Below are 288,358 nucleotides of genomic sequence, written 5' to 3'. Positions count from 1 at the left end.
CTGTAAAGGCCAAGACCTGGCTTGACCCCAATCAGAAAGGGAGGGGAGAAACGGATGAGGGAAGGGTAGTACTGGAGTTAAGTCATTTTTAAGAAGGCTAATACCAGCTTTAACAAAGGACCCACAGTTTGCTTCCCATGAGTCTCAGGCTGAATGACCTAGACACAGGTGGAAAGATGAAAGCCAAAGTATGAAGCAATGAGCAAGCAGCAATTTGGCGCTGGATGTATACCATGAGACATCCCGTTAGTTAATATATCTCTATAAAGAAGTCTATAGAACAGAGCCAAGCTGTACAGCATGATGAGTAGCAGCCTTATCAAGTCCATCTTTTATTCATCGAACATAAAAAATGTAGCAGGCAGCCTCTCGATTTTCTCTGAATGTCATCTCCTGGCAGAAGTCAATCATCACTTCCAAATTGATATTCCCATAACTACAGCCGGGCTACTTAAATATATTCTTCAACTTACAAAGTGCTTGCAATGTAAGTAGTGTTACCAACTTTAAACTTGAGGCTATGTGCTATTTTCTCTAGGCTGTACCATTACATCATCTTCTAAATATCAAACAAACGTGATTAAAAGTGTCAGGGCTTAAAGTTAGTGGGTCCTAACCCAACCTCTTCAATAGCTCTGCTGGGCATCTGAGTATGGGAGAAGGGGGTCCTAGGCTCTGCAGGCCTTTCTGTCAGCATCACCTTTCTCAAAGTTTGCATCCACAAGGTTGTCTTAGCCAAGAACCCCATGTGCACACGGCCACGTTGGGATTCTGTTGCTTTCTTTTCCTTAAGCGGTACAAGCTCATCTCTGATATTCCATTCACTTCATTATTAGTATTATTATATCTTTCACCATATTTACCCCATGGCTAAAGAACACTGCCAGACCATCCATCCCCATTCACATTCTCTTCAGAGCATAGTGAGAAGTCTCTTCTCTTAAGAGTCCTTAAATTGAAGGGACAGTGAGGAGCAGCACTTTGTGCCAAGTATTGGCTGACAGGAAAGTTCAAACTAACCCTGCCTCAAAGGGTAAACATTCTCACCTTCTTAGAGCAGAGGTTAGCATTTAATAAATTCTTTGAAAACACGTGTTTTCAACCTGATGTTTATTGAAACCCATCCTTCCCCAGGCAATCATCAAGGATGGTAGCAACAGTTATCCAGTTATCACTTAGATGGAGCCCTTGCTTGGTCTTTTTCAAAAATACAAGTAAATTTGGATCCAATGATTCTGCTTTCTACCCAACTCCCACCCCCAGAGGGAAGCATTGGCTTTCTTAACTGTTAGAATCTATGGGAAGACACAGGGAAAGTTCCTCTACTATGTGATGTTGTTTCTCCCCATGGCCAAAGAGGGAAGAGGAAATGTCTAGGTGACAGTGGTGGGGGCCCATGACCCTCCTCCTCTAACAGCCCGTCATGCCATTTCCAAAAAGAAATCAGCAGGAAGAGAGGTGATCTCAGAATGCCCAAGATAGATAGAATAGGGTATACTTATATGCAGCATGTGGTCCCTAGTCCTGGGGCTCCCAGAGACAGAAAAGGGCCTTCTGTGGAGATAAAGGGCACATGCCTTAAGAAATAGCTCCCCTGAAGACAACCCAGAGGTCCAGTGTCCTGGCAGATGCAATGGAGTCCTTGACGGAAGGAAGGGAGATGATGACCTCTGCCGGGGTCATGTAGGGGTCGTCCAGTCGGCACTCTTGGGGGCCTTGCACGTGTGCACATCCAGGGCCTCCAGGCAGTCCTGACAGCGAACAGCACAGCACCAGTGGAATTTACACTCACATTTGGTCATCCGGGTGACATGCGACGTGTCATAGCCTCTCCCGCAACACATGACTTCACAGCTGTCCATGCCTCGGGAAGTCAGGTTGCACACACGGCCTGCTGTACCCAGAGAGCCTAAAAAAAAAAAAACAAGCCAGAAAGACATCACTGAAAATGTTTGGGTGGATTACAATAGTCTGGACAGAAGGGTCACGAGGTTCATCCTTAGGAATAGAGCCTAGCCCAACCTCCTCATAGCTTGCTGAATCTGTGTCCTATGGGCCCTTGAGTTGTCCCTCTATGCAGCTGAGAGGTGTTCCAAGGGCAAAAGTTAGGAAGTGTGGACTAAGAACTTTGAATTTCTTTTTGGCCAGCTGAATCTGGAGTTCCTCCTTTCAATCGGATTGACTCTCCATGTCACCCTTACCCAGGCTTAAAATGAAGGGCCATTGGGTGGACAGGGCTAGATAAGAGAGAAACAAGATTTTCTCCCAATTCTTCCTCTTCCAACTTCAATTCATGAAAAGGAAGCTGTGGTCAGTGCCAGCTTTCTCTGAGTGGAGGGGGTATTGAATCTTGGAAAGGGGAGGAGTCTATTTCCCTAGACCTGCCTACACTGGCTTGGTAGGCCTAAGCAGTAGTTGATCGGCAGAGGGCATCTCATTTGTATCAGGCATTGAGGAGAGAGGGCATATCCTGGCCTTGTTCATCATTCTCCTTTTCTCTCTTGCAGTTTAGGAGACCACAGGAAGGATTAGTGTATTAATGCCATCCTAGTTAACCAATGTTCTAATTGCTAAGTGGCAGTCTGTATTTATGCATCTGTTTCTTTACAAGGAATTTCAAAGCTAGAGTTGGGTGTTGTATGTCTCACCCCTGTAATTCCAGCAACCACTGCAAAATTCATAGTCAATTGGGTCTATATATGGAGTTCCAGGGCAGACTAGGACATAGTGATACCCTATCTCAAACAAAGATATAAGAATTTCAAATATACAAAGCATTTGAACTTACTCTATCCCCAGGGAAACAGACACAGGTCTTTTACAACTTTATCCACCCCATCATGTCTACATTCTTGGTGTACAATCAAGTATAGTGGACGATTTTGCAGAGTTTTCTCAGCTTGCAATGACCCTTTCTACATCAGTCTTTCCTACCAAGATGAGCTGTTGGCAGCCATGATGTATAATATCACCATCCTCACTGGACCACAGGTAGGCACCTGACTCATCCTGGGCCAATAAGGTAGAGTTCCCAGGAGGTGGTTGCCATGCATAAAGTCAGAGTCTCCAGTCCAGGGTCACAGAGATACATGGATAAAGCAAATGTACAGAGCCAGGGAAGGGCAGGTAGAGCCAGGCAAAGGAGTCCTGCTCAAGCTGGACTATTGTTGGGTTCTTCTCTCATCTCTTCTGGGGTTCTGGCCACACACCAACCTTGGAGGTTATTGAGATGCATTTTCTCCTATAATACAGTTTGAACACCGTGTCTGACATATATTAGGCAAGCACTCTGCTACTGAGCTACAAACCCAGCGGAAAAGCTCTTTATCCTTCTACTAACTGTCCCTTTGAGCTTAACTGCTCCTATTTCTATTATAACCAACAACGCTAAATAACTGACAAACCTACAGAAGAAAAATAAGGATTTAACTTTTTTTCCCACTTACACCTCGTGACTCTGTTTATTGCTGTCTTCGCAGTGTGAAAATTATCTGCATGAGTGTCATGTTGTTCTGCCTGTGCAGAATGACCAGGGAAACGGCAGGGTTCAAGCAGGGTGTGAGGTCAAGAAAAGGAGAGGGTGGGCCAGCCTTGCTGTGCGTGATCAGCTACTGGGAGCAGGAAGACAGACAGAGGAGCTTCCTGAGGACAGGAAGGATGGCAGAGGGCCGGGCCGGGGTGGAGGGTGGGTCAGCCAGGGATGGCCCTGAGCCTGCATCATGCTGAAGAAGGCCAGGTTTAGCAGAGACAGCAGCTGGGCCTGGATTAGGATGACCATCAGAAAAGTCTCCTCAAAAATCACCAATTGTGCAAAAAGCGTTCACTGCCAAAAGCTGGCTTTGAACATCACACCCGTTGTTTCATTTGATAAACATTTTTCGTTGACATAAACATGTATAAGATGCTGTGTTGGCTGCTTGGGCTTTGGGAGGCAGGGAAGAACTAAAATAAGCACGAGCCAGCTCCTGTCATCAGCAATGGAGAGATCAGTGTGTGGAGAGGTACTACCCCAACCTCCACATCATGACTTCATCTGTTAGCAACCTACTGGAAACCACAGTAGAATCCTATTCAGGGTATCATGGCGGCCAAAGCTCAGACTGTAAAGCCAAGATCTTTAGGGTGTGCAAATAAGGGGTTTTCTTGTAGTGTTGCCATGTGGCAACTGTACTGTTGTGATGAAGTACTTAAACGTACGTACACAGGCTTCCTTTTCCTCTCTTCCACGAAACCAGCTCCTTCTTCACTGGGCTTCAGGGAGGAAGGACTTTATACATGGAAGTGTCTGTCATAATAAGTGCTCCACAAGGTGAAGCATCCGTTTATTTAGCAAGTGTTTACTGAGACCTACGATGTGGTAGGCTCTGGGGGTTATCAGAGAACAAAGTGAGGATGCTGTCCTGAGGCACTTACATCATTGTCACAATGAGACTTCTTAATATGGGTTTTAGTAGCAGGATACAGGACTGGGAAAGAGTCCTCAGCTACATGGTTTGAACCAGAAGGTGGCATTAGAGAGAGAATGTAAAGGATGGGTTGATGCTTAGGGAAAGGATGGAGTGACGGGCATTTCTAGACACAAGAAGCTTCTGGCAGAAATGCTTCAGACAGCTGCACAGGAGAGCAGATTTAGTATGGCTGAGGAGCAGGGCGTGTATTCTGTACTAAGCATAGAAAAGAAGATGGCAGCAACAGGTTAAAGGGCACCTTGCTTGGGCAGAGCCTTGGTTTTTATCATAATGGGTGTAAAACTAGTGTAGATTTGAATCCAGGAAAAACATACCCAAGTCTGTTAGAATGACTGGGAGCAGGGAGGCCAAATGTGAGCTCTCGGAAGAGTCCAGGCAAGAGGCCATGAGGGGAGGCAAAAGGACACGGCATGAGAAGCCTCAGAGGGTGAGCCACTAGAATTTGGCAATCTATTCAAGTCTGGGGTTGGAGGTGGAGGGGTCAAGTAGGAAATGACCAAAACATGTTCATTTGGCTTCACAGTGAGAAGAGAAGCATGTGATTGGGATGATGCTATGGACTGGGGGTGGAGGATGGAGGGAGGAAAGGCTGTGTAAAAGACAGTCCAAGTCCTCAAGGAGCATGATGGCGAAGTCGACTTAAAAGACAGCTGTGGGGACAGAGATGGATGAAGCTAGGACCTCCAGGTCATTCCAGGCCATAAGTGTTTGGGTGAATCGTTACACATCAACAGAAAAGGCTGACACAGGCTTTCACTTCGAGCTAGTTTTCCTTTAGACAAAGTGTAGAATTGGGATAAACTAGCCATGAATATTTGAAGTTGGGGTAGTGATTTTTTGTACGGGTAGGGACAAAGAATATGAGGGAGCCTCTAGCATACTGAGATTCTTTAAGGTCATGATGTGGGCACACGGTATATAGATGTGCTTAATTGAGGAAATTTGCTGTATTATGGCTATAGCAAATGCAGGTAGTGTTATTTGAACTTTTCCACATGTGTTATGTATCTTAGTAAGAAGAATATGATAGAGGGAGAAACAAAGAGGAGGAGGCTACATGGCCAGAAGCTCTATGTGAGGAGCAAAAAGGCACTCTACATGGCTGGGATTCAGTGTTCAAAGGGTAGAGACTGGAGATGTGAGTAGAAGTCACATTGTTAATGGCTTTAGGTAATAGGGAAGGGGGATTACACATTATTGTGCCAGCAACAGATTTCTTTTTTTCTTTTCTTTTCTTTTCTTTTTTTTTGGTTTTTCGAGACAGGGTTTCTCTGTATGGCTTTGGAACTCACTCTTGTAGACCAGGCTGGCCTCGAACTCACAGAGATCCTCCTGCCTCTGCCTCCCCAGTGCTGGGATTAAAGACATGTGCCACCAACGCCCGGCCTCAGCAACAGATTTCTGTTCATGGTTTTCATGTACAGAGCAACATGTGTTTAATTTGTGTTTGAGGAGGCAAAGCAATGTGCTGGGGCTGAATATACTGAAGCAAGCTAAAGTAGGGAAAGGAGATAAGTTAGAGACCCAAACAGAACTGTGAGTCAGGCAGAAGATGGCCTAGATTAAGACACTGATGGTGAGGAATAGAGAAGATAGTTGAAGATGCAGGACCAGTAGCTGGTGACTGATGGGTGGATGGGAAAGGAATAGAAGAGTTAAGCAGGGCTTCCAGGGTTGGGTCTAAGCAGTCATGTTGGTCCCCGATGTGAGAAATGCCTGGGAGTGGCAGACTTAGTAAAGATGAGTTTAGTTGTTAGCATATTGAGTTTGCTGTAATTACGGGTTGTAAAGGTAGGGCTAGTATGGGGAGGTGAAGAGTTTTATTCCCCAAATCAGGCTATTGGTTTCTAATGTGGTGGTCTTTCCCAGTGACCTGAAGCCTAAGGATATCCAAGACAATAGTTTCACTTAGCACCAGGGAATTGTCATGATAGATTTTGTTTCCCAAATGCAGAAATCTGGACTGGACTCCCTCTGAACCCAAGGGTTCTTTGTCAATTGAGTTAAACACCACCTAAACTCAGGGAGGAAAGGCAAGAGAGGACAGTGGACATTAGAAAACCCTCCTATAAAAGTGGTTTCAGAGCCAGACCTGGTGGTCCTGGCCGATAATCCAGCTACTTGGGAGACTGGAATAGAATGAATTTAGTCACAGAGTGGGCTACAGAGTGTGGGTTCAAGGCCCATCTGAGCAACTTAGTAAATTGTGAAAATAATTTACAAAGTAAACAAAAACCAACAACAAACAAACAAGAAAGTAAACTGAAAACAAAAGAGGGTTGAGGATACGGCTCACAGGTAGAGTACTTGGCTAGCATGACGGCAATCCCTAGTGTCAAAGAGAATGACAAAAGGTAGCTTTGGTGTGTGAAACAAAAGCAGGACATGAAGTGTATTAGTTCCTCATTCAGGCAGAAGTAATGTGAACATGCCACTCACCACTGCCTCCCAAATATATGTGCTATGCGTGCACGGCATCTGGGTATGTGTGTAAAAGTGTATGTAGAAAGATCAGAGGACAACCTTGGGTATTGGGCCTTTCCTTCTACCTTGTTTGAAACAGGCTCTCATAGACCATGAGCTTCCAGGAGGGTAACAGATACACTCACGATTGTGTGTGACTTTATATGGGTTCTGTAGCTCCAAACTCAGGCTGTCAGTCAGCATAGATGGTAGTTACAAAATACCAACTAGACATTTGAAAAATAGCTTCAGCTAATGGTCCTCTCAGTCAGACCTCCCAAACTGTCATCTTCTAGGGACAAACATGTATTTGGGTGCTCTTTTCTTTTTTTAAAAAATTTGCACACTTATTTTAAAAGTCACTCTGCTTTATAACGTTCTCTTGTTATGCTTTGATTTCTGTACTTCACATGTTCCTTTGCTTTGATTGCAAAGTATGTCCAGATGTGTTGCCAGCCTGGTGACAGAGCTCGGTCCCCTGACATAGAGAACTGTGGGTTCAGACTCCTGCCTCCCTGTCATCTTTACCCCACAATCGGGCGACCCAAACTCTGTGACCATCCCTAAGTAGACAGTCTCTGCAGACGGGGACGGCCTATGTAAGGAGAAGGCAGAGGGTGCTACTTCTGGCTAAGTGCACCTTTTTTCCTCCCCGTGTTACGATGTCCTCATCCCAACTCACAATAAGAGCTCACGTATGCATGGGAAAAAGAATAGAAGTTTCTAAATCACATGTGTTTTGGACCACATATCATATTTGGTGGGGCAATATCAAGGGAACTTACAGAGTCAAGCATCCCATCCCAAGAGCTATAAAATTAATAATGGAGTCAGGGTTCCCAGTGTAAAAACATTTCTGTCTCCACCAACATGTGTCTTCCTGACAGCAGAGGAGGGACAGAGGGCTTTGGCTAATAGTTCCCAGACCCATACCTCTGGAACCTGGAGGAAGGGTGGGCTCTCTCTCTCTCTCTCTCTCTCTCTCTCTCTCTCTCTCTCTCTCTCTCTCTCTCTCTCTCTCTCTCTCTCTCTCTCTCTCCTCCCTCCCTCCCTCCCTCCCTCTCTCCCTCATTGCCCCTATCTCCAGAAATTCCTGCCACTCAGGCCAACAGAGGCCCATATGTTGACCATTAGGGCATACAGCAAGATTCACTTAAGCCTGTCATCCAATAGGCTGTTTCTCCTCTGCTTGACTTACACGTTGTCATTAATGACACAGATTTATTGAGGGAACAAAAGAATGTTGCAGAGCAAATGTTAGAGACTGCACATTCATCTACTGGCAGGCCGTCCCCCTTCTTCGCATGAAGTATTGCAAAGCTAATGCTGCTTAGTAAAGGCAACGTCCGTACTTAGTTCAGATGATTTTACTTGTTCTTATTCATCTTTCTAGTTTAAAAAAAAACTTGACTGGCACAGGAAAGCCATGTCCTGTTAAGCTAGTAAATCCTACAATGGAATTAACATTGTTATGGCCACACTCATACTTTCCATACCTGGTCTATCTAGCCTGGTCAAAGTTATTTCCTGATCTCCCTCTTCCCACCCCTACTCCACAGCCTGTTCCCTGAACTCCCAGCCAGCATACTCTCCAAATAGGCTATCTACTCCCCAGTGAACAAAGTGATTTTCTGGCATTCCCTATAGCCATGTAGATTCCCTGCCATCTATAAGCTTGCTTCTCCCTTCATCCCAAGGGAACTCCTCACCTTTTCAAGATTCAGCCTGCGTTAACGTCTTCCATGGCATATGCCCTGTCTGTACAAGTTCCACTGACCTACCGAAGGCCTCTGTACACTTCCTGAAATTGAGTCCTTCCTTGGGATAGAGGGTGGGTCTCATTTTTTCTTTTACACATTGAATAGTGCTCAGGTACCAATACATTTTGCCTGTTTGCTAAATATAAAATTAAGAACAATTTCTTAAACACTAAGAACAGCTTTCTGATTGTCTGGTAAAGGCACAGTTTTCGTGGAAGTTGTTTGCCAGTTTGCAGGCACAGTGGGAGCCCAGCAGTTAAACATACCCCTCTTTAAATGTTTTCAAATAGTACAGAGAGTCCTTGTAAGAAATATGGCACATTCTCATTTTTAACTGTATGCATTTAGTTAAGGTTATTATTATTATTATTGATGATGATATGGTCTTATATGTAGTGCAGGCTGACTTTGAACTCTCCAAGAGAGTGGTGAGATTATACATGTGTGCTATCATATCAAAACATGACTTATATTGAAATGGTAGAAGTTCATATTGATAATTTGAATCTATGGCAGCAAGTTGAGGATCTGTACTACAAACAGAGTAAAAATTAACAATTTATTTTGTTCTCAAGTCACAAGAACCATAGAAATTACAAGATGAATCAGATATTAAGAGAGACAGAAGTAATTTCTCCATGGCTACCTGATCAGTGTAAATAGTAGTAGAGAACAACTTGTAGCTTCTGGGATGCCTGTCCCACAATGCTCTCTGATAATGTGGAGTTCTCATAAGGTGGAAGAAAGAATAGTCCATTATAAAGTGATTTCAGTGGGAAAGCTAAAAATAAATATTCAAATTCATTAACATACTTTGAAAAATCTCCTTGTCTGTAACCATGAATATAGCAATTAGAAATGAGCTCTGTTATCCCTCCCAAAAAAACCACTCACCGATTTCATGATTAATTTGTTAGTCATTCAAATAATGTCAAAGGATTGGATATACAAAATGACTTTTAAAATGTGTTTACCAGGAGTTACGTTCATTTGATTGCCAGTGTCAGTTTAGCATTTTTGCATACCCTAAATTTATATTTTGAAAGATAACATTTGTAGATTATATATAAATTGTATATATTCAGATCCATGTATAAATATAAGTATGTTTAATAAATTGCATTGGATATAAAAACACTTTTCTTTCACTAACAATGAAATCAGATGGAGTAATAAATCCGTGGTCACGCTAACAGCAGTAAATGATGAGTGTAAGAACTGAATATATGGGGCAGTGGAAAGTCAGGGTTGTGTTCATTTGACATCGTTAGTCTCATCCAGCGAAAGGGCCAACAAGCAACATAACATAATCATGAATCTTGATAAATGCCTACCAATGGAAAAGTTCTTGTTAACACTCAAGGTTGGACACTATAATCAGTTATAAAACAAACAAAAAACACACTTTCTAATTTTCTTCAAGAAAACCAAGGTACCTTTAAGCTGTAAAGCTACATAATTCAGCTAATGGATGAACATTATTAACTCAATTCACCACATCCATATACTGGGTATTCAGGTACATTGGAGTCCCAGTGAAGCCCAGTGGGACAGAGAGGTAACTAACAATTAAACACTGGCACATTCTATAAATGGAGAAACTGAGTTCTACTTGGGCCTCTGGGATGACAATGAACATGGAGAAGAAGAAGGGTCCTTGATACATTCCCAAGGTCCTGATGTCGTTGATACAGGCAAAAGAGAAGGGAGCTTTACAGTTGGCATGCCTGTTGATGGCTTGGCCACCACAGAAGATGATAGATCCATTTTTCCTCAGAGGAAAACAAGTTTGGAGAGTGGGACAAATCAGGAGTTTAACCTTGAATGAAGCCAGTCTGTATACTATGAGAAATCTAAACTAGTCTATTAGGGGAATTAAATTCAGGATAAAGCAAGAGAACAAAAGTATAGATAGAGATATTTAAAGCTGGAAGAATGGAGAAGATCAGAAAGGATGGGAAGAGAAATGAGAGTCCTGAAGAAACTCTGAAAAAGAAGTCCACAAAACTGAAAGTAGAAGGGAATGAAGTAGTCACTGAGATGGGTTAGGACAGGACAGGGATTAGCAGACTCAGTCGTGTACAAGTCAAGACAACTGAGTGTCTTGAGGTTGGAAAGGTTAATATGCATATTATATATCTAATGCTGCAACGATAAATGGCACACTTGTTGAGGGTATAGGTAACTGTTTATTGTAGAAATTACTCACAAGAGAAAAACGAGCAACCCAGATGAGTCGAGTATTTTTCCACCACCGAACTGGAAGCCAAAGAGAGCAAGCGCTCTGCTGTTCAGTCTTTATTCCTTCCTCTGTGCACGCCCCCTAGCCATGCCCAAAAGTGGGCCTGGCTAGTGGCGTAGTTCCCCTACCCTGTCTCTAGTCATACCCAAAGTGGGTGTGGCTAGCAGTGCAGTTCTGCCCTTTCGTTACCACATCTGGATGTGTCTTTAGAGCGCCATGTGGCTAATGGCGGAGTCCTAAGTTTCCCCCTACATATATCACTTACAAATTTTAAATGGTAGTTTACTAGATTGTAATTACTATTAATTGTGCAGCATTCATTATTTTCTGTGTAAATGATTGTTTAGTAGCTCCACCAAAGCATTCTCCATACAGTCGTGGTTTGGCTCTCCCTGCACCCTTTAGCTATTAACCCATTAATTTATGTAAGTTTCAGACTATAAGGAGATGAGTGACTTCTTTTGTTGACAGAGTAATGAATATACAGGAAATCCTTGTCCAGAGTAATGGAGCAAGGAACAGGACCTAAGACACCTTTCTCACCTGTCTCAGACTGAAGGCTCCCTATCACCGAAACTGTAATGTTGCCTGACTGCTGCTGGGCTACCTATAAAGAACACATGGTAGGTGAAGCCTTGAGGGCAAAGACTAACCAACTCTGTCTTGCTTGTCTTGTACTGCTTAACCAACTCTGTCTTGCTTGTCTTTGTACTGCTAGGGTTTATGTGTCTGGCATATAGAACAATCTCCATATTTGTTCAGCAAAGAAATGAAGGACTTAGAATGTCCTGGTATTAGTTACACATATTAATATTTCATATTAATATTTAAGTAGAGTTTATCCATTGATTAAAAATCTTATTTCCTTATTTTCAGTCTTATCCCAGGATATAGTCAGTGTTCATGAGTGTCTGCAATCCAGGCTGCAACACAAGATTTATCCAGAATGTCAGTCTCTATACACTGTGTTTTTAGGAACTGGGTTGCCATGGGTTCCAAGGGACACTTTGCTAAATAGTTTATGTAAGAATGCACAAATACCGACACCAGGAATAGCTACAGGTCAGACTTTGGATTTCCAGTGGGCAACATGTTACACAAGAGTTCCGTTTGTTTTTGAACTTGACTGGAGAAGAGGTGGAGGCTTGCTTGTTTCCTCTGGTTAGAGAGGAGACCTCAGGATGACCTCTAGCCTGGGTCAGGGTTTTACATCATACCCGGTGAAAGTGGTCTGTGATTAGGTGCAGACACCTCCCCTGCAGGGGAGGGCAACATTCCTTCCTTACAGATGTACCTATCTCTAACTGAAGGGTTGCTTTGATTTACAGATGCCTGGGGGCAATCACCAGACTAGATAACTCCAGAGTCACTGGAGTGCTCATCCCAGAAAGTCCCTCTCTAAGATGTGGCCTCCTATTTGGCCTGTAAAATATTACATACCCAACCTCACACAGTTCCCTGTGCTCTGCAAATCTGTGCTGCAGATGAGGTATTTATAGTTGATCAACAGAAAACACTTGCCTTCTTCAGCTAAAGAATAAGTGGTCATGTTTGGCTATTGTTTCCACAATTTCTTCTTCAAGTTTTTTTTTCCCTCCTGTTTATTAGGAAAAATAAGAGATTCCCTTAAAAATTTGAAATGGTGGGCTAGGGGGATGGCTCAGTGCATGAGAAGCTGAGTTCAAATCCCCAGCACTCAGATAAAAACCAGGCACAGCCTGTGCATGCCTGTAACCCCAGTGTTGAGAGGCAGAGATGGGTGGGTCCTGGGAAGCTTCTGGCCAGACAGTCTAGCCAAAATGGCAAGAATTAGGTTCAGTAAGAGATGCTGCCTAATGGGGATAAGTCAGAGAATGATAGAGGAAGACAATGCCCCCTCTGGCTTCTACACGTGCACACACAGGAATGTACACATTCACACATGCATGCTAAACAAGAGAAAATAAAAAGGACAGGAAAAGGTCTTGGAGAGCTTCTAATTGAAAGGGGCTTTAGCAGAATCTAGATGTGACTTTTTAATTCTGGTCAGTTTTGAGCTCCCAGTTTTGTGGGCACCCCCATTAAAGTCCCATGTCTTCATACTGAATCTTTATTACAGAAGACCCCCCCCCCACTTTCTAAGGATCCTGTTTGGAGGGAAGTAGTATAGTGAGAAAAGTGTGTATTTTTGTTCTGAATTTTATCTGCTCCTTTTATTTTGTTAACTAGTTCCAGTCCACGAAATCTTGGACAAATTACAAAACTCTGGGATTCCATTTTCTTGACTTGAAAATGAGGGTACTGTGCCAAGAGTTAGGGTTTATACGTGTAAGGGATGTAGAAGAGACTGACCTATCAGGAACTCCGCTGTGCTCCCAGCATCCGTACTGAGGTCTGTACTCACCTGAAACATTCAACCCCCAAGTCTCATCGCATTCACTCATCCTGGTGTCACTGTGTCAGTTTCCTTGGAGGAGTGACTTGACAAGCAACATGTCAAACTAATTCCAGCAGAAGTCTTACTGGATGAAACCATTTAAACAAACTGCTTGTAGCAGAGCTTCTGGAGATGGGTCTACATGTCAAAAAGAACACTTTATCCACAAGAGCCAGGGCAGGATACATTTTTTTGAGTAATATCTATTCGGAGCTCTTCAAAGAACACTTTTCATCCTCTCTAAGGACCAGAGATTCTAAGAACAAAGTGTCCTTGGAATTCCTCTTCTCTGATAGTAGGAGTAAACCAGGGCTATGGACTACCAAGTCACTGATTTTCCAAACGTTAATGTCTCCGAGGAGGCCCCCACTATGGAGAAGTGGCCTGTAGATATATCCACTGCATAAACACCACTGCAGAACACCCCATCGCACCCCGGAACAAGATGCCGCAGGGAACAGGAAGAGCATAGTCAATTAGTTCAAACACCCCACACACACCAATAACCCACCCGAGGGCCACTCTCAACCTTCTAATGCTCTGCAGGAGAAGGTGCCAGTAAATTGAAAATTAAGTGTTCATTACTTTAGACATTCAGGGAAAGAAGGTGAAATCTAGGAGGCATGAGTATGAATTTTAATAAACAAAACCGTTAAGAAAGAAGAGCAATGTGTGTGTGTTGATTTAAACATTACTACAAAGTTTTGGTCTATCTTGGAGCTTATCTAGCACGTTTTTTTAATAAAACAAAATCTGTTTTAATGATAACCCATTTTAAACACACAAGAGTTCTATTTTCCAGAAGGCAGTCCCTTCCTAAGGTAAGATTATTCCATACAGTATGTCATTCTGTTACAGACTCACACTGGCAGCTTCCCTCATGTAGACTGAAAGACCTACACCTTATTCTCACCAATGGGAAAAATCCTGTACCCACTGTGATTCAGATGCAGGAAGCCTCAATTCTCTTGTGGCTCAGAATGATATTTCACACCTCTCTCTCCCCAAAGAGTCTAGGGGCTGCCCTGGAACAATCTTGTACCCAGAAACTTTCAGTGTGTTGTAGACCAGTTTAGCAGAGCACACACCACAGAAGTTTATCCCAGTCAGGAAGACCCTCATCTGAAGATGAGTCAGTCACAGGAAAATGGTCAAGACCCCAACCAGTCACAATTGTGACTATTTGCATAATACTTGAAATATTCATGATCAAAATATTCTTCTAACAAGCTGGACGTTTGCCTAATGAGATATAAAACATTCTGAATCATATTTTTATGAAAATAATCATATGCAGTTAACTAAAATTAAAAAAAGAAACATTTCAGGTTACACAGATGACTTTGGCATGTTCTCAGGCACAGCTACAAAGGGCATCATTTCTATATAGTTCATAAAATCACAAACAATCTGGTAAACACAGTGGAAATGTGATCCATTGTATTGGAACTGTATGCTTAAAAAGACCTGGATGGCTCCTATTTGATCAGCACCACTCAAGAACCAAAATATTCATCTGCTTTTAAATTAGGTAAGTTAAAACATTTCTAAGACTGTATGGACATAAAAGATCAAATTATATAGCTTATTATGAAAGCCGGTCCTTTAACTGTATGCTTTTGTGATTAGGGCAGCTAGAGGCAGATTAAAATGATGGAGAGGACAGACAGAGAGTCCTGCAAGGTTCTTAGCGTCCCAGGGCTTCAGTTTCCACTGCTATAACACAAGAGGCTGAGATCTGATGAGCACATGCAGATGAGCTCTGGGATACAGTGGGCACTGAATAAATACCTGTGATTTTATGAGCAGGCTTCCACACTGCCAGCTTTCAATAGCATTTACTGCTCTTGCAGGAGTCCCAACTTTGAACCCCTGGCATGCATGCCGGGTGACTTACAACCACCTATAATTCCAGCTCCAGGGGTCCCGACATTCCTGGCCTGGTCTCTGGCAGGTGTCTCACATGCACCATACACACACACACACACACGCACGCACGCACGCACGCACTTAAAAACAAACAAAATAACCAGAATTCCATTCTAACATAAATGTGAAGAATGAGGTCTGTAAGAATAATTTACCCAATAACTTTAAAGGGAAGCAGGAGTTCATTCAGAAACTCTCTGTATGACAAGAAAGCATGTTTTTTTAGCTCCCTGAATACCAATGAGGAAGAACATACTCATAAATGTTTCCTTCACTATGTAAACTGTTTCGACCCAAATAACAAAAAAAAGCCTGCTGGGCAGCAGGTTTTCTGAGATCTGATGTGAAGTTTTGGTCTTAAGGTCTTTTCACAGGCCTGCTTAGGAAATAGGTGACGCGCATGTGTCCTCTTAAGCTCAAGGCTCAGGCCAAGCACAGGGTCAGACATGCATCTCCTCCATACATGATGTGGGAACAGGGAATTCAATTTTCTTAACTGCCCAATGTGGACAGTGATATCCAGGACTGTTGGTGTTGACTGCTAAGGAGCATCTATAATTTTGTCCCGTTTTCCCCAGGTAAAAATGTACAGTAGTGCACTGATGTCTCAGGAATGCTTCATAGATTCAACAAGACCAGGTAGGTGCACAATGGTCTTAGGACAGTGTTCAGTACACAAGGGTCTACCCTTGGGACCTAAAATGATTAAGGTGACTCCATGCCCATGGCCTATGTAGAGTCGAATAAGTAGATAAGGGCAGACACGGGCATGGTCCCCTGTGTTGATTCACATCAAAGCAACAGTTTTCACTGTGGTTCAATTTAGCCTGCTGCCTGGCAGGTAGGACAACTTGGTAGCAGTCCCTCAACGTGACAGGAATGCAACAATGCATAGAATCAGGTCCCGGTGCACAGCAGTGAGAATTCGCAGGCTGCATGTACAAACATGCTTACAGGCTGCAGACAGCTAAGTCATCCAACTCCAAAGGAACTTAATGACAAAAGGGCAGTAAAAGGGCTCCAGGCTTCTCATGAAGCTCCCTATCAGCTCATCTAGCCTTAGCAGCTGGCTGCATCTGCACTGCCTCACTGACTCTTTTGCAATTATTTCAGAATGGAAAGCAAACTCAGAATCTAAATTGGAGGCTATTTTTTTCCTGACAGTAAATGCCATCGCTTCCCAATAAGGAAATGACTTGAGGCAGAGTAGGTTGTGGGTTCCCATCACCCCCCATCCACTGAGGCCTTTTCACCCATTCTTATTTTGCTGGAGAATCTTTGAGGTCTTTGCAGCCTATTATTGACCTTGAGGGTGTGCAATGGGGAGAGCATATCTATAAAAGCAGATAGGTGGGGACAGCTGCTGTGTCCAGGATGGAAGGATGACTCTTGGAGCACAAGACAGAGAATTCGTTGTTTGGGAGGGAAGAGGGTGTGGCTTTAATTAATGAGGTACCTCTTGCGAAGACGCCTGCTACACAACCCACCTATGGTCAAAAGCATGGGGGTTCATTCTTTTTAGTGTCTGACAATTGTAAACACACTGAAAACAGAAGGGATTATGAAGCAGGGTCGACTTCAGAAGAGGCTAAGTTCCCAAGTCCTAGGGCCATTTCAGAGTCACGGTGGAGGGATGTGTATGTACTTGGGAGGGTATTACAAAACTGTCCCCTAATCAACTCAGGATCAAGGAAAGATGCTGGGCGATATCACATGTTGTTTCCACATCCCCCTACCTGGAATTCTGTGCAGGCAAGAATTCTATCCATCTGCTTGACTCTGCCATATACGTTCTTGTTAATTTGTGTTTCTTCAGAATCCGCACCTGTTTATCTAGCTGCTAGGGAGAATTTTCTGTGCAGTTTCAATAGGGATTAGAAAGAACACCCTGGAAAGAACATGCCTGGAGCCTGAAGGCAGGCATGTGCAACTATACAAATGGCCTGCTGAAAAATATAGGTGCCCAATTAGATAGCAGAACATTGCTCACTGGAGGAATTCTCGTAACTTACCTGCCTCTCGGTCCCTGATACAGTAGTCTGGGGAATTCTCAAAATACACGAGGTCATTTTTCGTTGGCTTCTTAAATCTCTTATTGGCTACAGTGAAGCCGGTGCCATCCTGGTTCATGACGACCTGGATGGCACCATTGTACTTCCTCCAAAGATAGTCGCCTGTTTTCCTGAAGTCAGCCATGGCCAGCCAGCAGGTCCTCAGAGTACAGGAGCCGCTCACACCATGACACTTGCATTCTTGCTTCAAGAACCGCTTTACAGCCTATAGGGAAAGACAGAGGCGAGCTCAGCGTGGCAGGCCTAAGCACAGGCCCCGGCTCTACCTCAGAGCCATGGAGGAGCGCTGAGAAGGCTGGATTCTTGGGCTCTGGGGCGTCATGTGTCACTTGCTGGTTGCTTTGGTAATACTGTGGTAGCTGTAGCCTTAGGTAGAGAAAAAATGGGAGACCCCAACCGTGAGCCCATCTATAATCCATGAAACCAAAGCTTACTGTCTTGCAGGGTACATAGTCAGCTTATTTGCTTTTGATTTAAAGCATTTTTTCATACAATATATTTTGATAATGTTCTTTCCCCTCTCCCAGCTCCTCCCGGATACTGCCCCCTTCCTACCTATGCAACTTTATGACCCCACCCCCTGCCTCTCTCTCAAAAACAATTTAAAGGCAGAGGAAATGGAATATTTTCTAATACATAATAGCTTCTTTAGCTTAAAACTACATACGCTTAGAATGTGAAGCATCCTTTATCTGAAACGGATAAAACCGGAAGTGTTTTGAACCTTAGTGTTTTGAAATTTGGTGATATTTGCATGTATAATATGAGATGTCTTTGAGACAGGATCCTAGTGTAAACTGGAAATTCATTTATGTGTAATTTCTGGACACATAGCGGAAGGTAATTTTATACTGTATTTTAGATTGCTTGTGTTTTGATCACATTGTGTCTCATGTAGCTAGGTAGAGAATTTTATACTCATGCCATTATAAAAAATATGTCAGGTTTTATAACACTTTCAATTTTAGATTTTTTTCGTGAGAGATGTTCAACCTGTAGGCAAACCTGATTTATACAATAATTGCTAAGACTCATCGTTCAGTGACCCAGCTACTGTGGCTATTTATGAATGCTTGCTGTGGGCTGGGCACACGGGATTGCAGCGCACACTCTATCTCAATGATCTTATGTGTTGCAAAAGTCTTCTCCTACCGTTTCAACTTTGGGAAGTGGAAGAATAAACTTTAGAGACAGTAATGCCCTTGCCCAAAGAAACACAACTAGTGAGGGATAAACCGAGTTACATTGAGACTGACCCTGTATTAGAGGTTATCCCACAGCTCCAGCCAAATGATGCTGTGCTTGCTCTGCTCCTTGTTAGGAAGCAAGGGAAACTGGGACAGCTGACCTCTGTGGGGTTGGGTGCTGTTGACTGACGGGAAGCCAGGTGGACCACAGCACTATCCAAGGAAATGTCTGCTTTGGTGTTAGGATAAGTTGCCTTGTGGCACCATTTTCAGAGAGACTTTTTCCTGCCCTGCCTCATTGTCCCTCAACATATTTAAGTGAAGAGAATTAATTAAGTTCAAGGTTTGCTGAAAAACCTCAAGCTATAGTCTTTCCCATTTTAGAGACCAGAAGTCAGGGCTCAAGGAGCCAACATGACTTGTCTGAGCTTCAGGGATGCATGTAGAATGGACGGAAGTAAACCCAGATGAACAACAGTACATAGAGCTTCAAAATGTCTCCCTATAGCATGTTTATGGTGAAAAATTTCCCCTGGTTCCCTATTTCACAGGATTCCTATTCCAAGAACTGACACTGATTTCTCTAAGTTTTTTTCACATCTTTTGTTCATGGTTCTTTAACTTTTGTTGTTGTTGTTCTTAAAAAATATACAAAGACCTCTCAATACAACACTGGTGCTAATGGGTTGTGAATATTGACAACTCAAAGCCAGAGATGTCAAGGAGATCAGAAGCCCAGGGAATCGACCACTCTCTCTATTTGATCCTCGTTCACAACAGCACAGTGGAGCCTATCTGCCAATCAGTCTGAAACTCCAAATTAGAGGGTATCCGGAGGGAGGGCATAGGTAAATGGGACTGTGAATCCCTTGGTGATATTCTCCAAAGTGCTATCTGAGCAAAATTTTTAGGGTCTCTAAGAAACTGAAAATGGGACTTTCTCTGCAGCGTTCTGCACTCTTTTTGAGATTCTGGTGGATTGGTGGGGCATAAGATATGGAGGTAGTTGACAGAAAGGTAACTGGACTGTGCTGCCTGGAGCTCAAGTCTCAGTCACCCCGCATTGTCCCTCACATGTGCACAGTGTTTCCAGCTGCCTCCTCCTAGTGATCTCACCATGGCTGATTTGCCCTGCCTCTTGTACAGGCTTGCTACCTGACCAAGACATGATAGAATCTGGTGTGCAGAGAGGATTTTCATTCCACAAGTCACTGTCGGTTTACTCACCAGCCCGGAAATATGTCAGAAGCATTCAAAAGCTAAAAGAACAGCAATGACAGACAAGACGTCACAGTGGCCTTAGGTTGTTTGGTTAGGTGGCTTGATCGCTGTCTTCCAGCTTGGAACACTGGCTTCCACACAGCGTACCCCGCTTTGCCAGGCATACACAGGACTGTGCCCCTGTATACCTGGGATCAGTCCTTCGGATTAGGAACGGGTAATGCAAGGCCAAGACAAAGAATTGGGTTCTCCACATTATGGGGACCTGGGCATCTATAAAGGACATCTAAACACGAATTTTCTATCTGGGATCACCCTTTCATCTTTGCTCCTTACATTGTGGGTGTTGGGTATGAGGCTCACGGGACCATCCAGTAGTAGACAAACACAACCCCAGGAATACCTTCTAGGCTCCCCGACTGTCTAGAAACTTCTCTCCTAAGATCTGATAGCATCATACAACACACTCCAGGCCAGGGGCTGACTCCACCCTTTCTTTCCCCTGAATTCCTTTTGCAGCTAGGCTCTTCACTTGTAACTAGCATTCCCAGCTCTAAAAATAACAGGAAACATCCTTGCCCTGCCTCTGTTATGCTGAGTTTCCAGGTGATAAACCTCAAAGCTGATATTTTTGTATGATTAGTGGGAAGATTTGCATATTAAGTTTGGATCTAAGCCGTCCTTAAAGACCCACGTGGCAGAGCCAGATGCTGTGGATCTGTGGAAATCCAATCCCTCCTTTACTGGCTACCTGCTTTATTCAGGGATTGTGAAACTGTGTGCTCCAGACCTGGCCAGGTCCTCTCTGATCCCAGAGTGGCCTAAATCATGAATGTTCATTCACTGCTCACACACCGACATTGATTCAATTTGTATCAATGGGCTTCGAGGATAAATGGGTGTCAGACTTGGAAGGATGCCTCCTTTACACTTTAAAAGAGATACAAGGAGAAATGCCTTGTCTTTGTCTATAGATGACACAAAGGACGAGAGCAGCAATAGGATAGATAATATCTGGAGCTGTACACACTGTCTTTGAAAGATGTGAGGAACTGGGCTCTGGGGAGTCTTGCGGAGTTGCTCAAGGAGCCCAACTGGGACTTGCCGGACACCCAGACCTCCTGTGACCTAAGATAGTAAGTTCTCCTCATTATCTAGCCCCTCTGCGGGGAAGGGGACTGTCCTTGGCTGCTGAAGGTACCACAGTTAGTTCTTGGTTGTGGATTAATGACAGACCTGAGCTGTGAGCTCACACTCTTACTAGCTCCATGCCACGTCTCCACTCCAGTTAATACACAACCTGTTCAACTCTTGCACTTAGGATCTGCCTCTACCTCTTCTATTTGCAGCATTTATAGACTTTAAAATCAAACCCTTAACCTTGAAAACAGCAAAGCCCAACTCAAGCAGAGAAGTACTGGGAAGACCAGCTATGCTTTGACGTTCCGTTCTGGACTACTGGAGGAGAGAGGAAAGCATGGGGCCACACCATGAGGATCTTGAATTCTAATACCCCACTGTTATAACCCATTTTTTTCCAGATAGGCTCACATGTATCCCATGCTAGCCTCTATTTCACGGTGTAGCTTCTGATCTCCTGTCTCCACGGGATTACAGGTGAGTGCCAGAACACCCAATTTTTTTGTGGTGCTGGCAATGGAACTCTGCCCAAGCTTTGTGCAAGCATCTACCATCTGAACCACATCTCTAGTCCTACAATAGCATTATTAATCACAGCAACCCTTTACCGAGATGTTAACCAGGCTTAGCCAGACTCCACATACAATGATTCACAGGTACTATCAGGCACACAACACAATTAAGCAAAGAAAATTAGTATTCCCATTGTACAGTTCTGAAAATTAAGGGCCAGTAAAGACAGTAAAACCTGTAGTCACTAGTTGGACGGAGGCAGAGCTCCATACTCCCAGATCTGTGGTCTTACTAAGCAGACATACAAAAATCCTAAATCACGTTGGGATCTTCCTGAAACGTTGAAATATACACACTATTTCCCTCCCTTCTTAGGAGAAATCAAAAATTCCCTTTGTAGTATTAGCAACAGCACCCTATGAGAGGAGACCCAGATGATGCCAGTGGAAAACATGGATATGTAAATTCAGGTACCTGGTGAATGATGGTGGTACTTTGTGTCTCTTTAAATGAACAGGCAGGTCAGTGTCACATGTATGAAAGAAAGCAAGTGATGAAAACAAAACGCAGAACAATATATATGGTATGTCCCACTTTTTCAAGCTCTGCATATGCGTCCACACAGCGGAGGAAGGGAAAATGTTCTTTTACAACCCGGCTGTGGTCTGAGGAAATGCAGATTCTGGCAAGAGAGGGGAAAGACTCCAGCCTCTCGGTGTGTAGTAAAGTTACAGGAATCCGAGGACTGTTCCCTGGCAACTGGAGAGAGCAGAGCAGTGGTTCTTGTTTCTGGCTGCACATTAAAATCACCTGGGGATCATTTGCAGCCCCTTCCCAAGCTGAGGAAAGAGGGGGTGGGGCAGTCACGAGGCCCAAGCCCTGACAGGATTTCCAGTTCTTCAGGTAATTCTAACACACAGCATGGGCTGAGCATGATGTCCCGGGACTGCAGGAAAGCGTGTAAGCGGTTTCTGCTCCCCTGCAGGAGTCTGGGGGGGGGGCCTGTGGAAGGCAGGGGACAAGGCATGACCTGCGGCAGGGTGGGCACCGAATTTTTATGGACCAGGAAAACTAGTTTTCTAGTTACAGTCGTTTCCCACTCTGTGTTTTTAGGGTGTCTAAGTCACCAGGAAAAAATTTCCACAAGTAATAATTTCGGCTGCGGCTATTTTGGGGAGAGGGAAAGATGGTGCCCAAACGATGTGGGACCCCAATCCAATGGTTTTTCGTGTTAGTAGGCTATGCAGAAGAGCTGAATGAGTGGTGAGACACTCCTGAGGTCTTCAGACACATGGAGTAAAGAGCTTGGGGGTATCCCACGAACAGCAGCTGGTGATGGGGGGACTGGTGACGGGGTTTTTTTCTTTTTTGATAATACAAGATTGAACAACCAAATTATAGTTAAGTCTTCCATGATATATCTAGATGCATATTCTAAAAATTGAAAACAAGAATACTTATTGGCCCTCTGTGTCTATGGTTTCAAGCATGTGTGGATTAAAAAAAAACAATTAGGAGGGACTTCAGAAAATTTCCTGAATTAAAACTTGCATTTGTATATGTGAAGTCTGTATTGAGAGTCCACCCAGCAGCCTCCAGCATCTCATTCATCTTCAGTCTCAATCCACCACTCCCTGCTTGAGCATTATTCACGCATGTAGTTAGGTCTATGATACTTGTGTCCTTACTGAACATGTACAGACTTTCTCTGTTCATTATTCCCTAATCAATATGGCATGACAACTATGTATCGTCTAATTGTCAAATGATGCTAATTGAAGGAGATGTAAATATGTGTAAATATACATACATATGTACACGTATGTGATATGCAAATAATACACTATTATATGTAAGGAATTTAAATATCTCAGATTTGAATATCTACAGAAGATTCAGAAATCAATTGGCCACAGAAACTGAAGGGTAATAGTTATGTTAACTGTTCAGTCAAGGGCAGTGATGTTTTGGGGCTCAATTTTATTATCTGTTGTCCTACACTAAAACCTTTCTGGCATGAAGGATGCTCTTAGGATGAAGGCCTAACTTCATAGCTGAGAGTTAGCATAATGTCCTTGTACTCTGCACACACACTTACCTAGATGCCATGTTTTCCTTTTGTCTGATCATTCTTTCTGCTTTAGTACATTCTTAACTCCTTTAAGGTGCACAGAGGATACATTTTCTGAATTCTTGCATGTCTAAGGTCTTACTTCAGCCTTCACATTTGATTAATAGCTTGGCTGGGTATAGAATTCTGGATTGGAAATAATTTTCTCTCAAGTTTGAAGGTGTAGCCTCACAGGCTTTTAGCCTCCAGTGTTGCAGATGGGAAAATGACATCTTACACATTTTAATATGGATTTGTTTTGGCTTTTGTTTCACCTTTTTTTTCCTTCTTGCTTGAAAACTTCTAGAATCTTTCCCGTGTTCTTGTTGTTCTGAAATATCACACCTCAGGAATTTTTTCTCATTAATCCTCCCTGACAGTTATCAGGCTCTTTCAACCTAGACTAGTAGACTTCAGTGCTGAAATATCCTCTTTAGTGTTTGCCTTTCTGCACTTTCCATGGTCTTTATGGCATTCTAATTGGTTCATAGACCCTACAAATCAATCCTTTATGCCTTTTTAGTTTAAATATTTTTCTTACAGGATTTTCTTTCTGGCTTCTTGAGGGAAAAATGCATCCAAGTAACATTTTTGGTTCTTTCTGTCTCTTGTTCTTTTCTACCCAGAGTGGGAAAATTGACTTGCCCAACTGGTGAGCTTGAAGAAACGACTAGGGACCTTTCCTTTTTTCTTTGGTGGGAACTGTTAGCTTAGTAAGCAAACACACTATGACCAAGCCTCTCAAGCCAGCTAGCTATCTCATGAATGGGATTCAATGCCTAGCCTTGAAAGGGCAGAGTGCACACTCTGATGTCTATTTGGCAGTACTGTGTGGTACAAGCACCATCCCTTGGTGCGGGGTTTTCCCAAGCAGCAGGGAAATTACCGTGTGTCCTCCATCCAATTGCTCATTTGGTAGCACGTTCCAAACCCAAGTGAGAAACAGGATTGTTTGTGGACCTCCTTAAAGTCTGTTTATCATTTGGCTTTCACTTTACTTTTGGGCAGGTGCTTGAGCTTCCTCTTCCAAATCTTGTTCTCTTGTCATCACTATCTCAAGGCTTCCGCCTCTATTTACAGATGCTGCTATTCTTCTTGAATTAGAAGACTAATCAGGCTTTGTGAAATGTCTTCTCTCATCCCTAAATGACTGATTTTAATTTGGGAGTCATTTTCCATTTTATCGTTCACATTATCATTTTTTGTAGCTATATATAAATACTCCTTTTGCTGTCTTTCTGTTGTGAAAGAGTCAATTGCACCTATTTTTTCTCTCCAGCGTGAGATTGACAACCTCAGGTACACACTGCCATACAGTTAGATCTCCGTTTCTCTGTTTCTCCCATGCTCTATTCCTTTGTGTGATTCTTACTGAGAGTCACTGGCACAATCCTGTTAGGCATCTCTCGTCAATCACATAGCCCAGTGGACCTTTTTATTACCACACTGGCCAGAATGATTCTTGAGGATTCTCTCTGCTCCTGCATGTCTGAGCTCATCTCATTTTCACTCTGTGGTACCCTGTTATCCTGTAACTGCAAGCTTGCTTGGGTGCCACAACCAGTTTAAGAAAGACAGATGAGGTAGAAAACTTCCAAGGCCAGCAGCACTTTTTTGGTGTTTAGCACTAGTACAAAGAATGCTTTTAGCTCAATATATAGTGTTTTTATCTAACATTCTCCAATAGGTTGCAGTGTTAAAAATCTTAGCATATTTTTGTGAAACCCTCAAATATTTCATTTTGAGCATTCTAAAGGTTTTTTTAAAAGTCTATTTTCTACGTTTAGTTTTAAACGTTTTAAACTTCCTTTTATAGAAAGGAATTCTAGAAGGAGTTCAGCATTCTCTATCACAGAGACAAAAAGTCTGACTGTTAAAAGCAGTAAAAGTAGGTGGTGCACACCTTTAATCCTAGCATTCCAGAGGCAGAGGCAGGCAGATCTCTGCGAGTTAGAGGCCAGACTGGTCTACAAAGTGAGTTCCAGGACAACCAGGGCTGTTAACACAGAGAAACCCTATCTTGAAAAGCCCAAACCAAAAACAAATGTGTGTGTGTGTGTGTGTGAGAGAGAGAGAGAGAGAGAGAGAGAGAGAGAGAGAGAGAGAGAGAGAGAGAGAGAGAGAGAGAAGGATATGGTAGAAGATTCTATATTTCCTTTGCCCAGCCTGATCTCAGAATAAAATGAAGAGGCATAATATTTATTAGGGCCTTATCTTATGTCAGACCATGTTACACATCTTAGAGTACCTATTTTATTCAAGCAACACAAGCATATAAGGGATATTATTATCCCCTCATGACAGGTTAGGATACTGAACCCCTAGAGACAGAGATGCTCAGGCATTAAGTGAGATGTGCAGGCAGGCAGTCTATGACACCCGAGGTTTCACATTAACTCCCTTCTTAGTTTTCTTATCCTGGGCTTTGTGAACCCCTGGGTCCATGTCCCCAGATTCAGTGAGTCCTGCTTCTTTCCTGCACGCAATGTCTGCATCTTTAATTTCGCTCTGAAGGGAATTACACTGCCACTTGTAAGAACAAACTTCACTCAAGGAGGTTTTCTACACCTGCCTTTATGAAAACCAAACAGAAGGAGCCGCTACGGTGACCTCATCAAGTTTCCTTAAAGAACAGAAGAATTTTTTTAAACATGCAGTGGCCCAGCGTACAAACCCTAAATTGTGTCACACTAACTTTCCAGTCAGAAAAAAAGGGCCATCTACTTTATACTATATAAAATACTTGCCAATGGTCAATTGGCATCGCCTTAGAAATCAAATATGTAATTTGTTTTAGGTCTTTCCATGGTGAGCACGTGTAAGCTGAAGTATTTGAAGAAGTGTTGGTGCTCCCGTGTTTAGTTAGTTGTATAGCACAAAGCAGCCAACATATTTCTGGTCCTATCGGTTTTCCTGAGGAAACACACATTAAAAACACATTATTTAATTTCCAGATTGGCTTAGAGCCAAGAGCATTTATTACCAATTAAATCCTTTTGACAGGCCCACATCTCTAAGATAGGAGTTACTGAAGACTGAAACAATTTATATCCTTCAACTCTACATGCTCTGGAACCAGGGAAGCAAGACTGTTTATTAGAAAAGGTGCAGTTGGTTAGCTTATGCAAACATTTAAGTTCAATACGGTACTGTGATTTCTTCAGTTCTGTCATCTATTAAAAACAGTGACTGTAGGTGGGCTTGCTTCGGTAGAAAATATAGGGTGTGGGGTCTGTATTTGTGGGACATAGCATTCCCATAGAACAGCCATACATATAATAATTCTTGCTGACAAATGGTGCGGGGCTAAGATGCATTCTCTACTAATAGAACTTTCATGGAACTGAAACAATTTTGTTAAGAGTTATCCTCTGTTTGAGAACTTTAATTTTGGTTTGGTTTCAATTCAGATGATACAAGGAGACGTATAGTGTATCAAATGCATACTAATTTGGGAATTAATGAGACAGAGGCTGGTGCTTACTCCAACTTTTCAAAATCTGAGTTTTTAATGTAATGAACTAAGGAGATCACCCAGGAAACAGGGATTCTGCACACTGAACTTTGTGCCCTATAAAGATGCTGGAGTTGTTAATGGGAAGGTCAGGATGAAGAGGAAGTGAACACAGCTTGGATTGGTAGTACAGTTTGGTTTTATTCCTCCCTAGGCCTTGATATCCCTTACTTTTTAAGAGTGGGATTTCTTTTTCATCATACTCCAGTTCTCTGAAGTCAGATTCATTATTTGTTTATTACCTATTTCAAGTGATATCAGGGGATCTATCTATTTTTTGATATCTTTATTAGAATTTAGATTTTTTCCTTAAGGTTCTGCTTACAAGTTATTCAACACTTATTTTGGAGGCATTTCCCGTGGATGCCCTTAAAAGTGTTTGCTGTGTCCTGGCTCTCCAGTGGGCGACTAAAGGACCTTGGTGCTCTCTCCCTTTTCAATCTTTGCCTGGTACTCATTTGGGCAGAATGCTGGAGTCCCTCATTCTAGGAGATCCTTCCCTACACAATGCAGGGTACTATGGAATTAGGAATTTTCAGTTCATACATACAGTCAGTTTGTGTCCTGATTCTGACTATTTTATGATACTCACATTTGCTCACATCGAAAATGTGCTTAACTGTTTTTAGGTTTCCTTGTTTTCTGTGGCCATGCTAGTTAGGGAGCCTGTCATGGCTGTGTTCAAGTACTAGAGAATCTTGCCTTCTCATTGCCCCTCTCAAAATGACATCTGTAGCTAGAAATCGCTCAGGATCGCCATCCACAACGTTAAGCTTTACTATTACTAAAGTTAATATCAGCACAGTTATCAATGCTCTGGGGGTTTTGTTTGCTTGCTTGCTTTTGGTTTTTCAGGACACGGTTTCTCTGTAGCTTTTGGAGCCTGTCCTGGAACTCTCTTGTAGACCAGGCTGGCCTCGAACTCACAGAGATCCGTCTGTCTCTGCCTCCCCAGTGCTGGGATTAAAGGTGTTCGCCACCACTGCCTGGCTCAAATAATCTGTTTTGCAGTTAATTAATATCAGGGAGCAGACTATAGCACTCATGACATTGATACTTAAGACTAGTCATTAGATTCAAGGGGCTAGAGGAAATCTTGCAATTTTCTTAGTACATCTATTTAATTTTTAATTTTTAAATTTAAATTAGATACAAGATTGCTTCACATGTCAATTCCAGCTCCCTCTCCCTCCCTTCCTCCCATGCCCTCCCACAAGCCCCCCCCAGCCCTCCCCCAATCCCCAGTCTTTTCCTCAGGGAGGGTGAGGCCCTCCAGGGGGGATCTCCAGAATCTGTCATTTCATTCAGGGCAGGGCCTAGTCCCTCCCCCAAGAGTCCAGGCTGAGAAAGCATCCCTCATTGTGGGATGGGCACCCTAAGTCCATTTGTATGCCAGGGATAAATACTGAGTATATCTAATTTTAATCATTAATTCAAATGCATTATAAAAGGTTTGAACTTTGATACACCTTATTCTTCAACAAGAAATTGAAAAAATACATAAAAATTGAACTAAAGTATAGTGTCTTTCCAGTGGCACCCAAATGTCTTGTCTTAGTATTTAAGGATCTCTAGGTGTGACAAAGATACATGTCCAGCTTTTGCTCCCATTAACTCTGTCAGTAGCTTTTCTGTGGGACCCTGGTCATTCCTCACCTTACATTCCATTAATCCTGAAGGGCATTTCTGTATGGGAAATGTCTTATCTCTAGCTTGTATGCTTCATGTGGTGTGGGGGGGGGCACGTGCGTGCGCGTGCGCATGTACGTGTGCATGTGTATGCATATGTGGTATTTATCTCCTCAGTTCACAGACCCTACCTTAGTATGCCACTCAATGCAGCTTGTCTTGGACTTAACTAAGAGTTATTCCTGTGGCCATGCACTTTTTCATATTTGTTTTCTTATCTGTCTCAATACTCCCAAATGTGTATGTTCAGGTTGCTTTGGTGAGTCCACTTGTGACCTAAGTGACAGTGCTTTCTGTAACATGTACTACTTCCAGACTTTTGTGTCATTTGTTGAAATTCTGTAACTCTCGCAAATGACATCAACTTGCTTAGGTGGTGCTCACAGTAACCCACAGCCATGTTTTCAACACTAAGACAACATTTCCCTGTTAAAATCAATAGCTACCTAGGAGTCTTCTTTGTTAAAAATTCAGATGTCGCCGGGCAGTGGTGGTGCATATCTTTAATCCCAGCACTCCGGAGGCAGAGGCAGGCGGATCTCTGTGAGTTCGAGGCCAGGCTGGACTGACAGCCTCCAAAACAATACAGAGAAACCCTGTCTCGTAAAAAAAAAAAAAAATCAGATGTCCTTCAGTGTGTGGAGTTACGTCTGGGTCTTCAATTCTTTTCCATTCGTCAACATTTCTGTCTTTATCACTATAAATACTGCATCATTTAATTACAATAACATGTTGGTTTTCTTGCTATAACTTTCGTACTACAAGCTGAAACCTAGGGTAGTGATAGACACAAAAGGGGTGAGGACAAAGTCTCACCTCTAGAAAAGAGGTGTTTGCAATTGGTATCTGCGGGGAGAGGGAAAATCAGTTTTCATCAATATAGAGACAGTGGATCTATCAACCACACTCCAGGGAAAGCCTTGTGCTCGGGAGTAGCTGACAGATATAAAACGGTCTCTGTGCAAATTGCTTTTTGTTTGTTTTTATTTGTTTTTGTTCTTTTAAGGGAAAGAAGGAGCAGTTGCACGGGTAGGGTGGGGAAGGAGTTGGAGGAGTGGAATTTATGGTCAAAATAGACTGTATGAAAAAAATTAAAAACAAAAATAGTAAGCAACAGTGAGTAGTAACCACATACTCACTAGGTACATTTGTACAATGGAGTACTACTCAGTGGAAAAAAATCAATGGAATCTTGAAATTTGCAGGCAAATGGATGGCACTAGAAGAAACCATCCTGAGTGAGGTAACCCAGTCACAAAAAGACAAACATGCTATGTACTCACTCATATATGGATTTTAGACATGGATAAGGGGAGTGCCAGCTTACAATCCCACTGCCAAACCTTCATCAGCAACTGATGGAAACAGAGGCAGACACCCACAGCTAAACACTGAACTGAACTCCTGGAACCCACTGACAGAGGGAGGAGTCATGAGCAAAGGGGTCAAGACCAGGCTGGTGAAACCCACAGAGACAGCTGACCTGACAAGGGGGAGCTCTTGGACCCTACATTGATGGCTAAGAGGCCAGCATACAACTGATCTAGACCCCCTGAGTGTGGTGTCAGTGAGGAGGCCTCGGCAATCTCCTCACTTGGGTAGAAGATCAATATTTACCATGGTGTACAAATGAATTTTGCGAGCCCATCCCACATTGAGGGATGCTCTCTCAGTTTAGGCTCTGCACTGGATGAAATGACAGACTCTGGAGATCCCCCATGGAGGGCCTCATCCTCCCTGGGGAATGGTGAGGGGATTGGGTGGGGGACAGGGGAGCTGGTGGAGGGAAAAAGGAGGAGGGGAGGGAGAGGGAGCTGGGACATGTGAAGCAAGCTTGTTTCTAATTTAAATTAAAAATATTATATATATAAAAAGAAAGTCTGTGAGATGAAGCTACCCAAGGGAAAATGTCATCATCAAAGCCACCTTCCAGCTTGTGTTTCTTTTGTTTTTTAATTAAAGAAATATAAAAGTACTGTTTGTTTTTCTAGAAAATTCTGAAATAGAGACAATATAGAAATATAGACATGTGCCTACAGGCAGACACAACTGTTCGTGAACCCTAAGCCTAGCTTCTTACTATCACCTGACCCTAGTGTGAAACATTTATGCTACTTCTTATTCTTATTAGGAATTGGGAAGACCCTAGTGTGAAACATTTAAAAAGACTTTATAAATTAGCAAAGCTATGTATGTTTTATTAGTGCATTAGATTGCATAGAAGATGAGTCTGTAGACAGAATAGCTAGTTAAGCCCTAAGTACAGTTCATGTTGGGTTTTGGCTATCTTCTTTTACCTGAGTTATAAACAAAGTTGGCTCTACTAATCTAAAAGATTTTTGCTGAGCATCTACTATACACCAGAGGCCTGACAGGTTTTAGAAAAAATAGTTTATTGAGTTCTGTTATGGAAATTTATACTCTTAGGGACATTGTTAGTGTTGTTGAAGAGCAGAATTTGATTTGATTGAAAGGTTATTTTGATTCAGATTCTCTTAAGAAAATTTAATGAACTTGTGATTATTTCTTCTTACAAAAAGAATAGAATCACTTAAACGTCCCTTACATGCTCATGAAAGAGAACAAATGGTAATTCTTGACCAAATATTGTTTCCTGGTCATTCACCAAAAGTTGTCTTAATTTAACTTGCAAGCATTCACAGCGTGGCATTTTTAGACTCACAGCCTGGAGAAGCTGGGGAAGAGTGTTCTTGAACGAAGTGAACTTACTTCCTAATTCTACTTGGGATCCGAAAACTAGACTCAATGAAACCCAAACCTCAAGTGAACATGAAAGAAGAAAAATAACCCAGTCACAAAAAGACAAATTTGAAAATGGTTAGAATGAATAATGCAGACTAGGCGGTATTTCAGAAGAGAAACACATGAGGGTGCTCTAATAAGCTGTCATAATAAATTAATTAAACTGTAGTTATTGGGAGTAAATTGAGGTCTTATGTGAATGGCCATGCTGAGTTGCGACTTAGCTTTGTTTAAACAGATATATCTTGAAATGTATGATTTTTCTCTCAAATAAAACATATTTTCCCCCACCATTACCCTCTAATTTAAAAGTAGATGGAGTTCATATCAGACAATTTGGGAAACACTAAAAAGCGACAGAAGGAAAAACCTGGACAGATGTTCCTGTCAGTCCTTGGAGGCCGGGGTTTCCTAGAGCTTAGCTCAGGAGGACTGCCTTCAAACACAAGCCCAGCCTGTTCTCATTTTGAGTCCACAGGCCTTCTGCTTGTAAGAAGGGGGAGTTGGTACCGGGGGCCTAATGACCACAAGGAGAGAATTAGAGACGCATGTTTATCTCAATACATTTACTCTCATTAAAGTTCATATTCACTGACATCATGCATCTCCTTGAAAAAGGCTGCCCACCCACCATTAATTAAAGCCACATTTTAAAAAGTCAGTGTGTGCACTTTTATTCCAATCAAAAGTAGCCTCCTAAGTTTCGAGGAGCAGGCAGTAGAATATCTGAGGCCCGACAGCTGTTCATGTCTACACAGTGAACAATCATGTGATTTACATTAAAACACTTGTTTATGTAGGAACTAGTGTATAGCTATTGTTTTGAAGATTAGAGCAATTCATTGTCTAATAACTTTTTATAAAAACTTAACATATATTTTAATAACTCAACACTCTTTGGGATACAATGTAGTTATATAGTATCATAGAGCCTATCTTTCCAAACAGAGGAATCTAGTTAAAATATCCCATTCAAATAATTAAGCCATGTACTTCTGTCAGAGACACCAGGCTTTATAACTTAAAGGTAGTCTATCGATGTCAAAACAAAGGTCAGTATAGGTTATTTTTATCTAAATCATTGCACAAACAACAATTGCCAATGGTAGTAGTCAATATATATATTTGATGTGCTAAGGTAGGTAGAGTCCCTTTTCTCCAACCTATGTGAAATGAAATTTGTTCTTTTCGGGAGCACAATAAAATCATTTCACCCAAGCAGAGCTGTATTCTTTTTTCTATGCCTTTTCATATCAGTCCCTCCTCCACACCTTTCAATTTTTTGCTTATCTTTTTTTTTTTACAAATCAAAATAAGATATATTTGGTGTTTTATTAGCAAAAGACAAATTATAGCTGTTTCTTTGGGCAGTGACGTTATCTTATAGTGATTCAGACCAAACAGTTGTTTATCTCAGCTAGTTTCTTCTTTCTGCCCAAAGGCACAGATAACTACATTCTGGTTCTTTCATTATTTTGGCCAAGCTGCTACCTACACAGTCTTCCCTCATTAATGCTTTGGCCAGACGTATTAAAGCATTTTAATACTAGGTTGAAGTACCTTGACCTTGGAGCTAACCTGAGTTCTGCTCCTGCCCTCTGCCTGACTCTTGGTGATAACCTTAGGGACTTCAGTTTCCTTATGCACCAAATGCATGTTTGAAGGTGGTTGCAGACCAGATTCCTATGAACTAGGAGGTTCATCTAGATAAAAGGATAAGGGTGTTCTTTGGTTCTCTTATTCATCCAGTAACATAAAAAAGGGAGTGAGTGGGTCTAGTTTCAAAAGAAAGTACCCCTGCATTCAAGAGAAGGCAACCCGCCATGCTTGGTGAATTGCTTTCATGGAATATTGGGAGAAAATGCTCTAGGCATTGATAAACCATACAAGTATTCAATATACTATTGCTTTTCAGGATGAACTCTCTGGCAGATGATACCTTTTACTTGGACTCCACAATATCCAGAGGGATCACAAAATACTTGACTCACTTCTCTGCTCAAGGCAATGGGGTGGACTCCTTGGGGCATGGCTGGGGACGTCTCAGCCCAGTTGGTGGCACTCTTTAAACAAGTGACCCTGGGCTGGGGATGGGGTCAGTGGGAAGCTGTGTCTACACAGCCTTTAGTTAACTCCAGGAAATATGAAGATAAGCTCTATCTCAACAAGTCACATGGCTACCGGGCCCTCAAGTGAGCAGGAGAGCGATTCATACCTTTCTTCCAGCTCTGTTGTTGTGAAGATTCATCAGGGCTCTGGCATCCTTCCCTTTCCTTTCCTTGGCATCTACAAATGCACGGGCAAACTTGATCCCATAGTCAATGTTGTCACTGCAGCCACCCCAGTCAAAGGTGCCCTTGCTGTCCTTGGCACTTCCTTTCTTCTTTGGGTCGCAGGAGCAGGACTTTAATTCTCCTTGGCTACAGGCCCTGGTGATGGCAAATACAACTCCAGCTGAGGAGATGGCGTAAACAAAGGCAGATTCCCGACTACCTGAAATAAAAATGCTTTTCTTAAAAGTGGTCAGAGAGCTTCTCTTCAAGTGTTCCGCATTGCTGACATACGGTGAACTGCTTGGCATATCATCTCCTATAGTGGTCAAGGATTCTTTTCTAGATCCCAGGCTATTTCTTTAACATGAACCACTTGCACTTAGTGTAGGATTTGGTCCATTAGACAAATATCTAGTGCCCAACTCTTCTTAAATATAGAGTAGAAATGATAAAAGATAGCCTTGCTCCTGGTTTGAGCAAATCACATTCCTCCTCAACCCTAGATGTCCCAGAAGAGTTGAAGTGGCATGAGTCACCCTAGTTTCACCATCTATAAAACAGTCTGGATTCTACAGCTCTGCTATCATTCATTCCATTGTATGGTGTAGAAGTCATGATATCACAGCTTGGAAAAAAACTGTCACATGCAACAGTGTCTGTCTTGCCTACTCCAGAGGCTGGGCTGGAGGACTGCTTGAACCCAAGAGTTGGAAGCTAGAGCAAACAAACACCCTCCCACATCTCTAGGCATTACTGAAGACACCAAGACAAATTTAACTTACGGACAGTGGAATTCTGAAATCAAGGAAATCTTGGGGCTAGGGAGGGAGGAGAATTCAGTCAGCCACCAGCCCCTGGCATTAACTCTGGAGAACTGGCTTGCCATCAACATTCACAAGTAATTGGAAGATCGTTGAGGGTGATATGCAATATCCTTGGGTTGTATACGGTGTCTAACTACTAAGGTGATTTCCCTTTCTTCTGGAACACCTGCACTAATCATTGGTATCGGGTCAAAGACAGTGAAAAGCCTTTCCTTTGGTTTTTCTGGAAAGAAACAAATTACCACCTATAATTAGACTTGGGCAAGAATCCTTTGGGGGCTTTCTTAGACTTGTTCTTTATTAGAGAGCAGCCCACTTTCACTTGCAGGCTGAGAGGTACATATTTCAGTGCAATAACTACATTAAATTATTTTAATAATCTGTAGTAACTCATAACACAGTGTTGTGGTACAGTGACAGATATAAGGCTCTTTGGGGTCGGCGTGCACCTCATTTTTCAAGTGGAACCGTATTTCATTGTTATTAGCGTAGCTTTTTATTAATGGTTGCTGCAGCAAATATATTAACAATCAAAATAGAAGCTGGACCAGCTAATGCCAATGCAAGGCAGAGAGCAGAGAACCATTCAGTGACTCAATCTGTCAAGACCAGTGTGACTTTTTGAACCACACAGCCGGGAGAGCAGGCTACTTCATCACATTGAAACTACTCGCTTCCACATGTCACTCTGTGCTGCAGCTTACCGTGCATCCCTGGCAAAAATTGCATTGCTAGCCTCGATATTAAAAAACAGGAACACATATCTACACCATATTAAATGGTGCTTACCTCAGCCGTTTAGGAATATCTCCCTCCAAATCCCTAACCATCAAAAAGGGTGCTAGTTACTTAGATGGATAATCACTTAGATGAGTATTTGCCATCTGTGGGCTCCTAGGAACTATTTCAAAAGTCCCAACTTAGGCTATAAGGTTCACACACAGGTGAAGAGGAATTGGGAGGTGGTAACTAATATAGCTTAATTTTGTCTACTGGCTTTTAGATAAATAACACTTTCCTTATATATTTGTTTTTATAGTTAAAAAAATTCCTGGCTGATAGTTGTCTGTTTTGATCATTGAAAGTCTAATTTGGGATTTGGAGTTCAGTGTTCATATTTACAATTACCAGATAGGAGAAGCAATCATACATGCTTAATGTATTTGCCACTAATTTTATAGTTTGAGGGAAAGCATGGGTGACATGGATCGCGGCATATTTTTAAAGCACTAGGGTGGGGTTTGAACCACGTAGTTCTCCTGCAACTCCTAAAAAAATCACACTAACTTGTTGACTCAACCAAATAAAACAGTAGTTTTCTGTCATTCAAAAACAATTTCTGAAGGAAAAACGTTGTCTTTCTAAATACTTATTAATCAAACACATTCATTACTGTCTAGCTATTCCTACATGACTCTTTGTTTTACCTTCAGATGTTATGGGATCATGTCTTCAGTTAAGTGTTTAGGTGATTCACTAAAATACATGTGTGAAATAGTAGCACAGTTTGAGATCTGGCTTCATAGCAAACCAAACTGTGATCACGGGCTTGTTAGAAAGACTGGTTCTTCTTCAGGTCATCATAACTGAAATAAAACCCTAATCTGAATGGTAGTGTGGATGCTTTCTAGAGTGTCGCTGTTGAAGTGGCCATCATTTGGGGATTGAGATGCATTGAGCAATGTCAACTGGGCAGGGTTTGTTTGGGTTTAGGAGGACTTTCCTGGGAAGGCAAAACACTGAGCTATTGTTTCTTGAGGGTCATGGATTTCCAACTCTTTAAAAGTGTTTTTTTTTTATCCCTACTTTACCTTTCTTATATTCTCTTGTCTTTTCCTCTTGAAACTTACAAAGATGAACCCTAATCACCTTTTGTTTCTTCAGCCTATTCTAGAATTTCAGAGGTATCTACTTAAAAGGCAATATTGGGGTTTTTCACTACCCGTGAAAAAGAGTAAATTCTAAATGTTCTTAAAAGTCATTCTGTTGCCGGGCGGTGGTGGTGCACGCCTTTAATCCCAGCACTCGGGAGGCAGAGGCAGGTGGATCTCTGTGAGTTCGAGGCTGGGCTGGACCGACAGCCTCCAAAACAATACAGAGAAACCTTGTCTCGTAAAAATCAAAAAAAAAAGTCATTCTGTTTTACTCAAATGGGTCTCTAGGGCACATGAGACAATTGCTCTCCACTTCTCTATACTCATGGGGGATTTTAGTAGCAATAATGATCTCCTTACAGGGTGTTACCCTTCATCTTTCTTCCCTGATCACCTAAAGGTACATTAAGGTTTCTAACAGAGAGTTCTTCACAACTATAGATTGAAATGTCCCTCTGAGTAATTAACTGCAAGAAGTCTGTGAATTACTTCATTGGAATTTCATGATTATTTCCAGGATAAGCTACTATAGGCCAAATTCAGCCCTTCACAAACCAATGCAAAAATCATCCTTGACAGTTGCTGGGATCTGCAGAGATGCCTAGGAAGAAGCTGACCTTCTGCAAAGAGTGCAAAGAAACCATGTGCTGTGAGGGTTTTAAGTTTTGAGCACCTTGGCAAAGTGCTCAACGTCATCTGTAGGAAGTCCCAGCTGGAAACCCTTATTCACCTGAGGCCGTAGGCCAAGGCAATTAGTTCTGTTTTCTCCCATCACCAACTCTTCCCACTCAGTGACCTCGATGTAGTCTATGAAATAGTCCCCAGCTTGGGCAGAGATGCCATCTTTTGGATCATTTGTTGAAGCTGCTTCCTTTTAGGTCAGTGTCATGGCTCAGCAAGAAAAGGCTGAGTTGACTGACTGGAACACATAGTGGAAAGAGGGAACCCAATCCTGAAACTCTTCTCTCTACCTCCACATGCCCCAACCCTTGCCGAGTAATAATACATTTAAAAATTTAAATTGCTTCCTTTCACTTATTATCTAAAGGCTTTGGTGTTTTTTCCACCCCTTTATAAGCAAAGGACTTAATGGGGCTACAGGTTATCACTGCACAAATGGGACATTCTTCTAATTTAAAACCACTGGAAACTCTTGATCTATTTTAATCAGGGAAAAACTTACAAACAACACAGCCTATGAGGACTTGTGATGGATATTTGCAAATTCTCTTTGACAAGGTCCAGCACTAATTGATGCACTGGTGAACTAATCTAGGTGAAGTCTTAAAATTCCATGAGGCTGACATTTGCTATTATCCTTTCGAAAATTTGCGATGTCATATCGAAACTCTAAAAGGAATGCATAAGAATATAGTTCTTAAACTAGAGAATAAAATTGCAGAGTATCACAGTAAATTAACTTTAGGGATACTCTAAGAGTGAGAGTACTACGCCCTTGGGGGATTTTAGAGACATTCATTTATGCATTTGGCCTCATAAAACCCTAGGGCTATGATGATGACATGATAGAAACACCCTCTGTTAAGCATTACCAAGTGTACAGCTTGGATGATTTTCCTGGGAATAGGAGGGATTGGGGTGGGCAAAAACAAGGCTAAAGTTCTCTGTTTCTGTCTTTGCACACAAACTGTTGTATTTCTAGTCAGATTTCCAACTAACACATGGACAGAGTCATTTCTTGAAGAATGCTACTCCCGCCAGCTTAATGGATGAATATTATTTGAAAGCAAAACTTGACTTTAAATTTATCTTCTCTGATTATGTGAGAATTGATCACTAGCTTTGAGTTACTTTCAACATTCAGACACTTGAAGGCCGCCTTTATCTAGTTAGAAGGAGGAATTAAATCTTCCTCTAATAGAAAAAGAAACCTGTGTATTTGGGGTCCTTCGTCCTCATTCAAGAATATTTTTACTGTCTAAAAAGCAATAGATTCTCAGTACACATTTACCTACTCATTCACCGTAATGAATGAATGGAACCTACAATGCACAGGTACCAATCAAAGTGCACAAAATCCAGGCCTGTCCCCGCCCTTGTGGAATTTACATTCTATGGAAAGCAGAAAGTAGATGCAGAGTGACCCTGACCTAGTTATTCAAATGAGAGGTCAAAGGTGGTGAGGTGAGCTTTGTCTCTACACACAAAATTTTCGTAGTGCATTTAAGTCAGGTAAAGATGTGAACGTACTCTCTTGCTCTTCAGATCAAATTCCTCTGAAGGCTCAAGCCTCAGAAAGACATTAAAAAAAAAAGTCAAAAGAGTCCTGTGGTTGCTTCTTTCTTTCCAGAGACAACATTTGATCCCAGATGGTCATGCAGTGCTGAAGTGAAGGTCAGAGCAAAGAAGGAAAGGACACCAGCCCGCAATCCTTCAGCCCATAGTTTCTCAGCCTGCTCCCCCAAAGGCTTATAGACTTGAGACAGGTCCTTGACTGACACAACTCTTATCTTTGGAAGGAGATGATGTTACCCCAAAGCACGGAGTCGCTGAAAAGAATTCCACTAAGGATGAGCAGAGGCTTTGAGCACTGGTACAGGGAGGGCCAGGAGCAGGGAGCTAGGTGAAGGTTAGAGACTTACTTCGGAGGAGGACCCGGCCAAAGAGGCTGTGATCTCTGTCCAGGGTGTTGCAGTTCCAGCGGTGCTGGCGGAACTGATGCTGGCACTCTGCTGTCCACTCAGCCACACCCAGGCCAATGGCACGCATCACATCAGGGTGTCGGTGGCACAGCTGACGCTGGCGGCTCACCAGGCCTGGCACATTGTCACACATCACCCTGGAGGAGCCACCTGTAGCTCTCATGTACCTGTGAGAGACCACCAGAGAGGCAAAAGTGATGTGACCAGAGCGTGGTGCTGCCCAGGAGACCAGCATTCAAAGCACTGTTTGAGTGTGAATTACTTATCCTCTGCTAACACCAGAAGGCAGGGGACCTTTCCATTGCTATCATTTTCACTCAGTGCGGTAGCATGGCCAAAGCTACTTCCAAACAGAGTGATGACTATCTCCCAAAGTGGGGGCTACCAAATGATGCTTTGAACAGGGAGGAAGAGTATTGTGAAGATCAGGGCCTGAAAAGGGGGGGGGCAATGTGTTTGGGAGAACACAGAGAGAATTTCAAAGAACTCTCTGCTCTCAGTGAATGCCATATGTCTGCTTTTGGCTTTGGAGGAAGCTGACCTTTAGAAGTTCCTCACTCCCATTTGTCTGACCTAAATGTCTTCAGAACTGCATGCATCTATCCCGTTAGCACCTGCTGGGATCGGTTGCTGCATTCTTCTTACAATCATGCCATTCTTTCCACACTAAAGAATCCTTAAGATGGTTTCATTTTCTAGCCCCCCCTTTTTTTGACACTTATAGAAACTGTTGGGGGGGATCTTTCTATTGCTATCAAGAGCACTAAATATTTGGAGGAATCAGCATTATACACTCTGAAAAGAAACTTTAACAAAAATTATCCCATTATTTCTGGGCAGATGTTCTCCATTAGTTGTGAAACATTTAGAAAAGTACCTTTTATACCACTCAAGCTGCCGAGGGTGTCTTTTGAAGTGATCAAACAAGGGGAATATCTTTTTCTTTGCATTGCCATTGTTTTATATGGTCATAAAATCATTACAGCTGCGACTTGCAAAAATATTTATTTAAGTGACAGCTGAGAGACAATGTGACAAAATGCTGGAGCAATAAATAATATTTACACACACATGGAAACAGAAATAATCGTTTTATTGAAAGAATGGTCAATCTGATAAATCATTCTTTGATTGCATGCCAGCAATGTCAAGGCTAAAGGACTCCCTGTTCAACTCACTTAGGAAGGAGCTGACCCCCTACCCCAGCCCGGATAGCATCAGTGCTTTGTTGTTCCCCTCAGGTATTCAGATGTCTAAATAGTCACTGACTCTGACCTGAATTTGGCTGAGATCCTTACCGTTGTCCAATACAAAAAGATGTGTGTGTGGGGGGGGGTAGCCAATCTTTCTGAATTGCTATCAGAGTACTTTAAATATCTGCCCTGGTCCTCTACATACAAGAAAGTTACAAAGCTCTCAACTCCATCTCTTTTCAAGGTTATAAAGTTAAGAGATGGAGACGATTTCTGGATAGGCAGAGAAGATGCAAAATAAATCATAGATCAGCATACAAAGACAGCAGCCTAGCTACCCTTTAGGAAGACAGTCTTGAGTAGGGCAGCATCTTGGGGACCTCAGATCCATCAGTTTTGCATCAGGGCAATAGTCCCTACCTGGAGGTTGCCTCATTGGGGGTGAAGCACCAGGAATGTGGAATGATGAAAAACAATACAAAACCACACGCTTCAGGTCCTACAATGACTCCAACTGCCTGGACTGATTTCTCTTGAGACAGATGTGGCAGTTGTAGTTTTCAAGGTGAATTCTCTCTCTCTCTCTCTCTCTCTCTCTCTCTCTCTCTCTCTCTCTCTCTCTCTCTCTCTCTCTCTCTCTCTCTCTCTCTCTCTCTCTCTCACACACACACACACACACACACACATCTGTACTACACTTAGAGATCAGGCTAGCACATTTCTCAGGGGAATAAGATATTGGCTGCTTTTGCTGTCACTCAGCTGGATCCAAACAACTAAACATCAGAGATCTCATTTGTGGGCATGGGAATTTTTTTTGGAATTGTCAAAGCTAAAGTGGATTTTTGAGAAAAGCAAAGGGGTTAGGATCAAGATGCTGTGATAAGACCCTGTTGCTCCAGAATCCACAATTGCTAGGACTGGGAAACAGCCAGGGAGGGTCTATGCGACCAGTAGGGTCCCCTCTCCCATCTCCAAAAAAAAAATCCATCAGTACCGCGCCCATATGCGTGGACTTACCACCATGAAGAGCTGACCTCAGGGGCGAGCCAGGTCAAGAGCAGAGGGAGCCAGAGCCAGATTCCACCGAGAGGGACGTTCATATTAACCCCCTTGCGTCTACATCAGGTCAGACTCCGTGTGCGGGCGCCATGCGTGCCCGGAGCAGAAGCGCTCAGCTCCGGGAGCGCCTCGTCACGGCTGCCGGCGCCTCTGCGCCCCCGCCCCCCCCGCCGCTCGCGTCTGCGGCTAGTGGTGAGACTCACTGATAAAGTTTCAAAAGACGAGCCCAGCGAGCGATAAAGGGCAGCCGGGAGCGCCTCGCCCACAGTCAATTCCCCAGGCGCTGCTAGCGCAGGCAGCCCCGAGCTCTGCGTGCCTCCCGCGCACCCTGTCCTTTCGGTTCCCCTCCAGGCGCAGCCAAAGAAGGGGACGCTGCGCCGGGCGGGGCGTGGGGGGGGCACCAGGTTTTATAGAGGAGTGGGAGAAACGATGGCAAGAGACACCTTCGGGTGAGGAGGGACAGAGGAGGTTGGCAAACCTCGCAGTTACCACGAGCATCATTGTGGCAAAGGCACCTTTGGGGAAGTTCCTACCAAGGAGCTTCAGCGTAGGCTCTGCTTTGGCAAGGCAAGCAGTTTCTGGTAAACTGAAGTCCCTGATCATGCAACATTGGGGGACGGAGGTGGGGGGAGGGGCATGAGGAGGTAACTGCGCACAGGATACAAGAAACCAAAAATGACTTTCAACTCATTGCTTCAATATTGGGAGGTAGTACTCATGGGAATTGGGATCTGCAGTGTCTGAGTGGGATAGGTTGAGAACGGGTAGCCTAGGCCTTGGAAATGAAGACCTTTGGCCTTGATTCCTGTGTTCCATACACGAAGAGAGCAGAGTGGCTGGGTCCCAGGAGATCTCATGCAACAGTTTCAGCCTAAGCGCCCCTGGGAAGGTGCGCCTTTTAAAGCACATGCAGCTCCTCCTAGCGCTGTCGAGGGAGCGCAATAGATCACAGACCTAGGGGCTCCTAGGCATCCAGGCGTCTGCTCCCAGGCTTGGATTACACCTCTCCAGCCAGGGTGCCCAACCTGTGCGCCTGGCCAAAGTACAGTGACGCTGCTGGATCTCGGACCTGGGTCCCCACAGAGTAGAGATGGGGCTTGGGCCCGAGGGTGGAGCATCTTGAACAACAACTGGCTTGTAGCCTCGTGGTTTATCACCAGAAGGGAAGACCAGGAACTTACAGCGACCTTGAACTGTTCCATTGCTCTTTTCCTGGGGCGGGGGGCCCTCCGCCACCACCCAGGAGCGTGCCTCGGGGAAGAGGGAGCATAAAGGGGTTGTATGGTCATTGTGTGCAGGGCCTGCAGCTGGTCGGAAGGACAGCGGTGCCCCCCACCCGCATCGCCCACCTCTTGGGTCGGGATCCTCCAGAACGTTCGCTATTGCCCACCACCGAGCGGTGAGAGGCTGGGACTAGGCACAGCCCAGAGATGCCAAAAACCTGAAAGATGCTGTCATCGCCACCCCCTTCCCCCTCGCTGTCCGTGGCAGGTCCGGCCCCTCCCAGGCTGACCCAGATACATCCCCTTTTGGGTCCGGAAAGGGAGGAGAGGGAAACAAGCACCGCGCCACCCACGACTCGGGAAGAGCAGGGCTCTGCGCCAGAGCTGCTCCATATCACTGGGCTGCGACCCAGGGGAAGTTCTGCTTTGTCGTCTTAGCTGGGCGAGGGAGGGGGTGCGCTGCTGTTCTGAGGAGGAGCGCGCACGCTGGCAGGGGAGGGCAGGGATCATTCCCAACAGCAAGCATTCATTACCTTGTGCACCTCAATTTATGGCCAAGAGCCTTCTTTCTGAAGGAAGCAGAGGGACAGGCTAAAATTTATCTCCACTCGCCATTGTCTTCAGTTTCTTGAAGTACTGAAGGTTTGCTTCTACCAGTAAATAAAGCCAGGCAATGTTTGGGAGTTTTGGGAAGGTAGGCAGGTTACATGGACAATGAAAACGTTAACTACATTTGAAACGCCAGCTCACAAGTCCCAGGCATGCCAGCACACCCTGTCCTCATAGCTCAGGGGCTGTTAGGAACACATGGAGTGTGACCATCAGTTCAGGATCCTTTCCTCTCCGCCCAGGGAATTATATGGCCGGGAGACCTACCCTTCAGTTGATGGTGAGGCCAATGGAATGACCTAAACCTGAAAGAGGCCTCCTGGAAAAGGGATGGACCATCGTCAGAGCCAATTAAATCCTCCCCAAAGAGCTTCATGGGAGGAACACGAGGAAGCGCCGCATGCTTTCCAGAGTACAAATCAGTTTTGGTCAAAGGCAAAAGGCTAAGAAAGTTCAAGAGAGGCTAAACCCAGATGTGAAAGAGGTCCACCCAAACACCCCTCCTGACCTGTCTGCAGGCAGTCTGGGCCCGATGATGATGACTGCTCTCTTCCAGATCTGTCCCTGCTCCACCCGTAGTCACTTGTGACCCATTACATAGTGTAGTTCCACAGTGTCTCTTTCTACCTTCCTCTGGTATGCATCTACTCTCTTAGATGCTCTTGGACAGGTAGTTGGGAAATGCTCAAGGCAAGCAGGGTTTCCGGCAAGCCTTTCTTTCATCATTAGAAATGACCACAGCAAAGAAGAGCTAACGAATGGCGAGGTATGGCAGAGGGTGACAGGCAGGATCCAGAATGCTTTATATCTATCAACTTAAATGTTTGACTTTTCCTTTTCTTCAGTAAGAAATATCGGAATTGACCGTAATTTACTACAACATACAGAATTCAGTCCTTTCCACCCCAATTAAAAAACAAGATTAATGTCAGTTTGCTTATAACTTCAGTATGGCATTTTAGCCAAATGAGTCAGTCTATTTTCTTAGTTAGATCCATTGTTTGTCTAATCTCCCAGGGCAGAGAAGAGAACTAATTTACTACCAGACTATCTCCACCCTTTAAAAATGAAGTTACTTCTTCAACTTCATGGTCATTTGTCTTTCAGTCTGAGTTAGTTCTAGAGGCAGTGATCTCCAATAAAACCATGTAGTTTTCCTTTAAGATTCATTTTCATTATTTTAAACGATATGTAAGTGTGCCTGCATGGGGTATGTGCATATGGCTGTAGGCACCCTCAGAGGCCAGAGTTTTTGGATTACCTGGAGCTGGAGTTGCAGCTGTGAGCCACCTGACATTGGTGCTGGGAACAGACTGGTCCACTGGAAGAGCCACAAGTGTCTTAACCATGGAACCACATCTCTAGTCCCTGTAGCCATTTCTTAATCAGAAATCATTTTAGTTCCAGCATGTATTTCAACAAATTGATGCCAAGACATGCTTCTAACCCCCAAAGAGTAACAAGTACCTGATGTTTTTATACAGAATTGAAGTATACAGCTGGGCAAAACTATGAGACACCTATCTCTCCAGGCACTGGGCAATCGGCAGCATACAATACATTCCTCAGACAAAGAAAAACTTATGATATGTCCTCTACAACTATCTCATGAGTGTTTTGCTTTTTTTCTGCTGAAGATCATTCCCCCCCCCCAGGTGTGTGGGGAAAACGAACCAAGAAAAGCAGGAGTCTCCATTAATGAAGGATGGAAGAGTTGGTGTTACAGTTCAAACTAACAAATTAGAATTTGGATTAAGAGAAGGTCTCAGCAAGAACCAGAAAATGCAAACAGGAGCTAGAAAAATCTTTTTTCTAAGATTTACTTAGTTATTTATTATGTATACAGTATTCTGCCTGCATTCATGCTTGAAGGCCAGAAGAGAGTGTCAGATCTCATTACAGATGGTTATGAGCCACCATGTGGTTGCTGGGAATTGAACTCGGGTCCTCTGGAAGAATAGTCAGTGCTATTAACCTCTGAGCCATCTCTCCAGTCCCACATAGAAACTCTTATAAACATTTGAGGTGGCAGCTTACAGTTTCAGAGGTTTAGTTCATTATCTTCATGGTGGGGAGCATGGCGGCCTGCAGGCAGGCATGGCGCTGGAAAAGGAGCTGCCACACGTTGACTTGAAGACAGCAGGAAATGGTCTCCAACACTGGGTGCTTCCTTGAGCATAGAAAACCTCACAGCCCATCCTCATGGTGATCCTTCAACAAGGTCATACCTACTCCAACCAAGTCACACCTCCTAACAGTGCCATTCCCTATGAGCTTATGGGGGGGCAATTACATTCAAACCACCAAAGACCCTACTTCTAGAATATTCTTGAAATGATAAAACTGTAAATTGTCAGTTGCTAGAGTTATGGGTGATAGACAGGAGAGAAGTGGGTTTGACTATAAATGGAAGGAAGAATGAGTCAGAAAAATCTTATAAATGAAAAATATAGTAACTGTAACTGAAATACTTATAGTGAAAAATCACACAACTCTGAAGACAATAAACCGGAAGATGGGCTGATAAAAATACAATGCAAAGGAAAATTCTGATGCATGGCAATGACAAGTATTTCATTATTACCCATTGCTATGAAGAGAAAATGAAAATGACAGTGTAAATGACTTCATATTTCTCATAATTACAAAAGGAGAGAAAATAGGAAGAACATTGTATAAAATAACGAGAATCATTAGCCTAGAATTCTATATCCAGTGAAAATATTCTTCATGAATTAAAGTCAAATACACATGTACTCAGAAAAAGGAAAACAATGAGAATTCAGTGTCAGAAACCCATGAGAGAACTATTGCTAAAAGTGGTTTTGCAAGCAGAAGAGAAATGTTGCAAAAAGAACCTGACCTGAGGAGGTCTCTCAGTTGGTAAGTTGCTTGATGTGCAAACATGAAGAATTTGACATCAGATTCTCAACACTCATTAAAAACCCAGGAAAAGTATTCATAATGTAATCATTGTGGTGGCAAGATGCCTGGGTCTCAATGGCCCACCTGCCTAGCTGCGTTGATTGGTGAGCTCCATGGTCACTGAGAGACCTAGATGAAAAAATAGGGTGGACTGTTAATTGATGAAGAAATCCTCATCAGCCGCTGGCCTTTATACATATGTGTACTCTTGTGTACATGCAATGTGCAGGAATGTACACAAGGAGTCATGCATGAAAACACACACACACACACACACACACACACATACACACACACACACACACACACACACACACACACACCCGAATGAAATAAAAAGAAATTTGGATGAGAGAAAGGCAAGAGAAATGATACATGTCTATGTAAATATAATGGAGTATACTAGCCTTTTCCAGATCTTTAATATATGTTAACAGGGAGATGCTTAGCCAGTAAAAGCCTTGACTGCATAAGACTGATGACCTGAGTTTGATCCCTGGAACCTACATAAAAGGCCTGATGTCATGGCAGTGGCATGCATCTGTAATCTCAGCACTCCTATAGTGAGATAGGAGACAGGAGAATTGCTCAGAAATTTGTAGGCCAGCTAGCCTAGTGGACAAAGTGCAGGGCCGTGCCAGAAGGAAGAGAAACTACAGCTAAAAAGCAAGGTGAAGGCAAGAATTGGCTCTGGAAAGCTGTCCCCTGACCTCTACATATGTGCCATAGCACATTGTGTGCACTCCACCAGCTGCCAGCCAGTCAATCAACATGCTGATTGCTGGAAGCAAAAATTATAACAGTCAGATAGGGTTCGTGTTGTGTGCAGAGGTAATACACAAAAAGGAACAATTTGAAGAGGGAGGGAAAAGGGGCCGACGTGGTAACAACTTTCTGCTTTCCCCTTTAAACCTGCTAAGGTGCTGATTCCAAACCCACAGCCATAAGTTAGTATATATGCCACTTTCCCCACAGTAACCACTTAAACACTATACAAATACCCACAAATATGGCAACTTAACATATAGCAAAAATTCAGATCCAAAAGGTGCACGGAAGGGAAAACAGGGTAGAAACACCACTAGCACAAAGAAGAATCAAATAATAAGATTTGAACCCCAACATAAGATTTAATTAAAACATATGTATTTCAAAGGCAACATTGTTAAAAGGTGTTAAAAACACCCAAAATATTCATCTACATACTCTCTACAATAAATTCTTCCCAAACGTTATATAGGCAGGAAAACAGAGGCTAGAAAAAGAGATGCAAATCTAATTTTAAAAAATTCTTAAATTGACCTATCATTAACAAAATGCAAAGGTATACAGGAAAAAATTACCCAGGATAATGAGAATACGGCACAATGATTAAAGGTCAACTTATTCTGCAATAAGAAACAGTCCTAAATGTGTGTATACTAAACAACAGACCTTCAAAATATAAGAAGCAAAATTAACAGAACCGAGAGAAAAATACACTAATGCAATTATAATTGGAGATGTCAATGCCCCTACTTCAGTAATTGATAATACAAGTACACAGAAAAATCACTGAGTTGTAGAGACTTCAATAAAACCAGCAACCAACTGAATCTGGCTGACAATTATAGAACACTTCAGTCTGCAGCAGCAGCACACACTCTCCTCAACTACATGCGATCCATTCATCGACAGACTGTACGTTGGGTGATAAAACATTAACAAATTAAGAGAGTCCAACTTTCATGCTGTTCCATGTTTATAATGGAATTACATGAAAACTCCTAAGCTAAATAAGAAGACCTCTTGAAAACTAAACTGTATTCTTGTAAATATCTCTAGGTTAAAGGAGAAGTCTTAAGGGAGGTTAGGAAATACTTGAACTGAATAAAGCTGCATTATTTTGAAGCAAAATTTATTTATATTTTCATAAGTCAAAACATGTATTATAATATCCTAGATAATTAACAAAAAGCAAAATATATAGTTGTTTCAATTACCTATTGCTTCATAACAAAATGTTTCCAAATTCAGTGCTTTAAAATGTAAACATACCTTTCATAGTTCTATGAACTAGAACAGGCTTGGTGATTTTACGCACGAGGCCCTCCACATAGCTGCAGCTGGGATTAGAGTCACCTGAGTTTGGCTGATCTAGCAGACCCATATGGCTTCCACAATTATGTATGCGGCAATTCTGTTGACCCTCTACATAACATGGACTTCTTACAGGCTGGCACAAGACTAATTAAGAGGATGTAAATGTTGGCAAGCTAGTTAGGAACTGCATTTGCAGCTCATCAGAGTAGGTGCACAGGACCTGTCTAGATTTAGGAGGGCAAGAACACCATCTGCTTTTTGAAAGGAAAATAACAATGGAATGTGATAAAAGAAGATATTAAGGCTCTATCTCTAGAAAATACAACCCTTTCCAGTGTTCTCTTTGGCAAAACAATTCACATTCTTTCCACATGCAAAACAAACGGACTCTCTCTTGTATCCACTAAAATCTTATTCCAATATTGTGGTGACTTGGTGTCCAGGGCCTTATTATCTAAATGATTTTCAGGTGAAGATGAGGTCCCTGAGCTGCTGATTCTAAAATGTACTTGAAAATGCAATAGACTTAAGAGCAGTCAAGATACTCTCAAAGAAAATGAAACAAAAAACAAATTTGAAGATTTAATTTAGGGATAGGAAGCTTATTTGCCATAAAGCTGCAATGATTAGAAAGTGAAAATACAAGACTCAGACTTGTTAATAATACAATATTAATGAAAATGTTTATCATGATCTTTAAAATGAACTGTGGGTCACAAAGAGAAAGACACTCCAATTACAACATGGATTTAAACAGGCATTCCAGAGTATACTGATGTATGTGTTGTGACTAAAATACCACAAGGTACCCAGAGCTAAGTAGAACCAGAGGAGAATCATAAAATCTAGGACTTCCTCGCCTATAATTTTAAGGGAAAGGAAGAACAACTATCTACTTTTAGATTTATTTGATATTAAAGATTTAAGGATAACAACAAAAAATTAAAATTTACATGACATCAGGGACAAAAAAGAACAATAAAACTTCTGAAAGTCTGCAGGAAAGATGGTAATAAAAGAGAAAAGCCTTTTAAAGAAAGGGATGGAAGAAATAAAAGTATATATCAATAATCACAATAAATGTAAATGAACTAAACTTTCTATCTTTGTTTAATGGCAGGGACTAGCAGATAGATTTCCTTCTAAAACCACTTATATGTTATTTAAGTAAGTATTAAAACATAAGGGCACAGGATCAAAACATAACTATTAGAATTAAATTTGATCTTAGGCAAAATGTTAGAAGAGATAAAAGATGAATCTGATGACATAGTTTTAACCTGGATGGCACTAATAATTTAAAATTACCAATATTACAGCCTCAAATTTTCAGAGCAAAATAGAAGAAAAGTACAATCTTAGTGAGAGTCTAGCCCAGTCCATTTTTCTTATTGATTACATCAATTTCTTTATTTCTTTGTTTTATTTTTTCCCCTGTAACACACAAACCTAAAACTGAGGTGTTTAAAAGAGCAGTTATTTGTAAGCTCATTGTTTTTCTGGGTCAGAAATTCAGACTAGGTTCAAGAGGACAAATTTTCTTCTGGTGTAATTCCTATGAGTTTTCTGGGTTAGGATAGCTTTATTGGAACTTGTATGTGATGAAAATTCTGAAAAACAGGGAGAGAGTAAACCAAAAGGTAAAAACAACTTTTATGCTTTTACTCATGTCATATTTGCTAATGTCTCATTGACAGAAAAATTTTAAAAGTACACTTGGCCTATCTAGATACAAAAGTTAAAGACTTTTGTCTGCTATCTTACTGAAAGGGCATGGAGCAGGGGGAAGATATTTATAATCTACATATTGAGAAAGCATGGAAGCAAAAGTATATTAGTAAGGCTATTAAAAGACTTGAATAACAAGGAATGTCATGTAATTAATGTGCATAAAACAACTTCACAATTAAAAATCACTAAAGGTTTAAGATGGTTATGATATATTAGCATAAAGTTGTTTATGTACAAAGGTATACAACAATATTCAGTAAATATGATATAACCATTTTGTTTTTCTGAGGCTGTGTTTGCATTGGTGCCTCTCTGGCTTTAGCCTTGCAAGTGAGAGCAGGGATTACAGACATACACCATTGCATCACACCCGAAATGAGTTTTAAGGTAGTTCTTTTGCAAGGTAACCTTTTGAAAAGCATATTAACAGACTTTAAAATCTTTCTAAATACGTCCTTGATGCAAATGGAATCCATAAATGGAATCATAACATTTAAAATGAACACTGATAACAGTATGGCATAATTGTATTTAAGTCAAAGTGTTAGTGCTAAATATTTATATTGGAAAAGAAAAATAAAAAAACATTGTAAAGTATTGAGTTGTACACCTCCCCTCAAGTTAGAAAAAGAGTAAGAATAACCCCAGGATACCAGAAGGCAGAAAAAAATAAATTAATGAAATAGAAACCACAGATATATTAGGAAGGTCAACAAAAACCAATGTTCTTTGAAGCTAGGTAAGTTTGATGGAATAACTTTTATTAGAGATATAGATAGTAGGCACATATTACTATATGCATGTATAAATCTTAATCAGGAAGTCAGTAATATCTCAATGTCTAAAAGGGTCAATGCAATTCAATATGTAAACACAGGAAAGAGAAAATTTGATTACTTCAAAATAAACAGAATAAAAACTTGATTACACTGAACATTTACATAAACTATGCATGTATATTAATAAAAATGCCTTACATGAAGCCAATAGAAAAAATATTTTAACTACTTGAAAACAACATCATGTTAAATAATGAACTATAAATGTAGTCTTCAAAGAAATCAAATAAAGACATCTATTAGAATTACTATAATTACTATTGCTAACTATGGGGCTGAAATGCTAAAATTTCCTGGAAAAGTAAGAAAATAAGTGTAAAAATGGAAAGAGGTAAATTTTTTATTATCCACAGTGAACATGTACATAGAAAACCTGCAAGTATTATAAACAAAACTATTACAAATCTGATGTGAAAACTGACCCGCAATGGGGAAATGAGTGTAATTAAATTAGCATTTCACACTACAGAAATATTAAAATAAATTAAGAACACAAATATTGAAAGTATAACTTTAAAACACAATACAGGTAGGTATTTTAAAGGGTTGGACAGCAATCACTACCGTAGACAAAAGAAATGCAGTAGGTGGGTGTGGTAGACACCCGGGGTACCAGATATGGAGGCCAAGGCAGAAGTGTGAGGAGTCTGAGGGATTCACCAAGTGGAACAGTTAAGAGATGGGGATTTCAGATGACGAAGCCAGTTCAGTAGAAACCCAGGCGAGTGAGATGAAAATATGCAATGTGTAGGGAAAATGGCTTGTAGACACAGAGAAGCTTCATCTCACTAGCAAGCAGAAAAACACAAAACTACCTTCACTGACTGCAGCAGTCACAAAAAAACCATTTAGGTCCATTGATATTAACAGTTGGCATGCTGTGAGGGTAATGAACACACATACTGCTAGTAAGCCTGTAAATTAATGCGAGATCCTCTAAGAACCATATAGCAGGAATGCTGTCAAGCTCTCACCTGGAAACAGATGGCAGGATAATTCAAGAAGGTTTGATTTACAAAGACATTTTAAGAAGGTGTGAGCCGAGGAGCTGTTACCACTCCCAGTCCCAAAGGGGCAAAGGGAAGGTAAGAAGGGTCCTGGGACCCAGAAGGAGCAAATGTTACCGACTGTGTCAGGAGAAGAGCTGTGCCTGTCAGTGAAGGGACACAGACAGCATAAAAGTCTAGCAGGAGGGAGCCAGGTGAACAAATAAATGGCTGGATCACATGCCCACCAGCCATTTTGCTGGGGTTCTTCTTTGCTAAATCGAACTAACCAGCAAGTGAAAGGTGTGGAATCCTCTCATCTCCGCCCCAGAGTGGGGGAGGGTAAAAGAGGGTCTGAAGGGGGCAAATGTGATACCTGGTAGCAAACACTTGGTATTTGTACAGAAAAGAGATGGTCATATGCTCATTCAGAAGTATGCATGGGGTGTAGAATACAGGTCTGTTGGGAGGACTAAAGGAAATGTAACACGAATGTATTAGTGGGAATAGGCAGGTAAAATGGAGTGGGGTGGACGTGTGGTGACCTATGGGTACGTCTTGCTGGCTGTGAGGTCACAGATGGCTTAGATTTTATAGATAAGTATGTGCTGTTTCTGATCTGCAATTGATGGCAAATCTCAGCCTTTGAGTTCACACAACTGACTGAAAGGGAGAGGAGAAACAGAAAACACCTTATCTTTAGTCTTCACCTGACCTTTGAGTGCTGTCTTGTGGATTTTGAAATATTCGTGTCAGTTTAGACCATTGAAGTATTTTTAAGACTGGCAACTCAGAGTTGAGTTCCAGCCTGGCATACACCAGACCTTGGGTTTGATTCTCAGCACATGGGGAGAGGAGAGAAAGTCAAAGGAGAGGCAGAGGAAGAAAAAGGATGAGAGAGACGAGATCTTAAATATTTTTAATATTATATATCACTGTTATGAAAAATATTGGTTCTGGTAATTTGCCAATTTTGACTTCTCATATAGAATAAAATTTTCCTACATAAAACATTGTAATGTTTTATTATAATAGCAATAGAAACTACATTTTCACCATTTATTCAGTATATACCATATACTTACTGTAAAAAAAAGTCCTTAACACACTTAATTATTACAGTCATAGTGGTTTCATTAAATGTTTATTAAAATATAGATTTTCTTAAATTAGCTAAATGACTGATGTTAGCTAAATGCTCAATTAAAGGTAATGATTTTTATTCATATTCTTCCTGTGTGTCTATTTATGCGTGGGATGCTGGGGTGTGTATGTGAAGGGCAAAGTTGACATTAGAAGTCTTCTTCAATTGCTCCTTCACCTTAATTTCACTTTTTTCTTTCGTGTATGGAAGTTGTCCACCACCCCTGCTCTTACTAATTTTCTTCTCCTCTTCTGCATAGATCCCTGAACCTTTAGGGAAGGGGTATAATGCATTCATACCACTTAGACTGAGTACTCCAAATTCTCTCACACTCTGCATAGAAAAATAATCATAGTAGTTTTTCTGCTAGGGCGCATGGCCTGACTAGTCTTAGGTCCTTGGCCTCATTAACTGTCAGGTATGGGTTCCACATCCCATGAAGTGGTTCTTCAACCCAATTTTAAAAAAGTGGCTGGTTACTGACAGCATTATATCAACTGGCACGCGTTATGGGAGGGCTATTGAATGCTGGCCAGTAGAGGTTCCATCTTACTTGTTGAGACAGTATCTGTTACTGCAACTGGAGCCCTCCAATTACCTCGCTGGCCAGTAAATCCCTGAATCCTCTTGTGGCTGTGTCTCCAATACTGTGCTTATAAGCACATCCTGGGCTTTTACATTGGGGCTGGGAATCTGGACTCAGGTCTTCATGCTTAGTTAGTAAACATTTACCTTCTAAGTCCTGTCCTTAGCCCTTGTTGTTCTCCTCAGGTAGCTCTATGTTGTATAGTCATTTCTGAAAATACAACACACTTTGGCAACACGGTTCCTTTTAGCAGAGGATACTTTCAAAGTATTGACTAATAGGAAAGAACTGTCCTTTATTCTAAAAGGTGACTTGGAGGGCACTTCATGTATTCACTTCAGGATGTTTCACCAAGAACAACAAATGCACTCTATTTTTTCTATGCTAGTACTTCTATCTTATCCAGCAAATGATTTAATGTCTTTGTATAACTCTAAAAATTTCTGGTTGTGTTTCAAGTTCAGTCTTGCTACAGAAAAACTGTGTTAATAGCATTATTACCATTAGCATGGTGATTCATTGTAACAGTTATTTACATGGCAGTTTATCTATCTTTCCACTGAAAATTCTTGTTATAATATTTTAATTATCCTTATATTGGCAGTGGGGAAAGCTGTGCATAAGCAGCTCCACAAATTGGCTTAATTTAATAAACCTTGGATCTGTGATGGGAATTTGCCTTTACATTTGGCCTACATCTTCTCTAGAAGAGTTCCCACATAGGGCTCTTTGCCAATTCCCCTTTCTTTAAGCTGTTTTTGTAGGTTTCTGTAGGAGAGTTGTAGGCTGACAGTGAGTCCTACTGCCAGGAGGAAAGATAAGTGAATATATTGCTACATTGTGGAAAATTAGTATAACAAGACAAAGATAAAACACTTCTCCCCTATAAGACCATCTTATAAATTGTTTTTTTAAGCTTGTATTCTTAACACTTATCTCACTGTTTCCCTTAAGAACAGTAATGCTCAGGTCACTTATGAATATAATAATGTATGTAGTTACAGTACTTATACATAGTAAACAGTTATTGTTAGGATGAGTTGTGATGATACTATCAGTTGTAAAATACTGGCAACAACCAGGCATTAACAATAAATCTCACAACGTAATAGCTCTGAGTGTGAGGGCAACAAAAAAAAAACTACTCGGTTTAATGTCTAAGCATTAAATTGAACGGTTCTTTTCTGATTTCAGAATTCTATATTGAATCTGTTTATTTGGATGACATGATTCTGGATCATTTAGTTTAGGAGATAATCTGTCATAAGAAAGTAAACCAAAACCCAGAAAATGTACAAGGTAGTGACAAGGCTCAGACTGAGGATTCTTTTTGTTTGTTTGTTTGTTTGTTTTTGGTTTTTACGAGACAGGGTTTCTCTGTATTGTTTTGGAGGCTGTCGGTCCAGCCCGGCCTCGAACTCACAGAGATCCTCCTGCCTCTGTCTCCCGAGTGCTGGGATTAAAGGCGTGCTCCACCACTGCCCGGCTTCAGACTGAGGATTCTTGATTTGTCTCCTTGTTGTTACAGAAGCCAGCAGCACACTAGGGCTTGTGAAAAAGCATGCAAGAACAGACACAGACTGAAAAAAGAAAAGGCTAAAATGATAGAGAAAAAAAAACAAAAAGGAAGAAAATTCATGTAATAGTTATAAGGGGGCTGTTTAAAAAAATGATGAAAACATTAGCTAGTGTGGTAAGCCCAAAGATAGAGCCACTCTTAAAATTCTTCACAGAGCTAAAAACAGGTTCACTCTAGTCAGGATACCGATAAGGTAATCTGCATTTACAGGTAGAGAAATAAAGCACTGTTCAAACAGTTTAGAATTAGTTTCTCTAATAACTAACAAATGTGTCACATAAGTCCAGTATAACATTTTTGTTGGCACTTGAAATGAATGCATTACTCACTAGTGGATGTGCCAACAAGAAAATCCCCACCCTATTTCCACCCCCTCAAAGCCACAAATTATTATTTATTAGGCAGTGACAGAGGGACTTGGAGTACAAAACAGAAGTCATCATGGTTATCTAGGTTCTCTTCGTGTCATCTTCGTGTTAAGATCAAATCAATTCTGGCCCTCTAAAACTTCTCATTAAATAGCCTCAATTTAATGTTGGTACTTGAAAGTTTGTCTGGCTTCGTTTTAGGGCAATACACTTTTCAACTTTTAAATTCCTTATTTATCACATTGAATTAACTCATTTAAATCAAACTTTAATTGAAATAATTTCAATAGGACAGCTTTTAGAGTTGAGTTTGTCTCTACCCACCACTTACCTAAGCCTCATATAGTATAATATTTTAACATATATATGCTAAACATGCAACACAAAAATACATACACACACACACACACACATATATATATATACATATGTTAAAGGTCTTAGAATTTTCACTTCTTATCAGATTAACACTAATGTTTCAAAAATTCTTTCCATGATAAAAATGAAGCTACAACGTGCAAACACCTGGCATGCATCTATGTAAGTACTTGGAGACTCATAGTCCTAAGTACCAATGTTAAAAGCTATCAGTTTCTCCAAATCAACACCAAGTTTCTACTGAAAGACACTGGAAAAAGAAGAGCAAATTAAACCCAAGCCAAGCAGAAGAACGTATATAACAAGGACTAAAGTAACCCAGGAAACGTAAGAACAAGAGAAAAGTAACCATGACCCAAGGTGGCTCTCTGCAAACACTAACAGTAGAAAAACTGTTATACCCAGAAAAGGGGGGAAGGTGGCTGTTAAGATTAGAAAGGGGAGGCGGTGTCTCTCAGCCTTTTGGAAAGGAACTCTCACAAGAAGTGGGGGAACCAGAACATCCGCACACTTTTGAAACAGTGTTCTTGTCCCTGACAACTAGGTAGTTGTCTTCTTGTAGCCCATGTGGCATCTCTCTTGGGCTACCTCTTAGTGTCTACAGTTTCTCTTGGTAGATAACTCGTCTCGCTAGGGTTTCTAACTTGGGGTGTCTCCCCTGCAGGCCAGACTCCACAGGCGACGTCACACAAAATCCTCCCATGCTTTCTGTAGGTACTCTGATGCTCTTACATGCTGCGTGGCCTCCCAGTTCTTTTTGAAACGTGAGGGGAAGCTCCCACAGCTCCTGTATCCTGTAAAACCAGCACCACACGGGTGATGCCAAGGTGGGGCCCAACTGAGGCAGTAGCTGAGCTTGCTGGGGCCATCTCTGCAGGACTCTCTGAGGGCCTGCAGGGCTGACTTTGGAGGAAAGCATTGCCTGAGCTGTTCTGTGTGAGCAGGGCATCCATTCTCAAAGCTGCATTCTCAAAGCAAACTCTTGCAAAAGAATTTTTAGACCCTTTCTCCTCCCTGAGTCTACGATGGGTGGTTTTGAACCACTTCCGAGAACCTTGTAATGCCTCCTTTTTCTACAGCTAAATTAATCTCTCAGCAACTATGCCTTCTTTGGCCTCAGCTTTACATGGCCCTTTCTGGCCAACCTACACCTACTTTCTCCTCTGCTTTCTGCTCACAGTTCTCGCTGTAAATTTAGCTAAAAGCCGCTAGCTATCCTCACACCACAGCTTGTACACTGTGAACTTGAAATTCTTTCAAGTGGATTAACTAGCTCATATTTAAATGAAGCTTCACACAGGTTCGTGGATATGGGTAAAACGTAAGTAATTTCTTTACCAAAATTAACATAAATGACAATCCACAGTAAAGTTCTCATTGCCCTGTGAAACAGCAGAAGTAAAGCCTTTACTGTTTATTTTATGTTTATTGGCAAATCTGGTCAATATGCTCCTACCAAAACTGCAAGCCATGCTCTGCTTCTAGCATTATGAGATTTTTCTAGCTGGCTTCTCTAAACTTCTCTGAACTTCATATGGTCAGACAGTGTATATCCAATTCCAGTACTTTTTTTTGTCTCCTGTAATAGATTTCCCATGACAATGACAAAATACCTGAGCAAATCAATTGAAGGACAAAATACTTATTGAGAGCTTCAGAGGTCTGCCTCTATTGCTTGAGGCTTGGGGAAGGTAAAACACCATGTTTGAAAATGCAGACAGATGGGCTGGAGGGATGGCTCGGCCGTTAAAAGGCTAGACTCACAACCAAAAATATAGGAGAATGCAGACAGAGTGAAGTTGCTCGTTTATGGCACACAAGGAGCAGAAGGAAGCAGAAATAAATGTGCTGAGGACAACGTGTCTGTGTTAAAGGTGGTGGTAATATGGTAGAAGCAAGTGTGTTGGCTAGTTTTATGTCAAATTGACACAAGCTGGAGTCATTTTGGCATTTTGGAAGAAACCTCAGTTGAGAAAATGTCCCTATGGAACTGACCTGGGGGCATGCCTCTAGTGCAGTTTTCTGACTGATGGCTGTGAGAGGGCCCAGTTCACTAAAGGTGATACGACTCCTATAAGGCAGCAGGCTGAGCAAGCCATGGGGATCAAGACAGTAAGCAGCACCCCCTCGTGGCCTCTGCTTCAGTTCCTGCCTCCAAGTCCTGCCCTGATTTCCCTCAGTGATGGAGCTGCAAGTGGAAATAAGCACTTTAGTTTTAGTCGCTTCGGATCATGGTGTCTTATCACAGCAGTAGAAACGCAAACTGAGGGGAAGTGTACTTCCTTTTCAGATACTTCATTTCAGCAGGTGGCTAAATCCCAAAATAGGTTCCAAAGGCAGAAACACCTTCTGATTCAGACTAATTATGAAAACTTCCAATGATTACATCTGTCTCTGCAATTGAAGGAGGCACTGGGTTACCTGTTCCAGAAGCAGTAATAATTTTCACTCCCTCAACCAACTAATCAGAGTGGGAAGGGAATTACTTTCTAGATATCAACTGATTTTAAATCACAAGGAAGTCCTTATTAATTTGATTGATACTTTACCTGGGGAAGTAATTTTAATAAACACAAAATGATGCCCTAATTATTTTTAGTCTGTGATCTAGAAATCACACTGTGTTTGTCAAGGCAGGAATAAGACTTTCAGTCATAAGACGTGGCTGGCACTAAATTCATAGTATTAATTTCCTCACAGCTGAAGAACACTGGGACAGAGCACTTCAGCATTGTAAAGAGTTCTACAGTAAACTCTTGAAAATAAGTAATATGAATTCATACCTGACAGCTGAAAATTAAGCTTGATTTTATTAATAACAGCCATAACCCATCCGACCAAAAGAAGACAAGAGTATTAAAGTGCACTGTGGTAAAAGACAACCAAGTGGTTATCAGGTAGGATGCCTATCATTTTCATACTTGATTTTCAAAGGAAAATAAAAGCGATGTGCGTGTCTTCTTGTCTATGTGTTGGGAGCAATACACCGAGTCCTAAAACAAACTCCCATGTATTTGTTTATGTCTTGAATTTGCTTAAATATGAGACAGCACAAAAAGCATGCTTGCTACATGAACCAGTTGAGTGTTAGATGCCCTTCAACATGTAATTACTTTCCAGTGACACAATTAAGCGCCGCTGCAGAAGGCTGGTTTGAATCTAGGCAGAAATTGCTACTTATTATAGTCCTTCTGCTCTTCTCTCAGCCTTCAGTTTTCCCCTTCATTTGCTATTAGCTCTTAGCTACAGATAACTGCCATTGTCAGTATGGCACTAAGTCAACCAAGACTGATACCACACTACACTACCTGCTAAATGGGACCTGGCTGCTTTTGCATTTCACTTTTCTTCTTTTTATTAATTTAGCTTTTACATTCCAACCCCAGTTCCCGCTCCTTCTTCCCTCCCATTCCCTCCACTCTCCCATCTGCTCCATGGAGAGCATAAGACCTCCTATAGGAAGTCTACTAAGTCTGTCCCAATATCTAGTTGAGGCAGGACCAAGGCACCTCTCCACCGCCACACCCCTGTGTCTAGGCTGGGCTATATTTCATTTTTAAAATTTGAATATCAATATTTTAAATAAAAATTACATTCTTAGAGATGAGAAATGATATACCAAATGCCATTCACTTTCATAATATCCCTAAAATACTACATACAGGATAGTTATAAATATATAAAAACAGTACGATAACCCTTATTATATATTTAGAAGGGAATAAGGCCTAAAAGGAATAGCAAGGTATGAACTCTTCACAAACACACTAAGCTTCTTTATGACAAGTGAACACACTTTCTCTGAATGTAAAGAATACCAAACATTTATTTTGCATGTGATTTAGTCAGGTTTAAATGAAAGAATTATCCATAATTTACTTCTTGATTGAAATTAACATAAAAATGTAATGAACTATATAATTCAAACTGAAGTCACTTTCTAAAGAAAAACTGTGTTTTAAGTTATCATAATTTTTCCTATGACATATGGGCAAGGAAATAAAGCTATGTTGTACCACAAATGATTAAAAGCAATGCTAGGATGCTCTGAATGAGATGTACATACATAACTTAAATAAATATTGGGATTATTTTCTCTGGCAAGTCAGCTTGCAGATGAAAAGCAGCAGCCCAAATCCACATACTGTAACTGCTGACCTCTTCAAAATTCGACTCTTCCATGTGGATACTTCCTCTACCAATGGGATATGAGTTGGATCACTGTCCCGTTCATTCTGCATCTGATTTTTAGTATGGAAAACAAGAGTTAGTGGACAAGATATTGAAAATTAAAACATCTGTTCTGAAGAAAAAATTTCATTATTAGTTCACTGGAATGAGATAGAAAAAACTCAAGACTCGAGACAGATTTAAAGTGAACATGTATGCCTTTTACCAGTATCCTTTCATAGATGATTAATACTTTTACAGTAGTAATAAATAATTTTATAGATTATCATACTTTAAAATGGTGTTTTTTTAATGTCATGAGACAAAGTTCCTTTCATGTCAACTTAAAGTTTCTATTTTACTTATAATGAGCAGCAACTGGAATTTATTTCTTTCTGTATTAAATTCAACTACTATCCCATAACAGACTGAGCCATTCTTAGAGCAGGTCTACAACAGAAGTTTATTAAAAATTAGAAGATACTGCATTGTAACTGCAGGAACAAATGTGCGGCTCATCCAGTAGTTCTCGGCAATGAGAGTCCATTTCCTAGACTGCTTCTAACCCCCGCAGAGAGACATTGTGTGTGTGTGTGTGTGTGTGTGTGTGTGTGTGTGTGTGTGTGTGTGTGTGTGTGTGTGTGTGTTGGTGGGAGGCAGGGAGGGAAAGGTGATAGAGAGCTTCTGGAATGGGTCACAAGAATGAGACTACGCAGAAAGCAAAGATCTTTAAAAGATAAAGAGAACTGAACACATTCATGGAGTGATATTTACTAGAAACACCCTGCACTGGGGTGACGATAGAAATACTTTCAACAATAGCAGGAATAATGACTTTGGAATTCTACAGTGTAAATATTTAATTTAAAAGTCTGCAAAATTAATTTCAAATTTATAGTAGAAAAATGGACTTTGATGCCAATCTCATTAAGACTGTAATCTTGGTTTAACTTCCAAATGGCTTCATTCAGCAACAGATTCTTCTTTGACACTGATGCTCCATTTACTGAATCCTGGGACAGTCATTCCTTTATTAACCAATGACCCTTTCTAACAAGAGTTGTCAGTGTGTTGGTTTGAAAGAGAATGATGTGGTGTTAAAGGCTAGCCTTGACCTCTCCTACCCTCTCTTTGTTGCCTCAATACACTTATCTGTGATAACTCATACACTTCTTTGAATAGTTCCTATTAGTAAATTTTAAACTACCAAAAGCTTAATATGCATAATGACATATCCCTAAATAATAAGTCTCACCAATATTTTGAGTAAAATCTCATTACAACAAGTACTGTTCATATAAGACTAATTTAGAAAAATGAGCTCATTCATTTGCTCAAAAGTTAAGACTATGTGTGCCATGTTATGGTCCAATCACCATATTTCCAGGCCAGTTTTTAAATAGAAAATTTGAATTCTAGGTAGACAAGGTTCACAGAAAAAAATACAATCCATGGAGTAAAAGAAAATCAAGGTTCTTTTGATAGGCATATATTGTTAAGTTAAATATTATGATATTTAATCATATCATGTTTTAGATTCAGCAAGTTTTAAAACAATGCTTTTTAATTTTATCTGACACAGAATACTTTGGTTTTTTCCCTTTAATTGATTCTCACTACCCCATCTACATCCAGATTTTAGTTTGAAAATCCAAATTAGTATCCACTCCTGCCATAAATATGTCTTTAGGAATTTCCTTCACTTAAAGTGAGGATTTCAAGGAAGTTACTTCTGTACACAAATCTTTCTACTTTTCCTTGGGTTCTCGTGAAGAATATCATATTGAGTAAAATCAATCCCTCTCCTCCTATTCTAGTTGAGATGGAGGAAGTGAGGATGAACAGTGTTAAAATTTGTGGGCTGTCAGCAAATTCATGCTCTATCTAGTTTGTGTAGGCTCCTGGCATCTGGTGAATGAACGGATGTCACATACAATACAACTCCTATGCACCTCTGCCACCAGAAAGGAGTTGATTTATTTCAGAAGTTGTAATGTATTTCTTATTTTCTCATTTACAGCATCCTCATTCCACTATTACAGAATTTGCTTCACAACTTTGTTCTGGATTTAAAAGACTTCTGTTGATTATAAATATATATTTAATAAGAGATATGATAAATTACCTTGAACATGAAGTTTGCTCTTAAATTCTTTTTGATAAGATATTGATGAAAATATTAAATGAATCTTAGGCTGAAACTATAAAAGTCAGATGTGTCACAAAAGTTAGCAGACATCAAACTTATTTATTAAAACTGACAGGGACTCAAGAGTGAGTTTTTTTTAAGAAACTCAAGAGTGTTTCCCTTTATTTTCCAGCTTCAATAAAGGCTGCTATATCAGCCTTGTTATAGTCAATGTTTTTAAAGGAGAAAAACAACCTTTAAATCCAGATATATACTACTCCTGTATGAATATAGACAGATAAAAAATGCCCACATTCTAAAAAAATAGTTGCATTATAAAAGATGATGTGGCATTTGACCAACAGAAATAATAACTTCACTGCCAACCTAATCCCATTAACAGAACTAGTAAGTATTTCATGTGAAACTTTTGCATTTACACAGTTATAATAGTGTAATTTCTATCTTTCACAAGCAGACAAATGGTTTCAATTATTTTCCATTTCATATTACTTTTTCTGTTTTTCTGTGCCTGAGGACTGAACCATAGGCCCACATGTGCTAATCAAACACTCGTGAGTGCACATATTAGTAAATAAACATACCATAAGTATTAAATTCTCTGCCTAGTATAGGGCGCACATAGCACATACAGTTTTGGAATAAACTGTTACCAAAAGGTAGCACTACTTTATAGGCTGCACGAGCAGGTCCCCAGGAGGGTGTGTTTACTAGACTCTAGAAAGACCATCACTGGACTGGCACATTTTCTTGCTGATTAGAAGAAGCACAAGAAGCCCAAGTTCTTTCAGCACCTGCCTCTCTAATGCCCAACAATACCGGTTTCTTGTGTGTATTTCTCACTTTGGCTGTTCTTGTTAAAACTGATTTATTTCCTAACATCTTGCTGTGAAAGATGTCTACTCATCTCAGTGTTAAATGGATACCTTCTGAATTAAATCCTTCAGTTTGCAGACCTCTTCATTCAAATCTTCAACGTTACTAACCAGTTCTTCACAGACTGAAGTAAAATTTCTAGGAGAAGCCCACTCTAGTACTATCTGTTGAGATTTCCAAAAGTTACATTTAAAAATGGAAATAACTTTTCACAATGTATATGCACGAAGATTATCTGACATTCTAAAAGATTAAATTATATAATTGACCTTTTTGTTCAGATTAAATCCTGACAACAAAAGTAAGCCAATAATTTTATACAGACAGTTCAATTAGCTTGCTGTATGAATTTCCTAAATATATATGTAGAAATTAATGTTAGTAATATTTGTAGTGAACAAATACATTTTCAAAAATTTAAAAAGTGACATTCTCAGACTAGTATTATACATTTACTTAGAAAAACAAGTCTGCTTAAAAATTTTCATTCTAGACAAACAGGCAAAACTAAATTAGGAAAAAATTCAGAAAGTCTGCTTTTTAAATCAGTATCTCTTTAAAATTTCCTTAATTCAGAAAAACTATGTCATTATAATTTTTAAATAACATCCATTTTGCTTCATCTTTCACTTGGGTCTCCCAAAACTTTTTTATTTCAATCAATTAAATTCTCATAACAACAAATGACAAATTAAAGAGATCAGTTTAGATATTCGTTTGCCTTATTTCCCCTTTGCTTGAGGCTGAGAGTACAAGGTTTTACAATGAATAGGATATAGAAGAGAATATTAAACAAATGTATTGCTTTGGCTCTCATGGTGAACAACCGGTAGAATGTCATCAGATCACAACTGCCTAGTGAGTTATCTTGAGTTAATCTAGTGTGTTCTTCAACACTCATACTGGAATGAAGCAACTCTTGCATAAATACCTTGTGAGAATTTACAGGTAACTCGGTGATGATATTCTGCACAGCTGTGATTAAATGGCCACACTGTTTGTTTAATTTCAGAAGGAAGTTGAGGAACTCATCACCACTGAGGAAAGGAGACAAATGGTAACCAGTTAGAACTGCTTTACTTCATTCCTACTTTTAAAATTAATAAGGTTCTAAAATTTATTGACTATCTAATATGTATTTGGAACTGAAATATTCACTAAGTGTAAAAGAAGCCAAGACTCTAATCCCAAGAACAATGAATTCCTTTGCCACTCTTTATTTATTACAAAGGATTTATGGTATGGAAATTGAACCCTGGACTTTGCACTTGCCAGGCAAGCTCTGCCACTGAGTCAAAGCCTCTGCTCCAAGAATCTCAAATTCCAAGATGAGATATAGATATTAAATTATTATTTCAAGGGATACATGAAGAAGATTAAAGAACCAATATTTGCAAAGCTATCCCAGAGGATACTGCATTGATTATGTTTACAAGGGTTATTTGTTTGATTTCTTCCTATCAGTGTCTGAGGTGGCTAACACTTGCTCATATGTGAGCTATCTAAAATTCAGAGAATTAATATAGTACCACACACTATGGTAGGAATAAATAATTAGAAACAATTGATAGAAATGATACTTGGACTGAATTTGGAGACAAATGATGTTTTCCATTTGGGTAAGTGTTAAGTGAAGGTTTTCCTTTGCTAGCCGCTTTGGTTTATCCCCCGCCAGCCGCCTGGGCTCTGCCGCACTGTAGTCCCCAAATAAACACACAGGAGGCTATATTAATTATGAAGCTGTTGGCCTTTTCTTGTTTCTTACTGGCTAGCTCTGACTTAAGTAATTACCCCATAATTGTTAATCTAAGTATTTCTCTTACCGGAGAATAGTTCCAGGCTTCCTACCCCATGGCGGTTACATGTCGACACTCCTGTGTTTCTCCTTCCCAGAATTCTCCTGGACTCCTAGTCCCTCCCATCTAGATTCCCTATAGGCCAGACAGTGCTTTATTGACATAAGACTTCCCCAACAGGTAAGGAAGGGAAAAAGTTCTGGACAGAAAGACTTGGTAGGTATAAAGGTACAAAAGCAGAGGCCCAGTTAAGGCAAGACTAAAGTAAAATCAGAAAGTAGTAGCAATGGGCTGAATGTAACTACTTTCCAAAGGATTTTGTACTTTTCCTAATGTAAATGAGTTCAAATAGGAAGGGAGAAAGTGAAAACATGTTACAACTTTTACTTGGTGATTGTTGTGGATTAAAGTAACATAAAAATGGAAGAACTGGGGAAATTCTGTACCAAAGAGAGACAGCTTAAGTGAAAGAACTAACAGTCTTGTTGGAAAGAGAAGGCAGAACTGTTTTTAGAAATTTTTAGGAAATACTATAATAGACACTAAAGAAATTCAGAAAATCATAAGGACATAACCAGGAAGAAAGAAGGAGAATGTCTATAAAACAAAAACAACCTAGGATGATTTCCATCTTTTGTTTCACTAGATGAATGTATCATTAAGTAAGGAACTGAATTTGGGGATGGATGGTGAGCAAAGTAGAAGATGAAGAGAAAACATTATAGCCTAATTAAGAGCACAGACTCCTGAGGTGGGTTGACCTGGGTTTGGACTCAGCATTCACATGCAGGAGCTTCCAGATCTTAGTCAAGCTTAATCTTAAGTCAGATATTTCCAACTTTCTAGAATGGAGACAAGACTTTCAGGAGGGCAGAAGAGGTCAATATAAAGTCCTGGAATTCTGTCGAGCAAGGGCTGGCATTCAAGTGAGCTAAATGATGGTATAACTTCAATGCTATGAGATGTGCAGGAAGTAACCATTAGTAAACAGTAGAAAGTCTACGTCTTAGAACCATGTCTAGTCTGAGATCTACAGAGTCTAAGAGACTTGATACAGTTCAGAGACAGTGAGGAAACTGAACCATGTCTAGTCTGATATCTGCAGATTCTAAGAAACGATACAGTTCAGAGACAGTGAGGGAACATCAATAAGAAAAGAACGTTTTTATTCATTAGTATCTAACTAGTCTAGTTTATCCCTTCTAGCATGAATGTGAGCACAGACCAAGATAGCAGTAGTATCAAAACTATGATACTGAAGATCACATAAAAAAGGATTCATGAGAAAAGGAGAACTGAGAGTAGTAAACACAGCATTTGGTAAAAGAAAGGCAGCTTGGGAAGCAGAAAGAAATTGAAGCTGACCATTCTTATGGATGGCAGTTGAAGGGGGAGTTTCTCAGGAAAGATGGCTGAGTTCCTCAAATATCCATCAACACAGACAGGAGATGAGAGGACTGGACTGACTTTAGTAACTGACAGGCCAATCTACAGTGCAACCCACACAATCCAACAGGACAAACAACCATCAAATTAAGTAATTCAGAGAAACAGAAAGACAAAATTTGAATGGATAAAATTACCATAAAATGCTACTACAGCATTCCTAGTTGCCTGCAGTTCTTCGTGTAGGCTGAAACCTCATGAACCTTTCCTCATCCACATTAGTATGTCTATGGGTATAATCCTTATTCAGCTCATGTTTAGGCAGCCATGTTTGTGAGACTTCATGGGTATAGCTTCTGACATTCCTAGCAGACTTGATCTCACAGCACACTTCCAATCCTCTGAGCTTACAGAGCCACTGACCAGTTCTGCTTATTGGCTATGTCATAGCTCTTCTGTTGCCACAGAGGAGCATGCCCCATGTTGGAGCACTTCCTCTAGCCTGGCCTCAGAGCAACAAGGAGGAAAGCCAATGATAAGGATGATTAAGAACTGAACTTCACTTGGCTTGATGCTTAACATTTATAAGCAGAGTAGGTCGTATCTTAAAAATCTGAAGTCTAGTATTAAGAGAAAATTTAGTATCTGTGTTTAATACATTAAAAATAGAAGTACTATATACTCATTGTAGAATAACTGAAAAAAAATCATACCACCAAAGATAATAAGTGGCACCATTTTCTGCCAGGATATTTTCTTATAGTTTTTTTATAGTATTTGTTCTTTGGATTTCTACAACTAACATAATATTTAATGTGCCAGTTTAATTGTGTCTTTAAAATAGTGTGGCTATTTTTCCATGATGTTAAGTTTCAAAATAATGTTAATAATGAAAAATCATGTTATGAAATTTAAGTCAATCATTTCTCTGCTGTTAATTATTTAGATATTCCAATTTTAGAATGTTTAGAAATACCAGCATGAACATGTACTCTACATAAAATATTGGGCCTATAAAGATTTTTGAGATGGAGTAGTTTCTTAATGGACCTCGATGGACAAATTCAAGAGGATTTTAGGTAGTAGCTCACAGAACAAAGAAAATGTCTGAGGAGGAAGTGCTGAATGCTCATCAGTTTGTTCAAAACTAATATTTACATTTAAAGTGTAAATGTTGCAAATATGTCAAGGCATAGAAAAGTAAATGAAAAGTATATGTGAATTCTTATAACAGATTATTTTAGAAATTTGGCACGCAAAAAGTATCTTAAAATAAATAAGTGGGTTAATTGTTGAAATAAAATTATCAGGAGATTACAATCAATCAGTTCAACTTTTCCTGCTGTTAGTTTTCTTATGACTTAATGACTAATTTCTTCTTTAAAGGATGGCTTTAAACAAATGGGAAGCAAAACCTTGTCTTTACAATCATGTAAACACAGTCTGTGATTTAATAACAAGGTCAAATTCCTGGAATATGTGCCTGACATTTTTATTTTTTTAAAAATTCAGCAGTTTTAATAGGTAAGCTACTCATGATTTTACACTCTTTAGGTCCATTAAAGTTCACAAATACATTCATATAGGCAACTCTGCCATCATAAAAGTAAGTAACATTGGGGTTCCAATCTACAAGTTAGTTACCTAGGACCTGGAATATTGCCTAATAGAAAAAATGATGAAAGAACAGAGACATTTAAGAAGAGTTGTGGATTTAAAAACCACACTACTGAGATCCTCCATAATGAATTTAAGTATTTAGGTGCTATGATAATATCTAGAAATTAATAATATCAAATACTTAAGTCCTTTCTGTTATATGAAGGCAAATTAAGACAAAACAATGGGAAAGGAGTATACTGTGGCCTCTTAGGCTCTAAGACATTAGGATCATACAAATAGGTTCTTGGAAGAATTCTCTAAATCCTAAAACATTACAGAAATCTATTTGAATCTATTTAAATGATGATAATGCTGCATTTGTAAGTAATTTTAGTACATAAAGGTTGGTTATCTGCTGGTGTTGCTAAATAGGTGTTCAAAATTACCAGGCTGTTGGAAGGAAAACAATTATTATATGTTATTTAGAATTTCAAAAATCCCTGTGTTTTATTTTTAAATACAGGTAATATTTACAATGTGTTTTATTTTTAAATACAAATATATTTACAAAATGTACTAGATAGTCAATCATAATTTTAAAAGGCAGAAGCCTTTCAGGTTTTCTAGACTATGTTTAAATTCTGTCTATTCTTTGTAGCTGTCACACAGTTACTGAGCTGAACCAAACTAAAGTCAACAGAAAAGTTTCTAAGCATATGTAAATCAAGGGACACACTTTTAAATAATATGTGAATAAAGATGATGCTTTGAAGGAAAAACACTACACATAAAAGTCCATGAAAATAAATATACAATGTATTACATTTTTTGTGCCTTTCAATTACATCCATGTTGGGAGGAAAATACAAATGGCCGCCACTCACATGCTTAAACAACAAAAAGGAATATCAAACAAGGTGGCGTGCACTGCAATCCTCCACTTGGGAAGCTAAGGCAGGATGACTGAGGGTCTGAGGCCTGCCTAGGTTATAGAAGATCCCATCCCAAAAAGAAAGGAACATGAACACATAAAATAAATTCAAAGCAGGCAAAAGGAAGGAAACCATAAGGGTAATAGCAGAAGCTAGTAAAACTAAAACCAATAATGGGACAAAAAGAAGGCTTGATGGGCTGGTGAGATGACTCAGTGGGTAAAGCACCGGCCAAGCCTGATGACCTGAGTTCAGACCCTGCGACCCACATGGCGACAGGAGAAAACTAAATCCTTTACGTTGTCCTCTGCTCCCACATGCTCACTGTGTCATGGGCAAATCCTACTCCACAGACACAAAATAAACATTAGGCTAAAAAAGGAGCACCGAACTAAAAATTAATAAACCTCAGCAAGACAAAGAGAGATAAAAATAAGAGAGGAAAACATCAATATTGTTAATGAAATGAGATTTTATAATAGAATCTGCAGCTATCAAAAGGATAGCAGGGAGCAGCACCAATCTACATGTTTGTGAAGTCAGCCACTTAGTGATGGACCAAGTCCTTTGAAACCACAAATTACTAAAGTCAAAATAAAAAAGCTACAGCTTCAATAGTTTGTAACTACTAAAGAAGATACAGTTGTGATGAAAAACATACCCCAGGCCAAACAGTTCCAGTGGATAAATCTACATAAATGTTTGAAGAAAAAATAACACTATCCACCAAAAATATTTGTTTCTCCATTGCACTGATTCACTTACACTCTACAACCTTGTCCAGAGAGCAGACGAGAACACTAATTCCCTAATCGTTTTGCAATGCTGTCACCCAACAGCAAAATTAGACAAAACACCAAAGAGAAACTTAGAGTAATACCTTTATAAACTTAGATATCATTCTTACACAGTAAAGCTTGAAATGGAGATGAACTCAAGAGAAGCGGTTTCTTTAAAGCTGTTGTGAAAACATGATTATTTTTTCTTTTCTTCTTTTTGTTTGTGTGTCTATGTGTGTCCATGTGTCCGTGTGTCTGTGTGTCCATGTGTTGTGTGTGTCTGTGTGTGTAAATATACTTCAAATGGAAGCCAGCCTCAGGCGTTCCTTACATAGTGTCCATCTTTTTTTTTTTTTTTTTCAAGACAGGCTGTCTTGCTGGCCTGGGACTCACTGAATAGGCTATGTCAGATTGCTCCAAGATTCTGCCTGACTCTGCCTCCCCAGTACAGAGCTTACAAATGTATACAATCATGCCTGGCTTGTTTGGGGGAGATTTAGGGATGGAATTCAGGTCCTTATGATTGCACAGCAATCACTGTATCAATTGGACAATGAGTACAACTCCATTCTTTTCAGTTTGGCATCTAACATGATTTAAAGAGAAAGAGAATTATGCTAGGAAAAATGTGGTATCTTTTATATGGTGGGGTTTAGCAAGATGCAATGAGAAAAGACACACAAATTGTTTCTATACAAGTTAACAAGATAGACTGTTCGCTTCTTTGCAAATTAATTTTTATGAAAATTAACTTTACAAAATGCATCAGCTTTTAAATAATAGATATATTATGTATCTAAAAACCTATTTTCCTTGGAAAATGGCAGCATTGAATCAAATATTTAGGTAGTAAACTAAAAAATAATACTTGATTATAAATGATATTAACATAAACTGATAATTTAACCTGATTTCCAGCTTTGCCACTTCAGGTAATTTTCCAAAATTTATCTCTTCTACTTCCAGTTCCTTGAGAGCAGCCAGAATTTTTTGCTGATCTTTACTGGTAATTCCATTCTAGTGGTAAATAATTAAAAGTTTCAGTAAGAGAGTTACATTTGAATAATTTCATATTGAAGACTACTAATGCCATTTTCTAGATTATATCTTGGCAAATAAACAAATATTGGAAAATAATACACTCAAATATATTGTATGATTGTACTTCAACAAAGTTATATCATAAATGGTTTAGGCATTTTATATATAATACAAAACCATAACTATAATCATTTTTTGCAATGTATAATGATAACTGTGATGGATTCAAAAGTGAGATTATTAGAATTTAAAATATTACCATTCTAAAACACATAGCAAACAGTTCTTCCTTCAAAATATTGTTTAGGGTGTTATTAGTTATAAGTGAGAATTAACTTGTTACCTGTATTTCACCATCAATGTTAAAGTAAACTTCCTGGATTTATCTAAGAAGTATGTTATTTTGTTTTTTAGTTATAGTAGAGATTTCAAGTGTCAATGTGTCATTACAGCAATACCATTACTTTAAAATATCCTCCTTATCAAAGTACCTCAAAACTTCCCACACCTATTTTGCACTTATTAATGATAATAGATGACAACATAGTTGGCACTGATTTGGAAGATGAACATGTATGCCAAGATTAAAAATCACCTCTTACTTCAAAGTAGCCTGTTTTACAAATCCACTTCCTATCTGCAAGCGAGTAGTAGTTCTACTTGAGATATAGTAACAATCCTAGGAAGCCTCATGCTCTATCTAAGTCTGTAATGTTCTTTAAACAACTTAATATTGCAGTAAAATTTACACATGGTAACCCACTGTTGTTTCTAACCAAGAACCTACAGAAGATCATAGCCCTAGGATTTTAAATAGAAAACAAAAGAATGTGCAAGTTTAAAACACCAAAGAAATTTATCTGACATTCTGTAAGGATACTTACCTTTGTAAGCTCATCTTTCTTCATGGTCAGAAGGTGTCTTAAAGTTATATCCCTTTCCTGTAAAAAGGCAAAAATCCCATCACCTTTCGGTATGAACAATTCAAAGCAAAGTAGGAAAGGAAACAGAAGTTGCCACTTAACTGCTTTCTCAAATAGCTTCCAGTATTCCAGAGGCTATGCAGCTTTAGAGCTACATCACTAGCTAGATAGTGTATATGCACAGAAACATGCAGTATCTAATCTCCCAGAAGCAAAGAAAATGGTTAGCATTCATATCTGCTTAGAAAAAAGAGAACATTCTGGAAATTTGACAGGATAGTTTAGCATCAGACTGAACTATCAATAATAAGATTTCTGATCCATATTTCCTCAGATAAGAAGTTTCAGCATTGTACAATGAATCCAACTCTAAACTACCTGAATCAATGTTCATAATCATATGAGAACCTGTCTTAGACAGTCCTTTGCTTCAGTATCCTTATCTGCCTGGTAACAATTGTCATCTACTCAAATCCCACCATACATGCATGCTTAAATCATACATAGTTCTTGTTGTGTGACCTAACTTAATCTTCCTAAAAACCTACAGTTGTCCTTAAAGAAAATATAATATTTAAGTAGCATATTCCAGTTAATAATCAGAGCAAATATCTAATACAGGATTGTCTGGTTCAAAATTATGCTTCTAGTATCCCACACAAGACAAGCAACAGCTGTAAAAATAGGGCTTGAATATGTACAGATACAGACAGATGTTGTATAATCCATCAGATTCTAATTTATATAAATTCCTAGGTTAATAATTTTTAGAAATGCTTCTTATAAATGTAAAATAGGGTACTCTACAAATGAAGGAGAATCAAATGGTATGCTTGTGAACTAAAATTTAATTTTATTCTAATATAACCACACACATATAAAACTTGTTCTGTTTTACATGAAATCCTACCTTTAATAAGTCTGTCATATGCTCAAGTCCAAGACCATGTAAAAATATTTCCAGATCTCCAAATGCTGTATATGGACTATAACATATTATAGCAAGGTTAGTTTCAGAACAAACTACATATACACAGTAATATATGTGTGCATGTCTATTTAACAGCAAGCATGGGAACGGGCAAAAGTGAATCGAGGCAGAATATAATGGTAAGTTTACACAGCACATTTACATGCTGCATCAAAGGAATAAACTTGGTTCTCTCTTTGTCACTCCCCCCTACTTCCTCTCCCTTCTTCCCTTCCCTTCTAAACTGAAAAAACTAAACTCAAGGCTTCACATAACCAAAGAGTGAACTACATTATTAATCTAAGCAAAGAAAGGGAAAACATGGGTGGCAATATATTCAGCTCATATTTACTAAGATTCAAAATCTGTATGTATTTGTCTTTTTTGTTTGTTTGTTTGTTTTGTTTTTCGAGACAGGGTTTGTTTCTGTGTATTGTTTTGGAGGCTGTCCTGGAACTCGCTCTGTAGCCCAGGCTGGCCTCGAACTCACTGAGATCTGCCTGCCTCTGCATCCTGAGTGCTGGGATTAAAGGCGTGCGCCACCAACGCCCGTCTGTATTTGTCATGAAATATTACAAACAGAAATGTCTTTCAATGCAATAAACATAAATTAGATGGTAACTATAAATGTACTAAAAAGCTGGTTTGTAGCCATGTATTGAACAACAGGGTTTAGGGTTTTGCTCTTTCAAACTTTAGCTTATAAAACCACAGAGATGATAAAAATATCAGAAAATAAGATATAACACAAACAAGTATGTACATATATATATATAAAATTTTGAGTCTCTAAAAGTAATATTTGATATTTTATTATAAATGGATGTTAAAGTCAGAATTAGTTAAATAAAGTAAGTAACTAAATAAAATTCTTCTAAAATTCTGGAGAGCAAAGTATCTAAAATCTAGATATTTCTAAGTGACATTTTAAAATACATATAAAAGTTTAAAATATCATATGTCTTATATAACTTGTGAAATTTATTACAAGTAATAAAATAAGCATTTTATATGCATTCTGTTGAACTCAAATATGTTACCTGAATATGTGATCTTTTTCTTTATCGGAATCTGTGGCCAACAGTTTACAAATAGTCTCTTCTTTGGTTAGCTGCTGAAGTTTTCCTTCTAGTGGATTTAGAGTCAAAGAAAGAAAGTTGAAGATCTGAAAAAAATTCCAAGCCATTAAAATATAGTTGGAATTATTAGTATCCCTTACACTAAAAAAAGTGAACATATTATTTTTTCTATCTAGCAAGAAAATGCTAACAAGGTGAGTAGGTCAGAGTTTTTATAACTGTATCCTGAGAAAAATTTTTGTAAAATCAAGTAAATGCTTCCTTAACCTAAGGCATGATTAATATTTTCAAGATGATATGAAACATTTTAGAGAAGTTATTTATAAATTAACTACTAAAGGCAGTCGTTGAAGCCATGGCTAAGCTGGGGTTAGGTAATCAGCATGACAATATGTATACAAACCCCAAGCGTGCATCTCCAGTGCTACTTATAGGGGCAGAGTATGAGGTCTTTTTATCACTTAAATGACTGCAATGTCAATGCTTTGATTTAAAAGATGACTATTCTAGCAAAACAAACTTTCCATTACCTGCTTGGAGAAGAGAACCTATTCAAGTATTTAAAATTTTTTCAAAATGTTATATTATACTACTTAGTAACTGTGACAAATAACATAAAAATTCTACATGATAATACAACAACACAGAAAGTACACAGGTGAATACCTCGAGATGTTTATTTCTTTTTGCAATCTCACTTGGTGTCCTGCCATCTTTGGTCTGTATCATTTTATTTGCTCCAAGTTCGAGCAACTTCAGAATTACATTTTTATGACCCTGACGTGCTGCCCATGTTAAGGCCTGTAAGTGTGGGAAAGAGGACTGTTTAAAAAGGAGTGCATGTGAGATAGATAAGAAATATTTTCACTGGTATTTATGGCACAGTCAAAAAGAGAGCATGGTTAATTAGCAGAGTGATGCAATCTCCACATTGCAAAACACAATGTAAACATATTCCCAGCTGTACTCACTGATTTTTATGAGCCAAACACTGTGTTACGCAGTTAAGTAATGTCATGGAATAAAGAACTTATCTGCCTTTACAGATGTTTTCTGTAAAAGAATTCATGTGCATTTTCTAGAGTCCTGGTTTTTGCTGTGCGTTATACTTCTTTTATGAAGTACCAAATAACTGCCCCTTTCTGTAAGCTGATGCTTTCACAGTGTTTTCACCTATCAGTGACTACAGCCCACACATTCTATAATTTTCCCTAACTCACTGACAGGAAACATCAACCAACAAAACTAGCCATTTGTGTAGGCTATTGGTAAAATAGCAAAGTATGAATGTCTCAGAGAAAGAAGTCAGCTTGGAAAAGCATTTCTCACAGTATAACCATTCTCATCCTGGGCGTTCACTTCTGCTCCATGAGCAACAAGCAGAGCAACAACCTGAGTATGACCGTCTCGGGCAGCATACATGATTGGAGTCATAAGTCTCCTATGGAGGAAGAAGGAAAGACACATTGGTGTTCATGTTACCATTAGCAGCCATTCAATTTCAAACACATACGCACACACAATGCCATCAATAATGTTTGAAAGGGAAGGAGATAAGATCCTTTAATATAGCAAGTGATTTTTAAAAACACAACTGGGTGTCACAGGTATATCAATCACACTCCAGAGCAGGTCCCATGCCCAGGAGTAGATGGACAATGCAAATTCCACTTCACTTTTTGTGTGCGTTTTTTGTTTTGTTTTGGTATTTTGTTGTACTGGCTATGTTTATGCATTGTTTTGCTTTGCCAGGGAGGGAGGGAGGGAGGGAGGGAGGGAGGGAGGGAGGGAGGGAGGGAGGGAGGGAGGGAGGGAGGGAGGGAGGGAGAATGAAATGAAGTTGTGTGGGATCTAGGGAAAGTTAGAGGAGGGGAAAAGAATATGAACATACTGTATGTAAAATAACTTAAAATTAAAAGGTCTAGTCTTGTAGTAAGTAAAAGTACTGAATACCTATACCATACCCTATACTGGATAAATGTACACACATCATCAAGTAACCCCCCGTGCCTTCTGAGTAGTTAATTTACACTTTCTTTCAGAATTTAATCAGAGAGCCCATTCTGCATGTGCTAAGAATCCAGAGATATCACTGGACCTCATGTTTTAATCTAGTCTATTATCAGTCTATTTTTTAGGATAGAATTTTATTTGAGCTAGCACTTATGCCAATCCAGAAAGATGTCAAACCATTCATTTAATTCGCCAACTATTTCTTGAGTATTTTCTGGAAGAGATTAGTGGTTTCTCTATAAGTTATCACTTTCTCAAGTTAGAGATTCAACCCCTCTACTCCTGGTAGATACTTCCATGGCCATTCAAGGAGACTAGAGTCATTCTATTTGTTTTATGTGAGCAGAATGCAGTATAATCTGTTTTAGAGGGATCTGACATTCTGGATCCACTGCTTCAGAGTTATCTGATTTATATATGAAGAGCTTCAGAAATTTAAAAATTCACTTTAGTTATCAACAAACAGGATATCTATAAGGTTTATTAGCAGAAGATTATGTGATGACCATGACTTTGTCACATCAATAATTTTATCAAAACCACTGACACTTGTGCCCTTTTCTTCTCTGTATTTTGAATTCGAATGTTTTTAAGTTCCAGGAGCTATTTTCCATGTTATATTCACATATCCTTGTGGAATTATAATTTTTAAAGCAGTTTTTACCATTTTGCTTGAGCAATTTTGTGTGCTGTGAAAACTTTGTCAATCCTTTCTCCAGATTTGGGAAAATTATTCTCTATTTTGTCTCTAAGTGTTATCTCAGTGTTGAATTAATTTTAATTAAAAAAAATACACGCAGATTCTGAAAAATCAACTTTCTTTTGCAGTAGGTCTACTGGTTCCCTCTAGTGGCCAGCACATTCACCAGAGGGAATGTGAATTACCAGACAATGTATCCTGCAACACATGGGATGATCTCACTTAAAATGTCAGTAGTGTCTCTGCTGAGGAAATCACTTCGAGTTCCTATATACATGACAAGGTAACCTTCACTCTTGGATGATGAAAAGACTAGATACATAATTTCAGATTCAAACTGATTTCTCAGACAATTTGTCTTCTTCCATATATAGTTGTTAAATTGTCAAACAATAGATAGTCATTTCTGCATAGGAAGTATTTTGATATGAAACTTATTCCCATAATAAGTTTTTAATTTTTTAAAGATATTTTGAAGTTTACTTGATATATCTATGTATTTTAATTAATTACAATGTGCATGCCACTTAGTGAGTCTACTCTTCTTACCACTGAGACAGACATCTGATGGCAGCAGTTTAGGGAAGTGGTTATTCTGGCTCTCAGTGTGAAGGCACAGTCAATTATGGGGGAGTCATGGTGACAGGCATTTGAAGCATCTGGTCACATTGCATCCACGTCATAAAAGGAAGAATTTTAATGCTCAGTTCACTTCTTTTCACTCAGTCTAGGACTCCTGCCCATGGAACTGTGTCACCTAGTTGGGGAGCGTGGTCTTCCCATCTTAGCTATCTGATGTGGAAACTCCCTCACAGATAGGCCAAAATACTTGCCTCTTGGGCAGTTCTAGATTCCATCAGGATGACAATATTAAGCACACTTATACATATTTACTTGTTGTATAAGCATTTGTCATGGAAATAAGAATCTTTTCATATTAAGGAGGGATGTCTGCAGTATATAAGGAGGGATGTCTGCAGTATGTGACAATCCCTAGCCAATATTGCTTCAAATGTAGCAAGCCTACCTTCTATCTTCGCCTGGAACCTTCTGTTTAGATACAAGCCAGGTCTTTCCTGAGTTCAAACCTTAGCTTTCTGGACGCTTGTTAGGCAGACAGTAGAAATGCTGACAATGTTCTTCATGTTTCTTCTCTTTTCCTTATAGACTCTATTTCTATTACTGGTTGTGTTGTATCCTAGATAATTTCTTCACATCTAGCGTCTCCTAGCCCACTTAGCCACACTCAGCAGTGACACAGTTAATATTATGTAGATACACTTGGCTTTAAAATACAGGACCATTTTAACCCTTGGCTGCACTTGTTTCACAAAGCCTGTTTGTTATTTTGTGACAGCATACCCATTCCTGAGAATGATAAGGCCATCCCTTTTCAGGTTCTTCTAGTTTTCCTTTCGGCAGTCTAAGTCACTTTTCTTGGATTTTGCTGTGCATGTTTAATCTTCTTTTTTTATTGATGAGACAGGGTTTCTCTGTATTGTTTTGGAGGCTGTCGGTCCAGTCCAGCCTCGAACACAGAGATCTGCCTGCCTCTGCCTCCCGAGTGCTGGGATTAAAGGCGTGCGCCACCACTGCCCGGCATGTTTAATCTTCTTATGTTGGTATTCTCTGAATTTTAATAACTAATGGCTACATACCATATTTACTGCTCTACCATCATGATCCACTCAAACACAGAAGACTCAAGTCAGCTGTCCTGCCCTTGTCTGAGAGTAATGAGATTTTAGGGACTGCTGTGTGTCCCATATCTTTCTCCAGAGTTATGCCTTTTCCAGACTAGAAGCACTCCTCTTTGCTTTAAATAGAACGTTATTAAAGATTTTTAGTTTGACATCTAATTTTATGGTGGAATATGTCAAGACATATCCTCAGCCTATATGTTGAGGTCATAAAAGTATTTTCACCCAAATTATTGATATTTTAGTCAGATTTTCTTCTAGAGATTTCATTATTCATAAGGTTGACACAATCCCCTTGATCCTTTGAATAGGCTATTTAATTTTATAAGTTATATTAAAAATATTTTAAACGCTCTCACCTCAGCAAAGAAGTGACAAGTTTATTCAGTCTTCTAAAATTTCATGAAATATAATTTAAAATTGTCTTCATTTAAGTCCTTCATTTTTCTTTTACACTTATCTTAGACATTCATGTTTGCTCTTAAGAATGGACTCTATTACAATTTGTAGACTGGAAATCACCTGAATTTTGCACATTAGCATTAGAAAATGATATCCTTTCACTTCTTATGTCTAACAGTTTCTCAACTGATTGCTTTGGACTTATCAAGTGTAAACCTAATATAATCTTTTTTTTTTTTTTTTGGTTTTTATGAGACAGGGTTTCTCTGTGTTGTTTCGGAGGCTATCGGTCCAGCCCAGCCTCGAACTCACAGAGATCCGCCTGCCTCTGCCTCCCGAGTGCTGGGATTAAAGGCGTGCGCCACCACCACCCGGCTTAACCTAATATAATCTTAGCACTGCATTTTTGTTATTCCTTTCACACCTGAAAACAAATAGGTAATAGCTTTACCAGAAGGAAAAGTTCAATGGCTTAGGTCGGATTCACCAAACTTTTCCTGTTGAAGACAATAGAGTAAAACCCTTAATCTTTGGGAGCAGACATGAATGTGCCACAATTGTGGCATTCACCTGTAATTACAGTATGAAAACTGCCACAGATGATACATAAATAAAACAGCATGTTTGTGTTCTAATATAGTTGTGGTGCACCAGCTTCTGGTTTAGAGTATAAGGCTAGCTAGCTATGCAAAGCTAGCATATGTGCATTTGTAACATAAATCATTTTTGTGAACTTTGTTTTTAATCAAGTCTGACTTTGTGGCTCAGTCATTTCAACAAAACTTCCACCACTAGAGGGCAACACAACTCAACTTCATAGGAATTCCATTCACAATGATGTACTTAACCACTACCACAAATTAAATGACTGGTTTACCTTCATGTTGTGGAATATTCCTTTACACTGTGTGAATATGTGTCACTGTGGTTGGTTGATTAAAAAGTCAAATGGCTAAGAGCTAAGCAGGACTTCTGGACAGAGAGAGCTCTGGGAAGAAGAAAAATGAAGTTGCCAGCCAGACACAAAGGGAGAAAGGCATGCAAAAGGAAAGGTAAAAGCCATGAGTCACATGGCAGAACACAGATGACTAGAAATGGGTTAATTTAATAATAAGAACGAATGGGACAAGCCTAATCTATAGGCTGATCTTTCATAATTAGTAGTAAGTCTCTGTGTTGATTTCTGTAAGCTGGCAGCCGAAAGAAAAATCTGCTTACATCTACACACACACACACACACACCTACCTGATGGGCATTTAAGTATTATCTACTCTTTTTAAATCTGCTTACAAGTGTAGCTGGAAGAATAATGAAACAAACTGGTCAGGAAATGATAAAGTACTAGGACCTGGACATCTACTTCTAGGAGTAGTTTTACATCAACACTGAGGGATATAATATGTTTGAAGGTTGCTCCAGTTTGGATATGGTTGGGTGTTTACTAAATGTTCAAGTGTTGCAAGCTGGTCTCCCCCTCCAGGGAGATGGTGTGGAGCATTTAAGAAGTGGGGCACAGTGAGATGGCCTCAGGTTAACCAGGGAAAGTACCTGAACATGACCAGGCTATCTATCGCAGAAACTGTTAGAAACCTTGAGCTGGGTGGGCCCTATGCAGATACTGGCTTCCAGTTTGAGATGAGATTCCTGCTGGCACATGAGATCCCTCCATCTGTTTGTCATTAACTGTACAGACCCTTACAGAACTGAGCTGTTACAGAGTTGTCACATCTTTGAGGCTTCAAAGCTGTATGTGTGTGAGATTCATAACTATATTTCAGGTAGATGTGATTAGGGTGCAATGAAACAGAGTGAAAAGAAAATTTTACCTTAAAGACCTGAACTTCATGGGGGGGGGTGCTATCAGAAACTAGGATTTCAAAAACAGACACACTCATGCACGCTTACATACACATTTCCCTCTCATCTTTATATGTTATCCACCTCAGGAATTGTATGGAAACCAAGCTGATTCAGTCCATGTGAAGGTAGAGAAGCAAAGTGAAGGCTTCCAGAGCATGAAAGTAAAGTCCCTGGTGTTGAATTGAGTTCTACATTCTCCCCCAAGTTCTTCGAGGCAGCTCCTAATTCCTGGATAGCATTGATAGCAGTACCAGTAAGTCTTTTCACGGTACAATCCACAAAACTTGGAGTTCAGTGTTAACTAAAGCACTGACAGTTTCAAGGAGAAGCTGAGCTTGAGGGCTTCCCTAGTAAGATGGTGGATTAGAAGCCCCATCAGTGAGACATGGTGAAAAAAAAGACAATAAACAACAGTTTCCATTTCTGCCTGAGACAACAGTTGAAAACAAATTTCTTGTGGCAGGTGACAGCTCCTCAGGAAGCAGGAAGGAAGAGCCATGAGGCCGCACTCAGCTGTGATGAGGCTTTATGAGGTCATTGGGAACTGCCAGGCAAGTCTGTCCATTCTCCTCATATTATGTCCCTACTACTGCAGGAACAGTTAGCTGGACAGACTATTACCACTGGCTGTGAGATGCAAGGCCAATGCAATCTGTGTGGCTCACTGCTGAGGAAGCTGAAGCAGACACTCCAGCTTGAGTCAGTGGGTACTGACAGACAAGGATTTACCTGCTCCCTCCCTTCTCATGAACAGCCAGAGAGAGGAAAGTTGCAGAGGTCTCTGGATACACCATGGGCAGAAGGGCAGGTGAGCAGTGCTGGCTATGGATCCTGGATTTGAAGAGTAATACTCATGTGTATGAAGTCAGCAGGAATCATCACCAAGGACTTCCACACTCCGCTCCCTTACACACCTGGGGCTACATAATTGGAACAAGAGACTATGGGGGCGTGGAGTTTACACTGTGGGCACTGATCAGTAGAAGCTTTGGCTGTGGCAACTGAGTGTGGCCTGCAGGACACCCTGGAACAGATATTCACTGCTTCCACAAGAGGGAGCATAGGAACTAAGCACTGCACCGCTGAACTCAGTTGTGCCAGAAACCCAAAGATAATCTGCTTAAACTCCCCTGGGCATTGTATACTCACAAGTCTGCTTCATAATTTTGAACAAGAATTGTCAGCTGTACCTCCCCCTCCTCAGTAAAGTCTACTACGTAAAACATCACACAGAAGGAATTCAAACCCCGTCTTAGGGGAAGAAGCACTAGTGTGATCACATTTTAAAATCTATTTTACTGTGTCTTTATATTAGCTTTTAATTTTTTACCTCCACCTGTGCATAAATTTGCTTAATGGTCTTGTTCTAGTTTTGTATTACTTGGTGAGATTTTATGGTCCTTTTGGAGGTTTATTTACCCACTCTATTGTTCACTCTCTGCTATTCTCCCTATGTATATCCCATACCATTCATACCATTTCATTCTCATCCCAACTTGGTTTCCTTCTTTTTTCTTCTAAATTGTAATTGTCCAAAGGCTTAATAATCTTTAAGGGTTTAGCAATCTTTGAGCTCCGTGGGCACTATCAGACATTCAAGTTCTGCTGACAGCAACCGTCCCTTTCCATCTACTTTTTAGCCCCAACTTTTTCCTTGGTTGCTGTAACACTAATCCTATCCTCATTTAACTTGCTTCCTTTTACACCTACCCTTAGCAAATACTATTCCAGTACGCAGTACTATCCTGTTCCTTTATCCCCCCAACAGTCACTGAGGTGAAATCCTGGGTTTAATTGACTGTTCCAGTATTCACACAGGGTGCCCATCTAGAATTGTGGTTATTTCTGCAGTTAATACATTAGCTTAAGCGTAGAGCAGTGATCACACCTGACACATGGCTTCTGTACCATGCTCCTTAAGTGGGCTATATCTACTCTCACCAGAACATTAGATACTTCAGCTGAAAGACTAAAACTGTGGCGCACGCCTTTAATCCCAGCACTCGGGAGGCAGAGGCAGGCAGATCTCTGTGAGTTCGAGGCTGAGCTGGACCGACAGCCTCCAAAACAATACAGAGAAACCCTGTCTCGAAAAAGAAACCAAAAAAAAAATAGTAAAACTAATACAAAGATTCAATCAATTAGAAATCCACCAGATGCACAACAAACCCTAAGACATAAATATAAGAAACATGAAAAATCAAGGAACTATGACACCTCTAAAAATACTAATTTCACAGTAGTGAATTCCAATGAGAGCAAATCAGATGAAATCCTAGATAAAGAGGTCAAAAGAATAATTATAAGAATGTTTAACAAAATCAAAGAAGATACAAATTATCTCTTAAATGAATTCAAAGAGGATACAAATAGGAGCTGGGTGAAATAAGGAAGCCAATATAGTATATGAAAGAGGAATAAAGAGAAGATGAAATGTTGGAAAAAATAAAACTGAAATTTTAGAAAAGCAAAGTTCATTAAACCAATGTTATTTCAATGAGAATGCTGCCTATAGGCTCATATATTTGAATGTTTGGTCCCCAGCTGGTGGAACTTTTCTGGGAAGGATGGTGTGTCATGAAGAGATGGACACAGGGGTTTCAAACGCCCATGCAATTCCTAGTTAGTTCTCTCTGTGTCTCGCACTTGTGAATCAGATGTAAGATCTCAGCTACTGCTCCAGTGTCATACCTGCCTGCCTGCCTGATGCTATGCTCCTGTGTGATGGTCATGGACTCACTCTCTGAAAACTGTTAGGCCCAATAAACTCTTTGTTCTTGGTGTATCTTTCCATAAATAGAAAAGACAAGTCAAAAACAGCAACAACAAAACAACCAAAAAAAAAAAACCACAGTAGAAAGTCTCTCTTATACCACGAGTCACTTGAAAGACAGAGTATCAGGGATGGAGAACAAGATAGATGAATTAGAACATCAAGAGCCTAGGGAGCAATAACTAGTTTTAAGAAAGTAACAGTTAACCTAGAGATGGAATAAGGAGACTCAGGTTTATAAAATATATTAAGAATGTGTAGGGCCGGTGAGATAGCTCAGTGTATAAAGGCACAAGCTGCCAAGTGATGCAAAGTTTATTTTCAGAACACAAGTAAGGACTGAAGAAGAGAACTGCCACAAAGTTGTTCTCTGACCTCCACTCAGGTACTGTAGCATGTACCTGCCATGCAGAGACATCATACACATGTATAACAATAAATATATTTTAAAAAGAATGCTCAGGAAATTAGCATAGAAACCACTGCTTTTTATGGTTTTGTTTTCATTTCAATCTTTGGCCTTGCAAAAAGATACAAAGTCAACATTAATAACATTGGCTTCAGGCCTAAACAAGACTGAGTATGTACTGAAAACAGAGTCCCTTTTATTCCAAAAAGAATATGTACTTTAATTTCCTCAAATCAGGAACTTTTGTATCTTAAATGTTGCCTATGAGTACTGAAGAAGGGGAAACTTAAGCACAAATTTTAGAAAAGCAAAAAACAGTATTTTAAATTTCTGTAATCACAGATCTAGACATACAAGGAAACCAATGGGTAATCACCAGAGGTAATGAGCTCAGTTGTAGAACTGATACTGTATCTTCTAGAAAATGTGTTAGTGTGCTTGTATGTACACATAAAACATTGTATATGGACACACTCTTTTCTGTACACAAACATATAAACAAGAAAATACAATAAAATAGATTTTGTTTTTGCTATTAAACAGTCAATAGAATTGGGTATGATGGTCTACATATGTAATCTCAGCTCAAAAAAAAAAACACACAAGAAAATTTAAACAACAAAGAGAAAAAGTAAAGTATCTTAGCAGGATCAAAATTAAAGACAGATGGTCTTTTCAAAATAAATAGCAGATGGTACAACAACAGAAAGTTTTGATAAGAATTAAAAGAAAGTAACTTTCAAATTCATGGTCCTGTTTTTCATTAGTTATTGTTACTTATATATTTCCATATATACAGGCATACTTCTAAATACATAAATACAATTATGTTTGTATGTTACTTGTATATATGTATTATACTGTATGTATGTTTTCATGGCTGACCATTTGGTACTGGTGTGCTCTTCCCTAGGCAAGAAGAAAATAATGTAATTATATTATAATCTCAAAAAAGAAAAAAACTGATTGCTAACCTAGAATTTTAATGTACACTAAGATACTAAAAATTGTAAACAAAATGTTTTCAAATATAAAGACTCTGCTTCTTACAAAGTGTGGTAGTTTGAAAGAAGAGGGGTCTCATTATTAGGATGTGCGTCTTTGTTGGAGTCGGTGTGTAGCTTTGTTGGAGGAAGATTGTAACTGGCGGAGGCTTTGAGGCCTCATACATGCTTAAGCTACACGCAGTGTCTCAATTCACTTCCTGTTGCCTGTGGGATCAAGATGTAACTTCTTCTCCACTCTCAGCTCCTTCTCCAGCACCATGTCTGCCTGCCCCACCATGATGATAATGCACTCAACCTCAGAAACTGTAAGTCACCCAATTCAATTTTTCCTTTTTAAGAGTTGCTGCGGTTACGGTGTCTCTTCACAGCAATAGAAACCCTAACTAAGACACAGATGTACTAAGAGTAGGTTTTAGATAGAAAATGATTCTTAATTGAAACAAAATATAGGACAGAATGAAGAACACCAAAGAAGATGATTATCAGGGTAAAATTAAAAGATAACATCATAATTTCTAGAATACTAAAATAATAATAATGAATAATGAGCAACAACTAAATTTAAATACACAAGAATACACACGAAAACAAATGGAATCCAAACATTCTAAGGATCTGACAGTACCCATGGATTGATAAAAACACTAATTTATAGTAATTTTAATATATAAACAATTAGTGGTGTAATTTCCAGGGTATCACTCAAAGAACAATGAAGAACAAATAACTGACAAGACAGGCAGTGGGATAATAATGAAAAAAACAGGATTTTCAATCAAAATTAGAAAAAAAATTCATTTACTAAATGATAGGTACATAGACAAATAGTGCATATATTGATTGATAATGAACTAAATATCCCAATGAAAAAAATATCATCAATTAATATATATTTAAAAGGAAAACTGTATTTCTTATTTTAAATAGAAGCAAATAAAAATGGATCCCTAGCAACACACTAGGGATTTATACATTGGCGAGGATGTAACATAGATATTCTTTCAGGGAGCTTACAATATGAACTGACAAACTTGAGTTGAGGATTTTTTACATAGTTTAAATATATGAACTTTTAAAGCAATCTACTTCTGGAAGTCTTACAGAATTAATGTACATGTCCTTGTTGGGTTACTTCCTCACTATTTAGGAACAGTTCAAAACAGAAAAACACCTTTATGATGATATGCTTTTATTACAAAAAACAAAGTTTAAAAGATAAATAGCAAAATTATGGAGTTAGAAAAAAATAAAGTGGAAGTTCAAACCTTAGAAATGTGGCTCATGAGACATTACCCCTAGCCATATAATACAAGAGTGTCAAATTGTACCCAACTTAATGCTATCAGTATGATAATGTTTAATAAGGACAGAGTACTAACAATAAATACAGTAGAGTTCTAAAACAAGATAAAGTTAGTAAGTATTGACAGAAAGTCCCACACGTTTCTGAGTGAAAAAAAACTATGTGCATGTATACATGTGTGTATAAATACAGCTGTGTTTTTAAAAGAATTGGGATCCTCATTAAACTACTTAGTTACTATTTCTGAGAAAACAATGAATTTCTTTAGTGGAGCACTTGTGCTTACTCCATGGGCCTCTTTGTTATTTGAATATTCACAATAGAAACATGTCAACTATTTATGTGCAGATTTAAAAAGAAGAGGAAAAACATCAGGGAGTCAATGGTCATTTCTAGTAAAGTTTTCTAAGTTAGCAACTTAAGAACAGCTTCTGGAAGAATACTGTTATGATGTCTATCTGTATTGTCAGAAGCAAGCTGTACCATACATTTATTTAAACTAGAAGCATGGTCTCATTACAAGTCAGTATTATACTCACTCTACCAAGCTTCTCTAGTGACATTTATAACTAAACTTATACTCTGAGAAAGGTCAAGTTTTTCCCAGGGATTCATTCTCTCTCTCTCTCTCTCTCTCTCTCTCTCTCTCTCTCTCTCTCTCTCTCTCTCCCCCCTCCCTCCTTCCTTCCTTCTTTCTTTTTTTTAGAGTATGCAATAATATTCAACATATTAGCAACTACGCAATGAGTACGTCAAAACCTTGAGCATTAGCTAATATGTCCTTATTTATCAATGGCAATTAAACAGCTACTGAAGTTAAAATGCCACTTAAGTCTGTACAACTCTTATCTCATGGATGAGAAATGTGAATTTAACAAAATTAATTGCCAGAAAAATTACCTTCTACATATATGTATATCTTTTTCTTAAAGAAAATATTTTAGAAAACTAGGGGGAAATGTAACAAATTCTAAAATCCAACAAAAAACTTACTAAGTTACACATGATTTTACAAGGCTTATTACTACTTTAGCAATAAAAATGTCAGATCCACTTACCACTGATTTGTAAGCATCATTTAGATAACATACTTAAAAGCAGTTAACACAAATGTAGAGAAAAATGTTTCCTTTAAGGACAGCATGCCTGGTAAGGTGGCTCTGTGGGTAACAGGCCTGCCACAGACCTGCCACAGAAGTTATATCCACAGAACTCATATAAAGGTGCAAGAAGTTAACACACTCCCCAAAACTCAAACACTGAAACTTTCAGAGGAAAGCATAGGAAGTACACTCAAAGATAGAGGAAGAGGCAAGGACTTTCTGCATAAAACTCCCACAGCACAGGAAATTACATGGAAAATTAACTAACAGGATACAGGAAATGAAAAAAGTGTCTGTACATCAAAGGTGACGATCAGCAGAGTGAAAGGAACCTACAGAGTGGGAGAAGGCCTTTGCCTGCTAGCACTTAAAACAGCAATATTTAAGGAAAACGTAATTGTTACTTCTCTTCTAGAGCATCAACTTTAAAAATTGCTTTCAAGTTATTATTTCTATGTCATTAATTCCAAAGAAAAGAAAGGGAAAAATAGAGAAAGTGATAAAAGAATGGCATAGTTTTCTTTGTACCAATATGGAAAACTTATGAAATGTTAATGTTATTTAAAAAAAAAAAACTACTCCTCAACTGCTGGTGGGAGTGCCGACTTATACAGCCACTTTGGAAATCAGTATGGAGATTCCTCAGACAAATGGCAATCAGTCTACCACAAGACTCAACAATTCCACTCTTAGGCATATACCTAAAGGATGCACATTCAAACAAAAAGGATGTCTGTTCCACTATGTTAAGAGCAGCATTATTTGTAATAGCCAGAACCTGGAGGCAACTTAGATACCCCTCAACTGAAGAGTGGATAGAGAAAATGTGGTACATTTACACAATGGAGTACTATTCAGCAGAAAAAAACAATGGAATCTTGAAATTTGCAGGCAAATGGATGGCACTAGAGGAAACCATACTGAGTAAGGAAACCCATTCACAAAAAGAGAAACATGGTATGTTCTCACTCATTTATGGATTTTAGACATGAATCAGAGGAGTGCCAGCATACAATCCCACTGCCAGAGTCTTGGAAACAGAACCTTCATCCAGCGACTGATGAAAACAGAGGCAGATACCCACAGACAAACACTGAACTGAACTCCTGGAATCCAGTGTCAGAAAGAGAGAACTGATGGGCAAAGGAGTTAAGACTGGGCTGGTTTAACCCACAGAAACAGTTGACCTGAACAAGGAGGAGCTCTTGGACCCCACATTGGTGGCTGTGTAGAAAGCGTGAGACTGATCCAGACTCCCTGAATGTGGGTGTCAGTGAGGAGGCCTAGGTAATCTATGAGGCCTTGGGTAGTATTTATTCCTGGGGTACAAATAGACTTTGAGTGCTTATGCCACAATATGAAAGGCCCTCTCAGCTGGTACTCTTGGGGGAGGGCCTAGACCCTGCACTGGATGAAATGACAGTTACTGGAGATCCACCATGGATGGTTTCACCCTCCCTGGGGATAGGAGTGGAGACTGGGGTGGGGAACTAGGGGATCTGGTGGGGAGGGTGGGGGAAGAGGGGGGAGAGGGAGCTGGTATTGACATGTGAAACAAGATTGTTTCTAACCTAAATAAAAATAATAATAATATTTTTTTAAAAAAAGGACACAGTAACACTGGCCTAGGGCCCCCACCCACCCACACCAGTTTAACTTCATCCCCCCAAAATTATACCCATCATGAACAAATTTCTATTATGAGGTGCTTGGAATTATAAAAAAAAAAAAAAAGAAATCCACACAGAAAATAAACATAAGAGTAGACACTAAAATAGCCACAAATATAAAAAGAAATTACAATCAGAAGATGTTAATTTCCCCTTGTAGACATGGTGAGTTAGATAATTTGGACCAAAATTGTAAAGGCTTGTAAAACAGCTGTATTTAAAAATTCTGAAATTTTCTTAAAAAGCAAAGACACCAAGGAATCACTGAGCTGAAAGTCAGAAAGCGAAAAACAAGTGGGAAACTTAACATTTATAATTACTTTTGCCTCTAGGACCCTTGCTACTTCACAGAAGTCAATGGGAAAATGGCTTTGACTATCAGAATTAAGCCAACAGTCCTGGGATATAGACGGTAAAGGGCTGTATTAGTCATATTTGAAACAAATTAAGCTGGGACTCAGGTTGTCTTCCAGGTGAAAAAAAGTACTGTTATATTCATATTTCCAAAATGGTCCAAGAGAACCTCAATCTCCAAATTTAAGATGATGTGATTCCAGAACTGACAGGCATTTCTTTAAGAAAGAGCAAGTATTTACTGACATGATTGAATGACTCATGTTAGTCTCAAAGTAATTTTAAATATCTAATGACTAGCACCTGGTCATTAAGAAGAGGCATGAGGAATGTTACCAACAGAAACAAAAGCTCACAAAGATAATAGATAATGGTACTGATCAATCTAGATGACATACTTACGATATTAAAAAGTTTTAATTTAGAGTATGAAATATTTTCAGGGAATAGTAAGTTATAAAAAGTAACCCAGCAATTTTAAAAAGAAGCCAGGAAAGTAAACGAATTAACTCACCATTTTAGTAATACATTGAAGGTAAAATGAGATTTGGCAAACTAAAGGACTGTATACGGTGAATGTGTGAGTGTGGGTAAACCTGTACCAACAATAAGAATGTGGCAATCACACATTCTCCCTTTCCACCATTATGTGGGTTCTTAGAACTCAGAGCAAGCATTTTATCAGCCTCAGACTTGAATACTTATTCACTTACATAAAACTTCAGCAGCAGCAGCAATACTGAAGCAGTTAAGAACTGTACTATAGCTGGGCATGTTGAAACATACCTCCAATACCAGCACTTAAGAGGCACTGTGAAGCTGAGACTAGTTTGATCAATATAGCCAGTTCCAGTTAGCCAGGGCTACCTAGCAAAACCCTGTCTCAAGAAAACCCTGGATATTAAATGTTTACCTGTAAATGACAGAATTTTCATTTTTTAACAAAAAAATGAAAAGCCCACACTACAAAAGACTAAGGTCTATGGTTTTGATTTTGAAGCTTCTTTGTAAGAGAACTGGTGGAAAGTTTTCTCTGCTGTCCTCTGAAGAGGTAAGTGAAGAATATCACCAGAGCTCAGAGCAACAGACATACTAATGTAGGGGTTGTTGACTATGGAGACAGGTTAGCAGACATAGCTCTATGAGACAAAGAGAAACTCTGATAGGGACAGTTTATGTTCCCGGATGCTGATCACTTATTTACTATTTGTTCTGCTCTCTTTTGGCAGCTGGAATACACCTGAAAGCAGAAAGAATTCCAGCAGACAGTGAAGGTTGAACACTTCAATTTCATGCCACCTATAAGGGTTCCCTTTACTACACACCAATAATAAAAATGTAATTTCTCTAAACAGTCAAAAATTTATCCAGACAGAAAACCGGGAGGGAGAGAAGGAGGAAAAGGGAGAAGAAAAGCAAGGAGGAAGGAAAATATAACCATGAACTACAATGCCTAAACAAGAGAAAAACTGAAAACAAAAAAACACTTAGTGGTAATAAGCACCCATATGAAGTGGTTTGCTGAAATAATACAAAACAACAGTCACAACAAGGGATCATGTAATAAGCAACCAGTAGGTTAAATACAGGTGTGGAGTTGATAAGTCAGTGACACCCCAAAGGAACCATGCAAGGTGCGTGTCTTCACTTATGCAGGTGGGCATCAAGAAAGGTGTGATGCTGGCAGCAATGCTCTTACCACCCATGCTCACTGAGCTTAGTCTTACAATGCTTTAAATTTTGCCTTTCAAAGTTAGCAAATAACTTTGTAGAAATTTAATATATATTGCCCTTTATTCAATTTCTAAGCTAATCAATTTTCTGCTTTATTATATCAGGTATTTTTGCCAGTGTATTAGGTTCTTTTCTGCTGCTGTGATAAAACACTTGACTAACCCAACTTATAGAAGGAAGGGTTTAATTGGCTTATTGTTCCTGGGGATAAAAGTCTGACATGGTACGGAAGCATGGCAATACCAGCCAACATGGAGGCTAGAGCAGAAGCTAAAGCCTCAAATTTTCCACTGCCCAAAGTAGAGAGAGCAAATGGAATGTCACCAGTCTTCAACATCTCAATGCCCACTCCTAGAGACATACCTCCTTTAACAAGTCCACAACTCCTTACCCTCCACAATCAGCACTACCAACTGGAAACCAAGTACTCAAATGTGCAAGACTGTGGGGCATTTGTGATTTAATCACCACAACCAGGATACTACAATTTCATTTTACTTTTAGAATTACTGTAGAATATTCATAGGATGGAATGTTAGGTACTAAATCACTGACATATATAATACGGAAAAGTGTGACACTCATTATCTTCGGTGAAAGAAATTAGGCACACAAAAATATACAATTCTATTTACATAATGTCTTAGAATAAAGTGATTATAATTGTAGAAACCAGTTGCAGATGACATGGTAGCCACTAAGGAAGGGAATTTAACAGGAAAGGATACCAGCAAACTTTATGGAAGGGTAGAAGTATTCTAACTTAAGTGTGGATAACACAAATGTGTACTGTTTCAGTCAATTATACACTAAAATTAAATACTTCATTGGATTTAAATTTTACATAATCTTAAAAAATTATTACAGAAATACCTTAGAATCATTCTGAATGACTCCTAGCAAATAAGTTATAGATATAAAAGTTATTCTTTCTACTCACTTTAAGCAAAACTAACAAAGTGATTTGATTCAAATAACTCATTTTCATTGTAAAAGTCTACAAACTCCTAAACTGTCTTTCTAACAAATATGTGAATTCCTCATTTTCTTCACCCTGCTATTTTATCTACAAAGACTGTATTTGGAGCTGTTTCCATAGGATGTAGATGTGTCCAAGTCACATCAGACATCAAAATAAAAAGTTCAGGTTTTAGCTTGACTTATATAGCTGTGTTATTACTTTTATTCATGAAAGAAGACTACAGGTCTCATTTTAGCTAAAAGAAAATCTTTCTAGACAACCATCAAGTAGGTGATTATCTAGCTGTTACAAAATTAGTCTTTAAGGCCATTTCCAAAGGTACAAACCTAAATGACAGCACACCTGGATTCAATTCAACTGTGTCCTAATCATTTAATTTCAAACATTTCAAAGACCTATAGAATATGACATTCCCTCTCTGGACTCAGTAAAATAGTTGATTTTGTGATGTATTTTCAGCTTTTGTTTTTTTTTCTTTTGTTTCCTTTCATTACTTTCACAAGATATTATAGGCAGTAGCCAGGCATGGTTTGTCTTAGCATGCTGGAGTCTGAAGGGGAGGGGGGGGATTTTGACTTCAAGGTCAAGCCTGTACCACTTCATGTTATACAATGAAACTGTGACTTTATGACACATTTTCATTCACTATTTGGCTAGGTAAACAATGCTACTGTTTTTTTAAATTTTTATTTTATCAAATATAACAGCTTATTATAGTATTTTCATCAGAGAATTAGGCTCTTACCTACAAGCAACATTTGGGTCCGCATTTCGTGAAAGTAATAACTCCACACACTTCAAGACATGCTCCTCTGAGCCACGAGCAGAACATGCAGTTATCAAGATAGTTAGCTTGTCTATTTGAGTACAAAAGCAAAGAAATCCGCAAACATTAGGAAGTGCCTCTAAATGCCTTCTTTACCAAGCTAAGCATTTACTGTACTCTAAAATTCCCAACTTCTTCCCATCTCTATCACTCCAAGTAGATCTCACCATCTCAGCAATAGGCCTGCTGCATCTCTAAAGTGTATGTTCAATTCATCTTTCTTTCACTATTGCCGTTTCATGAAGAGAGTAACAGGTGGTTAGGCACAATGAATTTCCCATAGACTGCATGGAAGTTTTAATTTAAAAAATTAAAAAAATTGCCTGGCTGAATTTGTGATTGGAAAATAACAATATAGTCTCTGGTTTTGCTTCAATTCTAATAATTCTTGAGATTTGTTTGTAAATTGTACCGATGAAGAGGTCAGATGATAACCCCTGGAAATTAGTTCTCTCCTCCCATCATGGGGGTCCTGGAGATTAAACTCACAAAATCAAGTATGATTTGGCAGCAAGAGACTTTGCCTGCTGAGTCATTGTGCTGGTCCCCCCACATCCATTGTTATAATAGTCATTTCTACTGTGAATTAACCCTGTTTTCTAAAAGTGGTGGAAATCAGGGATAATTAAAGACAAACACCACCACAACAGAAACCTTCCTAAAGTACTAGAAATATAAAATAGGACATCACAGCTATGTTATACATTAATGAGTCAATACAGATAAGTCATAATTATACTAGACCTAGTTTCATCCTTTACAGTGTTACTACCAGAATGCCTAATAATTGGTTGGAACCAATTTATAGACATGAAATTGATTAACTGGCCCCACTAACAAATGGGGCTATTATAGACACAAGTATTTACGTGCATATTTTGTGAATATACAAATTGCCTTATAATCACAAGTACTTCCTTGATTTTAAACAGAAAAGGATAACCATGGTTTTGGAACAGAGTATTCTATATATTTTTGAAACTTTCCTTAAATATGGCTATCATTGAATGATGTTTTCACCTGCTACAATGAAAAGCAAAATCTAAGTAAAAAATGCAACAAAGTTGGGAATTTCTGTAAAATATATAGAACATTGTAGAAATAGTTTTGTAAGTATCTCATTTGATTAAAAAATGTGAACATTAATTCTGAAACATAATTTATACCTGAAATATGAAATGAAATCAAGTGCTTCTTAGAATTAGCTTAATAAAATATACTTACTGCTTCAATATAGAAAACTGGATTTAGTATTAGGGACTCATAACACTAGGTAGAAGTTGTTGAATAACAAGAACACAGAGCTTTAATAAACTATCTATGAAACAACTTTAATGTAATTCAGTTTTCAAGTAATTTTTCACAAAATTACTAGCTTTTTGATTTTCTTTTCAGTGCACATTTCCTTTAAAAATAACCAAAATAATCGAGCATATTATTAAACAGTACATAATAATATAACCTATTATTAAGATAACAAAAAATAATAGGAGTTTATAAAACATGTCTATTTTACATTTGGATATTTATATTTTTAAATAATACAACTAGTAGATTTTTGCTTAAAGTACTTTCTCATTTAGTATAACTGTTCCTTGGAAATCAAAGAATAATAGTACACAATTGTGCAAATTTTCTCAAGCATCTTACCCTTATCAAAGCTTGCATTAGCACCTCTGTCCAAAAGGAAGCGAACCATCTCTACATTGGCTACACTAGCCGCATACATAAGAGGGGTCCATCCATACCGGAAGCTGGAATCTACATTAATTCCTGTTGGTGTAGAGATAAATGGTTATGAACCATCTTATGAGTGTATAGAACCAAATCTGGGTCCTCTTCAAGAGCAGCAAGTGCTCTTAACCATTAAGCCGTCTTTATACAGACCCATAGAAAACAAATTTTAAAAGGCCCATAACCAAAACAAGTAAAAATATAAACCCTTACTGTTACCCCAGTAGGTGTAAAATTATATGGACATATGTAGTTTATTATGGAAGAAAATTTATTCTCAAGAAAGGCTTTAAAAAATTCTTGTCTTGGTATTACTAAAATTTGCTACCTTCTGCTTAATGTTCCATGAGACCCAATATGAACAATGTTTACTACATCATAAATACAATATCTATAATATGATAGGGATTTCCAAGATATCTTTTTCTGAAGTGGTATTGAAGATTTGAATAATATCATTTATCTATATGCTTGTAAATACCACATATGCCCCCAAGACATCCTTAACTTCTTGCCAACACAAAACTTAACCCATGGGTAAATTGATAATGCATGAAACTGAAGGCTAGGATTGGACATTTGAAGCTCTGTTGATAAATACCGACTTCAATTTGTAATCCCAACATCAATATTATCATGTATCTATCTTATAAACACAATATACTATTGTTGAGAATGGGGCAGGAGGCCAAGAGACGAATAGGAAGTTAGAAGTATATAATATAAAAATAAAACAAGAACAGGAAAGAGAGAATAATAGGATGGAAAGAAATTCAAATATAGCATCATTATAATTTAAAATTACTTTGAGGGGGTGTGATTAAAAGAACAAGCAGAAAATTAATATCAAGTTTTACTTTAGAAAAATGAGTAATAAGCAGTGAGCTAGAGTAAGAAGAGGTATGAAATGCCAGGCCTTGAATATAAAATAGAGGACCTTGTTCAATTCCCAGCACCCATGTGGAAGCTCATAACCATCTTTAACTCCAGTTCCATGGTATCTAAAGCCCTTCTCTGGCCTCTGTGGCACTGCCTGCAAGTGCTACCCAGACATGCAGACAAAACATCCATGCATATTATATATTAAATCATATTTAAAACACAATAGAGACAGGTAGTAATTGCCAAGAAAGCACAATGGTAAAACCTTCAAACCAGTAATGCAGCAAATCCCTTGATTATTAGGAATTTCCTCAATAATACTGGTTTGGCAATAAAAAGCAAACAAATAAAAAGGTTGGGCTAATCTAGGATTAAAGAGTATAGAAGCTGTGTAACAAGGATAAAGATACAATAAGGCAATGAACCCAACCCATTAAATTAATACAAACCTCTTCCTTTAAAGAGATTAAGAGTTAAATGGTAATTTCTCATTGGCACTTGCAGGGTAGAGAGGCTGGAGGAATGGCTCAGAGGTTAAGAGCACTGACTGTTTTTCTAGAAGACTTGGGTTTGACTCTCAGCACGTATGTGGTGACTCATAACTGACTGTAACTCCAGTTTCAATGGATCTAATACTCTTTCCTGGCATCGGGCACACACATCGTGCACGCACATATATTCAGGCAAAACATCCATAGACATAAAATTTAAATTAACAACAACAATAATGCTAATAATAAGTACTCGCCAATTTCAGGAAAGAAAGGAGAATGCTTTTCTGCTTTAACGTAAATTATATGGTAACTGCACTGGCTTTAATGTTTTATAACTTACAGATTTTTATGGCCTTTGACTACAGCATTCTACTTTGATAAAAGTCATATCACTGAGTAAATGCTCTGAGGGGCTCACTTCTTTCATGTTGAAACAGCAAGACACTGAAGAATATTAATGTAAAATCTCCAACTGTCTTAGTTAAATTGTGATAGTGTACATGGTAATGGTAATTACTGGGGAAATGTAGTACTAGATTATGTATGGGGGGAGGGGGCTTGAGTTTGTCCTTGCTGACATTTTTTCCTCTCTAAATTGCTGCAATAATCAGAAAATGAGTTCAGAATAACAATCAACATTTTTTTTCCGTTCTTTTCCTTGGCAGTTGTTTCTAAAACTGTGGCATAAAAGACAGAAAGACAAAGTATGACAAGAGTACTTATTTTGTGGAAGACAAGGTAAAAATATCTTCCTCCGTTTCCCTATACACTTATCATTGGCTTTTTAAAATAAGTTTTAAATTATTTTGTAATTACAGAAAATTTTCAAATGACTAGCCAAACATGTACATAGCACAGCAGGCTCTTTACAAGAGGCTGAAAAGCCCCATTTGCCGCCAATCATATTAAGTCCTAATACTTCACATTACTTCATCCCCTTCAATATTCCTAGTCCCTCTATTCTGAGGCCAAATTCTCTTCTCTAAAACTTCTGCCTATTCTACGCCATTATTACTATGCTCATTACACATACATTCATATCATATATCCAGTCCTCCTAGTTCCTTATCAAAACCGTATTGAACTTCATCAAGTGAGTATCAAGGTCCAATGTTTGTCCACAAAGTGAGACCGAGCTTCCTCATCTGTTCAAAAACAACAGCTAAGATTTAGATACTGTTTATGTCTCTTAAGCTAATAGTGACATAAAACCATATATTCTCATCTATTATTTACATATTGTCTTATTTTAATTCCAATAACCTTGGGTATATTTCTTCGGTCCTTTTAAAAAGGGGGAAACCGAAGTTTACAAAAGTTTGACAGCTTAATATTACAGCCATCACGTGTCATGTTTCCCAATGATGTACTTTCAGTAAATGATATATTGTCTCTAGCTAGGGAAAAAAACACTCGCTGTTCATGACCTCTTATGTTTTGTGTGTGAATATTTTGCATCTTGTAGCTTTTTTTAAAAAGATATATTTATTATGAATATAACATCCTGTTTCCATGTATGTCTGCACACCAGAAAAGGGCCCCAGATCTCATTACAGATGGTTGTGAGCCACCATGTGGTTGCTGGGATTTGAACTCAGGACCTCTGGAAGAGCAATCAGCGCTCTTAACCTCTGAGCCATCTCTCCAGCCCTGCATCTTGTAGCCTTTTAACATTTGTTAGTCCTTGGATGATTTCAACCGTTAACATCAACAATTTAATTCACGTGTGTAGGTAATTTAAAAATATAATTTACTTACTCTATAAGAAAGCATTATGGAACCCAGGATAAAATTATATTTCACATAAAGAAACTGAAGCTCTGAAGCCTTAAGTGACATCCCCCAAGGAAGCACACCGAGTAAGTAGGCCATGAAACTACCAGAAATAGGCAGATATTCATTCTGATATTGAACCCAGGCCTTACGCCACCAAAACATAGCAAACACAGAAGGAAACAAAACCTGAAAGAGTTCTTAGGAAGCATATGTTAGCCAAGTAAATATTTTAAAAGGATGATCAAGGTGGTGTATGATTAGTCAGATCAGGCCTCTTAAAGAAGATGCAAGGGCCAATGAAAGGTAATTGGAGACACATTCCAAATAAGAGGATCCCAATAAGAACACAGGTCAGGTCGACAAATGCCAACTAAGACACGGCTAATACAACCGATTCGGCAACACTCCTTAGGGAAGCAGCGCAAACTTTTACACAATGAGGCACTCTAGGGAACCTAAACAACGCTGTTCACTTGGCAGTATTCTCACCAGAATCTAGGAGTTCCTTCACTAAGGAAATGTCTCCGGTGGTCAGGGCCTTCTTAAATGTTTCATTCTTCTCTTCAACGGGTAACGACCTCTTCAATTTCTAAAAGAGCAGGAAATTAAAATTCTCATTACGTGTATTTTCACTCCCACTGCACCGGGAGACAACAAAGTTTGGTTAAGGGCACAGGGTTGCTTCGCTTTGGCCAGCAAATACGGAGACGTGAAGGATCCGCGTCTCAAATGACCTTTCAAGGGCATGGGCAACGACTCGGGAGCCAAATCCAAGCCAAGCGCTGGGGCCCGAGGCCTAGTGGATGCCACTGACGAAACCAGCAGTCGGCGAGCCAGGGGACACGCTGGCAGTTTGCTTAATAACCTGAAACCTTCCAAAATCCTGGGAGGAAGTCAGGGGTCTGGGCTTGGGGCAAAAAGTGGCTTCGTGTGCCTGGGCCTCTCTTCCAAAAGCCAGGGGAGGCCCCATTCGGGTGCCGTGGAGACGTCGCCTTTCCCACTACCTGAGACGACCGGTCCAGATACCCAATATCCCAGCCGTCATCCTCACTATCGCTGCTCTCGCCTCCGCCAGCCACCGCCAAGCCCCTCAGCGTGCCCGCCGCCATGGCCCCGAGCTGCTCTTCTGCGCCTGCTCGCTACCAGGGCGGGAAGGCGGCCTTGCACATGCGCCCCCCGGTATGGGGGGGGCGGGGGTTGTGCCTCCGGCGCAGGCGCAAAAGCTGCCCACAGGCCACTTCCCTCCCGTCCTCTCCCACCAAAAGCGTGCAGTGAGGGCGCGGCGGTCCAGAAGCGGCGGCCTCGTGCCTCGCGAAGATCTGCACACTCGCCCGGCTCTTCGGCGGTGCTTCCAACTGCTGGAAGGAGCCCTTGTTTCATTTTTATTAAGGAAAAAGGGAAAAGAAAGCTCGATGACGACGGCATCCAAGGAGGCCGCCCATGTGTGACTGAGCTGGTTCCTGGGCCTGCCGAGCTCTCTCGGGAGACTGTGCATGCTGTCCCGGTGGGGTGGACCCCCTTCCTGCCAGACATGCGTGTGAGATGACCCCTGTGGGCTAGAGATGACCCCTGTGGGCTAGAGCACCGTCGTGAACCAGGAGTCCCTGAAGCCCGCAGATGAGGGAGGCGTCACCCCGACTTCCGTCTCTGCCTCTCACGTGATCAGAGGTTTCCCACCACCCCACCCCACCCCGGAGGTAGAAACTCAACCCTCGAAATTGTCCCCCTGTGAGTCACAGAGGCTTCAGCAGAAAAAGCCAGCCTTGAGAGGAGGAGAGTGTGTGTGGGGGGGGAGTGGATCCAAACCCTTGGAAGAACACGGTGGTGAGGTACCCAGAGAGCAAGGACTTCAAGTGAAAAGCAGCCGAAGGTCAGACCCACTTTTCTGCATCACGTTGGTGACACACCTATTATCTTCGCCCCCACAGGGGAAAAAGAAATTGGTTGGTTAAAAAGTAGAGTATCTTAATAACTTGAAAGGAAAGTAGCCATGTACCGTTTTCTTCTGAATTTTTTTCTTCTAAGGTTTTTAAATGTAAGGACCCACTTCAGAGGTATTTTTAAGTAGGTTGGGTGGGAGGGAACACTCGTCTATCTAAATTTAGTATTAATTCAGTAAATATCATGGATCATTGAGTGTAGGCAGGCACAACTGGAGTATGTGTGTGTTTCAGAAAATTGTCTCACCATGTAGTCTAGGCTTGCTGTAAATTCTGGATTCCCTTACCTTGGGCTCCAGAATATTCACCCGAGTCACACACCACGGTGGTCAACTACAGTTCAAATCTAGGCTTTAGAGGAGCATTAAGACAAACCATGGAACCTGATGGGGCCACATTTTAATTAGGTGGAGAGAGAGAGAGCAAGACAGAGAGACAAAGAGAGAATACAACTAAACAAGACTGTTGAAGATTATAAGTGCCCTCAAAGTAAATAAGTAAGTGCTTATTTTCTGGAACCAAATCAATTATTCTTTACTGCTAGAATCACTTAGCTATAGCTGTGTGCCCTTGAACAATTTATTTACCTTCTTTCTCCTATTGCTCTACTTTTCTGAAAATTGGATATACCTTAGTATCCAAGAATTGGTATGAGTGCCAAATGAAGTAATGGAACCTTTTGCAATAAAAGAGGAAAGTAAAATTTAGCTGTAATTATTATTTCAGACATAGAAGTTCAACCTGTACAGAGGGATAAAAATAAGCTACATATAAAAATATGGGCGATCTTGACAGTGGTGGTACATACGTTTATTCTGAATCCCAGCACTCAGGAGGCAGAGGCAGGTGGTTCTCTGTGAGTTTGAGGCCAGACTGGTCTACAAAGCTACACAGAGAAACCCTGTCTCGAAAAACCAAAGAATAAAACAAACACGAAAACCAAAAATGTGGGTGAGAGACTAGGAGTTAGATAGACTCCCTGGGAGGCAGACACAGGGGGAGGGACCCTGACTAGGTAATAAAGGTGAGAAATTTCCAAAATATCTAGCTTCTTCCTTGCCTTCCTCACTTGACACAAAAACTTTTGTTTCCCACCAGCAGTTTACCTGCTTTCAGGCTAGCCAAGGGGGATTTCAAAACTGGGATAAGATATGTAACAGTATAGTTCTGGGCAAATCAGCCACCCCAGCTTTCTTCAACACTAAACTAGGGGAGGGAAACGTTTCAAAGACTTTAAAGCCCCTAGCCCCCAAGAAAAGGCTGGATTTTATCCCACCCCCGCTTTGCAGAGGGTCTTTTTTTCCTGTGTGTCTGTTGCATGAGTGTGTTTTCTCACCTCCGATAAATGCCTTTTTTCAACTGCTGATTCTGTCTGATGTGCTGGAGATTTCTCTGCAGCTGTCTTTTGTGCTTCAGGTTTTTCCTCCTTTTTAATTCCTTAGCTGGCATAGAAGACAAACCTGATCAAGACTCCTAGACTGTATCATTTAGACAAAAACAGAGGCCTGAAGCTGGAGTTTCCTGAAGTTGTCTGTTTTAATATGATGGGTGTGCTTTTGTGGGCCATGATACTAAATTATTCTTTATGATGAATTGAATATTAAAATATTTTTAAGGCACGGAAAGGCATGTATATGTCTGTTCATGTGTTTAAAAATGCTTAACCCCTTTTGCAGAAGTTTTTTGTTAAGCAGTTGACTAAATACTGGTATCATTTACTAAGATGAGAGAGGAAGTTTGAAGATAAATGTGAAGATGTGGTGAATATCTCCAAGTTAATTAAAAACCAGATGTTCAAGGGAAGCTTTAATATAAGTGGTTATACATATACATACTAGGAAATCACCAATATACAACAGGTTTTAGAGACTTTGGGATTTATCCAATAAGAGTATTTGTAAATATAGGTCAGATTATTCTAAACTTTATGTGAAAAGTCAAATGAACTAGAGTGCCCAAGAGCCTTCTGAAGAAGGAAGAATAAAATGAAAATTATTTTACTTGATTTCAGGACATTTATCTTTGCATTCAATGCCTTTGTAGTATAGCTTAATGGAATAGAAAAATGAACCTAGAGATGGCACCATGAAAGTACACTGGCCAATTGAGGTTGGACAAAGCTTCAAGGTCACTGGGAAAAGGGTAATTTTTTAATGACACAACATAATTTATTCTAACCTGTGTTGTATTTGGACCAAAACAAAGGCTTGATCTGGAGTTTTGTCACGAGAGGAGGATATGATGCCTGTGCTTTAATGGATGATGATACTAGATTTTACTATAAAACCAGTTGAATATCAATTGAATTTCTTTCCAATTTCTCTGATTTTCACTGTATAATTATTGTACATTATACTATATTTTATGTGGACATTTTCATGTGAGGATATAATATAGTTTGACCATATTCTCTCTCCATAATTCTTTCATTCTGCTAAACAATTTTGTTTCTGCTTTCATGTTATTATACATACATGATTTTGTTTATATAAAAATCAAAACTTCCTAAATAAGGGAAATCATACAATGTTTATAGTTTTGAGACTGGCTTAATTTGCTTAATAAAATCTCTAGTTTCATCTATTTTCCTGTAACCAACATAATTTTGCTCTTTATATCTCATTACTAGATTATGTAGATAAATTTTCATATATATATACACATCTATATATATTTATATAGCATACTATACTACAAAGTCATGAATGTAAGGGTAAATATGTCTTGAAATCAAGTATAGCAATTCTTATTTTATAAGTTTATATATTGCACATATATAATATATATGAATTAGTTCCTAATTTGATTATAAATAGTCCTTAGTTAGAGAAACAGCTGAGTTCCAGAGAGAATTTGGAGGAGTGGATGTGGGAGGGGTAAATAGGAGGTGGGGGGAGGGATAGAAAGAGAGGATGGAGAGGAAACTGGTTGGTATGTAAAAATAAATGAAAAAAATTAATAAAAAAGGGGACATCTCTGTTCTTTTCTCCATTGCCTGACACATTCAATTGGTTACCAAATCTTGATGTTTTCACCTTAAACTTTAACTTATACCTTTGACCCTTCTATTCATTTTTTTCAGCATTTTAGGGACTTATTACTTTTTGTGCTATTTTCTCCAGATGTGTCCATATCTGCTTTGGTCCTCCAGTTAATTTAGTAATTACTACTTTTAGATTATTCTTTTCCAAAGCCATGTTCAGATAATGTCAGTCCTTATTGACTGTACAAGACCTCTGTAGACTTAACACTTTCTAGTTTTTAGTAGCTATCCTTCCTTAACTTGGGATATCTTCTGCAATTTATCAACATCTATAAATTTAACCTAGCATTTATCAGCCAGTTTAATCTGCCATTATAGAATAACCTTTGTCTTATTCTTTGTTATCTCAGGATCTCCTTGCATTTATTTCTTTCATGTAATTTTTGTCTTTTCTTTCTATTAAAAATCATTCTTTGAAACATGCATACAATGTATTTTGTTCATATCCAACTCCCAGTCATCCCAGATTAATACTTATTTCCCTACCTACTCAAATCTGTTTCATATTTGTTTTTTTTCAACCATTGAGTCCAATTTGTGCTGCTGAAATATTCTTGAATATGTGGCCTTTTAGGACCATAGCTGACTTGCTAAGAGCAACAGTGTCAGAGAACTGACTTGCCTAGCAGCAATCAACAGCTTGCCAACAGCTCCTCAGTTTGGGATTGAATTTTCTGACTATCTTCCATCTTCATGATGGGCTTTGATCAGGTTTGAACTTACATGGGGCTTTTGCATACTATCACAATCACTGAGTTCATATGTTTGGCTACTCGGCTGTCTGTGTAGAGAGGACACTGTTTCCTTATATCTGTCTACTACTTCTGGCTCTCACAGTCTTTCTGTCCTCTCTTACACAATTATTCATGTGCTTTGGGAGAAGATGTGCTATCCCATTTAGGGATTTAGTGCTGAGCAGTCTATAGTCTCTTAATTGCATCTTGGTCAGTTGTGAGTCTTGTGTTAATTATCATCTACTGAAAAGAGAAGCTTCTCTGACTAGGGTATATATACAGGATATACATACATACATACACACATATACATATACATACATACATACATATATATATATATATATATCCTCTGTATAACTACAGGTTCTTGGTCTAACAATGGTGGAATAGGTCTTAAATCCCAGTAGAAAGTGGTTGGTTATGGCTATGATGTTCATGCTACTGTTGCGGCAGCGGGCATGTCTTGACAGGCCAGTTGTAATTATAACTTGTGGGGGTAACTCTGGTGTAAGAATGACAATTCCTTTTCTTCTCTGTTAGCTTGTATACTGCCTTCCAGGAACATGAAATCCAGCCATTAGGAATGACGTTTCCAATTTTTTTGTGACTGAAGTAAGTCATATTTTCAGCAATAGGGTCTTACTATTAAGTTCCAGAGGGTAACCAATAGGATTGGCAATAATCTGTAATGTTTGGGATTCTATGTAACCTCACTGGTCAACAACTCCAAAGAAGTTAACCCATTCCTTAATATAAGCTTTTTATTTGTTGGCCTGTGATGTCTAGCAGGGGTTTTTCATTCCATTATAAGGTAATTCCATTTTTACTCTCTTACACACTCACTCTACAGTACATTTCTATATGACTTTTTCTTTGGTGTTATTTATCTCTTACTGTATTCCATTCTCTACCCTGCCTTCCCACCCTTTACTCCATTAACCCTTTCTATTCCATTAAATCCCCTCAAGCCCTTAAACCACTGCATTCCATCCTGCTTATTCTCCATTGAACAGCCACCCCCTGTGGTTCCTTACTGAGTCCATGCCCTCTATGGGTATTCTGAATGAAATAAACCTAACGATTCACAGCTCACATCCACAAATGAGAGAAAATATGAAATTTTGTTTTCTGGGTCTAATTTACCTCACTCTGAATGCTTGTTTCCACTTATCTACAAACTTCATAATTTCATTTTTCCGAAGAGCTGAGTGGTATTCCAGTGTGTAAATATACCACATTTTCATTATCCATTATCAGGCAATGCACATCTAAGCTGCTTTCATTTCTTGGCTATTGTGAATACAGCGACAATGAACATGGATGAGCAGGTTTCTCTGTAGTAGGATATAGAGTTATTTGGTTATATGACCAAGAGAGGTGTGATAGGATCATGTGATAGATCTATTTACAGCTTTTTGAGGAACCTCCACAAAGATTTCTGTAGAGACTGAACCAGCTTGCTCTTTGTCAGCAGTCAATAAGTTTTCTTCCTTCTCCACTTTCATGCCACCATCTGTAGTGATTTGGGATTTTGATGATAGCCATTCTGACTGAGGTAAGATGAAACCTCAAAGTAGTTTTAATTTGTATTTCCCTGGTAGCAAGGATAGTAAACGTTTTCAAAAATGTTTTTCAGACATTTGTTTAATCGTTTGATGTGGCTTGAGCTTGTTTTCGTTTTTTAAATTCAGTGTTTTGAAACAAGTATTACTATGTAGTAGAGATTGATCTGGAACTTACTGTGTTTCTCATACTGCCCTGGAACTAACCGTCTTCCTGCTTCTATCTCCCAAGTGCTAGGATTACAGTCCTGTGCCACCCCTGACCAGCCATATGTATGTCTTCCCTGATGCCATGTATCTAGTCACTCTATATACGAGTTTTAATTTTAGACAAACCTCAGCTTCTAGAATGTTACTTTTTCTGTGTTATACATGCTCCATGCATATTTGCTAAACGAAGAAGTAAATTTTGCCTTTAATAATTTCATCATGAGATTTGCATAAGTAATTCCCAAATTCTCATTCTGAGAAAAAAAAAGTCTTAGATACCATTTTTTTATTGAGCTAAAATAGAAACAGTGAAAAATTGTAACATAGTTTCTTAATGCCTTTAGGTTAAAAAAGAGACCTCAAACTAATCCTTCTAAATAATTAACTAAAAATTGATTATGGTATGTGTAAGCATTATAGCAGCATTATTATTGAAATGAAAAGCATTGTACAACAAAGGATGAAGACACAGAGAAAATATATGACATTATATAAAATATGTACATATGCAGTTAATATTAATTTTTTAAGAATACTGAACCAAATTATCACAAACAGGGTGGCTCATTATAGCCTAACTTTTTCAGCAGTTGTGGAGGTAAAATATCTAAATTGCAAGTTTCAGTAGGGCTATAATTTCTCTAAAGGCTATAGAGAAACAATATTCTTTGACTCTTTTCAGCTTCTGGTGATTGCTGTCCATCCTTGGTAGTCTTTGACCTGTAGATTTCTCACTTAATGTTTGTCCTCTCTTTAAATACATCCTGTTTGCATATATAAATACCCTCCTTCCTATAAGCACACAAGTTATATGAGATTTAGGACTCACCACAAATACAGCATGACTCAGCTTTACTTAATTTACTGCAGTGACCCTATTCCCAGATCAGGTCGCATTCCCAAGTCCTAGATGAGCAAGCATTTTTATGGGACAGTACATAGTATCCACACATGCCACTCAGCACAATGCTTTTAAGATTCAGGTTGTATATATCCACATTTTGCTTTGCTGAATATTAATGTGGTTTCATGAGGGGTAGTATGTCCTTTAAATGTTATTATAATTGCAAAATAAAGAATGGCATGGAAACGAAAAGACTTGCTTATTACATATGGAGGACAAAGAAGAGAGAGAACACAAAATTTACATGACAAGAAAAAAAAGAGAGTAAAGTTTCAAGGAAGTAGGTAGGGTTTTCTGTAGTGATGACCTAAGGAACACTAGTGATCACATAAGTTTGAAGCTCATGAGGTTATGATTATTAGCTTAATTTTAGATCTCATCTTTCTAAGATATAAGAATAGACAAAATGTGAAGTGATTATTGCCAAGAGAAAAAAGAAGATGAAATCTGGGAGTAAGGAAGACATCCTTATGGATTTACTATTTCTTTTGGAAACAACAAAGAAAAGGGAGTGCTAAAGCATTTTAAGAAATAGTTGTCAAATAAGCAGGAAGATAAAAAGATCAATACTTCAAAATGTTCTATTAAATAATGATCCACAATAATACAAATCAGAGCAACAATAACAGTCATTTGATGCTGCTTTCTCTATGCTGGTGTCTTAAGAGTTTTACATTAAGTTAGCTTGCCCCCATACAATCCTATTGAATAAATGCTTGTATAGGGGTATAAGGCCCAGGCAGTTAAGGTAACCTGCGAAAGGCTACCTGTCTGAAAGACAGTAGACAGTCCATATATTTAAGTCACTACTACCTATAACATTACTTCTACAGCAGTCTCATATGTCATGACAGTTCTCTAAACACTTTAGGTCAATTAATTCCCAGAGTTCACATTGTTGTTTTGTGTCATGCACCCCCCGCATCCCTCCCAGTGATACTAGTTTTCCATTTTCCAAATGAAAAAACTCAGGTGTAGAAAGGTTTTATATAAATGGCTCAAGATCATTTAAGTGGGATAACCTGAATTCACTCATGGCTTTCTGGCCCCAGAATAGGGATAAGACTTAATTTGGAAAAGTTTAACATCCTCCCAAAGATCTCTTTCCTTTGAGATACTTATTTCTGCTATGTGTTTTACCTACACGTTAGAGGGATACATTCCTTTCCAAAGATTTCCTCTTCTCAATGAAACTTAGTCAGAGAATCAACTATGATTCATCTACAGGTAAATCACAAATTTTATTCCTGGCCAGATAAATGTGTAAGTAGGCTTTTGTCTGAAAATACTTGGGAATTCCCCCAGGGAACTTCCTGGAATGGGTCAGAAAACTACTTATCCATTGAAGACCACAGTGTTCTGCTTGGTTCAGTGATGACAGGAGGCCAGTGAAAGAAAGAGGACATGAGTAACTGCATGCCAGACAGACACTGCTCCATTTCAGGTTCTTCCTAGTTCCTGAGTTTTTAAAATTAACTTTCAAGCTTTGACTCAGCCACTAGTGGGGAATAGCTAATGCCACTCATTCTTACCTTGGCAAATAGTGTTGCTGTATTTTGTGGCAAACTTGTCTTTAAAATGAATACTATGTCAATTGTTAATCCTTGCTCTGTTCTTTGGGGGTATGTATAGTACATACGATTTATTTTCCAGAAATTAAAAAACAGTAGCAACAACTGGGATTTTTAAATGTTCTCCGAAATTATTTGAGTTGGAGACATGAAGTTATTTAAGACATTTTTAATATTACAATTCATGTTAATAATGTAGTTAGGGAGAGAGAAATTAATTACTTTTTATATAGCACTGGCAGTGACATTACAAATGTCATACTACTCTATTTTCTGTGCGTCAGAGAATTTTTAAGAAAATCAAGTAGGAGTCTTGATTTCAGAATATTTGTAGTGTAGCAAAAGAAACAAACACATCTATAATTAAATATCAGAAGTAATGAGTCCTTAAAAGAAAAAAAGCCTCCAAAGAAGATAAGAGGTAAGGGAGACTAGTAGGCATTTAAAATCACAGTTTCAGGGCAGCTTCTCTGAGGTACTCTTTTTAGTGTGATGAGAAGTTAAAAGGTTCTGATTTGTCATTACTCAAGTTGATTGACTACAAGGTGAAAAAACTATGTATAGAGCAAATGAATGGGCTGATTCAGTGCATGTAAAGTGTTTAGAGACTCTAGAACACTAGGCCAGTATCTGTCGTAACAGTTAAGTCCCTAGCTTTGCTCTCGTATTTGAACCCTGGAGATAATTCTAGCCAGCCATGGTCTAAATAGTTCTAACAAAATCCTACCCAGTCTAAGAGGTGATATGATCTTGTCTTGGTTCATCCATTTGCCTGTGCCCACATAGTGGCTAACAACGGTCTGTAACTGCAGTTCCAAAGGATGGAGCACCATACCATCTCTGGCCTCTGCAGGCACTGTATGCAGATGGTAGACAAATATATATATATATATATATATATCACAAAAAGGGGGGAAAAGAGGACTTTTAGTTTTTTAAAGTACAAGGCTGTATCAAAGAAATTTGGATGGACCTTAAGCCCAAATTTCATGGAATCAGACCATTTTTATTTTTACTAGATAACAACTAGGATAGACATTTTTTCTTTATGATAATACTGTTTTATTTTGTGTTTTGTGAGCCTATATGTGTGTGTATCTTGGTGTGTGTGTGTGTGAGAGAGACAGACAGACAGACAGACACAGACACACAGAGAGAAACAGAGAAAGTGATTTTCTTAATGTGCTCATCAGTTGATGGACACTTAGGCGGATGCATTTCTTGGTTAGTATAAGTAGTACTGTAATGAACCATGACAGTCTGAGCTCCTTTCTATTGGACATATGCTCAGGTTTGCCACTGCTGGATCCTGTGAATACTCTAAGCTTTGAAAGCATTACACATTGCTCTCTATAACTGCTAAGTAGTGTATTACTGCCAACAGTGTGCAAGAGTTCCCTTTTTCCATATTTAAGAATTAGAATAAGTGTTACATTGTCATTAATTTTCCTATAAAAATGTTTAAAACTTGAAAACTGAGCACTGGAATGTTTCCATTAAGGTTCTTCACAATGTTCTCCCAGACACATTATTTTATGAAGGGTTTTTTCATTGATTACTTATAAATTGGGAAAGAAATCCTATTTGTTATGGAAGGAAGATGGCCCACACATCTGCATTTAGTATTTCTGCGTAGACTGGTAATTCATTAATGACAGCAATACAATGAGGTGAGTACTAAGGGAAAGACATTGATATAGTAGTTTCAATGTAATTGGCTCCATAATCTCATAAGGAATGGGACTATTAGGACATGTGGCCTGGTTGGAGGAAGTATGTCACTGTGGGGGTGGCTTTGAGGTTGAATATGCTCAGGATACCACCCAGTGTCTGAATCAACTTCCTGTTGCATGCAAGCCAAGATGTAGCCAGCACCACGTCTGCATGCATGCCCTCAAGATAATAATCTACTAGACCTTTGAAAGTGTAAGGTAGCCACCCCAATTAATTGCTTTCTTATAAAAGTTGCTGTGGTCATGGTGTCTCTTTACAGCTACAAAAACTCTAAGACAACTGGTTTCAGTAACAAGGAAATAAAGAATAAAAACATAAAAAATATTTAGTCAGCATAACAAACAAATCTGTTTTGGGGTACTCAGCCCTGACTGGGTGTCTTCTATTCCCCAAGTTGAGTAAGAGCAATCATTGATGTTTGGGACCTAATTCCATATTCACAAGTTCAGCACAGAAACATGAAAAATAAAGGCAACATAATACCTCCAAGAGTTACTAATTTTCAATAATGAATTCTAAGTAGAGAATTAGAATAAATAAAAACAAAGGATCCAAAAGAATGAGTATAGACATTGACTTACCCACTCTGGGATCTTACAGCCTGGGGACCACAAGCAGGCCAACTTGCCTCCTGCAGATCAAGCAATCAATAGTCTGCTGATATCACTGGGCTACTCCTGTCCCCATACCCCCACTTAGGGGAGAGGTGAGCTTGGGCCCCTGTCTTAGGCCCGACTTCTGCTTGCCCACTCTGGGATCTCCTGGCCTGGGGACTACAGGCCGGTTGACTTGCCCCTGTGAACCAAGCAACCACAAGTCTGCTGACATCCCTGTGCTAATCCCACTTCCACCCACTGGGAAATGGAGTGCCTCAGACCTGCCTGCACCTACCGTGAGATGCAAGAGTATTGGACCTGCTTGCACCCACCAGAACTGAAACTTGGACCTGTACCCACCAGGAGAGGAAGAGACCCCACGTGCTCGCACTACCCACTGGCAGAAGGATTGGGAAGATTATAAGAACGCATCCAACAAGAGAAAAACCAATATGATGCCACCAGAGTCTGGGGACTGTACACCAGCAAGACCTGAACATCCCAACACATATGAAGCAGAAGAGAACGACCTTACAAACAATTTCCTGAAGATGATATAGACCCTAAAAGAGGAAATGAGAAAATCCTTTAAAGAAATGGAAGAAAAGACAATCCAAAAATTGCAGAAACAATTCAAACAGTACAAGGTTTGAAAGCTGAAATAGAGACTATAAACAACAACAGAGTCTGACAGAATGCTGGAATTAGAATAGATGGGTAAATGATCAGGAACTACAATGCAAGCATAACCAACAGAATACAAAAGATGGAAGAGAGAATCTCAGGTGTTGAAGACACACTAGGAGAAATAGAATCATCAATTAAAGAAAATTTTAAGTCCAACAAATCTGAAACACAAAATATTCAGGAGATATGGGACACCATGAAAAGGCCATACCTAAGAAAAATAGATATAGAAGAAGGTGAAGAAATGCAATTCAAAGGTGCAGAAAACATCTTCAACAAAAATCATAGAAGAAAACTTCCCCAACCTAAAGAAAGACATGCCAATGAAAGTACAAGGAGCCAACAGAACACCAAATAGTGAACCACAAAAAATGTCCCCTTGTCACATTATAATCAAGCACCAAACATACGAATAAAGAAAGAATATTAAGGGCAGCAAAGGAAAAAGGCCAAGTAACATATAAAGGCAAATCTATCAGAATTACACCTGTCTTCTCCATGGAAACTAAAAGCCAAAAAGTCCTGGATAGATACTCTGCAGACAATAAGAGACCACAGATGCCAGCCCAGACAACTCTACCCAGCAAATCTTTCAGTCACTATAGATGGAGAAAACAAGATATTCCATGATAAAACCAGATATAAACAATACATATCTACTAACCCAGCCCTATAGAAAGTACTGGAACGAAAACTCCAACCCAACAAAGATAACTGCACTCACAAAAACTTAGGCAATAGATAATTCCACTTTACCAAAAGAAAAAGCTGGGTAAATCCGTACACAATGCCACCAACAACAACAAATCGAAAACAAACAAGAATTAACACTCAGTGATCCTTAATTTCCCTCAATACTAATGCTCTCAAATTGCCTATGAAAAGACACGGGCTAACAGAATGGATACAAAGAGAGAATCCATCTGTCTGTTGCATACAAGAAACACACCTCAATTTCAAAGACAGACATTACCTCAGATTAAAAGATTGGAATAAGATTTTTCAATCAAATGGACCCTAGAAAAAAACTGGTGTAGCTATCCTAATATCTAACAAATTAGACTTCAAGCTAAAATCATTCAAAAGGGATAAAGAAGGGCATTTCATATTCATCATAGGAAAAATCCATCAGGAAAAAGTCTCAGTTCTGAACATCTATGCCCCAAATTCAAAGGTACCCACGTTCATAGAAGAAACATTACTAAAGCTCATATCACACATATACCTCACATAGTTATAGTGGGAGACTTCAACACCCTACTCTCACCACTGGACAGGACTGCCAGACAGAAACTTACCAAAGGAACTAACAGAAGTTATGACCCAAATGGGTTTAATAGACATCCAAACACAAAAGAATGTACATTCTCAGTACCACATGGGACATTCTCTAAAATTGACCACATACTTGGCAACATAGCAAACCTCAAAAGGTACAAAAAATTGGCATAACCCCCTGTATCTTATCAGATCACCATACTTTAAAGTTAGAATTCAACAACAACACAAATTGCAGAAACCCTACAAACTCAGGGAAATAGAACAGCATGCATTTGCACTGTTCCTGGGTCAAGGAAGAATTAAAGAAATTAAAGACTTCCTAATTTTAATGAAAATGAAGACACAACATACCCAAACTTACAGGACACTTTGAAAGAAGTACTAAGACAAAAGTTCATAGCACTAAGTGCTCATATGAAGAAACTGGAGAATAGTCTCACTTGAGAATTAACAACACAACTGAAAGCTCTAGAATAGAGAGAAGCAAACTCACCCTGGAGGAGTAGACCCCAGGAAATGATCAAATTGAGGGCTGAAATCAATAAAGTAGGACTAGGAAAACAATACAAAGAATTTATGTAACGAAGAGTTGGTTCTTCCAGAAAATCAACAAAATAGACAAACCTTTATCCAAACTTATGAAATGACAGAGTGTGAACATGCAAATTAACAAAATCAGGAATGAAAAGGTGGACACAACAATGGACAATGAGGAAATCCAGAGAATCATCAGGTCATATTTTGAAAACCTGTATTCCACAAAATTCAAAAATTTAAAGGAAATGGACAATTTCCTGGATAGATATCACTTGCCAAAATTAAATCAAGAACAGATGAGCAATTTAAATAGACCTATAACCCTTAAAAAATAGAAGCAGTCATCAAAAGTCTCCCAAACAAACAAACAAAAAAAAAAGCCCAGGGCCAGATGGCCTCAGTGCAGAATTCTGCCAGAAATTCAAAGAACAGTTATTACCAATTCTCCTCAAAGTATTTCACACAATAGAATCAGAAGGGTCATTGCCAAACTCTTTCCATGAGGCTTCAATAGCCTTAATACTCAAGCCACACAAAGAGAACTTCAGACCAATATCCATCATCAACTTTGATGCAAAAATACTTAATAAAATAACTGGCAAACAGAATCCAAGAACACATCAGAAATATCATCTACCATGATCAAGTAGGCTTCATCCTAGGGATGCAGGGATAATTCAACATATGAAAATCCATCAATTTAATCCACCATATAAACAAGCTGAGAAAAAAATCACATGGTCATCTCACTAGATGTTGAAAAAGCATTTGACAAAATCCAACACCCCTTCATGATAAAGGTCTTCGAAATATCAAGGATAACAGGAACATACCTAAACCTAATAAAAGCTATATACAGAAAACCAACATCCAACATCAAACTAAATGGAGAGAAACTGAACACAATTCCTCTAAAATGAGGAACAAGAGAAGGCTGCCCTCTCTCTCCATACCTCTTCAATATTGTACTTGAAGTTCTAGCTAGAGCAATAAGACAACAAAAGGAGATCAAGGGGATACAAATTGAAAAAGAAGAAGTTAAACTTTCAGTATTTGCAGATGATATGATAGTTTACATAAGTGACCCAGAAAAAGTCTACCAGGGAACTCCTACAGCTCATAATCACTTTAAGCAAAGAGGCAGGATACAATATCAACTCAAAAAACTCAGTAGTCCTACCATATACAGAGGATGAATTGGCTGAGGAAGAAATCAGAGAAACATCACCCTTTACAATAGCCACAAACAACATATAGTATCTTGGGGCAACACTAACCAAACAAGTGAAAGACCTATATAGCAAGAACTTTGAGTCTTAAAAGAAAGAAATTAAAGAAGATATCAGAAAATAGAAAGATCTCCCATGCTCTTAGATAGGTAGGATCAATGTAGTAAAAATGGCAGTCTTGCCAAAAGCAGTCTATAGATTCAATGCAATTCCCATCAAAATCCCAGCAAATTCTTCATAGACCTTGAAAGAACAATTCTCAACATTATATGAAAAACAAAAGACCCAGGATAGCCAAAAACAACCCTGTACAATAAAGGAACTTCCAGAGGCATCACCATGCCTGACTGAAAGCTCTATTATAGATCTATAGTACTGAAAACACCTTGGTATTGGCACAAAATTGAACATGTAGTCCAATGGAATTGAATTGAAAACCCTGATAGTAACCTCCACACCTATGAACAACTGATTTTTGGCAAAGAAGCTAAAATTATACAATGGAAAATAGCATCTCCAACAAATTTTTGTCGCATAAATGGATGCTGGTATGTAGAAGGTTGCAGATAGATCCATATCCATCGCCATGCAGAAAACTTAAGTCCAAATGGATCAAAGACCTCAACATTAATCCAGCCACTCTGAATCTCTTAGAAGAGAAAGTGGGAAGTACCCTTAAACGATTTGGTATAAGAGACTGCTTCCTGAACGCAACACCAGTAGCACAGACACTGTGATCAACAATAAATGGGACCTCCTGAAACTGAGAAGCTTCTGTAAGGCAAAGGACACAATTAGCAAGACAAAGCAGCAGCCCACAGAATGGGAAAAGATACCGACTCCACATCTGACAGAGGGCTGTTTTCCAAAATTTACAAAGAACTCAAGAAGCAAGTCTCCAAAACACCAAATAATCCAATCAGAAAGTGGGGGGCTGAACTAAATAGAGAATTCTCAATTGAGGAGTCTAAAATGGCTGATAGACACTTAAGAAAGTGCTCAACATCCTTAGCCATCAGAGACATGTAAAGCAAAACAACTCTGTGATACCATCTTACTCCTCCTGTCAGAATGGCTAAAATAAAAAACACCAAGGACAGTTTATGCTGGAGAGGATGTGGAGAGAGGGGAACATTCTTCCACTGCTAGTGGGAGTGCTGACTCATACAGCCACTTTGGAAATTAGTATGGAGATTCCTCAGGAAAATGGGAATCAGTCTACCACAAGACCCAGTAATTCCACTCTTAGGCATATACCCAAAAAATGCACATTCATACAACAAGGATGTCTGTTCCATTATGTTCATAGCAGCATTATTTGTAATAGCCAGAACCTGGAAGCAACCTAGATGCTCCCTCAACTGAAGAATGGATAGAGAAAATGTGGTATATTTACACAATGGAGTAGTACTCAGCGGGGAAAAAAAAACAATGGAATATTGAAATTCGCAGACAAATGGATGGAACTAGAAGAAACCATCCTGAGTGTTGTAACCCATTCACAAAAAGACAAACATGGCATGTACTCCCTCATATATGGGTTTTAGACATAGAGCAAAGGATTACCAGCCTACAATCCACAGTGTCAGAGAAGCTAGGGAACAAGGAGGACCCTAAATGAGACATACATGATCCCCCAGAGAAGTCGAAAGGGAAAAGATCTGCTGAGCAAATTGGGAGCATGAGGAAAGGGGAGTGGGAACTAGGAGAAAGAAAAGGGGAAAAAGAGGAGGGGAGAGGAGGACATGAGGGACCAGGAAAGTTGAGTGAGGAGAAGAATAGAGAGCAAGAGAAGAGATACCGTAGTAGAGGGAACCATTATAGGTTTAAAGAGAAATCTGGCACTAGGGAAATGTTCACAGATTTACAAGGATGACCCCAACTAACAATCTAAGCAACAGTGGAGAGTCTGCCTTAAATGCCCTTCCCCGATAATGAGACTCATGACTACCTTATGTGCCATCCTGGAGCCTTCATCTAGTAACTGATGGAACCAGACACCCACCAACCCCTCCAATATCCCATTATTTCCCCAGGGAGGGTGAGGCCCACATGGGACCTCCTGAAACTGAGAAGCTTCTGTAAGGCAAAGGACACAGTCAGCAAGACAAAAAGGTCAAAATTTACAAAGAACTCAAGAAGTAAGTCTCCAAAACACCAAAGGATCCAATTAAAAAGTGGGCTACAGAACTAAATAGAGAATTTTCAATAGAGGAGTCTAAAATGCCTGAGAGGCACTTGAGATAGTGCTCAACATCCTTAGCCATCCAGGAAATGCAAATCAGAACAACTCTGAGATACCATTTTACTCCTGACAGAATGGTTAAAATCAAAAACACCAACAACAATTTATGCTGGAGAGGTTGTGGTGAAAGGGGAACACTCCTCCACTGCTGGTGGGAGTGCCAACTCGTACAGCCACTCTGGAAATCAACATGTAGATTCCTCAGAAAAATGGGAATCAGTCTACCACAAGACCCAGTAATTCCACTCTTAGGCATATATCCAAAAGATGCCCATTCATACAACAAGGATGTCTGTTCCACTATATTCATAGCAACATTATTTGTAATAGCCAGAACTTGGAAGCAACCTAGATGCCCCTCAACCGAAGAGTGGATAGAGAAAATGTGGTACATTTACATAATGGAGTACTATTCAGCAGAAAAAAACAATGGAATCCTGAAATTTGCAGGCAAATGGATGGCACTAGAAGAAACCATCCTGAGTGAGGTAATGCAGTCACAAAAAGAGAAGCAGGGCATGTACTCTCTCATATATGGATTTTAGACATAGATCTGTGGAGTGCCAGCCTACAATCCCATGGCCAGGATGGCCTGTCAGTCTGAGTACTGTTAGAGGTGAGAACTCTCTAGTGGCTGGCTACTTTGCTTCTCTGATGTTCAGCTTTAACTCCAATATCTGTTTCTGTGTGGGTTTTTATTATTAATACCAACTAAATTAGTGATACATTAATATACTATTACACATACATTAAAATATTTCAGTCTTCTCTAGAAATATGTGCAATTTGAGATAAATAAAATGAAGCAATATCAGCAATAGAAATGAAGAGGAATGAATAGAGGCACACTAGTTCTATAGCCCTTTTTATAAAAAATTGCCAGACTTATTACAAAATCTATGCAGGAAATAAACTGTACATTATTGTCATTGTTTAAAGGAATTAAAAAGATCTCTGATGCATTTTATAAGTAAAATTGAAATAATCATTCTCTTGTATGCATACTACAGTGTCAAAATAGCTCTCATTTTCAATTCTGTAAATGTATAGAATATTGCAATTTATTCCAACAAAAGAATTTAGACAGTTATTTCCACCAAAGAATTCTCATAACACAATTTTATTATCCTGAAGAAAAGGAACTTTGGTGCATCAAAAAACCTTATGTTGGTTTATATGCACATAGTAATTTTGACCTGAAGACATTTGACTTAAAAGCATGTTTGGAATTGTCACATTAAAATAGACCAGTAGTATAGATTTTAATTTTATCTCCAGGAAAAATTTTAGAAATGTGTCTGTCATAATTTGTTATTTAGGGAGGAATAAATATTTAAAGGGGAGCTATTTAGTACTGTTTATTATGTTTTAGAAGTAAAGCATCTGTCTCCTGGCTGTGGTCTGGCTTCGTGGTTAATGTTTTCCTTATGTTCTTTAAGAAACCAAATAGACTAGCCTTACGTGAGCCATTCAGCTGTAGTAAGAATAGGCTTTTTGAGTTTTCAAAGGTCCATGCTATTGTGAGCAATGTAAACCGAAATCAGCACAAGGGAGAGAAACAATACTTAAGGTAGAAATGCACTTAGCATTAAGCACATTACAAAATGTGGGAGCTTTCACATTTGACTATCGCCTTGCGGATTGTATGTCAGCCTCTCCTTGCTAGTAAGAAGCCTAACTCTGTACCTGGAATCACTCTGTTTAAACATGGATTTGAAGTGGAATCTTTTATCCCATAGCTGTGCAACAAACATCTGTCCACACTATCTTTTGAAAAAGACCAATATTACGCCAATTTAAGTTATGATATATGAGAATGTAGCCCTCTCATCAAATGATACATTTGCTGGAAAGCAAAGGTCAATTTTTATTGTTTTGGTTGAAATCCTATTAAACATACTTATACCATATTTTCAGGAACCTCAAGAATGAGACTACAGGACCATTCATGTCATTGCGATACATATAATAGAGGAAGGTCATTCTTGGGACAGGAAAATATAGTGGTATGAAAAGTGATAAGGTTGAAGGATGGAGAAAAAAATCTTGGTTGTAGGAAACCCTAAGAATATCATAGAATTGAATAGGAATTAGCATATGGATGAGGAAAAAGGTGATAAGATGTCACATGATTAAAAGTAATATTAGGTAACAGGTAGTAATAATGTAATGGTTTGGGTATGAAGTGTTTTCTCAAAAACAAAACAAACAAAAAACCTCAAGAGTTAAAGACTTAGTTGGTACCAGCTGGTAGTACTATGGGATGTGATTAGATTATGAAGGTGTTAATTTCATTAAGAGGTAAATCACTCACTATGCATTCATAAATGAATGGGCTATTAGGGCATAGGCATAGGGCATAACCGGAGGCACAATGTTGGGTTACTAGATTGTACTTTCGAAAGGTTTATCTTTTCCCTGATTCATTCTCTTTTTTTATCCCCTCTCCCTATGCTCTTCTTTCTTTCGCCTATCTTTAGGAAATGAGTGCCTTCATTTCTACTAATGCTACCCTGCCAAGATGTTCTTTTTTCCCTCAGACTCGAAACAATAGACTGAAACATAAGCCAAAATACATCTTTCCTCATTTAAGTTGGCAGATATTTTGTCAGTGACAAAAAATGAACAGCACACTCAACGGGCTGCAGTGGCAGCTCCTTCTAATGTGGCGGGCATGAGGAGCAGGGTCCTGACTGTACAGAGTCAGTGGCACCCGACAAAGCCACTTCTAATTCCCTTGTGTTATCCATTCCTTCCTCCTTTTGATGTCTTTGTGACAGACTTTCTCAATACGCTTCTTGTTTATCCTGTCCTGGTTTGCACTAAACTACATTCTTAACCATCTGAAGTCCTTTGCTTTAGCTGTTCTTCTGTTCAAAATATTCTCCCCAGATACTTACCAGCTTTAAGACTAGTTCTGCATCTTTTTCATAGTTTTGCTTAAATCTTGTCTTCCCAATAAGACCTATCATAGCTCCTATACTTAATATTCCAACCTATTCTAATGTTCCAACTCTCTGTCATGTCCTTACCATGACCTTTATTTTTTACAGTATTGCTGCCTTCTAACATAATACAGTATAGTACTTTTTTAGTATGTTTATTCCCTACTACAGTATAAAGCTCATTATAGTTTGTGTTTCATTCCCTAATACAGTGTTCCAGAGAAGGGGAATGACGTTGATGTCAATCAGAAATCACGCTCAATCTGTGTCTGTACTTTCAACTGGTCAAATATACACAGCATATGTAAACAGTGTGTCCACTTTCCATCATTGTGACTAACTATTCAAGGAAATCAAAAGAAAGTAGCATTTATTCTGATTTGCTTGAGGTTTCTAATGATACTGCTTTAGGTCTTTAGTGAAGCAGAGCATTGTGGTAGGGAGAAGCAAAACTCTTACTTCACTTCCTGGCAGCCAGGAAGTGGAGAGGAGGAAGGAGATAAGGAGAAAGACAGGGAGTCAGGGAGGTAGAGACCACTGTTTTCATAACAAAAACCTGCAGACACTCGCTGAGTTCTGAATTTCTAAAGGGATTAATTCAGTGCTGAGAACAGAGCCCGTATGCTCCTTTCATCTCCAAAAGCCTCATCTCTGACTGTAGCTGCATTAAGGACCAAAGCTTCAACACTCCATACGGCGAACATTTAGATTTCCAACAGGACAGCAATTCCTAGGGACGTAGTGCTAACCTTAGCTAACTCTCATGTAAGTCTTGTGTACCAACCTCCCCCTCCCTGCCCTGGCCCAAGCACCAACTATCCAAACAGGATTTGTCTGTTATCAAATGGGTTCCAAAATTTGCTCTCTTCTCCAATTCTAGTTCCTTCTGCTAAGTGGTATGGCCACTGATAATATCCCCTATCTGTGGACCAGGTGGCTGCAGTCATGTCTCATAGCACCCATGTCACCACTTGGGCTTCTGAGTGCTGACAGCTCTGCCCCCCCCCCCGCCCCCAACTTTCTGCAGATGTGATGATTTCACAGACATCTATAAAATGGGCAAAAATACATTGTTCGTGTAATGCTATGCTGGAAAGAGGCCCAGAATTATTCCTTTACTTCTTGAGTTTCCTTTAATCGTTACTAGTCCATGTAGTATTTTTCCCGTATGAACCTATTTATTAATTTTATCAGTACCAGCTCAACTGTGACATACAAATTTTTATATCTTTTTATTTTCATAATAACCTTGAGAATGAAGATAGTTTCCAGGTCTATAATATGGAACTCAGAGCAAAGAGCTTAAAAGCTTGCTGTGTCATGTGGCAGAATTCAAAACCAAAACAATCAGAACCTACAATAAATGTGGGTGTGCAATTAGATTTATTTTATCTTGTTGAAACATTCATCATCCTCTACCTAATAGGACTGTGGACTGATGTCTCACAGAATTGCTGTCTTCTGGAAGATTCTGGCTAGTGGACTTTGACCAATGATTGCCTAGTAGGGATCAACATCACTTTTTCAAAGTGTGCCTAATTTGTGCTGTAGTTTATGCTCCTAAATTTACCTCTGTGATTAAAATGTTGCTCACCTTTAACTCAGCCTCATTCTTGCTTCTCTTGACCTATCCAATTTCCCTTACTTATCTCAAGAATACAGCCTGATAAATCATTTGCTGGGGCGCAGACACTCATTTCGGATATGCTAGTGGACCTGAATCCAAGTTTTTAAAGCACCACAGTACACTGTCTTCTGTTAGCCCAGGAGTGTACACTCACCTCTCTTGCCTTAGGATAAGGTTCTTATGTGTAAATGGATCACTAAAAAGAATGAATCCCCATGGTGAATGTATCTTAGGATCAGATTCAGTGTCACTGTGTTTTGTCCTTTCAACTAAGCATAGTTTAAAGCTGCAGTCATGTAAACTGTTGCCCCTGGCATGTCCAGTTAAACCTTAACATGTTGCTCTGAGTAGACTTAGTTTTAATGTTTTTGCATTTTTATAATAAAATTTATATTATTAAACAAAATGTAAGTGCTTTTGTTAGTAACAGTGACAGCATGAAATTAGATTTCAGGGAGAAGTGTGTTTTGTGTTACCCCAGAGAATTATGGGTTCTGCCCCAATGTAGAGTTTTGTGAAACACATTTCAATACATTCAGGATTTTAAAAATAATGTAGTAATAAGATATGAATATTGGAACTGGGTGGTGGTAGTATATACATTTAATCCCAACACTCAAGGACAGAGGCAGGGGATCTCTGCCTGGTCTACAAAGTGTGTTCCAGGACAGCCAAGGCCACAAACACACACACACACACACACACACACACACACACACACACACACACACACACACACACACGAGAGAGAGAGAGAGAGAGAGAGAGAGAGAGAGAGAGAGAGAGAGAGAGAGAGAGAGAGAGAGACTTTTGAATGTTTTTAATGTCTGGTTAGGAATTAGTTTTTATTTCCCTGTGATTCACAGAGGATTTCATTTTTCCAAGCACACATCAGTGCTCTACCACTAAAACCTGAATCTTATCATTACAAATAACTTCTGTGTAATTGACCAACGCGAAGAATTCCAGTGAACGTCCTTGTTGATTATGGATTGTTCATTTATACTTCAAGATCAGAGTGGCACGTAGAATTATAATGAATGGGATAATTGTTGAACTTTTAAGCAAACAGAATATCTAGTTGGGAATGAATAATATGATTTACGTAATAGGAACTCATATCAACCAATCAAGTTTATTTCAACAAATGATAAACAGTTGTTTTAAAAAGGAACAAGTAGATTAACTTATTAACATTTTTATTGCACAAAGTCCCCATTCTCTCTGTTGTACCCCCTGTTCCCACATCTTATCACACACATACATAGACTATGTTTTTAAAAATTGGACTCTAGGGCTGGAGAAAAACCTTTGTTTTATTTGGAAATTGATTTAGGAACCAGTAGCAGAGTTGGGATAATTACTTTTCATTTAAAAGAAAACTTTGATACTTGGTCCCCTCAGTACTACCTTAATTTCATTTTTTAAATTAAAAATATTTTGTGTAGATGGTTATTTCTCTTCATGTATGTGTTTGCACTACATGGATGCCTGATGCCCACGGAAGCTAAAAGAGGATAAGATTCCCTAATGAAAAGTTTTATAACACTATTTTTTTTCCTGTTTAAATCGTACTAATTTCAGTATGCTGTCTGAGGGTCTTTGCTTTTAATTTTTGTTTTTCTTTTTAGCCAGCAGAGGGCAGATAAGGAAGAGAAAAGAAATTAAAGGCCTCTAACTGGCCTCAGTTCAAAGTGGCTAACACTTCTTATTTCTTATTCATGTACAAAGTGAGTTAGTTGTTTTTTTTTTTCTTTTAGTTTCTTACACAGCTATCTAACTTGAAGAATCTAATAAAATAAATACTTTGAGTTGAGTGTTTACAAACCGGTGATTATATTTTAAAGCCTAAAATGTCTACATTTTGAAATGATGTGGTGAAGCACATCCTCTGACTTTAGGCAGAATTAGGCTTATTTCTTCCATGTTCAGTTCTGATAAGTTTATGTGACTCTTTTCTACAGTTTAAATATAGTCATTAGCTATTTTTGCAGTTAACCGAGTAATACGTATCTGAAAAATAGTTGAATGTAACTCAGATGACACACAATAGATTGTTTTCTTTTGGCAACAAGCACTCCACAGGAAGGTTTAAGTAGTGTTGTATGAATATATTAAAATGTTTTTTCTTGCAACTTGGAGTTTGTTTAATCAACAATAAAAGATCATTTCCTGAACATTAGATTGTGTGATAAAGTACGTCATCCAACAGATCAGTTCAGCTTGCAAGTAAACATTTTCAATTAAAGGTGAAGGTGCAACTTGGATGTTTGCCTTTTTCTGATTTTTCTTTTTTGGTATAAACAAGGCACTGATGATTGGGATCATATTCTCTCCATTCCCAGGAGATCAATATCTATACTGCTCAGTCTACCTACTAGAGATGTCCTTCCCTTTTCTTACTGAGAGTTTCATCTTTAAGAATCTTCTTTTGAAATGACAAACAAGGTTACTTACAGAATCACTGATAGCATAGAAAATGCTTTGTATTAGTCTCTGTGACAAAGTCAGATATTTTAGGGGAGTTCATTTATCTAACTCAGATTAAATAAAATATAGCTGAAATTCATTCTTTAATAAGAAGAAAAGCGAGAAAACATTCTTAGAGGTACTAATTCTATCCTTCTTGATGAGAAAAGAATATATTTAACTAGAGTGAGTCAACAGGAGAAATTAGACTATCACTTAGTTGTCTTAGAATAAATGCTTCCTGGTGTGGTAAACTGGTTTTGTATTTCTGATGAGTAATAAAATTGTGCTAGGATATGATATGATTTTTAAAAATAAGGGAACCAAGTTGGATGAGAAAGAAAAGTTTTATCTTTGATAAAGAAACCTCTTGTTCTTAAAAGTGCATTTTAAAATATTGACAGGAAATAATTCCCCCATGCTGTCTACTGAAGACAAGCTTGTTGCTTGGGACACAGGTGTGAACTTGAGGAGAGGACATTGAGGAGGACTAGTGAGCAGGAAATGCTGGTCAGGCAGAGTGATAAAGATTCAGACCCACGGGGAAGTTCTCTCAGCTGTCTCTTCCTGTTGTACTTTGTCACTGTGCCTGGTTAGTTCAGTTTTACCTTTCTCAAATACAGTATGATTTTTTTCCCTTTCTCCAGACCCCATGAAGACAGCACCAAGCTTTTGATGTTTTCATTTTCAGATTTTTGAGTTTATGTTGACACGAAAGTTTGCTATTTAGTAGGAACCGTTTAGAGGTTTGAGTTTTTCATTCTCTTAATATATAATAAGAGTCACTTCATGCTGGGCACCTAACTGATATGCTGTAGTGAATGGTGTTGCTAAGCTGTGGTGTCCAGGAACTTAGTGTATTACATGCACACTTTAAATTCAAGCTACTTTCCACTTAAAGTGGGCTTACCTGGATGTGGTCCCATCAGAAGTCAAGAGCTTCTCTGTGGCTTCCTTAGCAGTGTTTATAGGTACTGGTTGCTTATCTATCCAATTGTGATTCTGAGGAATATTGTTCCAGTCTGTTTTGCTATAACTGCCATCCCTTCTTCACCTTCTACATTCTTTTCATAAAGTCTGCTCTTCTGTGCTCATAAACTTCTAAGTTATCTTTGACTTCCAGTGGCCACTCTCTCTCAAGATTCATTTTCAATGGTGTCTTTTCTTAAAGACATCCCAATTCTTGGCTGGAAATATCTTAGGTATTATTGACCCTCATGGTTATTTGTATTTTGAGAATGACCTTCATCTTCATTTTACTCTATCTTTCAGTAAGGTTATTTATATATGTATTTATCTATCTATGATGACTATAAATTCCCAGAGAACAAAGACTGTGCCCTTCCCAGAAATCAACATGATGCCCTGCAGGAGGCAGAGACGTTCAGCAAAGCCAGAACCATTAACATTTTCCAGATCTTCAGAAGAAATTTCAGGGTCACAGAATTATGTATTTTAAATGTCACAGTTAACAAATGGATGCTATGAAAACATAAATATTCATAATAGTTCTGAAAGTAATTGTGACATTCATGAAGCAATCATAGACTTTCTAAAATTATCTAACAGTGTCTCTATGTAATCTGAGGTGGATGTGTGGACCAAAGGGCCTTTCATACTCTGTGAGGGGCCATCATGCCTGATGAGTACTTGATACTTATTATTTGATGGGAGTTAAATTTGAATGTGTACTAAAAATTGCTGCATACAAATATTATGATTTAACTTCTATTTTTCAATGTGATCATACTGTTATTCATAAATAAGATTGAAAGTTAACATTAAAGTCTAGCTTGATGCCTGAATTTAAATTTTTAATTAGTTTTCATTTAACAGGCTAGGGAGCCAGATATCAAGGAGAAAAACAAGCACAGTTTTACCACTTTAACTAACTACAGATTACTCTGTAATATGAGACACATAACCAGATGAATTGTGTTCTCTGACTCCCCTTCTAAGTTAGTAAATGGTTTAATGCCTCATGAGAATTTAAATTATTTATGTTTTGGAAATAGCTTAGGGGTGAAAATAACGGACTTTAAAATATTTGGAGAGCTAGAGAGATGTTTCAGCAGTTAAAAGCACACACTGCTCTGGTAGAAGACCCGAGTTTGGTTCTCAGCACCCATGTCTGGAGGCTGGTAACCATTTGTTATCTCTATCTCCAGAGGACAAAAGGCCTTCTGTGCTCTACAGGCTTTGCTCTCCCGTGCCTAAGCCCTCACAGACATAAACATGAACAAATAATTAATCAAAAATAAAGTAAGATCTTTAAAAATACTTGGTAATCATGTTTTTCATACTACTGATGTCAGTACTTGATCATTCTGTTATCTTTTGGTTTCCAAAGCTTAAATTTGCCTAGGAAATGCATCTATATGCTGAGGAACAGAAATATACAGATTGCGTGTCTTGGTGATTCTCCATTAGTATAGTGTACCAAAATCAGGTATGTTCTGAAATTAGGAATAAATAATTATCATTGCTTTATTTTTTCAGAAGTATAAATGTGTAAGTATTTTCCTGATATAATCTTTTTCCCTTAGACTAATTACTAGAATTATATGCTTAAAGTGCTACTTTAGTTGAAGTATCTGTATTAGTGTGTTTCCCATTACTGAGAAACTTACCAAGAAAAGTAATTATTATTGACTCACGATTCTAATTCATAATTAAGGACCTGTGTCTGAAGTACTAAGTTGGTAACAACGTATCACATAACAAGAAGCACAGGACCTATGTGTGCCTATAACCTTTAAGCATATTCTCTCTGTCTCCTTATAAAATTATTAATATCAAATAGTGGTGATCCATCTTGATGATCCTATCTAATTTCAGTCTTGCCCTAAAGCCCCACCTACAGCCACATTGAGATTTTAGGATACCTTCTTAATACCTTTGCAATGAAGATTGAATTTCAATACAAGAGTATGTAAAGGATTCACTCAAATCATGTCCAAACCATCATAACCAATAGTTTTTAATAAAATTATCTTATAAAGAAAAGGAGAAGAAATGAAGACTTGGTTATTTATAATTCAGCAGTAAAAAAATACGGTTATTTAAAATTTTAGTACCAACCTTTCCTTCTTTTTCCAAATTCTCAAAAGACTGATTTTTTTAGTAAGGAATAGGGGTGAGTTACTGGGCAAGTAAGCCAGGAGGATGAAGTTTGAATTAGTTAAGTTATTGTGAGTGCAGAGATTTCTGTCAATACATTTTCCTAGTTTCACTGCTAAGACATAGATGACCAAGCATGTGAAAATCTGAAGGACAAAGCTGATTTTGAAGTTTATTAAGTTACTTAATATGTACATTGATTAAAGTTTATTATGTATTAAAACATTTAAAATTTATATGAACCTTAAAAGTTTTTGCTTGACTAGAATGAGTTGAACTATGAATCAGTTGAGTAATTCAAACCTATACCTCTGTCATATTCTCATTTTTTTTCACCCAAATACTTAAAAGCCTTTTGAGACAGAGTTTCGCTTTGTAGCCTTGCTCTGCCTGGGATTTGCAATATAGACTAGGCTGGCATCAAACTCACCAAGATCTTCCTTTCTCTGCCTCCTGAATGCTGAGATTAAAGATATACACCCCACCCTCTAAGCAAATAACAAAATAAAAGAACATTCGTAGGTATCTATATTTATACATAATTGTGGTGTATGGAATTTCATACACAAGTGCACCACAATTTGTATTGCCCTGCACTCTCATGGTTTCAGCTTGACTCTTTCTGCCAGCATGACTTGAGTTCTGGTACAACTTCTGAATGAGAGCTACCCCATCAGGTAGGCTTCCTTGAAGTTTGTGAAGAGTATTTCCTTCCTTCCATGCCCTTTGCTCTGTTATGTGGAGCTCCTGGGAACCAACCACATAGTTCTCTTTGCTAAATGCCAACAATACAACTAAACTGGAGAAGCCAGTTGAATTTTCTATTTCAAATTATTTTGCAGATGATACACAGTCACAACTATTTATTTTCAGTTTAAGGTCTCTTGGTAAAATTTTTTCTGATGATTACTCTACAACCATATTGTGAAAAATGTGGTCATGATTATATCTAATGCAACATGGTCTGTGTTAGATTTGAGAGTATAAATAGTTATACTAAACTTTCCTTATTTTCCTCAATATTAAATATAATGACAATTATCCCTTAAGGGAATAACAGTACTAAAACCACAAAATGCCCTAGCATGTTAGAGAATTAACACAAGTAAATTTCCTGCTTTTAGATTACCCAGAGTTTGTTACAAATTGGGAAATAAGACAGGAATAAAGTTGCATGTTTGTTGTTTCACTGACTTAAAATATCAGTTGTTCCACCAAGAAAAAGTTTTCTTTTATATGTATGTTTCCTAAACCATATCTAAACAGTTATGGTAAAAATTCTTACTGTACAACACAAACTGCTTTCAAAAGTACGTTTTTGTGAGTGGAATATGCTACATCTTGGTTAGTTTGCAGCAATCCTGTGTAAACATTGAAAGGTGAAAGTAATAGAAAATAGGAGAATGAAGAGTAGGAGTGGAGAAATCAAAAGAAAATTATAAAACAAGTACACAATTATTTAAGTAAGTATTTTCTTGGAAATGAAACTTGAAATTCTTTAACTCAGTGTTTCTGGAATCCATATCTAGGCTACACAGTTCAATGAGAGTGGACATTTGTCACTACTTGCAGTCAAACTCACTCTTCATAATGAAACTCAGTGCCGGTTGATGAATCCGTGTTTTAATAATGACTGTAAATTTTGAATAACTATAGACTACTATTTTATGGGGTGTTTTTCCTATTTATTTCCCACTGGTAAAAGAGATTTTTCAAGGTCACAAAATAACCCAATTTGACATCAGTTGTCTGACATACATGGTTCATGCCTAAGCCTAGACCCTAATGAAAATAATTGATTGAGAAAAATAAATATTTAGAAAATTAGTTTTAAAAGCCAAAATGAAATAAATGGACTTCACTGGAGCCTAGATATTGTTATTAAATGTTAATAAAGACTTAAATTGTTAGCAAATGGTGGTGGTGCATGCCTTTAATCCCAGCACTCGGGAGGCAGAAGGAGGCAGATCTCTGTGAGTTCGAGGCCAGCCTGGTCTACAAGAGCTAGTTCCAGGACAGCCTCCAAATTCCAAAGTCACCGAGAAACCCTGTCTTGAAAAACCAAAAACAAAACAAAAATAAAAAAACCAAAAAACCAAGAGTTAAATTGTCAAAAACTTGCTTATTGCATAGAAAGATTAGCCAAAAGTCACTAAAATATTTTTATTTTTTTGATAAAAGTTTTAACATAGTTTCAGACTTACCGAAAATCTTGACAACACTAAACTCACACTCAGTTTTAGCTGTTATTAACTTTTTTCGTTAGTGTGCTACATTTGCTATAGTTAATGAAGCAATATCAATATATTCAGTATTAACTAAAGTCCATATTTAATTTTAATTTCCCAGTTTTACCTAATGACCATTTCTACTCCAAAATCTCATTCAGGATTCTACATTGTCTTAGTCCTTATATCTCCATGTACACTCTTGGATGTGATATTTCTTAGATTTTTCACAATTTTGCAGTATACTGTTCAGATATTTTGTAGAATAAATTTATTTGGATTTATGTTTCTCATTAGCCTGAGACTGTAGGGATTTAGGAGGAATAAAGTGCCATTTTCATTGTGTCCCATCAAGACTGTCAATATGCTGCCTTAGATGCCCTTGGTAAGGTGGTATTGTTGGGTTCCTCTACTGTAAAATTACTCCCTTCCCCTTTGTCTCCAATACTGTATTCTTTGGAAGGAAATATTTTTTAAGTAGCCCATTATTAAGGAATAAGGAAGTGAGTTCTACCTCCTTTATAAGAAAGTTATCTAATTAATTGTTTGGAATTCTCTATCAGAAGTTAGTTTATTCTTTTCTGTTTATTTAATCATTTATTTATGTCAGTATTGACTTATGGATATTTATTGCATACTTTTGATTTTAACTAAATGTTACTTGATTTATTGTCAAAATTATTCTGGCTTTTGTGATTGGAAGGTTTTGTTTGTATTCTTGGCTCTTGTTGGGATACTCCTGGCACTGTGAATCTGATTTTTATTTTCTTTCCTCATTTCCTGACAAGAGAATATATTCTAGGGTCAATTTGAATATTTCCTACTTCATTCCTAAAAGGAGTGATGGGACTTTTTAAACTGGAGAATGATATTTGAAACTGTGATCTGGACATAATTTTAGACACTTTATCAGACTGAAAAAGGAAGTGTGTGTGTGTCTGCTGTTTATTAAGTTAACAAGTAAATGAAAGTTCATGATGTATCTTGAATTGTCATATATTACCACATAGATCATTTTAATCTCTCCCCTTTACTTATCTGTAGTTTTCCATTCCTGACAGTGAGAAACTGGCTTCTAGTACTAATATCTATTGACTTCAGCTTTCTTTTTCATAATGTGTATTTAGTGACCTCATGATTACTACAATTATTATTTGAAGAGAATAGTACCAATGTTGATTTTCATACCTCTAACTTTACAAGACTTACTCATTTCCAAAGTCACTATCCCCAAATCTTTCTCTTAAATGAGGTTATTTCCTGCTTTTAACAATTTTCCTAGCTGTATTCTACTTTGCATGCTGGGGTTCTTCCTCCTTCTATCTTCTAAATAACTCTTTTTAGTCACATTAAGATATATTGTTTGCGCCGGGCGGTGGTGGCGCACGCCCTTAATCCCAGTACTCGGGAGGCAGAGGCAGGCGGATCTCTGTGAGTTCGAGGCTGGGCTGGACCGACAGCCTCCAAAACAATACAGAGAAACCCTGTCTCGTAAATACCAAAAAAAAAAGATATATTGTTTGCACTGATATAATTCAAAGGGCTGAAACAAATGCATAATGTCATATAGACATCATTACAGCCATACAGAACAGTTCACTTTGAACACTCCTAAAGAAGTCTACAATATCCATTTCTCTTTTTCTTTTCTCATGTAAAATTAACCTAGGAGACTCAGTTCAGCATTTATGAATCATTAATTAATTGAGGATGTAAAAGTTGAAATAAAAATATACACTATTGACTACCTACCTATGTCAGTCAGTCATGCTACCTGTTGACCTACCTATGTCACTCATGCTAAAATTTTAATTTTTAGGTTAACTCATTTAATTAATTCTCACTACAACATTTGGTAACAGAATCTCTTGATTCCCTCACTTTACAATTGAGGAAATATCATGGAAGAATTGCCAACATTCATATACCTATATAGGTATATGTTAACCTTCATGTATAACTGGAGTCTGTATAGGACATAAGATGTCATTTCATGCTCTGGAACTGCAGTTAGACAGGAGTGTGAGCTACCATGTGTGCACTGGGAATCAAATCCAAGTCCTCTAGAAGAGCACTAAGTGCTCCTAACTGCTAAGCCATCTCTCCAGACTCCTGCATATGAGTTTTGAGATAGGATTTCACTATGTTGCCCAGGTTAACCATAAGACAGAAACAATATATTTTTGAAGTGAAATGATCTAATGCTTGCTATTTATGTAACTTAAGGAAAGAGTATTTTAAATTTATTGAGTGACTGTAAAAACAGATTTATAAAACATTGTTTCAAAATCATCATAGTTATCAAAAGCCCCGAATGTTTTGGGTTTGTGTGAGAACACACTAAGGTGAATGAGTAAAGTTCTATTTTTTTTGCAGCTGCTATTGATTTTTCATCATTTTTTTCAATGACACTGTCTTGAAAGCTAGAGTATAATAAACAAATGGGCTCCTTTCCCCCTTTCCATTTTTGGCTAGACAAATAAATTCCAAAAGTGAATTTTTTTATTATTTGATAAATCATCAACAAGAAGAATTCTAAAAGATAGCAAGAATCGTGGCCAAATCAGGTCGTGAAAAGAGCTCAATCGCAGCTGTGGCTAGCTCCATGGCTGGCGATGAGCCTGCAGCACAGGACGGGATGTTCCACCACGGCTCTGGCACACCTCCAGGGAGCTGTCAGTATCTGGGTTCCCACAGTGCTGAGCAGGCGGCAGGTGCAGAAAGGTTCAAGGTTTCTGTTCCCCATTAGCGTAGAGGGCATGCAGTTGATCTGACATGAGGGGTGGTGGGGTGGAATTCCTGCTCCTCTTTGAGGGAAAGAAGGGCTGTGCTTTGACATAAGTTCCAGAGCACCTACAGCTCTTCACATTCCTCAGCCTGCCTCTGAGATGAGAGATGGACATCCAGGATCATTTTAAAGAAACAGAGGACTGTGATAGTTCTATTTCTTGAAACTTCTGTTTGTTTGTTTGTTTTTGAGACAGAAATCCAAATACAACTCTAAACATTGTTCCTGTTTTATATTTAAATTAATATTCTTAGTAAATAAAACTGAAATGCAATAGAGACTGCACACATACTTTGTTTTTAAAATATAACTCAGAATGAATTACTGCTAGTGGTGAAAAAATGTAGTTTAATAAATGGTTCAAAGCTACCTGCGGGAGATATTTTCTGACTCCCAACAAGGCATTTTGTGACTGTATCTAACGGCTCTAGAGAAGCACTAATCTGAAAGTGGGATAAAGGATGCAGTCCTAGGATGAGGAGTGGAGTAGGGAGAAGTAGCGGAGCCTTGGGGCTACCATAGATTTTACAGGACTGGAAAGAATGAATAGTTGCTGAAGACAACACTGACCAGTTAGTTACGTTGGCCTCAGGAATTGTTTTACCTTGTCGAGGTTTCAGTGGAACCCGGTTCTAAGACGTTAGATGTTCCAGCAGGCTGCCTTCTTTAGTATATTCCCAGCCTGACAAAGAGCTGACAGGCTTTCCCAAAACACTGGAGAATTAGAAAAACTCCTTGATCAGGGGATTCATTTCTTTTTTGTTTTGTTTTGAAAAAAATTAGAAATTTGTGTTATGAATTCTGTAGACATAAGTGTATGTCCATCCATGCATTTTCTGTGTTTATGTACTATTGTGCAGTGTATATAACACCTTTCATTCACTTCTTAGAGTACAAATAAGGTCATAGGATTTGCTAAATTCTGAATATTGAAGTTATTGAGAGGTTCAGAAATCCCCTTTTAAGAATGTCCTCTACCTCTGCTGCCCACAACCAGGATTTTCTCATTCCGGGGGCATGATCTCATTTGCACACATCAAGGAAAACTGTTTGAGTCTGATCAGTCTAGGCTTCGGTTGCTGTAACATGTCTGATGAAAACAGTTCTTGGACTTGCTGGGAAGAACTTCAGTGGGAGAGGGAAGGAGATGAGAGGGTAATGGGGAGGGGGTGAAAATAAATGTATAAAATTGACAGTGAATAAGAGAAACGAGGTTCTCTCAGTTTCTGCCTCCCTATTTCTACCACCTTATTGGGAAAGACTCCCATACAGACATCAGCACCTTCTCTCCTTCCCGTGATTAGTCTCAGCTACTACTGCCTTATACACGGACTCCTAAAGTCCTTTCCACAGCTTTTCTAGAACCTCAAGACATGCCGGTGAAGCCAGGCTTCCACCTGTAACTGTAAAGTCAAAAATGGCTCTTTTCTCACCATGCAGAAGACATTTCCCTCTAATGGTGGAATGGCTTCTCATTTGGGATGTCTGATGTCTCTTTCTGAGCACTTCAAGAAAGAGTCATCTGAAAACTCAAGTGAATGCCAGTTACAGTGGACCCAGAAGAAAGAGAGGAGGCTATCTTCACTTGAGTCGCAGGAAAGACCTTGTTCTGGTTTTGCTTCCTTCCTGTTTCCATCCAGGCTTCTATCCCTATTTCCAACCAGGAACTGGACCCACTCAGTGAAGTCTAAAGAAAAAGAAAAGAAACATTTCCTTGCTTTTACCCACACAGAGAAGCCAGAATGCAAATGGTAAAAGGCATGTCCTCTCAGTTAATCAAGACTGTTCCTCATGGTCTAGCTATATGCAGAACAGTGACTATGCATTTGCCTATGGGGACACACCATTGAGTTTATTCAAATTCAGATGCTCTCCCTTGAATTTATGTAGTGTTCATCTTTTGTACCTTACTTTCTTCATTAGAAAAATGATACATTTTTGTTACTGGAACATACTAATTTTACAATCATTCCTGAGACATATGATATATATATATGTATATATATGTATATATATATATATATATATATTACACCTTACAAGTACTTTTTTGCAAAGATGGTACCAAGCTAAATTTAGTTTTAATTCACTGATAATTGCATCTGTATTTGAAGGTAAAACTTTTCAGTGATCAAATCTGTTTAGATGAAAAATGAAGTAAATTCATCAGTTTTATTTTATTTCGTTCATATGGCTATGCTTCCAGAAAAAATGTAAACATTCATATGTCTTTAAATACAAGTTCTGTGCATATAAATGAGAACCCCAAATGCCTAGCATCCTTGTGTCAAGGTTGCTTCTTAATAGCTGTAAAAGCAAAAGGGAAATCCTAGTTGCTATCAGCTCCCACAATTCAAAGAGGCCCTAGTCACTGAGCAGGAGTGGCTTGTCCTTTTGACCATTTCGATTAATCACCATAGCTCCACCAATCACAATGAACATGAAGGTCAATAAATAGCCATCATAGAGCCCTGAAACAACAAGGTCTTTTAGACTGTCTGTGAGCATAACTGGGGGAAAGCCCAGGGTATCATGGGTGGGACCACTGTGGGGCTGGTAGTCCTGGGTTTTTGTAAGACAGCAGTCTGATGAAGCCAGGGAGAACAAGCTAGGAAGCAGCACCCCTCCATTGCCTGCACATCAGCTCCCCTCTCCAGGTTCCTGCCTTCTTTGGGTTCCTATCCTGACTTCTATGTGTAATGAGCAATGATGAGGAAATGTAAGCCAAACACATGTTTTCTCCCCCCTCAAAAATATTTGTTGGAGTTGTTGAACATGATGACAGTTCATGATAACTCTGTAACTCTCTGAGTATAAGCCCTTCCATTAATGGGTTGGGGGAGTTTTTCCGCTTAAATATATATTATCTTCTAGATGTTAGACAGAAGGTCATATATTGTACTGGACTTTGATAAGCCAATACTTACTGTCAGTATCCATGTTGTCTATATTCACAATCTACATTTCTAATGTACTATGTTACATGCTTGATTGTAAATCATCCACTTAGAGAGGAAGATAGAAATAAGTAAATCATCGTCCATTGTGTTTATTGTGCTTCACTGACTAGTTAAATGAAATATATAAACTCAACAGACCTTATGGGAAAAGTCTCATCATTTTTCCCCTTGGAGTTCAAATTTATCAAAATATTCTTTTAGTTATGTAGATAACATCTGGCTTTCAGCATGAGGCCACCATACATACCTGATGTGCTGTTAAGAATCACTTGTTTGTATGAAAGCTTCAGCCGAAAATAAGCGGAGAATGAATATGACAAATAGAACGTTTCAGGGACACAACTTTAGGAAATCCCAGAATTTTTATTAGTTTGTATCTTTGTGAATATTGTTTGCAATTGTTCCAGCTCATTAGTGGCATTAATGACATTCCTGCTTTACATAGCTGGAGGATCTTTTAGACTTTCAGTCTAAAGAACTACCTTTAAAATTCAGAGGACCCACCAGGGTGCCAAATTCCATTTGGCCCAGTTGTTACGAATATCCCACTGTTGATGCGCTTGAAATCAGAGGAACCAAGAAGCAGAACTGAAAAAGTCTTCAGCCCCAAGAAGTCAAAATTGTGTCTACAAAATGCAGCTTTGCATCTTAATCAAAACTATCTTACCCTTGTAAGAGCATTTGATTTACTCTTTTTTTTCCTGCCATTTTATCCAGCCAAATAACCTCAGAAGTGGGAACCTAAAAGTTTCTGAGAACTTTGATAGGCTTGGCTTTCTGTAGCATTTCATTTTGCAAGTTGACCTGAGTTTCTGATGCATAACAACTCTACATAAAGGCAATTTCAAACATTTCTTCTATTTTATAAAGGTCTACATCCTTTATGTCTACATATCATATTTAATGTATTTCATCTAGTAGTTCTCAACCAAAGGCCAATTTTCAGCCCTTTTCCCCAGAAAACTGGTACTCTTGAGATGATGTTTGTCACAACATGTGGAGATGCTACTGAACATCCTGGTGTAATTCGCAGAGCAGCCTCATGTCAAAGTATAACTCAAATGTGTGTGTGATGGCATAGAACTAGAGACATTTCTCTCCTGATCCACTAAATAAATATCCTAGTTGGGAGGAGTGATTAATCATTTTGAGGAAAGGAACTGTTCTTTTTTTTTTTTTTTTTTTTTTTTTTTTTTGGTTTTTATGAGACAGGGTTTCTCTGTATTGTTTCGGAGGCTATCGGTCCAGCACGGCCTCGAACTCACAGAGATCCTCCTGCCTCTGCCTCCCGAGTGCTGGGATTAAAGGCGTGCGCCACCACCGCCCAGCCAAGGAACTGTTCTTAAGGGTAGACTTACCAAAAGTCACACAGCTAAGTAACTGGTGACACCAGGTTTGAAAACTTAGCTTTTGTTCCCTGAAAGCTCTAGTGTCTTTTATACAGTTTCGAGAGAAAAAAAATAATAACTATGGGTACATTCTTGCTGCATCACTGAGAAGAAATGGGTTAAAAGAAGCAGGGTACATGGAAGAGTTCTATGTATATATCAAGTGTGTGTGTATGGGGGGGATGGGTGACATGTGTGTGCACTTGTATGTGTTTGTGTGTACACTTGTGTTGAGTGTTGATTGTCAGACAAAATGTGACTTTGGAAGCAGAAAAGATGACCATCTGGCCTGTGTACCAGGGTACCTTATAGCCTAAAAACAGCTTTGTAAGACTTCTAAGACTGCAGTATACACTTGTATGGTGAGTTATCCTTGTGGCAAGCCAGGGAGGAGCTGTGACTGCCCCTGCCTTCTGCCTTGGGTGAGCTTTTAAGTGTAGGCATCCTGTGCATGTGAAGCTGATGAGAGGTCTGCCTTCTCTCTTTTGGGGGCTTGTCTTTCTATGAAAGGACATTTAATTATTCTACTTGTCTAGATTTTAGTGCATCTACAATTGCTACAAAGCTCTCTCAGGAAAGATTTGAATACAGTCAAATTATGTTGAACATGATTGGTCAACCTCTAATAGGAAGAACTTCAGCCATTCTCTAGCTGGTGGAGAAGCATATGACAGGAGCTTATATTGCTAAGGTCATTTGCAGAAAGCACCTGGCACACTGCTGAGCATATAGCATGTGTCAAATAGATATGGATTCCTTTTATTCTCCTTTCCTTCTGTTCAGCTATTTCCCCACTCTGTTCCTTCCTCTCCTCCTTTTGCAGTCCTCTCTTCGTAGCATGCCTTTAGAAGTATGGCACAAGAATGCTTGTTACTAATTTGTACTGAAGGTCAGCTCTTCCTAAAGTGTCAGTCTGTTCTGCAAACCAGGGTGTCATTTTTAAATTCCAGGGCTCAGGAAAGACTGCTTAGCTTCAAATCCCATTTTCCTCCATTATTACTGACTGGTCACTCTGTGGATTGGTCCCAGGACTCATACCAGCTAAGTAATTCTCTGCCACTGAGTTGTACCCCAGCCACCTCTGTTATTATCAGCCATTCGACTTAATTTGGAAATTAATAATATTTGTTCCTCAAGTCCTTCCTCTTGGAGTACATGATATTAGCTACCTGTTCGTGAATGTGTCCTAAAGGTTAAATGAGGTGAATCATGCTGTATGTTTGTAATTGTACTCCATATATATAGTAAATTTCTAATGAAAGTAAGATATTTCAATACTGTTATGATATGAGCTGGTATTTAATTATCTTGAAGAGAAAAGACACTGTGTCTTACCTCTTACGTTCATACTGATCCATTGATTTCCCTTGAGATTCTCATTTAGAGTTTTATTTACAACCTTACTTATATCTGAATACTTTCCTGATGCATTTTCACTTTTGTATCAGGTAGGTACCTAGATACAAATTTTGGATATCATATCTTAATTATTTCACTTGGACATGTCTACTTTGTTGAAATCTTCTGCCCAGACAAGTTTGAGATGTGATGTTTTGTGATAAAGATCTAGGGTGTTTCTGTGTTCATGTGTATACATTCTTAGTCTGGATTATAATTTTACAGAACATTTATCAAAGATACATAACTCTAGTGGCTTCTTGGTCTTTGGTTTTCTGCTTTCCAGTCTTGTTGTTGAACAGGTGTAGTAGTTTTGACATCATGAAACTAATGTAAAGAGAAAGAAAGTGGTGGTGACAGAATGTGAATACGGGATGGAAGATTTGATTAGAAGTATGCTTCAAACTGACGGGATAAATGTTTGGGATCACACCTGAGTCTCAGTCCACTAATATAGACATTCATTCAGTTGGATGCTTTATCAACTGGAAATGGCAAAATAGGCACAATAACATGTATGCACTTGGATGCTGAATGAATGATCCCTGGACAATGCAAGAACTCAAATTACCTTTTCACTTGTCCTTTTAGGGGAAGCAGCTCGAGATCTCCTGAAGTTGTATAGCTTGGGCAGCTTTGATAATCTTTGAAATTTAATTCTTTATCTAGAGTCATATGTTGGTGAGAACAAAGAGAAATTGATAACAAATTGATTTCAGAATCTGTGCGTCACATTCGATGGGTCACACTAGTAGTCATGAACAATGGGATGAGGGTGGGGAAAGGATAGAGTGAATTCAATTACATAGCTAGAAAAAGTCAATATTGAGTACTGAGTTTCAACTTTTGATATAATGAAGAGAGGAAAAAACAAATATAGTACTTGAAAATACTGGGTTAGAAGCTTTCCCCTAGTGTCTGTCTGTAAGAACTTTATTATTTTTGCTATTTGTTTTGTAATCAAATTCAGGATACTAAAAATTAAATGTCTTTATAACTGTTTTAAGATAAGGAAAAAGGATAATGTAGATCTGGGAAGTAAAGCTTGTAAAGTCTCTTGGCGATGATTAATTTAAGTGCATTTTTGTTTAGGGGTATTATGAAATACATATTTTGTTTATGTTGTAGTTGGATGTCCACAAGTCAACAAAACAGATAATTCACAAGTAAATACTCTCAGTGTTTAGATGCTGAGGCAAGAATCAGGTCAGAGCATTAAATTTGTTTTTTTTAAATCTCAGACTCTAACCTTGGAACACTCAGTCCTAAATGGGATATTCATCAGATCCCTCCCCTCAGGCCTCAGGGAACCCTGCAGAGGAGGAGGCAGAAAGAGTGTAAGAGCCTGAGGGAAAGGAAGACACCATGAAAACAAGGGCCTCTAAATCAACTGGAGCAGAGCTCATGTGAACTCACAAAGACCTAGGCAGCTTGCACAGTGCCTGCATGTTCTGTATCAGGTCCTCTGCATGTATATTAATTATGACTTTTACATTAGTGCTTTAATGGGATTCCTGAGTGTGGAAACAGTGGGTCTCTGTTTCTTGTGCCTTCCTTCTCTTGGGCTCTTTTCTGTTTGTTTTGTCCAACTCCAGTGTATTTGTTTTTGTTTTACTATATTGTATTATTGTTCCTTAGAAGCATGTTTGTTTTCTAATAAGAGATAGAAATGGAGTGGATCCAGAGAGAAGAGGATGTGGAGAGGATCTGGGAGGAGAAGATGGAGGTGAAGCAGTAATCAGTATATAATGTCTGAGGGTTAAAAAAAAACTATTTTCTTTTTCGCTTTTGTTTGGTTTTGGTTTTTAAGCCATGATTCTCCTGGAACTTGCTCTGTAGACTAGGCTGACCTCGAACTCAGAGACCAGTGCCACCACTGCTTGGCTAAAAAGAAAATTCTATTTTCAATAAAAGAAAAAAAATCAAACTCTATTTTACTTGTTTTGGCAAAATAGGGTTCAGGAATTTAAGTGTTGACCCTTTAAAACCCACCAGGTTTTTATGATGGACACAAAATTCTCACACCAAAAGCTTGGAAGGGGAAGGCACATAGCCCAGAAAACTCCCAAAGCCCCCAGAGAGCTAAAGACACAGGCATTTCTCTCAGTGAGTTCTTGGTGAATAGGATACCTTTGATTCAGTGACTCTGGGTTCCTGTCAGATATTTTGCTTAGCAGGACAAGGAAATCTAAAGGACAGTCATTTAGACAGTCCACTTGTCAGTCTCTAGCCTTCTGAAACAGGAAGTACAACAACACACGCTGAACACATTCTGAGTTGGAAACAGGTAAAGCAATAGCTCCCTTTGTCCTCAAGGACTTTGTCTATAATTACAGCATATCAGGGTATTGTGATACATGTGTATAACACATGTGCCTCATGGGGGAAGCAGTAGCTCTCCATTCCTTGGTAGGGTTTTTGCTATAATTATGACATATCAAGGAATTGTGACATATGTCTATGACATACACATACCTCATAGGTGTCTGTGACACTACAGCTACCCTAGAGCCTTCAGTCAACGGAACTAGGTCTTGTCCAGCTCTTGAAGGGCTTGCTGAGGTGGGACACCTCTGACTCCCGTGGAACTTTGAACCTTTCTGCATCTGTACTTTGATTCTGAGGAGCCACATTTTCATCTCCTCTTCAAAATGGATCTTGAAAAGTTAACTCAGCCAGAAGCTCCAGAGATAGGAGGAGGAGAGAGAGAAGGAGAAGGAGGAAAAAGCGAAGCAGGAGATGAAGGCAGTGGAGGAGTGGAGAGAGAAGAGGGAGAAAGAGAAGATAAGGGGGAAAAGGATGAAGGAGAAAGAGATGATGGCGGAGAAACAGATGAAGGCAGCAGCGGAGGAGGGGGAAGAGAAGAGGGAGAAAGAGGAGATAAGGGGGAAAAGGATGAAGGAGAAAGAGATGACGGAGAAAGAGATGAAGGCAGCAGCGGAGGAGGGGGAAGAGAAGAGGGAGAAAGAGGAGATAAGGGGGAAAAGGATGAAGGAGAAAGAGATGACGGAGAAAGAGATGAAGGCAGCAGCGGAGGAGGGGGAAGAGAAGAGGGAGAAAGAGAAGAAAAAGAAAGAGATGAAGGCAGCAGCGGAGGAGAAAGGGGTGAAGAAGTAGAAAGAGATGAACAAGAAGAAAGAGAGGAAGGCGGAGGAGGAGGAGAGAAAGACCAAGGAGGAGAAAGAATTGAAGTTGAACAAGAAACAAGAAAAAGAGAAGAAGAAAGAGATGAAGGAGAAACTGGAGAAGGAGGAGAAGGAGAAAGAGATGTCCGGGAAGAGGGAGTAAAAGAAAGAACTGAAAGAAGAGAAGAAGAGAGAGAAAGAGAAGGAAGAGACGGAGAGGAAAGGCTCGTGGGAGCCAAGGAGGTCAATGAGTGGTCCTTGGTCCCACCTAAGAAGCACTGTAGGTCCCGCAGACTGGCCATTATTCTCCAGGACCTGCTGACTGACTTGCCAATGCTGCCGCTGCCAGAAGGTAGGGATGTGGGGGGCGCTGGAGGGTGCAGGGAGTGAGAGCCAGGAGAAGGAGGCGCGGGTGGCATGCGCAAGGCGCGCAGGAGGAAGGAGCGCACAGGGCGGGCTTGGGGCGTGGAGAGAAGGGACTGGGGCTGGGCTAAGCAGTGCTGGCTTTTAACCTGGGCTGCGGAGGCGGGGGAAGAAGGCAGAGGGAAGGGGAGGTGTGTGGGACCCAGTTGGTTGGGGGGAATTGGAAGCAAATGACATCACCGCAGGTCCGAGAAAAACGGAAGAGCCAAAAGCATCGACAGGGTCCTGGATATTCAGAGGTCGAGTCCAACCTGAATCTGTCCAGACACAGACCTCAGTGCACCACGGAGACATCATGCAGAAGTCGCCTTTGGAGAAAGCCGGCTTTTTCTCCAAACTCTTTTTCAGGTGAGAGGGTGCCAGGGGATCTTTGCAGGCTTGCCCATGCCAAAGAGGGGAACGAGCAGATTTTGGCAAAACAGGAAGAGATTTTGTTGTTGTTGTTGTTTTCGTTTTGTTTTTAAAGGTGTGTTGTCATTCATTGTTTTAAAGGAAATGTGGATTTTGTAGAATAAATTGAAGCTGATTAGATGGAGAACAAAAATCTACTTGCAACTGAGAATCAGACTTGCAACACCTAAATATGTTGCAGAGCAACAGTTTGCTAAGTTTTTTTTCCTGAAAAAGTTGTAAATAATAAATTTTCTTAATAAAAAATTCGTAAGGTTGGTTCGTTGTTTTTTCCCCAAGAAGCTTGTCTGCAGGTGTCATTCCTGTATGTAGCAGGTGTTCAGAAACCATTTGCTGACTGAATTTTTTTGAGGAAGTATATTATACTTTCTGCTGTTGTAATATTAAGTCTGACATGACTCAGTTACATTATTCTTTTTAAAGAACGTGAGCAAGTCAGTTAAGAAGCAGAAATATCAAAAACAAAGCATTTAGAAAGGCAGTAACCACGGGGATATCAAGCTGGGGTTCCAGCTCCTGAAGGTGTATCCAACTGACACTTAGGACATTGTTCTCTTATCCTGCATTGCACAGCATGAGCCAAAACACTCAATCTAGTAGGATTTTAAAATTAGTCTTTAAGCTGGGAGACCTAGGCAAGAATAATTAAGCACTTAGTATTTGATGTGTCCTGTGGTGCTTCTACTCTGTTCCTCTAGTGTGGATGAGTGAAAAGAACAGCTCTCATGGGACCTCACTTGACTCACAGCTCCTCAGGGAATCAGCAAACTAAAGGACCAGAGTGTCACATATATTCTAAATGTGTCCTGTGGTGTGGGCAGGAGGCAAGGTGTAGCTTTCTGTCTTCTTGCTTTGCTGCCTGTGGGTCTAGAGCTCAGGGCTAAGAGTGCCTCTGCAGGAGAGCTCCTCCCAGTGGAAGGGAGACAAGGTCTTTACACTTTGGAATTACCTTTGGTATTCACAGTGCTTTTGTTACTCCATCCATAAATCCAGCTTATCAGCTGGGCTCTATTTTCCTTCTACTCACAGCAACAGAGTGTTAATTGTCATAAGCTGTACACTTTTATGAGAGCATTTTGAGGAACCTACATGTCAGTGCCTTTGAAAAGTCACATTTTCAGGAGAATGTCTCTTGTGTATATTCCCCACTAAGTATTAGGAAACTTAGATTGCTCATTTATCAGTGTTTCAAGAATCTCCCCTTTTATAATCCAGCTAATTTATTTTAGTGTGATTTTCAAATGCTCTTAGGTTGATTTGGAAAGGAAAAATATTATAATGGCTGTGAAATTTCTTAAGAACATACTCATTTCTGTTCTTCAAACGATTTCATAATCAGTTGCTTTAAGAATAGGTGTGTTTTTAAGAGTTAAGTTCTTACTATTTATAGTATCTGACATTCAGCTAAAGTACCAGTCAGTGATTAGAAACTTCCTTCTGAACTATCCTTTTCAAAGGTAAAAAACCTTTTTTCCTCTGGACTAGGCCGTGCTGCCTAGTGTCAAGGGCTGTGGGCTCTGGGTTCCTACTGCCTAGTTTCAGGATTGCTTAATAGGCAAGCCCTTTCACATCCCTGAGTGAGTTGACTTTTAAAACTTTGAGGCTGCCAGTGTGCATATGACATAGTTGGTTAATCTACTGAGAAGTATGTCCTGGGCTTACTGAGGAAATGCTAGCTCCTATGGTTATTTTCTACATTTCCTTGTAAGACAATGAGTTTATTTCTGTTGGGTATAATTTTTGACTATCAGCCTCTATATGTGGTGTCTATGTGTATCATATATTGGAGAAGTTAATGTAAGGGATAGTCTCATCTAATATGGATTTATTAGCTATTTAGGGAAAATCCATATGCTTAGATCTCCATAGATGCCTTAGAGTTTTACTTTCTGAGTACTATCCCATCAGTTTTAGGGTCATAAAAGACCAAAAAATAAAAAATAAAAAATAAACCCTGAAGGCTATGTTTCCACTATTAGGGTCTGGGTTATGGATTATGTTAAATATCAGTTTAGTTATCTTGGTTATATCACTAAAACCAAAAACAAGTGTAATAAAAATGCATTTTTGCAAGTGTTTACAGGAAGGAAAAATTTGGAAGTCGTTGGAAGTGTTCTAACATAGAAGACAATTTTACCATAAAAATTTCAAGTATTTTGTGACTTCAATGGAAAACAGTACATTAACTAGAAGCATTTATGAAATAAGTTATTTTAAAAGAAGCAGTGATATATTTGCATATAATTTATGATTCATGTATTAGTGTGATTAATTTGTAAAAACCTTTGATTTGGAGAAATTTTTAAAGCTTACATTTTCATACAACTGTTGTAAAAAGATCATGCCTGATATGTACCTGTGTGTGTTTGTGTGTTTGTGTGTGTGTGTGTGTGTGTGTGTGTGCGTAGACCCCAGAGGGCAATATAAGGTATCATCCTCTGAAAGCCTAGGTTTCATTGGCCTTAATTTTACCAATTGTATTTGACACTGTTGCCAGTAAGGCCAAGGAGTCTTCCTGCCTCTGCCTTCTCAGCACTGGGATTATCATCCTATGCTACCTCACCTACCTGTTTGCATGGGTGCTTGGGTTTGTACTCAGATCTTCATGCTTGTGAGAAACTTTACTGACTGAGCTGTGAACCCTTAGAGAAAATTGGGCAGCAGCCTGTCCCTTCTGTTTCTGATTCACAGACATTATCTTATGTTTGTTTGTTGGGTGTTAGGACTTAGGGTATGCAAATCCAAAGGCCAATTTTGAAGGACTGAGAGTACAGTCCTGCCATTTAAGAAACTTGGTATAGCTGAACTCCATATGTCTTTTAGTTAGTTGATGGATGCCATCCGGTGGCTATAGTTCCAGGTTTCCATGCTACCCTTTGGCCTTTTTTCAGTAGGAATTAGAGGAAGCTGCATCTAGGATGGGGACCCTCTGTTTGGGCACTGCACAAACACTGCCCAATGTTGACTCTGTACCAGGCTCTCGGAACCCTCTTCTGTTTATTCGCCATTTGCTGATCACAGATCAGAGTTTTCAACTTGGGATATTATGTTAGTTTCATGTCAGTTTTGGTTGGTTCAATACACAGTTCTAAGAGTACCTCCTGAACATGATGTGATGAAACTTGTCACAGTACACATATATAATAAATATCTTGATACAGTTAAATTTATTTTAGTTCATGTCATAATTATTAAAATTTCCTCCATGGTTTTACAGTATATACTACACAATACACTTTTAATATTAAATCCCTTGCTACACAGAACAAAGGAAGCTATTATTTTAAAATAACTTCATCAACGTGTTATTTGATATAAGTAACAATGAAATACCCCTTGGTGCACACTTAATACTGATACACAGGGGAAATCAAGGCTTTTGGTTTTCTCTATGGAAGCTGGGCTTACTGTGTTAATATTCAATTCATAAATGTTGAAACTTGTTTAAGAGGTTCACGAATGAATACCACCATAAAGTATATTATTACCGTAATGTCCTTTTACAGCAACCTATAATTTCAGTGTGGTAGCACTATAGATAAGTATAGGACTGGTAACCATAAGGGAAGGGCGTTAACCATTTAGCATACAGTTAGACATCATTTGTTGAAACTTTGAAAACACCCATGAGTCAGCAGCAATTTGGCCATTTTGATCCTCTGTTCCTGATGCATCTTGTGTAGAACATTTCCTCAGAGCAAAGTCCCTGCAAAGCACTGAATTTAAGAGGAGTAAACTGTGAAAAAGTTCTTTTTGGAGACACTGACAGTGATTTCATGAATATGTTGTGCATCATCACAAAGGGAAGCATTATTCTAGTGACTTCCTTCAGCACTTAGGAAAGGAATGGATGCAGCTTGAAGGCTGTTGTTTTGTTTTTCTGAGTAAGATCACCATTACAAAGTAGCTTTTCATAGACTTAATTGTCAGGGAATTTGTTTTTTTATCAAGAATCCTGTAAAAGTTCATTTTACTGTTACGAGGCTTACATTCCTGCAGAGCTTTTAAAGATGTGGCTTTTACAACTGTGTCCATGTGATGATGTGAAATTTACTTGTCAGATTGTGTCTACAGCCTATTAATAGCTATCTATTGACATTAACGGGTATTTGAAATTGTAAACTAATTTTTGTATCATAGTTTTCAGAGCATTTCAGGACTAATAGGCATCTCTTACTGGAATTGGCTCCATTGTGGTTAACTCTAGAGATCCATGTATGCTGTCTATTGATGATGTTCAGCATTCCTGACATGGCGACAGCCATTCTGATGAAATGGATCTGAGGAAAAAACGGTTTATACATTTTCAATTCAGCAAGTATTCCTTCAAAATTTCCTTGTGATGCTGTGGCTTACCCTTTAAAAGATAGCCTACTTAATGATTCTTTGATCTAGGATGAGGAAATGGTTTGGAAGTTTTTGCAGTCTTTAGCATTGTTAGGATTCTCAGTCAGGAAGACATTCTCATGTTATCATCAGATTATCTACCACAAAGAGCCATGTCTAAGTAATATTTCCTTGTAGGTCATGATTCAGAACAAATTTTTTCATCTTTTTAAAAAATGTATTTTATATACCAACCACAGTTTCTCCTTCTCCTTCTGCTCCTCCTTCCATGCCCTCCTCCCACCTCCCTAACCCCTCATCCGCTCCTCCTCCATCTCAATTGAGATGGGGTAAGGCCTCCCTTAGGAGTCAACAAAGCATAGATGTCAAGCTGAGGCAGGATCAGTCTCCTCCCTCTGCCTCAAAGCTGAACAAGGCATCCCACCATAGGGAATAGGTTCCAAAGGCCAGCTCATAACATCAGGAACACGTCGTGGTCCCACTGCTATGGGCCCCACAAAAGACAATGCTACACAATTGTCACCCAGATGCAGAGAGCATAGGTCTTTCTCTGTTGACCCCCCAAGCTGTCTGTCCATAGTCTCTGAGCTCCCACAAACTCTGTTCAGCTGTCTTTTGTGGTTTCCCCCATCATGATCTCGAGTCCCCCTCCCTTGTTCATACAATCCCTACATCTGCTCTTCAACTGGACTCCTGGAGCTCAGCTCAGTGCTTGGCTGTGGATCTCTACATCTGCTTCCATCAGGTAGTGGATGAAGACTCTAGGATAAAGCTAGGGCAGTCACAAATCTCATTATAGAGGAAGGTCAGTTCAGGCACCCTCTTCACTATCACTAGGAGTCTTAGCTGGGGTCATTCTTATGGATTCCCAGGAGCCTCCCTGGCACCAGATTTCTCCCTAAACCTCCAGTGGTCCCATTAAAGCAATTTTTGAAAGGTGCTTTCATTCATTCATTCACCACTACTGTATTCTGTGCTAGACATTAAGGTGGTAGAGGTGTTGCCTTCTGAACAAATAAGTATCTTAAGGGAGGGTCTTAAGGGCTCATACCTGTCCAGACTGTTTACTAGAGAAGTGTTCTTGTAGTCACACACACAGAAGAAGTCATTCTGCAAGCATAATCCCGTCAAAATATATGGGGATGAGTTCAGAGAAAGATGAAACAGAACAGACTGTGGGTAGGAATGGTGGAAAGTAAAAGCAAGAGACCTTCAGGAGTTTAGAGAAGGTCTTGAGTTTGTCCTTAAAACATGTTAGAGAGCTATAGGAGGTAGGTCCAGAAACTAGTAAGGGGCTAGATCACTGGTGACTTGGTAAAGTCCTTAGTGCTTTATCATACTGCTAGTGAAAAGTGACAGGTTTTACGCAGATAGGGATGTGATCATTTGAAGCTTGTTACAGTTTGTAAAAAGAAATGATGAATTAGAAAAGAGTGACAGGCAAAAGTAAAGAAGGGCATGGATTTGAAAGGTGTATATAGGAATAGGAAGTAAAATTGGTTTCTTAATTTGAGGTAGAGAGTGAGAGAGAGAAGAATAAAGAGGCTCTAGAATGGTAGACTGGGAGGACGGGAGCAAGGGCTGATGTTCCTTTTGAAGTGAAATGATCCAATCAGAGAAGGAAGCTGGTATGAGGATGGAAGCATATGCAAATGAAGGACTGGCGTGAGGCTGCAATATATAGGTATTGGAAGAAATCCTTTGACTTACCAGTACTTTCTTTTCAACAACTAATAAGTAGGCAGAACTAATATTTTATTTGGTAGTGCTGGGGACTGAATCCCAGGACCCATGTATGTGTTCCACCACTCAGCTGCATCCCCAGACCTGAACAAATACTCATCACCAAAGAAACTTCTACCACTTAGTTCAAAGACAGATTTATGATCTAAAGACTTACATTTGCTTTTCTACTCCATTTCACATGATGCCTAATAGCCACTGTTTTCTGTACATAAAAAACAAAAACAAAATAGGACACACGCATGTGTGTGTACTCTTACATATACATATATGTATATATGCACTGTGAAAAAGAGTGCACAAAACTGACCAATTCCCTGTGGATTAATTGTATTAAAATATCATGAATCAGAGTCAGTAATAGAGTAAGACATTAGCTATTTCCATAATTTTATTCAGTAGATAAAATGCATAACTACAGTAATACCTAAAATTTTATTCACTGTATTAATAGTTTATAGAATTGTGGAAATTAAGGTTCAGAGGTAGCAATCCCAAAGAAAAACCAAAGATTTTTGCAATACAATTTGATTAACCAGATAATTACTATAAGATGAGCTCGTTAAGCTTCTGCAGCGTGACATCAGACAGGAGGCCAGTGGGCTAGGACCTGCTAGTAAAGTGAAGCATGTCAGGTGTGCCACATTTAATGGAGACTTGCTTAGGTCAATATGTGCTGAGATGGAACCCATCTTACAACAGGACAAGGAAACTTTAGAGGTGATGCTTATACTCCTCAAATTAGAACATCCCGCTTCATAACTTAACAGCCATTTATAGCTTTTCTCTATCTAATATAAACTCCATATCTATATATTTTCTCTGTGGAATACAACTCACATAGCATGAATATATACTAAATATTCAGATTGCTAGATCCCACACATACATGTTAATTAAATTTGTGGGAAAGAACAACTTCTCTGATCTACTTTGGCAAATGTTCGGGTGATTTGTTTTGGCAAAAATGAAGTGGATAATGCAACTCCTTGGATAATGCAATGAGTCTTTGTTGGTCTAAATAAAACACTACTACTTTTCAGTATATTAACAACAGAGATAAAAAATATGTCAACTTGCTACAAATTGAGTTTTTCTCTTGGGTAGTTCCTGAATTCTGTAGTTTTGCCGGTCTCCTAGTCCTTATTATATACTTTCAAGATACTACAAATGATGAATTAGAAAAGAATGACAGAAAAAAATACAAAGGGGCATGGATACTACAAATGAATTTTTGACCAGTTTTAGATAATTCTAAATATAAGAAACATGTGGTTTCAGAGGACTAAACTAACAGTCACCAAGCTAACTACTGTAAATTAGAATATATCCTTAGATTGCTGTAAATCCAGACATATAATTTTAATTAATATATCACATCTGAAATGGAATTGATGAGCTATATTATCTCATTTGGTTTATTTATTGATTTCTAATTTTTTTCTTAGTATTATTTTTTAATGCACTTGGTTATATATAACACTAAACAAGGCCATCAGTTAGTTGCCTTCTTGGAAAAGCCATAGAAGCATGCCTACTACTTTAACAAAACATAATTTTTGGTAGGGGGTGCTGGACTAGCACTTGTAGAGCATGCTGGTCTCGAACTCACAGAGATGCACCTGCCTCTGCCTCCCGAATGCTGGGATCAGAGGCATGTGCCACCACTGCCCGGCACATAAATAAATGAGAAATTTGGCAGCTTGTATGTTTGTAAACCCTGTGAATACTATACCAGTAGAAGCCAGAAAAGAGTGTTGGATCACCTGGGATTGGAGTTACAGATGGATGTGAGACATCATGAGGATGCTGGGATTTAAAATGAGGTTCTCAAAAAAGCAGCCAGACACTGTTTATTCACTGTTTCTTGGTGTAGGTCTTTATGACATTCACAGGAGGCAGGATGGAACTTTCTCAAAAAAGCATCATCAGATCCAGGACTAAAATATAATATAGAAACATAGCAACACGTAAAATGCATATACATTCCTATATTCCTGTGACTTCTGGTTTTTGTGGTTTTTTTGCATTAGTTTCACCCTGCAAAGTTGACTTTTAACTGTAATTGGTTGCTTGGTATTTCTTGAGAAAGAGTACTCTGTAATCCAGTTTTGAAAGACAGTAGTAGTATTTACTTGGATGCTTATATGGAATACTGGGCAAGGTAATTGCAGTATAAGTTCTCCAAGTTTAGCACTCTACCATACCTTAAAATTATAACCTGTCCCAGAAGTGAAGGTGTTCTAAAGGCAGACTTTCACTGTAAACCTAGTCATATATAGGAAAGACCAAGAGTGATGCAGAATATTTTTTACTTGAATATGAAACTAGATTAAGCTATTATGGTACCAAAAGTGGTAAGTAATTGTATACATGACTATATAATATTAATTCCTAAAAACTGTGTCATGCACTGTTTGGTGTTTTTCTTTGACAGTGCACATGTTGGATTGATCATGAGTCTTATAATCAATTTTATCTTCAAGTGCATAAAACTGCTTTATTTTAAACTGTGGTAATATTACCTGTGGTTTGTTACTTATCATTTCCTTGGTATCCTGTAGCTCTCTCAAGCTGTCATGAGACCTTGTGTCAGAAAGTATGCAGCAGACATGCAGGGCTGCTAACTGAGTTTGGCTCACTCCTGCTATAGGGACATACTCACTTACACAATCAGAGATAACAGTAACGATCAAAAGTTTCAGTATGTGGGAAGAGATGTCCTATTTAAGGGGCTAAAATTAGCATATGACACATTTGAGAATGTCTATTTTTTTATTGTAATTAATAACAAAATCACTTTAAAAGACTGATATTCCAAATAAAATTTGGTGGGATATCTCTGTGGCATGACAAATGCTGGGACTTAAAAGTTTCAAAGTCACTGAAATAGATGTTTATTATATTGACTGTGCCTGGTAATTTTTGAGTTCCATGCTTCATCTATTATACTCATGGAGAACAGTCTCAGGGTCTAATTCATGTCTAGCCCCTGTCAGTTCTTAGGTAACAATATGTAGCGGGAGAAACGTGTACTTTGGAATCAGATGTAGCTAGAACTCTCACTCTGTGACTTATTAACAATGCGATCTTAGGCAATATACTTAATCTTTCTGATAATCAGTTATTCTTGTTGGTACAATGAGGCATTTTCATTTCAACCTGGTCCAAGAATATAATACTATCCAATGCTCTTTGGGTGCTTACTCTGTATACTAGAGTTCTCCTGAGAAATGGAACTATTTAATATAGTGGATTAATTATAAAGAATTAGCTCCCATGACTAAGAAAAATGGCAAGTTGAAAATGCAGGCTTAGTTTTCAGAGTGGGGACTTGGGAAAGCCAGTGTTCAGGTTTGAGTTCAAAAGCAGCCTTCCAGAATTCAGTCTCATTTGGGGATGCTGATCTTTTTCTTTTCTTATGTTTTGGTGCAAGATTTCTCTGTGTAACAACTCTGACTGTCCTGGAACTCACACTGTAGATCAGGCTGACCTTGAACTCAGAGATCTACAGACTTAGACTTCTGTCTCCTGAGTGCTAGGATTAAAGGTATGTGCCACCACTGTCCAGCTAAGGCTGGTCTTTTTGTCAAACTCATGTATATCTTCAATGGATTAGGAGAAGCCTGTTTACATTGCGGAGGCCAATCTGCTTGAACCTAAGTGCTCTGATTTAATGTCAGTCTAACCTCCAGTCACCTTATCAATTGTGATAGCCATCACCCCGGTGAGGTAACACTCTTACTAGCTATAGCAGTGTTGTTACAGTTAACACTTCAGTTTCTGTTTAGTGTGTAAGAAAGTAGATCTTCACTACATTTAACACTCTTCTCCTATAAAGTAGACACAATACTTCACTGAATTATGATCCTACTCCCACAAATGCCCTTGCCAAGTCTATCCCCTTTGTTTGCCATTGACTTTCCTCCTCAATTGTATGGGTGTGTGTGTTGCTGGGATTGAACTCAGGGCTGTGTGCAGCATGCTAGCCAGATGCTCTGAGCTACTGGGTTATTCTTTCAAGGCACATTTAAAATTTTTAAGCTTATCTCAAGTACTCAGGCTACTCCCTTTGTGCTACCATTGCATTTCCTTTCTGTTGGGGGCCGTTGTGTTTGCAGAAGCTGCTATCACCAACTACTATAAACTGAACGAATTAAGCACTAAAACATTATTGTTACAATTCTGAAAGCTGGGAGTCTGAGATCAAGGTCTTAGCTGACTCAGTTTCTTCCTGGGGCTGTAAAGTAGAGTCTGTTCCTTGTTTTCCCCCAAGTTTTGTCAGCAGGCTGGTGGCCATCTTTAGCATTTTAACATTTGTAGAACCATTGTCTTGATCTTAGCCTTCTTTGCCGATTTCTCCATATTTCTCAGACCAATGTCCAAAATCCATTCCTTTGTAAGAGAAACCATCATGTTGGCTAGATTCTACTAAATGTCTTTCCTCCAAACATTTTGAGGCTCAGAAGTTAGGATCCAGATATGTGAAGGGAAACACTTATATATCCATAAGAAAATAAGACAGTGCAGAGGATACCATAAGGCAGGATATTGGAACTATCAAGGGGAGTCATTTATGAAATTTTAGTATATCAGTACTAAAAATTCAATGAAGACCTAATAACGGAAAGAAAGTTTTGATAATGAAACATGTTTCATAAAGTTTTGTTAAACAGAATTAAATAATCATGGTTGAAAGTTTAATATTGTGGGCCATTAAGTGATAAACAAAGAGAACATGTTATTAAATAATCGTCTTTGAACCAGTACAAATACCTCGTGTTTGCATAGTATTCTTGTAGACTTGAATGTTTTTTTTCTTTCAATGCTTTGATCAAGAGTAATGTGCAAGCAACACCTATCTGCAATCAATGTCCTCATGGTACTTACTACAAACATGCTACGTTTGTGGAATTAATATTAACAGATCAATTCACAGAGTTTCTAATTCGTTTACTGTAGTGAACAGGACAATAGAGATAGGAAGATAAATTATACACCATATTGTCCTTACGAATTTAGTTTTACGAGAAAAATAGGTTAGCAAAATATAATTTAATATGTTAACATCAATTCAACAGTTTAAAAAATTGAATGAGAATCATGTGTCATGTTCACTGGTCAGTTGAGGGAATGCAGCAGTTTGAACACTGTAAGATGTTTCTCTGGGTGGCATACAGTTTTCTGTGCTTGAGGACACAGAGGATTGAGGAAGAATGAAGTAGGCAGTTTGTATAGAGGCTCAGATGAAGTGTAGGGTAGAATAGTGTACATGGGAGGAAAATTAACCATAGACTGTGAATAATATTTAAGAAATGATGTATGTACATGAAACTTCTTAGCAATGGAATCAGACTTTGTTTCGGGGAGGCTGTTTTTCTTCAATGTGACCCAGCTGAAACCAAGATTAACTTGCATGGTGGTGGTGATAGGAGAGTCTTTTTAAAAATTAAGAGCCACCTTATTGTCAATGTTTTCATCCAGTTGCACTCCTGCAGAGTTCAAAAGCCAGGGACTCTGGCTCAATGTTTCCTTTAAAGTTCATTTTCTTATAGCTTAAATGGAAGCAAGAGATCATGACATTTCAAGGTTAAAAAAAGTGCCAAACAAATTAAATACTTATAAAAATAATTTCCACTAGCCTACTATAGTTTGTGTTAGGAACTGCCCTTTTAACTACCTGATTGTCAAGGTGGCTAATTTGAACTCTTAAAATGCTTGTTAGGAACAAAACATGAATCAATCACCATTTATTATGTGTTCTTGAAAAAATTAGCAATTTAATTTTTAATAGATCTTAGCTAATTTGTATTAATATGCATTGATATGTTTGAACAACGATAAAAATATTAAGTGAAGACTTAAAGTAAGGCCTTGGAGTTATTTCATGGCAAATCCTGAATGGATTGACCTGGCTTTTGACTTCATTCCCTGTCTGCATCTCTTTCCCTAGGAATGCACAGTGGGGGAGGGGGAAGGGGAGCTTCTAATTTTCCTCCCCTGCATCTCTGGGGAGCTTCATTGTTTGTTCTTGGTGATACCAAGGTTGTTGGACAATGCAAGTAGAAACACTTTGCCTCCCAAACTCAGGAACAGGATGTGAACCTTAAATTCCGAGTCATAAAATGTGCTGTCTACATCCTCCTCATCACTAAAAGAGTATATATGAAAAAATAAAGGCATAAAAAGGATAAACTTTTACTTCAAGCTTTTGGAGTTTGCAGTTTTTAAGTTTTTTTTCTTTTCTGTTTTAAAGAAGCTTAATTAGGGACTGGAGAGATGGCTCAGCAGTTGAGAGCACTGGCTACTCTTTAGAGGACCTGGGTTCAATTCCCAGCACCCACATGGCAGCTCACAACTGTTTGTACCTCCTATTCCAGGGAATCTGACACTCTGACACAGACAAAGAATCAGGAAAAACCCAATGTACATAAAATGAAAATAAATTATTTTTAAAAATAGAGCCTGAGGTAATCTTAATAGAAAGTAAAAAGGATTAAAACATCATTAATAACCAAATTCCATATTTAGGTGGGAGATGGGAAAACATCCACAGATGAAACACTCACAGCTCTTCCAGTCCTTCTGAGGATTCACCATGGATAATAGTTGTTTAACAGTGGCATTGAGCCAAGAACATAAACAAACTAAGGGGAGGGGAGATTAAGACAATGAGAATTCAAGAACCAACCCTTCTGACTAGGTGATTGCAAGAACTATGGAGACCATGTTTATCAAAAATGAAAGTTTCAATTCCACTAACCTTGTCTTCCTGGGGTAACATTGGTTCTTTTTAAAGAATTTAATAGTCATATATGCATGTAGTATGTTTTTGTTAAATTCCTTTTCCATCCTTCCCTTCGCACATACTCTGTATTATTCCCACCGTATTTCATTCCCGCCCCAACTTCACGTGTTCCTATTTCTTTTAAATTTAATACCCACGGAGTCCATTCATGCCTATGTGTCTGTATGTGCATGAGAGACCATCTACTAGAACATGGGTAGCCTCTCGGGGATGACAATCACGGAATTCTGACTCTCCCTTCCCTAGCAGCCAGGGATTAGCAGCTATTCCACAGAGAGGTTAGACTTCATGAGGTCCTTCTCCATCCATGCTGGGGTTTTGACTGTTTTCTTGCTGTTACTGTCTTCCTCTTGTAACATTTTATACTTGCTCTAGCCTCTGCTGTATCATTTTATCTACCAAGCAAAATAATTAAATGAGAAAATAATCTCAAACAAACTGGGGTGGAATGTATATGTGTGCCATAATATATGACGGTCAGAGGACAACTTGTAAGAGCCAGCCCCCTCCTTCAACTATATAGGCTAGGTTATTGAGCCTTGGTCCTCAGACTTGGCAGCAAGTACCTCTTCCCCCTAAGTCACCTGCTGCCTCTAGAATGTATTTTTTTAAAGTTTGATTTGGAAGAAGTCTTTTTTTTTTTTGTTTTTACGAGACAGGGTTTCTCTGTATTGTTTTGGAGGCTGTCGGTCCAGCCTGGCCTCCAACTCACAGAGATCCGCCTGCCTCTGCCTCCCGAGTGCTGGGATTAAAGGCGTGCGCCACCACCGCCCGGCTGGAAGAAATCATTTTGAGATCATGAATGGCAAACTTAAACAGCACTTTTTTAGTACACATAATAAAGGGTCATTAAATCATCTAGATGTTGAAGGTCACAAGAAAGTGTACTTTATATTTTATGTGTCAAGGCTCATACCAGGTGATGCCTGGCTCTACCAAGAATCTGTCAAGAGCCTCTGCTTGGAAGTCTGCCTCTAAAGATGAGGTTCTTTACACATTTGGGGAGTATCAAGTAGCATCAATCCCAAGTGTTTAGCATCTGTTAGAATGATGGACTCAGTAAAGAACATGTTTATTTCCCTATAAATGAAAAGTTTTTACTTTGCATCTTAGTGATGGTATCTGAAAAAGCAAAATGAACAAAGAGCCACAAGAAGGAATTCTAGAGAAAGGGAGAAAACACCAAAATAAACTGAATAATTATTTTTAAAATACCAGCAAGAAAACATGTATATACTGTATAGGAGATGTCTCTGCATGATGCTTATCGTGCAGTTTATTTTTTTAGTTGCCTAGTCAGAAGACAGGGAAACTTGTACCCTTCTTCCTCATTCGTCTTCCCCCTAAGGATGCTTGAAAGGACTTTTCTCCTCTTATCCTCAGAATGTGACTGTTAAGTCTACCTGTGGATATCCTGATAGCACAAAGGTTTCCCTATGTAAGCTTTCACGAGTGCCTATAGCATTTCTACTGTAAAATTGTAAGGACAGTCTGCTTCCTGTCTTCCTCTTTTTATTTTTTGCTTTCAAATGTATATTTATTGCCAGTGGAAATACCCCTCAGATATTAGAAATTAGAAAGCAATGGTTTGACTTGGCTTTGCTGATTAGTGTCCTAAAAGTGAACTTCCATTCAGGATGCAAGCAGCTTTGGGGACATTCAGTCCTGTCTTTCTTGCCTTCGGTGTACTACCGTGATATTTGTGGCTTTTCTTTGTGACTTCATACAAAGGAACTGTGCTTTTCCAGGGTACATGAGCACTCGACTGTAAATTACACTCTTTGTGTCTTCTGTTATCTCCTAAAATGGCCAGGATCTTTTCTTTTTTTTTTTCCTTGTAGCCTTGCTTGTTACCTGTGAAGATTAGAAATGCAAATCAGGTGAATAAATTAGATGTGCCTTTTGCAAGTGTCCTCTCATAATTCATAGTAATTCCAATAATTAAGTTTCTTGCTTTGGGAGACCAGAATAAAATGATGTATGCCATTCATGTTGCGTTTTGAGTCTCTAGATTTTCTCATGAGCTGCCCACAATCTCTGATATCATTCTCAGCAGCCACCAAAACATTTGCATATTTGCAAATGATTAGAGTTTGAAAATACCATTGAAAACTTACACCAGTTCTAGAAGCATATGACATTTAGAAAACCCTTCCAATACCAACACTGATGTCTGATCTCTCCATGCTGCTTTCTTACATATAACTTTATTGAGATCTAATTCACACACCAAACACTTTATCCACATACAATATACAAAACAATGATTTTTTTTAGTATATTCACAGTTTGGTAAGCTATCATTAAAATCAATTGTAGCAATTGCAATTTTTATTCAAATGAGAAAGAAACTACACAGCCATTAATAATTATTCTTCAACTTCCTTGTGTGCTGGTGGGTGGCTTGTCTACTTGAAGTGAGATAGAGTTATGTGTGAAGAGAGGACTTCCATTGAGAGATTGTCTTCATCAGATTGGCCCAAAAGCAAGTTTGCGAGGGCATTGTTTTGATTAATGATTGATGTGGGAGGAGCAAGCCCACTGTGGTCAATGCTGCCCCTGGGCAAGTGATGCTAGTTTATAAGAAAGCAAATTGAGCCAGGCAGGCAGTGGTGTTGCACACCTTTAATCCCAGCACTCAGGAGGCAGAGTCAGCTGGATCTCTGTTAATTCAAGACCAGCCTGGGCCACGGAGCGAGTTCCAGGACAGGGTCCAAAGCTACACAGACAAATCCTGTCTCAAAAACCTAAATAAATAAATATCAAATTGAGCTAAGTCATGCAGTAACTTTATATTCAATGTTTAAAACATTTTACAGACTATTTTCAAAAATGTACACGCTATATTATGATCCCACAAGCGGAACACAGGGGTTACAATTTCCCATACCTCTGCAGCGGTCATGATTAAAGCGCTTTTATTGGGCCTAAAGCGGAATCTAGCTGGTTTTCAAATTACATTTTTCTTCTTCATAAATATATTTCATGTGTTTACTGGCCATTTGGTCAATTTCTACTTTTGTGAAATTATTCAGCTCTTTTGATCATTAAATTTTGGTTGTCTATTATTAAATTACAAGTTTTCTATGTCTGATGCATAAATTCCTTATTCTTGATTTGCATAAAGTTTTTTCTAATTATGTAGAGTATCTGCTATTTTATAGTATATATATATTATTTTTTTGGTTTTTATGAGACAGGGCTTCTCTGTATTGTTTTGGAGGCTGTTGGTCCAGCCCAGCCTCGAACTCACAGAAATCTGCCTGCCTCTGCCTCCTGAGTGCTGGGATTAAAGGCGTGCGCCACCACCGCCTGGCCTTTATAGTATATTTTAAAGTATAAAGTTTTTATGTTTCTTCTACCCATTTGTGCTATTGTTGCTTCTGCTTTTGGTGTTATATCCAAGTATGTGCTACTTTTTCAAATTAGTTATAATGTGGCAAATTAGACAAAAAATAAGCTTTGATATTATAGACGTATTTTAAATTCTAACTCCATATTGACACATTTCTTAAGCCTCTCTAAATCCATCCAGTTTCAGATTTATAAGATATAGATGTAAGATTGTCTGTAATAAATAGATTAAATAATTTATGTCATTTCTAAAAAAAATTGTGAGGCTATTGAAATACTCTGCTAACATTAACATCATAGACTGCCCAGGCCTCCCAACTGACACACACGTTCAGTGGGCTTGGTTCGGTCCTATGCCGGTTTCCCAGCTGTCAGTCTGGTGTCCATGAACTTCCACTTGCTGGGTCAGCTGTTTCTGTGAGTTTCCCCAGCATGGTCTTAACCCCTTTGCTCATCACTCAAGTCTACTTGCTTTATATAGAGATTTTATAAACTGGGTCTAATTTAGTACTTTTTAAAAAATTCTTTGAAAAACTACATATGGCTACAAAATAACTTTGAATCTCAATTGATTTAGTTGTGGTATTCAAAATGCTATTCACACATTTTAAAAATTTAGTTGTGGTATTCAAAATGCTATTCATACATTTTAAAAAATTTTATAGAAGTTATCTTTTAGCATTAAATTCCTTCATCTCATAACCACTTAGCAAAATAGCTAAAAGCAAAGTGATAGGATATAGCTATGCTAAGCAACTGATTCAAATGACTTGCCTCTGTCTGCTTCAATGATTACTAGCTGGTTAGAACTGTACAGGCAGTGGGAGATGTTTGAACTCATGTGAATTTATGGGGGTGATAAGTAAATTTCTAGTGTTTGCATAACTTTAACTTGATTTCTTAAGACCTATTTTATCTAAAAAACGAAAAAGGTCATGAGTGTGGGCTAACATGTCACTTGTGATAGAAATGTCATAAAACTGGTGGTTTTGGTATTTAAATTAATTTGACTAAGTTTAATAAAAGTAATGTTAAATACTGCAGATGTATGATTTCTCTATGAAAATAATGATTGAGTTTTAAAATAACTGATACATAATCTTCATATGACATTTAAGCAGATGAAAATGCCAGGTGTCTTTGTTAGATTACAGCTAAATGTCAGTTGGAAAACTGGTTATTATCTTTACGTATGTGGCTTTTAGGAAGATAGGTTTAAAGCCATTGTAATGGGCATACTTCAGTAGTAACTTGGAAATGGTTTTTGTTAAAGAGCCCTGACTCCCCCTTTGGCACACAAGTCACTATAAAGCTAACAGTCTGTTGCCCCTGCCTTCCTTTTTTATCTTTCTCCTTTTCTTAAAACCTTGGGTTAAACTCTTATTAATTTTGCATGTAGGTATTTGCATCTTTCCAGTGGTATTTGTCTAAAAAATGATGCCAAAGCTATTTCATCCCATTTTAAGGCTGGATACACAAAGACAAGAATGACAAATCTTACTTTCCCCTTCTAAAGCTTCTTCTTCTAGACTCCCAAAATGCTTTGGCATTTTTTTCAGTGACCGTAGTCACTCTGGATTCCAGGAGAGCACAAGTGGACAGAGTACTATGCCTGAGAATCAGGTCTTGTGCGGGAGCAGTCTTTCCCAGGAACTGGCTTGTTCTCATAAGCACTGATGACTTATTGGAACTGCCTTGTGGAACAAGAACTGAGAACAGACCACAGTTTGACCAAGACTCTTTAATGATGCATGTATCTTTCCCCTGCCTTTTTGGTTCTTCTCTTTAAGCCCAAAGTATTGTCAGTATCCTGAAGATGGACTTGGGGTGGGGAGTTATAGAACCCCCTTTTCTGTTCTTCTGTGTGCCCACTTAGAGTATATCTCCTCTCTGTGTCTTCTATCAGTGCTCATCTCTTTGACTGACACATTAGGACAGGTGGCTGAGCCTTGTTGTTGGTACTCCTAGAGCAGGGACTTCTGCCCTCTGTCTCTGGGAGCAAATTATTTCATTATTAGAAATTGCAAACCATTCTGTATAAAATTAGAGTTTTCCCAAAGAAATGAAACCAACTAAATTAAACACAGTAAGATCAGTGTGTGCATCTTTAAAATTAAAATGCTAGCATTGTTCATAATAAAACATGCAGCTTCTTATGGTTAAGTGAACATTACAGTATATCTGAGATGATAGGATTTCCCCCTAAATATTAGTAAACTCTAAAAATATGCATATGCTATGAGTCTGATACCTCATAATTAACTAGCTTCTGTTAGAAAAACCCTAACTTTGAAACCTGTCAGACTTTCTAGGAATACGAATTTATAAGTTCATTGAACATATTTAGTGGCTAGTCATTAGATGTGAGGGGAAGAGCCAGCTGGGCAGTGGAAGACAGGAAAAAGGAGATCACCAATGTAAGGCTTTCTGCTGTTCCAATTGAACCTACTCAGACTCATGAAATACCTGAGTATAGTACTTTCTGATGGGAGAAATACTTAGGTGAAAATCCTGGCTTGAACGTAGTTGAATTTACACAAGTCCATTAAATATACTCAGAATTTCTGAAAAGAAAGAATGGCTTAAATTTCAAATTAACATTGAATTGTCTCTAAAATGTGAATGATTGGTTTCTTTAATTTTGTTTTGTATTTCATAAACTGGCCTATAGTTGCCATAGAGAACTCATTGTTAGAAGAAATTTCATTTGATTTATTCTCAAGGAATAAAACCTTTCTGTAATGCAGCTCTCTGGTGATTGCAGACACCCTTAGGTTAATAGGTTTTAAAAGTTTTTTTAGACTTATTTATGTGTATGAATGCTTTGCATGAGTACCTGGAACCCTTGGATATCAGCAGAGGGCATAAGATCCTCTGGACCTGGAGTTATAGATGGTTGTGAGACACCATGTTGGTGCTCAGAATCAACCCTGGTTCTTTGTAAGAAAAGCAAGTGCTAGGGCTGGAGGGATAACTCAGCCGTTAAAGGCTAGGCTCACAACCAAAAATATAAGAAGAGCAAGTACTGTCCTTATATTTTAGTTTTAAATTTTTTCTTTGAACCAGTTTCAATTTTGAAACATAAATCTAGGTTTACTGTGGCATAACTGTCAAGAAATGCTAACTAATAATAACTACAGATAGTGAACTTGGATATTATACTACTGATTTATTTGGCTTGATGGTTGTTGGACTATGGTTCTCTTGGTAAAACTAGTTGTCACACGTAACATATCTTAAAACTCTGAGATAACAAAGATGATTTTTATAAAAATATACCACATGTTGTGTTATTTTGAATTCATTAGAATGGCTACCAAATCTTATACATGAACCAAAAGAATCATGATTATATTTTTTAAGGGTTAAGGAAATTTTAAAATTTCTTCTAAATGCCTTTTGAGGCATGGTATTGGAAAACAGTGGGATTCTGCTCATTTAAAATGAGATGCATGATTTTAATAGTTTCAAATATATTGAGAGCACAAGGCTGCTAGTAGGTGTAATGTATTAATTTTTTTACTGTGTTCTATAGATCATCATTCTGTCCCATGCCATTGGCCTTCTGAGATTTCAAGCCTCTGCCAGGAGTGATGTACACACTTGAATCTTTGTAGCTGAGATTATTTATGGCTCACAGTTAAACATAGCCACTGTTAATTATAGAATTTCCATTTCAATATGTAAACAAAAGTTCATAGCTTTGCATTTCTTTTATGTATTGCTGTTTTGGTATTGAGGCCATTTGTGTTCGTTGTCTCTGAGTTGGTAGACATGCTAATATTATATGCAGCTCAGTTCTCTTCCCACTTAGGTGTTTAATGATCTCATCTTTGGTCGCTGGAATTGATCATAGTGGGAGTATTTATTAAACAGTGAATGGTCAGCTTTTGCTTTTGTTTTCTGGAAAAGGGATTGTTATTTGCTTGCAAGCCACACCCCTACCTACTACCTATTAGTTTTCACTCCTCTTGATTTCACTCTCCTACATGTGTGTCTAAATTTATTACCACCCACTATACCTAATTTCTTAAAGTTGAACATGGTAAAGAATTAATTAAAAAGAATGTGGAGAAATCTTTTAATAATTCAGAAAAGTTTTATGCCTCTGAGTACCATTTCTTAAATTGGGTAATATGACTTTAACACCTCCTTTTGTTCTATTTGCTTAATAAAGTTTCAAAATGAAAATAACAGCGTGCTAATAGTTGTGAAAGTTCTCTGGCAAATGTTAAATAGATACTTTAAGCACGCTTTTAATCCCAGCACTCAGGAGGCAGAGGCATGCGGATCTCTGTGTGTTCCAGGCTATCCTGGTCTACAGAGCGAGTTTCACGAAGGCGTCCAAAACAATACAGAGAAACCTTGTCTCAAAAAACCAAAAAAAAAAAATGATAGTAAACTCTTGCTTCAGGTTTATAAAGGATAATTGCCTAAACGACAAAATCAAATCCCAATGTTGATGTCTTAGTTTTATCTCTTAACTTCCACCTGTATTACAATTTCACTTTCTGTCTGTGAGATACTGACTGGGGTCATGAATTCCTAGTTGTGTCACCCTTTCTCAGATGATATCACCAGAGGCTCTGCATGTTGATGACACGTGTTTCCTGATACATTCAGATCGCTTTCATGTATACTCACTATTTTTTTCCTCCGGGAAGAATGACCAATGAATCACAGTGGGCCGAGAAAACTAAAGCTAGTTATTATCCTTTGTTAAGAGGCACTTGTTAAAATGCAAATTTGGAAGTTAATGGGGGAAAGTGACACATTAAACCATAGTCACTCACTAATAGCAAGAAATGGCTGATGAAGTTATTTAGTCTTTGGGATGGATCTAAATTCCGATCAGTCTTAGGCAAACTACAGAAGAACTGAGGACATAGGGTTGGTCCTAGTGAGCAAGCCAGATACTAAAGTAGTATGCAGAGGAATGTGGACCCTTAGATGAGAGGAGTAGGGGTTCATCTAGAACAGGGGCACAATGCTGACATTTGACATGGCATTTCTTTACTCTCTTTTGAATGACTTTGATAGATTATGCCTTTCTGTTACATGTTTATCTTGCTTCTCAGATTCTGATTATTGGTGGTTTAACATGCATTTTTAAAAACATTACTACAAAGTCTCAATGAGTTGCTGAGGGAGAAATTGGTTCTGAAAACTGCTGAATCCTAATGAATTCCTTCCTTAAACAAATCATAAAATGTAATATGTAGGATGACCTCTAAAATCACCTTCTTTTTGTCTCACTCTCCCACGTTCTGGGACTGTAGACATCTGTCGACATGTCTGGCTTGTTTTCAAAATACTTTTAATTGTGGTCTCAATGACAGGCCCCATTGACAGGCTCCTGTGTTTGAATACTTGATCTCTAGTTGGTGAAACTCTTTGGGAAGGATTAGGAGGTATGGGCTTGTTGGAAGAAGTGTCACTTGTGGCACACTATATATTATGTATACATATATATGTGTGTGTGTATATATGTGTGTATACATATATATGTATAATTAGAATTTGTGATTTCTGTCTTTGTGATGTTTATCATAACTTTTCCATAGTAGTTAGAAGCAGCATGCTTGAGCAAGCAGGACTACTCTGCTTTCCTCAATCAGTTTCTCTAGTTTTCGTTATAAATAGCTATTTATTCATTTCCTACTAAAGACCTACAGGGTAAGGAGAAAAAAGTTTATGATCCCTACTTTCAAGCAACGATGTAGAGATAATTATATCAGCTAACTGATATAAGCTGTTTGCCATCTCTCTTTGTACTCAGTTCCTTTAATAGCTAACTCATTATTGAATACCCTAGGCTGCATTGAGGAAATTATGAGTATTGATTGTCTGTTTTACATTCCTCAGTCTCCTTTGGGGAAAGATTAAACTGTAATAGATTCCTTGTTTATTAAAAAGAAGCAATGGGATTAGTTCAGGTTTGTTGATGTTTATATAGGTATATCTAGTAAGATGAATATTGTATTTATGGAAGTTGTCTTATTTTACTTTCATATTTCTGTATCCATACTGTATTTACTCCATTACAGTTGGTACCAGAACCATATCTGTATTTGAGACCTTATCAACTGAATATATCTGTTTGTCTTCTTCTCTTTTAGCTGGACCACACCAATTTTGAGAAAAGGTTATAGAAAGAACTTGGAGTTATCGGACATATACCAAGTCCCTTCTTCTGACTCAGCTGACCATTTGTCTGAACAGCTAGAAAGGTATGATCGTATCCATGACTTTACTAGTAGAAGAAGGAAATTCTTTGTGTTTTTCAGGAAACAGAAAACGTGTGTATTAGAGGTTTAATTTTTAAATGGCACATTTAAAATAGGAGCATTTTATGCTTTTGCTGATCTTGGCCAGCTCAAGAATTAAACAATGAAACCATAAATTAAAAATAACCATTTTTTAAAGAAATGGCTTCTTTTACTAAAATGATATATATTCTGAGAATTTACTTATCTTTAAAAACACATGAAGGAAGATTTGGAAAGACTCAAATAACATCATTGTAAAGCAAGTTACCTTTATTTGTTTCCAAAATGTTTGTGGCAGTAGGGTTGGGATGCAGGGTTTGGCAAGCACCCTAACAATGAGATACATTTTTAGCATTGTTTTTTTTTTGAGACAAGATCTTATTTCTTAGCCCAAGCTAGCATTAATTTCACTACATACCCAGGATGGCCTCAAAGCAACCTTCTTTTTGCCTTAATATCTCAATAGGAATAGGAATGTGACACCATGTCTGGCTTGCCTTCAAATTATTTTTCAATTGAAAATGTTTATTATTATGGAGGTCTGAATGAGAGTAGCCCTCACAGGATCCTGTATTTGAATACTTTGTCACCAGTTGGTGTAACTTTTTGGGAAGGACTAGGAGGTGTGGCCTTTAAGTTTTCAAAACCCTATGCTGTTCCAAATAAACTCTCTGCCTCATGGATGCATCTCACGATATAAGTTCTCAGCTGCTCCAGCACTGTGTCTGCTGGTCTGCTGCTACGCTGTCCACAATGATGGTCTTAAACTTACTCTCTAAACTGTAAGCCTCCCATGAACTCTTTCTTCGATAAGTTGTCTTGGTCATGGTGCCTTGGCACAGTAGTATAAAAGTAACTAAACAATTATATTAATCAAAACCTATAAGTTGGTTGAATATTCTTAAAATACTAGTTTCTATTATGAATGTATAAAGTAGGTATAGATTAATTTTCTGATGCTAAAACAAACTATATTAGAATTTTTTGAGATAAGAACTTACAGTATATATTTTTTTCTTTTTAATTTTGGTTTATTTTGTTGAGAATTTTATGCAAGCATATAATATATTTTTATCAAATTCCTGGCCTATCTTCCTACCCCCTTTCCATGTACTCTTTTTTAAGATTCACTGACTCCAATTAGTGCTGCCAATATGTGAATGGGCATAGGGCCATCTACTGGATCATTGGTGGCCTCTCAAGGACTGCATCCCCAAAGAAAATTACTAATAGCTCCCCAGGTAGGGGTGGAACTTCATGAACTCATCCCTTCCCCCATGCTGAGATTCTCTCTAACCTGATCTTGTGCAAGTCTTCTGCATGCAATTGTAACTGCTATGAGTTCATATGTACAATAGTTCTGTCATGTCCAGCAAATGCTGACAACACATAATTATTTTGCTAGAGATATCCAATAACTCTAGCTCTTAAAATAATTCCACACGCACCTCCATGAAGATCCCTGACCAATTAGGTGTCCCATTTAGAGCTGAGAACACCAGTGTCTCTTATTCTGTACACACTGATCAGCTGTGGGTCTGTAAATTACTTGCTGTCTACTGCTTATCTGATGAGGTTGAGACATGCACTAATCTATGGATATGAAGGTCTTTGTTGTAGATCATATGGTTTACAAATGAGTAAGATTGTTACTTTTCTCTCTAGTTGCATGCATAGAAGTTTCAGCACTATGATCACTAGCCATAGGATAAAGCTTCCATGTTGGTATCAGACTGATTTTTTTTCACATCCTATGACTCAAGTATGTGAAACTTCATCAGTAGGATCTTGCTATCAAACTCTGGAAGCTAATCAAGCACATTGATAGTTTATAGCCTGTAATATTGGTGTGAAGGCTCTGTGGGACCCCAGTGACCAAATACTCTAGTGATATAACACCTGGAACTGAGATTTTTACTTACTTAGCCTATGGTGTCTAAGAGAGGCATTATCTCTCTGTTATAGGGTAAGTAAATTTACATGTATGTATATATTTGGGGAAACTTTTACAGAAATATTTTGCTAGCTTATGTCTTTTGTGTTTCCATTTGAATTCTAAGGTTTTTTTTCAATTTCTATGAAGTATTGCATTGAGTCCTGATGAAAATTACTTGGAATCTGTGAACTGCTTTTGATAGAATGGCCACTCATTTTTTTTAAAGAAACGGAGTGTGCTTGTGTTTGGTATGCATGGATTTAGAATTGTGATATCTAAATGTAGTACCTCTTAATGGATTATTCTTCCAATAGATGTGATGTTTCACCATCCTTATCTCTTCTGAGTAGCTTTAGTTTGAAGTTCATCTTGTCAGGTATTGCTGCTAGTATCCTCGGTAGAAATGACTTAGTGCTTGTAAATTCCCTTAATTTCCTTTTATCATTGAAAAAATTTATTTTTCTATAAATTTTGATAATTTTGCTGAAAATAGTAGTGTGAGTTTACAATTATGCTTCAGAACTAGGACCATACCTTGCCAAGCCTCTGTTAGAAGAAAGGATAATTCAGGAGGATAAGGCTACTAATTTTGGAGTGAGGTACGAGGTCATGGGAGGAGTTAGAGGAAAGGGACTTAGGAGGGGCTGGAGGGAGGAAAGAGCAAATGTATATAATTACATTTTAATTAAAATATAAAAAGTAAATGCATTTTAAAAGAAACGTTTCCATTGAATAATCAGGTACTATTCTGATGGCCCTGCCCTTATAAGTGACTTAACATTTTTTTCTTTCAATCTCTTTCTTTTTTCTGTACTTTCACTGTTTTAACCATAATATGTAGTGAGCATTATTTTGTGGTCCTACCTATTTGGTGTTATGTAAGGCCTCTTGTACCTAGATGGCATCTCCTTCTCTAGGTTTGGAATATTTTGTTATATGGCTTTATTGACAATATTTGCAAAGCCTTCACTCTGGAGCTCCAGAGGTTTCAGACATTATGGTTATGTATATTTTTAAGATTCATCCCTTACTTTTCCTGAGTAACCCAATTGCTATATCTTGTCTTCAGCTCCAGGTCTACTGTGATCTATTCTGCTGAGAGGACTTCCCACTGAGATTTTTGTTTGTATTGATTTTTCCCAATTTCTAGAATCCTTTCAGTTTGTTTTTCCCCCCAGCAATTCTCTTAATTGAATTCTATTATCATGTCTTGTATTGACTATTTACTTAGTTAATTCATTTGTCCTTTTGTAGTCTATTCATGCCTATTTTCCAGTTGTTTGAATATACTTATAATCTTCTAGGTTATCTTTATTAGGTGCCATCATTGTGGGATTAGTAATTTGTGGATGAAATATGGTATCTTCGTTTTCCAAATTGATTTCATGTCTGTGATGGGATTTGAACATTTGAAGTGGTTTGTTGAGTTCACTTCTCCATATTTCAGTGCAGGCATCTACAATGTTCATGAGAAGACTAAATCTCAATAGGGTTAAGAACACCATTTTCATTTGTGGGGCTGTTGCAGGAAATTTGTGGCAGAATTGGTAGCTAAGAAAAGGTAGCAACTTCCCTGCTTACTACACAAGGATGTGTAGTCTGGGCATCTGGAACAAAATTCCTGTGAGCTGTAACAGGCCTTGTATAGATTGCCGGTGGTGAGCGCATAGAGGGTCACCTTTGAAATCTGAATGTGTGGATGCCATTATATCTTGTGGAAACCTTAAGGTAATAGCATTTGAATATCAAAGAATTATGAAATTTCACAATTTTCAGTATCTGTTACATATCAAGCATAATTTTTCATCTTGACCACTCTGGAAGAAAGCCATAATTGTCTTCACCTTACAGAAGAGCAGGCCACAGCTTAGAGATAATGTGATTTGCCAACCACTGAATGATGAAGCTGTAATTCAGTCCAGGTGAATTTATTATAGTTCCCCTTTCTGGGTATTGGTTGGGGCCACTGTGGTTGTGAGTGACAGAACCCAATCAACTAGGCTTATCAATTAAAAAGAGGACATTTGATAAGTCTTGAAGACTAAATTGTGTGAATGTCTAGATAGAGAATTAGTCCAAAGGAGTCCGTGACTCCTAACACTGAAATATCTATGTGATATTTGTTCTGTGCTGGTTTATTTCCTTAGACTAGTTTTCTTCTCAGGTGGAGCTCACAGACTTCTATGCTTATCCCTTTCTGTGTCACAGATAACTCTTCCCTCCTATTTCCTTCCTTTTCTCCCTCTCTTCCTTCTTCCCTTCATTCTTTCCTTCTTCTCCCCTCTCTATTTTTTCTTTTGTCACCAAATTTATAGAATTATCTGACCCAACATAATTTTTCTACTTAGTTTTCTGACCCCAATTTTGATTATTTTAAAATACATCTATTTTATTTTAATTCAACCTCTTTGTCTCAGAATAGATAAATTTTAATAAATAAATTCTAATCTTTATAATTTTATTATATTGTTATTTTTATCTATTCATATTATTAGAAATATATGGAAACTACTCCTTTACACCCTTGTGAAGTGACTCAAAGTATTCAGGTTGTTGGTAGAGGTACATTGACTGCTCTGGTTTACTTTTGTGGTCATAAGATTGAACCATCTATATTACTGCAGTATGAAAACCACATACCCACTCCATGTTCCTAACTAACTTATGAGCTTTGCAAGGCAAGTTCCTCCTCCTCATGAAGCCTGTTGTCCTGCTGGATCAATACCATCTACTCTTGTTGCTAATTCCTCCTGTATATCTGCAAACCATTCAAGTCCCACCAATTAAAACAACAGTTTCCATTTCCCTCAAGTCACTACATGTCTCCGATTTCATAGCTTACAATTCTCTGCTGCTCTGGTCTTCATTTATCATCCATTTATATCTCAACACCTGAAATACAGTTTCTATTTTCATCATGTTCCTAAAACTGCATTGATGAAGGGATACCAGAGACCTCTTACTTATCAAAAGTGATCTATTTTTTTGTACTTACTATTTCACTATAATTGGTATCTTTATCTTGAAATCATTTCTTTGGTTTATGGACAGTCCCTTTCCTGCATTTCCTAGATATAGTTCATCACTAAGTTCTAATTGAAGTATTAATGAGACTTTTTAATAAGACTTAGTCCTTGCACGGAGAAGATGCTGTTGCTATATGCTTATATGTGCCTGATTTTTGATCCACTAGCTATCACAGATGGAGAAACAGGGTGTATGTGAACGAAGAGCAGAAGAGGACCAACCATGGGTTGGCTAGGCTTCATAGATCCGCTGTGACAGTTAAAAGCAAGCATCATGGGATGAGGGGGAAAAGTTTGACTATCTATTTTTGCATCTTGTTCTCAGCGCAGATGTGTTCTATGTGCTGTGTGTAATTTGTTCACCTGGCCATCTCTCTGAAGCAGCCTAGTATGCTTCTTTTACATACACTGTTCAGTAGTTTCATGAAATGAAGCTCTGCCGAGTGACTACATGGCAGAGCATCAAATTCTGCCAAGTGCCTGAGTAGTTGGTACTGGAGAGATTTCATACGGTTTTGTCCTCTCATTGTGCTGTGTTAATCTCCTTAAGCATGCTGGAGGATGGAGACTAAGAAGGGAAGTAGATGAATTTGAGGACTTGCACTTGCAGCTCCTGGGTCTCATTTTCTTATTCTTTGCAGAGAATGGGACAGGGAACAAGCTTCAAAGAAGAACCCAAAGCTTATCCATGCCCTTCGACGATGCTTCTTCTGGAGATTCTTCTTCTATGGGATCCTGTTATACCTAGGGGTAAGACTCTCACAGGTGAACATAGTATTATTGAGGTATCTATGGCATCTTGTTATCCTAATGGTAACACTCTTCATTGTAAACATAGTATCATGTATTACTGAGATATCTATGACATCTTGTTATCCTAGGAGTAAGATTCTCACTGTAAACATAGTATCATGTAATATTGAGATATCTATGGCATCTTGTTATCCTAAGGGTAAGACTCTCACTGTAAACATAGTATCATATATTACTGAGATATTTATGACATCTTGTTATCCTAGGAGTAAGATTCTCACTGTAAACATAGTGTCATGTATTATTCAGATAGTAAGTAGTTTTGTGATTATAGAAGGATGTAAGATATTTATAAGATTCTATTACAATTCTAAACACAAACCACCCAAAATTAAGGCAAGTGGAGACTCTTGAAATGCAGATTTCAATTTACAGTTTGTAATTAAAATGGATCCAGAAAATCAAATTATTTGTTTAAAATTTTTTCTCTTTTATGAATCCAAATCACATCTTAACCGTATATGAGATTGCTGGTACCTTTACTTTTCTGTATTCAAAAAGAGAATGTTTGGAGATAATATAGTGACAAGAGTAATTTAGTCAATTACCTGGAGGAATATTTATGATGTCTTGAAATTATAATATCTACATTGAATTGTTTCCCAAAAGAAGCAAAAGTTTAAGACGAGGCAGTGGGGTAAGCTTGAATGCATTTTGCCAGCTTATGTCTTCATCATTGTAAAGAGAATAGCAAGAATGGAAACCCAGGCTTGTGAGGTTTACAAACTTGACTTGGGTGTTGTTTTCTGTATCATCAGAGCATCACTTGATTCCATTTATGCATCCCTGCACAGAGGTAGATATTAGTTCAGCTTAAAACATCCCAGAAAGTTAAAGGACTTAAAGAAATCCTGGTACTAACAATGCCACAGTTCTTAAATTCCTGTGACTGCTATAAAGAAGGATCTGTCTCTTGTAATTAGACAAATAGAAATGAAGGTTGTGCCTTTGGCACTTTAACTTTATACACCCCTTCAATATGAATGGTCTTAGCAAATTTGGAATTCACTCCTCATCTTTCTGTCCCGCACCATGAGCCCCATATCTGGCTGCAGCAGACACTTTGAACTGTCTATAACCCTGCTGTATCTCAAGTATTTATTTATTGTCCACGTAGAGCGTCTGCCCCCATTTGTCTTCCCGAGATCCTGCAACAAGAACACTCAAATTCATAGCATCCTTCTTGAAAAGTAAGGAAATTTTACTGATCTTCACAGTGGCCAGTATCCAACTCGAGATAATTTGATACTTCTGTGTTTATTTTTTATCAGAATATTTACTTAATGAAAGAGAGGTTGAGCATTCCTTTAGATAATGTTTCTGTTCTTCATATATTTGTGAATGTGGTTCTGTGTCATGAGATGTTTTCTACCTAATTAATAAATCCTCTAATTTTACTGTAATTATTGGAATAAATTGCATTAAATTAAATTACAAGTCATTGGATATTTAAATTATTTCCATTTTATGGCTAGTGAACATAGTCCTTCAGTATACACCAATTTGATAAAAACTAAATCTTGGTGTAACTTCTAGACTCAAACTTTACAAATATAACTAGAAAATGTGTAATTTAATTTTCTAGTACTACATTGAGAAAGTTGAGTCTTTACTACCAATTGGTATTATCATCATTAAAATTTTAAGTGAAAAGAATATATTACTATTATTACCAGCATTATTTTTATGCTTTTATGTAGTCATTATGAATTTCTTTTCTGTATGTGAATTGCCCCTTTATCCTATTATTCTGGGTTTGTGTGTGTATGTGTGTTTGTCTATTTGATACTAGAATATTCTTTCTGGACTTTTGGTCTTGTAAATTTATTCTAGTAATTTTTAATTAAAACAATTTTAAGACATGGCCTTTCTCTGTAAGTGTGGTTGGCCTGCCTTGTCTGAAATTCACTATGCAGTCCAGACTGGTCTGAATTTTCAGAGAGCCACCTGCTTTTGCCTCCTGAGTGCTAGAATAAAGGCATTTGCCACCGCATGTGGACAAATTTTTATTTTCTAACCATTGTAATATTTTAATTGCTTCATAATCTATGCAGTATGTTTGTTTTTTATTTTATTTATGCTTTTGTTTACATTTATGCTTTTGTTTCAGACTTTAATAAAATTCAAACTTTATGCAAAGTGCAGGTATATTCAGTTTTACTTTTAATTTTGCTTTAAGGTTTGTTTATTTATAGGTATGTGCATGTGCTTGCATGTCTATGTGTTTACCAGATGTGTGCAGATACCACAGAGACAAGAAGAGGGCATTATGTTCCCTGGGACTAGAGTCACAGTTTTAAACTGCTTTAGGAAGGTACTGGGCACCAAACTCGAGTCCTCTAGAAGAACAACATCCTCTTAACTATCGAACCATCTCTCTGGCCCCAGCCAGTACTTCATTATGTCATGGATTACATTTAAATATTGAACCTACTTATAATTCATTTTGATATAAATATGTAGTATGTAATATATATATGTATATATAAGATTTTATTTTTTTAGTCAGGCTGTGGTGGTGCACACCTTTATTCCTAGCACTCAGGAGGCAGAGGCAGGTGAATCTCTGTGAGTTCGAGACCAACCTTGTCTACAAGAGATAGTTCCAGGACAACCTCCAAAGCCACAGAGAAGCCCTGCCTCAAAATGCCAAAAAGAAAAAAAGGAATTTAATTTTTTAAAGCTCAGATCCAATTTTTTCATTATTGATTGAATAAGCTTTACTTTCCCCACTGAATTAAGTGCCACACAATATATTTGGATCTTTTCCTGAGGTTTCTAGATAAATCAGTATACTTTGTTATGTGACATGAATAGTTTTATGGTTTTTTTTTTTTTTTGGTTTTTCGAGACAGGGTTTCTCTGGCTTTGGAGGCTGTCCTGGAACTCGCTTGGTAGTCCAGGCTGGTCTCGAACCTACAGAGATCCGCCTGCCTCTGCCTCCAGTTTTATGGTTTAATAGCCACTAACTTAAGTTATTGTTTTGGAGGCTGTCGGTCCAGCCTGGCCTCGAACTCACAGAGATCCGCCTGCCTCTGCCTCCCGAGTGCTGGGATTAAAGGCATGCGCCACCACCACCCCGCAAGTTTATTGTTTTTATTCTTCAAATGGTTTCAATTAGTATTTATTCCCAAAAGGAATTCACAGTAATTTCATATTTTAATAAATTATATTTAACAAATATTTATTGATTAGGTACACTTACTAGATATATAGCATGTGCCATTGGAACTCTTGCAGCAGTAAATATAGATAGCCCCTGCTCTGGTGCGAATTTTTTTATTTTTAAAATTAATCTTTTAAAAATATTAGGGGAAACATAATCTTTGCGATATTTAGTTTTTCTTAGTTCAATTAGTTTTACTATACTTAATAGTATCTGGAGTGAATCACATTATATATTAATAATGGTGCTTTTTGCTTTTTATTTATAATATTCATAACAATAATTTTCTTATTAAATTACCTTAGAAGTTTCAGAAAGATGTTAAGTGGCCACTATAGCCAGTATTCTTTTGTATTTCTGACTCCAAAGGCTGTGTTTTCCACCATGATGCTGATTCCTGGTTCTGGAGGAGCTTCTTTTCTAGGTTAATAAGGAATATTTATATTCAGCTTTGTTGGAACTTTTACCAGATCAAGATATCAATTTTGAAATTAGTTTCTCTGTTGTCACAGTTATATTCACAGATGGTTCAATAGTGTATTGGTATTCCATTAGTTGATTTCTCAGTATTACCTGCCTTAATGTTCTAAAGGTAAAGCTAAAACTTGCTTAAAACATGTGAAGGTGATAATGATATTACTTAGCGGCTGCACAAGACATAACAAAGAGATTTTAAACCACATATGCTAGGCAAACACTCTACTCTTGAGCTAAGCTCCCAGCTTCAGAACTTGTGGTTTTTCTGTTTTTGTTTTTGTATAAAGATGCCTTGGGGGTAAGTCCATATAATTTAGCTGGAAACCTGAGTTTGCCCTGCTATTTTCATCTGAACTTTTCTTTATAGTCTGAATATCTACTCAATGCAGACTCTCCTGTCTCTAGAAACATCTGACATTTCAGGTACGATGGAAGTGGCTTAAGGATATGCATTACAGTGACTTTGAGCTCTGTCGTTGAAAATCTTATAATAACCCAGGTGTATCCATCTTGAAGGGGTTCAAACTTCCCCTGGGAGGCTACTGAGACCTAAAATTATTCCCACTTGAGTGCAATCCCTTTTAGCTATTTTTATTTGACCACTTACCCAGGTAATAGATGGTCTTTTGGTTGAAAGGAAGTGTATGCAGACTGGCCTGGACTTCATAATCCTTCCTTTGCAACCCCCCAAGATAGGATTATGGTCATGTGTCAAAATTCCTGGCCCTGAATGGTCTTTTGAACTCACACTTTTCAGTTCTGTACATTTATGAGAATATATATATATATATATATATATATATATATATATATATATATATATATAAACTCATGTCATACTTTCAGGGATGATGTTATAAGAGAGGACCCTCTGGTTTATCAGAGTTTACCAATGAGGAGAGCTTCTCAAACAATAAAAGTGACTGAGGGGACACAGAGTGTAGATACACTGAATAAGAGTACTGAAGAAAAAGAGTCATGAACTTAAGAAGGAGTTACGGTTGGTCATGGATGGAGTTTGAAGGGAGGGAGAGCGTCATAGAAATGATACATAAAGTATTTGTGTATAAAATTCTCAAAAATAAATGTAAAAAAAAAAGAAATTTGAGTTTTATGATCCTGAGTTTAGTGTTCATATTGTCTTAAACATGGATATTAAGCTTCTTCCATTTTCTAAGTGTAAGAATAAGTAAATTATATCCTGTTTTATGCCACATAAAATTTTTGAATATTGTACTGGTTGTTATCTTATTTAAAATAGCTTTCCATTTCATGTGGTGAAAATGAGGGCACTTCTATTTCTGAAAATAATCTGAGCAACAGGGGACATTCAGCTTTCATGTTCCAGTAGTGATTTTTGAGAAGGACTGTGCTTTATAGGTTAAGCTAGGTATCAGTTACCATTATGTTTTTTTCCACATAAAAAATGTCAGGTGGATCTGTGAATGGTTCCATTGTAAATAGCAGAGAATATGATACATGAAAGAGATTAGGAAAAATAGTAGAAGGAGAGAGGCAAGACATGCAGGTCTTGTCCCTGAGTGATAACAGAACTATGTGGTAATGAGGTTCATGCTGGGATTTACAGATGATCCTGTCATTGAAATTTTTCAGTGAAGAAACAAACTGAGTATCAGCTCTTCCAGAGTGATACTACTGTGTCTTTGTGGGATGACCTATGTTTTCCAAAAGATGAATATGCCGTTATTTGAGACAAGATGAAATCTTAACTCAGTAGTAGCAATATGTAAAATAGGCATTCAATTCAGGGTAATACAAGTTATGGTTTTTATATTAAGATTCAATGAAATAACTAAGCAAATAAATCTATCAAGATAAAGATGGTAGGTTATAAGAAACTATACTGGGGATCCAACATCAGCAGAGAGTTTAGTTCAAACTAGTTAACAGAAGAAAAAATATAAACTTATAATTTTTAACTTGAAAAATTCTGTTAAAACTAAGCTTTTAAAATACTTATTTTTCCTCAGGATGACCTCTTTAATCTTCATAAACAAGATTTATTTCTTAGAAATAGTTACGTATATTTTGTGCAATATGACATTTAATACAGTCTCTAACTTGTCTTTGATTTCTCTCATCTTACAAAAAAACCAAGACCATAATAGACAAGTATAAAACACCACATTTGCATCTGTGCAGACATAGATATCCTGATAAAAAGGCATGTTAGATACATTTAGAGTAAATGAGGTAGCTATATGATACATATATATATACATATATAAAGATAAATGTATAAAATGCTTTTAGTTTAAAAAACCATTTTGAGGACTTTTCTATGACATTTAAAATTCACATCTAGGTCATATTATCCTGAATATCCTGCTTAGTTTCTAATTTAATTCTACATCTAAATATGTTAAAGATGTTTAGCTATGTGATAAAAATATAAAGTATATATAAGATGAAGTACACTAAGAAGTACACTTTAAAAGCAAGTTTTATTCACTAAATATCACAAACTATTATTAGCATATTATAACTAGGTAAGAGGTTAAAAATTTGCTTTTTCATACCTGCCTTTTTATTTGTCATAATTCAAATTCACTTAAATGTGGCCACATTGTATTTCAACTTCGTGATGATTTTGGAATCTTTTTGAAAAATTTGAATCTTCTGTTATATCCAGAGCTTTGATTTATACTGTTCTGAAGTGAAGCTCTGTATATAAGTACAGAATGAGCAACTACACCAGGCAAATGATCACTGACTGTTATAGTAGGAGGGAGGTACTGTAGAAAACATGGTCATCTTTTTGGGAATTGTGGGACAGGTAATATTGCCACTTAAATTTTTCAAAAATTATTGTAGAGAACAGTAAAAAGCAAAATAATGCTCTTCATTCCTAGGTGAGTCAGTGAGACGTAGAGGTAACCAATTAGGATCATGTCTATCTTAATCTTCTTGTGGGAGTTAGCCCTAAATTTCTATTTTACTAAGTCATTATGAAACAAAAATTGTAATTCCTAATTTGAAGCTGTTTAGCAAGATATATAAGATTTAGAGTTCCTGGGTTCAAACTTATTCATGTACATTTGAAAAGTTGATGAGTTTGTTGGAAACTGGCCCAATGTAAAGTGTTATAGTATACCTTACTGAAGCCACTATTCATCCAGGTTTTAGTGAACACCTCACACAAACTTGTCTCGAAGTGACTTTTGCTAAAACTAATAACCAAGTCTTATTTCAGAGTATAAAATCTCACTATGAAATCATGAGGGTATTCTAAGACAAGGAAATGAAATGTAATCTGTTTTTTCCTCCTGCAGGAAGTCACCAAGGCTGTCCAGCCTCTCTTGCTAGGAAGAATCATAGCTTCCTATGATCCAGATAACAAGGCGGAGCGCTCCATTGCCATTTACCTAGGTATAGGCTTATGTCTTCTCTTCGTTGTCAGGACGCTGCTTCTTCATCCAGCCATTTTTGGCCTTCATCGCATTGGAATGCAGATGAGAATAGCTATGTTTAGTTTGATGTATAAGAAGGTAAGACTTAAGGGGGTGTTTTTGATTAGCTCTGTTTCGTTATTTCAGTGCTGGGGATAGAACTCAGCATTTCCTGTATGCCACCAAGCTCTTTGCTGGGTTTGCCACCCTGCACGGTCTCATATATTTTACATGACATATCTTAAATACCCTGAATTATATTGTGAGCTCTAAAAAGGATAATTTCATGTGTCTGTGAAATAAATGGCAGGAATAAGTACTGTTATGAGTTATCTATCCTTGGTAATTCAATTTGCTTCAGTGTGGAATTATTAAGTACCTTCTATAACAACAGTATTGCAGGTACCATTTTTAGTGGAAGGATCTGAGTGGTTTTGTTTTTGGGGTTTTGTTGTTGTTGTTTCTTGAATTACTAAAAATTGAATCCAGGACTTCATACACAATAAACAAGTGCTACAGCAGTGGGCTAAATCACCATTAATTTTTCGTCTACCTTTTTTTCCGTTAAAATGACAAATATTATTGAAAATATCATGTTATGCCAAAGTGTAATTTCTCATTGTTAATTATAACTTGAGCAATACATTTCCACTTACCCAGCTACCACAGATGGCAAACATTGGTAACACTCACCTACTGTCTTACTGAGTTGAATCTTTGTCATCTAGTGAGTCTTGCAACTATAAAGTTTTTGAAATAGTACATACATAGAACTCATATAAGAACTTAGTTTGCTTTTCTGCATGTGTTAGCTAGGCAAAAGCCTAAATTGTCTAGGAATGACTTAAATCAATTCCACTGAACATTTAGCTACCTAAATGTTATCTAAAATTCTGATAAAATTCAGAGTCATTTCAATGGCATGTGCTTTCTCCAGTCTGTGTATGTGACTGTGTTACTCTACCAAGTGATCAAATAGATGTGTTGGGGCACCATTTATATATTCCCTTGTTCGTTGGTATTTTCTTCCTTCAATTACACACTTTATATGCTTGATTTATAAGGGCTATGGACCTGAAATTGACCTCTAACAAGTAATGCATAACATCACAATGGTACATACTCAAGGCTAATTGTGTAATAAAATCTTGATAGCCATACTTTATTGTTAAAAAAAAAAGACCTTTATGGAGCCACAGAACAACAAAAAGGAGTCTGAAGTTTAATTGAATCTCTTAAGCTACAATCTCATCAATTCCTAAGTCCCAGGAAAACATGATGATAAATCATCAAAACATTTTATAGATCATTTCTAGTGTAGAATCTACATAACTTGCTGCCAAAGAAAGTTGAATTTATTTTAAGAAATATCTGTTAAGTACATATTGCAATGGTAATAACTAAGGATGTATATGTCACACTAATAGATGATTTAAATGTCATCGAATTTGATCTACCCACAACTCTCTACTGTAGGTAGTGTTATCTCTCTTTTTTTAAAGGAAACTGAGACCTATAAAGGAAGAGTATTATATAAAAGCTACTTCAAAATTTCAAAATAGGTATTTCACAGTCTTTGAAGTAAAATGGTTTCTGGGCATTAGGAAAATCAAAAGTATGGAAATATAGTACTGAGGCAAAAGGGATGTGAAATAAAACAAGGATTACAGTTAATTTGTGAAAAAGTCCTCGTGTACCATTTAATACGTGTCCTTTAAACACACTAATGTAGAGTTTGAGGCTCTCCCGCATGCATTCTCATCTCAACATCAACTACCTGTGATGGCTGATCACTTAGTTTACCTTGCAAACCACACTTACATAACTATGTTGGCTTAATGCCACAGCATGAGCACATCTTCATGTTGCTTTAGTTTGGTCCCTAATTACACTTTGTCTTTGCTGCCATGTCCCATTCCCTTCCCCATATCCATGCTGTCTCAGAGTCATGGCAAGAGGAATATAGGGTTCTTCCTAAAATATTTCAAATTTCATACTTGAGACAGTCACTCCCATAGCCATTAATACTGAAAACGACTGCAAACACAAACTAAACTTTGCCCATGAATTTGAAGATTGTCAAAATAACTGAATAAATATTTAGCTTCATGTTTTACTCTATACATAACTTTGCCTGACATTGAAACTTTTTCTAAGACACATGTAATCTACCTCAGGGAGTTCTCCCTCTTCTCCCATTGCTCCAATAACATTTTGTAATTAATTACCCTACCTCTCCATCTTTGCCTGTCTAAAAATTATCCATCATGTTAGTTCCATCTCTATGAAATCACTCATATTTTTCTAATCCAAAGTATGAGCCCACTCAACTTTTTGCATTCTTTAACTAAATATATATATTATATATATATACATACATACACACATACATATATATATTTAGTTAAGGAATATATATATATATATATATATTCTAGGTTACTCTCAGGCAAGAATTATATACTGATAAATATTAAACCTGATGTATACAGGACAATGGTTTGTATCTATTAAATATTCAACAAATATTCAACAAATATGTGACGAGTTGAAAAAAATAAATGGTGCTTTGCTGCCAAAGCCATCTAACCAAATAAAATAATATTAAATTTCACAAAACATTATTCTATTTCATGATCATAATTTATGTCATATTAAATCATTAATTTCTAAGTTATTATAACATACTTTTATTTACTTTGACGGTACTTTTATTCCACAGAAATGGTGAAGGAATTTATGCAATAGTGAAGACCAGGTTTCACTACCCTAGGTTCCATCCTTGATTTTTGAATTTATAAACATTTTTTCATTATTTGAAATTTTAATATACATATACAATTAATTTCAGTCATTTTTGTCCTCAGTTTCTCTCACATTCCCTGCCCTCTCCCACTGGAACTCATTTTAGCAAGTCCCTTTCCAATCAATTCCGTGTCTTTTGTGTGTGGTCGGTCCACTGATTTTTAACAAGAGCATAGTGGAAGATTACTTAGTGGAGCAAGGGCAGCTTATCTGTGTTACATTAATGACAAGATAACTCGACAGCTCTCCCTAACAAGCATGAGGCTGCCCCATCCATCCTGAAAGGTCTCATCCTATGCAGATAACCTCAGCTGTAAAGAGTTCATGAGTGCAGCTGATATGTTCTGTGAGAACACTTCTTTCGACTGTCTACCTTTGCTAAGCTCAGCCCTTATATTCTTTGTGCCCCTTTTCTGTCATGTTCTCTGAGTCACGGGGCAGGGAAGAGAGTGACATAGCCATCTTATTTATCACCACCATTCCACCCTCACTTAGTTACCACGGTTGGGTCAGTTGTAGGTTTCTGCAGTCACCAGCACCCATTGTCCTAAGAAACTTTTCTGATAATGGCCGAGTGCAAACCCGAAATGGGAGTAGTGAGAAGATAGCTTGATAATTTGACCATTTTAGCAGAACAACAATTATTTCGCTACCTCTTGTAGCCAGAGGCCTCCCTAGACAGAGACTCTTAACCAGGTTACAGAACCAAACATTAATTCCCTAATGTGGAGCAGGCTTTAGCTTCAGTCAGAAAGGCTAGTCACCTCCATAAAACTCATACTACCGCTGTACTAGTGGACACATTTTGCAAAGAGACGAGGTTTTTATAGTTTACTAGAGTCACAGCTGGTAAGAGGACGCTCTTTCTTCCCCAGCAGTTTGCATACACCTCTGATACTACAAAAACTAGCCAGCAGGGAGGAAGCTTAGAGCTCAGCTCCATGTCCTGTGACTGTAGTATACAGTATATTCAGCAATAGAGTCTTACCCTTAAGTTCTGGAGGGCAACCAAGAGCATTGGCAAAACCCTGTGTTGTTTGGGAGAACCTCTGAGATCTCCCTGAGCAGTCACTCATAGGAGGGTACCCCATACACATACCCAGCGCTGGAACTTTGATTACTCATGTCCTTTGAGAGGAATATCATCCATGGAGGAGACCTCTATTCAAAATTTTTATGATTGTTTTTTGTTTGTTTGTTTGTTTGTTTGTTTAAAACTTTATTATTAGCAAGGCAGTGATTGTGACTGCTTTTAATCCTGGTACTCGGGAGGTAGAGGCAGGTGGATCTCTGAGTTCAAGGCCAGTCTAATCTACAGAGGGAGTTCTAGGACAGCCAGGGCTACACCAAGAAACCCTGTCTCAAAAAAAAAAATAAAAACAAAAACAACCTTTATTGTTAGAACTGTATAAGAGTGATACTCAAAGTGTAAATTTTAAACTCAAATATATATAATATTATATAGTTCCAGCTATTATTGATTTCTCAAGGCATGATATATATTACAGGCAAGACAAGCATTAATAATAATGTTCCCAAATTAAATCATCCTGGTAATTGCAGTTTGGGGACACACTTCATTATCACATGGCATGACATGTGTTTCCTTGCAGTATCTTCAAGAGAGACAGAGTATGAGTAAATGGGTCTCTGCCAGTGTATTTTTGTATGCTTGTTAGATTGTATTACTGCAAATAGTATTCTTACCCCACAGTCCATGTCGAACTCCATTCTGCTAAAGTTAATTTAGTTAAATCTGGGTGATTCTGAAGCCACTCAACAGAGGGAATACTTCAGCCACCCAAAGCAGAGGGAAGGTGGATGTCTACCCCCCTGCTTTGTGAATTCTCACACCTCACTTAGGACACTCTACACCCCTCACCTGTGCTATGGAATTGTCACACCTCACTTAGGACATTGCGCATCTCTCACCTATCCTATGAACCTGGCTCTGAGATGCTGTCATTAATGAAGTCTTAAGATTGTGTTTTTAAAAGCAAACTTATAAAATAGTTTTCCACGTGACTTTTCATTTATCCTTACTTTTGGTTACCTTCTCTCTTCTCCTTGCTTTCCCCTTTCCTCCCATCCCTCTCCCAGCAGAGATGTCTCCACGCTCATCCCGCAGCCCTGGCTACCATTTCATGTCTGGTATAATGCTGTTCTCACTCCCTCTCTCTGATGCCCTTTTCTCATCCTTCTGACTTTTACCAATACATAGTTCTGCTTAATATTCTAAAAATTCACAGCTAAGATTCTCACATAAGGAAGAACTGGTAGCATTTGTCTTTCTGGATCTGACTTACCTAACAGAGTATAATATTTGTTTCCAGTTTTAAAAACAAAGTAAGAAAATTCCCCAAAACTCAAACAAATAGACTCAAAAAGATAAAAAGACCCAAGCTCACACTTTACAAATGGATATTTAAATCTGGTATCACTTTTATTGTCAAAGACAAAAATCTTAGTTTCCATATGACAGGAAATATAAAAAACAGATATTTCAATGTAGTATTTGCTCTTTAGTCGAACATTCATAAAGCTGAGAAGGTATGAAACTAAGAATATGAAACAAGGCTGGCCCTCCACTTAAGATACATGCAGTCACACCTTCCACTTTACTAATTGTTTCTTATGAATTCATTTTACCTTTGTTTGTTGATATCACCTAACTTCCCATTTTTCTTTTAGACTTTAAAGCTGTCAAGCCGTGTTCTTGATAAAATAAGTATTGGACAACTTGTTAGTCTTCTTTCCAACAACCTGAACAAATTTGATGAAGTATGTACCCACTGATTAAATGTCTTATGCATTTTATTAGAAACCAACCCTAAATGAAGATTTATCCTGCACCACATAACAGTGATAAGTATCAAAGTCCCACCCATCCCTAGTATAGCTATTTCTGGAAACTGGGGAAGATAAATTGTGTCAGTGAGCACCATTCTGAGGTCAGGTAAAATTGCCCAACTCAAACATACCTCAGCTTGCTCTTAATAAGGTTTTTCAAGATTTAATCCTTATCAGACTTTGCTTCCTTTTAATCATACTTTAAATTGTTATTTACTTTGGCTAAATATGATACTCTGAGTAGTTCTTGTTCTATGCTGTCTTATGTCACACACAAGTAAATTCAAGGTCCTTGAGGACAAATACTGTGTTTTGTTTATCTTTGCACTTCCAGTATTTAACGTAACAAGGGTTAAAAAAATTTCTATTGAATTGAGTACCAGATGTTGATCTGTACAAACAGTGTGTGTGTGTGTGTGTATGTACACCTAGTCTCTGAGGAGAGTCTTTTGTTGTCACTTGTTCTAACTTGAGGACACTTAACTTTATTTAAAAAGGATATTAATTAATTAAAATCTGGGCACAATTCCTAAGATATCCAATCCTATTACACTTGGGGAAAAAAATCATACTTTGAAATGTAGTGACTTGAAATTTTTACCTTGAGTAACCTATCTTTGCATTGATTAAACCCAGTGCTATGCTTCCATATCAAGAAATCTAAATATAAATGTGCTCAGAACCATGAATACCTTGACTGGATAAGTCCTGGGTGCTCATTTGTTTTTTTCCCTGTATGTGTTTCTTTGCTTGTTTTTTGAGGGTGGAGTATAACATACCACTTGCTTTTCTCTGTGTTTTTATGTTTCAGGGACTTGCCTTGGCACATTTTGTATGGATCGCTCCTTTACAAGTGACTCTCCTGATGGGTCTTCTCTGGGAGTTGTTACAATTCTCTGCCTTCTGTGGCCTTGGTTTACTGATAATCCTAGTCTTTCTTCAAGCTGTTTTAGGGAAGATGATGGTGAAGTACAGGTAGTGATCTTTGTCACAGCTTGAAGAAATTTAACTTGGGATTTTCTATGTCCTGAAGAGAAAACTATGGGATATCACTAAGGAGTTATTTTAATGGTGTCAATAATACATCATATACCAGAAAGGGTTTTTTCCCTTATTGGTCTACAGAATATACTCATATAATTAAAGTGGCTATAGCATTGATATGAAATGGAAGGAATGTCTAAATTTTGTATAGAATTTATTGACGTTTTCTACTCCATATTGTTGGTCATTCTACCAAAGTCATTACTTTTATTACAGAATGAATCTGTGGTATGAGTCATGTGACATGCTTATGGCAGAGAACATGTAAAGCTTGCCAGCTGAAATGTCATAGAAATCTTTTATATACTGTTTTCATTTGTTTCACAAAGTGGAAATAATCTCACCTCTCTGATAAAGGTTGGATTAAGGACAAAGACTAAAATTCATTAAGCAGTGGGTGTCTTCCATTTAGGAGGCATCTACTAAATGATAGCTTTATTTTTGTTACAATTTGACTTGTTTCTGCTACTGATTGATTGATCAATTGATTGGTTTACAGAGAACAAAGAGCTGGAAAGATCAATGAAAGACTTGTGATCACATCAGAAATTATTGATAATATCCATTCTGTTAAGGCATATTGTTGGGAATCAGCGATGGAAAATATAATTGAAAACCTGAGACAGTGAGTTGATATCATTACAATATTGTTCCAATTTTATACTTAACTTTTAAACGTGACTGCTCCGGTAAAAATCAAGCGTATGTCCTGAGGTGTACCATTATTTATACATCAGTTGCATATAGTCATTTTGATGAGTTAATGGTTTGTTTTGTTTTTGAGACAGGGTCTCAGTTTGTAGGCTTGGCTAGCCTGGAACTCAGTATGTATATCAGGCTGCCCTAGAACTTAAAGATATGTGCCTCCATGTTCTGCCCTGGCTTATGGTTTTACATAGTTAACCCAGGAGTTCTTTTGCACTGCAAGGATATGTAACCCTTCCTTATGAGTCTTCTGCAATTGATCATAATTGCTTAATACCCTTAGTTTAATTAAAATAATAATGAAGATGAGGGAGGCTAATTGAAATCATAAATGGAACTCCTAAAACGAGTAGTTCTGAGAGAAAAGGGAGATACTGTGTAACACTGTTCTTTTCATGTTATGATTTACCAAAGGTTAAAGAAAGCCACATTTGGACAAAGTGTACCTGTTATTCTGAACCTTCAGAATAATGACAAAGGAATTTTCCTCAGTATTGTCCATGCAAATTGCTCACAGGATGGAAAGTCAGTCCCTGTAACAAAAGCCACCTCATGAGATGTTGTCAGTACTTGGCACCTGTGTGTGTTGCCTTCTTTCACCTCAGATAACCTTTCACAGATTAGTAAAGATTATATCTGGGGAGAAAAAAAGTACAGCACACACTGACATGTAATTACTGAGATAATTTGGAGTAAAAAAAATTGAGCATTGCTGTAGCCGTGTAACCAGTTTTCTGTAGTTGACTTCTCTGTTCTACCTACAATCAAGGAAGGGTTTAGACTTTTGCGGAGCAGAGATGCATCATTAAGGAGACGACTAATTTAAACATGAGGACACTTGGAGTGTCTCACAGGGAAACGTGTCTTTGCAGTGGTGAATTGAGGCTGTTTCATATTCAGGCTGTTGGAGCCCAATAGACAATGGTAACTGAGCCGCAGGTGTGTGATTGGAACAACAAAGGAAATGCAGAAATGTTAAGTCCTTTGCCATGTAAATAGAAAGAGCAGGAGAGTATTTATTTCTCAAACATTACTAGTCACCTGCTTTTGTTATACCTTTCAAGATAAATCCAGGAAAGGCACTGCATTTTCTTTCCAGAAACATCCTCAAAGATCTTGGGGGGATTGTTCAGTTGATGAGTTGTTTTGCACATTAACAAGTTCAGTGTTCCAGTACACTCTGCCTAAAAACAGTCACAGCAGGGGTTGTGAGGTTATCAGATGATCCAGTTTCCTCAGACCTCATGATAAACTTACAGACAAGTCATTCCTGTGGCTGACTTTTTCTGACATTGGTATTTTACCCCTCTCTTCCTCAAAAGATAAAATCCATATTTCCTACTCTGTATTTTGGTTTGGCCGATTCTGCTAACATTTGTCTGGTTGTAACCTGCCTGATACAGCATGAAATTGTTACCTGAAAAAGCTGGAAAGTGTTGACGTAAAAGGGATAGTAAGAATTTCTTTTACTTAGCAGAGCAAATACAATGTTCTAGGAGAGACTGACAAGATACTTTTTCAGAAGGATGATTACCTCAGCCTGGGCTGCTGCTGAACAGGGCCAAAGGCTGTACAAATCTCTTTGAAAAACAAATCTTTTATTGCTCTTCAGTAATAAAAGGACTTTAATTTTTTTTATAAGAAACTGTTAGAATGTTTTTAAGGCTTAAAATGGTAGGGATTTTTATAATAGTTCCTAGATGATTCTGTTGTTTATGGATCAATTATTATTTTTCCAATAAGACCTCTCCTTTGTCAGCTGTTGCTAATATATTTGAACAATTTTGACACCTTGCTAACATTTTTTAAACATTTCTGTCATTTTATAAATACCAACTTCATCGATACTATTCATCTCTAAAAGAAAAGGACTATACATTGCATTCTATTAGACTTTCTGCTATGTCATCATCTAAGCTTAAACACTTTTCTACAAGGGAGGTATTATGTTTCTCTTTAGTGATGGAGTCATAGGTAAAACAGGCAGAACCCAAACCATGATCCACCTTCAATACAAATACTGAAAGATAAAACACGGCAACTAATTAGGCTGATCATAATACAGGTTATATACATGTCCTCTATCAGTAAGCTCAGTATTACAGTGTTTTCTTTGAGGACTTAAAAAGATTTCCTTTTAATTCTAATACTTGAGAATGACAGCTGTTTCTCTGAATTATGTATGTAGAAGTATGTAGAAGTGTAGTGCCTGCATGCCAGGCCCTCCTACACCAGACTGTAGATCTGCTATTCCTCATTTTGTGTTTAGCATTGACCTTTGTCTGCACAAGAGCCAGTTGAGGATGATCACAAGTGACTTGAAGCTCTATGGCTTCAAGAGTGGGAAGAAGGACGAGTGGGGCTGAGGTTGAGGACAATATTGCTCTCTGCTGGTGACATCTCAATCATGTTACCATCTTCTGTGGTCCTTGCTTTCCGCCTGATAAAGCATTTAACTTTCTCCTGTATGGTTTACAAAACAGTAGTTCACAGCTGGAGGTCAGACTTGAGGATTGCAACTACAGAGAGGCCTGACTGTGGATAATTGCACTGAAGTGAGAGAGATGAGGGAGTGGCTGGTCCCTGGTCTTTGAAGAACCACCTACAACAGAATGGCTTGGCTTCTTTGACTCAAGAGCTAGTACAGCATCTCAGCATCAGTAGACAGGCTTGGAGAAGAGACTGCCCAGTAACACATTTCTCGGGTGCTTGGTATACACTTTAACAGCTGAGAACCTCTCCTCATGCCATTGTCAATGCTATTTAAAGCCAAGCTAGAATCTCTAAAACGTTAAGAATCTGTCGGATCATGTTTGATAACTGTAACATTATTTTCCCTTCCACACATCATTTCACATTATAATAATGAAGTTACTAGAGATAAAAAAATAGTATAAAATTGAAATCTATTCAGGTAATACAATTTAAATTAATTTTAATAATATAATCAAAATTTTAATTATAGTAATTATAGCTCTTAATTGTTTTACAGCAATTTTAGCAAGCTTTTTGTAAAAAAAAATCAAAACCATGGTATATTCATTAACAGTCACATAAGCTAATTGAGGCCAAGAGAGGTTTTATAACTTGCCCAAACTGTAGGTTGTATGTACCGATTTTATATTCTATGATATATGATATTTGAAAAGAAAATAACATGTCACATCTTCTGTTTTCCACAGGATGGAAATGAAACTGACCCGGAAGGCCGCCTATATGAGGTTCTTCACTAGCTCTGCCTTCTTCTTCTCAGGGTTCTTTGTAGTCCTTTTATCTGTGCTTCCCTATACAGTCATCAACGGAATCATCCTCCGAAAAATATTCACAACCATTTCATTCTGCATTGTCCTGCGTATGGCAGTAACACGACAGTTCCCCACCGCTGTACAAACATGGTATGATTCTGTTGGAATGATAACAAAAATACAGGTAATTCCCATGACTACATCCTTACATGATTTTGAAACATTTTAGAATTTGTAAAGTGGGAGAACTCTCTAAAATGAATTTCTTAGTTTTGGATTTATTAATGGATAAGATTTCCTCTTTTCATTTTCATGCATAGTCTCATGAAGTCTAATGAAATAAAACAAACTCCTATGAGATTTCATAAGGAAATTTGAAACAATTGTTTCTGTAATCTGAAAAGTCCCACCCCAGGAAACTAGTAAATACATCAGTTGTAGGCAGCTTGTAAATATGTAGAAACATTGAAAAATAAATTTTATTGGGAAGTTATAAAATGTTCCAGCTAACCCTGTAATACCCACCTTGAACTTCTGTAGCATTGCTATGGCTAGTATGATGGAAGGAAATGGCATTTTGTACCACATTAATTACTGTACTCCAGAATGCCAAAGTAGCTGCTAGTGGTGGAAAAGTAGTTTATTCAGAACAAAATAAGTAAACTTGTGAGAAACATGTCTCGTTATATTTTAAAATATTTGCTTAAATATTTAATACCGAAAGTAACCTTTATGACAGATAAAATGTGGGATGAAGGGTGAGCTTGTTTTTAAGTGGTTCTTCCATTATTTATCTGATGTTGCAAATGGTGGCAGCATGTAATATAGCTCTGTATCTGTTTTATTTGCCTTTGAAATTTAGCATTGGTTACTGGTGATTAGAAGTGGAGAAGTATCATGTGTACCTTTGTGCACTGGCATATATGTGTGCACACATAAACACCTTCTGACAAACTGAGATTGTCTAGTTATTTGTATCCCCACAGCTGTAGCAGCTGCCATTTAAAGGCTGTCTACTCCATCCAGCTCATCATAATGTCTTCCACCTGTTGCACCCCAAGGTTAAATGAACTTGAGTCGTATGACTACGAAAAGTAGTGAGTGACACTTAGGATCAGAATGGCTCTGTGTTTAATCCTATTTCTCTGTTGATATCATCTTAGTTGGGTGGAGGGATGAGAGAAGAAAGGAGAGGGCAGAGAGATAAGAAGAGAAGTGAGAATAAAACTGAATAGCAACACAAAAATAATCTGAAAAAATGTGAGGTAAATGAGACAAACCAAAAGAAGAAAAGAGGGAGGGAAGTAGGAAAGAGAGGAAAGAAGACAGCCAGGGACCAGTGAATACTTCCGGGTGCACAGATTTAAGTCCTATGCTCCACCTTCCCTAGGAAGAATTTGATTTGGAGTCTCTGATGGAGCCCTTTCTGAAAACACTTAAAAGTCCTTATACTTTCCCTTTATATAGAGAAATGATGATAGTGATGTTGCTTGTAAAGAGAATGTTAAAAAAGAAACCATAATTTGTGGATCTTTTCCTTTGTACTAGCTTTGAACTGGGACGTTAGTAATTATTGGGGTTTCAATAGTAATTAATATTCCATATAGTAGTATAAGAAAGAAGCAGTTATGCACGAGTATCTAATATATGAAACTAGCCTTATAAACCAATATATTTAAAGAGTATATTTTGACTGTGATGAATCATTCTGCTTGGTACATTAACTTTAGAATAATTGTAAAGTTATTTTATTAAATAATTTCTAACTTAAAACTCCCATGTTACAGTGTAAGGAGATAAAGCAGCGTGTTTTTGTTATTCCAATTCTATTATCAAAAGCTTTTACTCTCTTTATTGACTAGGATTTCCTGCTAAATCAAGAATACAAGATACTGGAGTATAACTTAATGACCACAGATGTGACCATGGAGAATGTATCAGCATTCTGGGAGGAGGTGAGAGTTCCTAAACATTGTGAATTTTTAAAAAATATATAAACAATTGAGCCTTTTCCTGTTCATGCTTCTAAGTTTCTACTCAATAAAATCTAAGATTCAAATGATACTATAACTGATAGAGCTATTTGAAGGGGATATTCTGTTTTATAAAGTGAAAAATGGGGGACCAGATATTTATTGCAACAAAAAAACCTCTTTATTTCTTTAAAGTCATATAACTGATTTAATATGACAGGTCAGGAAGATGATAGGCTTCAATACTAGATTTCAATCTTGTCTCTGCAACTCACTTTCCAGGTAGTCCAAATCATATTACTTTCAAGTTATCAAGCCTCTTGTGTCTTCATCTATAAAACGAAGACATGAACTTCCTACTAACTAAGATAATTTACATGGGTTGTTCATTAGTTCATTTTCCATATAGTGGTTCCTCAGTGAAGTATAACTTATCTGATCATGACTTCTAAGTCTCCCTGGCCTGTCACTCAGTGTTGATGAGTCATTGAGTCCCCAAGAGCAGCTTCAGTCATTTTACTCTGGCTGTGGTGTGACCTCACCCAGGCTCAACATTAGTGAACTGATGACATGCAAATGGAAAACTCTGGTCCTAATTTCAATCCTGAATTTCACTCAAGCTATTCCAAATATCTTGCATGGTCTTCATACCCTTCTTATTGATCACTCCTCAAGCTTTACTGTCTCTTTTCCATCATATTCTCCATCTCCTTTGAGAGGCAAGTCTAGGGTGAGTTACATGCCATACTTTGATTAGATAAAATTTATATTTACATACTAGGCAATTGAGGCTTGAGGCTTTTAAGTAAGGAGGTTACTCAATAGCCTGGGTTTCTCAGACCCCAGAGCCATTTCCAAGTCTCCATACTGCATATTGCTACTTAAGGGTACAATAAAGGGGTGGAGGTGTAATTCAGTGGCAGAGCACTTGCTTAGCCTGGACAATGGCCTGGATTTAATTCCCAGGACTGAAAAAAGGAGATGATGAAAAGTGGGAGGAGAAAGAGGAGGAGTAGGGAACTGTTTTTAATGTCTACAAAAGTATTTCCCATGTGTTACCCCAGTAGTGCCCTCAACACCCACTTAGAAGGCTAGAGGAGTTTTACCTATTATTTGGCCCACTTACAGGAGTTTATCTTAAATAGCAAGAGCAAAACCATGCCCCTCTGTGTTTATATCACAGTGTTATTGATTAAACTAAAAGCTGAACCATCTAGTAGAAAACTTTTCAGTTTATACATTGTACTCTTGTCTTCCAGTTAAACTTAAAAGTACTTAATGAATGAGAAAACACTTGTAAGCAGATATCAAGAAAAAGCAGACCACACATTTTACAGTGTTTATGAAAATTAGATTAGACTTTAAATCCAATCGGAAAGCGATTGGTTACTATCATGATACTTGTGCTACTATTGCACCAACAGGCATGTCAGTAAGACTGGTGATTATTTTTCTCCTTTGGTAGTATACATAAAGCCTTGCAACACTGTGAAAGCTAGTCAGTAGTGATGTAGCATCCAGGTGAATCCCAGCTTAATTTCTCCATGTTCTATTAAACATGTGGAATCCTCAGGTTCTGGAGGGTAAGAGCCCGTCAGGAGGATGGAAAGAGACACTGGAAGTAGAAGAGAGGGATGTTGAGTTTGAGAGTCTTGTTTGAGCTAATAGGAAAAAAGGTGCTTCGAGGACATCAGCTGAAAGGTCAGCTGGGTGCTTTCTCTGCCTCTCTGAGCTTGTAGGCTTTCACCCCAGCATCTGGCGCCTGAGTCTTTATTGATAAATTGAGTGATTGAGACATTGCCATGGGGTAATGGAGAGGTAAGCCATTTTCAAAAGGGATTCGTCTCCAACCCACACATGCCCTTGTGATGATCAATTCCTTTACTCCTCTACCAACTTCATCATATTTGTAGCCAGCGGTAATTAATAAATGTCCTGAGAAATCTTAGGAGAAGGAACTACCAGTGTGACAGAACAGAAGTCAGGTTTGCATTTTAATTCCTTGTTTATAATACTTGTTTCTGACTGTTAGTTTATCCATTCTGAGACATAGTCTACAGTTTGAAGAGGAAGATTATGAAACCTGCCTCATATATTATGCTGAATTAATACTATGTACCAAGTCCATAGGAAAAAGGGTATACATGTCTACTTAATTCCTATAATCTTGGTACACACACACACACACACACACACACACACGCACGCACGCACGCACGCACATGCACACAGACACACACACAGACTTGAGCTTTAGTAATATTAAATTAATGTAATGAGAAACAAAGGTTTGATAAAGGGGAATTGTATTATCATTGATTATATCTACATCACAAATATTTTGAACCATGCTCTCTAGAAAACCTGTGCTTTATAATTGTATTTATTAATTAATTAAAAATGCATATGTCTTATAATGGATTGTGTACCATATGTTTCTTAAACTGATTGCACTTAAAGATATCTATTGAAAATATCTGTAGACATTTTTATTTTTGATGTGTCTAAATAGGGATTTGGAGAATTATTGGAAAAAGTACAGCTAAACAATACTGACAGAAAGCTTTCAAATGGTGACAGCAACCCAGGTTTGGGTCATATCTGTCTTCTGGGAAATCCTGTGCTGAAAAACATCAGTTTTAAAGTAGAGAAAGGAGAGATGTTGGCTATTACTGGATCTACTGGAGCAGGAAAGGTACTGTCTCTTTAAATTTTTACATTTTTTGAGAAATTCATACAAGTACTATATTTATATAATTCCTATTCCTTTCCCCTATTTCTAACACCTTCCATATACCCCTCCTCACCTCCATTTAAATTCATGACCTCTGTTTTGGTTATTATTATAATATATAATGTACTGGATCCATTTTGTATTTCTTATATACACATGTATTTAGAGCTGATCCCTGGGGGAAGATTGATTATCCCTCTAATCTTTTGTTTGGCTGTAATTCTTCATCTAGGGTAGTAGTTCTCAACATGTGGTCACGACTCCTTTGGGGGTATTAAAGGGTCACAGCATTAGGAAGGTGGAGAACCACTGTTCTAAGGGATGGGATCTTGTGAGATTTCCCTCATCTACATTGTAATGCCAACTGGTGATATCATCATGTAGGACATATTTGTTAACAATAACTTGGATATTTCATAGGTATAGTGTCTCATATCTAGAAGATACATTTCAGAAGCAGATATTCATGTCCTCTGGCTCTTATGATCTTTCAGCTCCTTCTTCCACAATTTGCTCTAAGCCTTAAGTATAGATGTTGCATTTTAGATATATCAATTGGGACTGAGTACCCATTGTCACTTGACTAGTCGTAGATCTCTGTAATAGTTTACATCCATTGCAAAAAGATGTGACTTTGATAAAAGGTATGAACTAAACTTACCTGTGGGTATAAGGGTAAGTACTTCAAATCCAGTTAGAAATCATAGTAGCTTACAAAAATAACAGTAGTAGGATCTCCTCTCAGAGCTATGACCTCTCCAGCTGTGATTAGTAAGGTTTACAGTACTAGGTATGAATTCTGTCTTAATGAGTTTGTCTTAGGTTCAGTTAGGTAGCTACTGGTTATCCCCAGTATGCCACTGTTATGCCATTGGTGTTATATCTTGCTAGGGCAGTCTTTTTATTACTCATTATTAAGAATTTCATTTAGCATTCATTTATCCTTTTCCTCTAGTTTGCAGTATATGAAATATTTAAGAGAAATTTTTATATAGGCATAGAAATATTTGAATGTATTGTTTACTTAAAATATATGTTGCTAGCCGGGCGGTGGTGGTGCACGCCTTTAATCCCAGCACTCGGGAGGCAGAGGCAGGGGGATCTCTGTGAGTTCCAGGCTGGGCTGGACCGGCAGCCTCCAAAACAATACCGAGAAACCCTGTCTCGTAAAAACCAAAAAAAAAAAATATGTTGCTTCAGTAATGGTTTCCTCAGGGTTTTTAGTTATTCACATTATTTCTTGTGACTTTTTCTATATGTTTATATTTTGTTTAAAATTTAGCTTTATTATACATGTAGAGGGATTTCAATAACTATTGATGTAAAAACTATCTTTTAACCATTTTTTTTACTACAGATCTATTTTTTAGGGCTAGTCCAGGAAAGTCATGGCTAAGATTTTACCACTGTAGCACAAGGTCTGATATATATCAGATTTTTGAATGGACTAATTCTTGCTTAATATATATTATGAAAATATGTCAAGTGGAAAGATATTCAACAAAATGTTATTCAGTGACTATTCTACTTCCCCACCCGCTCCCAAGAACAACCTATTATTCTTGTATAAGTTTTGCCTTTGGAGAGGCATTTCACAAAATCAAATCTGCTAAAAGGGAAAACTGCCCTAAAATCTAATGTTACCACCAAGAGACTTTATCATGCTATTTCAGATATGACCTGTCGTATAGATAATAGACACTTGTTTTTTAACAGTTAGCTTGATAGCACATTGAAGAACCAAAGGAATAAAATTGGATGTGAGTATGTGCTTCATGATATTGGACAACAAGTATTTGCCATGAATACCCATAAAATAGATCCTTGTTCCAGTTAGAGTGCCATTTTAGGTATGGTACCTTTCAGTAATATAAAAATGTGTTTATTAATCCCTTAAATTCTATAGGAATAAATGAGAAAGTTAAGGAGAGAGAAGGAATGAAGAATAAGGAAGTGTTTTTATTAAATAAAATGAAAATGATAGATTCTGAAAGGGAATTTGTTTCTATTTTATATTAATATCTTAATCAGGAAAAGTTGTATAATGATGAGTTTTACATGACAGTTCAGAAATAGAATACCACAGAAAATTTCTAATTACTGTATATCTAGCTTATCTTTCTCTCTGATTGTTTCCCCAAATGTGACATGGGCCATTTAAATAAAAGCGTGCTCCTCAGAGTATTATTTTTCCTTACTGTCTTCTATGGAATTAGCAGCAGTTTTCAGTAGTAAAAGAAAATGATACCTCAAGAGTCTGCATAGCTGATGCTCTAGGACACACCAGATGGCCAACACCAGACTATCTGCTTGGAAGAATATTACTGTGCTACATATAATTTTGAAAGGGAATTGTCCATATACTTAAGATCATTACATGACACATGTAAAAATAGAATTTGTTGAACTTAGCAGTAATTAACTCTCAGACAAACTATGAAAAACCGATGACAATGTAATTCCACTCAGTGACTGCTCATGCCTCCCATGGAAAGATGCTATGAAGGCAGAGGAAGATCCTCATCCACTTGTCATCAAGAGTCTGACAGCTCAGTCAGAGGGAGGGAGAATTCTTATCATTTTCCTGGAAACTAGCTATAATATAAGATTTGTAACAGATTCTTCAATATTCAGAAGTTAATTTTATACTTCTTGATTTGATAGCTTGCCACTTAAGCCTTAAAGATAACCAAATGGTTCACCTACCTGTATGTTATGCCCTTATAGGTTTATAGAGATTTGATACAGGTATCTTCAGAGAAGTATGGATGGGTATTGAAGCTCTCTAGTCTTTGGTTATAGAAAGTTTTCTAAAATATGTAGTTAAGTAAGAAAAGAACAGTATTTTTTGTGGTATGCTACATTGTACTCCTCCTCCAAGGATACTAAGAAATAACTATAGTATGGGTTTTAGGGATGTTTATATTTTGTTTACATTTACAATATTTATGCATGCTTCATATTTCATTTTGGACATTTATTTCACCATAATGAATTAAATGAGGAAGGTAAAAATCAGTGTTTTCCCTTCCCTGATACTTGTTTTTTTTCATTTATGCATACATGTATGTATGCATGCATGCATTAAGTGGTTAAGAGTACTTTTATTGTCAGCACAGGGACCTGAGTTCGAATCCCAAACTTGGCATAGATGTGCACCTACCTTGACAGGGTGAGACAGTTGGATCCTAAGAGCTCCCTGAAAGCTGCTGTAGCTGAAACTGCAAGCTTCAGTTCAGTAAGAAACCTTGCCTCAAGGCAACAACGAGACAAGACACAGAAGATACCAGACATATCTACTCTGGCTGCTACATGCACACAGAAGAGTGCTGGCACCCATATATTTACTTTTATGTAGCACACACATACAGTGCAAGTGCATGTGCGCACACACAAACAATCCTTTAGACATCCAACTTTTCTTGAGTGATAACATTCTCTACACCACCGCCTTCCCTATTGCCTCTTTTATGTATACTTGGTTTTCTTCTTAGAACTCCTCTTGTGAGGGCATGTAACACATTCAAATTCTTCAGCTTTTTTATTTTTATACTTATAAGAAAGTGGCATACAAAAAACTTTTTACAAACAATTTTGGCATGCATACATGTTTAGCGTTTATTAAAGATGAAAGCAAATTCTCATACTATCAAGATAGAAGTACTTTGGCTGGGCGTTGGTGGCACACGCCTTTAATCCCAGCACTTGGGAGACCGGGACAGGCGGATCTCTGTGAGTTAGAAGCCAGCCTGGTCTACAGAGCGAGTTCCAGGACAGACTCCAAAGCAATACAGAGAAACCCTGTCTCAAAAAGCCAAAAAAAAAAAAAAAAAAAAAAAAAAAAAAGATTGAAGTACTTCCTTTTTGTGTGTGAATAATATCAATGAGCCTTGGCTTAATGATAGCTCTTTTAGTTTCTTAGGTTGTCATATATCAAGAAAGGCTATCTGAATGTGCTTTTTTCTTTCCGTCTAATGTGGGTTTGAAAGAAGAAGATAACACTGATTCTGTATTAGTTTACTGTGATGAATAAGCACACTCATATAGTTAGTGCACACAGGCAGCACCTAGGCCAAGAGCTCTCAGCCAAGGTTCACTGTTACCGGTCTCACACCTGCAAAGCTGTCCCCAGCACACTAAAGGAGGGACTCACTCTTTGTTAACCTTGACATTCTCACTCTGTGTTGCCATTGTCTCTTTCATTCCCTTTGTATTTTCTCTCCTAGAAAAGTCCCTGGATCATAGCACTAAAACATCTTTAATCAAATGAGTTAATAGACTCTCTAAGTATTGGGAGACTTCAGATTAGAATAATGGGAGGCAAGCTAAAGCTAAGTAATTTGATCAAACACCTACAATTTATTTGTAGACATCACTTCTGATGATGATTTTGGGAGAACTGGAAGCTTCAGAGGGAAAAATTAAGCACAGTGGAAGAATTTCATTCTGCTCTCAATTTTCTTGGATTATGCCGGGTACTATCAAAGAAAATATCATCTTTGGTGTTTCCTATGATGAGTACAGATATAAGAGCATCGTCAAAGCTTGCCAACTACAGGAGGTAAGAAAATTTATGAAAAAATGCTGATTGTATTAGCTACTTGTATTATTGTTGTGACAAAATACGTTGACGATGCAGTCTGTTTTAGCTTATACTGTTCCAGGAGGACACCGTCCATTATGGCAGAGGAGTGGCAGGACCAGGAGGATGGCTGGTCACATAGCCTCTGTATTCAGGAAGCAGCCAGAAAACAGGATATGGGATCTAGGCTACAAATCCTCAAGGCCCACTCCCACTATACCACTTCCTCCAGTAAATCTCCACATCTTAAAGGTTGCATAACCTTCCCCAGTAGTACCACCCCCTGGAGACCAGATGTTCAAACACTTAAGTCCACTGGGGATTGCTCACATTCAAACTACTACATTGATAACACCCATTAATCTTAAGACTAACTGAATTACACATTTAGTTCTCTGTTCATTTATTGTATACATATCAAGGGCTCCTCAAGGAGTAAGCTATAGTAAGTTGGTCGATGAATAATACCCATGACTCCTGCTTTAAGCTTACAAATTTATAAATGGATGCAGTTTATTTTTAAATTATGTTTGGGTTTTGTAAGAATCAAAATTCCTTATGCACTGGATGTGGTACCTCATGCCTGTAATCCTGGTACTCAGGAGACTGAAGCATGGAGATCATGAGGTTGAAGCCAGTCCTGGCTATATAATGAGTTCTAGGCCAGTCTGGGACACATGGTAGGATCAGGCTAAAACAAATAAGCCAAAATGCTTCATGAGTTCTACAGTAGTATTTTGTGTACACTCTGAGACCACAGTGAAAAGAGAACCTATCCATGAAGTACTGAGTTAGCTTTGAAGAAGATAATCATGATTTTTCAAATGCCTTTTTTTATAACCTGGAGGTTGGCACATTCTGGGTTTGTTACCAGATCTGTTTCCTAGACAAGCTTTTGTGCCCAGGGAGTGGTGGTAGGTCTTACCTGGCTCATTTATGGACTGACAGGGTGAGGTGGTGTGGTAGCTTATTTATGGACTGACAGGGTGAGGTGGGGTAGTAGCTTCTTTCTAGTTTTAGTTATGGCTTTGAATATATATTTTCCAATAAAAATGATTTTAAAGATGGTATTTGAGTCCCAAAAGTCAATCTACAGAAATGTATAAACCCTGAATATAGCATATGTACATTACTTGTAATAAATTTATATCTGTGAGTCTCTAAATACCTTTGGAAAAGTATTTACAACATTTGGGACCCTGGTAGATTGCTGGTTCGTTGAAGAAGATCATGTATATTTTGAAAGGTTCATAGTAGAATGCCCTTTATTGATAGTGGAGGATTATATGGAATATATATTTATATAACTAAATAAAGCTGTTAAAAATAATGAAGGGGAAAAAAGCAAAACGTTATTCTTCTGGTTGGAAGGCTGTATTAAAATTATTTTAGAGTGTATTATTTAGTGTATTTTAGTACATTCACATGGTTGTGCAATGATAGCCACTGTTTTAGCATCTCTAAAAGGACTTGTGTACTCTTTAAGAATCAAATTCCATTTTTAATGTGTGTGCCAGCTATAAGCAGCCAGTGATCTATATCCATAAATCCTCCTGTGTTTTACATTTTGCATAAAAGGAACCACTCACCAGGATAAGCAACTCATATATAATGAAAGTTAATTTTTTTATTTATTGAGAATTTTATACAAGTATCTAGTGCATTTTTTTCACCCCCTCCTACATGTCCTTTAACTTCTCCCATACCCTTCTAGCCACATCTTTGCTTTTTTTTTTTTTTTTTTTTTTTGGATTTTCAAGACATGGTTTCTCTGTATTGTTTTGGAGACTGTCCTGGAACTCACTCAGTAGACCAGGCTGGCCTTGAACTCACAGAGATCCGCTTGTCTCTGCCTCCCTAGTTCTGGGATTAAAGGTGTGCGCCACCAACACCAGACTACATCTATGCTTTTTTAACTCTCCAAGTTCAATCAGTGCTGTCTTACTCTCATGCATATACTGGCAGCATTAAAGAAATTAAAGTAGAACTGGTGATAGTCTTTATCTAGAAAACATCTACTAAGACTTTCTGTGCTTTAAACAATATATCAAGCATGATGGAAACAATAATAATGAATTTAGCAGAAAATGAAAAAGCAAACGCTTTAGGAGTAAAAGGAAGAAACAGACACTGTCTGGTTCTGCTAAGAAAGAGCAGCTTCCAGGTAGAGAAAAGGGTAATGTCCCTGATAGAATGACTCTTCATAGAAATCTAGGAATCACGACAAAAGCTTGTGACCTGTAGTGTTCTTCATTAGGAACTTACGATCTTCCAAAAAAGCAGAGAGAAAGTCTGGATTTAAGAAGTACAAAAATAGGGTATGGTTACTAAGGTATCTTCAGATAGGTACACGATAGAGCTATTGGCGCAAAACCCTTTCAGTAAACATTAAGTTGTTTGTGCTTCTTTTGAAGTATAGGATAAGACTTTACAGAGTAAAACAGGGGGGATACTTTGAGAGCCGGTTGTTATTAGTGAGTGACTACGATGAAGTCCAAGTGAAAAAGGAAGAGAAGAACCATGAAACCAAACAATAATGGATATGAATTTTGGTATTAACAAAACTGGTCATGGAGAAAACTACAACAATGGCATTTTAAAGTTTTTGACTTGCATGGCATAGTCAAGAATGGTTTGGGTATCTATGGAAGAAATCTAATTAAAGCAGATCCTAGGGGGTTGGAATGTAGACAGGTTGACTTTGTTCAGTAAGTAACAGTGGCAGTTGGATTTAATCCCACTTTTTGTGTTTCTTTTAGATTCATAAAAGTTATCTGTGTGGTTGCTGCATGTCAGACTGTCCTGGTTTGATTTCTGATGCTACGATTTTTGACCAAAAGCAGCTTAGGGGAGGAAAGGGATTATGTGACTTATACTTCCAGGTCAGTCTCTTGCTAAGAAAATTTAGGATAAGCAACTCAAGGCAAGAACTTGAAGCATAAACCAAGAAGGAGTACAGTTTTCTCATTTGTTCTTTGTGTTGTTAGCAGGCGTATGCTAGCTCCCTTTTTTATACAACCTAGACTATCTGTCATGAAGGGCCATTGCCCACAGTGGCCTGGGCATTCATACATCAATTAGTAATCAAGACAATGTCCCACAAACATCCATAGACCATTTGATCTGGGCAATCTCCCAACTGAGATTTCTTCTTCCCAGATGACTCTAGGTTGTGTCAAATTGACAATAAAAACAGTATATTCACTTTATGAGGGGCATGGTGGGTACCAAATGAAAGCTTAACCATTCCTCACATAACTGTATTTATGGGATAAATTTGGGGGAAACAAACTTAAGGATCCAATTTTCATGATACTGCAATTTTTATATTGCAGTCAATGGTAGGCTTTGAGCCTACTTGGATAATCCAGGAAGTTCTTCTCTAAGAAACAACTTTTGATAGAATAAGTAAACATCATGTATAGAAGAAACTGAACAGAAACACAGGGTATGAAACCACTGAGTTCAGGGGATTATAAGCTTCTTGATAGAACCAGAGTATAACTAAAGAGAGTGGGTGAATAGCAATGGAGTGGGGAACCATCTCATGGACACCAGTCTCTGGAGTTTCATCTTGGAGAACTTTAAGCTCAAGGGTGCTATAGCAACTTCAAAGTTTATTGTTGTCACTCTGTGATGATGGTGAACAGAATTAAGGTGGATACTTTATGAATTTAGTATGGTATAAATAGCATATTTTTTGAAATCATACAAAACTGGGTCATAAAGGTTGACTTGCCTCTACTGAACTTTTAATCTCTGCAATATGAAGCTAATATTGCCTATTCTATTTGTAGAGTCCTCTAGTACATGAAAGGTTCATCATAAATAAAGTACTCCATGCAAACTATCTGTATGCCTGCTTTCCTCCAATGCTAGAGATTGAATTCATGTCCCTGCTTTAGCTAGATTATTATATCCTATTATACACCCAAGACCTCATGATTTCTTTTAACTGTTTTCATGTGTCCCATATAGTTTGAGTGGTTATCTAGGAGATCTCTTTTTACAAAATATATTTACATTTTATTTTATGTTTATTACATCATTACCTCCTTTCTTTTTTCCTTCCAAACACTGGCTTGTACACCTCCCCCTTGCTTTCATTGAAATTCATGGCTTCTTTTCCTTTAATTATTGTTACGTCTATATGTAACATAAATATTATATATTCCTAAATATATAAGTACAAACTGCTCAGTCCATATAGTGTAATGTTACTGGCATGAGTTCAAGGCTGACCGTTTGTTATTGAATAACCAATTGTTGCTTTCTTCCCTTAGCATTCTTTAGTTGCCTGCAGCTCTTTGTTTAGGATTGAGGCTCCTGAAATTTTTCCTTTCTATGTTTACATATCCAATCAGTGTCACTGTTCTTCTTGCTTGTCCCTTTAATTACCCTTCTTTTTCTTAGTCAAATAAGACGCTAAGTAAAACTTCTTTTAAATTTTAATGAATCCCTAAGTCATTATTCCTTTTTGTCCTGCTGCTTTTTGCAACTGAGTTAGAACTTGTCAGTAACCTTATAAAAGGCAAAGGCCCCCCGAAATTTCTTGAATCACTTTGCTCTTTAGAGTGATCAGTGGTGGTCAATGTAGCATTACAATGAACTAATAAGTATATGCTGTGCTATTATATTGGTATGAATATTTCACATATATTTTGGTTACCTTAACTACACAGTAAAGCTCTTCACACAGAAACTCTGGAATGTTATTTCAATTCATTCCACCTAGTGCACTGATAGGATAGTAAAATCTTACTTGTTGACTGTTTTGCAAATGGTTTGAGGTGGCATGTTGCTTGTAAGAATCCTGCTCAGAAAACGTTCGGGGAGTGTCCCTGTCTCAGAAGCTGAGCAGGCAGTTTCATGAAAGAACGCGGTTTCTGAGAGGTTGAAATAAATTTGCTTGTCCTGCTATAGAGAAGAACATCAGAGCTCCACCCTGTTTGCGGTGCCATAGGCTTCCATGTTTGTTTCTGTGATATAGATGCTCACACCTTTGCTCATGTCCAGAAAGAACATCCGTACGGTATATAATCCCTATGAAGATTTTACTCTTATAGCATGTAGGAGTGTTGAGCACTGGAAAACAGGATGCCTACAGAGTCCTCCACGGCTAAGCAGCTGGCACCAACACAAGAATTCCTCAGCATAATCTCTGGGTGGTCCCTCTTGCCAAAGCCAAACATTCAGGACCCTGTTTTCATTTTGACTGATAAAGTTGATCTCTTTCTTCATGTGCTGTATCTAGGCTTGGAAAGGAGATAAGTATGGAATATCCTCTTCTTCGTGTTTGTGTTTTTGTTCAACTCTAAGATTTTCGTAGTATTGCGTGTGTCGTGATGATCAGTGTCGTAGGAATAGTCAGGCATGTGTGAGTTTGGAAGGGCAAGGCATGCACAACATATTTCACATAGTTTTCTGATTTCAGTTTGTTGTTGGAAATTATTCACTGATGAGACAGCTAAAGCCTTTATCATGGGGAAGGGCATGTTAGTAGGTCTGTGTTGATAGAATAATTCATAGCTTGCATTCTCAAATGAATAAATTACGTTGGTATTTTTTACTTTTAACCTCTCTTTTGGGAAAATCTCCATGTCCTGCTTTTATAAAAATGAATTTGAAACTAGACTATAATATAATGGATTTATAGGTGAATTAAGAGTCACTTGGAAAATACTGTTCCACATTGTTGTGTCCATTGAGTTTTTCTTCATTTTCCTCCATAGGCCTTTAGGAGTTTCCTTGTTACTTAAAGCTTCAGTGTGCAACACTTAAAGCTTCAGTGCACAGCATTAGAAACTGTGCTTGCTGACTTTAAAAGAGTCAGTATAATTAAGCCCTGGTCAAATTAAACATTCTTATGAAATTATAGTCCCATTGCAGTATTGAGAGAGAGAGATGGCTTACACCATTCTCTTGTCCACCTTTCTGCATCACTTTTATCCTGTTTCACTTAACCCCACTGACAGAAGAGAATTCTAGACAGGCCAGTGTTTGGGTAATGAGTGATTGGTCTGTCTTTATTCAGTGACTCATTTTCTTATAAAAGTACCTGGGTTTGAAGAAGTCATTGACTTTTATAATACTGGATGGTGGGGAGTAGGGGTGGGGACTGTGCATAGGAGGTCAGGGCTTAGGCTATATAATCGGTATCCACAAAATTATTGTGATGCTTTGGAAACCACAAAATGATCTCCAGTAAGTAAGCATCTGCCATGACAGCCATTACACAAGCGTAGCAGCAAAAATATTTACTATGTAAGCTGAAGAAGGCGAACTGCATGTTTTTCTCTTCCATAACTTCTTAGTAGTTTTTGAATGTCACTCGCTAGAGGAAGTGATAAGAAGGAAATTGCCAAACATTCACAAAATATATGTAAAAGAAAAAGAACCTTGGGAGAGAAATTGCCAAGAAGTAATGAAAAAACCTGGGAGGGAAAGAAGCAGGGAAACAAGGCATGTTCTGAAAAATAAAATCTATCTTAGAGATTCCACATGACTAACTGAATTTGAATTTGACCTCTGGGTCTCCACGTGGTTCCTCCAAGACTAACCTATGAGAAGGTGAGGCTTAACCTTTGAATATTCAATTTGCCAAGGTAGGATAATTTCACAGCTTTACAGTTAGAAGTAATGAAAAGATAAAGGTGCCATAGGACTTAGCATTTGTAGTAGCTCAGACATAATAGATACCTAAAGCAGATATTTGAAACACATTGAACTATGTCCCTTTCAACCAGAATAAATCACATTGGCTGTACCCTGAACTACCTATAATTTTCTGTTGACAGGTGGTTAGAGAACACTGGATCTTATTTACTGTAACATGAAGCCAGGAATACTTTATGAAACTATTGAACCAGAACTGAATGGGAATGCCATAGAGTTTCATGGACAGAACTGCTATTTCACTTCATTTGAGCCCTGGAACTTAAAAAATAAATACTAGCTGGTACTTAGGAAAAGAGCATACATGGCGGCACAGTGCTAAGCTAACACAAATGGCCCATTGAGTTGTCACATCTGATTCATTTAGTGACAACATTAACAAGAGTTTTTGCAGTCAGGATGAAAATGTGCTGATTTCAAAGTGCAAACTAGGCTTTAGGTCCTAAAAGTGTAAAGTTTAGGGACTAACACCACAACAGTGGAGGTAATTACCAGGTTAACAGATTCAGAGTTCTTACGTCTCTAAAACCAAAATAGCCCCGGGATTGCCACTCCTGTTGAGATTCGGTCAAGTCAATAGAACAGTAGTGTATGAACATAATTATAACTGTCTGAGAACAAACCACTCATGAATAAATAGTGAAATAGGACACTTAAGCCTGAGCTTCATATTTAAAACTGAAAATTTAACAACAGCAAAATTTCCAAAGATACACAAATAATCTTATAAAATCCTTATTATATATTTTCTGTTTTTAATCTTTGTTTTAAGAAGTAGGAATCTAGATTCAGAGTGTTTCCATGATGAATAATTTCCTTATAAACCAAGAAAAGTTTTTAAAATATAATTTTAGATCCAGAATGGTGCTCAAAAACCCCTTGCTGAATTTCACATCTGCAGCAAGAGTTTGACATCTTACCAGGCTTGTAGCTCTATAGCTAGAGATGGTCATAGAAGCTTTCCCAGAGAGGGAGTCATTGTGTAGGACCTAATAGAATACAAAGGCTTCTCTAGACAAGCAGAATATACCACAATTTTCACCTTTTAGAAATGATTCCATAATGACAGGATAGTTATTTTTTATTGTTGAGCTATCCTTGGTTCGGATTATGAATTAAAAAGAAATCAATCTTAGCAAATTTTGTTGAGTTACTACTATAAACACAACACTGAACTAAGCACTCCAGATGTTACCTGCAGGTATAACAAGGAACTTGTCTAGAGTGACATTTTGGCTACAAAAATTCATAGCAGGAAGACATATATTCACTTAGCAAATATTTACGAGTATAAGCATTGAATTAAAAATTATACCAAACTATGGGAATTACATTGATGAACAGCACACAATTCTTGTTCTCTAAGAGTTTTTTGTTCTATTAGAAATGATGAACAGTGTAGGTTAATACGTCCTATGTTTCTTAGCCTTTTTGCATAAGTAAAGAAAGTAACAGTGTGGTCCTAAAAGATCATGAAGTTTTCTCCAAGGAATTGACACCAAATGTGAGAGATGAATGAAAAAGTAGATCATTTCAGAAAGGGAACGGAGTATACAAGGGCCAGTTTCCTAAAGAAGATATTATACTAGGAGTCTACAGCTGATTGTATGTCACGGCTCTACAAACTGAAGTCAGCGTGGACCCTTTGGCAACTAGGGGAGCGAAAATATAAGATCAGTATAGTGGGAAGTTGAAGGAGTTCATATCCATTGAAGACTATTTAGTGAGCTGCTTTGGGCGTCATTATTCTGGAGCGAAGGGCACACTTAGACAAGGTTCTCTGCTTTTCCATAGCTTAAATAGTACCAGAGTTAGACATCAGTAGATTAAAAAAAGCAACTATAGTCAGCTATTGAGTGACAAACGATTAGACAGGAACCTAAGAGCTGGTGGGTTTGAAGCCTTTCACAAGAGCTGTAGTGTGAGGAACCAGGAAACTTTTTGGGGAAATTCAGAGCAGGAACAAATTCAAGGTAACACATAGTGTTCTACTGAATTAGATGGCCATAACTGGAGGACAAGGAATTAGTACCACTAAAATGTCCATAAGGCCAACTAGAGGAGAGTTATCCTGAGAATGTTCGTGCAGCTAGATTTAAGGATAATTTGAAAGGTTCTGAAATATGCCATCTAAAAGTTTATGACTAAATGAATCCAAATACACAGCATCTGAAGGGAAGCCAGTGAAATCCTGTTCTCATACCATTTTTCTAGTTGTAGGGGAGTTCAGGAGTCCCAGCACTTATACTTTCTATTCTTAGAGACCCCACAATCTACCCCTGCCCATTAAATCACTGCACTTTCTAGTTCTTCTCTTAGGAATGCTTGAGCTATCCATTTTGAATATAAACACAGATTTACACACTAAAGAAGTACATATATATTAGTAGTTGTTCTCACAATATGATAATTGGTTGTTATAAAACAAGAATTTAGTTTGTGTGTATGATATCTGTAGGTCTGTGCTCTCATGTGAATGTGTGCAAATGTGCGGAGGTCAGATGCCAACCTTGGGTACTGAGCTTCACTTTCTACCATGTTTGAGATGGAGTTTCTCTTGTTTTTGTTGCGACATATGCCAGGCTAACTGACTTGTAAACTCCTGAGCCTCAGGCGCTTCTCCTGCCTCTACCTCTCATCTTCAGTGCAGGCAGCATTGGATTACAGACACTTAGGTACCATGTCTAGTTTTCATTTGGGTTCCGGAGATTCGGGTGCTTTACCCACAAGCCTCTAGTGTTGATAAGTGCTATAACAGATTTTTCTTGGTTCTGATAAAAATATGTGAAATGGTGAGTTTGAGTTTTCTACTATAAACTTGGTTAGTATGCACAGGTGAGGGTAAATCTTTTTATCTTTAAAATTGATGAAAATGTTGACATCCTGTTCCTTCTAGCAGGGCTTAGTTTTTTTACCAGTATTCCTCATGTATTATTTTTAATAAAGTCTGACTTAGGTCAACGACCTATCTTATCTAGTAGACATAACCCAATTTAAATTATGAACACCTTAGCATCTGCATTCTGTTATGAAACATGCCTCTACTCATCTATATCATAGAGAACTGGATAGCTGGCTGGCATACACACTCATAGGTGTGATTATGTGAAGAAATGTTTGCTAGATTTTTCTCTTCTTCCAGCGCTTTCTTGGCTGTCTGTCTCACATCCTCCTGCCTAGACTTTTTCTACCTGTTTCCTTCTGTCTTTTGCTTACATCTCTCGTCCACTGCCTAATTTCCGTATGTATAAAGGAAGGCAGTATTTAGTGATTTTTAAACATTAAAAACAATGGTATTAATCATCCAGTGATTCACAGTTAAAGGTAGGGTTTATTGAGCGGCCTTACCCTGAAGTTCATGTTCCCTTAGCCCTAGCTTCTCACGCTCCCCCTTCCCACAAGCATCTGCATTGTCAAGGTTGTTCTAAAAGCGATAAGCCAGCCATAAAATCAGTTTATGGTATTTTCCTATCTTCAAAGCTACAGGAAGCTCAAATGTACTCAGCAAATATTGCTAAATTACACAAGACTATTAAATGTAACACTCCACCCTTCTGTAAAACACCTCTCTTCTCTTGCTTTCCTCTTTCTTTCTCAGTAGAACAATCTGTATCATTATGGCTCTGTTGTGTAATCAATTCAGAGAAAATGAGCTTCATATTAGCAAGTTTTCTGAATAACTTTGGTTTGTTTGATAGAGGTGAGTGAAGCTGAGATGATACATTTTAACTTTCTGAAAGAAGTCAAGTGGTCAATGCAAGTAAATGGAATACAGCACAATGAGCATATTCTCCACTCCTTAATAATAAAATAAGCTAATCTTTATTGCACACTTATTATAATATTACTTTGACCCTCTCCAGTGTGCTTATCTCAGCATTTTCAAGTGTTTTACAACCTCAAACACACACATCGTGTTGTGTGCCCAGACTGCTTTGAAGTTGACATTTGCCTTTGTGACTAGCCTGCAATAAAGGAAGTCACCTGAAAGAGCAAAGTGGCAGATGAGGATCTCAGGCACTGGTGAGCACAGCTGCCATGGGTTGAAATGAAGATTCATAGATCCAGCTCCTCTGAATCAGACGTGCAGCAGTTTTAACAAAGACACTGAGCTTTTTCTGGTAGCTGGTTTAAGGGCCTTGCCTTAGTAACAGGTGACGTAGACATATGATGTTACTTGCAGGTAAACTACACTTAGCTGAAGGGAGGAAATGGACAGGGGAAAGTGAGACAATTCTATTTTAATTAAAAATTTATTTAAAAACTTAAAATAAATAAGCTATCAAAAAATAAAATAAAGTTAAAATGGCAGTAGAGAATAGTTTGAAGGAAAAGTTTCTAACATTCTCTTTCAATAAGAATATTCATTGGGACAGACTATGGACACCCCCATGGAGGGCCTCACCCTCCCTGGGGGAATGAGGGGATAATGGGGGGGTTGGGGGGAGGGCACGGGAGGAGGGGAGGGAAAGGGAGAGGGACCTGGAACTGACTTGTGAAGCATCCTTGTTTCTTATCTAAATTTAAACTGGAAAATAAAAAAAAAGAATATTCATTGGTCTAATAAGTTTATATGTGGAATCAATACAGTTTCCTTTTACTAAACAAAATTCTAGTAAACACTTGCTTAGCATGTGCAAGAGCCTCTCTTTCATCTGCAGCACCAACTTAAAAAAAATAACCAAATAAAATCCAGTAGCTAATTTTTATGTAAGGTCAGATATTATCTAATACCCTTGACTAACAGTTATTTTCCTCTAGTTTTGTGGATCAATCAAAGGAAATCCAGAGACTTTTCAGTGTGAGTAAAGAAACGTAAAGCCTGTCCCTGTGTGCCTGCCTTACTCTGTACAGCACATATGCTCATGCAGCACTATAAAGAGCACACAGTATGCTACCATGGATCACCACACAACCATGTGTGTATCGGGCGCCACCAGTTGAACTAAGGGGTTATTAATAACATAAAAAGACAAAGTTTGAGCGAGTTAGGGTGGAGGACACTAAAGGGAGTTACAGGGAGGTGGCTGTGATTGTGTATGATCAAAATGCATTGTATACATATATGGAATTTTCAAAAAGAAAAATGCTATTCAGAAAGAACCCTCCCCAACATGACTACCTAAACGTGAGCTGGCCAATGGACATGCCAAAATGGACTAGGAACAGCCCAAGAAATCTCAACCCTACACAAAGAACTATAGGCAACTAAGGAAAGCTGGGAGAGGGAGACGTAGTCTTTTCCAGATAAGAGCTCAACCATTAGTTGTCCAGTGCCAAAGTTAACCCCAAAACATGCATACAAGTAACATTATATGACTGAAAACGTTATATTTAAGAATACACACACGCACGTGCGTGTGTGTGCTCATACATGTGTGTGTGCGTGCATTCAACAGCAATTAGTGAAAAAAGAAGCTGTTAATTTGAGAGTGGTGAGGGCCATATGGGAGGGTTTGGAGGAAGGAAGGGAAAGAGATAAATGTAATTGTATTATAATGTCAAAAATAAAAAAATAAATGATAAACAAAACAAAAAATACCTCATGATAACCAGGAGGATAGCAGTTTTTAACTTTCACAGATGGGGAAAATCTTCTATGAAGTCTGAAATCAACACCCTTAAGATAAATATATTACCAGAGTTGAGCATACTTGGTAGTCAGCAAAGGCCAGTGTTTAACAATGCATACAAAACAGAGCTCTATGTAGGAAATCAAATAGAGTGTCAAGTACTCATATATCTGCAAATGAATGAGGCATGAACTGAGTAATCAAACCAAGTGCTCATGTTAATGGAAGGAGATTGGCAGTGCTGGTGTACTAGGTTTTGATGAGCTTACTCTTAATTGTCAGTGTACCCCTATTGTATGCCTTCATTTCAGTCTCACCAGCTTCATGGTAGTTAGGGACTTGGAGAACTTCACTATGTTAATGTTATCCATATTTCTCTTCACAAGTCGTTTCGGGCCATAAAAGGAGGCTCCAAACCTTGGCGCAGCACATCAGATTCTTTATTTTCATATCATTGAAAGTTAATTCGCCGGGCGTTGGTGGTGCACGCCTTTAATCCCAGCACTCGGGAGGCAGAGGCAGGCGGATCTCTGTGATTTCGAGACCAGCCTGGACTACCAAGTGAGTTCCAGGACAGCCTCCAAAGCCACAGAGAAACCCTGTCTCGAAAAAACCAAAAAAAAAAAAAAAGAAAGTTAATTCATGCAACTAAAGTGTGCTATAGAAGAGACTATTCATAAGTCAGTACCCCTATTGTTAGACAACATCTTAGTAGGACTTTTTACCCCATCACCACAACTCTGCTATAAAACTTGAAGCTCCAGTAATTAGAATGATAAAATAGGTGCTTTTCCAATCCAGTTAGAATATTCTACACCCATATACACATGTGCTCACTATGAGCAATATTTCATAGGATAATTATTTAGCTTTACAATCTACAGAGTTATATGATTTGCACGTATCTTTCTCTAACTGATGTGGTTCCTGCGACTTTCTTAAGACATAGCCATGTCTATGTATGTGTGTATGTATGTATTTAGTTATTTATTTAGAGAGAAGAAAGTGTGGTTGTGCAGCAGAGGGCTCAAACAGAGGTTTGCAGGAGTCAGTTCTCTACTTCCACCTGTGAGTCCCGGGGATTGAACTCCGGTCCTCAGACTTGATTGCAGACACCAGTCCCTGCTAGGCTTTCTTGCTGGTCTCAGTTTTCTTTTACTTCTGTATTGTATACATGATAAAAATTTCTGAATATTTCTCCTTTGCATACAGGCATGCCTTTTTCTGTCACACATGATCCCACAATTGATTTGCAAGGCCATAAGATAAACACACATTTAAATTTTCACTAGATTTTTCCAACTTAAACTTTGAAGTAGCAGTAACAATCTTCAACCTTGTCAGCCATTAATAAGAATATGCATTTACTAACATCTTTAAAATTCCTGGTATGGACTTTAATCTTTCTACTGAGTGTGCTCATTCTGATTTGTAAATTAATTTTTTTCTTGTCCTGTAGCTGTTATTCTAAATTATAGTTACATGATTATGTAAGTGATTGTTAACATATTTTCTTACCCTTTCCTATGTATTTCTAAGTTATTAGGGTAGACATAGCATGTGTTGTATAGACCATTGCTATAGAGAACATAATTAATGAAGACACCAGTTGTGTTTTGAAGTCCGTTCCTGAGTTTGTCTTGAGACGCCTTCTCTATGTTTATCTACAGAATTCTGACAGGATTCTTAAAGTAGATCTCTGTTTTGGAAACATGAAAATTATTAGCTCATTTTTGACTTACAGAGAGCCAGGCTGCTTTGCCAAACCCTTCCTTGGACTACAGTGGTGTTATATTCTTTCATAACAACCATCTATCCTTCTACATTAGGTAGATTCATACTGAGTTCTTCAGCATTTCCTCCTTTCTTATGTGTTTCCCTTTCCACAGTATTGTCTCTCAATGGACTTTGGGAGCCCATTTCCCATGGAGGGATACTCTGTTAGCCTAGATACATAAGGGAGGGCCTAGGTCCTGCTCCAAATGACTTCACAGATTTTGGTGCTCCTTCATGGAAGGCCTCACCCTCACATTGGGGGGCATGGGAGGATGGTAGGGAGAGGGAACTGGGATTGATATGCAAAATAAGATCATTTCTAATTTAGATAAAATTTATAAAAGACTCACATTTGATACCATGTTGGTATTTGTTTGGAGGATTTAGACTGACAGCTATATACATTACATTATCATCTTCTGTGATATCTTTTGTTACAATTTTTACATAGTCAATTTATCGAAATATAAATTTTATGCTTTTACTTTTGTGGCTTATTTTAAAGATACCCTCTTTAGCACAAAGTAAAGACATTCTGTGTTAGTAGCATTAATTTTTCATTTACTAAGAATACAGATCATTAGACATGTATGGTATGGATTAGAGATGTGATTTTCTTTTTAAATTTAAATTAATTTTAAATTTTAATTAAAATATAATTATATCCTTCCTCCCTTCCCTTTGTGTTCCTCATTCCTTCTCATGCCCCTCTCTCCCTCTGAAATTGTTGGCCTCTTTTTCTTTATTATTGTTATATCTTGGCATTAACCACCAGCTGTTTGAACTTCAGGCATGCTCAACAGTAACATTTTCTATTTAGGAAAGCAATGTGAAAGGTAAAGAATTGCTTGAAGCTTCAGTATCTTCATTATCCTAATAGATCCTTTAAAAATTATTCTAGATACAAAAAACAAAACCAAAAATCCCAAAACCTCTGATTCTAAATATGTCATAACAAAGGTTCATTAATGATGATATGTAAAATTCTGTTAAATTTTAATGATACATGTTTATGTGCATAAATTACTTTAATCATTCTTCATTTTCAAAGTGGTTTGGCGGACTTGCATCTCCTATTTAAGAAATACTAATTCACTGCTGCTCTCTTGAAAATTTTCACTTAGCATGTTATCACTATGATCAAATGAGTGAATTGTAGGCAGACAGGTAAAATACCTAGCTAGTTGTTCCTTATAGAAACAAAATCATCTAAAAATATAAATGGGAAACAACTATTCAGTTCACAATAGTGGTAAACTTTAACATTTTTAGTAGTAGTGATAGTTCTATTGGGATATTCACAGTACAGAATCTGAAGAAAATTACAAATCTTATTGAAGTATTTAATACATTTGAGTCAAGAAAAGACATTTTAAATTAAATTTAGTGTTGCAAACTAGAATTCTATGTAAATATATAGTATTTTAAGGTTGCAAATAAATTCTACTGAGGTTATCTTAAACTAAAATTAATATAAGATGTTAGAAGTACGTATTTCATGGACAAGTTGCATTGGTTGGAATTCTGGCTTCATCAACTATGGCCATGAATCATGCTATTTATCTTTTGTGTATTTGAAATGTTAGTGAGAAAGAACTGTTGTATCAAATCTGAGAGTGTGTCAGCTCCCCTTCTGACTGCATGTATTGTTTAATACTTGACATACAATGGCAGTAACTTTTCAAAATAGAACATTTGAGCTTGATGCAGTCATCCCACTCATGAGAGTATGTGTTCCAGCTACAGAACACAAAAGCATCTATATGTGATGATATTAGTGATAGGTTTTCTAGGGGGAAGTGGGAGCAAATGCCAGGGAAGAATTGCACATACCACTGTTTTAATCTAGTCTGCATTACAAAGAAAGAGCAACACAGCACATGACTTCAAACAGAACCGCCTCAAAGCAGCTCACATGGATCTCCTTTCTCAAAGCAGTCTGCTGTCATAGTGTGGCGAGTCCTAAAACATTTATTTAATGTGTTTTTCATCTCTTAGTATGTTACACCGTTAGCAGAGAGTACGAGGATTGAAAACACTTTGTTCTAGTGGAGATTTTATACCATTTATCACTCAGTCATTTTAAAAGCAAGAGGTGTTGATTTGGCTTTAGAAAAGCAATGGGAGTGAACTTGAATCCCTACCTTTTTCTTTAAGTAATAGGGTAATAGAGGAAATGAAAATGTAATTGCATAATTTATCCCTGTTTAAAAAAATTCCCTGCCATCTGTGCTAGCTACTTTTTATGTCACAAGTTAGAGTTTTATTGACATAAGCTAGAATCATTTGGAAGAGGGAAATTCAATTGAGAAAATGCCCCCATCAGACTGGACTGTCGGCAAGCATATGGGACATTTTCTTGATTAATGATTGATGTGGGAGGCCCCAGTCCACCATGGGTGGTGCCAACCCTGGGATGGTGGTCCTGGGTATTATAAGAATGCAAGCTGAGCAAGCCGTAGGAAGCAAATGAATAAGCAGCTCTCCTCCATGGCCTCAGTTCCAGTTCCTGCCTCCAGGGTCTGGCCGTGAGTTCCTGCCCTGGCTCCCCTCAGTGAGGGACATAAAAGGTGAATAGGTGAAATAAACCCTTACCTCCCAGAGTTGCTTTTGGTCATGTGGTATCACAGTGATAGGAACCCTAAGACACTGTCTCTGGGATGGTAGTATTTGGAAAGTTAATGTTTTATCACAGGTCTTTGGTCACGTCAGGAATGCTTTTAGAAAGGGTTCTTCGGTACAAATGAATAGCATGGCTTCAACCGACCAGGATCTTTCAAAGGCTTTTAAAAAGAAAGTGATTTCTTTATTAGTTTATATGCCTTCTGCTTACAGTTTTGCATATGGAGTTCTGCTTAACTTTTATATTAGCTAAAATAAATGAAAAAATAGTAATTGTGTATGTTTATGGGCACATGTTTATAGAAAACAAAATGTTGATGAATTAGTTTTACTTGCAAAGGCAAAGGAAGAGATGTAAGAAAGTCTTAAGTACAGTGAGAAGATGGGCTGGGAGGAAGGAAAGGAGACTAAAGATCAGTATCTAACAATATCATCCTTCACATCTCAGGTCTCTCATGGAAGTCCCCAACATTTTCTGCCTGCTGAATTGTCACTTCTATTAGCTAAGCAGTTAACTTACCAATTAAGTGTGTACTATTTTATAATCTCTTGTGAAATGGTCTATTATGTAAGTTGTTATTTAATTCTCCCTCCAAGATTATAGCTTACCTTCATAATTACATTAATACTGTCTGGAGTCCTGGACTATTTCTCAGAAACTCGGATCTTTTGCTATGCCTTCATGATTGTTGCCACAGGGAAGCTCATGGGAGGAGGAATGACAAGTGTGTCAGGAAGGTGACAGAAGTAGCTTGAGTGGGCGAGGACACAGAAATAATGGGTAGGGATAAGGATGTTTGTGCTGTTGTTTGGGAAGGTGAATAAGAGAAGTGTGGAAATAACTTGGCTTATTCCTTGACAGCCACTGAAGATGACTCCATATTTCTGGGGTGTGAGTAGTTTTAGCTTCTCTGATTAACAGGCTTATTCTGTTTTTAAAGATTTTTTTAAGAGTGATTTTAAATTGAAAGTGCTTTTTAACATTTAAATAGAATTTGAGTTTATATGATATGTTTGAGTTGTCTCCATATGTAAACATTTCACAAATACACATGTATTTTACTTTTTGTGTTTTCCAAACCTTAATTAATGATCATGAATAATATTTTAAAAATGAAAAAATTGTATGTTTAAAATTTTGGCCATGTTATTTTAAGCACCTAAGTGAATTGCCTTTGGAAGAACTGAGATGCAGTCTTCAAACATTTGGATGGTTGAAGCAAGGGTCTCACATACAGTTGCATCCGAAGGAAAATGTGCTTTTCAACTTCAGATTGAAAATATATTAAATTTCCTTTCTGGTATCATGCTTTTGATAATAGGACATCTCCAAGTTTGCAGAAAAAGACAACACCATTCTTGGAGAAGGTGGAGTCACACTGAGTGGAGGTCAACGTGCAAGGATTTCCTTAGCAAGGTGAACATTTAACTGTTGCTCCCCTGACCACTTCCTATAAATATCATGCTTTTATTTTTATTTGTTTATACTTGTTTGCTTTGTTGCATGTATTGTTATAAACAGAAATCTATAGAATTCTGAAAAGAACAAGGAGGCAAAATTACAAATTTCTGTTCAATGCATCATGAATCCTCTCACTGTCCCTAGATACCTCCATCTTAGGTTTCTGTTTATGCTTCTCAGTTTAGATGAAATGCAATTGCTATTTTTAAAATTTAGAACATAATTATTGATTTTATAGCAAAAATAGTAAGACAAATGATGTCACTAGGACTAAGACTTCTTGTTTGTTTTCAGACAAGGTTTCCCTATGAGGAACTCATGATCTTCCTGTGTTTGTTTCTGAGTACTAGGATTACAGGTGTGTGCCACCACCACACACAGCGAGAATTTATGCTGAGCACATGCTTTATCTGTGATTCTGATTGTAGACCTGGTCATGTGACTACAAGAAAGTGCTCTGAGAATTTAGAAGCTGTCAAAAAGAAGCACATATAATTTTTGTCAGGAAGAAAATATCTTATTTAAATGTAGCTCTGTTCAAAGACAATTGGTGATATGGGATTTCAGATGGTCTCTAGTTTTATACAAAATTCTTTCTATTATGTTACCAAAATTGTTAATGAGAAATTTCATTGACTCAGTAGTATTTTGACCCTTTCTCTTTTACTTCCCAAACCCTGAGAAGTAAACACTGAGTAACCACAACTAATGTCTTGATACCCCCCTCCCGTGTGTGTGTGTGTGTGTGTGTGTGTGTGTGTGTGTGTGTGCTCTCACAAGCTCCATACAACCCTACTAGCAGAAATTGTTCTCTTCGTTTTATGGAAGAAATCACAAGATAATTGAGGTAGTCAGACATTAACTTGGAAAAGCCACAGGGAAATGGTACAGTCACTATTTAATCCAGGTAATCTTGACTCCTTATATTCAACTGTGCCTTGATCTTGAGATTACGCTTGATACAGAGAATTCACAGATGGGATGATGGCTTCATAATTATTTGGAAGTTAATTCCCTTATCTGATACTTAAGTAAAGTATGGTATGTGGCTTCAACATAGTATTTATATTTACTAGTTTAAGATTTCATCATATTTGCTATGTACAATGTATAATAATACTGAAAACAGATGGTTCTTGTTACTGTCATTCAAATGTTCAGTTTTTCATCTTCTTTTGTTTGATGAACACACACACACACTCACCTCCACACACATGGTACACATGCATGCAGTCAAAACACTCAACATAAAAAAATTAAAGAAATTTAAATAGCTTGTGTGTTGCTTCTTAATGTAAATTATTAATCCTTCCCTATGTGTAACATCCATGAAAGAGTTATAAGGAGCAGGTGCAAAGTAAATTATTTCATTATTCCTCACCTGATACAGTTTACAGTACTGATAGCATAGGTATGGGAACAGTAACTAACAGTGCTGCTTCTACCCCGTGTTGTAAAAAGTGTACTTTCATTGTAGGGATCTGATGACAGTTCTTTCTTTATTTATTTAAATTAGAAGCAATCTTATTTTACATATAAATCCCAGTTCCCTCTCCCTCCCATCTTCCCATGTTCCCCACTGACCTCCCCATCCCATCCCTCTTCTGCTCCCCAGGGAGGGTGGTGCCTTCCATGGGGGATTCTCATTTGGGGCAGGGCCTAGGCCTTCCCCTGTGGGTCTAGACTGAGAAAGTATCCCTCTATGGGAATGGGCTTCATTCGTACACTAGAGATAAATACTGTTCCAGTACCAGAGGCCCCATAGACTGGTGGCAGTTCTATAACATATGCCAGGGCTTTAAAATATCAGTTCTAAATGAAATACAAATAAAAGGAGGGGCCCTAACTTCATTTCTACTTTGTTTACAGAGCAGTATATAAAGATGCTGATGTGTACCTCTTGGATTCTCCTTTTGGATATTTAGATGTTTTAACTGAAGAACAAATATTTGAAAAGTATGTTTTTTGACTCACTTATAATGCTCATGCTAAAAGATCACAAAATTTCTGTATCATCATAAGGTGCATATTAGCTCTAGAGCAGTGGTTTTAACTTGTGGATTGCAACCCCTTTGGAGAGTGAACAACCCTTTCTCAGGGGTCACATATCAGACATCCCACATATCAAATATTTACATTATGATTCAGAACAGTAACAAAATTACAGTTATGAATTATGATGAACTGTATTGAAGGGTTGCAACATTAGGAAGCAATATATCCATCATTTGTATGACTCAGAACAGGAGAATATAAGATATTACTTATTTAATTCTGGCCAAGGTTGAAGATTACTTCTATCAAAATCTGTTCTGATGATCACTTGTGAAGCCAATTTCTTTGATTGTTGTCCTGTTATAACAATTGATATTTAAGTATTTTTTACATTATCGCTGTCTTGAGATATGTCTTCCATTATTGTAAGAAGTAATATTTTTTAAAATTTTACTTATCTTTCTGTATTAGTATTTTATGTTATGTCATACATAAGAAATAATGACTTGTGTAATGGTGAATGCCCATACTGTGCCTCTGCATTAGTCCTTTCTCTTTCTTGGACCCAGCCCCACCTGGGTCACAGAGAACTTGGATGTCTACTTCTGTAAAGTTCTTATTAGAGCCCAGTGGGTATGAAATTCCTAAGTGGTGCAGTTAGTCATATGACTTGATTTCTAATTTTAAAAAATAACGTCATGGACAACAAAATAGTTTATTAGAATAGACAGTATAGTCCTCTAGAAACAAAAGTTTTTTAAGTGATAGGATCTGGTTTGTGTGTGCTAAATAATTTAATTATTTATAGGTTCATTTCAAAGTTTCACTTTAGGACATTGCCAATGATTGAAATATTTTAGAGTCCTGCTTAGTTTCCTTTATGATAAATTAAATAATATGTTTTTTTTACAAGACAGGGTTTCTCTGTGTTGTTTTGGAGGCTGTCGGTCCAGCCTGGCCTCGAACTCACAGAGATCCGCCTGCCTCTGCCTCCCGAGTGCTGGGATTAAAGGCGTGCGCCACCACCGCCTGGCTAAATAATATGTTTTAATTCTGGACTTAACTACATTTAACACATGAAACACACAGAAGGCCCCTGTCCTAAAGCTACTTTTATTTTGGAGGGACTAATTTCAAATGATTTTGTTTGACATTTTCAGTTTATGTCTCATTTAAATTAAGTGTATTAGCATGGCTTATCTAGTCACAATCCCAAGAACATATTATCCCCAATCTCTGAATGAAATGCCAAGTCCCATCAACACCATCTCCACTCCACACTTAATAATCCCCAGTTTTGCTGATACGCTTCTGAATAACACTATAGTAAAGAAGTACGTACATGATAAGTCATCTTAACAGTTCGCTTCAGTCTTCCCTTAATTAATTTTAATCTAATGAAAAAGGCTATAGGAGGCCCTGGTCATGTTTGTACTTCCCTTAAAGCTTAGTGCATCATCTCCTTCAATATAGTCTTGCATTAACATACCTGTTACCTTGAGTCTATGAAGTTGCTCTGCAATGGCCATTGCATCAAGGCCTCTGAGTTCATACAGTCAGAATGCTAAATAACCATGACTACTTTAATCATATAATTCAGCTTAAGACAAAAATTTTCTAAGACATTAATAAAATGCAAGAGCACAAACTCTTGAACAGTACACTATGATACAGGCTCTTTGTGATGCCTTAGCAGGAAGGTTGTTCCAGAATTTCACATGAACCATTCGGTTGGGTCCAGGGCACTAATTACCCTTGCCTGGGTTACTTGTTCAGATCTTCTAGGAGTCATTGTGCTGGTTTTGTTTATTCAGTTGTTGTTTGTTTTGCTTTACCTTCACTGTAAAGGGAATAAACAGCTCTGATTTTAAGAGCTGGATGCTCCTTTGGTTCTGGGACTTTGCTTAGTTCCAGCAGTATGGGCTTGTATCAAAGCCTTCCCACACGTTTGCCTTTTATAAGTCTATTCTCTGCAGGCCTCTCTAGTTTGAGACAGAGAAAATTCCATTAAATGTAATACACCCCAATACTGCCTTTATGATGTTGTGACTATAATAACTATTATCTTACTTCATAAACTTAGATATTGTTGTTTAAACTTGAGGCTATTTATTTTTTGTATTTACTGAATAAAAGAAACTGCTTCCCCCCAGAGTGTATGCTTCAAGATTTACTTTTAAAGTATTGTTGTTATACTTTGCTTAAAAACAGATTAGTCAACAGAAAATGCATGAGAAAATTAATTAAAAAATTAAAACCAAAAATCTCTGACATTTAAATATATAATGAAATATAAACTTTCAGGAACATTAAAGATCATCTAACAATTCCTTTGTTTTCTAGAGAAATAAAACAAGACCTAAGAGAAAATGATTTGTTTAAAATCAGATAATTATTGATTATCAAAAATTGAATTTCATTCTATGTCTACTAGTATTCACCTTACAACATGATAAGATATTTCATGCTGCAATACAAGAAGCACCTAATAGTTACTGTGGAGTACATATCCATGTAACCACATTAAGTTAAGTGGTAAAATAACATGATAAAGATTTTATGCAGTGAAACGATAATATGCTAAAATTAAATATACATTACTATTTGTGAATTAAATCTTATATATTTTTATATTTCCAAAGCTGTGTCTGTAAATTGATGGCCAACAAAACTAGGATTTTGGTCACTTCTAAAATGGAACACTTAAAGAAAGCTGACAAAATACTAATTTTGCATGAGGGCAGCAGCTATTTCTATGGGACATTTTCTGAATTACAAAGTCTACGTCCCGACTTCAGTTCAAAACTCATGGGGTATGATACTTTTGACCAGTTTACTGAGGAAAGAAGAAGTTCAATTCTAACTGAGACCTTACGCAGGTTCTCAGTAGATGAGTCCTCTGTCACCTGGAACAAAACCAAGCAGGCATTTAGACAGACTGGAGAGTATGGAGAAAAAAGGAAGAGCTCTGTTCTAAATTCAGTCACCTCTATGAAGAAATTTTCCATTGTGCAAAAGACTCCATTGGTCATAGAAGGAGACTCTGATGAGCTCCAAGACAGGAGACTCTCCCTCGTTCCTGAGTCTGAACCAGGAGAGGCAGTCCTGCCTCGCAGCAACATGATCCCCACTGGCCCCACATTTCCAGGCAGAAGAAGACAGTCTGTTTTGGACCTCATGACATACACACCCACCCAAGGCTTCAGCAACATCCAGAGGACAAGGACGTCCATTCGAAAAATCTCCTTAGCTCCTCAGATAAGCTTAAATGATGTGGATATATATTCAAGACGGTTGTCTGAGGACAGTACATTGAATATCACTGAAGAGGTTAATGAAGAAGATTTAAAGGTATGTGCCTTCCATGTCTGAAGAAGCCCTCATCATAACTCTATTTTCAGTAAGTTTTGCTACGTATTAAATGTTGCGCAGCATTCTCTGATAGTCTCTGGGTTAAGGGTGAAATTACGTATGTAAGCAACTTCCAAATATAAAACAACAACTATTTCTGATTGTAATTGAAATCTCACTTCTCCCCAAAAGTTGTAAGCCAAGCAAGGGCTTAGTATTGAGTCCCTTTACTAGGTCCATGATATGATACGTGTTATTATAAATTAATAATTTTCTGCGTTAGTGGTTTTCTAGAACAAAATGGAGTAAAGTATTATATAAACAAATGGTTGCATTTATGTAGACATCAAAGTGTTTCTAAACATGTATGGCCTAGATATGGATTATGAATACCTGGCTTCTTTTTTTTTTTTTTTTTTTTTTTTTTTTTGGTTTTTACGAGACAGGGTTTCTCTGTATTGTTTTGGAGGCTGTCAGTCCAGCCTGGCCTCGAACTCACAGAGATCTGCCTGCCTCTGCCTCCCGAGTGCAGGGCTTAAAGGCGTGCGCCATCACTGCCCGGCCAATACCTGGCTTCTTGACAAGACTAATTAACATTCAAGCCTGAATTCAGTTAATGTGCACTTTCTGATTTTTCAGATTTATGTGTTATGTTTTTGAAAGTTTTTTTTCAAAAGAAGCTATGTGAAGCTCAACATGTATCTACCAATATTAAGATTGAAGGACCATCACTATGTAGAGTTCATCAGAATGTCCTGTGACTAATGGAGTCTTTTGATCAATGGAAAAGCAAAATGACTTTTCTTAAAATAGAAAGCGATGCAAAACAGGGGGGCTATTGTTTACTAAACAATGCATGTGCCTTAGATGAAGTTAAAAACAGAGTCCTAGTAGATGCGCATGTTTAATGGTGCAAGTCTTTAATAGAAAGTTATCATTTGGCCAATCACAAGTCATTTCATATGTCTGAGTTGAGCTCACTGTGTTGTGAAATAAAGGGATCAGTAATTGCCCCAAAATATACATTCAGTATTTCCATACATTTAAAATGATTTGCTAAAAGATAATTCATTTATATTATTTAACATCCATCTACATGAAACTCCCAAATCTAAGTCTATAAATTTTAATGAGTATGCATTTAATAAATGATTTCTTTGACTATTATGTTGCTAGGTCATCAATTACTTTACTTTCCAGGCTACACACTATCCCCTTCATTATGATAGAAGGTCATATTTTTGCCCCTATTTGCAGAAAAAGAAAATAAAGTTCTGAGAAATTCAGCACCAGATACCCATTCAATCATCCCAGGCTGTTACTTGTAGGTCTTGAATTCAAATAAAGGCCAATCCAGTCCCACAGTCTAATTTCTACTCAGTGAACCTTACTCCTGGTTTACAGGACTCCTTCTTTGTGAGTCTAATACCACTATTTCATGAAATTTTATGAGGAGCAACCCTATCTTTTTCCTTTAGAATATATAAGGATACTTTTCCCCCCACATTTTAAAATATGTCTTCCAAAAGACAAAGGCTTTTAGAGGAATACATTTACGATTAGAATTCTATAATTTAAGTCTTAATTTTTAAAAAAGTAGAATGCCTAAGGGATATGCAAATGTAAGCCAGCTTTTTAAAATTAAAACTTAGTAGCTAGCCAGTCTTGTCCATGGGTCACTGCAACAAGTTAAATCAAGGACACTTTGGGACCTTCTGATAGCACCACTCATCTGACAAAACATGTGGTGCTATGAAGCATTTAAGTGCTACCACTTACAGTCACTGTGCTTCTTTTCAAACTTACATTGCTCCAGCAGACATCCTATTGATGTGACCATGACATATGGCAGTTCTAATACTTTGTATTTGCTAAAGCCACTTAGCCATATGTGTTCCTTTACTTCCCTGAATTATAAATGAAACCTCAGTGGTGGCATGGACTAGGTTTGTTTCAGAATCACACTTCTTTCCTCAGGAGTGTTTTTTTGACGATTCGGTGAAGATACCCACGGTGACAACATGGAACACATACCTCCGATATTTTACTCTCCATAAAAGCTTGCTTATAGTGCTGATTTGGTGCTTGGTTGTTTTTCTGGTTGAGGTAAGAATGTTTGGTTGTAAACTGTTTGTGTGACTATATGAAGGGATTGCATTGGTAAGGACACATACATATAAATGTACATATGTATTTCTCAGTGGTAGTTGTCTGGATAGTTCATAGCTTCTGAAAGCCAACAGGAGCATGAGGGTTGGCCCAGTCGTTAAGGGCACTGACTTCTTCTCCGGAGGACCAAGTAGGATTCCTAGCACCCACATGATGGTTTATGATCGTCTTTAACTCCAGTCCCAGGGAATCTGGTGCTCTTTTCTGGCCTCTGTTAGTACCACATATGTGTGGTGGCCAGACGTATATGCAAGCAAAGCACCAATACACATAAAAGTAAATAAAAATTTAAAAACGTCACAATTAGTATTACTATTGATATTTTAGTATTTCAGATATAACATAAAATATACTTTAACACAAATACTATATATTAAGAATTCCCATAAAATAAATGTTATTGAGAATATTTACTATATTCAACATATTTAAAGATTCATACATATTATAAAAAGGCTACTATAACAAAGCCAATAATACAACCGTCATCTTGAATAAATGTTTTGTTTTTGTGATAAGAGCCACTAAAATCCACACAGCTAGCATGAATCCCAAGTACAGTATAGTTTTATTGCCTATAATCTTCAGTCGTTCATTATATCTCTATATATTTAGTTTTTAACAGATCCAAAAGCTTAGACTATTAGGAGTATTAATTGTAATTGAATGTTGATTGAAATTAATCACTGAAAGGAATTCCAGGTATTATTCTAGTAACTATGCATGTGGTGACTCGTGGTGGTGGTGACTCTTTTTCATCTGTAGCAACTTTGTCTCAGGCAGCTTCCTGTATGTTAACCTAATACACGTGTATGCACTATTATTTCGCTCCATTATTTTTGTGTTGCTATCATAATGCACCCAACAATTAAGGAAAGAAGGATTAATTTTGGCTTTGTGTTTGAGGGGATATATTCCTGGAGGCTGGGAAGGCATGGCAGCAGGCGTAATAGGGTGGTGGGCCATATTGCATGCATAATCTAAAAGCAAATAATGGACAGGAAGTAGGATCAGATTGAAAATCTTGAAGGACTTTACCCAAAGATCTACACTCTCCATTAACACTCAATAGCCTGAAGATTTCACAGCCTTCCTAAATAGTACAATAGCTTGAGACCAAACATTCAAACACATGAGTCTATGGGCCACTTCATATCTAAATCATGAATACTCAACTGAGAAAAAAAGGACATCTTACAGTTAAGAAATTAACTATTGAAGAGAAAGCAATTGCCAAGTAACTAACTATTCATTGTTCACTGAGCTGCCACTATGGGAGGAAGGAAGGCAGGAAGGAAGGAAGGAAGGAAGGAAGGAAGGAAGGAAGGAAGGAGAGAGAATAAGAAAGAAAAAGAAGGAGCAAATGAAAAAAGAAAGGAAAGAAAGACAGACAGAAAGAGGGAGGGAAAGCTGGGCGTTGGTGGCGCATACCTTTAATCCCAGCACTCGGGAGGCAGAGGCCAGCCTGGTCTACCGAGCAAGTTCCAGGACAGCCTCCAAAACAATACAGAGAAACCCTGTCTCAAAAAACCAACAAAAAAAAAGAAAGAAAGAAAGAAAGAAAGAAAGAAAGAAAGAAAGAAAGAAAGAAAGAAAGAAAGAAAGAAAGAAAGAGGGAGGGACAGAGGGAGAGCGGACAAGAAGGAAGAAAAGGAAAGGGAAGGGAAGGGACATAAAGGGAAAGGAAGGGGAAAGGAAGTCATGGTGGACAAGCATCAGTCATGCCCTCTTGGGGACAGGGAGCAGTCTAATGGCATGATTTCCCCCCAATATCTGTTGGCAGTAGCCAGTTAAGTAGGTCTCAAAAATGCTGAGTAATAAGAAAAGTAATAAGAGAAATATAGTAATTTTTAAATGATGTGTGTGATTTTATAGCTAAACACCATATTTGCTAATGTCTGCAATTGTGTTACTTTGTTTAATCAAAATTTACATAGATTTTTCTTTAGATTAAGCTTTTTTTATTATCAATCTGTGCATTCCTTTTGATTCCTGGTACATTCCATTATGGAACAGGTGCCAATCCACAATGGTAGTTTAGTTCTTGTAAGACTGATAAATCCTTATATTTAATGATGAAAACTACCCACAGAAACACCAAGATGCACATCTTCCTCCATACCTATTTTAATAAAGGCTATATTTCCATTTATATTTATGATTTTATATCATTCATTCAGTGTTTCCTTTTTGTAATATGAAATAAGTTTAGCAACTCATCCCTTCTTTTCCTATTTCTTCACAATTACTAAAGTAGAGAAAACCCTCAATTTTTAATTTGCTAATATTTTTCAATCGTGTCATTTTGAAAAAGTGTATATTTTATAAATTTTCCGTAAAAAGTAGTGTCTTTTATTAGTTCTTATTAACACTAAGCAAATAGTTTAATATTTCTACTGTGCTACTCTTTCTAGTGCCCCTTCTTGGCAATGTATCATGGACTAGAAAGGGAAAATGTAAACAGTCGATTAAGGGATGTTTCCTGTTTTCTTTACAATAACCAGAGGATGTTTTGACTGTAGCATCTGAAGACCCTGTTTACTCTTTTGTCTTATGGTCTTTAACCCTGCTTCAGAGAGCTGCTGTTTCTTTAGACCGTAAATCAAGAATCCCCAAGTGACTGCATCAGTACTAAAATAGAGACATAGGGTGTTCCCATAATACTACCTTTGCTGTCAATGATAGCCCTCTCAGGGTATGTCATTTATTTGTGGATGTGTACTTTAGGGCATTTTTTGTCACATGAAATACGTAAAAATCTGTTAATTAAAGTTAACATTAGCATCATGTTTAACCTCCCCAGTTTAGAAATGGGAGATGACTATAATTTATTTTGTTGCTGCTATGTCTTAATCATTGAGGAGTATCCCTCTTTCAAAAATTACACGAACTTTATAAAAGCCTTGAAGCATTCTGGAGTGAAATTATAGAGTTACTCTATTGTTTCTGTAACCCTCAAATATTTTTCCTAAAGGCCTCCTACAAAGTCTTTGAACATGCTTTTACTATAGTCAGTAGAAACAGTTTGGATTGATGAATTCATGTGATAGCCAGGAAATAACTTTACATTAGGATCTAGGCCCATTCTTTAGAAAAGTTGTTTGTTGTTCCATTCATAAACATCTGTTCTGGGGTTTACTCCTATTCAGAGTGTTGGCAATGGCAGAATTACTGACTTTCTTATAATTGGAACAAAGGATGAGTGTAACAATTGAGTCTCTCAGTACATGTGCCTCATCTAGAGACCTGAGTATTCAATTAGTCTGAAGACAGATGAAGACATTTGTAAAAGAACAAAGACTTTGAAAAAACTTACTGTTGTTGGATTTCTTGTTGTTTTACACTGACTTCAATCTCTAGAAAACAAAATTTTTCTTTTTTACTGAAACAGTACATGGAGACTATGCATATGATGAGAAAACATGATGATCAAAATAATGCCATTAGGTTTTCATTATTAAAATTAATAAAATAAAGTAAAATAATTTTTTCTTTAAGTAGCTAATTCTTAACTTTCCCATAGGACTAAACTCATAGTGCTTGAGGAATAAATGAGGGAATAGACAGAATGAGTGAGAATGGAACTCCATAAACTTAATTTGCTCTTGCCCCACTAGTGTCACTTAAAACAATTACTGCAGCTGCTGACTCCAGAAGTCCAAAGCCAAGAATTGAAAGTGTATTCACTTTGATGTTGGTCATGTGGAAATGGTGTGGAAAACATAGGTAAAGATGCTAGAAAAAAATCAACTGTGTATTGTTCCATTTCAGGTGGCTGCTTCTTTATTTGTGTTGTGGTTGCTTAAAAAGTGAGTACTCCACACATTGTGGATTTTGTTTTGTTTTCATTTGAAGATTATAAAGTATTTCCATATCTACTATGCTTCATTGTGCCCTCCACATTCTTCCAAATTATGAGAGGAGAAAACAGGTAACAGTCATTGTTCAGTTTCTGAGGAGATTGGGTTCCAGGTGAAAGGTACTAAATTCTGCACTGCAGCCCCATATATAAAAGTGTATGGTACTTCATGTATCCCATGCATGTTACCACATACTCTTTAAACTAGCTCTAGATTTATATGATGCTTTGTATTGTGTAAATTTTATGCAAGTGATTGTTATAGTGAACCATTTAGGGAAATGACGACAAGAAAAATAAGTAAGTGCATGTTCAATAAAGATACAATTTTAAGAACCATTTCTTCAATCCAGTGGTAGCTGAATCCTCAAAAGATCCGTGAAGTTTACTATATTTGTTCAAGATGAAAGCTGTTTAGTGCCTTCAGCTCTTCATTTATATCTAAAAAATACTGGTTGTTTTCAGTTTCCATGAAATGCAATAAGATACATAAAGGAACATTTTGCATTTAATAATTTATACTAAGTATTTTACTTAAATGAGTATCAGTTACATCTATTTCAATTATAAGAAAACTTAAAACTTTTTTCAAGACAAAATCCATCAAATTAAGGGGTTGCCTTTTTAAGCCAATAGTTCATGCTTCTTTATACTTATTTTTCTTATGATTCAGTGGTAAAATAACACTTTTTTTGTTTTCCAGCAACCCTGTTCACAATGGAAACAATGGTACTAAAAGTACAAATAACACCTATCTTGTGATTATCACCAATACCAGCTTCTATTATATTTTTTACATTTACGTGGGAGTGGCTGACACTTTGCTTGCTTTGGGCTTCTTCAGAGGTTTGCCGCTGGTACACACACTAATCACAGCATCAAAAATTTTACACCAGAAAATGTTGCATTCTATTCTTCATGCACCAATGTCAACCTTCAATATGCTGAAAGCAGGTACTTTTGATTAGTTGTATAAAACTAATTTTGTCATAGTGTGATTCCGATGCAACAGTTTCAGTAGAAGCCGCCTCTTTTGGATAACTTGGACTTTTTCTTTTCACATACTTGGTCTAGCTTTTTCCCAGGCATCATATGGTCATGTATAATATTGTTTACAGGAGGAAGAAATTTGAAGTTGTCATGGAAAAACATAAAATTCTATTATGAAAAGTGTCTTGATGGGGAGAATAACTGTTTGATGAGACTCTTCGAGAGTGTTCATAGGAATGTATTAAAGAACCTTGTGGGGTAGGGGAAGATTTTAAATATATTTTGAGACAACTGCAGTGCATGGTACGTGGTATCAGGCATTTTGACACCATTGTAATTACAGTCCCCTAAAGTAAGAGAATTGGGAAAAAGAACCAAACATTTGAATATCAGTGGTAATAAGGTTCTTTGAAAATGCTTACTTTTAAAGACTGTGAATATAATGAGATTCCTAAGTGTTCTGATGGCAGTAACTGGAGATCCTTCTGTGTGGTACTAAGCCAGGGAAAGCCTGGCACATAAATATGAACAAGATTTCATTCTTTCTCCAGAGGTGCTCACAAGCAAGGAGAGATATCAGGCATAGTAATTATACTAAATGTAAAATAAATTGGAGAACTGAGACTTTTTAGCATGGTCTGTCTCTAAAAACTTCAAAATACATGCACATCAGGTGTTCTAGATGACAAAAATTAAGTGTTGGTATACTAGAAAGATAATTTTTTCTGGAGCCCTTATATCTCACCAAAGGTTTGCCTCATTTGTATATGCTTCTGGTCATCCTCTTTCGCTGTAACAATTTTAGAATTAAGGGAATGACCAATTCACTTGATCTGGTGAGTTTGCTTTTATAGAATTCTGAAACCCTGAGAGGGTAGGGGTTTAACCCGTTTCTGGCAAACTAAACCATGGGCCATGAATCACAGTGGAAAGGACACAGACATTCGAGTCTAAGTTTGGCGACACATGAATGGTTATTATTGTTGTTAACGTCCTATGTGAAATAAATGCTAGCGTCTTTTTGTTATTGCCTTCTGTGGGTGTTGCTCCCGAAGGAAGCCCACTTCTCTTTCCCTCTCCAGAGCACCTCCCTCTCCTCACAACCAATCATAGTGCAGTCTGTCTTCTCGGTTTCACGCATTAGTGACCAGCACACATTCCTCTTTTCTCATTTGCCTCCTGAATATTCATCTGTTTTTAGGTTAACTTCTAATTACCTTTGTGTTATTTGCGTTCCTCCTTATTCATCCTCTTGAAAACTAAAATAACAATTTGATCTTAGAACATTTCCCTTTGGCCTGCTCTCATTTTTTGTCGTTGTTGTACATAAAATTTTTGCTTTCTGTTGAATAAAAAAGCTGTTAGATTTGTGGCATATGATTATTCTTCTTGTTACCTAGCTATTCTGTTACACTTGACAACAACCCCTTGGAATTTCTCCTAGATATGCTCTTCAAAATCATACCTTGACCTTGATTTTCCATGACCTTCATTTTCTCTGGCTCTTTGACTTTCTTATGCTACTTTCCCCCACCTTGTCATACTCAAGTGACTTTGTACTCATGCAGGCTCATAATTTAGGTCCTCAGCAAAGTGTGGTTATCTTAGCTAGAACACTGCTGGTTGAAATAAAATTTGAAATATAAACATCATTATAATGACACTCTTTGGCAAAGTAAACTTTGTAAATGGTAATTTTAAATGTCATGGGGTATGCATTCCTTGTCTGGGTTGTTTATGAGAGGATATACCAATATTATTAATGAATATGTTAACTAATATATATCACATGTCTACATAAGGCTTTTTGCTTTTGTTTTGGGTCATATAAAATAAACATGGAATAATACTATTCACCTCAAAAATCTACCGTGTGGGAATAGAGATATAACATATGTGCACTCACAAGCAACTATGATACACAGCATATATGTAATCTCTGCAACAAGGAGAGGAAGAAATTACTTCCAGATTCAGCAAATACCAAATAAGTCTTGCAGATAGGGCATTTAGTTGAGCCAGAAAAGAGGTACAAATTTGGCAAAAGGGTATGAGGAGAAAGAGTTAGATAGAAGGAAACAACGCAGAGGCAGAGTTAGGGAAGGCTAGACTGTCTAAAGAATAGACACCTTTATCTCAGTGTTTTTGAATAGAGGAATCAAGGTTAGTTAAGGACAAATTCTTGGAAAGTATTAAATATTTTAAATATTAAACAAAGAATTTTGTACTTTATCCTGCAGTTAATAGTGAAAGAATGATAAGGTTATTACAATGTTGTCATAGTATAATGCTATGCTTTATCAAATTGCTTAGCTCCTTTGTAGACAATGAATCACTCAAGAACAAGGAAGAGTGAGTTAATCACCTCTATCATCTCTGTAGCCAGCATTGTCCCAGACATGTAGAAGGCATGTAATGTTTAGCTCACTTGGGTTGACAAGTAAGACTTAGATGTGTGAGTTTGGAATTTAGAGTGCAGGTTGAAGCTTAGATTAGCAGCGAAGAAGATGGAAAATATAGAAAAAGCAAGTCCCATCTGGCATGTTCTGCAAGAGATAGCTGAGAATTCTGCAGAGTTGCATCTGGAGGGCATACCCACAGAAGGGAGGGTGTGTCTGCCCTGTGTGGTGGAGATGAGTGTAAAGAGAGGATGAACGCACATCTATTAAGGTACCTTAAAACTTAGAATGGCAGAAGTGAGGTCTGAAGGGTAAGATGACCAGCCATACATCACTTTAATTATAATGGGAACCTGTTGTAAAGAGGTTGCTTTAAGCTGACTCTTAGAGGACTCTGTGTTTTATAGAAGTTCAAAAATAGGAGACAATAACTTCAATATATAGTTAGAATTTTGAACAAAGCTAATATTTGATAAATCCTTGATTTTCTGATTAGATAATAATTCTTATTCTAAATGCTTTGGCTGTAATCCAAACTTAGCATGAAATATATTGGTGTCCTTTGATTACTTTTTGAGAATTTTTATTTGTATCACAGGTGGGATTATTAACAGATTCTCCAAAGATGTTGCAATTTTGGATGACTTTCTACCTCTTACCATATTTGACTTCATCCAGGTTTGTACAGAATAACTATCATCAAGAATTTTCTATGAGCCATAAAATTTTCTCGATAGTTTAAAAAAAAAAGCAAGTGAATTTTTGCTAATTTTCCCTGTAATAGTTGAAGTCCTGAATAACAACTAACTTTCCTGGAAAGCAGTCTTTAAAAGTCACAAATTTAATGAACTCAATAACTAGGCAGGTCTGTTTATTTCAGGCAGGCCTACCTCTAGAAACAATAGTATCTGCTTGGATTGATTTGAAGGGCTCAAAAGATCATCTTCCACCAATCATTGACTGTAAAATTCAACTGTTTGAAGGCACCCTCCATTTTTAAGTCACACACTGAAATGAAAATGGAGTCCCTGGATAGGCTACACTCCAACCATACTCATGAGTAATACAAATTAGATACACAGTTTCCCCACAAAATGGGACTCAGCAGAGAGACAGAAAGAAAATGACTTGTTGAAAACATGAGGAAAAAATATTCAGACTCTATGAGGGCTATCCGTCAATAACAGTTGTGTCTAGACCTACAGGTAGCCATGCTGTGAGGCTGACTATCCAATCAATTAATGAAGGTGACCTTGAGCCACATTAGGACTCCAAGGTCACAGCACACAGGGAGTTGTAACCTGATACCCTTGCTGTTGATTGAGGCACAGTGTTCTGAGCTTACTGATGGCTTCCTGATACTTCAGAGACCAAATTCACTTGGAGAAATAGTTGGAACACAACACTGCCCTTATTGGGATGACTCATTCTTATGTCTTGTTTCTTTCTTTTCTGTCCAATATAATAGATTTTGAAAGAACTTGAATTAAAAAAAAATAGGGACTATTACACTCTTGTGTATATACAAGCAACATCAGCAGATGCAGAGAAAGACAGCTGTTAGTTTACCTCCTCTGAAATGATTGACATAATCAAATACTGTTCTAAGTGAACTGTGTTTTGGATTTCCTTCATTGCTGTGTTTAAAGATACAACTTAGCAGTAGCAGCACCTGTTAGAAGTTTTTAACCCATGTTTTGAACCCTGTTTTGATTCAGGTGCTCAAAAGTGTGACTTTGTGTCTATTTAACACTAAACATTAGTTCCCCATTCCAGGAAAGTAAATAATAGGTGTATAATATGAGTATACTAATAAAATATAATGCAATATAATTAGATACTCAGTAGATTGTGGACATCTATCTTGGTCTGTGTGCAAAAGTATTAAAACTGGTGCTGATTGATAATATTTCCTTATGTTGGTGGTCTACTGTGTGTCTTCTCTCAATTTAAAGTTCACCTCAGAAATCTGAGAGAGTTGATTTTCAAGTATTTATCCTACAAATTAAAGTTTTGCTTTTACATTCGTTATGGCTTTCAAGTCCCATGTAGCTTGAAAAATTTCAGCTCAAGTCCCAGAGCTGGTAAGGCTTCATGAAGTAGCGAACAACTGAAAGATTTCCGTAGATCTAAGATCTACTGTAACCATTCCCTATAATGGCATCAGCTAGCGAACCCATGGAACCCAGTGAAGAATTGGCTTGTTCATTAACATATGGAAGTCACACTAGGTTGGCTTTAAAATGATTATTATTTATGGCTAACATATCCAAATGAGCTATTGTGAAATAAATATTTGGGAATGTTTTATCTTTTAAAAATAATGTGTGCTTGATGTCATGTAGATCATCTATCTGGTAAACATATACCAATATTGCAAACAGCATTCTAACTTTCTGGGAGATAATGTAGAGATATGTCTGTGTTGGTAGGCAAAACACATTTTGACAGTGTGGATAGGAAAAAATGCTTAATTTTAAATTAAATCCACCACCTACCATAATCTTTTTGAGTTATTAGAGTATCTCTAATTATTACAATAGGAATAGTTGAGTTTTGTAAAGGGAGTAAGACATTAAATAATACTTTCAACATTTAATGTGAAAAGCTTGGGTCAGAAAATTGAACTTACCTACATGACTAAACCTATATTTAGAACAGTTATTTGTCACCGAAAATGCTCTGTTAAGAATGCACCATTTTAAAAAAACTCTCTTAACAAAATCATGAAAATTAACATTTACACTTGTATTATTTCAAAAGATTCATTGTTTCAAAGGATTGGATGAAGAAAATCATAGTCATGTAAAATTTACTTACTACACAGTTTATATCTGATAAATAAAATCACCCTAAGATCAGAAAGCACCATGTAAAACTTCAACAATTTACATATCAGCAAACTAAGCATTTTTAAAAATTGTTTCCATGTAGCCTGAAGAAACTGCTTTGAGGCAGCATCTCCCTTGGAGAATGCACTGTTTCCTTATTAAGAACAGAGCAAGTGCAATAATCCGTGCAGATGTAAGCCACCAATGCACTGTGTCCTCTTTCCAAAGTGAAATCCTTCCTCACAACCATGCTTTCTTTCCACCACAGTTACTGTTCATTGTGATTGGAGCTATAATTGTCGTGTCGGTTTTGCAGCCCTACATCTTCCTGGCAACCGTGCCTGGGTTAGTGGCCTTTATCTTACTGAGGGGATATTTCCTTCATACCTCCCAACAACTCAAACAACTGGAATCTGAAGGTACAGCATGGGATGGAAGTGCAGGGTTCCCCTGGAATTAAGGGAGCCACAGGAGCTATTTGTGAATCACTACCATTATCCTACTTTCCAAAAAAAAATGTTTCCTGCTTTAATATCTAATATTGTATAACCATGGTATATGTGTGTGTGTGGGGGGGAGATGCTTGCCCATGCTAACCAGACAGAATTCTTCATTGTCCTTAATGTCTTGGCTTTTTTTGGTTAATCTTTGCTTGAGCTCTTTAGGGAGTATGTCTTTCAAAGGAAGCCTTGGTGTGGGGAAATTTTCTTTAACAGAATAAGCTTATAGTGTTTCTTCTTTGAAACTTCAAAGTTAAATCCATTCAAAGAAAATTTTCATTGAGAGATTTAGAAAATTGACTCTAAGGACAAAACTCATTTTCTCAGCAGTTAGGAATTTAGGATTAGCAAAGAATAATGACTACTGTTTGCCAAGAATTGTGAGTTATAAAGAAGAATAGTTCTGTACTAAGTTATCACCCATAGTTGACTGGTAAAAGGGAGGGACATGCATTATAAAAGTAAGCTCTTGTTTCAGGGTAAGAGCCCCTCCAACCAGTGATGCTTATGGTGTTGTTATTCCTAAGTTAATCTTTGTCAGAACATGGTAATGTGAAATTCTGTTCTGTATTACAAGCTTCATGTTATCTCCAATGGAACGATTCACAGGCAGGAGTCCAATTTTCACCCACCTTGTTACAAGCTTAAAAGGACTGTGGACACTTCGTGCCTTTGGACGCCAACCCTATTTTGAAACTCTGTTCCACAAAGCTCTGAATTTGCACACTGCCAACTGGTTTCTGTATCTGTCAACCTTACGCTGGTTCCAAATGAGAATAGACATGATTTTTGTCCTCTTCTTCATTGTGGTCACCTTCGTTTCCATTTTGACAACAGGTACTGTGAACTTATTAGCAACTCTGCTGAGCATATAAGTCAAAGTTCTGTCATTGAGTAAAATGCCATTTTTACATTAAAATTATGTTAAACATTTTAGATGTTTTAAAAGACTTTTGGAGCGTATTCACAAGTGCAAGCGATTTCTTTGCATTTCTGTTATTTTGTTTCCAAATAATTTATTTTGTTTAAAGGTTTATATGGTATTTTCCCCTAGCTCCACTGTTTTAAAAGTGATTAGATAATGATTCAGATAGCATGAATGTGATTAACAGGAAAAAAAAAACCTTTTCATGGTAATGCTGGCAAATAATCCTAACTTCAGAATTAATAGATTTCTTTATGAAAAAATTCTCTGAATTGGGAAAGAGAAATGTGCAGGTGCCTGTATGCACCTGCATGTGCACACACACATACACACACACACACACATACACACTCACACAAGTGTGCACATGCATGCGGGCTTCTCTCACCTTTCTTGTAAATTTTCTTCTTTTTACAACTACTTATTTGTAAAATTCTTTGTCTTATATGAATTTTGAATGAATAAAAATTGCCACAGAAGTAAAATAATCCAGATAAACTGCATTATTTTTCAAATACTAAGGTTCAGAAATTTACTATTTTTGTGCAAAAAAGCCATAAAATATGTGGCATAATGTGTGTCAAAAAAGAAAATAAAAGTATACACAGATAAATGAGTGCCTCTAGTTTAAGGATTTCTGAACCAAAATGCTGTATGTTTTATATATAACATTTGATATGTATTAAACATTACATATTATATATATATAGGACACAAGTTCAGAGTGAATGCCACACCAATGCATATTTGCAACATTATTTGATTATAAGAATAGCATTCCTCAACCCTAAAGAAAGCACCATTTGATGAGTTATCAGAAGGCCTCATGCAGCTTCCTGGTGGGTGTCACACTTGGGTAGCAGAGCGATAAGAACAGGCACCGGAGAATCATGCATAGGCATGCTTCTGACTCTTGAACAGATGGATGCTGGCTTGTGTCACCACTTCCTGTGGACACTTCAGTCCTGTCTTGTGTGTATTTATTTTTTCTTACCCCCTCTCTTTCCCTCCCTCCCTCCCTCTCTCCCCCTTCTCTCTTTTGCTTCCCTCCCTCCCTCTTTCCCTCCCTTCTTTCTTTCTTTCTTTCTTTCTTTCTTTCATTTACAAAGATCACCCTCATGAGCTTCATGTGGCTTCTCCATTCTGCCTTTTGAATTAATGCTTGAGATCCTCTAATTATAAAGTCTAATTATAAAGAGAGGATGGAAAGCAGATTCTTTGTATTCCCTGAAGATACACAACTGCTATGAGGATGGTCAACTTCCCCATGCATTGCTTTCTCAATACATCACTGAGAAATGAATCTATGAGAAAGATATAAATGGGTAGGGATGTCTGTGACTCTTTAGCCGTGCAGAAGAGTACCTTAAAATGATTTGGGGGGAACAAAGTGTTGATTATTTTTATATAAGAGGGGATTAAATATAACTAAATTACATGGAGTAAAACTTCTTAATGATTATCACATGCTGTATCATAATAGGTACGATTTTGACCAAATCTTGGCTTACCAAGGCTAGTAGACAAAACATTTAACAATTAGCATTGTACAGCACCTCCTGTTGATATGAGATGCACAGCCCAAGAACTCAGCCATTACCGACCATACTCTATTGGTCTTAACTAATATTAATTTGTATTAACTCACAGGCATGATTAACTTCTCTAATTGCTCTTGTGTGCACAGACACACAGTAATACTTCTCCCATAGTATTGTGACAATTTTTTTTCAAAACAGTGTAGTCTTGTCTGTAACTATTACATTGCTTATTGTTGTAATCATTGAAAATGTATCTTATTTTCAAACAAGAAATATCTAGGGGACCTGGATGAACTTTAAACAATTTTCAATACATAATTTGATGCTAGAAAAGGAGTTATGTGCTATCTGTGGTGGACCTAAACTTGAGAAAATGTAGACATGAAAATTTTCAGTCAATAATAGTATGACTTATTCATATGTGTTTATCATTATGATAATTATTTATTGTTAGACTCAAGTACTATCAGTTGGGACATGATAATCTGAATAATAATAATTTATGAACATTTATCTTGGAAATTTTTATCATCATAATTCTGGATATTTAAATTTTTTAATGGGTTGTGTTTCCTGATCCTAAAAGAAATTTACTCTTAAAACATGTTAGCACTGTCCCTTTTACACATACTAGTTTTTTTCTTCTTTCTTTTAGTATAATGAGCAAACTTCTCTCTTGAGAAAAGGCTGACATTAGTTTTCTGTCTGCTTGGTGACAAAACAAGTCTACTTTCTTCTTTACAACTTCTGATTAGCAGAGACAGTACTAAGCAGATACAGAGCAAAGGTGCTAAGCATGTCTAACCATGATACTCAGACATATGCATCCCTCCTTTGACTTTTTACAGGAGTTCACTTGGACCTAGGGTCTTTTTTCTTATGTTCAGTCTAGTATTTGTTTTTTATTGTTACATATAGACTAATAGTAGAAGAGACATATTTGTTATCTACCTAATACCAACATTACCTTCAGGACCTAAACAGCATTTTAAAGTGCAACAATTTTCCAATATTCAGTCACTATTGACTTTAAAAATTAGTTGAGAGCTTATTCTATGAGGACATTATTGTTCCTAGGAGTCACTAAATCAGCATTAAATTGAAATTTGAATGAAATGATGTGTGATAAGAGAGATATGAGTAAAATAATTCACAGAAGAGAGAAATAACATGCATTTGCTCAAACCCATTTTCCATGTCTAGGTGAAGGAGAAGGATCAGCTGGTATTATCCTAACTTTAGCCATGAATATCATGAGTACTTTGCAATGGGCTGTAAACACCAGCATTGATGTGGATAGCTTGGTAAGTTACTGTTTTTAATTTTATTAAATGTTGAAGCTAGAAACAAAAAACAGGTAATAAGATAAAGAACACACACACACACACACACACACACACACACATACACACATTACCCAGTTTAAGAAATGAAATGTTGTTCCGGTAAATATAAAGATGATCTGTATCATGCATTAAACAGTGACATGATTTATCTTTCATCCTCATGGCTTGTCACTGTGAACAATCTTGTACAAGTCTCCTTGCTCAGGAGATTTCTGGAGCAAATCCTAGGACTGGAAGGAACTGCTGAGAATAGAATTTTCCCAAGCTCAACTTCACTAGCTGATGCCAAATTACTCTGGGGTCCATTGTGCTAGTATATACTGCCACTAATAGAGTATGTGAATGTTTCTAGCAGCATTCGTAGTCAGGGTTTTTTAATTTTGCCAGTCTGAGGAGTTTGAAGTAACTACTAAATTGTAAAGGGTATCTTAATGCCTATTTCTTGTTGACCGTTTGTCTTCTGTTTGTCTTTTCTTTCTGTTAAGTGCTTGTTTATGTTGTTTGCTTACTTCTCAACTAGATAGGATTGTGTTGTTATTTGTTTGTTTTTCTCAATTGATTTGTAGGTGTTTATGGATCCTGGATCAGTTGTCTGTTCTGTATACTTAAATGGCCCTTGAGCCAGTGGCTTTACTCATAGTATCTCTCATTGAATTTGATAGATTAATTGACTAGCCTTTTCCTTCATTACTTCTGCATTTTTCCTGTTTAGAAATTCTTCTGTGTTAAAACTTTACATTCAGCAGCCTGACACTTTTCATAATGTTCTTGTCTTGTTTTTACTATGTCTGGCCTTGGCAACTGTTCCCTCCTCATCCTCAGCGTTATCATTGTTCCTCTTCTTTTCACTTGACCGAGGTTGTCTTGCGTTTTTGTACTTTGTGTGTTCAGAGATTGTATTTTGGCTTTCTTGTGCTTTCTACTATGGATTGAGGACATGAAGTGATATTTATGTGCTAAAATGGTGTCAAGGACTCTTAACCGTATAATGGCCAGGGTGAGAAATGAAAGAAAACTACACATATCTGTATTTATATTTTAATAAGAAATATTTTCACATAGATTTAGAGTTGGTTCAAGAAATTCATCAGATTTATTTTTCAAAGTTTTATTACGTTTATTTGTGTGGGTGAGGGCTGTCCATATTACAGCATGAGTGTGGAGGTCAAAGGGCAACTTGTCAGGTCAGTTACCTCTTTTCACCATGAGTTCTATGGACCTAGCTCAAATCATCAGAGTTAGCAACAATTGCCTTTATCTTCTGAGACATCTTTGCTGACCCTTCATTGATTCTTAGGCTCTTGAACTACAGTCATTCGTTCATTACTTCATTCTGGAGGGTCTAGACCCCAGTTAAAAATCATTATGCAACTTGTTTTACTTATGTTTTCAGATATACATTCATGTGGTTGTAAAATTTCTATAATCAATTTTTCTCAAAACATACAGTCTTTTAAATCCTCTTCTTGTTCATGTGTCTTCATAGTTTGTTAAAGTATCTTAATAATTCGTTTAATGTAGTTCTCTTGGTTTTAAGTTAGAGAGGTTCCTGGTCTCTCCTCCACACTTTTCCTTGGTTACATTTGTTTTGAGAGCTCTTGTAAAGACATAGTATCTGTGGAAAGTAAGCTGAAAAATATTATAGAAATGCTGTTTTTCCTCAAATTCTTACAACTGTGACTTCATAATTCAAAATCCTTGTGTACATTACCTACTTCTTTAAAAAAATCTCTTTACCTTGTACTTTTACAATTCTCTTTGCAACATTAAATTTTTGGCTTAATGACATAGCCAAACTTTTGACATTGGGACAGAATGTTGTCATACACAGAGTTCACACTCAAGATCTGTACAATTGAGGTACAAAAACAAATCACACAATACAACATATGGTTTTTAGTAAGTTTATGATTTTGTGTTGGGTTTTCTTTCGTAGCTCTATTTGACCACATGTAGCTGAATGTGGCCTGTGAACCGCAGTTTCCACACCCCTGTTAGAATAGCATGTGCATAGGATGTCAAAACCTTTGCTCAATAAATTTCTCCACATGTCTGGTGTCCACGAGAGACACTTTAAAGTGTTTTACTTCTCCAGATTTTTCCATGGGTGTGTTGGACTTTGTACCCTATTCTTTGACATTGTATCTCTCATGTGTATGAAAGGACTTTTACAAGAAACTATTGTGTCTATGCTATGGCCTATGAAAATATCAATATTTGATTTCATTTTAAAAGTTATGCTCTTTTGTTTGACAACAAAGAGCATATGTATGTTTTTATTTCCTTGCCAAGCACTGCTGGTGGGCCTTCCTGGGTGTTTGTCATCCCTGTCTGCTATTAACTTGCATCATGCTACTCTCACAGACAGTTCTGCTAAAACTACCTAGTGGTGCTTTTATTGTTACCTCTTCCTTTGAGTCAGAGGGAAGAGAGACTGAACACTGCCTCCAGATTTTATGTACACCTGATCTAACTATCAAGGGTTTTACAACCCTAAGTAAAAGCTCAGTGTGATGTCATTTTACATTACTGTGTTCTTAACTGCATTTTCAGAGATCTGAGTTTTAAATGAAACAAACACAATGTTTTCTTTGCCACACACTTCATTTTAAAACTGTGTGCAAGGCTATGCAGGATAGAGTCTCTGGAGTTGGAGCAATTCATTTACTCATCTATTCCAAACATGGATGCAGAGTCAATTGGACTGTGAAGTTGTAAACATGGCAGACTAACTTTGTTTTCATTCTCTACCATTACCCAACAGACCCCTAGCTTTCTTCAGTTTTCAACTAAAAAAATCCAGTATTATTCAAAACAACTGCTACCTCAAGTTAAACATATATGGAATACTGACACCCAGAACCATCACCCCATCTACTATGTTTTCATAATAAATTTCTTATTTAAAAAGCTTATTCCTTTATTACTGTATCTCTTTAGACATCCTAATAATTCCATTCCTCAAACTCCTAGCCAGTGACTTTGCTGCATATCTCACAGAAATAAATGACCAGAAATAATTACCTCACTGTTCTCTACTCGCTCTTTCTTAATGCATCACACTGCTAGATCATCTTCCAGTGGACATAATATCTCAGAGCCAGAGTTCCCATATAGGCTTATAGACCCTCTAAGTATATACCCACCCCCACTATGTCCTTGCTCCTACATATAGGCCAATTATTATTAGTGGCCTGCCCTTTGTGAGCCTTGTCTCATCAGTGAATACTCTCATTTGGTCTCCAGTTCCCATCCTACCTCTTTGACCTGTTTATAACAAAACCTACCAAGAGATTGCCTTTGTCTGATATATCTTCCATTCTTCACCCAGTTTACATTTTCACCACCCACATGAGTCACAATAAACATCATGTTATGCACAAGGTCATATCTTAGTCTCTTGTAATTGTTGAGCAGTATTTTCCATGGATGAATCCTTATACTTCGTTTTCCTGTTGTCTCCTAGACTGTCATCTCTTGGTCTTTTTAAACATCACTTGTAATATGGCTAGCTTCCATCTGAATTCTCTCTAGATATTTTCAATCTAACCCCATGATTCAAACGCTGTCTCTCTCTCTTTTTTTTTCTTGGTGTTACGAGACAGGGTGTCTCTGTATTGTTTTGGAGGCTGTTGGTCCAGCCTGGCCTCGAACTCATAGAGATCCGCCTGCCTCTACCTCCGGAGTGCTAGGATTAAAGGCGTGTGCCACCACCGCCCAGCAAAAGCTGTCTCTTGATGATTCTTAGATTCATATATTTAGTGTACACCTTTCTCTCATCATCTAAGCATATCCAGCTACCATCTTGACACCTCCATGCATCCATAAAACATGTGGTTAGATTATTTTCCAGTAGATTTAACATCCAAGGGTAGGAGTTCCTGTACATCTCCCCCAAATATACACAGGATCTTAAGCAACCATTAAAATAAAACAAAAGTTCTGTTCCCTTTATCTGGAAGGCTAATAATAAATAAATAAATAGATAGATAGATAGATAGATAAATAAATAAATAAACAAATAAATAAATAAATAAATAAATAAGAGCCAGCAGGGGTGTAAAAGGTAATTTTTTTAAACTTAGCACTATTACATGATCTGGTGGCTAGGGTTGCTCACACATAATTTCTTCATTTGATAACTCATATCTTTCCAGAACTGTTTATCACAGAGGGAACAAAAAGTGTGAATAATCTTAATATGTGAATGCTGCTGCCTTAGTTTTCCAAGAAAACCAGTAGATAAGCATCCCTGTTTCCACTAGATGATTATCTTGTTGAACTGAACTCTATGTCCCTGATAAAAGGAAGGAAACCACTAGACTAAGGACAATGAACTTACAAGGCTTCCATTTAGATCCCTATTAATGGAGTTCCAGAAAGTTCTTGCATGGTTGGTGCAATCTGAGAAGAGTTTTCTGTCAATACAAACTGCTCTGTTTCTCCTTTGTGCTTTCATCACCTGTGTTTATTTTGTGTTCCACTGAAGATCAAGTGACTAATTGTAGAATGAGCAACGTGAAATGTGGTGGGAGGAGAAAAAGGAAAATTTCTTTTCTTCATGGCTGCTGTTACAGAATGCTCTTGTATTGAAAGCAGTTTCTGTTATAAGGATCTGACAGAGGAATTAATTTATCCTCTTTGTCTTTTGCCTCCTTAAGGGAGCTTGATTGTGGTTTTTTTTTTGTTGATCTTGCAAGTCTTTGTGGGGTATTTTTCAAGGAACATACCCATCCACTTAGTTCTTATGTTAGCAACAAGGTGACAGGGCCTGTTGTCTGTGTTTTGAGTATGCCCAGGTGATAATAATGTGTGTCTAGGCTTTTGAATCACTGGATTAGGAGATATGGCAGGATCATTTTTGCTTTGATTTTTCTGTGAGTCATGCCACAAAGATCAGCAAACGGTTTCGACTAAGGGTGAAATAGGAAATAGTTTCAGCTTTGTAATCATACGGGTCTATGACAGCAACTCACCCCAATCTTTGTAGGACAAAGCAGCCATAGACATTGCATGTGTGCTTTGTTTCATCTTTGGTAGTTTTTGTGTTATTGTTTTTACTTTATTTTGATTTTCAAGTGTTTTTGTGTTTGAGAAACAGAGAGAAGAGAGGGAGAATATGAAGTTGGGTAGGTAGGAAGAGGGTCTGGTAGGAGTTTCAGGACACGAAAAAATACAGTCAAAATATAGTGTATGAAAATATATAAATATTTTAATAAAATATATTTAAGACAACCAATCAAAATATCTTATCAAAATTTTGGTATTTTTCCTAAGCATCTAGATTTTAAGTATTATAACTTCTCCAAAGTCTTTTGTCAGTCAGCATTATCCTTTGTATATACTGCAGATATTTATCAAAACATCATTGACAGGTCAAAATGATTTGCTAGGGGTTCTTATTAGTAGTTATACCTCAGACCTAGGGTAAGCAGAAATATAATCATTATGGCATATTCTATTGCATATGATTATATATTGTCTTGGCCAACTACTCCTGTGCATGAGGCCTGCTTTGGAGTCTGGTAGATTTGAAGAAAAATGATTTTTCCCTTTCCCAGCAGGTATCACTTGCAAATAGTTTCTTGGTTGGGGGTGAGACATTTGTACCCACTTCTCCTTCTTAGTGCTGGCATTTTTGTCTGGTTTGAACATGTGCAGGTCTTGTCCCTGCTCTCACAATCTGTGTGAATTTAAATGCTTGTCAGATTGTTTCCATCTGGATGACACTGTTTCCTTGGAGTCATCTACCACCTCTGTGTGAACTTAAATGTGTGTCGTCTTGTTTCCATCTGGATGACACTGTTTCCTTGGAGTCATCCACCACCTCTGTGTGAACTTAAATGTGTGTCATCTTGTTTCTGTCTGGATGACACTGTTTCCTGGGAGTCATTCACCACCTCTGGCTCTTACATCTTGGTGCCTCCGCTTGCTCTAGATCCCTCAGCTTTAAGGGGAGGGATTCTCTCCTTCTCTGCACTTTGCTCAGTTGTGGATCTTTTTGATAATTTAGCATCTACTCCAAGAAAAAGGTTTCTCTAATAACAGTTAAGAGAGGCACCAGTCTATAGGTACAGCAATATGTCATTAAGAGCCATTTTATTGCTATGTTCTTTTAGATGAATAGTAGCAGTAGGCTTTACTCTATGGCCCATGAGCTATGTAGTCTCAGGTACTTGCCCACTCTAGCAATGTCAAGTATGGATTCTATGTCATGGACCTTTACTCCACTCAAATCATGATTGGTTAGTCCATAATACTTCTGCCACTATTACATCAGTATATCTTGCTGGAAGGTCACTGTTGTAGTTACAGAATTTTTAGATGGGTGATATTGATGATTTTATTTTTTATGTGTATGGATGTTTTGCCTTCATTGATTCACCACCTTGTGTCTATGGATGCCAGTAGAGGGTGTTCGATCCCTGGAACGTGGGCTACAGACAGTTGTTAGCTGCTTTATAGATGTTGGGATCAAAACCAAGGTACTCTGGAAGAACAGCTAGTGCTCTTTATCACTGAGACATCACGCCATCCTCATCAAGATCTCTCTAAATTCAATCATGGCATTTTTGTCTAGTATTGATAAACTTTTCAAGCATGGTTTTGGAGTGTTTGGTCACTGAAGCATAACTTTGTTGTCCTGACTTCTAAACAACCAAAGAAAATATAGCAGTATTTCTAATTCAGCATTTCTTCTGGATTCCCGAAAAGACTGTGATGACCTCTATAATTAGGAACAAAGGATGAACAAGAAAATCTAGAGTCAGTTTCATCTTGACTGAAATGCTTCCTTTTAAAGTAGCATTGAGAGGAAGCTATTGAATTACTTTTTCTTACTGCTATCATCATTATTATCCTGATGCTTAGATTAGTGCCTTTAGACATTAATATAAAGATAATGGCATTTGGTTTTTATGGATCAACTCCTCCAGAAGGTATTCAGTGGAAAGTTTTGGCTTTTAATGAATTAAGTAATGTACCAACAGTTAGAAGCTCATCTATTTTAAGCAAAATTCTCACTTCATCTTGGCTGTATTACAGTTTTGTATCATCATACAGAATCTGTGTTACATTAAGTTTTCCTCTCTATAATGAAGAATAGATTCAGTGGTTTAGCACATGGCTCTCATGTTATCTTTTACCTTCAAAGTATGAGAAAAAGATGCTAATCCCTGTCTAACCTTGTTGTAGTTTAACTGTTATGACATAGAGACAGGGCTATCATAACTCTTCTATGCATAGGAAACTGCACCTTGAGATTGGGGAGTATGTCAGTGTACAGTTGTTACAATTGCCAACTCTGAGCCACCTTCTGGTACTATGACACCATGGTTCTCATGTATCACATGGAAATACATAATAGAGATTCTTTTTTAAAAGAATTAAGTGAATTTTTAAAGTTCCATGAAAACAAATGTGTGAACCTGGAACTAGTCTGGTATGTTGCAACTTACAGCAATGAATCCAGTCAGCAAAGTACACCTCGAACTGAGAGGCTGAGCTATAAACCCCAGGCTTGAAGACATGCCTCTCAGCACTACCATTATTACTACACAGGAGCAAAAGGAGTAGCTTCCTCCATTAGGAACCAAAGTTTAAATGACTTCCTGGTGTTAAATGCTAGATGCTTTGCATATTCCGAGTACAACAAGAAATGCTATGAACAGTTACTGAAACAGGTAGAATGGATTGATCTCAAAACCAGGAGATGTAAGCTTCAGGTCTGCTTACTTGCATCAACCCTTTCTGAAGCCCAGGAGTTAGTCAGATTTCTGTCACTATGACCAAACACCTGATACGAAAGGCATGGAAAGATGAAGCGTTTATTTTGGCACACAGTCTCAGAGGTTTCAGGACATGATTACTTGCCTCTACCTTAGGCCTTTGATAAAGCAGAGTATCACGGCAACAGGAAAATGTGACAGAAAAGGCTACTTATCTCATGGAAGCCAGGAAGTTGTGGGAGGGAGTTAGGATAGGAGATATCCCCTCAAGGATAAACCCAGGAGCCCTGCCTCTCCTGATTATGATTTATCTCCCAGTATTTCTACTATGTCCCAAAAGCTCCATTATCTTGGGACTAAGACTTTGGCTTTGCGGGACATTTACAGTCCCTTTCATAACTACTAGGTTTAGGGAAAGGGTGGGTTCAAGAGAGGCCTAAGTTGGATCTTCCTTCAGATAGTAACTCCAGCATGGCAGGAGTTACCTCTAGTTGTCTCAGTTTAAGACTTTTCTACCTGGACGTCCTGTTTCCAAAAAGGATGGGCCCTCACTTTACAATTTGACATTAACAGCTATATATTTAAAAATCTGATATGTATAATTTGATTTTTTTTCTTAAGAAGGATCTACCAAATTGCTCAAGCTTTCCACAAACCTAGGATCCATTTTTATAGAGGATATGAATTTTTGACAATGAAGTCAAGCATACAATAAAAATGGTTTCAGCTTGCTATTGTTAAAGTTATTTACTATTTGAACATGTTTTATTTTTTTGCTGAGGGGAGGGGAGAATTCTGGTTAATTCTGAGATCTAGCCAGATTCCAAGTAGAGTTGATCTTCTTCTAGGCTCTCGGTCTCTGATTCACCAGTGTTCCTGTCTTGTCTAGAAGAATTGTCTGGGAGACTTTCTTCTGTTCTGACATCTCTATTTTGCTGAACTTCTGCTTGGTTTCTTTCATGTGCTTTAGGATATAGAATGGTGCCTTTATTCTTGGGCAACCTCTTTTTGCTTCATATTGTGGATGGTATGATGGCTTCATCTCTGGCCACATTTTTGCAAAAACACTGTGTTTTCAGTGTTTTAGGCTAGTGAGTTTCATTTTAAGTCATGCTTTCTTGCCTAGACTGACACCAGAACCTGAGCTTAAATGATCAGTTTCTTGGAAGCCATGAATACCAACAGTTATATGTGTTACTTGGGCCTTGCTCTTTGAAATCTTAAAAGCTAATGCTCATGGGGCTGAAAATGTCAAACTGTCTTGACTATGAAAAGCCAGTTTTTGAATCTTGAAAGACCATCATTGAATTTTCTGTTCTGGTTCTGATGTGACTTCTCCTTCTAGAAGCAGTCAGCATTCTGATAGTTCAAGGAATTGGTTAGTGACTAACCTATTCCATTATGGCATTTCAGTAGTTATAAAGCAGACAGTGCCAAAAGTGCCTGCACTTGTTACTTTATCTGACTGTGGGGAAGTATTCTAAGATTCTGAATTGGACTACACTTTCCTTTATGTTATCTAGAGTTCTCACTGGTAAGCCATAAAGTGGTTTTGGTTAGGAAACAGTCAGACTTGGGGGAGGGGTAATTTTAAGTATCTAGAGTGTAAGAAACAAGCTGCAAGCTTTCACTTTTATCGCCTGACAAGTATGTCCCATTTTGCACATTTAATGTCAGATGTTCTGGATTTGACCTTAATGGTTCCTGTCACTGATGAAGAGTGTCTTTGCTTGCACCTTTCAAAACTACTGAAATTTAGGTATTTTTATATATATATTTACTTATTCATATAGTCATTTGTTTTTATTCAAATAATACCTATTATTCAAATATTATATGTTTCAGAAATATCAACTAAAAAGTAATCACAATCATTTAGGGCAGTATTTTGTTAAAAACCTTGACTGCCCTTAAAGTGTCCAAGTTTATTTATTTCTGTATGTACTAAATATATACTTTATTGAATATCGTATTGAAAGATTTATGTCAGATTTTTGCATTAATTTTTCTTGAGGAAATATGAACAACCATCTATGAAAAGACAGATGAAAGTAAGAATTTCACCAAAGTCTCAATTGGTGAACATTGAGTTTACCGGGCTTAAAGTAAGCATAGATGACAGGTTACTTATAGGCCATAGGAAAACGTAAAACACTTTGACTACCACAAATTTCAGCTCCATCATGGATGATGACCTCCCCCTCTTAGTTAACTTCCCACTTCCTTTCTTCCTATATACTCTAGGTTCTTCCAAGATTACTTGCATCTGAAGGGGACAGGGGACGTTTAATTAGGGTTTATATTTCTGTGAAGAGACACCATGACCACAGTAACTCTTATAATTGAAAACGTCTAATTGAGGTGGTTTGCAGTTCAGGGGTTTAGTCCATTATCATCATGACAGACCGTGGTGGTGTACAAGCAGACATGGTGCTAGAGAAAGAGCTGAGAGTCCTACATCTTCAACCACAGGCAACAAAAACTAGGCATAATTTAGGAGACTTCAAAGCCCGTCCCCCAAAGGGACAAACTTTCTCCAATGAGGCCACACCTACTTTAACAAGGCCACACCTCTTAATAGTGCCACTCTCTATGAGCTTACAGGGGCCAATTACATTCAAACTACCACAGAGGGGAAGCAAGACAGACTGATGATTGCTCCAGGTAAGGGTCCAGGACTCCTGTCCTCCCTTCCTATTACCATAGACCTAGCTGTCAGTGTTTATTAATCTGCTTATTTTATCACATGGCCACTAGACACAAGGATATCTCTTCTCTAAAAGGATGAAATAGTCATGTTATAGCAAGAAGAAGCCACACTATAACCATAAATGCATATATATACAACCTTTATATATATTCACATTTTTCTAATGATGGAAATTTATTTTTAAGTAAATTATTAACCAGTGTAAAGTTTTACCTGTCTGGGCAATGACTTAAATTGGAGCATTGTGGACTCAGTAAAAATTGACTAAGCATCAGGAGTCTACTCATAACTAAGTCAACATATAGAATTGAAGGAAAAGACAGAACTCTCTGCAGAAGTTTACAAGTGTGCTATATTTTATTATAACATACTAACTGCACATTGTTGTGCAGTACTTTCACAATGGGGGAATATTTCTCTTTGACATCATCTGTGCCCTTGAGAATATTTTTGTTATTTGTGTGTAAACTATGTAACTGAAATTCAGGCAAACACAAAAATAAACAGGTCTCTACAGAACCAAATTATATAATTCTTAGTTGATTCTATGGTTAAGCTTTTAATTATATCTAATTATTTCCTGCTACTTCACTGAAAACCCTGACAAATAACCAAGTGACAGGTAGCTTGCGTAATAATTTGCAAGTTTTATTTAGGCAATATCAAATTAATTTATGGCACTGTCTACAGTTCTCCAACAAACAGACATAATGTTATTTTCATTTCAGATGCGATCTGTGAGCAGAGTCTTTAAGTTCATTGATATACCAAAAGAAGAAAGTGAGTGTTCCAAGATAATGAAAGGACTACATCCCGAAGAATTATCTCAAGTTTTAGTTATTGAGAATGAACATGTGAAGAAAGCTGATATCTGGCCATCTAAGGGAGAAATGGTTGTCAAAGACCTCACTGTGAAATATGGGAATGACAAGAATGCCATATTAGAGAACATTTCTTTTTCAATACGTCCTGGCCAGAGGGTGAGATTTCAACATTACTTTCTTTGTTAGTGAGTTTCCATATGTTCAGTGAGTCCCAACAGCATTCGCAATGTTAGTAAAACCCATCCGTAACATCATTATTCTGGATACATAGTTGAAGGTGTTACTGTGGGAAGTCATTGTGTTCCATGTGAAATTTAAATTGCAGAATCCTTAATCTTTACAATAGGTTTATTACAAATGTGACTATACTTGAATACAACTGTTCTTGTGAAATATGCAATTAACTATAGATATTCTGACTGTAGATGCCCTTAAACATATAACATGTGCCAAAAAATACAGCCATCACTATAAACAGTAGCAACAAATCAGTTAATCAGCACAGTGTAACTTTATCTATGCCTTAATTAATTTATATGAAACTTTAAACTTGACTTTCTATGGACAGTGTGTAGGTGTGTCTTAGTCCTTTGGGTCACCCTGTCAGCCTCTGTCTTTCAAGTAGTGCATTTAGACCCTGCACATCTACAGTGGCGAGAACATTGCACTTACAGCTTCTTCTCACTCTAAGTTCCCTACTCTTGTTCTTTATTCCCATTTTGATTTTCAGTCCTTATCTTTCTGTTGTTCTTAATGAGTCTTTTATGAATTCAAGTCTTTCTCTTTTCTTATCACAGTTAATTCTACTTTTGTGACTTTCAGTTTTCTCTAGAGTTGACAATATATATTTACAACGAATCCAGATCCATTTGAAAATAAAACTGTTATAACATAAATACCATCAATACCTTATTGTTCCAATTTCTTCCTTCTGTGTCTTACATATTGTCTGTGCTTCCTTTCTTGTATTTACATATCCCGAGTGAGCAAATACATGTTAAAATGTCTTTAAGTAAATATTTCTCTTAGATCCATTAAGAGTAAGAAAAGCAAGATTTCTCATTTTATTGCCACTTCATTTAATTTCCAAAGTGCTTCCTTTCATCCTTTAGGTCCACGTTTGTAATTTCTTATAGATCTGAGTTGGATCTTTCCTTTTCTTTGAAGAACTTCTCTTAGCATGTCTTCCAAAACAAGTCTGTTGAAAACACATTGCCTGTATGTTTGTTTGGTAGCTTTTAACTTGGCCTTCACTTTTAAAAGACAGCTTCACAAGCTGCACAATCCCAATTCAGTGGGTTTTGCCTTTCCTCGTTGATTCCTGTCATCTCTTGGTTATATGGCATCTATAAAGTTCTAAGTAAGTCTTATGTCAGTTTTTATAATAATGTATTTCTCCCTTGGGCTGTCTTCAAGATATTTACTCTGATAATTTTTGTATCTTCAAGATAATTGCTGTGGTATGGTTCTTGGGCTTTGAGTAATATTCTGCATGTTTTTCTCTGTATATGTATTGAATATATGATACCAGTTTTGAGGGGGATTTTTGGTAACTATTGTTTGAAATGTTCCCCTCTTTCCTTTATTTCCAGCATCCTTTGTCCTTCTTTCCTTCACCTTTCTTTTTTTTTGGTATTTTTTATATACACATACATTTTTCCTAGTTGTGTCATGTTTCTTGGCTGTCCTGTCATTTTTTTTCCTGAGGCGTTTTTGATGTTGGCTGCTTTTGTTGACATAACCTCAAAGTGAAACATATCTAAGCTGTTGATGACATCATCAAGGCATTCTTTATTTTTGTTGGAGCACTTTTTTTCTCTATGCTTTTAGAATTGTTTTGATTCTGTCTTTAGAATGGCCCCTTTCTGTTTACTAATGATCCATCTGTATCTATATACTAACTTCCCATTATAAACCTTTATCATATTCATCATAGTTGTTTTACATCCCAGTCTCTTTTATAGCGTCTTTGCCTCATCTGATTTTCTCCTGTCCTAATATTGCTTATTAACTTTTTCCCTTTTAGCATGCTCAGTAATTGTTTTTTTTGAAAGGTAAACATGCATGATGTGCTTGGGAAAAGGGACTGTGTTAATAGACTGGAGACATCTTGGGTTGCAGAGTTCCATAGCCCTGTGACTAAGTCTTAGTAGGTTATAGAAATTGTGCTTCAGCTGTGAATTTGTAAGTGCCACCAACTTATTCATCCCTTTAGATAGTAGAGAATATTTAGAGTGGACTGGCACTAAAATATTTCTATTTCTTAAAGTCAGTTAGGCTGGGCTCTGGAAAAAAAAGTCTCCAGCAAGTCAGAGATAATAAAATAGTCTCAGTCAAGAGCAGGTCTTAAATAGAAGACAGTGTTCTGGCCTATCTCAGAATGGCCACTCGCTCCTGTGGTTGCTTGAAACCTGGAGGAATTTCCTCTAGTCTTCAGGAGAGGTCGCTGGAGGGTACTGGGGATTGTTTCCCCCTCCATAGTCCACAATAAACCCGCCGGGTCAGTTTTCAGTAGTCTTCTAGTACTGGCTACCTCAAGATTTCTGCTCACTGGTTTCTGCCTTGTAAGTTGTGACTGTATCTGATTGTCTTTCTCTCCAGTTGTAGGAACACAGTCCTTGCATCTGTAGCTTTACCTCTCTGTCAGAAAATCTGTTGTTCAATCTTTTTAATTAAGTTGGAATGACTTGCCTGGCAGTGGTGGTGGACCTGTTTGTCCCAGACCCAGCAGGCAGAAACAGGTGGATCTCTATGAGTTCAAGGTCAGCTGTTACACAGAGAAATCTTATCTTGAAAATTCAAAAAAGAAAAAAAAAAGGAGTGATTTGTTTATGTTCAAACTCCACATGAAAGAATGACTTAATCCTTTCTTAGAATTGAAATTCACTCTTAAAATAGCATTCTGAACAGTTGTCTGCAAAATGTCAGTTCCATAGCCTTACCTTTAAATTATAATAGTATGCTTCAAACATAGTTCTCATATGCTGAATTGAACTAAGGAATAAATTCAAATATATCAAATATTTTTGATGTTGCAAAACATTATGTAAAATCAATTTCAGGCAAATTACTTAATTAAAATGCAGTTGATCAGAGCTGTAATACTAATCCTAATTTGTAATGAATTTTGTATTCTTAGCTATATGAAAAAATCAATATATTTTTTAAAGATTTATTTGTTATGTATACAACATTCTGCCACCATGTGTGCCTGCACACAAGAAGAGGGCACCAGATTTCATTATAGATGGCTGTGAACCACCATGTGGTTGCTGGGAGCTGAACTCAGGACCTCTAGAATAGCAATCAGTGCTCTCTTAACCTCTGAGCCATCTCTCTAGCTCTGAAAAAAGTCAATATTTTGTATAGAAAAATTACTCAACCTTTGTATTAAAACACTTTGTTTATGAAAGCTATGTCAAGAGAAAATGTCCTGTTTTATTGGCTCTTAATCAAATATCTCACAATAATTATTTTTTGTTGTTTCACTTAGACTATAATGACTACTTCACAATTTTTTCCTTAAAAATCCATTTTGAGGCTTGGTGCTTAGTCGGTAGGCTGCTTACCCTACAAACTGACTCCATGGCTTTAGTACCCAACAAAAGCATTTGATTTTTTTTAATGTAAAATTTTAACAGCCAGATTATTTAGTACTGGATAGTCCTGTAATTATTTAATCACTTAAGGATCTAGTCCTTTAGCCTCATTTTGGTCACTTTAGCTGCTTTCTCCATTTGTAGTCTGTTCAAAATACTACAGCACCAAAAATGGTTTATTAGAGTATCAGTGTTCTGATCAAACCAACACACCTGAATATGTATTTGATTTGTTAAACATACCTCATTGTGTCTTTAAAAAACCTGGAGTGAGGTTGCTGAATCATTTAATAATTTGAGTAACCCATGTGTATTACTGATACTAAACAGTGTCTCAGTTATAATCACCTCATGAATCTACATTTCATTTTACTGGCTGTCTTGGTTTCTGTAGACCACAAGGAAAGAAGATAATTACAGTGCATTTCCCTCTGCTGCCTGTTAAAGTGCAGGTATGGTGTTTAAAGGGACCACACCATAGCTGATCTTCTCAGGACACAGTGCAACTCCTGTGCTTACCCAGTTAAGCACTATTTAGTTTGCCACATCACAGTTTGATTTATCATGATCCAAAATTCCCGGAGATGAGGTACATTGAAGTTACTGAAAAACATTGACTTGAACTTAGGATATGTCTTAAGAGCTTATTTGCAGGAAGTACTTTTACAAATAAGAAGATAATTATTATGTGACAATTATTCAACAAGACGACTTTGTTAGGGTATAAACCAATTAAGCTCCTTACTGTTGAAAAACAGGTCAGACATAATACATGTCAGCACTTTGATGTGAGGAAACCAGAGCAACGGCTGGAAGGTTTCAAGCTAAAGAAAATAGTTATTAATTGCCTCTCAGCCCAGTGTTACCCCAACATAAGAACTGAATTGCTTTCTTCTGGAAGAAGTACAGCATGGTCATTTACCCTAGAAGGGATTTGCTCTCCAAGGCTGTTTCTACCAAGTATTACTTTCATCTGTTGAATTTCACTTTCTTTTTTGCTCCTGTACACCACCTGCACATATTCTTATTTAATACTTCACTGCAGTGTTGGAAAAATTATGATATATGGTGAATATGTGCATGCTTTTTTTCCTTTTTAATTTAAACTAGAAACAAGATTGTTTTACATGTCAATCCTAGTTCCCTCTCCTTCCCCTCCTCACCCCCTTCACCAGTACCCTATCCCATCCCCTTTCTGCTCCCCAGAGAGGGTGAGGCCTTCCATGGGAGATTTTCAAAGTCTGTCATATCATTTGGAGCTGTAGTAGGCTGTGTGTAGGCTGAGAGAACATCCTTCTATGTGGAATAGGCTCCCAAAATCCATTCATATAATAGGGATAAATACTGATCCACTACCAGAGGCTGCATAGATTGACCAGTCCTCTTCACTGATACCCATGTTCAGTGGATCTGGGTCAGTCCTATGCTGGTTTTCCAGCTATCAGACTGGGGTCCATGAGCCTCCCCATTTTTCATGTCAGCTGTCTGTGGATTCGTCCAGCCTGGGCTTAACCCCTTTGCTCATCACTCCTCCATCTCTGCAACTGGATTCCAGGAGTTCAGCTCAGTGTTTAGCTATGGGTGTCTGCTTCTGCTTCCATCAGCTACTCGGTGAAGGCTCTAGGACAGCATATAAGGTAGTCATCAATCTCATTACCGGGGAAGGGCATTTAAGGTAACCTCTTCACTATTGCTTAGATTGTTAGTTGTAGTCATCCTTGTAGATCTCTGGATATTTCCCTAGAGCCAGATTTCTCTTTAAACCTATAATGGCTCCATTATGGTATCTCTTATCTTACTCGCCTCTATTCTTCCCCTAACTCAATCTTCCTGCTCCCTCATGTCCTCCTCTCCCCATCCTCTTCTCCCCTTCTCTTTCTCCTAACTCCCTCTCCCAATTTTCTCAGGAGATCTTGTCCCTTTCACCTTCTGTGTATGTCTCTCTTGGGTCCTCGTTTTCTAACCTCTCTGGCAGTGTGGATTGTAAGCTGGTAATCCTTTGCTCTATGTATAAAATCCATATATGAGTGAATACATACAACATTTGTCTTTTTGTTACTGGTTTACCTCACTCAGGATGGTTTCTTCTAGTTCCATCAATTTGCCTGCAAATTTCTAGATCCCATTGTCCTTTTTTTCTGCTTAGTAGTACTCCATTGTGTAAATGTACCACATTTTCTTTATCCATTCTTCATTTGAGGGGCATCTAGGTTCTGACAATTACAAATAATGTTGCTATGAACATAGTAGAACAGATGTCCTTGTTGTATGAATGCATCTTTTTGGTATACACCTAAGAGTGAAATTGCTGGTAGACTGATTCCCATTTTCCTGAGGAATCTCCATACTGATTTCCAAAGTGGCTGTACAAGTTTGCACTCCCATCAGCAGTGGAGTAGTTTTTACCTTTCTCCACATCCTCTCCAGCATAAACTGTCATTGGTGTTTTTGATTTTAGCCATTCTGACAGGAGTAAGATGGTATCTCACAGTTGTTTTGATTTGCATTTCCCTGATGGCTAAGGAGCACTTTCTTATGTATCTTTCAGCCATTTTAGATTCCTCTACTGAGAATTCTCTATTTACTTCTGTACCCCACTTTTTAATTGGATTATTTGGTGTTTTGGTGATTAGGTTCTTGAGTTCTTTGTAAATTTTGGAAATCAGTGCTCTGTCAGATGTGGGATTGGTGAATATCTTTTCCCATTCTGTGGGCTGCTGTTTTGTCTTGTTGACTGTATCCTTTGCCTTACAGAAGCTTCTCAGTTTTAGGAGGTACCATTTATTAATTGTCTGTGCTACTGGTGATATGTTCAGGAAGCTGTCTCTTGTACCAGTTCATTCAAGGGTCCCTCCCACTTTCTCTTCTAAGAGGTTTAGTGTGGCTGGATTTATGTTGAGATCTTTATCCATTTGGACTTAAGTTTTGTGCATGGTGATAGATAAGGATCTATCTGCAGTCTTATACATGTCCACATCCAGTTATGCCAGTAGCATTTGTTGAAGATGCTTTCTTTTTTCCATTGTATAGTTTTAGCTTCTTTGTCAAAAATCAGATTTTCGTGGTGTGTGGGTTAATATCAGTGTTTTCAATTCAATTCCATAGGTCTACCTGTCTATTTTTGTGCCAGTACCAAGCTGTTTTCAATACGATAGCTCTATAATAGAACTTGAAGTCAGGGATGATGATGCCTCCAGAAGTTCCTTTATTGTACAGAGTTGTTTTGGCTGTCTGGGTCTTTTGTTTTTCCATATAAAGTTGAGTATTATTCTTTCAAAGTCTGTCAAGAATTGTGCTGGTATTTTATGGGGATTGCATTAAAACTTTAGACTGCTTTTAGCAAGAGTTCTTGCTATACAGGTCTTTCACTTGTTTGATTAGCATCACCCCAAGATATTTTATGTTGTTTGTGGCTGTTGTAAAGTATGATATTTCTCTGATTTCTTTCTCAGCCCACTTATCATTTGTATATAGCAGGGCTACTAATTTTTTTTAGTTAATCTTGTGTCCTCCACTTTGCTGAAGGTGTTTATCAGCCATAGAAGTTCCCTAGTAGAGTTTTTCAGGTCACTTATGTAAACTATCATATCATCTGCAAATAGTCAGACTTCTTCCTTTCTATTTTGTATCCCTTTGATCTCCTTTTGTTGTCTTATTGCTCTAACTAGAACTTCAAGTACAATATTCAAGAGATCTGGAGAGAGTGGACAGCCTTGTCTTGTTCCTGATTTTAGGGGAATCACGTTGAGTTTCTCTCCATTAATTTGATGTTGGCTATTGGTATACTGTATATTGCTTTAGTTTTGTTTAGGTATGTTCCTCTTATCCCTGATATCACCAAGACACTTATCATGAATGGTAGTTGGATTTTGTTGAAGGATTTTTCAGCATCTAGTGAGATGATCATGTCGTTTTTCTTTTTCAGTTTGTTTTATTGTGGATTACATTGATAGATTTTTTATGTTAAACCATCCCTGCATCCTTGGGATGAAACCTGCTTGATCATGTTGGATGATTTCTCTGATGCGTTCTTGTGTTGAGTATTTTTACATCAAAGCTCATGAGGGATATTGGACAGTAGTTCTTTTACTTAGTTGTGTTTTTGTGTATCTTGGGTACCAAGTAATTGTCACCTTGTAAAAAGAGTTTGGCAGTGATACTTCTGCTTCTATTGTGTGGAACAATTTGAGGAGTATTGGTATTGGCTTTTATTTGAATTTCTGACAGAATTCTGCCCTGAAATCATCTGGCCCTGGGCTATTTTTGGCTGGGAGACTTTTGATGAGTGCTTCAATTTCATTGGGGGTTATAGGTCTATTTAAATTGCTTATCAGTTCATGATTTAATTTTGGTAAGTGATATCGATCCAGAAATTGTCCATTTCCTTTATATTTTCCAATTTTGTGGATTAAAGGTTTCCAAAGTATGACCTGAAGATTATCTCCATTTCCCCAGTGTCTTGTTATTTTGCATGTTCTCTCTCTTCATTTTGATTATTTTGGATAGAGGTTTGTCTATCTTGATTTTCTCAAAAAACCTGCTCTTTGTTTCATTGATTCTTTGTATTGTTTTCTTTGTTTCTACTTTATTGATTTCAGCTCTCAATTTGATTATTTCCTTGCATTTACTCCTCCTGGGTAAATTTGCTTCTTTTTGTTCTAGAGCGTTCAGTTGTGCTGTTAATTCTGTAGTGGGAATATTCTACAGTTTCTTCATATGAGCACTTATTGCTATGAACTTTCCTCTTAGCACTTCTTTCAGAATGTCTCATAGGTTTGGGTATGTTGTGCCTTTATTTTCATTAAATTCTAGGAACTCTTTGATTTCTTTCTTTATTTCTTCCTTTACCTAGGAGTGATGCAGTTGAGCATTGTTCAATTTCCTTGAGTTTGTAGGATTTCTGCCATTTCTGTTATTGCTGAATTCTAATTTTAAGTCATGGTGGTTCGATTAGATACAGGGGTTTATTCCATTTTTTTGTATCTATTGAGGTATGCTTTATTGCTGTGTATGTGGTTGATTTTGGAGACGGTTCCTTGTGACACTGAGAAGGTACATTCTTTTGTGTTTGGATGGAATGTTCTATAGATATCTGTTAAACCCAATTGGGTCATAACTTCTGTTAGTTTCTTTGTTTCTTAAGTTTCTGTCTAGTAGTCCTGTCCAATGGTGAGAGTGGAGTGTTGAAGTCTCCCACTATAAGTGTGTAGGGTTTAATATGTGATTTCAGTTTTAGTAATGTTTTTTTGAGACAGGGTTTCTCTGTATTGTTTTGGAGGCTGTCGGTCCAGCCTGGCCTCGAACTCAGAGATCTACCTGCCTCTGCCTCCCGAGTGCTGCGATTAAAGGCGTGTGCCACCACCTCCTGGCCAAGTTTTAGTAATGTTAAGAATGTAAATGCCTTTGTATTTGGTGCATAGATGTTCTGAATTAAGACTTCATCCTGATGGCTTTTTCCTGTGATGAATATGAAATGACCTCCTCATTTCTTTGCTTGATTTTGGTTTGAAGTCTAATTTGTTAGATATTAGGATAGCTACACCAGCTTGTTTCTTGGGTCCATTTGATTGGAAAATCTTTTTTTCCAACCCTTTACTGTAAGATAATGACTGTCTTTGAAGTTGAGGTGTGTTTCTTGTATGCAGCAGAAGGATGAATTCTGTGTTTGTATCGATTCTGCTAGCTTATGTCTTTTTATAGGCAAATTGAGAACATTAATATTGATGGAAATTAAGGACAATTGAGTGTTTACTCTTGTTTTGGATTTGTTGGTGGTGGAATTATTGTTTGTGGATTTACCATGATTTTTCTTTGGGCATTTGGTTATCTATTTCCTATGATTTTGTGAGTATAGTTAACTTACTTATGTTGGAGTTTTCTTCCAGTTCTTTCTGTAGGACTGGATTAGTGGATATGTATTATTTTAATCTGGTTTTGTCTTGGAATATTTTGTTTTCTCCATCTATAGTGATCGAAAGCTTTGCTGGGTATAGTAGTCTGGGCTGGAATCTGTGGTCTATTAGTATTTATAGAATATCCAGGACCTTCTGGCTTTCAGAGTTTCTATGGAGAAGTCATGTGCAATTCTGATAGATTTGCCTTTATATGTTACTGGCCTTTTTCCTTTGCTGCTCTTAATATTGTTTCTTTATTTTGCATGTTTGATGTTTTGAATATTATGTGGCAAGGGGACTTTTTTTCAGTACACTTTATTTGGTTTTCTGTAAGCTTCTTGTAATTTCATTGGCATGTCTATCTTTAGGTTGGGAAAGCTTTCTTCTATAATTTTGTTGAAAATGTTTTCTGCACCTTTGAGTTGGGTTTCTTCATCTCCTTGTATCATTATTATTCTTAGGTTTTGCCTTTTCATCATGTCCCATATTTCCTGGATATTTTGTATTAGGGATTTGTTGGATTTAAGATTTTCTTTGGTCTGTGTTTCTATTTCTCCAAAGTATCTTCAACACCCGAGATTCTCTCTTCCATCCCTAGCTTTTCTAATTCCAGAATTCCCTCAGACTGTTTTTTTTTCTATCTCTATTTCAGCTTTCAAACCTTGCAATGTTGTCTTTTCCTCCATTTTTTGAAATTTTTCGTTAGTTTTTTTCTTCCATTTCTTTAAAGGATTTTCTCATGTCCTCTTTTAGGGCCTCTATCATCTTCATGAAGTTTGTTTTTAAGGTCATTCTCTTCTGCTTCATTTGTGTTGGCACGTTCAGGTCTTGCTGGTGTAGAGTCCCTAGACTCTGGTAGCGTCATATTGGTTTTTCTGTTGTTGAATGTGCTCTTATATTGTCGTCTTCCCATCCCTTATTCCAGTGAGTACAGGTGGGGTCTCTTCCTCTCGTGGGTACAGGTCTATGCATCTCTTCAGGTGGGCGCAAGCAGGTTCAATACTCCTATGGGTCTGGGTGCAGGCAGGTCTGAGACACTCCCTCTCCCAGTGGGTGATGGTGGAACTAGCACAGGGACCAAGGCAGACTCTGGATGGCTTGATCTGCCTCGGGCAAGTTGACCTGCCCACAGTCTCCAGGACAGGAGATCCCAAAGAGGGCAAGTGGAAGTGAGGCCTGAGGCAGGGCCCAAGATCACTTCTCCCTTAAGTGGGGCAAGACTAGCACCATGATATCAGCAGACTCTGAATGGTTTGGTTCACCTGGGGCGAGTTGACCTGCCTGCAGTCACCAGGCCAGGAGATCCCCGAATATGTATGTATATGCTTAACATGGGCTATTGAGAAATGGAAATGTGAACATGGAATTCCTCAAGGTTTTAAAATTAAGATTAAGAATTATTTATTTGAACGGTCAAATAAATATATGTGCTAATTCATTCATTTATCTGTCTGTCACTCCACCCTAGTAAATATTTATTGACCACCTTTTGTTAGCCAAGTGCCCATTGGTCCTTTATTCATCCATTCTCCCATCCATCCATTTTCCCATTCTTTCATCCTCCAATCTGATTATCCATACGTCAGTCCAAGTGAGTGTTTGTTGAGGAGGTTGTGCAAGCCCATATTATCCCAGATGGAGAAACAAAAACACTAGGTAAATAATGCAACCTTTGATGAATTTATAGTCTTTATATAAAGAAAAGAAATAGAGAAAGTAAATAATTACCAACTTCTTCTGCATAACATTTGCTTAATCATATTTTCCCAATAAAAATTTTTGAAAATCACCTTGTAGAGTTTTTCTGTTGCTTAGGAAGGCAATTACTATTGTCATTATTCTTTACCAGCTTATAACAAAGGCCTCCATTATTGCCAAGTTACCAATAAATACCCAGTAAGTTACTCTTATTATTTTTGCTTATTGTGTCCTATGCAATGGTTTGGGTTCATAAGTTATTAGTAGCCTATGATAAAATAAGTATAAAATCTGCAAATATTTAGAAATTCATTTTATAATATATTTAAAGTATTAATTTTCAGGGGATTTATATGAAGTGCATTTTCCTAAATGAAACTTTCTCTCCAGACAGGTCAGATGATAAGGGATCAAGGGGCAATGTGAACAGGATGAAACACATTTTAAATGCTGCAGATATCCAGCAGCTTTTTCTGTGGCTAGTTAATGATCTCAGGAAACCAAACCATAATCAGAACAAAGTGTGAGACCTTTGTGAGCTGGTTAGACTGCTGATCTCATGTAAATGGAGGCAGCCTCAATCCAATGCTGTGCTCTTGTAACTTTGGTCTTTGAATAGCGAGAATAGTTTCTTTAATAACAATGTTTTGTTTTTTGTTTGCTTTTTTTTTGGTTTGTTTGTTTCTTCAAATTCCTTTCCTGCCAGTAGGGCCATATATTAGGACTTGATTTGAACATTACCAAAGAGCTGAGTTGTATTGAAACTTCAGATCAACCTGCATTCTGTGAAATATATGCTTATCTGAAAATATTCTTATTTCATCATCAGGGCTGAACTTGACACTATTTAATTTTTTAGTGGCAGAATGTTTCTTCCCACTTTCAATGCTGGGAACCAAACCCAGAGCCTTGTAAATGCTAAACAATTATGGCTCCATGAATGAGCCCCACTCCCTAGCCTAGTTAGGGTCAATTTTCTGCAGTACATCAATCTGTAGGACCCTGATTTTAGTTTAAGCCCATTCATAGAGCTGGTGTGCATCAAGATACACTATGTCATCTTTCCTTAGTGCAAAATGGACACTTTTTACTTTTTCCTATCAGTGGTCAGTGAAGCAGCGTCAGGAATACAATCCTTTATGGGAAGTTTCTGATTTCTGCTCCAGATTATTCTTTCCAGTATTGATAATGATGAGATTTGGAAGCATGTAAAAAGTTTAAATGAATAGGTGACAAGAGGAACAATCCTACTGGTTTTAACTGAAGACTGTACTGAGTGGAATATGTAGTGTGCTCTTCTTGTCTCAGAAGTAATTTTGTCACTTTTATATCTTAGGTGGGCCTCTTAGGAAGAACTGGCTCAGGGAAAAGTACTTTGTTGTCAGCATTTTTATGCTTATTGGACATTAAAGGTGATATACAGATCGATGGCGTCTCGTGGAACTCAGTGACCTTACACGAATGGAGGAAAGCTTTTGGAGTAATAACACAGGTGAGCACAAAAATGTAAAAACCAAACCAACAATAAAAATTGACATGTTTATCACTGTTGGACATACATAAGAAATTCTTATCACTCTGCAAAATATATTTGGTGTGTTTTGCTATCTCTCCTGCTGTGCAAGAAAAATGTACCATAAGGCATAAAAGCTCCTCCCAAAGTTTGGAATTCTGTGTGATATGTATTTGTTGAAATGTTTGATAGTGTTTTCCCAAAGCAAAATCTGTAGGAGCAGCCTGGGACATTTTTGAGACTGTTTTCATAGTCCTTCTTCAGTGTTCAGAGCTCCAAGTGAGTGATAGCAGCCCATGGGTAAACACTTTGCAAGATACAAAAGATGCTTCCAAAATCACGAGCTCTTGGAAGCATGACATGGTGGGATTGGAAATCAAAAGTTCAGTGGTTGTCCTTTGGCGTTTGAATAGGAAGAACTGTGTCATTTTAACCTATAGCTTGTCAGTGTCAGCCTTTGATTTGGGTCAGACAGGATCTCTAATCTCAGTTGAGTGCCATTCTGTGTGTTACTGCACAAGCTGACACCCCATACAAAAGAGAGACAGCAGCAGCTGCAGTGAAGTGACCCAGATGCAAGCCTAGAGAAGTCTTCACTGCGACTGAAGCCAGAAGACATTTGCGGTGTTTCTGATGCTGTTTGCCCTTTTCTCCAGTGCTTCTCCTCCTTTTGTTCTGCTAAGCATTGGACCCAGCCCACTAAGATGATTCTTTAAGGACACCTGTACTTGTAACACAAACTTAGCATGCCAGAAGCATCACCGGGTAGACCAACTACAAATCCAGTCCAAGAAGATGCTTGTATTCTTGATTCATGATCTTCACAGACCATTTGCTCCTTTCAAGTGATGAGGCACTAAATATTGTAACTGCCAAACTGATGCTTTCAATTCATTTCTGTAGTTTGCCATTTTTTCCAGAAGCTTCATCCTGGCTGGAGTTGTGGGAACACAATTTTAAAGTCAAAAGGACTGTCCGATGGTCTAAAGATAAGCAAACATAGAAACACAAGTTTCCCGGGGCGATAGAGTGAAAACGTTGAGCGAGGGACGCGAGTGTGGTTGTCAGAGAGGCACTGCTGTGGAACGCCCCTAATCTGCTCCCGACTTTGACTAACACAGTGGAGGCTCTGCCTTTGTTTTTCTTGTTAACACATGTATACCCACTAGAAAAGCCAAGCTCCAAAAGGTCATGCCTCTTGTCCCTCACTGTATCTGCCACGCAATAGAAGGGCTCTGTACTCCTTACTAGTTCTGCTTAGGAACTTCCATACACAAGACCCAGAGGACAACAGAATGGGCCAGAGTTAGGGAAATCTGTCTTGCCTTTCTGCTTGTCAGTCTTCAGACTTGCCTCTATCCATTTCTGCTCTTTGATGGTATCACATTTACATCTTAAAAAATGGAATAAATGTGTTCAGAAGCTCCTTCAGAAATGCTGATGAGGGCCATATTAGCTGCTATGCTCAGTGTCTCAAGAATATTTGCCAGTGAGGTTAACATCGTATCAATGACAATTTTTGAACATCATGCAAATACCTAAGTAAGAGAAAGAGGACAAAGTCCTCCTATACTTGATGGCTAAGTTAAGGGCCGCTTTACTTTTTCTGACTCTTTTTGGAAAGTAGGAATTACAACATGTTTTTCCTTTCCTGGAGTTTAATATTCAGAAAGAAGCAAAGAATAAAGAGAGAGCCGATGCTTTTTCATCTTTTCCTTTCTCCTATGTCTCTACTTACAAGGGCAAACGTCTGAAGATCACTCTCACTTTGAACTAGTGTAATACTCCAGGTTCATTGGCCACTGTTTTGCAGACACATGAAACAGGTATCTTGAAAAACATCCCCTCTCTCATACAGAGGATCCTGAAACATTAGCTGCGGAGTCACAAGATGCCATTGGTTTGAGCAGTTCCTGGCAGGTGTTTTGTTTTTATTTGTTTTGTTTTCATAGTTTAGCATCTTGAAAGTAATCTCAGAATACAGACTATTATGTACATTCCAAAGTAGAGTCTCTTTCATTTGTTCTATTTTGGCTGTGAGTTTCCAGTCAGAAGAGAAGACGATGAAGATGGTAGTTGGCATCTCACTGGCTTAGACAATTAGAGCAGCATGATGAAAATGGTTACTAACTGTGGACCTTGTCAAACAGATAAATCCATGAAAAACAATTAATTTAAAGCTTCAGTTATAAATTTAGAAGACTAGAAGCTCTTCTGAGTAAATGACTCGAGCTTTTATTTTTTGTTTTCATTGTACCTGGTGTGTGTATGAGAGGAAGGGAGAATTATGGGTGTGTGCATGATATGACACACTTGGAGAGGTCAGAGCACAGCTTTCAGGAATCTGTTCTCTTCTTCCATTGTGGAATTTGGAGATTGGATTAATGTCATGAGGCTTGTGTGGCAAATGCTTTTATCCACTGAGCTGTCTCACTGGCTCCATTTCTTAATGATTTGAAAATACCCAACATCCTCCCTTCATTCTCACCACACAGACTTGGAGTTTGGGAGACATTACATACATGTGTGGATATAATCTGAAATTGCTGGGGCAATAGATGGAATCTTAAAGTTTACCATATAAAATCATTAAACCCCGTGCTTGTAATTATATTACAGACTTTTTAGCAAATGTAGAGATGCTACTTTTCCTTATTATGCCACAGAGAAGTTCCAGGCCAACCTGTAAACTTCTGATGATAAATTAAAAATGATGCTCATTGTCATAAGACAGAGATTAAAGAAAAGACTGAGTCCAAAGTGAGAAACTGAAAGTCAGTAATCGAACATAGCTCTCTGTCAAGGTTGGGACTAGTGTGTAGACTGTGATAGATGTTTAGGCCCCAAAGCTGCCATCACTGCTCCCAGGAGATCAATGCTCCTCCTTTCTGTCCTTTGTTCTCAATGTCTTGCCTTGATAACTCTTTTTTTTGTAGCAAACATGTAACTGTTTACAGGTCACACTTTACTAATTGAAGGTTTGTTTTCCTCCAAAACAAATGTTCTGCTTTCACTGGGCACACCCAAATGTGTTATTAAACCTTGTTTATGAGTTTCTCCTTGCACTTCTGATATATCTTATTTTCAAATTATCTGCATATGTCTTTAATTTATAAACTAATTGTAGATATTCTAGTTAAAATGCAAGATTTAAACACAGTGATAAAAATGGAAGCATAAATATAAAAGACTGATAGAAATACTAAATAATATAATTTTCTTCTGAATTTATCCCTCAGTTATAAGACATGTAAAGTAACACCGTGCATGTGAGGAATTCAAAATACATTGTTCTATCCTGAATCACTAAATGTTGCTGTCTTCTCTGATCTGTGGCTCTGTCAGCATTTGGGCTCTCTGTATAGTCTTAAGTCATTTGTTTTATTTCTGTGTCTTGCTCTCCTTATTTGTAAAATGGGCATAATAATAACAATTCCTTGTACTTTTGTAGAAATTCAGTGAAAAGTTTTCAGATTCTTCATTTCCATACTGCTTGAGTATTATTCTCTGTGTGATAGTTATTATCATTTATAATTCTATGAGAAAAAAAACCATGTCTCCTTTGTCTGTATATTGCATTGGGGGTATGTTCTATAATTGTGAATAAATGAGTATGGATAATTTCACAATGAAAGTTGTCAATACGAAGGGAAAGGGAGAAGTGTCAGAGCCATCACAGAGTAGGGAGAATTTGGAGAAGTCATCACATGGTCTAGCATCTAAGGGCTGATTCTCCTGGGGTTAGGAAGGTATCCTGGAGAAGGTATGGTGGAGCATTGGTACACACATGATGGACTGTCAGATGATCACACTGTGATGTGATTAATTAGAACTTACTGATGTAAACAGTTGGACACAATGCAAAATTCAAGAGAAGGCATGAAAGTAACTGACATGCCCCATTTTCAAATAAATACAACAGAGGTTAGCTATTTCTGAGCCTAAAATTCAAAACTTTTGATTACATGTTATGATTAGAAAGAACATTTTTTATCTATCTTTAAAACTTTGTAGTATAAAAAAAAGTTATGACTCACTGAATGGATTTCCAGGAAACTGTATTTCTACTATCTTACATACGGTGTTTTATATTTAAATAAATGGCATACACATTGACGGTATAACAGTCTGTATTTGTTACAAACTATCAGTGGTTCTGAATACAAATATATTCTTCAAAATTTTCTAATTGATGCATGTTCTTTAGAGCAAAACAATGATCAATTTTAAACATTCTGATGCACCTGAGAATTGTGATGGTTCATCCTAAATGTGTTTTTACTGTCTGGAAACTGCAGCAGAAATGATTAGAGACTTCAACCACATTATTATCTCCAAGCATTTGGGCCACATCTCAAGTGATATAGACATACACATATATGTATACAAGGACAGTCACTTCTCCCATTTATTTACTTTATTTTAAATTCATTCACCACATAAGCTGAATTGCTTTTTTGTTTTCTAGTGCTACAGCTTAGTGCCCGTTGTAGTGATAGAGCAGCCATAGGAAGTCCATGTAGGCTCAGCTGCTAGACTTGAGGAATGGAGGAGTCAGTTTCAGGGAAGAGATTAGTCATGGGGTGAACAATGTGATCTCTTTATTCTGCCTAGAGTCTCAAGAATTGCTCTTTATACTATACATGACATTAAATAAATATCAAATATTTGCTTGCCCTAACTTTCTTATTAGTGAGTAGTTTCTTACAAGACCTGTAGGGGATCCTTGTGATTGGAAGTTTCAGGTGCATTTCTTTGGTGCACGGATCTGAGAGTGCTTGTTGGCCAACCTGTGCCACTTCCCAGGCTGCGACTGTTGAATTTGTAAAACAGAGAGAAAGAGCTTAGGTTGACCTCCAGGGACCTTTCAGTTCTACCGAGGGGTTTGTGGGCTGTTCAAACAGTTTAGGAAACACAAGCAAGACATCTGCTGGCACTGTAAAAGCAAGCAACTGCCAGGTTCTCTTTGAATTACAGGAATGGAATGTCTGATTGATTGCGTACGATTGAATTCTAACTGAACCAGTTTGTTCAGTCATTTCGTCTTTAAAATTGGATGTGTAGTTTGCTAGACAAAAAATTACGAACAAAAGGTCTGCAAGATTCTGAGTTGTAGTAAATCCACCACACCTAAAGCTTTTAGATTCCTAAAAGACAGCTTCTTTCCTTCATAATTATGAATTTGTATCTGTTTAAAATAAATTAGTTAAAATGTCATAAATTTAATAAACTAATATAGACTATAGACTAATAATTAAAAATTAGGCATTCTATTTCTGAAGCAGCTATGAGGACTCTTCACAAAGTCAATGTTGTTAGTGTTACACTTTAAGCAATTGTGATACTTGTAGGTTGGGTCACATTTAGTAGATCTTTCTCTGTCTTACACACACACACACACATACACACACAAACTCTCTCCATCTCTCCCTCTCACACACATACCACACACACAACACACACACACACACACACACACACACACACCTTTGTTACCCAGAGAGTAGCTTATCGAAATTAACATTCACATTTGAGAAAAAATAATATTTACTCTAATGTGATTATTTTGAACTTTTCTCCATATCAGCACACTCATTCTGGCAGCATTTTTTGAACTTATACAAAGCTTGTGTCTACAGTAGAAAGTAAAGGCATGGTCTCCAAGGAGATATGAGCATTATAAACCAAATATTCACAGATGTGCACTTAATCTTAGTTGTTTTCTTTGAGACATGTGACCCACGTTGGCCTTTGGCTTTCTGTGTAGCAAAGGGCAACCTTGAAACCTTTATTCTCTGTTTTCTGCCTCCTGAGTGTTGGGCTTATGGGCACATGCCACTGTGCCCAGCTGATGTGCTTGTGGAATCAGATCCAGTGCCTCTTACAAATTAAGTAAGCATTTTTACCAACTGAGCAACATCACCAGCACCTAGACTTAGTATTATTTAAGGAATGAAAGTACAAGAAATAATTGGGAGAGCCTGTTTGGTTTAATGATAAAAAATAGTGCCCCTAGAAAATGCAATTTAATTTGAAAAATGAAAGATAGAGCTTGCCTTGTGAAGATCATGGATATTTCCAGTTGAGAAGAATAAATTATGTGAAGAAGTTAAGAAAGTCTGTGTAGTTAGACTAGAATGGAGTGGAAAGGGGCCATAAGATTTTGCGACCATCAAACAGATTTTATGGTCATCAAACTGGTTTTGTGCCCTAAGGGAAATGGGAAGTCATTGAAAGTTTTCTAAAACATTAATGAAATGTCTCATTTCCATTTATCATGAATTACTTGAATGCATTTTAAGAGAAGCAAGAGTATAAAGAAAGAAACCAATTAGGATGCTCTTTCAGTGACACAGAGAGAGCTAGTGATGGTGTGGACTACTTCATGGGAACAGAAATTGAGAAATAGGTTGATTTGACATATAGTTTGGGAATAAAATAAATGAACAATGGCTTATTTCATTTAGGTAGATTGAGGAGTGAGATAAATCATAATGCCTTTCACGTCTTACACTGAAAAAATGAGAACCAGAAAGAATGGAAGTAGGACGCAATTGCTCTGGTTTACAAGGCATGGAAATGAAAGACATTAGTTTCCTGCTTGTAGGCATCCCTGCCCCACCAGAACCAAACTACCACAGCATCTTTGTAGGCATTTCCCTTGCAGGATAAAACAACTTGCCCACTCCTTTCTGTCTTCTAGAATAATGGCACTATTCTGCTTGGCCAATGCGAACATTTGTATTGTGTGCTTCAGCTGTTACAGAGAGGCAAGTCAGAGAAGAAAAGGCCACAAAAAAGTTACCTTAGACATTAACACCAAAATTATTTTGCCAGTGTTCTGTGTACACAGAGAGAACTAAATATTATCTTTGAAATCTTACTTTTGCCTGATTCCTTGTTAAGAGAGTGGTTTTCTTTTAATCACATGGCTACCTAAGTGGCAGTGCTTCTGCAAATGGAACATCTCAGTGATGGCCATGCACTGCTGTTTCCACACCTGGAGCATCTGCCTCTTCTCCCCAGCACACATGCCTTTGAACAAATGGTTGCTCTATGATCACTTAGGAGTCTCTAAGTTGTCCTTCCTTCTGTTTTTCTCTGTCCATGTGAGCAAGATGCTACGCGCTACACAAATTTATAAACTAACTGAGAATGTGTGTTTGAATAAGTTTCCATGTGTTAACATGGTTTTACAGTGTCTTAGGAAACTAGTTCATCAGCGAAATCCAAGTAAAATACATGTAAAGAACTAGGGCTTTGTCCTGGCAATTTAATTCACATCATACACATGTTATTTTAATTTTTCTACTTATACATTACATTTGCTTATAATGAAGAATGTAAGTAGAATAAAATACTCCATTCTCCATGATATGCAGTGGCCTCAACAGGAAAGAAATTTTCAAAAAGAGTTTCAAATGCTGTTATATATTTTTTCTTTAAAGGTGAAATAAAAGGAAGATTGAGTCAGGGGAAGAATAGAGGAGAGCAAGAAAAGAGATTACTTAATAGAGAAGCCATTATAGGTTTGTCTGGCACTAGGGAAATGTTCAGAGATTCACAAAGATGACCCCAACTAAGAATCTAAGCAATAATGGAGAGCCTACCTTAAATGCCCTTCCCCTATGATGAGATTGATGACCATGTTAAATGCCATCCTAGAGCCTTCATCCAGTAGCTGATTGAAGCAGAAGCAGAGATTCACAGCCAAGCACTGAGCCAAACTCCTAGAATCCAGTTGTAGAGAGGGAGGAGTGATGAGCAAAGGGGTCAAGATCATGCTGGGGAAACCCACAGAAACAGCTGACTTGAGCAGTGAAAGCTCAGAGACCCCAGTCTGACAACTGAGGAAGCAGCATAGGACTGAACCAGGCCCCCTGAACATGGGTGTCAGCTAGGAGGACTAGGCAGTCTGTGGGGCCTCTGGCAGTGGAAACAGTATTTATCCCTAGTGCATGAATGAACTTTGGAGCCCATTCCCCATGGAGGGATACTCTCTCAGCCTAGATACATGGGGGAGGACCTAGGCCCTGGCTGAAATCGTGTGACATTCGCTGTTCCCCCTGGGGAGTGGATTGGGGCGGGGTTGGGTCGGGGTGTCTGTGGTGGACATGGGAGTAGGGGAGAGAGAGGGAACTGGGATTGATATGTAAAATAAGATTGTTTCTAACATAAATAAAGTGATATAAAATATTACAGTTTAAGAAAAGTAGATGGTGAATACATGCATGTTTGTTTTGTTTCATTTCTTGAAATGTTTTGGAACAAAGAAATATAAAAAGATGAATGGGCTATTCATACTTTCAAATTTTTTTGTCATTATAGAAAGCATTTATCTTTTCTGGAACATTCAGACAAAACCTGGATCCCCATGGAAAATGGAGAGATGAAGAAATATGGAAAGTTGCAGATGAGGTAAGGATGCTAAGTGAAATGGATTTAAAGAGGCATCACACACACACACACACACACGTGTGGTTGCCATAGATGATATGCAGTTTTACACATCTTTCTGTATGTACATGTGTGAATGCATGAATGTATGTGTATATGCTTTGTAAACACAGTGCTCTAATTTACCCGGCACATTCATGTTTGGAATTAGCCTCACCCCTCTTCTCAGGGGAGGCAGTCCTTACTGTGTAGTCTGTTCATGCTGCTGTAAAAAAGCTCCATAGACTCAGTTGTTCATAGACAACATATGTTTATCTCTCATCATTTGGAGACCGGGAAGTCTGGAGCCAGGAGACACTATTTGTTGTCTGCTGAGGCCCTACTTCCTATCAGTACTGAGATGTACTTGCTGTGTCTCACTCCTTGTTTAGTGGTGAATGAAGACTCTGAAGGCTCATGGGGGACTCAGACCCAATGACCTAATCACTTCCCTAATGACTTATCTCTGACTAGCACTATCTTGGTCTTTAATACTTTAACATGAGTTTCTAAAGGATTTATACATGGAGACCTAGAACTCCCTCCTTTACTCTCTTCCAAAATCCTGTCTTTTCTTATGAAAATATAACAGTCCATCTCAACAACTCCCAAAACCTTAATTCATTTCAGTGTGAGTTTAGCACTAGAGATTTCAAATTCTCAACTCAGCCAGATCCATGAGGCTTTGGGCTTTAGACGTGTCATACTAGCATACCACCATTCCCTGCGCTTTGGTGATGGTTGTTCCCTTGCTGTTTCTCCCTTCCTGCCTTCCTCCAGAGTATATCTTGCCAGGAGCTTTGAAGCCTCAGAGTGCTAAATGCTAGCCACTTGAGTAACCAACCCTAACCTTCCCCTAATAAAGTGTGCTGACATTAACCATTTTTCATTATCAAGGTTTCCTTATTACCCAACAAATGCAAGGTTTTTAAAGAAAACATTAACTAAATTGCCAGTGACACGCTATAAGATCCTGGATGTGATTTTACAGTGTGAACTGTAAGAATACAGTGTGCTGGAGAGAACTTGGGAAAGAAGATATTAGGCTTTATAAAACCTACAAGTACTGCCAAGTCTCCATAAAATTTGTAGGAAACCAGGATCATAAAATCATCTAAAATGTTAGATGGTTAAGACTTTGGATTCCAATGTAACACAGATAGTCACATGGCCTAGATTTTGTCCATCAGTCCATATTTAGATTTATCTTTTCCCTGATCTTCCTTTTAAATTTATTTTCATAAAGATCTTGCTTCTGAGATAACCTTAATATCCCATGGTCTGAGTAAGAGTGACAAGTCTTTTGTTGACTCAAGCTCCAAGCCCTATCCTACAGCAGTAGAAAGGAGATTTGGGTTAAAAGGCACAACTCCAGGGCTTTAATCCTTTATGGCTGATGATCCAATATATGCAAACGGACATGTTGGGGTGTGTCAGCTTGCTAAGACACTGGGACAAAAGTCTAGCCTTCCTGGACTGGTGCAGGGCAGCTCCCTCCCCTGTGCAGCTCTGGAGAGCTTACTAAGCCTGCTGCCCATCAATCTCCCTGTGCCTCTCTATTGCCTGTTGGGCATGGTACGTGTTGTACATTGGCTAAAGGACCTTTGTGATTTGATCTTTGCCACTCTACTCTCAGCCTCTACCTCCCCTGTGTCCTATGATCCACCTACTGTAAATTTCAACTGTCTTTTTTTTTTTTTTTTTGCTTTTACAAGACAGGGTTTCTCTGTATTGTTTTTGAGGCTGTCGGTCCAGCCCAGCCTCGAACTCACAGAGATCCGCCTGCCTCTGCCTCCCGAGTGCTGGGATTAAAGGCGTGCGCCACCACCACCCAGCTAATTTCAAGTTTCTTTAAGGCACAGAAGGCTCTCTGTTCTATGGTAGAAACTGGGGGTGGTACTTGCTGCTTCTTTCTGTACCTGGGAAACCCTCCCAGTCCCGCACTCCTGTTCCTCCTCATCATTCAAGCCTTTTGCTACACAGCACATCTCTTTGAAACCCATCCTGACCCTACAGCTTTGGGAAAGGAGACTTTTCTAGGTGTATCCCATGCTTTCAGTTCCTTAAAATTTCCTACACTGAATCAAATTTCATCTAGTGACCACTCTGTATTTCTTGTATAACTCTTCACCAGGGTTATGGCATCATATCCTCCTCTCAGTGGTATCTGTCCTGTCTGCAGTAGTGAACCCATGGGTGTTGTTTGATGCATATTGGTTGAATGATTGAATAAATGAGGGATTCCTTTAGTTCATGTAAAATGTGTCATGAAAATGTCCTTGTGTTTGATGCACGATAGGTATTATAATCTTCCTTTCAGGAATGAATGACCTTGCTAGGATGGCTGGTGAATGTCACAAAGATCATCAGCCCTGACTTTGAGCCTTCTGTTGTTTCAGCTCAGTGAGCTACCTGTGCAATCTGGGCATCTTAACTCTTGCAGTTAGGAAGTGGGATTTTATGTTTCTTTTCTTTTGATTGTTTCACTATTTTAAAAAGTTGCCATCTTCATACATAAACATTCAAATGAAGTGTTGTAGAAACAACAGTGACTTTTTTTTTTCCAGTTTAAATTTAGATAAGAAACGAGGTTGCTTCACAAGTCAGTTCCAGGTCCCTCTCCTATTCCCTCCCCTCCTCCCGTGCCCTCCCCCCAACCTCCCCCCCCCCCCGTTATCCCCTCATTCCCCCAGGGAGGGTGAGGCCCTCCATGGGGGTGTCCATAGTCTGTCATTTCATATAGGGCAGGGCCTAGACCCTTCCCCAAACTTGGGCAGCAGATCAGTACCCATCCCAAGTATACACACGGACTTTGGACTCCCATAGAACAATGTGAGGTGCACTCGCACTCTCAACAGTGACTTTTTAAGTGAGAAATTTGCCCTAGGAAGCTTGCAGAATGTCAGCAAAAAGAGCTAAGTACAGCTATTTTTAAACTGCCCACTAGTGGATTTACAGAAAAAGCACAATTTACATTTTTAATTTCTTAAAAAATAGCATTCAAAACAAACAAACAAAAAGCCTGCAAAATACTACTAAGTAGTTTGGTAATGGGTACTGATTTCTTTAACCATATTTGGGAACTTTTAACTTTATAATTTGATGGGGAGTTAGATTCTGGAAGATTTATAGAGTACAGTATATAATGTCAGAGCTAAGACTTTCATCCTTAAGTTTTAATGCATGAAAACTGCTTTGTTTGACTACAGTGTTGGAGGATCACAGTGGATATTAAATGAATGAATGAATGGGTGAATGAATGTGTTGAGGCTGAGAGTGTTCTTAAATGAAGAACAGATATTTACTTTCAAGAAATGTAGGGGAAACATACAATTCTACAATACAGGTTGTCTGGCTGTCCTAGGGATACTTGAGGATATTTCCAGGGATATTCAGACTTGAGCAGTAGGATAAATCCTGAGCCTGTTGAGATGGCTAAAGAATTAAAAACTAATGCTCCTGGGGAATATAGCAGGTGTGTGTGTGTGTGTGTGTGTGTGTGTGTGTGTGTGTGTGTGGTGGGGAGGGGTGGTTCAAGATGTCTTTTGTGTCCACATGAGATCACTTACATTTTATTCATCCAGGAAAAGAGCTACATAGAATTTAAAAGAGAGAAATGATTCAATCTCAGATCTGCATTTTAGGAAAATCTTTTAAATATTTCTGTGAAGGTTGACTCATTGATACTTGTAGCATGATGCTTAAAAAATGGAAGAAGCCCAGACAAGGTTCAGTAAGCCATAGTTGACAAAGAAAAATGTTTCAGAAATAACTAGGAGAAATTCTAGGCTGGAGATAGACATTTTTCTAAGTAGCCACTTACTTGAACTATCCATAATGAACACATATGAGCCTGGCATTAACTGTGATGGGAGCCAATTGTGAATTAATCTCCAAGATCATGAGATCTCCCGAAGGCAGTATCTAAATCTGCTTATGTTAGAGTGATATGGGTATATATCTTACCTACACATACTAAATCCAGATTCCAGAAGGGCAAGAGGCAATCATATCTACATTTAGTCCTTATACATTTGGTGGTTCTTAGAAGACAATGAATATGTATTTGAATACATAACAACCAATAAGACATCTGTAATTATGCTTTATTTTTGACAGATTTTTTATCTTTTACTTTATAAACCTTTTTAAAATTGCAGTTTAAAAATATAAGCCATTAACAATGAATGAATCTTCATATTCAACCCCGACACCTAAGAAACTTTAAACTTTAGTCATGTTCCATTTTTATTAACTTTTTTTTTGCCCTGTGTTAATTTTTTTAAAATTTTTTTAATCAAATAATGATTTTTTTATTCTTTTTTTAAAATTTAGATAAGAAACAAGGTTGCTTCACAAGTCAGTTCCAGGTCCCTCTCCTTTTCCCTCCCCTCCTCCCGTGCCCTCCCCCCATCCCCCCCCCCGTTATCCCCTCATTCCCCCAGGGAGGGTGAGGCCCTCCAGGGAGTGTCCATAGTCTGTCATTTCATATAGGGCAGGGCCTAGACCCTTCCCCAAGAGTTCAGGGTGAGAGTGCACCTCACATTGTTCTATGGGAGTCCAAAGTCCGTGTGTATACTTGGTATGGGTACTGATCTGCTGCCCAAGGCTCAATAGATTACCTAGGCCTCCTCACTGACACCCAGATTCAGGGGGTCTTGATCAGTCCCATGCTGGATTCCCAGGCTGATGCCTGGGATTCAAGAGTTAACCTTTGTCTGGTCAGCTGTTTCTGGGGGTTAAACCAGCCCAGTCTTAATCCCTTTGATCGTCAGTCCTCCCTCTCTGATACTGGCTTTCTTGAGTTCAGCTCAGTACTTAACCAGCCACTAAATGTAGTTTCTGTTTCCCAGACTCTCTGGCCATAGAATTGTAGGCTGGCACTCCCCAGATCTATGTCTAAAAATCCATATATGAGAGAGTACATGCCATGTTTCTCTTTTTGTGACTGGGTTACCTCACTCAGGATGGTTTCTTCTAGTGTCATCCATTTGCCTGCGAATCTCATGATTCCATTATTTTTTTCTGCTGAATAGTACTCCATTGTGTAGATGTACCACATTTTCTCTATTACTTCATGAGAAAGTTGTCAATTTCTCACAGTTTTTATAAGTGAAGGAGATAACTGTTCGACTGTCATGTAATTTTTAAAGCTTCCTTGGCTAGCTCTTTAGTGATGTTTCTCATACCATATTACAGATAGAAGGGAAGATAACATTCCATGTCTAGTCTTGTCTTCTACTCTTCTTGCTCTTGAACCCTTTGCCGTATGCAATGCACAGTAGGATGTCATGATGGAGTGAATAACCGTGTTCTGTATCTATTGTCTTTAAAGCACACATTAAATTACATTCTAATCATGTATTATTGATGTACATCTTTGTCAATCCTGAGCCTTCAGGAGCAGGTACCATTGTGTGTCACTGTCTGATGGGGAACTTGGCACTTAGCAGGTGCACACTGACTAACTCCTGAGTTGAAGCATGGGGCTGAAAGGAATCCTGCAATCAGCTTAGGGCTACCAACATGGAAACAAACTTTAGCTTAATGATGCTAAGTGGGAGTTTGAAGTTGAGGGTGATACTTAATCTGTGCAAACTCATGTGTATTTTTAGAATGTCAGCCTCTTGAGTAACGTTAGTCCTGTGGTATATTGAGTGCCCCTTCTAAGCACAGTGTTTTCCTTTCTTTTCTACAGGTTGGACTCAAATCTGTGATAGAGCAGTTTCCTGGGCAGCTCAACTTTACCCTTGTGGATGGAGGTTATGTGCTAAGCCATGGACACAAGCAGCTAATGTGCTTGGCGCGCTCTGTTCTCAGTAAGGCAAGGATCTTACTGCTTGATGAGCCCAGTGCCCATCTGGATCCCATGTGAGTTCTGGAAACCCTGTTAATGTAACAGTATAATAGGAGTAGAGTCATTGAATTTTACTTCATTGATACAAATTCCCATTCTGCCACCATGCCTGCTAGTAGAGGCAACAAAATAATTGTCACTATCAAACGTGAGCACAAGCACTTATTTTCTTCCATAACATACCTGTTTCCTCTCCTGACTGGAGTCTGGAATTTTGTGCAAACTCTTCAACCTCATCAACATATGATGAAATATTTAGTTAGATGCTCACATTCTTATGGTTTCCTTCAGTATCTTTATCCTTCTCTATATTTTTATTACAAATACATTAATAGTGCAGAATAAAGAACTGACGAATCTACATAAAATTTAGCTTCATTCTTCATGAAATTTTCTTATAATCATTTGTCTCATGTATTAAATACTTAGAATGTACCCCTGGTTGGAAAGATAACTGTGGCTAATTCTGTATCAACATAATGCTAAAAGTATTTTTAAGTAAAGAACTAAATCTAAAGGATACTATGCATATTGTCAAAGGTAAAGGCAAATTATACCTATGTGGTATTCTCTTGCTTTGCTAGAACATACCAAGTAATTCGAAGAATTCTAAAAACCACCTTCAGTGGTTGCACAGTAGTCCTCTGTGAACATAGGATAGAAGCAATGTTGGATTGTCAACGATTTTTGGTGAGTCTATTACACTTCTTCAATGTCTTATTCCCAATTTATTTTAACCATCTTACATATCCATTACTATAAACTATAGTTGTATACCCCTTCTTTCATACATATGTCACACATCTTCAAGCTCTCCTTAGTGTGACCACATTTGCCTTTTTTCTTTGACTTGAGCTATGACGTGATGCTGAAGTTTAGCACCCCTCCAGTGGTAGCATATTACTAAATGGCATTGCAGAACAGGTATCTGTGCTTTCAGATCTTTATTTGAGGGAACAAGCTCAAAAATGTACTATTGAAAAAATAACCTGTTTCTTTCAATAAACTAAACTTCCCCTGGGGAAAATATGGGGTGGGCTTTAATGTTAGTGGTTGCAGTACAATAGGAGAGAGGCCTATTTAATTGTCCTCATCACTTCTGGAAGTCTGGTTAGTGCCTTTGTCAGTCACCTTCTCATTTTCTTTGCCAACTGTCACAGCTCCTTTGGGTGGTCTTCACAAATTACCTCCCGCTTAATCACAAAGAAGGACCAAGCATCACATAACAGTTTCACTTTCCCAAATGAATGTTGTGGAGGTAAATGCTCTTCTTACCAAAGATTTTTACTCCTATTGTCATTACTCAGCAGCAAGCAACTATAGAGTAGATGCATCTCTTGTTCTTCTGAGGTCACATTCAGGAACTGGGTAAAGCTCTCTATTCTCTGGCCTCAGGCTTGCAAAACTCTAACATGCACTGCAGGCATGATAGTCAGTTATGCCTAGCCAATTTGGAGTTGTTAGGTGTCAGACTCAGTTTTGAAGAAGTTCAAAGTTTATGGTACAGTGTACACAACTCATCTTAAGAGTATATGAGAGATGGATTGTGGATCAAGCAGGTTTACAAACCTCTTTCAGTTGCTCTACAGTTCTCTGAAGGAGATGAATTTTTGAAATTCCAGTTGCTGCTTTCACAGTTATTCATAGATGTAAAAATTAAGTAAAGTATACATGACTCTGAATCCTGTGTTTCCTCTGGACTTTTATTTTGCTTTGGACCTAGGTCCGTTTCTGTTCTTTCACTGGCTTGATCTTCACTCTATATGGGATTTCACTAATGGCCTTTTCCCTAGGTCATAGAAGAGGGCAACGTGTGGCAGTATGACTCACTTCAGGCACTCCTGAGTGAGAAGAGTATCTTCCAGAAAGCCATTAGCTCCTCGGAAAAGATGAAGCTCTTCCAGAGCCGCCACTCCACCAAGCAGAAGCCTCGGCCACAGATCACGGCTGTCAAGGAGGAGACAGAAGAAGAAGTACAAGAGACCCGTCTCTAGTGACTGGGATGCCGAGGGAGCAGCTCAGTGGACCCCAGTTGATTCCTAGAATCCCTGCAAAATGAAAGGCCAGGGATGCCCTGTGCTTCTAACCCAGTGCTGGGACACAGGGACAGGTGGATCCCAGCAAGTGATCCTAGCCCACACAGACAGTTGCAGGCCAGGCACCTGAGGGACAGTACCTGAGGATGTCTTCTTGCCTCCACATGCAAGTACACTCATGGACATACATGCACATTAATGGCCATATACACAGTAAAATGAAGGAGGAGATAAAAAGGCATGCTCTAGAAAGCAGCGCAAATGATTGGAAAAGGATCATGTGGGATGTCTCGTGGACTCAGAGGAGGAGAACCCCACTGTCTGTGCCTTCGAAAACAGGGTGAAGCCCATCCCTGCTTTTTAAGAGACTGTTTTAGAAGAGAAATCAAGAGCATTCATATGGGTCTGGGTCACTGGCTTGCTAGCGGTGGCCAAATTGTTTGAAAGGCACTTCAGATATTTGACAATGGGCCACTTGTGTTTTGCAAACCAAATTTTCCTGGAAACATTTGCCCCCTACTAGTAGCTGGCAAGGCAGCTATAAATGCCAGCCAGGTTAGTTGTTCAGCTTATTATTCATCACAGCTGGTTAATTTGCATTATTGAAGAACTGTGCACATAGTGCTTATAATAGGATGAAGTGATGAGACCTGGAAACGGTGGCTTATAGAGCTGGTATCCCATCTTTCTGCTATCCAAGATATTCAGACACATGGCTGTATTTGTCTTCCGTACATTCTGTGTGTACCACTCCAAGCAAATGTTAGAATACTAGAAAGCCAGGGTGATACTGAAAGATACTCCACTTGACATCTGGTCATCTAGTTACCTACATGAATAAGAATTCCCAGATCTTGGGAATTAAGGTTAAGACCTTCCAGCCCTCCTCCCACACATGTAAACATCCTTATAAACAATATGCCCCTGACCTAGGAAGGGGCCAGGATCATTTCCTTGATGTGGAGCTTGACACACATGTGTTGCCAGAAAGCAACAGACCTTTAAGACTTCTGAAGTAAAGGAGACTTGCATCAGTACAAACTGGTGCAGCACAGTGCCAGGTCCGGGAGTTGCCATGGAGACAGGTCATGGGCAGTGTGGGCAGGTGCTGATGGAAATATGCAGGGGTGTTCATGTGCTCTTAGCTAGCTGTGTGTACTTCATGCTGTCTCCACACAGTTGCAGGAGAGACACTCTGACAAAGATTTAATCATGAATTAGTTTTATATGCTCTGTTTTATAATTTGTGATGCAAATGAAATTTTCTCTGGGAATTATTTATTTTAGTAATAATGTTTTGAACTCATATATAGTAATGCTGTATTTTAAGAATGATTACATAATGAATTATATTTGTATAAAATAATTTTTATATTTGAAATGTTGAATTTTTATGGCACTATTTTTAAAAAGGGGCGTGAGGATGATAAGGACCAGTCACCTCCATGGTGTAAAGCATTGGGACTGATCCAAATCTTGTACACATCCGTGTGCCTCCCAGACAGCATGTGTTCCATTTTAATGCAGCTCTGAAGAAGATGGTACCAAAAATCAAGATGGTCCAGTTATGGGCATATCAGCTTCTAAAACTTCAGACTAAGCCTTAGAAGAATGTATTATATTTGTTATTGTAATAGAATATCATGTGTCAATAAAATTCTTTTATTTGTTGTGAAACGTGTCTTTTCAAATGTGCTCATTAGGAGTGTCTCTGGAACCCCTAACTCTAGTCACTATGCTTCATGGGACAAATTTTTCCTTTTAGATATAATCTCTTTGAGAATTCCAATTGAATTAGAGCACAAATCATCAAGTTGTCTCTTTAAATTTCAGTAAAATATTCATAGTATGTTTACCATTGTCACCATTTTAAACAATAGTTCAATGGAATTTTGTAAATCCACATAGCTGTATAATTACCACCACTATTAATGTGTTCACTTCTAGTTGAAGATTTTTTCATCCTAAAAATAGTCTTTGAGCCGGGCGGTGGTGGCGCACGCCTTTAATCCCAGCACTCGGGAGGCAGAGGCAGGCGGATCTCTGTGAGTTCGAGGCCGGGCTGGACCGATAGCCTTCCAAAACAATACAGATAAACCCTGTCTCACAAAACCCCCCCAAAAATTGTCTTTATCCATTAGATAATAATGCTTTTGCCTCACACCCATGAACCCATGAATTCCACTTTTGGCCTATGATTTTGAGTGTACCTTGTAGGAATGCAATCTCAATATTAATTCCTTTGTAATTAGCTTCTTTTACTTAATATAATGTCTTGAAGATAGCCACATTATATCATACATCAGAACTTTCTTCCAATTCAAGTTACATGACAGGCATCATGTATGATTATATACATTATTATATATATTATATAATATTTTGCATAGCCATTCATCTACAAATGGACTTGAGTGAATTCTACATTTTTGATATGGTAAATACATCAGTGAACATGAGTCTACAAACATCTCTTCAAAACTCAGTAAACTTTGGGGTTTTTATATTAAATAGGGGCATAGAGAACACAAAAGACTTATAAGTAAATTTTTTTAAAACCAGTGATAATGGCTTATGTTTTGGCTAGTTTGTCAACTTGATACAACCTTGAATTATCTGGGAAGGGGAACCTGCGTTGAGAAAATGCCTCCATCAGATTGCCTACAGACAAGTCTGCATTTAATTTTCTGGACTGATGATTGATGTGGGAAGGTCTAGCTCACTGTGGGTGGTGCTAGCCCTAGACAGGTGGTCCTGGATGGTATAAGAAGTCAGACTGAGACCCTTGGGGAAAAGCCAGTCTACAGCATCTCCGTGGCCTCGACTTCAGTTCCTGCCCTGACTTCCCTAAGTTAGGGACTATAAACTACAAACTGAAGTAAACCCTTCCCTTCCCAAGTGGCTTTTAGTCATTGTTTAACACAACAATAGAAATCTACCCAGGACAGTTTACAAATAGCTCATTCTATTTATTTATCTATCTATGTATTTATTTATTAGCTTTCTTTTTTATTCTTTGTGTCTTTGACATGCATCTTGATCCCATCATTCATTTCCCTTTCCCTTTCTATCCACCCTCTGCCCTTGCAAACTACCCCCAAGATAAAATAAAATTCAAGAGGAAATAAAAATATTTCATCATTGAAGCTGTAGCATGACACAGTGACTCATACACTAAACCCTTGCATCCATTTATCTTTACTGGCAAGTGTTTGTTGCAAAGAATCATTGGTCTGGTTCAGGGCCAACAGAGCTCGCTCTTAATGGGATACTGTTTGTGAGTTTTGACCAAGGTGCAATGAGATGTGTAGCATCACACTGACTAGTTTCTCTGCCTGAGAGTTCCCCTGTGTCCTCACTTTTCTTCCCTCCCTTCCTCCCTCCCTTCTTCCCTCCCTCCCTCCCTCCTTGCTCTTGGTAATGGCTGGCTTTTCATTGCTTTAGAGCTTCTGTCTTCCCTAGATAGGAAGCTGTAACTGTGTGGTATGTGGTCCTTTCCGGCAGACTTATTTCTCTTAGGAATAAGCAATATTTCTCCATGTGATTTTACTGCTTGATGGCTCATAGAATTTTGTGGCTGGATAACATTCCTTCTTCTGAATACACCACAGTTTTTTCACCTATTGAAGGACACCGTGTTTCTTCTTGGTTCGCTGTTATTCATTGCAATAATCTTGAAATAAGCTGCTAATACTGAGGAGGGAGAGAAAGATTGAGGGGGGGAGAATCGGAGGAGAGGAGAGAAGAGCAAGATAGTGGGGAAGAAAAAGATGAGATAGAAAAAAGATGAAAGGCAAGAGGAGGCAAGGAGAGAGGAGCAGGGAGAGCAGAAACATGTCTAGAAAAAGAAAAAAATGAGCAAAGGCAGAAAGTATTGACCTAAGGAGGACAACTGAAGAGATATTTGGGATGTAGCAAGACCTGAGGTAGACTTACTAGGACATTAACAAAGACACGATTTCAAAGACTGACACTCACCTGAGCACCTACCTTAATACTATTCAAGATCCCATGTCTCATTTTGTGTGGATAATATTGTAATCTTTTAAAAAGACAAGCTCTTCCCCCCAAATTACGAAATATCTAGGCTCTAAAAACACTTGGCGGGCTGGAGAGATGGCTCAAAGGTTAAGAGCACTGGTTGCTCTTCCAGAGGCTCTGAGTTGAATTCCCAGCAACCACATAGTGACTCACAACCATCTGTAATAAGATCTGGTGCCCTCTTCTGGCATGCAGGAATACACCAGTGTATGCATAATAAATGTTTAAAAAAACACACTTGGCACATCCTTGAGGAAGAGATAGGAATTCAGGGAAAGAAGTGGTGTGTGTTGATGATAAATTGGGCTACTCAAGGGTCTAATTGCAAGGATTCAGGCATTATGTTGCCCTGCCTCTGTCACCTGGCAGAATAAGCTCAGGCAGTATACTGGTCAGCCCAGCGTTCCATGAGTGCTAGCCTGCACGCAGGTGCCAAGGACCCTTTTAAAAGACAGACCCCTGCCCACTTACACTCTCTTTCCCACTCTCTTTCTTGCTGTTCCCCTGGAGCGGACAGGACTTTTCCTGTCTCCCTCTTCTGTCCTCTCTTTCTCTATGTCTTTGTGTCTCTTTATATCTCTTTTCTCTCCTTCCCCATCCCCTTCCCTTTCTAATAAAACTTATCACTTAAGCTCTGTCTGTCTGGCATGTTTGTCCCTCCAACTCGGTCACCCATGCCTGGCATGGAATCTGCCAAAGTCCCCCGCCTACTTTGTCCTAACGCCAATAATAGACAAATTGGTTAGAATGGTACTTGAGAATTGAACGACTTTATGTAAGTAGAAGGCTTAAAAGCAGGCCAGCTCCATCAGGTTTGAAGATACATCAATAATAGCAAGACAATGAAAGCCATGGAATTTGAAAGCCAGACTTACAAATTGAAAAACCCTAGTTGGATTTGTTACTGAGTGGCCTTCAGTCCTCAGTGCCTCAGTGGGTCTCAATATGTGCCCTGTGCCTCATCTGAGAATTTATATGAAGTTCAAATTCTTGGGTCCTAGCCTGACTGACAGAATCAGAGACTTTGAAAGGAGAGTCATGGTGTGTGCTTTACCTCCCTCACGATGGTGTCAGTGTGTAACCTCCAACTGCAAGAAAACATTTGATGCAAAAGAGCGAGGGAAGGTTGGTGAGTGTGAGAGTCCAGAGTAAGAGCCATCAAGCCCTAAGATCACCGGTTCCTGGAGATAATGCATTCCAATCTGATGCAAGATGGATGCTTTCCCTCTGCAGAGAAGGAGGGAAGAAGACAAAGAGAATCTCAGAACACAGAATAAGAAGACTGAAGCCATTCTCCACCTGAAGATTTGATGCTTACTCAGTAGATGAAGTAACTAGAAGCTTCGGTCACTCAGAAGTGTCAGTGTCCTGACTTTTTCTCCCGTGTAAGTCTCCGACTAAATTGGCCACTCTGTGAAATTCTCTAACTAAACAGTAGAATTGTTGACTTCTGCGTAAGTCTCTAAACAGTGGAATTGGCATTTCTCTTTTTAGTTCCATCAGTTGCTCATGAAGTTTCTTTCTCATTATGTACATACTTGTTCGGGATTTTCTTCACAGCTCTCATCCCTGGTTCATTGAAGAATACCTCACTTGATAGTAAAACCTCCTCTGAACCTACTGTGTCTGAAATCCTAGCTGCCATTCCCACTTTCTTCCAAAGGGCATAAGCATAGTATAATCATCACCAATGTTTTATTAACCTGTATGTGGCTTCAAAGTGTGTTACTTGGAAAATCACGGAGGTGTGCTTGATGTCTGATTCACTCTGTTGTTTAGAAGACATGTAGGTGACTGGTTTTTGACATGATGACTAATAGTGTTGAATTAGTATCTACCACATTTGTTATAGTTTTCTGCTTGTGATTCATTCTTTTCTTCCTCTTCTCATCTTTTTCTTCTTCTTTTGGCATTTGGAGATTATGCTATCCGTTGTTGTCTGTCTTCAGCATTTGTTAACTTTTGAAAATTGTTGCTGTAGATTCCACAGCAAGCATTTGCATTTAAACTGAAATAACACTGTGCCAGTAATGTGAGTACCCTAAAATAGCAAAACCTGTGGCTGGGCAGATGACTCAGTAAAGGGCTGGTGGTACAAGAATGAAGTACGGGATTTGGCTCCCTATCACACACCCAAAAAGCTGGGTGGGATTTTTTTTTACCTGCACTGGGGGGTGGAGACAGGAGGACCGCTGGAGTTTGCTGGGTATCCAGTCTAGCCAAATCCATGAGCTTTGAGTTCAATGAAAGAAAGACCCTGTCTCAAAAAAGAAAGTGGAAAGTGATTGAGGGAGATACAAAGGTTATTGTGGCCTCCCTGTGCATACACACACACACACACACACACACACACACACACAAACATGCACATGCACACATATGCGCGCACACACACGTGTATACACAACATTCCCAAATTATTAATTCCTTCTTTCTTTTCCTGTTGCCATTGTTGCCATTCATTTTATTTATATATAAGCATATACACATATATACTTATACACATGAATACACTATGCCTTTTTTAAAAACTTAACTTTAGATTAAGGAGAAAAGTGAAAGTTATTTTGCCTTCAACATTCATTCTTTGATAGTTTTTACTCCTTTACAATGTAAATGAAGTTCTGGCCTTTGTCACTCTCCTCTCTGCAAGGTGTCTTTTATTTAACACTTTTTGCAAGGCAGGAAAACTAACATATTCTTTCAAGTTTCTGAGAAAAGTTTCATTTCTCCTTCACTTTTGAAGAATTATTTCACAGAGTATAGAAAACTAGATGGAGGGTTTCTCACCCTCTCTTTCAACATTTTAAAATGTCAACCTGCTCTCTTTTTGCTGGAATGATTTCTGAGAAGTCAAATGCAACTCTTTCTTTGCTTCTGTATAGATGAGTCCCACTTTAAAAATATATATATATATATATGACTTTCTGTGGTTTCACTATGATATACTTGTGTATTGGAGTAGGGATTCTTTTTTAAACTGTTTATCCTGCTTCATGTTTCCAAGGCTCTTGGATCTGTGATTTTCTGTCTAGCATGAATTTAAGGAAACTTCTTAATCATTATTAAACTTCAAACAGTCCTCTTTCTCCTCTTTTGATATTCCTACTGTGCATAAATTATTCTTTTTAAAATCTGTCCCACAATTTTTAGCTATTCACCTATGGTTGCCTTTGTGTTTTACTGCTTTTATTCTTTCTTATTTTTCTTTTTCAGTTTTGAGATTTCTATTAGCAAATCCTCAAGCTCAGAGATTCTCTCGTCAGTCATGCACACCATCTATACCTTTTCCCTCTACTTCCCAGTGCTGGGATTACAGGCATGTGTAACTGGAATTGGTTTTGTGGTGCCGGGGCTCACACCCAGGGCTTCTTCATGCTAAGTCATCACTGTATCAGCTAGTCAAATCCTTAGCCCCAATTCTTCATTTTTTGTCAGTAGGTCAGTTCAATTTTTTAGTTTGTTTGGTTTTAGCTTTTCTTTTTTATTCTTCTTTAGGGTTCCATCTCTTAACTTACACCATGCACCTAATCTCTGCACCTACTACTCTGTCCATGACAGCCCCAGTATATTAATATGTGAGTGTTCTTTAAATGCCTTCTTTGATAATTATCAACATTCTTGCCTTATCTGACTCTGCTTCTGATTCTGAATCTTGTTCTAACTGTGCCTTTTCCTTTCTTAGTGCTTCCAAGTTTTTACTGAAATGATGGCATGGTTTACCAGGAAAAGAAAGTGTGGAGAACAGACCTTCAATAATGTGTTGGAGGAGACACTCTTTCAGTTTTGTACCTAGGCCTTAGTCTTTCAGAAATCTGAGCCCTAGACTGTGAACCTCACCAGGATGTCTTAGATAGCTTGTTTTCCTTCTCTTGGAGGGAGGGGACCAGATTGGGTTTTTTTGTTTGTTCGTTTTTGGTTTTGGTTTTTTGGGGTTTTTTTTCTTCACTCATGTAGGTTGAGATCTGATAAGATAAGACCCCCAACAGGTTAGCTTCTGGGACAATGGTTTGTTCTGAGGAAAGCCCTTTTTAGGAACTGGGTAACCATGGGATATTTCAAATGTTAATTTCCCTCCCCTTGCAAATGCAAGAGGGGCCTTTCCAGTAGCAATTTTACCAATGTTCTTGGTAGAAATCCCCCAGGTAGCCTCAGAAGACCATGGGCTCCCTTTACCTCTGAGCTCTCTCTCTCTCTCTCTCTCTCATAACTCTTCACTTTGTCCACCCAGAGACTCCTGCAATTCATCAATTATGCTTCAGGTTGTCCAGCTGTGGTAGACATTTTGTTTGGTGTTTTCTGAGTTAAGTTGTGAATCTCTCTCCTCATCTGCCTTTCTAATTTTGGTGATGGTAGTTTAACTCATGACCTCCCTTTGTTGATCTCATTTGTACATTTTACAGTTTGTTCAGTTGTTAGGATGGTGTGATGACTTAGAAGCTCAGTAGGTGCTGGAACTGGAAACCCTTTTAGGTTGTCTACTTCTCTAGGTAAGAATTTGGCCAAGTTAGATGGAGTCAAATAGGAATGACAACTCTCACATTTATATTGAATTTGGTGTCACAATTTGTGCTCCAAGTCAGGTCTAGCCTCATTGGGAAGAGGGACAAAGAGATCCAGCAAACCCCAAGTCCATCTTTGGATTCTGAAGTGAAATCAAAGATTAAATACAGGGCCAATGATATGTACACTTAAGCAGTCCCTGTCAAGGTGTGGGCCCACCCTCCACTGACCCCTCCTTGTCTAAGGTTCAGCCTGTAAGGTCCTCTAACAAGTTGTTAGAACTGTGTGAAATCTCCCTTTCCTTTTCCTAGCATGAGATTCCCCTGGGGAAATTCCCATTTCTCTAGAGTCCATTGTTTCAATACTCTGGTAGTCATATGAAGAGACACAAGTGTCCCTTTAGAATATTTAATTTCTGCCAAGCCAGTTCCAACACCAGGTTTGTTTCTTCATTCTCTTCATTTTAAGTAAAACTTTAATTGTAGACTTGCTATTTTTATCCATTTTGCTTTCTTCCCCCAAGTATTGTTTCAGATTGACTTTTTCACTTGCGTCTGAGGCACATTTTCTTAACTTTTTTTTTAACATGGGAAGTTTTATTGGGGGAAGGAAAGGGAGTGGGGAAGGGAAAGGAGTGAGGGGAGAGAAAGATAGAGACAGAGACAGGTGGCACAAAGACCTGCCTGCGTCTTCAGAGAAAGAGAGCCATTTTCTTAATCTATTTCTCAGCCCACTCTCTTTGTCCCCATTATGAGGGGGTGGAAAGAACTTGAAACTGATACATTGCTTTCAGTGACCAGGGGCATTCCAGGGTTGGGAAATTGCTACCTATTGGAGTGAAAGACTAATAAAACCCCCAAAGTAAATATTTTAATAGTTGACTAGAAAAAGATCCTCAAATAATATGTTGAAGACAATTTAGAATGAGGTTTCCTAAGAGCTCCATGTGAAACCTGTTTGACCTGTTAAGGTAGGTATGGAAAGTTGCAACCCTTTACAAAAGACTGCAATGGAAAAATCTATAAATTTAAGAGAGAGATTTGGGCGTGAGAAGTCTGAAGCCATGGGTTGCACATGTTAAGCAACTCTCAGTGTGAGGAACTTGAGCCCAGTGTCACTGTCTCCGATAGGGAGCATGGCATTGATATCTGGGTACTAGTTAAGAGTTTCGTCGCAAAGATTCAGGTTTATCATTCACTTATTACAGGGAATCTTCATTTGCTTTTAACTCCTGTTTCTCTATTTGTTAAGTGGCATCCTGTGTTGTGAAATGTGCATTGTGCACCGTGAAATGAGATTTTTTTTTGCTAAAATGAAAATGCTAATATTTTCATCTAGCAAAATAAAGGAATGCAGCAATGATTCTAAATGTTTTTCTGAATCAAAAGTTTACATCCAAGTCAAATACATCTTCCGTTGATCAAACTGTGAAATTTGTACAAAAAGTGCAGCTCTACTTTCAAGAACTGTACCCTGCTGGAGATTTGACTCAATTGCTTGTTTTTTTAAATCATATTCTTTATTTAACTTTTTACAAATGTCACTTTCAGTTCCCCTCCCTCCCATTCTCCCCCATCCCCGAATCCTCCCAACCCCCACCCCACTTCATACCCTCTCTGCTCCCTCAGGGAGGGCAAGGGCTTCCATGAGGGATTTTCAGAGTCTGTCATATTATCCCAGGCAGGTCCTAGGTCCTCCCCAATGTGTCCAGGCTGAGAGCATCCTTCCATGTGGAATAGTTTCCCAGAGTCCATTTGTATGCCAGGAATAAATACTTCTCTACTCTCAAAGGTCCCACAGATTGCCCAGGCCTCTTTTCTGACACCCAGGTATTGGGGCCTAGCCCCCACAGGGTCAGCTGATAGCCACAGGTGCATCCTGTTTTCTAGTCCTGGCTTACTGCCCCCAAATTGTCCCACTGACATCACATCTAGCAGGAGGAAAACATGCTCTCTTCCACCTGGGGTTTTTCCATTGTGTTGTAAGCCTGTATATATAAGACGGCTCCCTCCTACAAGAGAGAGACCTCTTAGCACTTGCAATAAAGACACGCACATACCCCCCCCCACACACACACTCCTGGCAATAAGGCAGCATATGCATTCTCTGAGTACAAACAGCTGGACATCTTGTCTCTCTTTTCATGATACCTTGGACTTGTTTGTGGCGTGGGCACCACACCCAGGTTTGGTCCGGGGTGGGGGTTATCTGGATCAGTCCTATGCTGACTTCTCAGTCATGAGTCTGTGGTCCATGTCTTCCCCCTTGTTTAGGTCAGCTGCCTCTGTGGGTTTCTCTAGCCTGATCTTGATTCCTTTGCTCATCACTCCTCTTTGCAATTGGGTTCCAGGAGTTCAGTTCAGTTTTTAGTTATAGGTATCTGCCTCTGCTTCCGTGAGGCACTGAATGAGGGTTCTAGGATGGCATATAAAGTAGTCATCAATCTCATTACCATGGAAGGTCATTTAAGGTAGCCTTATGCCAGTTGGTGTCATTCTTATAGATCTGTGAAGATCTCACTAGTGTCAGATCTCTCCTCCAACTTATAATGGTTCCCTCTATTATGGTATTTCTCATTCTTCTCTCCTATATTCTTACACTGGCTCAACCTTCCTAACCTACCATGTCCTCATCTCCTGTCCTCTTTTCCCCCTCTCTTTCAACCATCTCCTTCTGCCCTCTCCTCCACCCAATCCAATTAGGAGATCTAGTCCTATATCCCTTCTCCGAGTTACCATGCATATCTCTCTTAGGGGTCCTCCCTGCATCCCATACTCACTGGTGGTGGGATTGTAGGCTGGCAATGCCCTGCTTCATGTCAAAATCCATATATGAGTATGTACCACTTTTGTCTTTTTGTGACTGGGTTACCTCATTCAGGATGGTTTCTTCTAGTGCCATCCATTTGCCTGCAAATTTCAAGATTCCATTGTATTTCTGCTGAATAGTACTCCATTGTGTAAATGTACCACATTTTCTCTATCCACTCTTCAGTTGAGGGGCATCTAGGTTGCTTCCAGGTTTGGCTATTATAAATAATGCTGCTATGAACATAGTTGAGCAGATGCCCTTACTGTATAAGTGCACATCTTTTGGGTATATGCCTAAGAGCGGAATTGCTGGATCTTGTAGTAGACTGATTTCCATTTTCCTGAGGAATCTCCATACCGATCTCCAAAGTGGCTGCACATGTTGACATTCTCACCAGCAGTGGAGGAGTGTCCCCCTTATTCCACATCCTTTTAGCATAAACTGTCATTAGTGTTTTTTGTTGTTGTTTTAGCCATTCTAACGGGAGTGAGAAGGTATCTCACAGTTGTTTTGATTTGCATTTCCCTGATGGCTAAGGATGTTGAGCACTTTCTCAAGTATCTCTTAGCCATTTTATACTCCTCTATTGAGAATTCTCTATTTAGTTCTGTACCCCACTTTTTAATTGGATCCTTTGGTGTTTTGGAGACTTGCCTCTTGAGGTCTTTGTAAATTTTGGAGATCAGCCCTCTGTCAGATGTGGGGGTTAGTGAATATCTTTTCCCAATCTGTGGGGTGCCTTTTTGTCTTGCTGACTGTATCTTTGCCTTACAGAAGCTTCTCAGTTTCAGGAGGTCCCATTTATTAATTGTTGATCTCAGTGTCTGTGCTACTGAGTGGTCTCCTGTACCAATTTGTTCAAGGGTACTTCCTATTTTCTCTTCTAACAGATTTGGTGTGGCTGGATTGATGTTGAAGTCTTTGATCCATTTGGACTTAAGTTTTGTGCATGGTGATAGATAGAGCTCTATCTTCTGTCGTTTACATGCCAGCATCC

The 288,358-nt window shown here is 38.1% G+C and overlaps 3 protein-coding genes across 3 annotated transcripts; 1 reads left to right on the top strand and 2 right to left on the bottom strand.

Moving 5' to 3' along the window:
• Window positions 1-1,093: 1,093 nt before the first annotated feature.
• Window positions 1,094-41,539, bottom strand: Wnt2 (Wnt family member 2). The gene is made up of 5 exons (XM_040728638.1): window positions 41,336-41,539; window positions 39,063-39,289; window positions 33,704-33,981; window positions 17,292-17,556; window positions 1,094-1,909 (listed from the first exon to the last, which is right to left on the bottom strand). Exons 1-5 carry the CDS (start codon window positions 41,416-41,418, stop codon window positions 1,680-1,682), a joined length of 1,083 nt encoding a protein of 360 aa, XP_040584572.1. The 5' UTR covers window positions 41,419-41,539; the 3' UTR covers window positions 1,094-1,679.
• An 18,111-nt stretch (window positions 41,540-59,650) lies between these two features.
• On the bottom strand, window positions 59,651-98,380 carry Asz1 (ankyrin repeat, SAM and basic leucine zipper domain containing 1). Its single transcript, XM_040728604.1, has 13 exons — window positions 98,258-98,380; window positions 97,743-97,842; window positions 94,018-94,140; window positions 92,287-92,398; window positions 74,860-74,971; window positions 74,197-74,331; window positions 73,492-73,616; window positions 72,392-72,467; window positions 71,443-71,499; window positions 70,425-70,534; window positions 63,954-64,059; window positions 63,073-63,186; window positions 59,651-60,068 (listed from the first exon to the last, which is right to left on the bottom strand). The coding sequence occupies exons 1-13, from the start codon at window positions 98,360-98,362 to the stop codon at window positions 59,916-59,918; spliced, it is 1,428 nt and encodes a 475-aa protein (XP_040584538.1). The 5' UTR covers window positions 98,363-98,380; the 3' UTR covers window positions 59,651-59,915.
• A 41,751-nt stretch (window positions 98,381-140,131) lies between these two features.
• Cftr (CF transmembrane conductance regulator) lies at window positions 140,132-277,683 on the top strand. The gene is made up of 27 exons (XM_040728649.1): window positions 140,132-140,348; window positions 162,783-162,893; window positions 168,536-168,644; window positions 175,644-175,859; window positions 181,257-181,346; window positions 182,227-182,390; window positions 182,959-183,084; window positions 186,347-186,593; window positions 188,272-188,364; window positions 190,895-191,077; window positions 195,486-195,677; window positions 213,667-213,761; window positions 215,676-215,762; window positions 218,444-219,152; window positions 221,130-221,258; window positions 225,093-225,130; window positions 225,884-226,134; window positions 229,168-229,247; window positions 231,669-231,819; window positions 232,510-232,737; window positions 235,570-235,670; window positions 246,878-247,129; window positions 259,501-259,656; window positions 268,006-268,095; window positions 273,812-273,984; window positions 274,555-274,660; window positions 275,764-277,683. The coding sequence occupies exons 1-27, from the start codon at window positions 140,296-140,298 to the stop codon at window positions 275,962-275,964; spliced, it is 4,431 nt and encodes a 1,476-aa protein (XP_040584583.1). The 5' UTR covers window positions 140,132-140,295; the 3' UTR covers window positions 275,965-277,683.
• The last annotated feature ends 10,675 nt before the right edge of the window (window positions 277,684-288,358 follow it).

This window comes from Mesocricetus auratus, unplaced genomic scaffold (genome assembly GCF_017639785.1).
Source record: "Mesocricetus auratus isolate SY011 unplaced genomic scaffold, BCM_Maur_2.0 Super-Scaffold_100019, whole genome shotgun sequence".
In the NCBI taxonomy this organism is placed as follows: domain Eukaryota; kingdom Metazoa; phylum Chordata; class Mammalia; order Rodentia; family Cricetidae; genus Mesocricetus; species Mesocricetus auratus.
The sequence above is the reverse complement of the archived record's forward strand: the minus strand, read 5'-3'. Positions and strand labels throughout refer to the sequence as shown.

Coding starts and splice junctions, on each gene's coding strand:
- Wnt2 (XM_040728638.1), bottom strand. CDS start 41,418: ATGAACGTCCCTCTCGGTGGAATCTGGCTCTGGCTCCCTCTGCTCTTG. Junction 39,290..41,335: donor GAGGTCAGCTCTTCATGGTG/GTAAGTCCACGC, acceptor GGTCTCTCACAG/GTACATGAGAGCTACAGGTG. Junction 17,557..33,703: donor ACAACAGAGCTGGAAGAAAG/GTATGAATCGCT, acceptor CTTTCCCTATAG/GCTGTAAAGCGGTTCTTGAA.
- Asz1 (XM_040728604.1), bottom strand. CDS start 98,362: ATGGCGGCGGGCACGCTGAGGGGCTTGGCGGTGGCTGGCGGAGGCGAG. Junction 73,617..74,196: donor AAAGAAATAAACATCTCGAG/GTATTCACCTGT, acceptor AATTTTTTTCAG/ATCTTCAACTTTCTTTCTTT. Junction 70,535..71,442: donor AGAAAGATGAGCTTACAAAG/GTAAGTATCCTT, acceptor ATTTACCACTAG/AATGGAATTACCAGTAAAGA.
- Cftr (XM_040728649.1), top strand. CDS start 140,296: ATGCAGAAGTCGCCTTTGGAGAAAGCCGGCTTTTTCTCCAAACTCTTT. Junction 175,860..181,256: donor TTAGTTTGATGTATAAGAAG/GTAAGACTTAAG, acceptor TTTTTCTTTTAG/ACTTTAAAGCTGTCAAGCCG. Junction 186,594..188,271: donor GAATGATAACAAAAATACAG/GTAATTCCCATG, acceptor TTTATTGACTAG/GATTTCCTGCTAAATCAAGA.